Source organism: Ctenopharyngodon idella, chromosome 15 (assembly GCF_019924925.1).
Source record: "Ctenopharyngodon idella isolate HZGC_01 chromosome 15, HZGC01, whole genome shotgun sequence".
Classification (NCBI taxonomy): Eukaryota; Metazoa; Chordata; class Actinopteri; order Cypriniformes; family Xenocyprididae; genus Ctenopharyngodon; species Ctenopharyngodon idella.
In genome coordinates, this window is record NC_067234.1 from 7,181,530 (window position 1) to 7,429,356 (window position 247,827).

The window sequence follows — 247,827 nt, forward strand, 5'->3', positions numbered from 1 at the left end:
TGGCATGTCCAATTGGATAACCTATCAAGTTATCTCACCACGTTTGCAACACCTTACGGGAGATACAGGTGGTTGAGAATGCCTATGGGAATAAGCCCGGCGCCTGAGGTTTTCCAGAGAATGCTGAACCAGGCATTAGAAGGTCTTCAAGGCGTACACATAATCGCAGATGACGTGCTAATAACAGGGGAAGGTGAAACACTGGAAATGGCGAGTAAGGACCATGATCGAAAACTGAGATTGTTTCTAGACAGATGCAGAGACAGAAATATCAAGCTGAACGCAGACAAATTCAGACTCAGACAAAGTAAAGTGCCATATATTGGACATCTGCTCACATCTGAAGGCTTAAAAGTAGATCCAGAGAAAAGTACGGGCCATAAATGAGATGCCAAGACCGACTGAAGTGAAAGGGGTACAGAGAATCCTAGGCATGGTGAATTATCTGTCTAGATTTTGCAGACATCTTTCAGATCACTGTGAAGTGCTCAGACAGCTGACACACAAGGATAGTTTGTGGGACTGGTCTGAGGTGCATGAACAAGCCTTTCAGAGTATAAAAGATCTCATAACCAGGGTACCTGTACTGCGTTACTACAGCCTCAAAGAACAGTTAGTTCAACAGTGTGATGCATCGGACACAGGCCTTGGTGCAGCATTGTTGCAGAGTGGAGAACCTGTTGCTTTTGGTAGCCGTGCGTTATCACTAACTGAGCGGGGTTATGCCCAAATAGAAAAAGAGTGCCTAGCCATAGTGTACGGCATGGAGAAATTCCATCAATACACATATGGACGGAAAGTGATCGTACAATCAGACCACAAGCCTCTTGAGAGTATTGTTAAAAAGCCATTGCTGCATGCACCCAAGAGACTTCAAAGGATGTTAATGAGAATCCAGAAATATGATTTCATCATTAACTATGTTCCAGGAAAAGAGATGCTGTTGGCAGATGCGCTGAGTCGGGCATACCTGGAGGACACCGCACAGGAAGGATCTGTGGAGAAAGAGATAGAAAGTGTGAACATGATTCAGTATCTCCCAATATCTGAAGAGAGACTCAAAGTAATCAGAGGTGAGACAGCAAAAGATGACACACTCCAGACACTGATAAAGACGATAAAAGAAGGATGGCCAACAAACAAAAGAAACATGCCAAGCAAAATAGCTCACTACTACTCAATCCAGGATGAGCTAACGGTGCAGGATGGTATTGTGTTCAAAGGTGAAAGAGCTGTGATACCAGATGTACTCAGAAGCGACATGATACACCAAGTTCACTCTGCACACCTTGGTATTGAAGAATGCTTGAGGGGAGCAAGGGAATGCCTCTATTGGCCTGGAATGAATGCACAGATAAAGAGATACATTAAGAAGTGTGATATGTGTAGATCACTGGAAACAAAACAACAGAAAGAGTCACTTTGCCCACACGAACTGCCTGAAAGACCGTGGTCCAACGTGGGCACAGATCTGTTTGTGTTCAACAGTCGGGACTATCTCATCACTGTGGATTATTTTTCAAATTTCTGGGAGGTAGATTACTTGCCAGACACAAAGTCTTCCACGGTGATTAAGAAGCTGAAAGCCCATTTTGCCAGGCAAGGCATACCTGACGTTGTGTTCTCAGATAATGGGCCACAACACATGTCAACCGAATTCCAGCAGTTCAGTAGACGCTGGGAGTTTCAGCATAAAACATCATCACCCACTCACGCACAAAGTAATGGGAAGGCGGAGTCTGCTGTCAAGACAGCAAAACATCTGATGCAGAGAGCCAAAATGTCAGGACAAGATCCATACCTGGCGATATTAGATCACAGAAACACTCCCTCGCAGGGTCTGAATGCAAGCTCTGCTCAGAGACTGTTAAGCAGGACGACACGCACGCTCCTCCCAACACACAGCAATCTGTTGAAGCCAAAAGTAGTAGACACCACACAAGGACTGAGACTAAATCAAAGACGACAGGAAATGTACTACAACAGACACACATGAACATCCTGAAACCAGGTGACCAAGTAAGAGTACAACCAACACAGGCACAAAAGGTTTGGCAGAAAGCAACAGTTCTGGAACCGGTTAACAAACGATCATACAGGGTTGAACTGGACAGTGGTGGTGTTCTGAGGAGGAACAGAAGGTACCTCAGACACACTGGCCATCAGGGTCAGGTCACGAAACAAGAACAGTTTGCGGAGAACAACAGGCAAAAGGAGCATTGTGTTCTGCCAAATAGTGACACCAAACCTACTGTCACAACCAGAGCAGGTCGGATTAGTGTCAAACAGTATTTAAAGGACTATGTTACTTAGTTAAACATGGACTGATTCTTACAGCCTCTCTTTTTAATATAAGAACTGATGTGTTTTGCAGGCTGAGAAAAGACTGTCTTTAAATCTAAAGCCTAAATTAGAAGGAAAAAAAAAAAGAGAGGAGGGGGAGAAAGGAAATTGTTTTGAAATGTTTAGACAGTCACTATGTTCAGATATAGAGATAAATATGCGTTGTTGCACTTGAGAAAAAGAAAAAAAAAAAAAAAGAGAAGGATGTAACCTTTTGTATGTTGCACTTAAGATGTGAATTCAGTTCAGTAAACACAGAGTCACGGACGTATAGCAGTGGTCTGAGTTATTTATTCACTTTAGCGAAAGAATAAAAGTGAAACAGTATTAAGGTGCTTCTTACTTAAAAGGAACCCCCTCAGTGGTGAGGATACTTTATTAACACTCTGGAGTCGGGTAACGCGCCGGCGCATTTTGCAGGATTTTTTTTCACATTGCAGCAAAACAGACTTAAAATACTCCATCATTTTTTTGGTCATAGAGACATAAGTAATATATCAGTTGAAACTATAGAATGTCTTCTTTTATTTGTGTACACTCAGAGTAAAAACAAAATGTTGTGCTTTTTGCAAAATAAAGAAAACTAACATGATGCGTGATTTCTCGTCCCCCTCTGAACGAAGTCCAATCTGATAGTTCTCAGAAAATGAACTGTAACTTAGTGAATACTACTCACAAAAAATGAGACTTATGTCTAAAGAAACGTTGAAATGTCAGGAAAGGTTTTAAATCGTGTAAGTCAAATCAAAAACAAAATTTCTCTATTTATGTAATCTGTATAAAAACAGAGACATGTCAGACATCCGTGAGTCAGCTCATTATCCGCTAATGCGGCCACACCCACAGAGCAATCGCTATTCAGACGCAAATTCTGTGGCAATACATGTATACATCGTTGCAATCGTGTATTTATTATCTTCAAAAGTGTTTATCTTCATGTTATAGCCATGATTATAGCGATCTCTGGAAGCCTCTGTTAGTTCCTGGAATGTCACATGGTATGCCTGTTCTTCATTAGAGTAATTTGTGGACTAAAGGTGCACAGAGCGCCCTCCGGCTGCAAGTATGAATTGAAAACACAGCATCCAGCGCTCATAGTGATGACAATAAATATTGAATAAATATTACTCCTCTGTATAGAAAACTGACATAAACATATGAGAATCCATCAATATTTCTCCAAATGTGCATGATTTTATGCCAAAAGCCTATATGAAATGCCATAGAGGTAACATGAATGTTCAGACGTTTTGCATCACAGAAATACATTATATTTTAAAGTATATTTAAATAGAAAACCATTATTTGGTTTGAGACTTCTTTTAAAAACATTATAATAGTAATGCATCCAATCTTTTGACTGGTACTGTAATTTAAACTATAATAGGCCTATACAAATTTTTCTTCACATGATGTGCAATAATACGTGCATGCATGAGATCACAAAAATCATGTTTCACGCATGTTCCACGCTAAAAAAACAATCATACAGTTAAACTAAGCGTCATGTTTATAGTCTTGTGGAGTGACATAAGTTGGTGCGATATACAGTTGTGTCTATGCAGCAGCAAATGGTCTATTGTTTGTTTGAGTATACGCTGTCTAAGCTATGGATGAGAAGATTAAAGTAAAATAAGCATTCACAGTAATGGCTTACATCGTTACTGCAAAAAAATAATAATAATGACATTCTTTTATTTCAAGGGATGTGTTTTCATTAGCTATGTTTAACATGTTGATGCAGCGTCAGAGCATGCTCCTGTCATTCATTATCACTTCTAATGGCTTTCATTTATCAAATAAGAGTATAAGGGTTATGTAATCATTATCAAATGACTTATTGATAATACTTGCTCAGGTGGTTGCTGGGTTCCTATCTCTATCAGCTTGCAATGTTATATCTATTGTTCACGAGAACACATAGCATGCATTTCTATTGTTAAGCCAGTCTGCAAGGTAGCCAAGGCACACATAGCCTTGGGTCAATAGTGGCGATAGATCTGCTGTTTTGGGGAGTGTTTTCCTATCCCTTCCTGTTTCCTGTCTATGTCATCATTGTGCAGATATATACATATCTGCCGATGCAGCAGCTTGTTTTCTCAATCAACATCACGTGTATGTTACTTGTATTGTCTACTTCTCCCATTATCCTGTGCAACTGTGTAGGGTAAAAAAAAACTTGCTTTACAAAAGTTAAAATATAATAAATAGCAATAGTCTTCTTTCAGCTGTTGCACAACAGCTTTATTGGCATTGGCTCTACAACCTGTAAACGATCTGATTAGATGTTTGTGATGAAGAGGGCTCTGCCCTTTTCTCCTGTTTTGTGCTTTGTTGGTGGTTAATTCATGTATGTTACATGTGCAGCAGCAGCAGCTTACATGCTCACAGCAATGTCTGTGAATGTATTGGCAGTAGCAAGTCTCGGTACTTGCTCTGCAGGAGCAGCAGCGTAACAGATCTATTCCTCCAAGACCAAATACATTAACATTGCCATATCCATTACTATGCCAATCTCTATTGCCATACCAATCTCCCGAGAGTTGTCATAACAGAATTACATAGTTCTGGCATGAAACTCTAGATGGCGTAGGCTGATAGGTCTAACTTGTTTGGTAGCGATCACGTCATTATCTATATAGCACAGTTGATTGGCTGTTGTTGCATCAGCGGCCAAAAAGCTGCGGCTCAACATTCAGACAAATACCAGAAGTGTTTGCTGGTAGCAGTCTGTAGCATGCTTTCAGAAACCCTCCACCTTCCCCAGCTCCACCTGTATAGATCTGCTGCGGGAGTTAAGTCATGTATATTACATGTGCAGCAGCAACATGTCTTACATGCTCACAGCAATGTCTGTAAATATATTGGCAGTAGCAAGTCTTGGTAGTTGCTCTGCAGCAGCAGTGTAACAGATCTATTCCGCCAAGACCAAATACATTAACATTGCCATATCCATTACCATGACAATCTCTATTACCATACCAATCTCACGAGAGTTGTCATGACAGAACCTAAGTTTCGAGAAGGGGTCACCCGCTTAGGGACCCAATCTCTGGGGAGGCAGCCGCAACTTCACGCAACATAAGGGAGCTGCCATAGGGGGAGGCAGTTTCAACCTTAATAGAATGTAATGGCTCATGAATGAGCCACCTACTTAAGGACTCCAATTCTGGATAGGCAGCCTAACTTCACGAGACTTAAGGGAGTCTCCTTCTTAAGGAACCCGCCATTTATGGGGAGGCAGCTTCAACCTTAATAATTTGAAATAGCCCATGAAGGAGCCGCCAACTCTGGGGGAGGCAGCTACAACTTCAGGACCTAAGGGAGCTGCCTGTTTAAGGGACCCGCTCTCAGGGGGAGGCAGCTTCGACCTTAATAAATTGCAATGACTTGTGAAGGGGCCACCTGCTTAGGGTACCAGCCTCTTGGAAGGCAGCCGCAACTTCACGAAACATGAGGGAGCTGCCTACATAAGGATACCTTCATTAGGGTGGGGTAGCTTCAACCTTAATACAATGCTATGGCTAATGAAGGAACCGTGTGCTTAAGAACCCCACTTATGGGGGAGGCAGCTACAACTTCAAGGACAAAAGGAAGCTTCACCTTATATCAAAAGAATACTTAAAAATGAACTACCTACTTAATAAACCCCAACACTGGAGGCAATAACTGCTACTATGAGGGAGCTGCCTACTTAGGGAACCCTAATTCTGGTGGATGCAGCTCCACCTCATTTTGAAGTGCAGATCTGGATCAGGATGGTATAAATATTTTAAAGGCTGTGCCTTCGTCTTTCTAAACGTAATGACCTCTGTGTTGGCGGCTGTGCCAAAGACGTCAGATAACGAGACTGGCGCATCGAGGAGAAATTTTTTCTCTCTTTCTCCCCGATGTCAGTCTGGATCAGATCCTACAACAGATCAGCCTGGCACGCTTGTAACACAGTCATAGTGTGCCAAGCGTCACCAGCCTGCCCGCTGATACACTGCTATCTTACAGGCCAGCGGAGAGGAAGAATCGCACAACCTAACAACCTGCCTGCACTCCTTTTGTATCTAATTCCTCAGAATTAGGCCTCACACCTTAGACAGTTAATACTTTACCTTATTTCTGCATGTAATTCCTTAGAATTAGCTCTAGCAAATTAATAAGTAACAGTATCAGAGCTAGCAAGAGGAGCTTAAACAAAATATTCCTGTTCGACTCCACCCGTGCTCCGCCTCGGTCCCACCTCACCGCAATGGCGGCCACGGGACCCAAGCTGCAGAGAGTAGGTGCTTAACTCTCATCCATCAAGAGAAAATCAAGCCTGGGTGGAACAAATCACTGCGACCGCATCACACTACGTGCATTTAACCCCCTTTAACCCCAGATTCTGTCATTCTGAAAGATTCATACAAGAACAGCCACAAATGCATTGCTATGCCTTCAACTTCCTCGAGAGCTGAACATGCTTGTGCAAACACTAAATACTATCCCTCAGGAGGGAACAGAAAAGACAAAGCTCCTTACCTGTCTCTGTAGATAGTTTTGCGAATACATCCTCTTTGGGTGGAATGTCTCTTTGACGAGTCAAAGGCATTCCACCCAAACCCACCTCCCACATCCATAGAGAATAGTGACAACGCGAACACAGCTTTTCATTGAGAAATCCTCCCAATGTGCGCATTCAGCTCCCTCAAGAACTAAACACGCTTGCTCCTCACTCATGCACAAAGCACACCAGATGCAAACACTGTCTGAAAATGCTTGATATTCACGTCCACACGTATGCAAACAAATGCACCTGAAGACCAAGAAAGCTGATGACGTCTAATACAGGTGCCCTTTTGCACTCACAGTCACACCAGAAGTGACGTCATGGACTGTCGTCGGCCAATGACATAGTCACGTTTAAACACGTGCTTCAGAAACCGGTCATGCTGGAGGCATTCCCTAAAGTGTCCTCTAGAGGACGCAGTGTGAGTTCCCATTTGAAAGGGAACAAATAGATATGTGGAAAAACAAGTATTTTCAATCTTCATTCTGACCCTCTGTCTGAAATTATCAGTTTTTGAGGGCTGGCTCCTTTAAAGGGTTAGTTCACCCAAAAATGAAAATAATGTCATTTATTACTCACCCTCATGCCGTTCCACACCCATAAGACCTTCGTTAATCTTCGGAACACAAATTGAGATATTTTTGTTGAAATCCGATGGCTCCGTGAGGCCTGCATAGCCAGCAATGACATTTCCTCTCTCAAGATCCATTAATGTACTAAAAACATATTTAAATCAGTTCATGTGAGTACAGTGGTTCAATATTAATATTATAAAGCGACGAGAATATTTTTAGTGTGTCAAAAAAAACAAAAACACTGCTTCAGGAAGCTTTGGAGCGTTATGAATCAGTGTATCGAATCATGATTCAGATCGTGTGTCAAACCGCCAAACTGCTGAAATCACGTGACTTTGGCACTCCGAACCGCTGATTCGATACGCTGATTCGACACGCTGATTCATAATGCTCCGAAGCTTCCTGAAGCAGTGTTTTGAAATCAGCCATCACTATATAAGTCGTTATTTTGTTTTTTTTGGCGCACCAAAAATATTCTCGTCGCTTTATAATATTAATATTGAACCACTGTACTCACATGAACTGATTTAAGTATGTTTTTAGTACCTTTATGGATCTTGAGAGAGGAAATGTCATTGCTCCCTATGTAGGCCTCACGGAGCCATCGGATTTCAACAAAAATATCTCAATTTACGTTCCAAAGATTAACGAAGGTCTTACGGGTATGGAACGGCATGAGGGTGAGTAATAAATGACAGAATTTTCATTTTTGGGTGAACTAACCCTTTAAGGATTGTCAGTAAATGGCAAATGTTATGATTGGCTAACGTCATTACATAGGAAACAGTATCAACGCCTACTCACTGTTGTACATGAGTAAGTGTTTTAAAAACATTATCTATATAAAACTGCCATTTATAGACAAAGCAATATGATATCATTTACTTACAATTTACTTACAAGCTGTTTAAACAGGAAGCGTCAAAGCGAACATTCTTTCACTCTTCCATTTGTCCTCTTGTTGACAGATTCAAGTGTGTGGAGTATGTCAGAAAATGAACGTGCATCTGTATACTGTCCAGTGTAGACAGTGTCAGTGATTAAAGTTCTATTTGCGTTTGATGCGATGTGACGCTCTCATCCGGTGTAGGCAAATGTCAGCCGCTAAGTGACTGGATGCCAGTGGGCAAGGCCTATGGTGGCCTATGGTGTGATGATGTATAACTATTCACCAGTGACTTGCTCTGGAGGCAGTCATATGCAAATGTATTTGTCACAGATCGTGCAATATCAAAACAAGCCATTTTTGGAGTTTGATTAAATAAATGCTATGTTTTTAATGAGGAGGATGTTTAAGCTATGAAACTTGCAGGATGTTTTAACATTATAAAGACTTCTTATATATCAAAAGATCAAGGCAAATTTGATTTCTCATGTCATGGCCCCTTTAAGTTTGAGTGTTACATCAGCACAAAATGTTGTGTAACACAGCTCAAACATTTTTACATTTCTATTCAAATGAAATGAAAGTATCTGATAGGCCTTCATCTCTCCTGTCATGTTCAGCTGCTGTGACAGACTCAGGTCATGGCTTTTGCCTCTCTGATAAATTTGTTGAATAATTCTAGTGCTGAAAAAGATGGATCAGGTTTGGTTGAGTGCTGGTACAGTTTCTCAAACTCTAGTCTTGAAGCACCTGTGTGTGTCTCAGTAGTGGGCGACTCAAAGCTTATTTCTCTTTGCTCCAGAAATCTGCTGAGGAGGCAGAGACTCACAGCAGATGGGCTGAGATGGAGCCAACATAACATATTTCTCCAGGATTAATTGTTTGGCCCTGTGCTCCATCCTTCTCTCCTTTTCTTGTGCATTAGACAAATTCAAATTCTCATTGGTAATCAGATTTTTGTTTACAACTCCTTCGCTTGTATTTAAAACAGCTTGACTTAACCCAAACCTGCAGGAACATATAACTTTAATATCATTTCAAAACCGATACAGTATGTGTCTAGTACATCCCTCTTTTAAAAAGAGTACTTATTACCTAAACAATAAACTTTAAAAAATATTCTTAAAATAGTCTTAAAGACCCCCTTTAAAGAAAGTTTTTAATGTTGTTAATATGTGGTGTTTTAATATGCTTTTAGAAAAAAACATGTCCAAATTCATCAGTCATTGCTGAGAATGTTCTCTTTAAAACTGCAGTGTACCAAAGTTTGAAATGCAGTTTGAAACCACCCGTTTCCTATCATCACAAACAAGTAACCAATCCCATCAACGTGTGGGGCGAGGCTTTTCCACTGTGAGCACAAGAACATCTTTTAAGGTAGGGACAGGAAAAATTGAGTACAAATACCAATATTGCGGGTGAATTATGTATATGATGTATATTACAAAGTTATGATGAACTTTCTATACTGTTCAAAGCGTTTCTAAGTATGCTGATTATTAGAAGGCAGCTGTCTGACTCTGAGATTACCATTCTGACACATGGACTTGTAGACAATAATTAGCTCTTCTTCTTCTTCTTCTGAATCAGTTTCTGGTTCAAACATATATGGCTGAATTAAACAAATATCTCCACTTGCCATAGTGTAGCATTTACTACAGCTGACCAAGTGTAACTACCTGCCTATCAATGTATGTATTTCCATAAATCAGATTTATGCATTTCTTTGTCAATGCCTAAATGAATCTGCAGCAGTCAGGTGGTACAAGTATAAGAGCTCTTTAAGTTGTTTACATTCATTATTATTGTAATGTTATGTGCTTTGAGACATGAGGTAATTTGTCTCTCGTCTTGTGACGCTTTGCAGACTCTGAAATGTGCGTTCATGTGTTTTTAAGGAGGTGTGGCTTTGGAGAGCGTTCTGAAGGGAGGGTGGGATCTCATGCTTTCAAAGCTAGCTTGCTTTTGCTAGCCTGTCTGAAATTGCCTACTCTATTTTTAAGTTGCATTTTATTTTATTAATATTATCTGCAAGTACAGTTTTTTGAAAATATACTTTTAAGATTTGAAGTGCACTACAAGTGCACATTCAGTACAGCCAAGCACACTTCTTTTCACAAGGTACATAAGTTCCCTAAAAGCATGTTCATAAAAAGCAGTATTTAAAGGTACACTATGTTACTTTTTTTGTTTAAAATTTACAAAATGTAAATAATTAGTCAATACATAATCAATCCTTCTTCCAAAACGTGTTTTTGTCTTACTCTGATTCACTATGGTACACCTATTAAGTGTTTATATTTTAGACTTGTCAGGATGGTTTTCATAGGAAATTCCCATACGTAGCTCTCTAATGCCTGCTACAGACTGTGTGATTTCGGCAATCCTATAAGATCATTACAAATCACACTGTATGACATGGATCTAATAAACTTGGGTACGACATAGATCGTACAATGATCACACCTATTGAATCGTAGGCTGCAGTGCAAGTTAGAATAAAATGTCATCAGCATGTGCTAGTGGTAAACCCATCTATTATTGGGTAAAGCTACAGTAACATCTTCAGCTAGTCAGCCTGAGATCACTTCCATTTAAACTGGTTTAATCTCTTAAGCCTAGTAGTAGTGTTTTACGATCAGTAGGATACCTTTAACAAAATATTAATTTCACTACACAAATAAATGAATGAATAACACATAAAAATGCCAGATTTCTGGGAACACCATTGTGCGATGACTCAAATAAACCATTTAAATGAGTTGTCCAAAGAATGATTCATTAAATTGATTTGGTCTTTTCTACCAAAAATACTCAAGTGATGCTTCCAGTCAGCCAGCCATAGCTCTAAATGATGTATTTTAACATAGTTTAGTGTTTGTGGTGTACACATTTTGCCTTTGAAAACTAGACAAAAAAAAAGACTAAAGAACAAAAACAAGATTGTCCTTTGAATATCAAATTGCAAAATAGCAAAAAACTTGTCAAATAGCAAACAATGTGGGTTAAAATGTCCATGTTGAACACAAAGAGCTAGCGTTGACTCATTTAAGTTATTATGAAACTTAAACATGCAAAAATTCATATAAAAAAGCTCTGATAAATGTGTAACTCTAATTAAAAACAGTTGTTGAACTTTTTGGTACTTTTCCAAGTTTGTTCACTGGCTTAGAATGCAAATATTTAGCATTAACGCACAACTGGAAATAACATATTTGGCTGTCGACAAAGGCTTTCGTGAGAGCAGAGTGGTGTGGTGAAAGTTATATCCTTTACAGTACAGCAAATAAATTTGTTATTAGCAAACAAGCTTGTTATTGGTCAGTGTTGTTATTGCATTTTGAGAGAGTGGCTCGAAAGCCTTACTGAATGGAGCGTGCTGGAGTAAAGTAACAAAGCAGGGGAAGGAAACACGCTCACACACACACGGTTGTTTTTGCTGTGCTACGAGGTGTTGTTTTCAATCCTTTGCCACCCACGTGGCATGTTGGAGTGTGAGGAGAGGGTTCAGGTAACGCCATGTGTTCCCGATTAATACAAAAACAAACACTGGAGGTCAGCAGGCAGAACAGACGCCATTACACTCATTAATATATACATGACTTTTGACTGGCCTCATGGGCTGATGGATGCACGTAACCATGGGTCCTGCCATTGAGAACGCCGTGCCATGATCACAAACATCGGTGGTTAAAGATGGCAAACTCTCCAGATGGGAAATTAATGTTTGCGCCATCAGCTTTGGTTGTTTAATTTACAAGTACTATTGTGTTTATATCTTTTTCCCCTATTGATGTGTATTCTTGGATGTTTTTGTCCTTTCCCATTGGCAGATGAGAGCAGGGAGGCTGATATATAATACTGATTAGTGATGATAAACTGATATATATATATATAAAGATCTTATTTCGGGTATTTAACTAAAAACTCATTGACTTTAGGACGATGGATGCTAAAATGCAAACTTGTATAACTGTATAATGTTACAATGCAAATTTTTTTGTGACGTGGACATGATCTTGACAGTTTTCATGAGATTCAGACACTCTCAGGTTTGAAACGAATGAAGTGCAACTGAATATTAGAATATGCAGAAAAGTTAGTTCATGCGTTCATGATCTCAAGGCTAGATTATTGTAATGCTCTACTGGGTGTTTGCCCTGCACGCTTAATAAACAAACAGCAGCTAGAGTTCTTACTATAACCAGGAAGTATGACCATATTAGCCCGGTCCTGTCAACACTGCATTGGCTCCCTATTAAACATCGTATAGATTTTAAAATCTTGCTAATTACTTACAAAGCACTAAATGGTTTAGCACCTCAGTACTTGAGTAAGCTCTTAACACATTATAGTCCTTCATGTCTATTGCAATTTCAAAATTCTGGCCAGTTGATAATACCTAGAATATCAAAATCAACTGCAGGTGGTAGATCCTTTTCCTCTTTAGCACCCAAACTCTAGAATTGTCTTCCCAGCCTTGTTCGGGAAGCAGACACTCTGTCAGTTTAAATCTAGACTAAAATGCATCTCTTAAACCTAGCATACACAAAACACATTATCACATTTCTATAATTCACATCAGTTAAAGGATTGTTAGGCTGCATAAATTAGGTCAACCTGAACCGGGAACACTTCCTATAACACCCGATGTACTTGTTACATCGTAAGAAGAATGGCATCTACGCTAATATTAGTCTCTCTGTTTATCCCGAGGTTACCGTAGTCATCCGTATCCGGTCCGTATCCAGATCAGATGGTGGAACTGCACCTAGACATGACCACAAGGCAGCCCTGAATATCAGCAGAGACAATGTCAACTAGACAATCCCCTGTGAAGGCCTCATCGACATAGGCATCGGCACAGATCCTCGGCAAAGACCACAAGAATCAGACAGGTCCTCCGCACAGGAACTGGATGAAATATTTGAATTCTACTGATCCACAATCTAATTTCTGACTTGTGAATCATAATCACACCGTGTTCATTCGTTGGCCAGAACTGGCCCCCCGACAGAGGTTTTTTTCTCCATTCTGTCACCTGATGGAATTTGGGTTCCTTGCCACTGTCGCCTCTGGCTTGCTTAGTTGGGGTCACTTAATATTCAACAATATTATTGATTTGACTGCACTGACACTATTGGATGAGAACTGAACTGAGCTGGACGATGACATCACTGTTTTCTGCAGAACTGCTTTGTAGATGAATTGAACTAATTGAATAATTGACAATCTTTACAATGGAACTGAATCAACACTGAACTGACTTCATCTGAACAATGAGAATATTTTCTTTCAGAGCTGCTGTATAGCCGAAAGGAACTCTGTTTGCATCACTGAATCATTTTCCTGTTATCACTGTAAAGCTACTTTAAATCAATCTGTATTGTATAAAGCACTATATAAATAAAGTTGACTTGACTTCAATAAAATAAAATCCACAAATCTAATAAAGCAATGGCAGAAGTATGGCAAAGCGATTCATTCGACTCATGCTACCTCAGAAGGCATGCAACATGGGCAGCATGAGTGTACCAATGTGTTTTGCTGTAAAATACAAGGAAGCGAGTCATGAGACAGGCACTGGGAATCAGCACGGCACCACCCATCAGTCCCGTTCCTGCCTCACGTGTAATCATCAGTTCGCGGCACCCGTGCAGAACCCACTTCCTCCTCTACCTCCTAATTGTGTGCAGCACGCAATCTTGGAGTGACAAATTACTGCCTGTGTGAGACAGAAACAACTTAAATTAGCAGAGTTTCAGACATTTTGGGTCATTTTTGTTTGTTTTTAAAGTGTATTTGTTTTTGTGTCATCCATCCATCCATCCATCCATCCATCCATATAAATATCCAGTATATGTTTTGTTTTATGGACTTTTAGTTTGTATCACCTTGTTTTCCTGTGTTCTGTTCCTGTTTCCTTTGTTCCCCATGTTCTTGCTCTTCATTTGTTGCCATGGTTACCAATATGTCGCACACCTGTTTCTGGTTGAGTTTGTCATTATCTTGTGTATTTAAGTCCTGTCTCCTGTGGACAGTTTTCTTGTTGGCTTACCTTGTTTTTTGTTATTAAAGTTACTACAGCTAGTATTATATCCACATCTTCCTTGCCTTCGCCTCGGCTGCACCGTAACTATAATATACAGTATATATTGGTAAATGTAGTTTTATATATATATATATATATATATATATATATATATACATACAGGTGCTGGTCATATAATTAGAATATCATCAAAAAGTTTATTTCACTAATTCCATTCAAAAAGTGAAACTTGTAAATTATATTCATTCATTACACACAGACTGATATATTTCAAATGTTTATTTCTTTTAATTTTGATGATTATAACTGACAACTAAGGAAAATCCCAAATTCAGTATCTCAGAAAATTAGAATATTACTTAAGACCAATACAAAGAAAGGATTTTTAGAAATCTTGGCCAACTGAAAAGTATGAACATGAAAAGTATGAGCATGTACAGCACTCAATACTTAGTTGAGGCTCCTTTTGCCTGAATTATTGCAGCAATGCGGCGTGGCATGGAGTCGATCAGTTTGTGGCACTGCTCAGGTGTTATAAGAGCCCAGGTTGCTCTGATAGTGGCCTTCAGCTCTTCTGCATTGTTGGGTCTGGCATATCGCATCTTCCTCTTCACAATACCCCATAGATTTTCTATGGGGTTAAGGTCAGGCGAGTTTGCTGGCCAATTAAGAACAGGGATACCATGGTCCTTAAACCAGGTACTGGTAGCTTTGGCACTGTGTGCAGGTGCCAAGTCCTGTTGGAAAATGAAATCTGCATCTCCATAAAGTTGGTCAGCAGCAGGAAGCATGAAGTGCTCTAAAACTTCCTGGTATACGGCTGCGTTGACCTTGGACCTCAGAAAACATAGTGGACCAACACCAGCAGATGACATGGCACCCCAAACCATCACTGACTGTGGAAACTTTACACTGGACCTCAAGCAACGTGGATTGTGTGCCTCTCCTCTCTTCCTCCAGACTCTGGGACCCTGATTTCCAAAGGAAATGCAAAATTTACTTTCATCAGAGAACATAACTTTGGACCACTCAGCAGCAGTCCAGTCCTTTTTGGCTTTAGCCCAGGCGAGACGCTTCTGACGCTGTCTGTTGTTCAAGAGTGGCTTGACACAAGGAATGCGACAGCTGAAACCCATGTCTTGCATACGTCTGTGCGTAGTGGTTCTTGAAGCACTGACTCCAGCTGCAGTCCACTCTTTGTGAATCTCCCCCACATTTTTGAATGGGTTTTGTTTCACAATCCTCTCCAGGGTGCGGTTATCCCTATTCCAGGGTGCGGTTATCCCTATTGCTTGTACACTTTTTTCTACCACATCTTTTCCTTCCCTTCGCCTCTCTATTAATGTGCTTGGACACAGAGCTCTGTGAACAGCCAGCCTCTTTTGCAATGACCTTTTGTGTCTTGCCCTCCTTGTGCAAGGTGTCAATGGTCGTCTTTTGGACAACTGTCAAGTCAGCAGTCTTCCCCATGATTGTGTAGCCTACAGAACTAGACTGAGAGACCATTTAAAGGCCTTTGCAGGTGTTTTGAGTTAATTAGCTGATTGGAGTGTGGCACCAGGTGTCTTCAATATTGAACCTTTTCACAATATTCTAATTTTCTGAGATACTGAATTTGGGATTTTCCTTAGTTGTCAGTTATAATCATCAAAATTAAAAGAAATAAACATTTGAAATATATCAGTCTGTGGGTAATGAATGAATATAATATACAAGTTTCACTTTTTGAATGGAATTAGTGAAATAAATCAACTTTTTGATGATATTCTAATTATATGACCAGCACCTGTATATATAAAACACATTGTGTATCTGAGATTGAGATCAAAACATTCAATCACAACGCTAATACTGCAGCTTTAAATTTTGCTAAAACCAATATTTTTTGAAACCGTTGCCCGTGAGGTGAAATAATTCTCAGCTACAGTCATACAAACAAGCCACCAGTGCAGTTTTTGTGACGTGGTTTCAATAGTTATTAGCATGTGGCCAGATATCTTTCACTTCCCCAGTGTAAACTCCATGACCTTCTTTGGAACTGGTCTTTCTTAGACAATGCAGAAATGCTGCATCATTTCAAAGTGATGAAATATTGCTGGCACATGCAGCAGTGTGATTCACACACACTTAGGTTCCCGAAAGTTAATTCAGATATTTTGTTTCTTATTTTAACTTGATTTATTGTTTTAAGTAGTGCATTTAAAAAATAAAACCTTTGCTGTTGTTAGTTTTGCTGTTGTGATCATGTAACATGAGGTGCTGACTGGAAATTCAACAGGAGTCTCCTAACCGCACAGTCTTCAAAAGAGGAAACAGATTAAGTTATAGCGCTGTGGCACTTCCAAAATACCACGTTATGATCAACCATGAGACTCTGTCTGCACAGCCTCATGCACTTCCCTTAAGAGAACTGAAGACCCATGCCACACCATGACCAATGGACTGAAAGAGTAGATAGAGTTTTTCCAAACTGCAAATAAATAAATAAATAAAATAAAAAAAAATCTTCCACACAAGACCAGTTTACACCCTAGAACCATTTAATTGATATGTGATTGTTTATTTATGTGTAGATGGCAGTTTTTTATGCTCATCTGAACTGATACATATAAACCTTTTAATGCACAGAATAAGATGACTCAAGAAGGTGCAAAGGTTCAACATGACTGCAATATTTTTCAAAATAAAATATGACCGATTATGACACGGTTTAATATGTTTTTATTTAGTATGAATGTCATCAGGATGTACTACATTCGTCATGTTGTCATTATCATGTGACCTACAATCATCACAACTCCCCTGCCATGGCCTCATGGGATAGTAAAATTTCAGGGAATGTGCACGTCAGAATCTTGCCGGAAGTAGTAGGTCATCTGGGAACTTTTCACTTACTGTGAATTTGGACATACTGCTGTTCTCACATATTGCTTTTCACCTACTATACACCGATCAGACATAACATTATGAGCACTGACAGGTGAAGTGAATAACACTTTTTATCTCTTTATCACGGCACCTGTTAGTGAGTGGGATATATTAGGCAGCAAGTAAACATTTTGTCCTCAAAGTTAATGTGTTAGAAGCAGGAAAAATGGGCAAGCGTAAGGATTTGAGCGAGTTTGACAAGGGCCAAATTGTGATGGCTAGATGACTGGGTCAGAGCATCTCCAAAACTGCAGCTCTTGTGGGGTGTTCTGCAGTGGTCAGTATCTATTAAAAGTGGTCCAAGGAAGGAACAGTGGTGAACCGGCGACAGGGTCATGGACGGCCAAGGCTCATTGATGCACATGGGGAGCAAAGGCTGGCCCGTGTGGTCCGATTAAATAGACAAGCTGCTGTAGCTCAGATTGCTCAAGAAGTTAATGCTGATAGAAATCTGATAGAAAGGTGTCAGAATACACAGTGCATCGCAGTTTGTTGCGTATGGGGCTGAATAGTTGCAGACCAGTCAGGGTGCCCATGCTGACACCTGTCCACCACCGAAAGCACCAACAGTGGGCACATGAGAATCAAAAGTGGACCACAGAGCAATGGAAGAAGGTGCCCTGGTCTGATGAATCACGTTTTCTTTTACATCACGTGGCCAGGTGCGTGTGCGTCGCTTGCCTGGGGAACACATGGTACCAGGATGCACTATGGGAAGAAGGCAAGCCTGCGGAGGCAGTGTGATGCTTTGGGCAATGTTCTGCTGGGAAACCTTAGGTCCTGTCATCCATGTGGATGTTACTTTGACACGTACCACCTACCTAAACATTGTTGCAGACCATGTACACCCTTTCATTCCCTGGTGGCTGTGGCCTCTTTCAGCAGGATAATGCGCCCTGCCACAAAGCAAAAATGGTCCAGGAAAGGTTTGAGGAGCACAACAGTGAGTTTGAGGTGTTGACTCGGCCTCCAGATTCCCCAGATCTCAACCCAATCGAGCATCTGTGGGATGTGCTGAACAAACAAGTCCGATCCAAGGAGGCCCCACCTCGCAACTTACAGGACTTAAAGGATCTGCTGCTAACATCTTGGTGCCAGATACCACAGCACACCTTCAGGGGTCTAGTGGAGTCCATGCCTCGACGGGTCAGGGCTGTTTTGGCAGCAAACGGGGGACCAATACAATATTAGGAAGGTGGTCATGATGTCATGCCTGATCGGTGTATAGGGAAGTGATTGCAGGATGCAGGATGTATGCATGCTGTTGGTGGAGGCAAGAAACAAAGCTTTTAAAAAAATCGACACGGTATTACTAATGGAATTTATGTCATAGAATAAAACATGAAAATATCTTGAGTTTGCATTAATCACAGACCTTATTTCAGGCATTAAACCAAAAACAGATTCAAAAACCCGTTGACTTCAGGAAGATGGAACTGGGTTTTGGCCTCCAAAGATTTGGCCTATGTTATTCCTGCAGCACACTATGATGGACCATTTAGACCTCACCGTATAGGCTCAAACAGTACTGATGGCTAACTTTGTAATGTGCGATATTTAGATATCCTATTCTGTTTAGCTCTCATTTTAACAAGTTGTAAACAGCCAAATAGTCCCCCTAAGGAGCTGAAACAGTGGGAGGTGATTTGGAATGGGTTACTGCAAAACTGCTTTCTCATCAGCAAGGGAAAGATCAACTAAAAATGCTAATACTGTCATCATTTACTCACCCTCATGTCATTCCAAACCTGTTTGACTTTCTTTCTTCCATGAATCACAATGTTTTGCAGAATGTCTGAGCTGCACAATGTAATTCTGAATGTTTTACTGATGCGAGACTTTAATTTTAAAAGACGTGTGTGAAAGCTGTTGAATTTTCTGTCCGATGCAGTAAAGAGTGCCTGAGAAAAACGCGTTGTCCTGATTCAGTATTTGCGGTCAGATGAAATGTTGTCAGGCTATATGTCAGTGTCATTATATTTGTAACTTGTTAAGAAATAAAAAGTCTCTCACCTCAGAAAAACAAATGCTCTTCTGCTGTCAGAGATTATGGTGTACTGACCCTAGAGCGCACTCTTCAATTGCATGTGGAAATGCGGAGGTGCACGTTATACTGTATATCGCTTCACTATACAAGCAAAATAAATAACAAGCATGCAACGTTGTAGTTACATTGTCAATTAGTAAGTCATTACCAAAAAATACCAGTTAATTACTTAACTGGTACATTGTGTGTTAGCTGGGAAGGATTTGCATGCAGGTATAATTCATCAGGATCAGTAGCCTACATGTTTTATTAATACTTCATGTTAGTATTGTGCATTTAGGATGGTACAGTATCTGTAGTTTCCATAACCTTAACCCAAACTACCACTTATTTTCAGTTTGTGTTATTTTCTGTATTTCTGATGACTGTACTGTAAAAAATTAAAATTTTAAGGCAACCAGCTGGAGGAGATTTTTGAGTTCTCAACTTGTTGCATAAAAAGTTCAATTTAGTTGAGAAAACTCAAATTCCTGCAGCTGGTTTCTCAACTTTTGATTTTTTTTACAGTGTGTGATGGCTCATAACAAATTTACTGTATTAACAAAACTAATTTGGGACTGCTATTTAATAGCTTTACCTTTTACCATTTATTCATCAGTGTTAGTGATATTCTCACAATATACGTGTATGTTATGTAAAGTGGGAAGGTACTTACCGGTATGTGTGTGTCAACCATTTTTGAGAAATAAATACTTCATTCAAATTCCTACAAATGTCGGTTGTGGCTTAATGACCATGAGAAAATGTGGGTCCCATGGCCAAACCAGTTGAGAACCACTGCGTTAAAGTATCAAAAAAGTAGCACTTATAAGCACTATAAAGCTATTGTCACGTGACGTGTATTATAAACAGCAGGCAGATAAGAAAGAACAATGAAAACAGGATTTAATGACAAAACTCAGAATACTCACGCTAAACATCTATCATTGATGAGAACAGACGAAGACAGTTCGGCCCCTCCCGGGGAGGCATGTCCTCGCACCGTAAGAGTCCAAATGAGGAGGGAGGTTGGGGGTTCTGGAGGAGGGCGAAGAACTGAAGATAACCAAAAAGAAAGAGAGTCTAGGGCACAGAAAACAGTCCATGAGGGAGTGGAGGGTGGGAGGAGCCGGGGGAGACCAGGAGCAGAATGAGCTGGTGGAAAATCCAGAGTCTAGCCAGGATGATGCCCCATGGCGGAGTCGAGGGAGGGAGGAGCCATGGTGTAAATGTCTTCGACGAGGCCATGGGGATGACGTATGGAGATGGAGCCGGTGGAGAACTAGCCCAGAGCGCAGATGGATGGCCGATGACCAGACACGATACTGCGGGGGGGGGGTCAGGGCAGAAGAGTCTGGACGAGTCTGGATCAGAGGCAGGAGGCGGAGCCAAGGGATCCAAGCAGGCCCGAGGTGGATCCACACCACAGAGGGCTGGTGGAGGAGAAACCGAGGGGCCGACGGGAGACAGCGGCGACTGGGCAGAGGAACTGGATGAAGTCTGAAGAGGAGGCGGGAGAGGGAGGTTGGGAGGGAACACTGGAAACACAGGAGAACTTTTGCTGGACGGAACCAGCTGATACTCCCTCCATCTGCGGTGGACTCTGGCTCGTTGTCCGTGCAGATGGGTGATGACAGGCTGGACTCTGGATTAGGAGCGGGGCTGGCGAGTTCCTCCTCAGTGAGGCCGATGGTAAATGGCGAATCACAGCTCACCAGCACCCATTTCACATACTTGGCGAAATTCCCCCAAGGACCCACACTGGGCAGGCGTGCCGTAGTTTCCGCGCTGAGGCTTGTGTAGAAAAAGACGCTCAGCACTTCATCTGGAAAGTTGGTGAGGCACACCAGATCTAGAGGTCTCGTGTGTGGGTCTCGAGGGATTGCTGCTTCTGGTCGAGGCATAACAGCTGACAGCCGGTAAGTCCATCTTCGGTTGTGGTCCGTTCTTCTGTCACATGGCGTGTGGCAGCAGGCAGACAAAGAAGAACAATGATAACAGGATATATTGACAAAACTAAGGAATACTCACACTAACACATCTAACATTGATGAGAACGGACGAAGACTGAGGGAGAACACAGGGTATAAATGCATGAAGCAAACAAAGGATCGTAACAAGGTGATTAACAGGACACAGGTGAAGGAAATGACTAATTAGACAACTCAGGGAAACTAGGCCAAACGATGGGGCAAACTAATCACAGAAAACATACACGTTACAGCTATAAGTCTTCTAAAGCCATATGATATGTTTGTGGGAGGAACAGGTTGAAATGTAATTCTCTATTCACTGGAAATTCACCACTGTAGCTTTCAAATCTCATTTGTACTTGAGCACATTCAAACATAATGCCTCAGGTTTGATGTGGTCTCAGAAATCATTAGATCTTGCATGTTACATGCGTGATTGTGCTTGTGAATATTTTCAACAAATAACACACATTTCGGTCTAATTATGGACTGTTTTTATGGTTCTTTTATTGTCTGTTTTTGTGGCTTGACTAAATTGGATGTAAAAGAGCAGCTTGGACATTCTGCAAAATAACTACTTTTGTGTTTCATGGAACAAAGAATTCATACAGGTTTGAAATGTCATTAAGACAGAGAATGATGACAGAATTTTCATTTTTTGGTGAACTATTCCTTTGGAATAATTGGAAACATGTCAGTATCCAATACTCCAAGAGTTCTTTCCCACCCAGTCGGGTGATCGTCACACCAGTGTGGTCAAGAAATAGGTCAATTGAGGACAGCAGTCTGAGACGCCTCATCTCTCTTCACAAAATTGTCCGCTACATGCTTCTCTTTTTTTCTTATCCTTTTCTCTGTCCAAGTGGGTTGATGAATGCACTAGTTACGTTTGCTCTTGGCAGAGCATGTGTAATTTAGGGGCTGAATGCTTTTTCAGAGTCTCTAACTGGCTCCATATGGAGATGCAGTGTGAGACACTTCAGAGTTTCATCTCCAGCCACCACACTGACTTCCATGCAAAGACTGCCATCATATATACCACACTGCACCAATCTGCTGCTTAGACGGCAACGCAAATCATATGGTGACTTTCAAACCCCTCTTTTGGAATAGCTTGGCTTTAGAGGCATTTTATACATTGGATGGGTATTTTTGACCTTGTAATAAATAGAAGTAGGATTTCCCAAGCTTTTTGTTTTCTTGTATATTGATTTGTTTTTGATTTCATGGGGACTATAAAGTTTTAATTATTTTTGTTTGTTAAAGCAATAATCACTACTATTATTGCTTATACATACACAAGTTTAGAGGATGTACTAAACCCCTAACTAACCCCTACTAACCCTAAATTTTACACTTTTATGCTACAAATATGAATACTGCTTCAAATCATGAATTTTGTTGAGGAGAAGTGTGCTATTAGTTTAAGTGGATCGGACTGACAAATGATAAAACAGAGAGATAAAATCCCATGGATTTACATGTGTTGACCCAAGCCATAGGGACTTGAGTGTGGGTTTATCTTTTTCTTTTTTTTTCTTCTTTTTTTTAATTTTGCCAGTAAGCCAACACCTAGCAACTGCATAGTAACACACAATGCCCTGGAACACTCAAGCATTGTGGTGGTGACATTTATACTTGCTAGATTCACTCTCATTATCTCCAGAATTAAACAGTTAAAGAAGGGACACATGACAGAATTTCTGCACCACTAGGCTGGAAACAGGTAATGTTTTCAAACAGGTTTCCTAAACATTCCCCCATTGGTCAGCCCAAACTCACACCATTGGTCGAGTCAGTGTTGCTATGTTGGGCTGGGCAGGAAGATCAAACAAACAAAGAAAGATACAACAGAAACTGTGTTTCATGTTTTTAGAGGAATCAACCTTGAAATGCTTATAGTTGTCAGCATATTAAACTGAAATAGGCAAAATGATTTTAGCATTTAAAAAATTATACACATCACCTTTAAATACTGTGCCTGTGCTCTTTACAAATAAAGCTATCAATGTAAAAAAATAAAATAAAAAATTACTCAAAACAAAAATAATCAAAAATAATGTAACCAATTTCCCACTTCATTTTTTAAGTTATACGAATTTCAACTAGAAAAGTTCAAAATAAAAGTTTAAATGAGTGGTACAATAAATTTGATTATACTTAAAAAAATTAAGTTGAGTTGCTTGTAAGTTGAATTAAGTGGGACACTCCAAGGAAGGAAAAATATTTTGAAACCCTCTTTGTTCACTCAATAATACAGGAGGTTGTTGAAAAGAACCTGAAAAACCAGTTTAAAAGACTCCAGATTGTACCAGCGCCACATCTGTGTGTCCTCACGTAACCTGTTTTGCCATGTGCCCTCTGTAATGTAAGGGACACATATACATTTGGCTGCCGTCCACACCAATCTTACGCACACACGCGGAGAACTCACATGTACTGCATTCCACAGGAGCCTGCTCATAAGGGGCCTTCAGCAGGGTGGAGATCCCTCCTCCTCACACTTCCTCCTTCTCTCTGTCAGTACATGCCGCTTAAAGTGAATGTTGGACCACACTGCTAAGGAAAGGAGCGAGATGGAGAGCAAGGCAAAACTCAGGAGAGTTGTGAGAAAAAGTAGTAAATGCCAGTTCTCATATTGCACTGAGCTTTACCACCTGTTCATCTCTCAGAACCCAACGTAAGTCCTTGGTTGACCCACTCAGAGCCACTTTATGTATATTGGATCCAGATAACTCTCTTGGCTGGGTGTTGTCCAAAGGCAGAGAGATCAGGGCATAATGTCAAGATCATTCTAGTGACGAGGACCAGCTGGAAGCCTGAACCATAATAGAAATTCAACACCCAGACCTGGAGAGAAATGCAAGGAGAAAAAAGTGCCAGTTAAGCACTTTTTTTCCTGGCGTCCTTTACTATAAAAGCCAGGACAAAGATCCCCACTGCTTTTCACACGATTGCTTTCCACAGGACCATCTGGCTCCAGAAACCCCCAAGCCGATCACATCTCAGTGCTGAGGAGGAGCCAGAAAGAACCCAAAGCCTGAAATGGGGTGACTGAGTTCATTCTGACTGAGGGTAGAGGGCTATTTCTGGGAGAAAAGTCAATGCGCTTCGCTTTTTACAAACTTCGATTAGGATTTATCAGTGAAATATCACCAGCAGCCCCTTTAAAGTTGCACCAAGTGAGTTTACAATTATTTTACACCTTAAGAAATGACATACTTTAGATTACACTACTTTATTTCAAATAAATGCTTTTCTTTTAAACATTCTATTCATCAAAAAAGGATCACAGTTCCCACATAAATATTCTGTTTTCAACATTAATAATAATAAATGTTTCTTGAGCAACAAATCATTATATTAGAATGATTTCTGAAGGATCATGTGACACTGAAGACTGGAGTAATGATGCTGAAAATTCAGCTTTGATCACAGGAATGAATTACATTTCAAAATATGTTCAAATATAAATAGTTATTTTAAATGGTGAAATGGTGAGTTATTTCAAAAATAACTTTTAACCAATAGTGTAGCCTATATGTTTAAAGCGATGAGAATACTTTTTGTGCGCAAAAACAAAAGGAAGATAAAAAAACTCTCGGATTTCATCCAAAATATAATTTATGTTTCGCAGATGAACAAAGATCTTACAGGTTTGGAATGACAAGAGTGTGAGTAATTGTAAAAATGCTTTCTCCTCACATTCTACCAGTCATGAAACATTTTCGGTTACCATTGTTGAAATACTATATTCGCAGGCATATTTGTCGCCCATTGTAAATTTATTCCACAACCGATAAAATTAGTGGGACCAGCCTTATGTGTGTGTGTGTGTGTATATATATATATATATATATATATATATATATGCAGTATTTGATTCAATGTTTACTCAAATGATTATTTGAAGGTTCAACTGACCTTGTCTGACAGATGACAGTCTGGCTACTGCTTTAGAGGAACATTTTAAGCATGTGTGTGCAATAAGTCTGTCAAAACTATTAAAGATGTGTCCCTGAGAATATAACACTTTTGTATGTGTTACATTTTTCATAATCATAATAATTTGTTTCTTTCCAGATTTTTCAAAGAGGACACATACCTGTACTGTACTTTTTGGACATTGATTTTTAGATTTCCCCCAAGAAGATTCTTCATAGAGCTCACATTTCTCCCTCTCAGCGCAGTAGATTTAGGGCTGATTTTTCTCCTTTCTTTTCCAAATGCAAGACAGAAATAGGTAGTCTTATTCACTGCTTGTGGTTCTGTAACAAGATACAGAGTTTGTGGTGTGATGTTTCTGAAGAACTGAATAAAGTTTTAGGTGTTTCTTTGGTTCCAGACTCAGCATCTTAAGCCGGGGACACACTTAACGATTGCAAGGCCGATTGTGAATGTAATTTGATACTTACGACCGATCATGCCCAAACTCGCCGAGTCAGAGCCAGTTGCGTTCAGTCGGTGTTTAAATTCCATAGTATTTAAATCTGCTTCAGTCAAAGGAAACAGTCTTTGGGCCTCATTTATAGTGTGCGTACGCACAGATTTGATCTTAGAGTGTGCGTACACTTAAATCCACGCCAACACTCATATTTATAAAAACGGTCTTTGACGTGGAAAAGTGCTTAGCACCACGTCAGGGTCTGAGCAGACGTACGCGCTTTTCCTGTCAGATTACTGCAGGTTTTTGGAAATCTAAGCTATTCTAGCAGCTAAATGAAAGGATTTGGATGATGACTGGTGATCTTTTATATGTAAATGACATTAATTAGGTGTCGTTTACAACGCAAAGAACTGAAACCATTCAGCTGCGCTAGTTCAAGATCATTTGCGATTTATAGATTTCACATCTGAAAGAGAGGCGTACGCTCGTTTTCTGTGTGTACGTCCATTCTATGAATCACACGTACGCACATCTTAGAAATGATCGTAAGATCAAATTTAGGACGGTTTCTGTGCAACATTTTATAAATGAGACCCCTAGTGTGTTGAGCTCAGTCTTAGAATGTTTTAGCTAGTCGTTAAGTGTGTCCCTGGCTTCACCAACTGGAATGTCTCCTTCTATAGTACTTGATAAATTAGGGTTTTTAATCTCCTCATTTTCAATGCTAGAAAATGTTTACTTCTACAATGGATCTCGGATAAAGACCCCTCTGTTAAAATATGGCTAGAACTATTCTTGAATATGTGTATCACTAGATTATCTGACTTGCATGCTACATGACAGGAGCAGAGTGTTTCATAAAATTTGGGAAGCTTATCTGACATAATGCTGATCTTGACATTGCCTCCATCCTGACAAGATGGTTTATGTAAGGATGGCTTGTGGGGGTCTGATTTTGTTAGCTATACAATAATGTTTACTTATTGTCACTACTACTTCATTATTGTTTTATTTTTCCAGATTTATTGAATTTTCATGCATATGTGTATATGTACATGCAATTTTTTTTAGCTGAAATGTATATAAATGTAATAATGTATATAAATGTAATAAAATATATTTCTGTTGTTATTCTTTCTTTTGTGTAACTTTTGTTGTCATGCTATTATTATAGCAATTGTTTAGCAATACTATATAAAATATTTTTATTTTTCTATAAAAGTAAAATTATTATATATGTGTGTGTATATATATTATTTATTTTATTTTATTTTTTAAAGAAAATAAAAAAGTTAAATTTCCCATAAGTCCTCAAAGCTTCAAAAGTAGCCTTGTGAATGAATAAAGAGAGACAGTCACATTGGATTCTTCTTTATATAACATAATTTATATACACATGGCTTTTTACAGCGGCAGCATGTTTCTTGTACAGAAATACAAGCACAACATCAGCATCAAGAGCAAAAAACAGAGCTCTGTAGCCTCACATTTCACAAACGGTTTGCTCTCTGCTGATGAACTTAAAGAATGAAGATATAATATACATATGTCAGTATTGGCATGTCAGCTTAACAATATAATTTCTCTTATAGATTATTACTTTCTCAAATACATAAACAAATTGCACCTTTAGTTATATCATCTTCTGATTGTGAATCAAATCATTTCTGTACATAAGTTAAGAAATGTAACAGTTTGTTTCAAAATAGACAATCTTCACTTTTTTTTTTGTCTCTCTAGGAGAACTCATTACATCTATAGACAAAGTGCAATATTTTAATTTAAAGTTTTTTTTTTCATTAAAAATTGGTCCAAACTCCACAATCTGAAGAAAACAGCTAAATTTTCTTCCAAATTTGTCTCAATTATTATGTTTTTTTTTTTTTTTTTGCCTTTTCATTTGTCCAAGTTTTCTACAAACTGCTGCTAAATACAAGAATATCAGTGTCAGTGTACAAAAAGCTTTGCATGTAAATTATCTTCTACTCTAAATATACTTCATCAGAACTATGAACTAACATCTGTGACATTAACATAACATTAACTCCACAGCTCTATCAAACATGAAATATCAAATATCTCGTCATCGATAAAAACATACTGGAGATGACAATAATCATACTAATCATTAAAGTACATGGATGTGCATAGGTGGGGTCACCTGCTAAATTCACAAAGCAAATGCATGTTCATGATGGTGGGCACAGTGATATTAGTAAAAAGTATCTGATCTTTTCCCTGTGCTGAGTGAGGCAGTGGGGGTCAGAGGTTATTAATAATATTTTTTATGGTGTGAGTTATTTGTGAAGTAGACAGATGTCTGACTTTCGTCCCACAACTGAACCTCATTGTATCCCAACCAGGCGCAACAAGAATTATTCATACTGAAAATGAAAATTATGGCACAGCTAATCATATTTTATGTTAGATATAGAGTTATGTAGAGTGGAATTTTGGACCAATTCGATTTCACAATGGCCAGGGCTACACAGTACAAAGCCACAGGAATAGAAACCTCTATCACTATTGTTGCTCTATCACATTCCATTTCCTTAGAAAACGGTGTTACCGTCCTCAAGTTAGAAAGAACACTTCTAATAACATTTAATAATTTAAAAGTTGGCCAACAGTGAGAACCTAATGTATCATAATCTTCTCAAAAGCATTAAAATGTCTTCAGCGTTTGTTTTATAACACTACTCAAGAAATCATTTTCAATATTTTCAAGTCTTCAATGAATTATCTGAGAAATCGGCACCCTGATTCAATTTTTGCTTGCCAGTTTGAACATTTTTAAGGTCTACCTGTAGTAGTGCAAGGAAACAATTTTCGGTGAAGTGAACGAGAAATGAAAAGGAAACAAAAAACAAAAGTTGAGGCAGCACAGACCTGGAAAATCACCACAAACTTGTAGAACGTATACATCACAGTGCCTGCAATTTGATGTGAAATAAAACAGAAATATAATACAAGTGTAAATGATACAATCACACCACTTCTCCTTCAGCCAAATAAATAATTTCAAAAACGCACTACACTTTCTTAAAGGCAGACTGTAGCATTACTACAGCAACAGATTCAATATGGTGGCGAAGGCATAGGAGTTTAATAGCGCTGTAGCTCTAAACTACTTTAACCACTGTAAAAGGCTTTGGTGGTGTCTGGGGCCCTGTGAGAAATTCTTAAGAGCAAATCCAACAATTTTTTCTTACCAATGGAATCTTTAGATTTAACTCTTATATGGGTCATAACAAAGACAGGATTGATCTTTTTTTTTTTTTTAATGCAGGAATGCACAGACGATTTAATTTATTTATTTTTAAATGCTAAATTTGTCTTTTGAGGACCCCAAACCTCTGAAGAAACACACTAAATACAGCTTAGAGGAGTAATTCATCCAAAAATTAAAATTCTGGGATCATTTACTCGTCCTCCTGTCATTCCAAACTTGTGTGACATGCTTTCTTCCATGACACACAAAAGATGCATTTGAATAAACCACTGGTGTTTGCCATTAAATGATAATGATGACGATTTGATTTATTTTAATTACATGAGAAAGAGCAGCCAGGACATTGTTCAAAAAAATCACCTTTTGTGTTCCACAGAATAAATAAATGAGTTTGGAATGACACAAGTAAATAGGTTTTTCATTATTGGGTGAACCATTCCTTTAAATAACAAAAATCTCAAACCAAATAAATCTGAAGCCAATAATAAACAGCAATACGAATAATTATGATAATACAAAAAAAACAACAAAACAAAACAAAAAAAAACAACTAAATATTTCTACTTTATATGTTTTTGAAATATATATTTCATGTATTTACAAGAAATGTGGAAAGATGTATACAATTCAGATGAGAAACATTCTTCCATGTAAGCCCTCCAAAAAGTAAAATATCAAATCCAGTTTCTCTCAGGTTTAGAAAACAACATCAAATATGTTGCCCTGATTGTTGATATCATTGTGTAAACTCTATGTACACCAGTTTATAGTAACATACTCTTTAGAAATGTAGTACTGTACATCTGCTCTATGTCAAATATGCTGACGAGACAGAAATGAAAGTGTTATGATGTGCTGTATGCGACGTAGTTCAACTAGTCTGCAACAATTTCCCTAACGTTTTTAAGGTCTTGTTTCTGCAGGACCATTTCTAAATAAATCTATTTACAGTCATTCCTGCATACAACTGTTCCAGTTCTTCTTCTCAATAAGGCCAATCATGGAGTCTCCATGAAGCACAGCATGAATGCATTACCCTCAGCAAAAATTGCAGGGTAGGGTTTTGAACTGACAACACAATGAATGAAAAAGAGCTATTAACTTGGGTGTCACTTTTCTGAGGTGTCTCAAATGTACTTGAGGTGTGCTGCCTGGTCTTGGATTAGGTGGTTATACCTTATCACAGTTTGCCCTTAATGGAAAATGTGGCTTTAAAATCATTCCTGTAAATTGGTGTGGACATTGGTAAGTGTGTGCTGCAGCAGATGTAAGGGCCTCAGGTTTTCGTTGCCCTGATTTGAGCACAGATTCTCTACAGCAAGAAGAAGGCAGTAAAATAAAGCTTGTCAATTTGGCTATGGAGCACAGGCACCTGGTTTGGCACTTGGTTTGAACGTGAGTCCCATTGTCTGAGGAGAACGTCCTTGCAATTTAGCTCCGCACTGAGCAAAATGTGCATGGCAGTGTGAGGTTTATCTCAGCCGCCTCTGCTGAAGAAAGTGAAAGAATAACAGGGGCTACTTTCCCTGACGAGGGGTTGACGAGAGTTTTGGATGCATGTGGACAGCCGCTCAAGTGTTGCTGTACTTCAGTTGAGAGTTTTTACCTGTAATAAAGACAAAAAAGATGTCAAATTTTCTTACTGTCCAAGAGGCCACCTCACATATCTAAGTCATCTACATAGTGTCAAAATGTGCATTACAAAACTACTCAAGAAGGGAAAGGGTTAGTTCACCCAAAAATGGGAGAAAAAAAAAAAAAAAAAAAACTCAGATTGTGTTTGGCTGAAAGAAGAAAGTCATATACACCTAGGATGGCGTAAGGGTGAGTAATTTATGGGATAATTTACATTTCTGAGTGAACTAACCCTTTAAGTTTCAGGTCTCTAGATACTGATTAGTTGTAAACATCTTATTGACCCCTAAGTTTAATAAAAGTAGTGTCCTACCCAGACACCCAGCTGTGGGTGGTGGTCTTTACACTGTGAGGCGGGAACCCCTGTTGGGTTGCCATGGGGTCGAAGTTGAAGTCCAGTGATTCTCCATCCATGAGCGTATCATGCAAGATGGACTCCACGTCACATTCGAAGCGCTCCACAGGCATACCGTCCAGATCACTGGGCAGCTTCTCCAGGTGTTGCTGTTGCTGGTGGGGCAGCATCCCTGGGCTGCGGCCATATCCGTTACTGTTGATGCTGCAGTAAGGAATCCCACCTCCAAGATGACCGGAGCCTCCGTACTGCATCTGCATGGCTGACTTGATGCTTCCCAGGCGTCCACCGGGACCGCTGTGGCCAATTGCGGCCAGAGGGTGCAGCGATCGCCCGTTCAATGCCACAGATGTGGGTGGGGCTTGTCCGTGCATATTGTGCGGATGAGAGAGGGCATGGCTATGAGATGCTCCACCTCCCATAAGTTCATTCCGCCCACTGCTGTAGGGGGGCAACATACATCCACCACCTCCAGCTGACTGGGAGACAACGGTATCCACCGAGGGCAGGAGCTCTCCAGGCTCCCCATCAGACGTAAGAAGCTCCTTCAGCAGCCCTGCTGTGCAGTTAAACTGGCCCATAGTTCCTGGACCGGGACCAAAACTGGACTTGCTTTCTGGCAGAGACTGCATAGGCATGGGAGACATGCTGCCCATTCCTGCCTGGCCGTAGAGACACTTACGATAGTCTTGTTGGGTCTGCTGGTTGACTGCAGCCAGGCTTGGGGAACTGTAGGGGGAGTAACCAGGGCTGGCCTGCATGAGCGAGGAGGGTGAAGACTGGTTGGATCCTGACCCAGGGCCTCCTGTAGGCCCCACTGATTGGTTCTTAGGTGAGAGCAAGTTGAGGTTATCCAGAAGGTTTTCCATCACATTCTCAGAGCCACTGTGACCCATAGAACCAGCCATTTCAGACAAGCTGGGGAGGGTGGAGGTCATTTTGGCTCCTGACCCAGGGCCTGGGTAGACCATGTGGACGTCAGAGTCGCCAAGTTCGTCGTCAATAAAGGGCGAGAGACGACCGCTCAGTGTGCTGGCATTAGAGCTGGTGCGGGGACGGAAAGCCGTCCAGGCATCAAAGTCATCGTTGCTGTGGGAGTTTGGACTGCCAGGCCACTTACCGTACTGAGAGCCTGGGCTGTCTGCACCCCCCTCGGGCCCACCTTGAAGAGCCAGCTATAAATATAGAGATGAACAGAACCACTTGTGAGAACTGTATACTCATGGATAGTGTGTACTGTTTATCAAAGAGATCACAACAAGGTTTGGTGTGCAGCTTTTACCTTTTTCTTTGCCGCTCGTCCTCTGCTCTTGGCAAACTTGCTGTTATTGTCCATGGAGGCAGCTCGGCGTCGAGGCGACTTGCCACTTTTGCCGCCTTCAGGGTTGAGCATCCACCAAGAGCTCTTACCTGTCCCCTCATTCTGCACACGGATAAACCTACTATGTAGGGACAGGTTGTGTCTGATTGAATTCTGTGGAAGAGAAGGAGAGCAAGGAGAAAAAGCATGAGTGTTATGTTCGGAGTTTGCCTCGTTCCCGTAAATTCCCCTCTGACGGTAAATCAACAGAGTGCAAATCCTCACAGCAGCTGTTTTCTATTAAACTCTCTTTTCTCTTCACCTCCGCTTTCGTCCACTCACCCTTTCCTTCACCTATATGTATAATTTTCTGTCATTCAAAGGAGACAGTTTTCCTTGAACATCAGCCATTCTTTTAAACATATTCTTGCAAATATTTACAAATTGCTCTCAGTGGTGCATTCAAATAGAACAGAGAATCCCTTCAATGTTTTGCTGTGAATCATAAAAACATAATTCTATTTTTAGTGAGGATGGACATTCCTATTTGAAGTATAATCTTCAAGTTTAGACCACGTTTAGACTATGTGTCTTGGAAATACTACCCTTTATCTAGTAGACAATTTTAAATGATACAATTTGTGTACAAGAGAAAGAATCTGTTCCTCTGAATGTGGATCAATTGATTTGAAAGTATTAAAGGTTACATGCACCCTCTCAGTTTTATATGCAAACGCAACTATGAGTAAGCCATTTGTAAGTTGATTTACTATAAGAGCATAAACACTGGCACTTTCAAAATATTGCTTTGTTTGTTTGAGTGGCTTGGCCTGTCAACTTCTGCTCTCAACCAGTGATGTGTTTGGGGCAAGACTACCTGTTCATCTGAACAATGGAAGATGGGGATTGTTTAAAAACCTATTTTGAAATAGTCACATGCAAATTCCAAGAACATTTTTGGTTTTTATTATCTGTTCCTTTACAGGAGAGCAAAATGATCAAAGAAAAACATAAAAAAGCATTGCCACATGCTCTGACTTAATTAGCAACAAATCACTTAAATAGCAGCCTTTCTTAATGACCAGCCAAAGCAGCCATTTCTATGCCTGCTATTCTACTCTTGCCAATAAATAGTTGTGGCACTAGGGCGAATTTAGTCTAGTATAATTATGAACTTTTCTGTCATTCTGATGAGTTCACATACCGTAATGTCTGGCAAACATGGGTAAACATTCAGCCTGGCATAGACACATTACCTACGTTGTCATGGTGATCTCAATCATTAGGACCATTTTCCCCAGAGAGGTGGAAAATGGGGGATTTTTGAAATGCTGGCCTAATGCTTCCTACGTCTAATTCAGAGTTGTTAATGGATAGTTACAGGATGTGATGGCAGCTTAAGATGGTCTTTGCGGTTGTTTGTGAACTAAAAGGCTTCATGAAGCACATGCATGACATGATTTTTATTTCCTTTTTTTTTTTTTTTTCCTTTAAATCTGACCCATTAATCCTATAGTGAAGCAGTTTCACATATGGTCATTGTGACGTGCTCACAGTGAAACACATCTTGACAGACTGAATTTAATTAATATCGAAAATACTATTAAACATTCATTTGGAAAAAAATACTTTTTTAAATGATTTATATTATCTTACATTATTATATTGCATAATGCCTTTTTTAGTCTTGCATTTCAATGCTGACTCATTTTCTGCCAATTCTTCTTTTTTTTGGGGGGAATTTGTGCAAAGGATTGTGGGTGATTGGAGGACACAGATGACACTTGATGCATCCTTCAAAATATGCCAAATTAATCTTTTAAATTGAGAATTTAATATTTGGCATGTGCTTCTGCGGGTCCCTGTGTGTGTAACAAGCAGAGTGTACGCGCTGTGCACCCACCTATAGGCGCATATTACTAACACACCCTTTAAATAAAAAAAATAATAAAATACTGCGCCATTGACTTTAGACCAGGTTTTTGTTGGTTAATGGTGCAGTCGTTTTCAGTTGCCTCAAAATAGCAACACGCCAACAATGCACCTGAACACACCTCATTTTCAGACCAGCACACCCATGGGCGAACAGATGGGTGCAAGTACATTTGCTATTTAAACAACGTGGGCGCCGGACATGGAAATGATAACTGCGTCAGGCTGAAACTAGCAAAAAATACTTGCGTTGCGCCTGGTGTTGCATTGGCGCGGGTGTATGATAGGGCCCTCATAAATTTCTGGACTCCCAGAAATTGCATGAAGCCAGCCAATCAGAAACAGCTCCTGCCATTGTTGTGGGCAGTATGCATCACATGGTCCATGAACAGGGATTATCACAATGACTAGACAGATAATATCCTATGAAGACTTACACTATATGTGCCAAAATTAACAGAGGGAAGCAAAACCTGAAAATCAACAGCACTTCAAAGCTACGCACAACACGAATCCAAAGCAGAAGAGTACCAGCTGACCCCACTAACCATAACACTGTCCATCTGGCTTAAATTTGAAAATCCTTTCCACACATGGCAGAACTGAAAACACAGCATCACTGCTTTAAAACACAACTTTGCATGTCATGTGAAATGTCTCTTGGCCAGTCCGCAAACTTGTATAGCATGACAAATTTAACCACAACCACATTAGAAGAGGATTCACTGATGGATATATGGAGAGGTTTGGAAGAATGGGAGCCCCGGGGGTCTGGGGAATATCAGGACAGAACATAGCATTCTGAGGCTGAGTACACATTAATCCGGATACATTTGAAAATGCATCTTTTTCTCTGCCCTGTGATGCATATTGCACCAATAGATATCTATGTTTATACCAGTATGTGCCTGCTACACTATTCACATTCACAGTGTTGCTAAAGATAAATGTTACTTTGTACAAAGATGTGTATAAAAATGTATTCACAATTGCTGTCCTGTGACAAACATGAGGGCAAATGCATTTTAAACCAAATATGGAATGGCAATTGAGTGCGACCTTGACGCTCCTATAAGTGGTGAGATATTTTGCTAATAAAATGGTTGTGCCAGAAGTGTACCTTGAGAACCTTATTATGTCTGGTCTCTCTGTATTATCTCTTTTTTTTTATGTTTTACGCATGCGCAGTAAGGCGATTTTAGCGTTTTCCAATGGATGTATGAGGAACTTTTAGAAAATGCTTGAAAATGCTAGTGTGGATAGGGGAGCATTTTGAAACAAAAACACTCTGAGAACATACGGCCAAAAAACGACACAGAGAACCCAAATGATATCAAAGCACACTCATCCTGTGTGCAGGTCTGCGGCTTCCTTCCCGATTGACACATTTTTAGCCTGTTTTGACAATAGTTGATGTATTAGTGGCGGCAGAACACAGGAACTTCGACATTCCAGCTAATCACTGTGTTCAAAGTTCAAACGTAATCACAGCTAGCCCGCTAATACCCTATCTCTTCTGGAACTACAGTGTCCCAATACACATTCCTGTCTGTGGATACTAAACCCCAACCATCACTCTTGTTGTATGAAGATCCTATAATCTTGGGTTCACAACAATACTGCCATTCCACAGATACCACAACAGTACCACAATGAGACGACATTATATAAAGCGGAGCGATTTCTGGAATGTTATGATTGAGTACGAACACAATGTGTCATCTATGCATATGAATCAAATCATTATGTTGACCTACAGTGGAAATGCGTATATATTTTATTGTCAGCATGGTATATTGTGAAGTGCTGAAAAACGTCAATTTTCAATCATTTCATATCCTCTCTACAACTGTACTATCTGAATAAAAATGACTAAAATGCCAAAAATGAATTACAAATACATTTGTAGTAACTTGGTGTTATGCTGTATTCCATTCAAAGTGAGATATTCTTACTTTATATCACTGATTTATGACGTTTAAAGAAAGGTGTGTGACTGTCAACAGAGAAGATCATTTGCTGCGTTTAACACATTGATCTCTGCAAATGTTTGCTAAACTTTTCCATAAAGTTTTATGATCATATAAAATGCATCTATGTGTCAAAGTGCCTACATTATGTTTTAAAAGGAACTGATTTTAACTGAACATTTCCGTGGGTGCCGCCATCTTTGCCTGAGGTCATACATCTGTCTCTGGAAGTAGTTTGGCAAACTATTGTACTTTTCCAAATTTCATTGGAAATTCAGGTTTTCATTTTCATGGAGCACACCACTGGCTACAGCAAAAAGATTCTGCAAGTTGTACACTGTATGAAAAGAAAATAATTATTAATTTCATATTATTTTTTAATTTTCATGTAAAATTTTCTGAGCAATATGTATATGTATATTTTAAATGCAGCTTTCAAAAAAAATCATTTTTGGTCAGTCCATTTGTGTCCAAACTCACTCTTCTCATGGCACTGGAAATATTATCAAAAATGTTATAAAAGTTGTTATCAAAAATGTCAAATTTTCTCTTTTTACATACAACGAAAATGTTTGATAATCACTGGCTGTCAAATTCAGTCACAATTATGCATTACATTTTTTTTTAAATCTTTTTTTAGGTCAGGGAAAAAATTAATAACATATACACTATTATCGTTTAAAAATATAAAAAAATTACAAAAATGTTTCACAAATGCTCAGGTAGAGGATTTTGGAAGTGAACAAACCAGGGCCCTCAAACCTTTTGAACGCTGACATTTCTGGTCATTTGTAATTGCTGAATAAGATTTTTTCAGAATGATTTTATATAGGTTGTGTTGACAATGAGCACTTTCTTGCCAAGCTGAGCATAACAATTTCCATGACTTTCCCTTGACTATTCTTTAAAAACACAACTTTCATACTCCCTGATATTTGCAAGTTTTCCATAACCGTGGGAACCCTAACAAACATGTCATCATACCCTTGCATGTACTGCTATTACATATTGAAAGTACTAATTTCACATACACATGATTTGAAGACCCTACTGCAGGAACAATGAAGAAAGTCAACAGCAAAACCAAACACCAGGAAGTGACCACATGAAAGAGGACTGTCACAGGAAGCCGGCCTCACTTCCTGTCTTTCAGGAAGCAGTGGTTGTGTATTTGAGCATGTGAGTGTGTGCAGAATGGACTGGAATGCCAGGCCACAGAGCCGAGCTGGAGGTGGAGAGAGAAAGAGAGAGAGCTCCCCCACTGCACTCCTCCTCTGGCAGACTTCTGTTTGGCACCAGATCCAGCCACAGTCATTCTCACTCCCAAGAGAATAAACAAAGCGCTACAGACCACAGATACAAACCTAAGAGCTCAACTACTGCCCACTCCATTGCCCCCTTAAATAATGGACATCTCAACATGCCTTAAAATGTCTCTATAAATCACAGCCATTCAAGCATCATGGCCTGATAACTATAAATGTTACAGAGAACAGCTTTAAAAGAATATTCTGGGTTATTTAGCCTATCTAAGAACCGCATGCGTAGCATGCTTTTGATTAACATGCAGAGTAAAAAAAAAAACGGGATATTTCTTAAATATGCATACTCTACCCAAGTACGTGAATTCAAATGCTTCAGGTACAAGTGTCATTACATTTGGAAATATGTTCATAATATATAACGCAAAGTACACACTGCATTCTCAGCGTCACCACAAGGGGCGCTATAGTAGGCATCGGCTTAAAAAAATGTCTTCTTTTACCCTGTACTACAAAGGCACAATGATTGGATCAATGATGTGACAAAATACATTGAAAATGCAATTTATACACACCTATTCTGCAATTAACACAAAACAGAAAGGTCACTGTGATACAACTGAAATGAATCTCAAAAAAATCATCAAAAGCATGAAAACCTCAAAAGGACATCATGCTGCTACACCGGATGTGAGCAGCACGACACAATACGCCAAAATTATTGAACCCATTATAGTCAGTGATTCTGTCTACACTGGATGTGGTTTGATGTGGCGTGAAAATGATGCCACATTGTATGTTTGATGTACTCTATGAGCTTGCGTGACTTTCGACAACAGTCCAAATGGATCTGGAACAATAGTTGCGTCTGGTTTAGACATGGTGTTATTTGTCATTGACCCAACTAAGCCAACAATGGAACAGAGAAAATTCATTTAAATACTTTGATTTAACTTTGATTTGATATCAGTTTTCAATCTGATTTTGGTCATAACCATAAGTGTGTATAGTTACTGCATTTTGCCTTTATAGAGTGGACCAACCAACAGTCTTTCTGAGCAAGTTAGTTGAAGTCAGTTAAACTGTCGACATGTTTATAGTTAGCTACCAGAAAAATAACACATCCAGTTCAATAGTGCAGCTACTTACTTCAAGGTAACTTTATTGCCTGCTTGAGTATTGAGGTTGGTTTCTGCCAAAGTATGCACACTTGCTGGTCAAGCATTCGTGTCTGCATACTTGTGAAGAGTATAGTTCTGGCTTAAGTGAGTGGTCATATATTTGGTTGTATATGAAAATGTGAGTGATTTTGTGACACACTAACATACATTAGTGTGTGTGTGTTTGAGTGCGTGTCACTGTAAGCTGCACAGGCAGATGGAGGTCATGTGTTTGGGCCAGTCCACAAGCCAAGGACACAGAGTTCCATTTCTATTTCTCTCCCTCCTTACTTCAATCCCTTCCTCCAAGGAGCCTGAAAGGCCACACTGTTCTATGGCTGCGACCCCTCCTTTCCCCTCTCATTCCATCTCTAAGTATCCAAGATTCACTGAAGGCATCAGCATTGGGAATCAAAAACCAGTTCTTAATCAGAACTAGGGATGTGCAATATAACACATTTTCAGAATTGATTAGTTGGTGGGTTGGCTAAACAACTTTGACTAATAGGCTTTAACTCGAAATAGTTGCGATGTTGCCCATTACAGTTTGGTACAGGCATCAGAAACGCAGTCTCCTTGCAGTAGATCTTCATTTGTGTGTGCAATGGAGGAATCCCTGGCATTGTTTTGACTCCTTTACATATTTTCTAAGCTTTTTGTGAGTTCTCAGCTGGTAAATATACCACCATATGTACATACATACAACATTTTTTTGGATGTTCGGTAAGTTCTGTTACAAAATATACTTCATAAAGTAATTTTGTTTGTTTGTTTGTTTATTTTGTTCAGTCTTAAAAATGACAGTGTGAATGCTATGTGAACCAGGACTGAATGTATAATTCACCACTTCCAGAGGTAGTCGAAAGACAAAAACGTACCAAATTCAATGTTCTCCCACCATTCCTGATTTCTAACACGCACTCACAACGTTCGGCGTGGTCTTGCGGCTGTCAGAGCAGAAACGAAAGCTGATGCTCTCCATGTTTTTCCTTTGTCTCTGGGTGTGTTCATATGTAAATTGTGAAGCTTATTTTGTCCATTAGATCCAGAGATCTGAAAAAACCCATACATTTACCCGCCCATAGACCCTCCCTTGAAGAAATCTGGACAGAATTGGTTGAAAGTGCACAAAAGATACCAGGTGGAAATGGGTATGTGTTCCCCATCATCCACTTGTGATCCGATCAACCAAAATGTATCTTAATACCAGGTGTAGACAGGTCCAAAGAAGTTAACTTACACCGACACCAGTTCAAGCAAATGATTTTCATGATGGCGCAACATTCTAAAGTTTTAGCTGATTTGTGTTTGCGGTCTGATTTGAATGTGATGAGGGAACCTGTAGGCCTGAAAAAGCAAGGAACAACTTCTTAAGCAGAATTAAAATGTCACTAAAATTGTCTTCTGCGCTCTAAAATGGAAAACTCCCCAGCAAAGAACGGCGAAGAAAAGCTCGGTGTGACTCAGATGTAGCCACATGTGGGAGCTTCTCTTCTGGATGAAAGCCAGCACTTGATAATCAGACCTCAGAAAAGACTGAGGAATAGCACAAAGTGTGCTAAGATGATCCTGTCCCTAAAGGACTTCAAAGCAGTTTCTTGCAGCCGTGGGGGAGCAAATGTTGTGACGCCTGTGCAGGAGAAAAGCAGAGACCGCAAAAAGGCCACAACAAATACACTTAAGCACCTTTACAACATTCACATCTTCAAAACACGAAGTCCAGCATAATACGGGGGTCTAATTATGCATTTGTTTTGAGCCTTGGCCTCGTGTTGGGTCATGTCTGGTTGGGACAGCGCTGCTTTCTGCTGACAGACATCAAGAATGTGTGAGTGTGGTTAGCAGGAGACAGAGAGACCGCCCAGACCTGTCATTAGCTCATCACTAGCTCAGCAGGTCTCACACGTACTAAGTATAACCCAAGCCTCAGAACTGAAGCAGTCAGGTGGAAACCAATCCAAACGTTTCAAAAGGTTAGCCCTGGAAAGAAGCTTTAAGTTTAGTGTTATGATCAAAATCTTAAAGAGGATCTATTAAGCCCTTTTACAATGTCTTGATTTTGTTTTTGGGCTCTACTAGAAATGTTTTCCATGGTTGGATGTTAAAAAAACAATATTTTTCACACGTTTGACATTGTTGCAGCACCTCTCTTCCCAGGCTGTCAGTAATGCTCTGGGGTGAGTTTCCCAAAAGCATTGTTAGCCAACTATGGTCGCAAGTTCTGTCATTATCAGCATAGCTCAACGAGTCTGTGTTTCCTGAAACCATAGTTCCAGCGAACATTCTCAAACAGTATCGCAAAGTTGTGTGGTTGGAACGACAGCTCTCCAGCTGTGGTTAGAAGCATAGTTTCTTGTTTGCATGACATGTGGACTTAATAAACCCTTATCTGAAGCAAAATAAGCAAGCTGACATACAGTATAATCTATATCTTTTATTTTGAATTATACATCATGTCATTTACATCTTATACCCTCGGTTTCACGGACCAGGCTTACGCTAGTCCCACTAAACTGCATGTTTGAGCTGTCTCAATATAACTTACACTGACATATCTTAAAATATGTCAGTGCCATTGTTTTGTCTCAAGATGCACACCAGTAATATTTCTATCTAAGGCATTTTTATAAAAGCTGCTTAAATATCCTAATTTAACAAAGGCCTAATCCTGGCTTAAGCTAAGCCCTGTCTGTGAAACCGGGCCTTAATTTGTCAAGAGATTTGTTTTGGAAGAGTGCACATGTGCGTTCGAGCTCTAGTACATAAAAACGAGTCTATGATTGAGTCTGGAAATAAAGCAAAATAACTGAGAAAAATTAGAATTAGTCCTCAGATGCCATGCCCATAATTTATAGCAAAAATCTTGCATTTACTCCATCTCAAATGGATTAATTAAAAAAAGTTATTACTCCACCACCTGCATGACATCATTAACCATCGTGGTTGAATGACAAATTTCGACAATATGGTTACGGGAAACAGACGTGACTAGCTAGTTGATTTCTTCAACGATGCATCATACTATGGTAGTTAAGCAATGAGTTACATCGTTGTACAAGAACACACCCCTGTTTAGTTCCTGTCTCTATGAAGCCCCTCCTTCTGAGGAGCGCAATGTGCTCTGATTGGCCGGCTGGACCAGTGTGTTGTGATTGGTCAACCGCTTTGATCGTGTTTGGAAATTGTGTCACGCCCCTTACGATAACCGCTAGTTTCAACGCACTGCTAACACAACTCAATCAGGCCTCATCCCTTTTTTGACTACAATGGAGGCGTTTCAGGGAGTTCAAAAACAGCGTTTACCGATATAGAGAATAACTTCCTCAGGAGTGACTTTGTTCTTTGGAACGTTGCCTTTTTCATGCTCAAACATCAACATTACACACAAAAATATAAAAAAGCATGACAGCATCAGCATGTGTTACATCACGATATATAAAGGTACTTTTGTGGGTAATTCCATGGAAAAAATGCTTTGTATATTAAATACCCATTAGCTAATGCATAATTTTGGATGATCGAACGAATTAAATACTTTGCAAATACAAGGTAATCTCACTTGGCTTAAAAAATTACAGAGTCATCACATAAAATTGGCTCATGCCTTTCAGGAGGTGTCACGTCTCCCATGACCGCTAATATGCTAACATGATGTGTTATGCTTTCACAAATACTGTAACTTTGTGGTGGTGTTGCGCTTGATGTCATACCAACTTTCATATTCAGTTGTTATTCTTTTCCCCCAACCAGACATGACACTATTTGATGACTGTTTTTGTCATGTTGTAAATGCTTGCTTCTTGAGTATGCATAATACTGTGCTCATTTGTAACAAAGTCTAGTAAATACATTAAATATCCATCCATTTTTGACATAATAGCCCTTAGTCAAGGTAGATTTGAGACACAAATGAAATTGCACATATATCCCTTCATTAAAACTATTATAATATAATATAATATAATATAATATAATATAATATAATAATGTCATTTCAAATTAATGCTGTTTTGATTTATTTCTGAGGGATCAAGTGACACTGAAGACTGGAGTAATGATGCTGAAAATTCAGCTTTAATCACAGGAATAAATTATATTTGAACATTTTTACATAGAAAACAGGTATCTCAAATTGTAATAATATACACAATATCACTGTTTTACTGTATTTTGATCAAATAAATGCAGCCTTGATGAGCATTTCATGTAATTAATTTGATTAACATGTTTAATCGATTGACAGTTCTGTTTCTTATGCAACCGCATTGCACCAGACAGCACATCAGGGAATTCCCTGAGCTGGCAACAAGTGTGGAAACTCAAAAACAATATCCGTGCCAAGTTCTGTCCATTTTAAAATTATTGTTCAGTTGTTTGGCTTTTTATTCAGCTCTCCCCAGACTAACCTGCAATGCTCTCAATGCCAATGGTACCCATTATCGGTTCAAACGGGGCGCGGGTTTTGCCTTTGAACAGCGCCAGTATGCAGTCACACTGGGAGATTATAAAGAGACAGGGACAGATAAGACACCCACATGAGTATATCTCTGTTCTCAGCAGAGAAGGAGACGTTGATTTATTGCCACATTAAAGTGAACACTCAAACTCTCTCTTCCTGTCATACATACACATACAGAGATTCCGATGAGCAGAAATACACAACACAAATCCAACTCTTTCTATCTCGATCCTCACACACAGACACAAAGAGGCAAATGTTTCCTAACGTGCCAAGTCAGGTCAGTAGGGGTGTCAGAAGTTCAGCACTAACAAGGAAACAATCTTCTCTTAGATTTGCACAGAATGCAGGCATACTGTGCTCGCCACTTCCTGTCGCGTATTTCCTGTAAATTCCGTCACTGTTGTGCTGAAGCTGAAGAAAAAAATCATTAAAATCCACTTTTTTAAATCAAGCCATCAGCAATTGGGCTGCATATCACCATCTTCCTCATTATATGGTACAACTGCACAATTACTCAAACAAAATCGAGATTATTGATGGTTATTTATCGATGGATTATCAATGGAATTATTCTGGATTCACTAGATGTGATTTCATTTGTAATGATGTCCCTACAGATCCTACTTACTAGACTGCAAAGGTTTTTGTGCAAATTGGAAGGATAAAAATTCCATTAAAAATTTCAGAGAAAAAAAAACTTAAAAAAATGTTGCTTTGGAGCAATATTTATTGTGTAAAGTATTATAGAATAACACTTGAAGACTTGAATGAATTAATGAAAAAATCAGTTAATACTAATATTTCCAGTTATTTTCATTTCTTTTGGTTTTAGTACAATATAAATACTATGTTAATACTAATGTACATGTTAATTATTTCATTTTTAAACATTTTTTAAACATTGTTAAACACTTTATTTTACAGTGCCCTTGTTACATACAGTCAAACCAAAAATTATTCAGACATTTTTTGATATTTTTGATATATATTTACTAGTGGGTGCAGGACACTATAGTTCATTTATGTAAGTGAGGAAAACAAAATAAAGTAAACTGTGACATATTATACCCAAAAATTCTTCATACAGTGGACTACCAGTAAAATTGATAAAAATTTGTAACCAAAAATTATTCAGACACTTTGACCTGACCATGTTCTGCTTAAGTGTTATCTGACATAATTAAGATTTTTTTTTTTTCTGACACAGTTTAACTTTAAGATCTTGTCATATTTTATTACCATTTTTTTACACTACAGTGAATAAACTGTAATAATGAATGAAATGTTCAAGGTGTCTGAATACATTTTGGTTTGACTGTATGTTACATGTACTTACCATAGTAATAACAGTAAATTATGCATAATTACATACAACTAACCCTCAACCAAACCCTTATCCTACCCTAACCCTATAGTAAGTACATGTTGTTAATTAATATTACTCTGTACTTAAATATATATAAACACTGTAACAATGACACCTTAAAATAAAGTGTAACCCAATTTTGTCTTTATACCATCACGTTTGCTATTTTTCTCACATGAGTGTCAAAATATAGCTGTCTTTAAATTTTAACATGGAGGTCCAAGGAAATTATCATATTTGGGGGTCTTTGGCATCAAACAGTTTGAAAATCCCTGCTCAATATTGGCTTTGTGATGAAAAAAAAAAAAAAAAAACAACTGAGAAGAAATGAGTAAATACACAAAGAATCACAATATTATCATTTTGTGACCCAGATATCGATATAATATTGTATTCAAACACCTAGGGTGCGTCGCAATCAGCTGCCGAATCAGTATCTAGTGTACACTGGTGACTCACTATAAATTGGGACACTGATGACTCTATTTCCAGCGGCATGACACACCACTACTGGTATAATGAACAGCAGAGCTGATATTTTTCGGGACATTCTAATGCTATTTAAAGTAAATTATGATAAATACTTTGATTGTTACACATCCTTTCAACATTTTAACTATAAATTATAAATGGAAGTTAGATTATGTTCACTACCTGTCTAGCAATGTATATTTATGCTGAAATATAATTAAATAACAGTTTATTTTTTTCAAAACATCTATCACGTGTGATGAGTTGGCTCAAACAAATTATGTTTCTCGCTTCAGAACTTCCAATTAGGGGAGCATCAATGCTCCTTGGTTTTCACAGTGCATTGTGGGACATTTAGGGAGCGAACTTTTCAGTGCACTGGAAGGATTTTGCGATTGAAACAGCCCTTAAAATGGCCATGATCAGTGCCCTGACTACTGAACTATAGAGAGCTGATTGAGACGCAGCCTTAGTTTAAAGTAATACACTTTCAATGTAAGTTTAGCAGACAAATAGGCTTGATATTTCAAAAGCAAAAATGAACTTTTATTAATTCTGCAGTAAAAAAGTTTATTGGCTTTTGGTTACGCTGTAAATAACCTGGAGTATTCCTCTTAAGATAGCTGGTGTTTTTCAGAAAGGGGTGAAATGTTCAAAGCCTTTTTAGAATAGGACACTAAACCAGCTTGGAGTGATAGTTGCCAAGTCCTTCGTGACTGACTCTGGCCTAAATGTGTGTCTGTGGGGCCGCCTGACTCACGGGATCAGAATGTTTCCCAAATCAGAACCAGCTCCAGCTGAGGTCTCGCCAGGCCTCTAGTCTGTCGCTCTGTTTCGGATTCCACTCCAGGGAAATGAAATATTGGACTCCAGCTGAACTCAATACATTCAGTCAATAGCTGAACACGAGACTTCAGTGTGGGCTCGTTTTCCTTCCAAATAAAGATCACGCTCTATAACCCTGGATCATGCTGGTGTAAGAGAACCGATTTAGCGTCCCATTTCCTCCAGGTTGGCCTAATCGTATTTAGTGCGCTTGACAAACTATCCCTGAATCAGTCAGCCTTCAAGGCATTGTGAAATTAAATATATTCAGCATACTCGTTACCGCCACACTTGGACCTAGTGATTTAGCCAATCCCGAGCTGTGCCAGAAGAAAATCTTAATACCTATTTGAGTGTTAATGTGCACAGGAGACAGTTGGGTCTCCTCGAGCTTGTGTTGATTTCCTGTGTTTGCACTTTGATAAGCTATCTTAGTCAACAGGGCACAATCACGGTAATACACGCTGGCCTACTTTTGAAAGTCAATAAAGGAGCTCTTAAACGGCTTGCGAGGGAGAGGCGGATGGGGAAATATGACGCGCCTGGCGTCCTGTTGTATTTACATATCTGCTTTCATTAAAAACCATCCGCAGAGGCGGAAATGACAATCGTCATTACAATCCTCACGTACCTGGCAACTGCAATGTGTTGCCAAGGAAAGGCAACTAAGGAAATGTGACAGTTCAAGAGGAAATCCCTGAACAGAAGGTGGGCCTTTGAAGAAAGTGGCGTAAAAATGAACCAGCATGGTTTTGTGGTTTGGGCAGCATTGACTGTTAAAATATACTGAAAGAATATTTCAAAGACAAATTTCAGGCATGTAATCTTCTAAAAAGAAGAAAAATATACTTTTTTCCCTCAATTAACATGACTATTGGTCAAAATAACATCATTTTATTATTATTTTTGAATTATAATAAACAAGTCACTATATAAATATAATATTATTTAAATACAACTGTACTGTAAAATAAAAAAACAAGCATTTAATAATAATATATTATAAAAATAATAATATAACTAAAAACTAAAATTAAATAAAAATATTTCATTTTATTTTTTCTAATGAAACATCTGATTACAAAATATAAAAATATATTATTTTTATTTAATTGTATTATTTTTTTTATTATAATTTTTTGTTTTACTATTTTTTTTTTCTCAACGATTTTTGTGTGAAGCAGCATTTACTATGAATCAAGCCGCTTTGAGACACTGAAAACACAGAATCATGAATGGCTAGGGTGTATAAGAACACAGAGGCACAAAAAATATCTGCTAAACTGAAAATAAATGTGAAGTTTGCATACATACTGAATTATATATATATAATAGAATATATATAGAATTTTCTTATCCTTTCACCCCCTTATTCCCTCAAACACGCCACTCTGACACACCATCGGCTCATGAGCCAGTTGATCACACACTCGTGCTGCTACGGCCCGCCGTCACAAAAGAAAACCTGTGTCACGCGATGATGTCAGCTCCTACTAATTGAATTTTGGGCAAGGAGAAACCTGCTAGACAGAGCTCCCAGTGTGCAACTTCTCAATCCAATTTTCTCAATTCTCTGTTCGATTTTTCCTGGAAGAAACCTTGTTTTTGCTGGTATCCTTGAAATATCACTCTTTCCACTTAAATTACCAACATTCTGATGCAAAATTAACACGCAAAGCAGAGTAAATTGGTGGCAACTTTACTGGGAATTTCGATATAATTCAATATACACTGTTAAAAATAAATCCGTGAAATAACAGAAAAAGTACTGGCAGCTTATTACCCGGATATTATCCAGTAATGTTATAGACATTTCTGTTAACCCTAAAACACAACGCAATGAAAAAAATTCAAAATACAGATAAAACACCTGTAAAAAATAAATACGGAAAATTACGTCATATTAGTACAGTACACTGTGCCCTATTTTTACAGAGTTTTTTAGAGTGTAATAAGTTGAAATGTATGACAATCTGACCCTTGCTGATGTAAATGATGTGAGTGATTCAAATCAGAGTCATCTTCTCAACTTCTACCTCAGTGAAAAATTTACCATCAGGAGTTTATCGAGGACACCTATAGTTTTTTTCCTTTAGAATTCTATCCCTGCGTCCGAAACTGTGTACTTCCAAACTATATAGAATATCAAAAGCATCAGGTCTATGCATGAAGAGTGTGTCTGAATCCTTGATGACACAGTGTGAGGTTTACTACTTTTGTCGAGATTTTTGAGTGCGCATCCGATGGACACTCTTCCATCTCATAAGGCCATGGAAGATGAGTTAGTATAGAAGTAACGTAACTGATTTCATAGATAACATGACATATCAACATGGTGGATGTAGTAAATGAATTACTACACAAAAATGGTCGTGAAGGAAGTTCTTTATCTAATGCAGTACCTACTCAGTATGCAATTTCGGATGCACTTTATATGGAAACATATCAAGACTCCAAAATAAATATATTAGAAATGGAGATAAAGACCAGATCATATGTGATGTTGCGAATGACACAATCCATACATCAAAATATGCCTACATACTTCCCTACTATATAGTAGGCAAAGTGTCATAAAACAGTAGGCAAAAAGTATGGGGACTTTCAATGATTTCCAAAGTGCACACCTGATAAACAGTTTATTATCCGATGAGGCCACGGGAGAGGAGTTGTGATTGGCAGTGAAGTGACGCAATTGGCACTGTCAAAGTTCTTAGTACCTTCTCAGACATTATCGTATATATATGTATACAGTATGTGTGTGTAATAAAAATTATATTATATAAAAGTATATTTACAGTATTCACTTGCCACTGGGTGCTTGATAATGTGTTCTCACGCAAGTGATGTTGTTGCATGGAGGCAGAGAGCTTTGATAAGTTGTGTGAAAAGACGAGGCGGTCTGCCATGGCTAAAGGGTTGCTGGCGATTTTCTTTCTTAACATCTGCAAAAAGATTCTGGGTACACACAACCCAGACAATATCCATCAGCTAGCATAGCTGAGCATTAGCCAAGCACTTTATCACTTGCCAAAGGGCACTTCTTCATTATTTGAGAGCAAAATCCCAGTAGGATACACCACAGTGGTTTCCTAAGGCAGTCCTTTAGTGTTATGCAAACTAGCAACTAATTAGTTTTTGCATAAATCATGTTCATGCTCCAGGTTTTACAGTTTAGCCTCTATTAGCCTGATTGATATTAGCCTGCAAAGGCATAATAGCAACTCTAGGTACAGTCTTACAGATGTCTAAACTATTTATCGGGCTGGAACAAGGAAAGATTGGTTCTAATGATGTGTAAAACCACATATTTTCAAAATGGAAAAGTTAATGTAACTAGTGAACTCTGCTATCCACAAACAATTAGCTACATTTAGACTAGGGTTGTCAAATGTACCGGTACTTTGGTACCAGGTTGGTACTGAAAATTTACAAATGTGATTGGTTATAATGATCAACGCTTCAAAAACATGTTGTAAATAGACATCTTTGACGCTCTTCATTGAGCGCTTACACAGATACATGGGAGCGTTTTGAAGGCAGGTGTATATCAGCGGATCCGCTGATATAGACATATCTGTTGAACGTGTGAACACAATGGCCAATCAGAGGTGTTTAAGGTAGTCCGAATCCACTCAACATCGCTCAAAATTGCTAAAGGGAAATGCTGGTATTGTCACATTTTAAAAATTTTAGTACCGACTTGGTACCGAAGTACCGTTACTTTTGACAACCCTAATTTAGACAGTTAGCACATCATGCTAACACCCTTTCTGAGATTGTACTTATTGTGCACTTCTAGTGTACTTCAAATCATAAATGTATATTTTTAAAAACTGTACTTGGAGATAATATTACTGAAATAAAAGGCCACTTAAGTGTACTTAAATTAAGTACACTTTTATGACTGTTTCTTAACACACTTAAGTACACTTTTAAAAGGTGCACTTTATAATAATGTCAGCTAGTTGACCATCCTCGCCTGTAGCATATCTGCAGACTGTGTACACGTGAGTGTCACCGGGTGTATGTTATGCCCCCAATGGCCCTGTTGTGGCATACAAATTGATGGCGGAAAGGTTAACACAGGGTTTCAAAGAGCATAGCAGTCGTCGAGTGCAGCACTATTAGTTGACTTCCTCTCCATTGTATTAGAGCAGGAAGTACTGGCTAGCGCTGATACGGATCCAGCTAATATCACCGTTCCGCGCAAAAAACACTGGAGCCACAGTCCACCTCACAAGGGCAAGTAGCACACACTGCCCCAAAAAGGACGTGTTCGAGAGCTAACGCTTCCTTATCAAAACACAGGCGTCCGATAGCAGAAAAGGTGGGAGAAAGATAGGAAAATAGGACAGAGTAAGTCCAACAAACGACAATGATTTCTGAAGGCATACACGGAGATAAAAACAGCATTGCTAACAATGAACTTCCATGATTGTAGTGCACACCATATTTTAAGAGCCTAAATCTAAAAGTCATTTCCTTTGAGCATTTGTACAGCTGTTCCGACAGAAAACACGTTAACGTTATAAATACAGGCCCTGTTTTGGTCTCAAAGGACTCTCCTCAACGTCAATGGAGAAGATTCCATCGCTAATCCAAGTGACCTTTCTTAGCAGCGCACAAACAACACAGCCTCTTTATGAAATTCAATATATATTTACTTATGCTTGCAGTTCACTGGTGGAAAAGTGCGGTTTGGCCATGGGGTGTCAAGTGAGGTAGGCTACCCGGTGAATCAGGTTGGCGTCGTCAAGAGCAGGTGATGAATCAAACCGAGAGAGCTGCCAGAGCCATGGTGGGCGGCCTCAGAAGGAAATAGATATAACACCTCTCACACTTCTTTTCTCACACATTTTGCAGGTTGCGGATGCTCTCTCATTGGCAGGAAGTGCATCAACGTGACCTTTTAGTGGTGGTTTGCTGTAGTGATTCTGCAGTAGCGGCCCTGCGCCAACTTGTATTTTTGAATGGAAAGACTCAGCAAATAAAATATAAAGGGGGAACTGACCTTCAAAACTGACCTTGAACACTGATCTTCAACAAAGTCACTGTGCTTCATGATCCACGACTACTTACGACTAATTTGTGATTTATCTGATGCTTCATTAAAAGCAACTTACTATTAGTGTCTTGAGCTATGTATAAACAAAATGCTACCATACTACTTATTCCTGCAGTTTGAATATGGTGTGCAGTATAATACCCAAATTCAATAGGGCGTTTCGTTTGACACGCGTTGTAAGCAGTCGACCAATCACAACAGACTGGGCCATCTGACCAATCACAGCAGAGTTGGCTCTAAGAAAGGAGGGGTTTAGAGAGACCGAATCCTTCACTGAACAGTTTCAGACACTGTGAGAAAAGAGGTGATGTAGCAATGTAAATTATGAGACAATTAAAGTGTTTTTGACCTTGGATGGATGTAAACCTTTTGTAGAAGACCTCCAAAACAAAATTAGGAACCTTTAAAATAGCATGTTAGCACTTTAATGTATTTTTGAATATATTATTAGACAAAAAAATGAACATCATGTCACTGACCCAAGAATAATTAACTAAATTATATACTAATATTCTATATGAACATGATGACAGTTTAGGATTACTTCCTCCAAGGTTTAAACCACATATCACATATTTGGTTCACATCACATATCTTACATCTCCCCTACTTGTAACTACACCATACTATAAGTACCTTGACATTAACATGTGTACTGCTTCTACACCCAAATTACACAATTAACAAACATTAAAACTACTTAAGTGACTTAAGATGATGTTTAATTGCATCCTCTGGGCTGCATGTATCGTACTAGCATCCATATAGCCAACAGTTGTACAGAATAGCACTGTGCACGGACAGAGCCACGTTTGTGGCCATCAGGGAAGGAGACATTTTAGAGTGTGCTCAGGTGAAAGTGTCTTTTTCTGTACTTGGATAAAGACTCTGTGTGGTTAAGACACACTATTCCATGTCTTTGTGGTGAGGTGGGGTTTCATAGGTGGGTCTGAGTGTTAGCTACAGCTAGGCTACGGTACAGTGGACGAGTGTAGCCAGACAGATGTCTGCCTCTAGGGTGTTATTGCAGCCAGGCCGCAAGAGACCTAATTTGAGCACCGTAGATGTAAATGTCACGCAACCTTGAACCGTGGGTGGCTTTACTGAAAGGTTTTAGTAAGAAATAAGGTGCATCCCAATTTGCGTACTTGTGCACTAATCTATGTCTTTTTGTAAATAATATGAGTAGTGTGTTCACACAGAAAATTTGGGGCAGGTGTGGCCTAATGGTTAGAGAGTTGGACTTGTAACCTGAAGGCTGTGGATTTGAGTCTCAGTACCAGCAGGAAATGGAGGTGGGAGGAGCGAATGATATCAATGAAAAAGGAAAAATACACTGACAACGCACCGACAGACAAGACAGAGCAGGTTACTTTGATATGAAACAAAGCCTCCGCTTTTAAATTCTGTCAATTTTACTATGAAATTCAAACAATAAATGTGGTTTTGTGGCTCTTTAATGTGGTGTGACAGATAGCACCTCAGTTCAAGAGGAAGAACATCTCTTCTTCTTTACTGCTAGTTACAGCATGAAATAAACACGAATGAACATCAGAAGGTATGTTGAAAGGTACAGTACAACTTACTTAAATATGTCTCATGTAATCGCTCAATCAATGTTTCAACCGTGGAAAGACAGCAATAAAACAGCTTGAAACAATGTCACGTAACATTACATGACCTCCATTCAATGACCATAAACTTGAGAGTTAGCTACCAAAATGAACTCTAGAGAGGAAAATTTTTCTAAAAATATGCACTATATTACATATTCATATTTGTACTCCTATTAAAAAGTTATTATAAAACTGCATTACTGATACAAATCAGTTGATTTTAATCTTTAATATTGTTGTAATGTACCAGCTGAGTTCCCTGTATAGTTTACAGCATTAATTAAGAGATTTTTTTCCTTGAGAAAACTTTACATGTACTGTACCTGATATATATCCAAATGAATCGATGTTGAATTGAATTAACTATATCAAAATTGAATCGCAAGGTTATGAATAATAAAATAATAAAAACACACCAGTCATTGTAGCAGTTGGACTATTGATGACTTCTGAGGTGGACAGAAAACCTGAAAGAGATTGGTCTATTCAGTTGGCTCGAAGTTCATTAAAAAGACATTTTCAAAAGCTTAAGTGATTTCCTTGTTTTATTTATTAGTTAGAATAGGTATAACTGAATATTTTAAAGGGGACCTATAATGCCCCTTTAACAAGATGTAATATAAATCTCTGGTGTCCCCAGAATGTGTCTGTGAAGTTTCAGCTCAAAATACCCCACAGATCATTTATTATAGCTTGTCAAATTTGCCCCTATTTGGGTGTGAGCAAAAACACGCCATTTTTGTGTGTGTCCCTTTAAATGCAAATGAGCTGCTGATCCCAGCCCCCTTTCCAGACGAAGGCGGAGCTTTAACAGCTTGCGCTTCAGTTGCTCAACAACAACAAAGCTGGAGAATCTCACGCAGCCAAAATGACGATTGTCAGTAACGGTGTTCAGCCTTACATTGTTCAAACCAGAGTCGGACACTAATGGAGAGACTCAGGAAGAAGTTACAACTTTTAGAATGCAACTGGACGTTTCTGAATGGTTAGTGATAAATGTATGTAGTTGCTGTGAAGTTGATTCAACAAATCGACTAGCATGTGCCGTTAATCTTTTGTGCAAATCCAGCGTTGAATTGAACCTCGTTTGTGAAGCAGTCCTGCGTAAAGTGACGGCATGGCAACAACACTCAACTATAACAACTCTTCTTCTCTAAAGCAGCCTAACATGACCTCGCCACCTTTGTTGCATGTTCTCGGGTGCAGGGTTTATGTAATTTTGTGTATGTAATTTTAAAGTGATGTCACTAACCCAGGAAAAAGCTTGTTGTAGTCCCTACCAGTCATTTGTTGTAGTCCTTAAACAGAGAATTCTTTAAAAGGAAATATCTCCCTTCGCATTGAACTTTGAGCATCGTAACTTTGCAGATGCTGTTTATGTTCTAACAGCAACATTACACACTAACTAAATTAAAATTGAGATCATAATCAACCACCCCTTTAACTAATTGAAAAGGTTGAACAATCAAACAAAGCCTACTGATTAACCGGCGAAATAATCAACGTTGATCGTTCCAATAATCGTTGAATTAATCGACTATTAAATAATCGTTTGTTATAGCCATACACTCAACTGACGCAGCTTTCTTTAAAATTCATACACTACATGTTTGAGTACATATGTGCATAGAGTATACTGAATCATTTGGGACACAACTTTAGTTTAGAGCGAGAGTGCTAATAACTGTTTAAGTAATGTGGCCAACTTGACTGTCCTTAAAAACAAATGAATCGAAAGTAATATCACACGTTGATTTTTTTTTAAAAAAAATTCTACACTCATTGGCTGAATTTGGAATAGCATATTAGCATACTACTCTTACTATCTTATGATTTCTGTTACGTCTTTATGGGCTTTTTGAGGCATCAGAGTTTTGGGTAAATGGCCTTTTGATGGAGGAACAGAAATCTCTCAGGTTTCATTAAAAATATCTACATATGTGTTTCGAAGATGAACGAAAATCTTATGGGTAGAAATAGTACATGTAGTATGCTAGTACACAAAATAATCAGTTATTTAATACATTTCTTCATTTTTCTCTGGACTGAAAGGTTTTACCAAGAAATACAGTTTAGAGTGGGGGTATTAATTGTTCAACTAATTTGTCAAATTTGGGTTGTTTTGGTAGCAGTGCCCAGCCTTGCTGGAATTGCATACTATTTTCATGCTGAGCAAGGCTGAGAAGAATGCTAATGGTATCAAGAGTGGTGATCTCTGACACACACTCACTTTAAATGAGAGTTGACAGTTCTTGAACTTCATTTGAGGTCACACAAGTTTGACCTGTGAGTGGTTGGCCTGCAGAGTTTAAATAAAAAGCATTTCTGAATGTGAGCACTATTTGATATCCAACTCATACATCAAATATGAGGCTAACACTGCTGTTTCACAAATGCATCATTTTTAATTTTTTTGGTACAATCAATTAAAAATTCAGGTGGTGAGATATAAAGCAAGTTAGAGCTATACAATAGGCGGCTGAGGATGATAGACTCAATGAATGTGTTATTGCACAAATAAATGACTAACAATTCATTGCTTAAGTGCGTCATGCCACTATATGTGTAAGAGGGGAAAAAGAATCTACCTACAGTAATTACTCAATGCTTGGTTTGTGTTGAATAGATTTGTCTGCTTTGTGAAATCATACCAGATGCCTTCTGTATGAGTGGATCTGTCTGAGCTCACAAGAGGCATTTAAACTGAAAGGTAGACATGTATGTTTTGAAGTACTTCATGGTATAAGAATGTAAAATATATACCAAAAGGGGAATTGAGGGCATAAAGCATATTCAGTGAGGAGAGGAGAACACTTATTTTTTAGCAACAGGAAGTGGTCAAATCAACGATGCGGGTTATTCGGACTGGAGACATTATTTAATTTTGTTCTTTCTTTTTTTTTTGCCAAATTTAGGAAGTTCAGTTCTTTGTAAATCATTATTTTTTATGGGGAACTCAAATGAAGTGAAATATATGTGTATTGACGTAAGAAAACTCAATTAGAGTACATGTCTCAGACTTTTAAGAAATGTCTGAGTCAAATTTCATCACAAAAACAAAAGAATGAGTTAGAGAAATTATATTTTGCTTAGAGAAAATTAAGCTTAAGATTTTTTCCACACCAATAAAGGACATTTTCTACCAAAATAATGTGAAAAAAAAACAATAATGATTTAGTATTTATACATTATAGATGCATATTTAAATCAAAGTTGTTACCATTAACTAAAAGTTTTTTTTTTTTGTAAAAAAAACAACAACTATAAAACTATAAACGAAAATTAGAAATGTTGCCTGAAATAATTTGAAGCACTAAGTACTAATGAAGCACTAAAATTACTAAAAACTAAAACTGAAATAAAAATAAATTAAAGCTAAATAGAAACAAATAAAACTGACAAAAGTACATTACAAAATTACTAAAACTAAACTTAAAATGAAAAGTCAACATAAAAACAAAATCTAACACCTAATTAACTTTAAAACAACTAATTTAAAATATGTATACACAATAATAGTATACTCAAAAAAACAATTAGCCTGTTTTTTAAGATTTACGCATTTCAATTAATGGTAAAATTCCATCAAATGGAATTGAAAAAATTTGGTTTGGAGCGCCAAAGTCAAGTGATTTCAGTAAACAAAGATCCGAACCACTGATTCGAAACATAAGATTTGTAAAGCTTCGAAGCAGTGTTTTGAAATCGGCCATCAGTAGATATTGTTGAAAAGTCTTTTTTTTTTTTTTTTTTTTTTTTTTTGGCGCACAAAAAGTATTCTCGTCACTTCATAACATTAAGGTAGAACCACTGTACTCACATGAACTGTTTTAAATATGTCTTTAGTACCTTTCTGGAACTTGAGAGGTTCAGTGACATTGCTGGCAATAAGAGGCCTCACTGAGCCATCGTATTTCATCAAAAATATCTTAATTTGTGTTCCGAAGATGAACGAAGGTCTTATGGGTGTGGAACGACATGAGGGTGAGTAATAAATGACAGAATTTTCATTTTTGGGTGAACTAACCCTTTAGCTCTAGTTTTCTTTACTCATTATATGAATAATATAATTATATTAGGATTATTCAATTCAATAAGGATTATTCAATTCAATTTGATGGAATTTTAATATAAATCGAAATGCGTAAATCTTTAAAAAAAGGCTTAATTTTTTTGAGTGCATATAGATACTAAATTAGCACTGATTTAAATGAAAAAACACTGTATTACAGTAATGTTTTAATGAGTAAATAACTGTAATTACAGTAACGAGAATCTCCTTTGAGAATAATAGGCATAAAACAAACTTAGGAGGGAAAATTTGCCTAATTGTTGTGAAACATATCGTAAAGGTACAATTTTCTCTTACAGCAAATGAAATTTCTTGTGAAATGTGACCGGGTCATGTCTTTGTGAGGTTCACCCAATAAAGTTTACGAGGTGTCTCTGATGTGACTGATCATTCAGTAATTGCGAGTGGAAGAATAAATGGCTTTAATGTCTAAATACAATGATTTGTAGTAACATAAGCAGTGTAAGCGTTTCTGGTTCAGATCAAGTTAAGACGTGTGCAGATCAGAGGCCAGATCTAATTGCATGTTGAATTCGATCCCTCTTGGCTTTTTCACAAGGCGTCAGCCAAAAGCCCTATCATGCAGATTCCACTGCGACTGCTTTAACATTCCGACGGTTCCGTGTGGGAGACGGGAATGTGGAAGAGGAAAGAGGCTGAGAAAGGGAAGGATGAAAGGAAGGCTTGGGAGGTGATTTAGAGGAAACAGGAGAACAGGAAGAGGCTCATGTGGCGTCAGAGTCAGCACTCTCTCCTTCAGCGATGACATCACCAGTGCATGGCCACAGAGTCTCCACTTTATTCACACTGATGATGACTTCCTGTCAAAGTCGAGGAGAACTTAAACTGATGGGCGCATTGTGACTAATGTTAACACAGGATGTATAAGTGTCCTCTATTGATAGAAATTCTATTTATATTTTACAATATACCTTTAGTAATAAATTTATACTAAAGACATTACAATATTATAATGAATTATAATATCTAGAATAATTAGTATAAAATTACATATGAATTATATAATCTAATATATATTAGTAGTAGTTAGTAATTTACTTTTAATTTAATTTAATTTAATTTAAAATATATTTATCTATTATTTTAATTAATAATTAATTAATATTTAATACACATGTATTTAATATTAATAAGTGATATCCTTATTATAAAATATAACACTTATAAAATGTCATATTTAATAAGTCTTACTTTAGTAATGTCTATAATGTTTACAATATTATAATGTAATGTTATTCAATTATTTAATACACATTTATTGTATAATAAATCACTGTAATTTCTGAAAATATATTTGTAATGTACAATTATTTCTAATAATATAAAATATACCATAAAATTAAAATATAATGTAAAATGACATATATGTAAATACATACTGTATAAACTTACATAATGTGTATTTGAATATACATAAATTATATATATGTATATAATATATATTATATATATGTACATTATATAAATTGTTTAACTTTTTTACTAGAGGTCTCAGACTTTCATGTCTTAAAATCTTTTTCATCTCTTGTTTTAATATGTAAATAAGTATTCATCATATTAGAACGAAGCAGTTTGAACTTGTTTTTTGGATTGTATTCAACATTTAATGCAAATCAGAGTCACCATAATATGAAGATCTCTAGGCACAAATCTCACTGAGAGGTCGATCCAGCTTTTTACTCCAAGTTTTGTATGAGTCACGGAAACCCCAGCGTCTGTGACAGGAAGAGACTGACGCATGGAAACCTCTCTCTCACCAAAACATCAACAACATACAGAAACAAAACAAAACAGAGTAAAGAGGCTTAAAACTCCCGCCACTTGTTTTCACCCTACTATGTTGTGTTCGACCTCAGTGAGTCGGCAGGTTAACACGACATGAATGATTCATTGAAACAAAACGGAGTGCACATGTGGGCACACGTTTAATCTGCCCAACTGGCTCAGCCTCAACCCAGGAATTCACAATCACAAAAACAGCCGCCACACACGCAGAGCTCAAAAGAGCCAGAGAAAACAGGTTACAGTCACAGGTCGATGTTAAACCGGATACACAAACTGTCTGTATGCAAAAAAGATGCAGATTTCAGATATGTAAATAATGTCAAAGGAAATCCCACAGTCTAACACTTCCATATTCTCAAGAAATCTTGAAACAAAATCAAGATGAAATACTTGATACATTTCCACATTCAACATTTAAATGTTGACCCACTTCTGTACCGCCTTCAGTCTTCAGTGTCACATGATCCTTCAGAAATCAGTCTATGTTGATTTGCTACTCAAGAAACATTTCTGATTATTAATGTTCAAAACATTAATAAAAAATGTTTTTTAGGATTGTTTGATAAATAAAAAGAACAGCATTTATCTGAAATAGACTTTTTCGTAACAATGTAAAAGTCTTTACTATCACTTTTGATCAGTTTAAAGCAGTGGTCTCAAACTCAAACATCCCTGCAGAGTTTAGCTCCAACCAGCTCAAATTCACACCTGCTTGGACGTTTCTAGTAATCCTGAATACCTTGATTAGCTGGATCAAGTGTGTTTAATTAGGGTTGGAGCAAAACTGTGCAGGGCTGTGGCCCTCCAGGAATTGAGTTTGAGACCACTGGTTTAAAGGATTAGTTCACTTCAAAATTAAAATTTCCTAATAATTTACTCACCCCCATGTCATCCAAGATGTTTATGTCTTTCTTTCTTCAGTCGAAAAGAAATTAGGGTTTTTGACGAAAACATTCCAGGATTTTTCTCTATATATTGGACTTCAATGGCGTACAATGGGTTGAAGGTCCAAATTGCAATTTGAATTCAGCTTCAAAGAGCTCTACACAATCCCAGCCAAGGAATAAGGGTCTTATCTTGCAAAATGAAAGAGTTATCATTTTAGATATGGAAATGATGTTAAAGGATATCCCACAGTGTGAGCCTGATGAAAATAAAAAGCTAACACATCCATATTATCTAGCAATCTTGAAACAGAATCAAGATGAAACACTTGATACGCTTTTTGGCACGGAAGTGGGTCAGCGTTTGAATATTGTGTGTGGAAAGGTATGTCTGTGTATGTGAGAGATGAAGCCGCTCACTGTGTAAGTCTATGTGTCATAATAGTGGGGCCAGTCTGACAGGCACCACGTATAATCACTTTAGGGCAAGAGTTGCACAACAGTGGAGAGGGTAATGCCTGCGGTTTGGGGCCTCGGCAGCCGGCGGGCTCATAAAAGGGCACACAAATACTGGCATCAAGACACATATTTCTCTCTCTCTTTCACTTCCATGCACAAAAATGAGCCGAAAAATGTAGCATGTTGAGTGGTGGCCCCTGTGATCAGTCTGGGTGGCCCCATACGTTGCTGCTATCAGTCTCACTCCCTCATTTGTCAGTCAGCAGCAGATGAACCTCTTCTTTCTAACAGGAAATGTGACGTGACGGCTCAGTCTTCTTCTGAAGGAGCGCTGCTTAATGACAAACATAATTTCTGCCTGTAAAGTGCACAAAGCGATTTTCTTTTTATCACGGCTCGGCTCTCCACACCTATACAGCAATTATATTTCCATAATATTGAGCTGACCTACATTCACATAGAAGTGCCTACATACAAGGTCAAAAAGAGCATCAGCGTTTTTCTGTTTTAAAAAGCTACACGTAAAGACTGCATTTTAAGAACTGTTTTTATGCTTTTGTATAATTTAAGTGCACTTACAAAACTGCTCAAAAGTTTGGAGTTAGTAAGATTTTTTAATGTTTTTGAAAGTATTTTGTGCTTACCAAGGCTGTATTTATTTGATCAAAAATACAGTAAGAAGAACAGTAATATTGTGAAATATCACTACAATTTAAAATAACTGTTTTCTACTGTAATGCAAAGCTGAATTTTCAGCATCATTACTCCAGTCTTCAGTGTCACATGATCCTTCAGAAATCATTTTAATATGATGATTTGATGCTCAAGAAACATTTCTTCTTATAATTCTTCACTTGGACCATTTATTATTTTCAATAAATGGTCCAGGAAGTTTAGCACTGTGAACATTAGAAAATTACCTATGTATCTTCTCTTTAATTTCAAAAGAACAAGGAAAATCTTGTTTCCCGTGACATGAGCCCTTTAACGAGAGTGTTGATTTACAGTAAAGATGGAGTAGATGAGTTTCTTATGCTGGTGCCGTGCTCACCTACTGCCATAGCAAACAACTCCGTGACTCACTCTGACTCACTCCCCAAGACTATTTGGTTTTAAATGGTCCAGTATGTCTACCCTCACCATCTGATGGGCTCTTAAATCTAGCAAAGAGAAGGAAAAACAAACCAGTTGGTGCAAATTCCTTCAGTTGGATTTTTTTGAGCTGTAGGTGAATATTGTGTGATTGAAGTCACGCAATCATGTTGAACATTGTAGAAAGAGCTGCAAGCGGAAAACAGCTACAAACTTTAAGTTATTTACTACCTAAATACTGATGGAGAAGCCCAAATTTATTTTTGTGGTTTGGACGAAAGTGACCAGATGTTCCTGTTTTTGGTGGTCTATTCTTGTAATGTCTGGAAAGATCTCTCAACCAATCAGATTTGAGAATCAGAACGAACCGTTGTATAAAATATAATATAATTAATGAATAATGACGATTCTCCCATGACTTCATGGGACAGTGAAGTTTCATTTGGATGCATACTTTAGAATATCACCAGAAGCAGTAGGTCATCCGGGCACTTTTCCGTTATGTCTTTGTGAATACTGCATGTTCATTTGACTTCCTGCTTTTTACATACTAGGAAAGTTGGCAGATTTGGACGCGGACCTCTCTGAAAAGTCTTTACATTTTATAAGTGCACATTAATGTTATTGAAAGTAGTATAACTGAGTCTGATATGCCATAATTCATCACAGTATTCAACACATTTTTTTAATTTATAGATAATTACATTGGAAATTTGAACAATACATTCATTGCTGGACTAAAACTGCCCGCGGGTTTCATTCCGTAAATCTGGTCACCTTATAATAAGCCCAAGGCTCCAAACGTCTACATCACTGCTGGAACATATAATCAGTGGTGAAACTGTCCGACATCATGCATGTCCAAATATTTGCCATCTTTCTCCTTGCATTTATATGTTATGGGGTTGGAGGAGCATGTTGCAACCCAAACAGCAATCCTGCCAACATGCAGCTCTGCGGCCTGTTACCTCATGCAATCCCCAGCCCTGCTAAACTGAATCATGAGGATGCGATGTTCTGTCCCTGGGCTGCAGCCAGCGGTCCGCCAAGATATCAGTATGTTCTGACCACAGCGAGGGCAGTCACGCCACCCTGTCACCCTGCCTGGACAGGCAGATGGGCACAGGAGGGTGTGAGGAGAGGCATGCTAACCCCCGTTGGCTCTGTCGAGCCCCAAAATACTTCCCCTTCCACCTCGTCAACCAGTTTAAATTCAGCAGATGGTTTTAAAGGTCTGTTGTGGACTTGCCAGAACTGTCCTACTTGGAAGGGTTTACCACAGTGCACTCTTACATCATAGGTGAGGGAACACAGATCGCTATGTAACGTGGCTCGAAATACACTGCCTTGCCTAAGCTCATTGTTGACAAACGAAATAAGAACAACTGTTAGTAAACTTTGAGGCGAGTTCAGGCTCTGACAGTTTCTTTCCATTTGGAAATTGTGTAACTATTGAGAACAAACTCTATAATGACGATGAATTGTTTGAGTCTGATTTCTTTGGACCACCAAGCACTTGCGGGAGAGCAGAAATCTGCAGAATGTTTTTTTCAATCCCTGCTAATATGTCGCTTGGATCCCACGGTACTTGAAGAATATCTAACATTGTTCTTGTTTAATTCCTTTTACTCTGTCAGTGGTATGTTTAGTCTGGAGAAGGGTGCAACATAAATCTCTGCTTCTTGTCTCTGGTTCTTCTTGCGTTCTCTGAGGTCAAAGAGGTAAACAAGAGTATTGAAGCAATACAGGGTCAGGTTGGTAATCTCAACTTCCATGCAAATAATATGTCAAGCCAAATCATTTTTTATGTTTTCATGGCCTTAAATCAGGGGTGTCCAGTCCTGCTCCTGGAGGGCCGCTATCTACTAGAGTTTAGTTCAAATCCTAATTAAACACACCTGAACTTGTTAATCAAGGTCTTCAGGATTGCTTGAAACTTTCAGGCAAGTGTGTTGGAGCAGAACTCTGCAGAACATTGGGCCTCCAGGAGCTTGATTGGCTGTGTAAACGCTCGGAGAAGAGCATCAAAGATGTCTATTTACAACATATTTTTGAAGTGGTGATCATTGTAGCCAATCACAGACATATCTGTTGAACACGTGAACACAATGGCCAATCAGAGGTGTTTAAGAATCTGCTCAACAGATATCCGCTCAAAATGCTAGGGGGAAATGCTGGTATCGTCCCATTTTTAAAATTTCAGTACCGACTTGGTACCGAAGTACAAAGATGATGACCAAAATGATGAAAAATTATGAAAAAGGACCATAATATGTGACTTGTAGTAGACTTGTGAGCTATATTCTGAAGCCATACAATAGATTTGTGACAGACCAAGAAAGTCATTATTCACTGAAAATCTTCCTATCCAGTCAGCTGTTAACCGTTGTGACTGGATTACTGAGTTGATTAATCAATGAGAGAAGAGATCGGTTTGATTCCGGAATCCCAAATCATTCCAAGAGCTTTTTTACCTAGATGAATTGATTAATTGAACATTTAGTTGAATTCAAAATCCAACTCTAATTATTAGTTGCCCATTCAGATGTTGGTACACAAACTCATCGAATTGAAATAAAATTCTGTGAGTCATGTGGACCACTTCTATGGTGCTTTTTAAAATCATTTTGGAGCTTGACAGCCCCATGTCCCCACTATGGTGACAGGGATATTCTTCAAAATAACAAATTATTTTGTTTATACAGGTTTGGAACGACATGAGGGTAAGTAAATAAACATAAAAAATAAACATTTTTGGAAGAACTATCTCTTTAAAGCAGGGGTGTCCAAACCCTGCTTTTGGAGAGCCTCTATGCTGCAGCTAAACAAGGTCTTCCAGATCATTAGAAACTTCCAGGCAAGTGTGTTGGGGCAGGTTGGAGCTCAACTCTACAGGACATTGGCCCTCCAGGAGCAGGATTGGATTCCCCTGCTTTAAAGAGTCTGAAGTAAACCAAACAAGCCTTTCAAACTAAACGCTCCTTCAAAAAGTACTTTCTTCATACACGACACCTTCACACACGTATGCACTTGCATACACACTACTACTTGTATGCCAGGAATAGTGATTCAGCATTTCAAACATTCACCATAACAGGGTGTAGACTGAAAGGACAGCAATACCTCAAGCTGACAGGAGGAAGGGAAAGGTTAAAAGAGGTTTACTGCAAGACTAAAGCCTGAAATAGAATGTTCTCTGAAATTACATGTCCACCGGCCCTTATACGTCAGTTTGTTGGGTCTGCTTTGGGAAAGGCAGGTTACATTAGTGCACAAGAGAGGCAGAGACGCCCCCGTCTCACTCACGCTCCGCTGAAGGAGTTCCACTGACTAACAAGTGGCACCAGACTTTGGCCCGAAGCTCTCGGATTCCAGTAAACGTTTCATTATGCAACCTTTAATGAGTGTCGCCTTATCTGAACTCCAGCAAAAGCGCGTGTCAGGCAGCCAGAGCCTGAGGAGATGACTGAGGAGCTCTCTATCTGTCGCTTTGGCTTTTCGCAGTTAAAAAATAACAGCAGATGACCCAGTTTATGCAGAGTCATATTTGATTGAGTGTAGCAGCCCATGTGTAAGCACATACAACAACCGGAAGAGAGGCAAGGAAAGAGGTGAGCATGGAGGGGAGGTCAGGGCTTTTGGACCGATGCATGTATCCTTCGTACTGAAGTACAAGGGCTAACCGCACTGTCCCAGCAGGAGCTTCATAAGCAAGACACAGATTTTCTTCAGCCAAAATATGTGATTCTTGGAATGATATTACAGCTAATGTTCTCAGCTCTTCAAGGAATTAACTGCTCTTTCTCGCAGTAATAGAGCAGGAGGCAATGTGAAAACATGACAGAAAGCAGTTGTGGCAGATTTTTGGAACCCAACTTAATTAATATTTATGCAACTATGCTTTATGTGCAATATAAATGTTTATACAACTCAATGTTTTTGTTTGAGAGTTGATTATTAAATAAATTTGATTAATTAATCGATTATTAAGTAAACTTTATTTTTGGTTTCGGTTTCCGGCTAAATGAAAACTTTAATTTTGGCTAAAGAATCATTCAAATCAATAAAAAAAATTAAATGGTATATTTAATATACCTGATTCAGTTTATTATGTAATTAACATTCAAGGCTTGAAATTGCAATCATCTGGGTCGCATATGCTCCCAAAATTTAGCCTGTGCGACCTCAAAATATATTTGGGAGCATTTGTGTGAGTGCAAATAATTCTTGTGGTGCGACCTGTTTTCTAGAGAAGCACCGGTCGACCGGCTATAAAACGGAACTGGACAGTTTTTGCTACAAACACACGATCGGCAACCGTTTTTTAGAGCCCGTCCACACGGAGATGCATTTAGCTGTATGCGCAAAAATTTTGTATCATATAGGCGTTTCGTCCAGATGGATCCGGCGTTTTGGGAACCTGAAACTGCTATTTTTTGAAACCGGGTCCCAGAGTGGATAAATCTGAAAACGACAGCCTTGTGTTTTTGTGTGTACAGCCAATCCGTATATTTTGTGAAACAATGATGTCATCACCCTACGTCTCGACCCTAGTCAGACACCGTTACGTGACGTAACAGCAAAAACAACAACAACAACAATAGCGGACTACAGCGGATTGTGTTTGTGCCGCAGAAGCTACCAAGCCTATTAGCTTTACTAAAATAAAGCTTTATTTCTAAGCTTTCCTAAAGTTTGTATACAGCACACAAGGTTTATGCGAATGCTCCAAGTCTTATTCTCCATTTTTAGTGTATCTCTATGGCAGAATTACAGTACCACATACTAATCTGGTATGTATACTACATCGTTTTGAGGTCTACTCAGTGGTTTCGTGTGTGCGCAGATATTTGTTGAGACAAGGGGAAAAAAAGATTGGATAGGGAAAGCTCTGGCTTTGTGTGGATGTGGCCTTAGTTTTATTTTGGCCAATCTCTGTTTCGAACTTGCACACAAACTGCATTGCAATCATTTCCCAAAATGTCATTTGTGTGAAAACATTACGAAGTCTGTAAACAGGACGTTAACACGCTAAAGACTGAGGCAAAGAGGAGAATGCAGACGCGCCAGCAGAGCAAATACCAGGCACAGCAAACCCACTGTTCACAATGCGCAAAATATAGAAGAAGCAAAATATAAATATTGAATTGGGGGTCGGGGTCTATAAGAACTGATTGAAGGGAACTGTTTGTCTTAGATGGCATTTTCTTTTTCTTGTATCTATGTATAATGTAGTGTTTATAAGCGCAGCACTGCTTTGTGAACAGTGGTAACCAAGGAAATGCTATATCGCTGCTGCTCCATAAGCGCCACCTACTGTCAGAGAGTGAATTTACGTTTTCATTCAGTTTGTCTGCTGTTTTTGATTTGTTCAGCTGTCTTATGTAGCATAATTTCACAAAAACAACAGTTCATGCTACATGTGTGTAGCATCTTTGTTTGGATCATAATTAAAATGCAGTGGTGCCTCTAATTTAAAATGGATACAGATATTTTTTGTTTAAAATGTTTAAGATGTTACAGATGTTTAAGACCAGTTTGGCCTGTTATAGGGCAAATAAGCCTGTATCGGAATCAGCCCATTTGTTTAAAAAAAATAAATAAATAAAAATCTAAATTGGCCATGAAAAATCATGGTCGGTGCATCACTACTGTTTTCATTTCTCTAAAAAATTTTTGTTGTGTTTAAATAAAAGAAATCTGTTTATTATATACAATATATAATATTTTAGATTATATTATAATTATTATTTTTATTATTTAAATTGTTACTTTTATTTCAGCGTATTTATATATGTACATCTCATATACTATCCATCATTCCACTCTCTAGTTGTAATAATATTACTATTATTATTATCATTATTATTATTATCATTATCATCATTATTACTATTATTATTTAAATTGTTACTTTAATTCCAGCGTATTTATACATCTTATACACTATTGGTCGCTACTTGATATAGTTATACAAGTGTCAATCAAAATCTCACATCTGCAGAACCTTTGTAGAATATCACTAAGCAGAACTGTTTGTAAGATGGCCGGGGTGATTGTACCTGAACTGAGGTCTTTGTTTTGAAAGAGGTTTGTCTGTTGATTGGAGGAGGGTTTATCACAGGATAGTGTGACGTACCACAGGACAGGAAAATCGATTGTGGACATCAAAGAGCGCTCAAGTGATTGGTGACAGCAACCTGCATCAAATATTTACACTGCGAGAGTGACGTATGTTTCATAGATATAGCAAGAGCAGACGAAGGAACAACACAGCACAGATCAACCCGAACCGTCTAGGCATGTTTGTTTAGAAACACTCAGAGACCTCATATCACGTGTAACCCTTCAAACCCAACACATGCAAGAGCACTAGAGTTGACCACTCTACAGACACATGATATATACACCACAGGAGCTTCAGGAAAGTCTTCACACCAAAGCACAGCACAAGAGCTCTCTGCAGAAACCAGCAGACACATGTGCATTGTCAAAGTGCTTATTCTGAATTGAAACATGGGTTGAGACGTTGAACAAAACTCAAACTAGACTGAAAACTCAAACTAGACCGGACTAGTTGTTAGTGCATGTGCTTATTCATAACAGAAGAGTCAAAATTCCGAAATAAGTAATAAAACACAGCAATGATCTGGTTTGAAATCTGAAATATGTTCAACAAATGTCCCTTGATGGCAAATGATGTGCTCTAGAGGTTCTCTGCAGAGAAGAGGTGAGCGATCATGTCAAGCTACTCAGAGATGGCTGACTCACTAGGTTTTATTTACTATTAGTAGAGGACATTTGTCATTCACTAAAAGCTGGATGAAACATGCTGAAACACAACATGTCTAAACATGTCCGTTATCTATAGATATCACAACAGTTGTTACAGTGAGAATTTTAAATGTAACATATAATGACAATTAAATTATTCGAATTTTATTTATTATTATTATTTGATAAATTATATTTGATTTATTATATATAAATAAATGTATATTAAATAATATGTAAAAAATATTAATAAAATAAAAATAAATGAAAAAAGGTTATATTATATTATATAGATTTTGTAGATTTTTTTTATTCAGATGATCATTTATATTATATGAAAAATGTGTGTGTGTGTGTATATAAATATATATATATATATATATATATATATATATATATTCATTTAATATAAATAATATAATTTATATTCATATAATTATATATATATAAATAAATAATTTATATTAATAATAATAATATATTTTATTAATATTTTATTTAATAAATAACTTTATTTGTATTATTTAATTATTCTATAATGTATTAATGATATAATAATATATTAATAATTTATTTAATCATTTATATTATTAATTTATACATTATAATTTATGTATAATTTTATGTGTTTTAGAGGTGTATGACTGTATTCTAACAATTAACGTATGTTAAAAGTAAAAGATTTTATGGGATTATAAGGAGATTTTCTGTAGAATTACAGTAATAAACAGTAATTATAGGATAAGAAATTACTTTTTACTTTTTACGTTTTTTTACAGTTTATCTATGTTTTTTTCTGACAGTATTTTTATGTTTTTAAACAGACGTTTTTTGGCACCCCTGCTGTCAGAAAATTCCCGTTTGTTTGTTTGTTTGTTTTTTTTTTTTTACAGTGAATAATTTGTTTAAGAATCTCATGCTACCTTTGTATCATAATATTTATTTATTTATTTATTTATTAAAACAGGCATCCAAACTGAAAAACATTGATTTAACTGAAGCTTAAGAGTCAGTAAACATAAGATTTATCTCAAAGGAATGTGTATTTAGCGTTTGGTATTCATTTTGAACTGTTTTCCCTTCACTAAACAACCAATGTGACCATTTAACCGATGTTCAGTTAGTCTTTACTGAACATTACCCATGTAAATTTCAAAGTTTGGCAACATCTTGTTACAAAAAATACATCAATGCTGAAGACTAACTGACACTGATTTTCAGTGGATTGTGGGAACGGGATAAAGGGTGACCCGAGCATGGTAACCTGGCTTCAAGAATTTACCCTTTGGAGGTGTGACATTAACCGCTGAAAGTTACTTTGTCAAAAAGAGATGCTTTATCCTCTGGACCGAAGCCCAGACTACAGCAATAAAGAGCTCTTCTCTGCTTCACGAACTGACAATTTAACCAGATGATTCAGCACTGAGGGTTGTTAGGGGGCTGTCAAAGACTCAATTCTCTTGTCACGATCAGAGCGTGCAAGGAGCAGCGCTGATACATTTCTCCCCCTCTCACCCTTGCCTTTTTTTTCTGTGTGAATACAGGTCTCTGGAGAGAACAAAGCTGGCAAAAAGTAAAGTGCCTGCATCCCTGTGTCTTCCCCAAGAGAACTGACTGCCTGGAGGAAGGTGCCTGCCAACCTCAGAGTTTACTCTTTTTTTTTTTTCTTTTTTTTTATTCCATCAAGATTTTGGATAATTTAGATGAATGTAAAAGAGAAAATTTTAATTAATGTTCACCAGACTCAAAAAAAATGAATTTTCACTGTTGTTAGTTTCATTCAAACCATCCTTGTTCACATTACTTAAAAACTCATAACTACATGAACTTAATTTAACTGAGTTGATTCTATTAAAAATGAGTATTGTCAGATTTACTTAATAAGTGTTTGTTCAGTCAACTTAGCATTGCAGAGTGAAAAGCACAAATTAATGTTGACATAACTAAATGGGCAGTGGATCCATAGTTCCCAGCATGCTTTGCAAGGGACTGCATTATGAGAGTAAATTTAGGGATTAACGTGTTATTTTATGTGTCTTTCAGTAAAAAGAAAATGTTGTTAGTTTATGTTAGTGTTTAATGTTCAGTTTTGTTGGACATTTAGAGGAGTTTCTGTAATGTTTTTGAATTTTGTAGTTACCATTATGCAGAAGAGTGTCACCTGTGTTTAGGCTGTGAGCACTCATATAGGCCTATGCATGTTTATAGGATGGAAATCCTGCTCTCAATTAAATTGAGTTTGTTCAATGAGGTTTTTTTGTTTTGTTTGTTTTTTGTTAATTTAATAAGGTAATTTAAATCTATAAATGTGTTCACCTTATGTAATAAACTTTTATAAATTTAACATAACATTATTAAGTAAACTGCACATATAAATATTATGTAACAGTGACAAATTCAAATGATTTGTATTTACTCAAAGAAATTTTGTCAGCTTTACTTGAATTTCTATTGTTCATACAACTAAATTGTTATTTGTACAAATTACTCAATATAGTTGCATGGAACCACTTGACACTGCTTTTTAAGTAAATCCAACAATTCATGCAATATGACAAGTTAATTTTAAAAGTATAAATAGACCATGCATTCTCTCAATTAGTTAATTAAAAAAAATGAAATTAAACAATGAAACAACTGTTTTAATACAACTTAAATTAAATCTAAAATTAATTATTAGCATAAATGTAAAAGAGAAGAGTTTTTATACATTTTAATCAATGTTTTGGTTTCACTAGTTCATTTTAAAGGTCATGCAAATGAATTTTAAAAGTACAAATAGACCATGCAGTCAATTAATTCAATAAAATAAAAAAAGTATTTTTAATTAAAGTCTTATTATTATCATTTTTATTATTATTATTAATAATTACATTTTAATTAAAATGTAAAAAGTAAACAATTTAAATTAAATAATTGATTTAGTAAAATTTAAATAAAATCTAAAAGTAATTATCAGTATTATTATTATCTTAAATAAAAATATTTTTTAATTTAATTTAAATTTTATTAAATAATTGTTTAATTGTTTATTTTAAATGTAATTTAAAATGTTTAATTTAATAATTATACATTATGAAAAATTATTATTATTATTATTATTATTATTACATTTTCATTATTAAATAAAATATGAATTAAATCTAAAATAACTAGCCTACCTCATCACTGACTCTTTTTTCCCCCTTGACATTCATTTCTGGCTTCTTGATTGTAATATATGAAACATGCTTCTTCTGTAAAGATGCTTTGAAACAATATTTACTGTAAAAAGCTATAGACAAATAAACATGAATTTAATTTTTTATTAATTTTATAATTTTTACTATTTTTAAAAATCATACAAATAATTAAACTACTAAAAATATTTAAAATAATAAATAATTGAAGTGGAGCATGTCACACATGAATACGGTTACTGTTTGGCACACACACACGCGCGCGCGTACGCACATGCGCACACACACATACACACAATGAAAAAGCTGCATTATCCAGGGTGGACACCGTGGCCAAGTGACCTGACAAAGTCACTATATAATGCCAGTATGTCACTTTAAGCCCATTTAAAACCTAGTCAACAAAAACAGTACAACTAAACAAGGTAACCTTAAACTCATTAACATTCATGGATATCAGTCATTCGGCAGCACAAAGTGCCTCAGGTGAAATGACGTATGCCTCTAGCTCTTACAGATAACTTAAAACAACTCAAAACCCGATGATATTTAACTACTCTCAGCCTCTCGATCCATTCAGCACATTGGTTTGGAGTGACAGAAGCTGTGCTATGGTCAAAGTTATGTGCGTGTAAAGCCCCCGAGAGGGCCTTAAACTGATCATTACCAGCGCCACATTGTTTATGAGATCAGAATAAAATTGAACAATTCCTGCGGGAAATTTCCTGTGGTTCTCAAAAACATTGCCCTATTATGAGTCACATGTATTGAGCATCCAATCACGGCACAGATTCAACAGATCATATCAGTTTTACAACCACAACACAAACACACACAGATTTGACATTGGGTTTATCAGATGTGCTTCCGATAACAATGTGAATACCACTGATGCTGCTCGTGCTACTAAGAATTATGTGTCATCAGAGGTAAGAGAGGTAAACGCATGCGTACACATTCAGTCATTGATGCGTACACCTCCCTAACGGACGCACAAAAGCATGACAATTGGGGAATGCTGTTACACAGACACACAATAAATCATAGGGTGGGGCAGATCCTCACTTGCACGCGTAGACCGCCATGCTCACATACTTGGCAAACATCAGAGGGGTATTGACAGTTAATCCCGCGGATATTAATAGCGTGTGGTGTGATGATGCACTACACCTAACAACACAACTTTGGACCCACTTAACAAAGAGGTTTCCATGGATATGAAAACCACATTTTTCCTGTTTCTCCAGTTGCCAGGGTGGTTCAGGAATACTGGTGGTACAAGCATGTCACCTGAACTTATTTATTGGGATCCACCTTATCACATATCTTCTGCTAGAATCTTAATCTTAATCTAGAGTCTTAATCTTGATGACACATAACCATGACAAAGATCAGTCTCATAGATATGTGTCACTGCTTATGTCAAACTCTAGTTCCAGTGTATGAAAACAAAGTGACAAAAAACTTCAACTTTTCATGACCCCAAAACTTTATTTACCCTATTAAAGCAGTTTTTTTTTTTTTTTATTGACAATGCCAGTAGGATAGTTCAGCTTAAAATTCTTTTTCATAATTAATTTTATTTAATGGAATTTTTCTTTTTGGAAAAAATGAAAATACAGTGAAAACCTGATATTCGTGATTGAAGAATGCTGCGATAAATTCAACCAGATATCTTAGTTAAAAAGTGTCAATTTCATATGAATTTCGTATGAATTCAAACTTTCAATTCTTCAATTTTTCTTTTTGGAAAAATTGAAAATATGGTGAAAACCTGATTTAGTTAAGAATTGTCAATTTTGCTTGAATTTCTTATGAATTCGAACTTTCAATTTTTCTTTTTGGAAAAATTTAAAATACGGTGAAAACCTGATTCTTTTGATTAATGAATGTTGTGATCAATTCTACCATATCTCATAAGAAAACAACTTTTTTTAGTTAAAGTGGCGATTTCATATTTCGTATGAATTTCAACTGTTCAGTATTTCTTTTTGGAAAAGTTGAAAATACGGTGAAAACCTCATTCTCTTGATTAAAGAATGTTACAGTAAATTCAATTGTCGATTTCGCTTGAATTTCGTATGAATTCAAACTTTCAATTTTTTCAATTTTTCTTTTTGGAAAAATTGAAAATATGGTGAAAACCTGATTCTCTTGATTAATGAATGTTGCTATATATATTCAAACAAATCTCATGAGAAAACAACTTTTTTAGTTAAGAAGTGGCAATTTCATATAAATTTCGTATGAATTCTAACTTTCAATTTTTCTTTTTGCAAAAATTGAAAATGCGGTGAAAACCTGATTCTCTGTTGCGATAAACTCAACCAGATCTCATGAGAAAAAAATTATTTTAGTTAAGAATTGTCAATTTTGCTTGAATTTCGTATGAATTCGAACTTTCAATTTTTCTTTTTGGAAAAATGAAAAATACGGTGAAAAAATATGGTGAGAAAACAACTATTTTAGTTACGAGGTGTACATTTGATTTGTATGAAAATGTACCGTTTTTAGAATAAAGTCAATATGATATCCACCCCAAACCTATCCGTCAGTAGGGTGTAAGCATATTGCACAAAAATGTACAAATTCATATAAGTTGGCCACCAATTCACCAAAAATTTGCGTAAAATAGCTATAAATTGCCACAAGAGTTGGATAATTGCTGCACTTTCTCTGTTTCAGTGCATGAAAATTAACAGTCTTGATCTGGATCTGGGCCTCAAGAGGTCTAGTCTTGGTCTAGGTCTTATGGTTTGAGTTTTAGGGGGGTTGTGATAGTCTGGGCCTTAAGGTACAGTCACATTTACCATTGTTCAGCAAATTTTTGCAGGCAAAATCCAGTCGTTTCAATAGGAATCAACGCAAATGGGGATTTTGTGTGAGGGCAAAGGATTTCCACATGCAGATTACAAGAAGTTAAAGCTGGTAATGTTGGTTGTTGGTAATGTAAAGTTGGTTGTTGATTCACTGTGTTAACCAACAGAAAGCTGTTTGTTTTGAAAGTGACTTCTGTGTGAAGTGTGCTGCATAATGTACTTTGCTACACTACTGACAATAGACAATTCACCTTTTTGACCGTGAAATTTTGTTAATGTGACTGCACCTTTAGGGGTCCGGCACTTATGGGGTCTAGCAATGGTCTGGGTCCAAGTCTTGATCTTGTCCTAACTCCAACGTCTTCTACCTGGAAATGTGGAAAAATCCTACAAGTCCTCACTGTCCGCAGGAATCTATAACACTTGTTACTCGGGACCTGTCATGTGACATGGGTCAGCACTTGAACTATTGACTGCACTGAACCACCTCACCATGTGCTGCCTGTAATGAGAAGCAATCATCTGTCCTACACGACAATGAATGGAGACTATTGACAATCCCATGACAATCCTAAAACAATAAGTGAAGGATGCACAGAAATCAGCCCTGAAACCCAGTTATAAGGCCATACGAGATAGCAAAAATCAATAACCAAAAGTTCGCATGACAGGGGGGCGTTCACACAAGACGCGTTTTTGTTTTCAAAACAGTTGGAGGGGAGCGCAACTAAATGGGAACCATGGTAACCAAGACGCGTTTATAAAAGTTGTTTTAAATAGATGACCGCGTAAAACCCCCAAACTCCTGGCGCAACTGACTGACGCATGAGTGTACAGAGCAAAAATGAAAACATAAATACCTTCCAACCAGCGGAGCTGTTACTATCCCCCTTGTCCTTAAAATAAGGGACGCTTTTCACCATCCAGTCGTAGATCTGAGACAAGGTGAGCCGTTTTTCGGGGGAGCTCTCGATGGCTTTGGTGATCAGGTCCGCGTATGACATATTCCCCCAGGCGTTGCGTCGGGACGAGCTGCTCTTGCGCTGCGCGGCGGCGGCGGCTGCAGCGGCAGCGGCCACCGGAGAGGAGAGCACGGGCACCTGTTGCGGGTGACTCGGGATTTGTTGCTGGTGGATGCAGTTCTCCTGGCACTGGAAATCGCCGCACAGCATAAGAGGCTTCTGATCGGGGTAGTCTTCATTCTCTTCCAGCAGACTGAGGTTGTTGATGAAGTCTGTGTTGCTGGAGGGCTCCTGCTTGACGGACGGAGCCGGGGACGATGTGTTGGAGTCTGCGGCGGCGGGGTTAGGGAACTCCGGCCGCGGGAGCGGCCAAGTGCAGGAGCGGGGTCTTGAGAGTGGCTCGAAGTCCGGGTCGATCTCGACCATCTGGTTTTGGGCTGCGTCAGCCATGGTACCAGCAATACTGTTTGCCTCTTAAAATGTCACATATGATTGTCAAAAGAAAAAAATGACGTGAAACGCGAAACAATAAACAGAAAGGAAATGCAGTTCCTACTTTAAACTGACTTGGTTACATTGGAAACGACTTGAAGGTCACAGTGTGGGTTGAACGGCATTAGATTTATGTTGTTATGAAGTTTTGTAATCCAGTCCAGTCCAGTAGTATGTGATAGTCCTCTTGCTGTCGCTTGTTGAATGTCTGTGTACTAAAACTCTAAGTGCGCTTACTGGAACTCACTATCATATGTCACCCGACGCCGCCCCCGTAGATGATTGACAAGTGCCAACAGCCAATCACAGGCGCGCTTTTGAAAGCGAAACAAGCCGTGTTTTCGTCCACTGAAACTAGTAAACAAACTTTCACGGAGTTTGGATATTATGAAAATACTCACTCGTTTTTTTTTTTTTTATCGCATGGCTTCTAGCTACATTATATTGCTCGGACATAACAGAAACGCTGTTCTTTTTGTTCGTTTAATTATATTGTAACAATGGTAGCCAAAGCGAAATATTAGTGTAAAGAACAAAGAGAAACATAAACAGATCAAAGCAACTTTTCAACAAATGTGTTTTTGTTGATCACAGCGGTTGTTACGAAAATATAAATGCTTTTGATAAATAAAGGAAAGCTTGTTATTATACAACATGCGAAAAGATCTGGAAAGCACCGATCTTATGAACCGTTATGATGCAGTGTTTATCTCTTTTATCTTTTTTAAACTGTTTGTACATATTTCTCATTTATTTTGATGTATTTATTATAAATACAAATACTTACTTTTATTTGCAGTATAGCCTATTATTTAAAAAAAATGATACAAAAACCCATGATACTCTTGTATAGTATAAGTGACATTATTTTTTATTTTATTGATTATTAAATAAAAATCTAAAATGGAAATGATATTTGGAATAATTTTACATTATGTTATGTGTTTGAATAATTATACTGATTTAAAAAAAAAAAAAAAAAAAAAAAAAAAGGTGTCCCAGGGGAATGTTATTCTTACATTATAGCCTACCAAAAGACCATACTGTACCCGTTTGTTTGTAAGAATTCAGGACCACGTCTTAATCTGTACAAAGTTTGTGCAGATGCTTAGATAACTGGCACTATGTTCAAGGATATCCTGCCATCTAGTGGTTAAAATACATCAGTGTCGCTGGCATTTGTTCTCTGGGAATATCGCGTTTGATGAAGTGACCTTGTGTCACAATCTTGATGTTGAGTCAACAACTTCTTCAGGATGTGACAGCAACACGATAGTCCGCTTTCTCTTCTTTCCAGGGCACGTGGTTCCAAGAAGCCCCCGCATGCCGAACAACACACACCCCTGCCCTGCGTGTGTGGCATGTACACACCTGTGTTGTGATCGAGGAAGTGTGGGTGTTTGCACCGGCTTCAGGTATGTTTTTCGTCAGTAGTAAGAATACTACTTTCACAGGACACTTCGTTCCGAGGCTCTTGAACCAAGTACATTATTGGAAATAGTCTGTAGAAGTGTCTGGCTACTGCCAGAGGAGACGGTGATCCGAGGAAGGGTGGGTGAGTGTGAGAATACCTGGACTGTGTGATCATGCAGAACATATGTAAGATTGCAACACTTGAGTTTAATGTTGCTAAGACATTGTGATCTTGGCATGTGAATGTTGGCACATGAGGAAGTTCAGACAGTGTCGGGCTGAAAGGGACTCTTGACCGCTCATGGGGGACTCCTGACCGCTCATGGGGGACTCCCTCTGAATCTGGATTAAAGATTAAGACTAGGCTAATAGAGATCTCGCAGGTCAGATATAAATATCCTATAAATACACTCAACTTATGCAATGTTCTGTGGCGTACGTGTAAGTTAATGGTGAAGATGTTTCCCCCTGTTTCTCTTTTTGTCACTCTCAAAACTCCGGCTACTTAATTCCAGCTAACAAAAAATATGTTGTAATGTTACCATGAAGTTATGAAAACGTCATGCGAATTAGGGAACATTCCGTTTTATCATTTTGCAAACATTATGGGAACTTACTTTTGAATGTTCTGTAAACGTTCTGAAACAAGTAGTAACATTTGAAACTAAAGCGTTTCAGAAATAAATTGTTACATATGAAAAATACTATAGTAATTTATAGTAAATACTAGTAGCATGTTTTTGAACCATACTATAGTAAAGTACTTGAATTAATTTGTTGTGGTAATTCTATAGTTGCTGTGGTAATATAACTATAGTAATAGAAACAAATTACTTTACCCAATACTGTACAAAGTTTAGTATATTATACTACAATACACTACAGTTTACTGTAGTAAAAACTAAAGTATACTACAGTATTTATTACAGTTTATCAGTTCACTATAGTTAATACTACAGTATGCTGTAGCATTCATTAACAAAGTGTTGTAAATATATACAGTATACTACAATTTAATATAGTATGGTTCAAAAACACTATAGTATTTACTATAAATTACTATAGTATTTTTCATGTGGAACAATGTAGGCTATAAATAACATTTTATTGAACTGAACTGAATCAACACTGAACTGAGCTTGAATAACTGAACTGAACTTGAGCTGAATAATGACACTATTGACTTAACTGCTTTACAGGAGAATTTGTATTTGTTACTATATTGTGAAGCTGCTTTTAAACAATCCTTATTGTATAAAGAGCTATAGAAATAGAGGTGATTTGACTTGAATGCATATTCAGTATATATTTACAAAATAAATGTATTTGTTTCTCAAAACATTGAGTTTTGATTTCTAAGTGGTAAAATTAGGTATATTTACACTATAAACAAATGCAAGGGGGTAAAAATAAATGATTTCTTCCTCAAAACAATGAGTTTTGATTTCTAAGTGAACAAATTATGTGTAAGTGTTTTCACACATGATCATTAGGTGTAGGTAATCGGTAAATGAGTGTGCCATTTGAATGGCAGTGTTTTCTAAATGAAACACAAGAGCTGTTAGTTTTGAGTGATGTGTCTACTGTCTAATAAAGAGAACTGTGTTTGTTTAGGATTTCATCAAAAAGTTTAAAGTGTAAAGCAGATAATGTGCTTGCAGTTTTGCAGACTTGGTCTGAAGATTAATTATATGAGTGAATGATTTCACTGTGTGAGCATCAAGTACCACTTTTAGTGTGTAAGCAATTTTTAAAAAAAGTGTAAAAACCAGGTAAACCTGAACAAATGTTATATTAACATTACTATGTTAATAGAATGTTTTTCCATAACTTTGAGAAAACCTTACCAGAACATTAGCTAAAGTTGAGATTGTTCCCTGTTAGCTGAGTTCATCGTTCAATATGGAGTTTTGCTTCCTACAGTATAATGGATTTTAAAGGTGCAGTCTGTAATTTTTTTGTTTAAAAATGATCTAAAATCCATTTTTGAGCACATACATAACCAGACAGTGTTCATAACAATGTTTAAACGTAATGTTTAATAATTTCAGTGATACAGGTTGGATCTCGCAGGAAATATGAGCTTCCGCCGTTCGTCTTTGCGTCATTACGTCACGTCTGTATACATACAGGAGTTCCGGCTAGCAGGCTATATTGCGTGTGTGTGGATTCTGCAGGTGGCGGATCGTTTGTAGCCTGTTCTTACAGCAGCTGGAATAATTAAACTTATCATTTTGATGGCAGATTGTAATCAGGAAAGTTTAAAACGACAATCATGTGCCGATGCACAACGTAAAGATGATAATTCCGCAAATAACTGCAATTTCAGGGTTCAAATAGAGATGGCAACAAAGAGGTAAAACTTACGGACTGCAGCTTTAAGTAAGTATCCACTTCATACGTTATCATTCACACAGAACGTGTTTTTGCTTTTTAAAACACAAGGCATATGGCAGTGGAATGAGAAAACTTGCAATGTCTAGACTAGACTGCTAGACTGGGTTAAACTGTTTTTTTTTAAAGGGAACCCCGGGTATTAAGACTTGTATGGCTTAATAAAATGTAAATGATGTCTCTTACTGAAATATGTAGTAGACATTATTTTAAAAATCTACATAGTTTTATACATTTTGGACAATGGGGGGGCGCCATTTTGTTTCGGTGTGCAGTGCATTCTACGTCGATGACGTCAAATGGTTGCACTTGGTGAACTACTGGCACTAGCTGTTGTTATTTTTACTGTAACACAACTCAGAAATACTGATACGATGCCACATTTTGCGGCTTTTGGTTGTAATTTTCAGTTGAAGGGCGACAAGAGAAGTAATGTAAGTCTTCACTGCTTTCCTAGCGATAAGAGAAGGAGAAAAGAATGGGAAGATGCCTGTGGACAAATAAAACTTCCCAAAGACCTGCGTCCTTTAAGACCTTTACCTCTGATTAATGATAGGAGAAACGAAGCTTGAACCAATTGCTTCACAAAATGATTCACTGTTTCAAAGCGTTTGAAACGCCACACGCTGGTGACCCCTGCTGGTCAAAACAGTGTAAATGCCATGAAAACACATTTACATACAAACCTTTTATAACACATTTTACAACATTTTATAAAAATAACAACAGCTAGCGCTAGTAGCTCACCGAGTGCAACCATTTGACATCAATGACATAGAATGTGCTGCATACCTAAACAAAATGCCCCCCCCCATTGTCCAAAATATGTATAAAATGATGTGGATTTTTAAAATAACGTAAGTCTTTCATGGGTTTTCGATTACATATTTCAGTAAGAGACATCATTTACGTTATATTAAGGCATACAAGTCTTAATACCCAGGGTTCCCTTTAAGCCTTTAAGCTGCCGTCTTTCAGAATGCTGTGTTTAATGCACAGCTTACAAAAGCAGCCAGATGCGAGTGCAATGGTAAAAGACGTCAGTCTGGTGCATGTTTCCATAAAAAAAAAGTATGGAAACACGTTCTCTGGGAACAATCTGTGATGATCCCATGTTCTTCTTGTTTTCTGCCTTATAAAGTATACTGAAGCGTTGTGGGTACCGCTGAAAATGTTTCAGTGTGTGAATGAATTGTTCAAATGGATCGAACAGAATCGCCAACAATTGTAGACATTTTTGCAAACCTATTTGACCGATTACAAAAAAGGTAATACATTTGTGAATTGGGCATCGTTGTTTTGATTGCTATATTAATTCTACATGATTTCTGAAAAATAACTGGGGAAAATTACTCTCAGGTCTGTATACAGTAATCCACTGTACCGTGGTAGGGTGACAGTAGACCTACTTTTTGGTAGACATGGGTTTGTGTGTGTGTGTGTGTGTGTGTATATATATATATATATATATATATATATATTCTGTATATGCTATAAATTGTGTGTAATATTAGCCTAGGCTACTTTTTTCTATATTGATGTGTATACTATTTCAAAGATGGTAGACGTGTATGTTAATCAGGGCAAATCTGAGTTAAACGTTTTTCTGCACTATTTCTACACAGGAAGTGATGCAATATAGCAGAAGTTAACGATGGTGCCACATCCTGTCACTCAAGCCGTCATTGATCTGTCAGCTGGAGCATGTGGTAACAGCCTTTATTGATCATATCCTGTGTCTGCATAAACAAATGTAATATATGGGATGTTGCATGCATGTCAGATCCAGAACAGATTAGATTTAAAAAACCCAATTTTCATTTCACAGTTATTTTGACAGGGTGCCATAATACAGTGTATTTTCCACCTGTCTGATTTGCACAAACTTTGCATGATGATGGGAATTTTGTTACAGTAAGGAACAAGATAGAATCAATTATTTAAAAACATCGAAGCATGTTCTGCAGTGCATGTTCTGTTTCCTCTCTTCTGTCTTTGTAAGGTGGGATTGCGTGTGTGTTTAGCGGGCAGCCCTTTGATACAGCCAAGGTGAAGATGCAGACTTTCCCCGGCTTGTACAGAAGCTTTGTCCACTGCTTCGTGTCCGTCTACAAACAGGTTGGACTGCGAGGCCTCTATCAAGGCACCACACCTGCCCTCATAGCCAACATTGCTGAAAACGCTGTGCTCTTCATGAGCTACGGCTTCTGCCAGAATGTAGTGCGCTTTGTTTCAGGAGTGGCCCGAGGCACAGAACTCAGGTGGGGTGTTTTTAACATTAAATTTTGGGCACTAAACTATGAAAATCCATGATAAAAATGCAAATTATTACATGTTAACAACTATAAAAATCTAAGCAAATAGTGAATTAAACATAACCTATTTTGTCATTTTTGTGTGAGGGGAAAAAAAAAAAAAAAAGATTTGTTAAATTTCAACTACACCAAACAATTTTGTCATGGAAAGTTTTTTTTAAAGTTAGTGTACTTGTTTACCAAGGAGACACCAGAGTCAGTGAATCTCAATCTCTGTGACTCAATAGTGAGGCACGCGCACAATTTCTTTCAATGAAAAAATAAATAGACATATAAAGTTTCTACCTCAATAATAAAGCTGCCATTTTTTAGTGCGAGTGCATACAGGCTTCATAATACAACATTACATCTACCTTTTAGTAAGCAAACGTGTCGCCCTCGCCTTGTGGTGGCTTGGAATTCCAATGGGAATCGGATATGCGTGTTTAGACTTAGGTCGCATGTCCAGAGATTGGATATGTATCTGATTTAAAACCACATTTGGAAGTGGCTCAGATCGGATGCAAAAAATCTATGTCAGATGTGGGCAAAAAATCTGATTTTTTTGTGCCAGTGTAAACGCAGCCTTATTGAACAAGTAAATTTCCATATGTAGCTCTCTAACAGAGTTCATTGTAAAGCATTATCTAAAGTGAAGGACCATTTCATTATGGGTTTTGTAGCACTGTGCTGGAATTTCAAGGAAGTCCCATGTCAATTAAAGGGTTAGTTCACCCAAAAATGAAAATAATGTCATTTATAACTCATGTTAACTCATGTCGTTCTAGCTTTACGAATCCTTCTTAAAAGGTCTTATAAGTGTAGAACAACATGAGGGTGAGTAATAAATGACATAATTTTCATTCTTCCGCAAAATGCATGCAGTTGTGTTTTTTTAATTGCTAGAGGCCCAAAAGTTAAATAATGTACTTTTAAGTAATATTTTCACACTTTTCTCATAATTTGAAAAATATTCTGTTGACAATTGATATTTATCATTCATGAGTGTTATTTGGTTTCTTCACAATCCCTACATCAGTGGTATATTAAAACTTTATAACACACACACACAACACACACACACACACACACACACACACGTTTGTTTTTGTGAATTGTGGGGACATTCCATAGGTGTAATGGTTTTTATACTGTACAAACCATATTTTCATATTTTCATATTTTCAAACATATATACAGGTGCATCTCAATAAATTAGAATGTCATGAAAAAGTTTTTTTTTTTTTTTTCTGTAATTTAATTCAAAAAGTAAAACTTAAATATATTCTAGATTTATTAGACATAAAGTAAAATATTTCCAGACTTTTTTGTTTTCATTTTGATGATTACAGCTTGCTGCTCATCAAAATCAAAAAATCAGTATCTCAAATTATTAGAATATTTAATTTCAAGTTCTATTAAATTACCATTCTCAGGGTATAAATACTGGGTTTAGGTCAGTAATCCCAACAGCAGTCATGGGGAAGTCTGCTGACTTGACAGTTGTACAGAAGACGATCATCAAGACCCTCTGCAATGAGGGTAAGCCACAGAGGGTCATTACTGAAAGAGCTGGCTGTTCGCAGAGTGTTGTGCCAAAGCATATATATGGAAAGTTGACTGGAAGGAAAAAGTGTTGTAGGAAAAGGTGTAAAAGTGAAAGGAATGACCGCAGGCTTGAGAAGATTGTCAGGCGAAGCCGATTTAAGAACTTAGGAGAGCTTCAAAAGGAGTGGACTGAAGCTGGAGTCAGTGCATCAAGAGCCACCGCACACAGACGTCTTCAGGAAATGGGCTACAACTGTCACATTCCACGTACCAAGCCACTTCTGAACCAAAGACAACGTCAGAAGCGTCTTACCTGGGCTAAGGAGAAAAAGAACTGGACTGTGGCTCAGTGGTCCAAAGTCCTCTTTTCAGATGAGAGCAAGTTTTGTATTTCATTTGGAAACCAAGGTCCTAGAGTCTGGAGGAAGGGTGGAGAAGCTCATAGCCCAAGTTTCTTGAAGTCCAGTGTGAAGTTTCCACAGTCACTGATGATTTGGGCTGCCATGTCATCTGCTGGTGTTGGTCCACTGTGTTTTCTGAAGTCCACAGTCAACGCAGCCATCTACCAGGAAATTATAGAGCACTTCATGCTTCATTCTGCTGACAAGCTTTATGGAGATGCTGATTTTATTTTCCAGCAGGATTTGGCACCTGCCCACACTGCCAAAGGTACCAAAAGCTGGTTCAATGACCATGGTGTTACTGTGCTTGATTGGCTAGCAAACTTGCCTGACCTGAACCCCATAGAGAATCTATGGGGTATTGTCAAGAGGAAGATGAGAGACACCAGACCCAACAATGCAGATGAGCTGAAGGCCGCTATCAAAGCAACCTGGGCTTCCATTACACCTGAGCAGTGCCACAGACTGATCGCCTCCACGCCATGCCGCATTGATGCAGTAATTCATGCAAAAGGAGGCCCAACCAAGTATTGAGTGCATAGAAATGAACATATTTTTTAGAAGCCTGACATTTTCTGTCTTTTTTATTGATCTTATGAAGTATTCTAATTTGTTGTGATAGTGAATTGGTGGGTTTTTGTTAAATGTGAGCCAAAATCATCACAATTAAAAGAACCAAAGACTTAAAGTACTTCAGTCTGTGTGCATTGAATTTATTTAATACACGAGTTCCACAATTTGAGTTGAATTACTGAAATAAATTAACTTTTCCACGACATTCTAATTTATTGAGATGCACCTGTGTGTGTGTGTGTGTGTGTGTATGTATATATATATATATATATATATATATATATATATATATATACACACACACAGTAAAACCAAAATATGACAAGATCTCAGAGTTAAACTGTGTCAGAAAAAAAAAAAAAAATCTTAATTGTGACAGATAACACTTAAAAAACAATTAAAAATGTAATTTCCACCACAGAATGCTGTATACATAATTTGTCATATGGTGGAAATTATACTGTGGTGGGAATTTTCAAGAGTGCACAGGACCAAAAGTTGCCATAGTTGAAGGAACAGCCACATTAGTGCTTGCCATAAACTGGAGTAACTGTCAAGATACAGTGAAAACATGAAGCTCTATTAGACTTGTAGGAGGTTTATGTTATTTATATGGTATGTGTTAAAGCGTTGAACACTCCTCTTCCCCCTTTTGCTACATACAGTAATAAGAATAATATACTGATTTTGTTTAACATTTCCCACTAATTTATTCATTGTATAAAGGTCATTATAATTAACATGTTAACTGTCACTCCTACTTTGGAAAAATGATATTTCCAACTTGTTATAAATCTTGAATACATTGGAGCACAGACTTAAAGGATTTAGTTCACCCAAAAATGAAAATTCTGTCATAAATTACTCACCCTCATGTCGTTCCACACAAGTAAGACCTTCGTTCATCTTCGGAACTTAAATTAAGATATTTTGATGAAATCCGAGAGGTATCTTGACTCCTCCATAGACAGCAATTTAACCACCACTTTCAGGGTCCAGAAAGGTTCTAAAGACATTGTTAAAATAGTCAACGTGTCTGCAGTGGTTCAACCTTAATTTCATGAAGCAATGAGAATACATTTTGTGCGCAAAAACAAAACAAAAATAACGACTTTATTCAACAATATCTTCTCTTCTGTGTCAATTCTCCTACACTGTTTACGTCCAGTGATTACAGGTTCTTTGTCAGAACGCCGACTCATTATTGGCCGGCTCCTCCGTCAGCAGCATCAAGCGCATGCGTCTTGCTGCTCATGTAAACAGTGTCGGCCAATACTGAGCCGGTGTTCTGATGTAGAACCTGGAAGCGCTGAACGTAAACAGTGTATGATTAGAGTATGAATTATCATATGCAGTAAAAGACAACAATACTCAAGCACTAAAAGGTTTTGCCACAAACTCAACTGACTGGCTTCTCTACTGTGTGATTTTATATCACTCTCTTCAGACCTTACTGTACATGAAGAGCTTCCAGAACTTCTGATTGAGGCTGTGCTGTTCAATTATTACTGAACATGATTTATGAGCTTCTACAACTTTTGACCTCCTAACTGAACTCCATTCCAAAAATTGATCATATTAATAAAAAGAGTAGCCTATACATAAAAATAAATAACACAGTTTTCTCTTAGTCTTAAGTGCAAACAATAAGTGCAACAATAATCAAAGTACTCTCTCAATAGTCAAAGTGCAAATAGAGACCAAATTTTTCTACAAGCATGATACAGAGCCCAACCTAAGATAGCTTTCATATTGGGAGATATCTGCATGCATCAGGGAGTTGCTCTCAAAATGAGGGGTATTGAAATCGTGTTTGAATGCACGCTCGTGTTTTACTTTCATGTTTGCACGTACTCTGTGAGAGCGCCAGTGCTGAGCACACATTCTACAAGATCACACAATTGTCAGAGTTGTGTCAGACTGTTGTGCAACGAATCCTCCACCATGGTCTTGTCAGTCATAATATTGCGAGATAGCTTTTCACCTCGATGTGAAATCTCATGTGAACCACTAATTCAAAATAAAGGTCTGGACATGCCTTATGACTCTGAATACTCTTGATGCAGATGAATAAATTACTGTTTCTCTGTCATTTATATTAAAAATCAGTCACCAAATATGAAAACTAGAGTCTGGAAATATAAACATAGTTTGCATATATATATATATATATATATATATATATGCAAACTATGTTTCATGCATATGAATATATATAGTTTGTCAGTATTACTTTAGGTTGGTGGGTCAGTATTAATCCTTTTTCATTTGGTGTCACTGTTCAGAAATGGCAGTATGTCTTGATTCATGTGCAGTCCTTCATATTACATTTGATTTGACATGAAATAATGAACTATAATAATGTGTTTATTTTCAGTGATATGCAGAAGGCCTGTTCAGGCTCTGTCGCCTCTATCTTCTCCTCTCTGGCTTTATGCCCCACTGAACTGGTTAAATGTCGACTGCAGGCCATGCATGAAATGGAGGCGTCCGGCAAGATTGCCAGTGGACAGAAAAGGTCTGTTTGGACAGAGGATGTTTTGGTAGTTAAAAATGAGAAATGAGGCTTGTTGTGTAACTTTACGTCCATTTTAAAAGGGATGATACAGGGTTAATCAAATAATTTGGTATTTTTATTGTTCACATCCGTGTGTAGTGACATCTATATGGCTAAATATTTGATGGTTAATGTGTAGAGTTACTATACAAAAACAATTTTTAGAAGAGTTAAAATCCTGTAGTTTTGAATGAAGTGTTGGCATTTGCAAGAGATATGTGACGTTTTGCATGTTGTGTGTGTGTGTTTTGTGGCTTTTTGTGTTGATTTACTCTAAACTACTGTTCCTAAGTTTGTAGTACTTTTTATGTTTTTGAACTTTCAATTTAAGACAAAATGACCTCAATATCACAGTTGTCCAGCAGTTCTACCACTTAAAGTTATCATATCTTGTTGAAGTTCCTCTCTGTCTTTCAGCACGGTGTGGTCCGTTGTGAGAAATGTGCTGCGGACAAACGGTCCTCTGGGTTTCTATCAGGGTCTCACCACCACTATAGTCCGTGAGATACCTGGATACTTCTGTTTCTTTGGAGGATATGAACTCAGCCGCTCCATGTTTGCCCACCACATGGGCAGAGACAAAGAGCACATAGGTCAGCCCATGGGAAGAACACCATATACTCACCTTCATGTCATTCCAAACTCATATAACGTTTTTTCTTGTGTGGGAGATGGGAGAAGAAAACACAATTTTGATGACAAATAAAGATCACAAATAATATGATTGAGTAAATCAGACAATCTATGTTTTCCCATTTTTTTCCAGTTTACCAAATTTACCAAATGTTTTATTCAAATTCTGAATGGATTATATATCGCCTAGAAAGTGCACAAAGAGCTCTATAATCACTAAAAAGCTGTCACTCATTTCAATTCATTGTGATCTCACAAATTTCTGCTATAATCAATGAAGCTGACTACACAGTGAATCTCTTATTTAGCCCACATAATGTCTACACTTTGTTTGTTATAAATTAACTTATACAGAGAAGATTTACGAGCATTCAGAGCTCAGCACTGGACAAAAACTCAAGTGTTTTGAGTGGTGAGTGGATTCTAACTTAGACACGTCTGATTGGCCATTTAAGAAATCAACAGATATGTTTGTGATTGGCTACATTACTCAACGCTACAAAACACATTGTAAATAGAAACCTTTGAGATTACCGTGACCACTGATGGGGAGTGTTATTTACTTTTAGTCAAACTGAACAAAACAGGTTTAAACCAGAAACCATGATTAGACCAATATAAAAATGCACTATAAATAAATGACACAGCCATTTCACTTTTTTCAGTGAATTAACAGGATATGCTCCTCACGATCTGTGTCTTTCTGACAGGTGTCGTGCCATTGATGTTCAGCGGTGGTTTCGGCGGAGCCTGCCTCTGGTTGGTTGTGTACCCCATAGACTGTGTGAAGTCTCGCATCCAGGTTATGTCTTTAGCAGGGAAACAGGAAGGCTTCCTCAAGACTCTTATGGGAATTTTACGAAATGAGGGTGAGATTTCTGTATTTATCCTTGTTTCAAAATGTAGTGACACATAGTCAACATTCTATCTGTGATCTGGAACCTCATAAGTGGCTGATTTGGAAAACTCGAACACTTGGCACAGGAAAGTCAACTGTTGATTTGAATTTTTAGTTTGCATGTTACCAGCCTAATGGCATGATATGCTAATAAAACATAAAACTGTAAAGAACACAAAAATAAAATAATCATTTAACTCTAATATATCTTTATCTTTAATATCTTTAAAGTTGTGTTAGTCTTTAATTCCAGGCAACCCGTAACCCATGTTTTTCCAACCTTCTACCCGTGAAAGTGCACTGGAACGGCAGTCAAACCCGTGACTTCCCACCCGTGAACTCGTACTAGATCGATGTACTCCCAGTTCCGCGCTCTGATGTCACATAGCCCGCGAAACAACAATGGCAGCCCCTATGGATGCGGTGTTTATGCAAGTGCACGGTAAAATAACGTAAAATAAAAGGTATAACAGCTTCTCTTGTCTTATGCGCCTTTTTTCCTCCTCCGTTTCCCTCAAATAAGCAAAGAGTAAGCACCTTTGGCGATAGAAATGATTGTAAATGAGCATAAGCCCCATACGGTCCGCCATGCTTGTTTACACTCAGGCAGTTTAGTGTCGACTTGCCTGGAACGCTACAAAGTCGTGAGTCGTGGTTTGAAGTTGTGAATTACGGGCTCAAAAACCTGCCTGGAATGTAGCATTACACTCACCGGCCACTTTATTTGGTACACCAGTTCAACTGCACATTAAAGTAAATATCTAATCAGCCAATCACATGGCAGCATTTAGGCATGTAGACATGGTCAAGACAAGCTTCTGAAGTTCAAACTGAGCATCAAAATGAGGAAGAAAGGTGATTTAAGTGACTTTGATCGCCGCATGGTTGTTGGTGCCAGACGGGCTGGTCTGAGTATTTTAGAAACTGCTGATCTACTGGGATTTTCACGCACCACCATCTCTAGGGTTTACAGAGAATGGTCTTGTTGATGCCAGAGGTCAGTGGAGAATGGCCAGATTTGTTTGAGCTGATAGAAAGGCAACAGTAACTCAAATAACCACTCGTTACAAGTGAGGTCTGCAGAAGAGCGTCTCTGAATGCACAACATGTTGAACCTTGAAGCAGATGGGCTATAGCTGCAGAAGACACACCAGGTGCCACTCCTGTCAGCTAAGAACAGGAAACTGAGCCTACAATTCACATGGGCTCACCAAAATTGGACAATAGAAGATTGGAGAAATGTTGCCTGGTCTGATGAGTCTCAATTTCTGCTGCAACATTCAGATGATAGGCTCAGAATTTGGCGTAAACAACATGAAAGATCATGGATCCATCCTGCCTTGTATCAACGGTTCAGGCTACTGGTGATGTAATGGTGTGGATATATTTTCTTGAGACACTTTGGGCCCTTTAGTACCAATTGAGCATTATTTAAACACCACAGCCTACCTGAGTATTGTTGCTGGCCATGTCCATCCCTTTAAGACCACAGTGCACCCATCTTCTGATGGCTACTTCCAGCAGGATAACAAAGCTCAAAATCATCTCAAACTGGTTTCTTGAACATGACAGTCAGTTCACTATGCTCAAATGGACTTCACAGTCACCAGATCTCAATCCAATAGAGCAGCTTTGGGATGTGAGTAACAGGAGATTCACATCATGGATGTGCAGCTGACGGATCTGCAGTAACTGCTTGATGCTATCATGTCAATTTTGACCAAAATCTCTGAGGAATGTTTCCAGCACCTTGTTGAATATGTGCCACGAAAAATTAAGGCTGTTCTAAAGCCAAAAGGGGGTCCAACCCCATACTAGCAAGGTGTACCTAATAAAGTGGCCAGCGAGTGTATATTGGAGTGAAATGGCTTCTCGAACAAGAACAAATGTAGGGTGGCACTTGATTTCATCCATGGGGAATTGATTGAATGGTTGTGGTTTGCTATTGGTGGATCTCATGTAAGTGAAAGGTTGTCCCACCCTCAAGCCAGTAAACACGTCATCAGAGAAGAGAAGAGATGAACTGCAAGAGGGAGATTAAATTTTGATTAAAGATTACGAGGGCACATGAATTTGAGACAATAATAATGTGCACAGATAAATGATTTATAAAAATATACTGCAATGGGGGCTCAATGTGTATTATTGAGCATACATGGGCTGATATTCCAATGAAAGACATTGAAAAATAAAGTTAACATTTGTTAATGGTATCAGTACATAACAAAACAATTTATTCTTAGATTGCAGCATGTTATATTCTGGTGTCTTGTTTACAGGAATGGCGCCTCTGTATTCTGGTTTGACCCCGACTATGATCCGAACTTTTCCTGCCAATGGAGCGCTCTTTTTGGCCTATGAAGTCAGTCGCAAGATAATGATGCAACAGTTTGATCACTGAGTCCATCTCTCAGTCTTGGGAGTTTTTCAGACATTTTTTAATCCCATCTTGTGTTTTCAGTTGCATGGAGAACATGCCTTGTGGACATTTTGTCCACCTAAGTGTTGTTAATTTATGTGCATCTTGAATATTTTATGTGTGAGAAAGAATATTTAAATGAATGAAAAAACTAAATGTGTATGACTCTGAAAATCAATGTTTCAAACGAGGGTTATTATTGTTAACTAAAACTATTGAAACGTGTTAATTGAAATAAAGCTGAAATAAAATAAAATATAAATATTAGTTGGAGAAACTAAACAGACATTAGAAATGTTGCTTTGGTAAAAAAAACTTAAGTTTAAGTTGAAGCACTAAAATTATTAACTGGAAATAAATAAAAACTAAAACTGAAAAATAAATAAATAAATAATTCAAAATGCAAAGGATACACAGAAAATTCTATTGTCCATAAAGTACAGGACACAGCTTACAGTATGTCATAATGGCCAAATGCATATACATATATTGTAATGGTGGCTCAGTGTTTCCACTGAGTTGATCTGTGCCTGTCTCTATGGTGAAGTAGCTCTTGACTGCAAGTTACACTCGGTTCTCCAGAGACCCAAAGCTCTGCTTTTATTGTTTGTCTAGTTTCCTTATAATGAGGTCTTGGTTTATACATCTGAACAACTTTGAAGGTTAAATAGTCGTGTGTGTGACAAATGTGTGAACAAACAATATTGTATTTTCCTGCTACGCTTGTAATGTTTTTGATATAAAATACACCCCTTATGTTGCAGTGCCTCATATGCCATACAAATAAATGTCATTCAATGATTTTACAAACACTTAAGCTGCACTGCTATTTGGACTTGATGTGATTAAATATTTATTAAATATTAATTCATTCTAAATGAATTATTTAAAAATGTAATATTTATTAAATATTTAGAGATATTTATATTTTACAAAGTAATAGTATCAATATTTATTAATATAAATATTTGGTAACACTTTATAATAAGGTCTCATGTGTTAACCCTTTAAGCCCTGAAGGCATTTTTAGACTTTTTTTCTGAGTGACATAACACAAAAGTAAAGAGTCACTCCAAACTATAGCAAGGAGAGTCAAAAGGTAGGTATTGTTTGATAGAAAACTTTTAATATTTTTTTAGAGGGGAAAAAAAATGATTACATTTGGACATTTTCATGCTGAGAAACTGCTGATAAAATAAAACAAATATATAATTTTTATAATTTTACATATCTTTCTTATTTGACATGCAATAACTCAGGAAGGAAATAAGGTAGGAGGACAATTGTTTTTTGTTTGTTTGTTTGTTTGTTTGTTTGTTTTTCCCCTACATGTGAGCTACATCTGGATCAAATTTTGTGGTGATAGCATAAAGTAATCAAAAGTTACAGCATTTGGAACCAAGGTAGCCTTTTTGTTTAGCCCTTGACGCCCCCTAATGGGCATTTTTAAAATCGTTCCTCCATGAGGAATATCTCGTGATTGATGCAAGAGTTTATGTTTGACTCATTTCGGTTGGGAGCATCCACTGTAAGTAATGATGTGACATTTTCTACAATCTGTGCACGTTTCATGAAGTTATGAGTGAAAACACAACGTGAAATCTACATATTGTTTTTAGTTAGCGCCTGTGGGGTTTTATGTGTCATAACTCCGTGAGGAATATTGACCCATTGGATTATGTTGATTTTGGACTCATTTTAATTGTGAGAATCTGCTGTAAATAATGTGCCATTTTCCACAATTGGAGCATGTTTCTTGAAGTTACAAGTGAAAACGTGACAAATGCAGCATCCGTATATTATTTACATATGGGTTTTGTGGGGCCTCACGTACAAAAAACTCGCTTTAGATTCATATCCTGCAAGACATATTCTGTCATATTCTGCAAGACCTTCTAGAAGTCGCACCCCATCTACGCTCAAAGTGTATGTGGCAGCCATCATAGCACACCACACACCCAAGTTCCTTGGGTCTTATATAGTGTCTTATCAGAGTTAAAGGGTTAGTTCACCCAAAAATGACAATTCTGTCATTAATTACTCACCCTCATGTCGTTCCACACGTGTAAGACCTTCGTTCATCTTTGGAACACAAATTAAGATATTTTTGATAAAATCCAATGGCTCAGTGAGGCCTGCATTGACAGAAAGATAATTAACACTTTCAAACGCCCAGAAAGCTACTAAAGACATATTTCAAACAGTTCATGTGACTACAGTGGTTCAACCTTAATGTTATGAAGCGATGAGAATACTTTTTATGCACCAAAAAAACAAAATAACGACTTTATTTAACAATATCTAGTGATGGGCTTAATTTATGTTCCGGAGATGAACGAATGTCTTATGGATGTGGAACAACATGGGGGTGAATAATTATTTTAGAATTTTCATTTTGGGTGAACTAACCCTTTAAGGCCCACTCCACCAGAAGAATGGCCTCCTCCTGTGAGTGGTTAAGTGGGGTGTCCATTGGTGACATCTGCGCAGCAGCCGGCTGGTCTTTTCGCCTTCCACCTTTGCCAGATTTTACAACCCAGATGTCCCTGTTCTTCAAGCATGGATTATGTCTGTTTAAACCTAGTCCCTGGCCCCTGAAGGGTCCTGTCAGATTAGGGTACCATGCCTCACAGAGCATGCTATGCTGAGTAAATTATGGCACAGCGCTATTGGATTAAGTTCCCCAGTGTCAGCAAAACTGATGCAATGCGAGTGAACCGTATCAAAAGGGAACGTTTTGGTTACTAAAATAACCTCGGCTTCCTAGATAATGGGAACGAGCATTGTGTAGCTGGCCATGCTTCTATGCTCATGCACGAGTTAACGCTTGCCGCTCCTCAGTCAAAATATTCTGATGATATGGCATCCAGTACCGACTTATATAGGCAGTCGGCCCCACCCGGGCTGAAATGCCATTTGTCTGTGCAGGTGTGCAGACGTGATCCAATCAGGCTTCAGTTTTCAGTTCAGCTTCCCCATAGTGTCAGCAAAACTGATGCAATGCTCATTCCCGTTATCTCATGGAACCAAGGTTACATTAGTAACCGAAACATTTTTTTTTACATATATATTTGTTTTTTTGTGTGCAAAAATAACTTATTATAAATGAATTATAAGTGAACCTCAAGGAAGATATTAAAATAAAAAATAAAAATCTGTGTCATGACCCCTTTAACCAACAACTACAGCAAAAAATATGATATTGGAATTTTAGTTTAGCAGACATAACACACAGGTCATATCTGGTCGTATGTAAACATTTTTCATGTGTGATGGTATGTTATGTGATTACACATCTCAGATTTCCTGCCTTGTGATGGTGCAGAAATCTTTTAATTATAAATCTCCCACTACAGCTAAAACAATATTTGATAAATTTACCTGAACAAATAAAATATTACTTTGCACCACACAATATTCAGGTTCATGGTATTCACAGATATCAATTGAGTCCGAATGCTCCCCTCCTCCAGTATTGTGGTCTAGTGGGAGGCAGGACACACCCTCATGGGAAGATGAGCACACGTTAAAAGCTTCTGTTACCTGCCATTTGCCATAACACATCTTACACTTGTGTTGCTCCTCAAGATGACCACCGTAATCAGGGTTCAAGACCGGGAGACTGAGAGTGGCAGACATATAATACAAGGTATGCCTGTGTACATTTCTGTATCTTAAAATCTTAAAAAATATTCTAACATTACTAAAATAAAATGTTTTTTTTTTTTTTTTTTTTTTTTTTTTTACTGCAATTGTAATAATTAACAAAACTGCCAATAAAATGAAAAAAAGGTGTTTATATTTATTGTACAATAACAATGCACCATGGCAAATAATGTCACTGTCAATTTTGTACATGACTAAGTTTTTAAGGACCGTGATACTAATGCATGCAGTGAGGGATTGTATGTGTAATCGTAAGCACGTGGTAAGTCAGTAGGGGTGTCTCCATGGAATTTGATATGTTTACCTGACATGTAATCCAGGGATAAAAAGAAATTTAATATCCCATTGATTAAACTAAAAGGGCATTATCTCATTGTCTGGTTTGCATGTATCACAGCCTTTGCCAGTAAACCTTCAAGAAGCTTCTTTAATAAAGTTTAAATTTAAGAGTTTTAAGTTTAATTTTGTGGCCATTTTAGGACACTGATGTAGGACACAAAAGGAGGTGCTTCACATTCAGAAAATGTTAATTATCCAACTCAGGAGGTCAAATGAAAGATTACATGAACATTTTGTTCTTATTATATAAACTTAATTTGTAATTTTCTAGCAATTAACATCAATTTCAAAAAGGGAAAAAAAATCGAATACACAAAACAACAGAATGTAAAAGTGTTGTTAATAACAGGGTTGGCACATTTAGCCACATTTAAGATCACTTAGAAAGGGTCAGCTAGTTTGAAATAAATATTGTTAAGCTTTTTTATTTCCCATTACTTGTATTTCCATCATGCTGTAGAAAGGTGTCCATATTTGATTGATTGATTAATTAATTGATTGATTGATTGATTGATTGATTGATTGAGTTGAGCTGAGGTGATCTCTTAATCTCCCACAAATTTGTGCCTCTTATGCTTTTAAAAACAATCAAGGGTGTACCATGCAAGGAAAATCCCACAAAATGTTGGCTCCATGTCTTTCAGATGACAAACCACCCTCGCTGGGATGCTTTGGCTGGTTCATTATCTTTATCGCAATCATTATCACCATTGGATTGCTTCCTGTTACCATTTTTATGTGCATCAAGGTAAGGTGTGTCTTGAGAAGACTGTTATGGATAGATTTTCCATAAACAATGTCTTGTTCAACACAATAATTATCATCTATGTAAATGATGACTGACTGTACATACAATTTACTCACTGGCTCATTCTTAGATTGTGAGGGAGTATGAAAGGGCCGTGATTTTTCGATTAGGTCGTATTGTGGACAAGAAACCAAAAGGACCTGGTATGAAAAAGGTTTTCATTTTTAATTTCATCTTATGGAATCTATTTAACATCTGGATCCCATTAAACACATACGATTAATCAAAATTGTTAAATCTTACCATGTGAAAAAGAAAGTACACACTATTTAAATTCTATGGTTTTCCATATCATGACATAATAAAAAATCATCTTGTCCTTAGCAGGTCTTGAAATTAGGTAAATACAACCTCAGATTAACAAAAACATATGACAAATTACAGTGTGTCATTATTTATTTAACAAAAACTAGGCCAAAATGGAGAAGCCATGTGTGAAAAACTACACCCTTACTGCTTCCATAGGAATTTAGAGATTAAATTGCGGTCAGGTGCTGCTAATCTAATGCCTTTGACTAACTGATCATCAGCAAGTGTGTTCACCTCAATAAAAGCAGAAGTTTTGGCATTTTACTGGTCTGGAGTATTCAGGTGTGTGTTAACAAAATGCCAAGGAGGAAAGACATCAGCAATGTCGATTTGAACGATTTGAAGTCCATCATTCTACAATGAGAAAGATTATTCACAAGTGGAAAACATTCAAGACAGTTGCCAAACTTCCCAGGAGTGGACGTCCCAGCAAATTCACCCCAAGGTCAGACCCTGCACTGCTCAGAGAAACTGCAAAAAACCCAAGAGCTACACCTCCGACTCTACAGGCCTCAGTTAACATGTTAAATGTTAAAGTTCATGAGAGCACAGTTAGAAAAAGACTAAACGAGTATGGCATGTTTGGAAGTGTTGCTAGGAGAAAGCCTCTTCTGTCTAAAAAGAACATGGCAGCATGGCTTAGGTTTGCAAAGTTTCATCTGACCAAACTACTACACAAACCACTAACTACAAACCACACAACTACTTCTGGAACAATGTCCTTTGGACAGAAAAGACCAAAATGGAGATGTTTGGCCATAATGCACAGTGCCAAATTTGGCGAAAACCAAACACAGCATATCAGCACAAACACCTCATTCCAACTGTCAAGAACGGTGGTGGAGGGGTGATGATTTGGGCTTGTTTTGCAGCCACAAGGCCCTGGGCACCTTGCAGTCATTGAGTTGACTATGAATTTCTGTATACCAAAGTATTTTTGAGTCAAATGTGAGACCATCTGTCCTAAAGCTTAAGGTCATGCAACAGGACAATGATCCCAAGCACACCAGCAAATCTACAACAGAATGGCTGAAAAAGAAAAGAATCAATGTGTTGCAATGGCCCAGTCAAGTCCAGACCTCATGACGGACATGCTGTGGCAAGAGCTGTGCATAAACACATGCCTGCAACCCCAATGAACTGAAGGAATGTTGTAAAGAAGAGTGGGCCAAAATTACTCCACAACAATGTGAGAGACTGATAAAGTCATAAGAAAAAGATTACTTCAAGTTATTGCTGCTAAAGGTGATTCTACAAGTTATTGAATCATGGGGTGTACTTAGTTTTTCACACGTGTTCTCCATTTTGGCTTTATTTTTGTTAAATAAATAATGACACATTGTAATATGTCATGTGTTGTTGTTCATCTGAGGTTGTATTTACCTAATTTTAAGACCTGCTTTTTATTATGTCCTGAAACATAAAACCATAGAATTCAAAGAGGATGTACTTTCTTTTTCACATGACTGTACATATTTATATAATGTAATAAGTCATTATTAGAAAAACATCCCTGTTCATAATTTTTAAAATATATAATCGTCTACATTTGAATATTGTTTATACAATTATTTTATAGGAATTTTCTTTGTGCTGCCATGCACTGATACATTCAGGAAGGTGGACTTGAGAACTGTGACATTTGATATTCCTGCTCAAGAGGTAAGAGGTATGTGTACATAGGCCTATACATATATAAAGTTTTCATTTTAATTTTAGTTTAAGTTTTAGTAATTTTGCTAGGTGCAGTAAGCGATTTTTGATTTTTGTTGATATTTGAAATCTTGCTTTATTTCGATAAAGGAATAATTTTTTATACTTTTAGTTAACAATGGCAGCATATATATTCTGATCGAGGGTTGCAGACAGTGTTGGGGAAAGTTACTTTTAAAAATAATGCATTAAAGTATTGTGTTACCCCCTAAAAAATGTAGATGATTTTTTATAAAAGTAATATTACATTACTTTTGTGTTATGTTTTCTCACCTGGGCTGGACTTTTTGTGTAATAACAAAAAACAAAGTTCTATTTTTGGCAAATGTAAAGGGCTTTTCACACCAAAATTGAAATGAATAAGCCTCAGGCTGAAGAAAATGCAAATCTAAAGTAATTTGTACTGATTAATGTGCTTGATGTGGGCTTGGATCTTCAAAGGTCAGCAGCAAAGACATTGATTAATAAAGTGAGATTAAATACATAAAGTATATTTGTGTAATTTAACATATTTAATATTGCAGGTTTGCATTTCACTGTTTTTATTCATTCTGAGGAATATTGAATCTGTTTTTGTGCAAGTGAGACAAGTAAATGCACGTTCACATTAGAACTACAATAACCATCATGTTCACACATTACGATTTCTCTCAACATGGTGACAGGAGAGCTGTCAACCAATATATGAGGAGAAAAAGTAACTTTTGTTACTTGTTTAAAAAAAGTAACTCAGATACTTTGTTGTAAATTTAAAAGTAATGCATTACTTTACTAGTTACTTGTAAAAAGTAATCTGATTACATAACTCGCTTTACTTGTAATGCTTTACCCCCAACACTATTTACAGGTATGTAGCCCTTATGACAACCCAACGTTTGCCAAATAAAACATTCATACAAATATAATGTTAAATAAACACGATTTGGCAAGCTAAATCTGAATAAATAATTCATAAAGGTTTGGATCATTATGACAAGATGAGCATCTATATGTGTTTATGTGAGAACAGTTCCTGACGAAGGACTCTGTGACCGTGAGTGTAGACGGTGTGGTGTACTTTCGTGTCTTTGACCCGATCTGTTCCGTGGTCAACGTGTCCAATTCAGACCATGCAACACGGCTGTTGGCACAGACCACCCTGAGAAATGTCCTGGGCACAAAGAACCTGTCTGAGCTGCTGTCTGACAGAGAGGGCATCTCACACAGCATGCAGGTACAAGAACTCTCTTCTCTGATCATGTGTTTACTGGTGCGAGGCCGGGACAACCTGTCACTCACACGAGATCGACCAATAGCAAATCACAATAATCTAACCATCCAATCAATTCCCCATAGACAAAATCAAGTTTCGCCCTACATTTCATCTTGTTCGAGAAGCTGTTTTACTTGTGTATATACATCAAATTAGGGAATAAAACACTATCACAACTTCCATTTCATGCCGATTAAATGAAAAGTAACAAAAGCTTAAAAAAATCTCTAAATATTACATTAGCAAATAGCACAGTGTATACAGGTATAGGGGGCAATTTTGGACACAGCCCAGGATTATTTCTTTGCTGTTAAACTGATGCTTCATCTTTACGGCTGAATCATACTCATGGATCCTGATATAGCTTTGTATCATCTTGATGACAGATTGCCTTGGATGAGGCCACTGGCGTATGGGGCATTAAAGTGGAGCGAGTGGAGATAAAGGACGTTAAACTGCCACTCCAGCTCCAGAGAGCCATGGCTGCAGAGGCTGAAGCAACTCGAGAAGCCCGTGCCAAGGTGAGACTCCCACAACCAACTCTAATGCAGTGCTTCATGTACTGGTATTCAATTATGAAAATCAGCTCAATACTGCCCAAATAAAAGGCCCAAAATTGAATATAGGTTGTACAAATAAGGGAAACTAAGATATCACTAATATAACAAAATAGTGCACACACAGTCAATATTTAGTTTCAACAACATATGGCAAATCCACCAATGTATTCTGAAGAAGCCTTATTTTGTTGCAGTGCATTGTCTTAGCAAAAACATGTAATCCACACCGAACGTACATAATAAATTATCCTTAAAGATCTCTCACAGTCAACTAACTGTAGTGCAACCAATCAATTTTTACCCAAATTAGTGTAAGAAAAAGTTCTTCTGAAACATGTTTCTCAGTAACTACAAACCAATATTTGGTGACAAACTAGCTAGCTGTGTGATAAGTGATACATACATTTGAGCTACATTTGCAACCCTGTAAGCTACTCTGGCATAGGTTTCATTCATTTTATTTTTTAATTTTGATGTTTATTTAATGTCAGTTGCTATGATATAATATTTCTCAATGCTCTAAGGGCCTTCAGGGATCATTTAGAGAAAATCTGAATTACAGCCCTATAATCAAATTTTATAGCTGAGACGAATACATCACACTGAGGAAAATCCATATATCAGACACAACATAAGACACATGCGGCTCAAGTGTATTATTCTTGTATGTGTGTGTAGGTGATTGCAGCTGAGGGGGAGATGAACGCCTCGCGGGCCCTGAAGGAAGCATCTCTAGTGATGGCTGAGTCTCCATCAGCTCTTCAGCTGCGATACCTCCAGACTCTGAACAACATCGCAGCAGAAAGAAACTCCACCATTATCTTCCCCTTGCCCATTGATATCATTCAGCATTTCATATCTAAAAGAGACTGATGAATCCAGATTAAAGCTACACTGCTTGTGTTCTTAGAAAGTTATGTAATGTGACATATTTCCAGGTGAAACATAATTCAGTGAGAAACAATGCAGCCTTTATCCATTAAATTAACTGGGTAGTGAAATATGGTTAATATTATTTTTTAACAGACTAAAAATAATTTCCCTCAAAAGTCTTGTAGCTGACGTTCAGCTCATTTAAAAGTAAGAAACAGGATGCTTTTACATGATCTTTTAATAAACCCAAAGTGCAATAAAGTGCAACATAATCATCAAAAGAGTTTCTGAATGCATCACAACAGTGATTAGCTACACTAACAAGGTTTGAATCAAATAAATAACTGTATATCACAGCGTTAAGACATGCTTTTCCATTAATGTGTTGTAACATAGATCACACATAAAGCTCATAGAAGCTGTACAACACAAATTAGGAGAAGAGAAAAAAAAAAAAACAAGAGGACATTTCAATAACACAATCATGGTACAATCCTCTCTTAAATATACGATAACAGACAGTTGTGTTTGTATTCAATTTAAAGGGACAGTTCATCAAAACATTAACATTGTGTCATTATTTATTCACCCTTAAGGCCTGTTCACTCCAAGGACAATAATTATAGTAATAACGATAAAGATGTAGATCTAAAAATCATTCTAAAGATGAAAGAAAAGCAGAGTCCACACCACTATAACTATAACGACACAGAGAAACGATACCATTGGAATCACTTTCAGAACCATTTTTCCAGCTGATGAATGATAAAAACATTGACAGCCAATCAGAATCCATCCTGCTTTAAAGAGCTTGGACATTTATAGTGGCAGACGACAAAACTGTAGCATGCACTTAGAATAAACAGAACAATATTGTGTGTTGGTGTGGACGCTAATATAGTTATCATTATAGTTATCGCTCTTGGTGTGAACCGGCCTTTATATTGTATCAAACTTGAATGCTGTTCTTTTTTGTACTGTTGTGAAGTTGTGAAGTCTTCATGCAGCTTTCATCCATACAATGGTAGTTCATAGTATGGATTTAGAAAACTTGGAACATATTTCAGTCATATTTATTACTTTTTATGATGTTTATGGTGCTTTGACATCTTTTTTGGAGCTTGACAGCTTATAGTCACTATGAACTGTTGTTGTATGGAAAAACGCTACATTCCCTTGTGAAAAAGTACACATTAGCATAAAAAAAGTACTTCTGGAAAAAAAAAACATACTTTAAGTGTGAACTGAATGATGTTTTCAGACAGTTAATTGCATATTATTTGCAATTAAATGAAAATGCATTATAGCTTTTCACTTAAGTAGGACTTAAGTACATCTTTATATATAAATTAATCATTCTATTGTCTTTGAAATACAGCTAAAGTTTACTTCCGAAAGTACTGACAAACTAAATGTTTATGTTAAACTAAAATATACTTTTATGTCATTTCTATTGAAACTTGTGTAATGTATTTCAATATATTTGTAATTACACATTTATATGAAGTTGCAATTTCAAATATATCAATTTTAAATGTAATATTGAATAACACTAATTATAATCAAGTGCATGTGCTTTAAAATGTTTGTCAACATCTAAATAAGTGCATGACAAAAGATTATTCAAATGATTTAAAATGTGCTTGTAGAGCTGTCAAATCGATTAATCGCGATTTATTGAATTTAACCAAAGTTTGTGAATATATAATGTGTGTGTGTGTGTATACAGTTGTGGTCAGAATTATTGGCACCCTTGGTAATTATTATTAAAGATGACTGTAAAAATAAATCTGCATTGTTTATCCTTTTGATCTTTAATTCATAAAACTAGTAAAAATCTAACCTTTCATTGAAGGAAAAGAATTGAAAGTGGGGGGAAAATCACATTATGAAATAAATGTTTTTCTCCAAAACACGTTGGCCACAATTATTGACCTGTGTCTAAATCGGCCTAATGCGCGGTGAGGAGGAAAGTTTGAGTGGCCAAAGACTCTCCAAGGATCACAGCTGGAGAATTGCAGAGATTAGTTGAGTCTTGAGTCTCAGAAAGCCTTAAAAAAATATATATATCAAACAGCACCTACATCCTCACAAGTTGCTCGGGAGGGTTTCAAGAACAATCCTCTGCTCTCATCCAGAAACAATCTCCAGCATATTCAGTTGTCAGACAAGACTGGAACTTCAAACGGGACCGGCTTCTGTGGTCAGATGAAACTAAAAAAGAGCTTTTTGGCAGCAAACCCACCAGATGGGTTTGGTGCACACATGGATAAAAAGTACCCAATGCCCACGGTTAAATGTAGTGCTGGATCTTTAATGTTGTGGGCCTATTTTTCTGCTGGAGGTCCTGGACATCTTGTTCAGATACATGGTATCATGGATTCTATCAAATACCAACAGATAAAAAAATCAAAACCTGACCGCTTCTGCTAGAAAACCAATAACGGGCCATGGTTGGATCTTCCATCAGGACAATGATCCAAAACAAACACCAAAACCAACACAAAAATGTGTCACTGAGCACAAAATGAAGCTTCTGTCATCGCCATCCCAGTCCCCTGACCTGAACCCTAAAGAAAATGAGTGAAATGAAGAGAAGAAGCACCAACATGGAGCTGGGAATCTGAAGGATCTGGAGAGATTCTGCATGAAAGAATGGTCTCTGATCTCTTGTCAGGTGTTCTCCAAACTCATCAGGCATTATAGGTGAAGACTCAGAGCTGTTATCTTGGCAAAAGGAGGTTGCAAAAAGTATTGAATAAAAGGGTGCCAATAATTGTGGCCAACATGTTTTGGAGAAAAACATTTCATAATGTGATTTTCCCCCCACTTTCAATTCTTTTCCTTCAATGAAAGGTTATATTTTGGCTAGTTTTATGAATTAAAGATCAAAAGGATAAACAATGCAGATTTATTTTTACAGTCATCTTTGATTATATTTGCCAAGGGTGCCAATAATTCTGACCACAACTGTATATATATATATATATATATATATATATTACACACACACATTTACAAACTTGTTAGACACGATTAAACACGATTAATCGCAGCACTTAACTTTAAAGTAAAATGTTTAAAAGTGCACTTGAGTGTGCTAAGAAATATAGTCATTGAAGTGTACACGTAAGTGGCTTTTTATTTAAGTACACTTAAGTGGCTTATTTATATTCTCTGCAAGTACCAATTTTTTAAATATACTTTTAACATTTAAAGTACACTACACTACAAGTGCACATTCAATACAATTAAGTGCACTTCTTTTTCACAAGGGTAAGATTCTTCAAAACTCACATTTTGTAGACAAAAGTAACATACAATTTTGTAACTAAATGAAAGTGAGTAAATGTTCATTTTCAGCTGACCTATTCCTTTAAGAATACGAAGAAACATTCAGAAATTCCATAATCATGTCCATGGGACACACAGAAAAAAAAAAAGAAAAAAAAATCAGTGCATTTCACAACCTGGTTGATTGAAGATTCGCTTAGCATTCGCTAACCCTAAAGATAAATATAATCCAAGCAGACACCCAAGGAACCTCAACAGAGTAGAATGTTCCTCTGCATTCAGGTAGTTGGTTTGACATTTCAATATTTCATTCAGAGCTTTCGAATTAATTGCTTTATGAGTGAAATACATTTACAAGTCTGATATTACATTGACACCAACCTTCAAATGTATCATTTAGTTTACATTATGTACTGTGAAATGACATTTGTAACGCACCTTCCTAACCTGAGCTAGATCTCTGACTGAGACAGGAGGTAATGATACTCTGAGAATGAGCAGGAAATAAAATTCACCAGTACAATGGTATCAGCCATCATGGTTTGTAATGGCAACAACGATTTTTACTCTCTGTTTGCACAAATAAGGCTAAATAACGCAAACTAATAATGATTTTATGTTCTTATGAAAATCAATCATGGTCATTTGAGCAACTCACAAAAATGTAATCACTAATAGCTGCACTACTAAGTACACTTGGACATAAAATAAAATAAAATATTTTCCCCTAAAGACATTAAGTAATGGAACATTCATGAACAATATGACTTCCTATCTACTGTTCACATAGATTGAATCCAGACTTTTACCTCAACGTCAGCAAGAATGTAAGTGCATATATAAATACAAATGATCCACCTAATATACAAGTTGTTGTAGGACATTCAGGGAAGATAAACACAGGTGCAGTTTGAATACTTTCTGGTTCTTATTCATGACTAGAGAACTTCCTGTATTGAGACCATGCCTTTGACACTGTAGACCCTGAATGTATTACAATACACAAGAAATCTCTGTAGAGGCCTGCGTTTTCATTTCAAGAAGTGAGGTACTCATGATAGCGCGTTGCAAACTTAAAATGCTAACGCTATGCTCTGTAGTACTTTCGCAAACCTTCAGTTTAATATTATGCAGCCAGGTCTCTTCAAAGTAGGGCAAATACCCTCAGTAGTGTCCACATGTATGCGGTTAAGCATGTTATCTGGGTTAGAGCAACCGGAAGACTTATGATACATTCTGTACAGAGAAGAGGAACATAAACAGCCATGACTGAGACCTCTGGCGTCAAGTTTACAGGCAGTTCTTATGGTGTAATGCATTCTGGAAATTTCTGTAAACAAGGATAGTTGAGATGAAGGGATGATGATCGTTTTCCCTCACAAACATGACTGAGAAGACGAAGGTAAAGATGGCAGGTTGACGTTTTGTACTGTAAGTCGTTTACACTACTGCATTGTCAGTTCATGCTAATATTAGCATCCTTGTATAGTGGTTACAACATGTGGATGAACCACCTTAAAAAGTTTAAGTACATTTTAAAAATCACGTTTGCATCAACATTTAACCTCCTAGACTACATAACTATTAGTTGGCATCCTGTTTTGACAAAGTATTTACCTCAGTTGAATGATATGTCCATCCTAAACTTGCCTGTAAAGCCTGTGTTTTCCTGTTGAGTGTGTTGAGTACAGTAATGCCTCAGCTTGCACAGAAGGTTGCTGGTGGGTGGCTTTCCTTTGAAAAAGGCAAATATTTCTAGTAAAACTGGTATATATGTTGTCCTGATCAATCTTTGGAAAAGCTTGAGACCATAGGCAAAGGTTGGAGAACAAACACGATGATGTCCTGTTCAAACAGAAAACCTCAGCACAAGCCCAAAGGCCAAATCCATCAGAATAGAAGGTACAAAAAAATGCACATTTCAAAATGGCCTGTGAAACATCATAATGCACAACATTGTGATGGACACGATAAAGTCTTAAAGCAAAGAAAAGGAGCATAATGTTCCTTTTCTGTTCTCTATAATGTAGGATCATGTTTGTGTAATCAGTCCTACTTTACCCGAACCCCGAACCCTTTACCCTTTATTCGAATCTGCATCTCCGGCATTGGAGGTGGGTGCACTAACAAAAACGTTAAAGACCACAGCCTCTAGCGTCAGTCGCTATTGCACCTCTTGAGGCCAGGGGAGTGAGGTTTACTCGCACAGCTCTTAATAGCTTGCCACCATTACACCCCCTAAACCTCACTCCCATCCGAGTCACGGCACCAAAGGTAATCAGTCCTACTCGACACGTTCTGAGCGAGACTTGAACTGGCATCTCCGGCATGGGGGGTAGGCACGCTAACAAGGACCCTAAAGACCAGTCTCCAGCGTCAGTCGCCAGCACACCTCTTGAGGCCAGGGGAGTGAGGTTTACTTGCACAGCTCTTACTAGCTTGCCTCTGTTACATTTGTTCATTTAACAACTTTAACAAATGCGTATTACAAACTGTTTTCATGGAACACAAAAAGAGAAATTTTGAAGAATGTGCTGGTTGCTCTTTTCCATGCAATTACATTGAATGGGGACTGATGCTTTCAAGCTTCAAAAAGAACAAAAAACACCATAAAGGTGTATTAAAAGTGATCTATACAATTTGTGCACTACATTTCAAGACTACTAAAGTCATACGGCTGTGAGAACCGGCCAAAATCTTACTGGTCATAATTCTTGACATCTTTCCTTGGTCTTTGGGAGAAAAATAGCAATGTCCAATTGGTGAATGAATTGTTCTTTTGAGTTTGAATGAATTGGTTGTTAATTAATTGGTTGATCCAGTTGCTAATAAATGATCTGTTGTGCATTTCCCATACAACAACATAACTCGCTGCGTAACTACCATAGTATGATGCATCTTTGGAGGAATCAACTAGCCTTGTCATGACTGTTTCCCAAAATTGTAGTAACTTTTTCTCACATCTGTCATTAAAACCACATTGGTTCAACAATAAAGAGCAGTTGTTTATGATGTCCAGGTGGTGGAGTAATAACTACTAATAATTCTCTTCAAGATGTAATTATTGTCAGATCATTGCTGTAAATAATGAACATAGCATCTGAGGTCTACTTTTGTTCTTCATTGTTTTGCTTTATTTCCAGATGTTTGATTCAATTGCGGGTTCCCTCTTACCTCACTTCCTGGGGCACATGTGCATTCTTTAAAAACACAGCTTTCATTCTCTTGATGAACTAAAATACGTAGAATGAAATTGGAATATATGTGGAATGAAAGATATAGAATGTATTGCATGTTGCTTGCTTATTTTGCTCAAGAGCAGATCTGCTTAAGTCCACGTCATATTAACAAGAAACTATGCTGCTAACCACAGGTCGAGAGCTGTAGTACCGGCCACGCAACTTTGCGATGCTGTTTGTAAATGTTCGTTGGGACTATGTTTTCAGGAAACAGAAACGTTGAACTAACTTGGACAGAACTTGCGTCCATAGTTGGCTAACAATTCTTTTGGGAAATGCACCACTGATCGATTCTTTCACGAATAGGACTGATTTTGTGAAGATTATGAGTAAACTTTAATTTGACTTTCATGCATTGTTTTAAAGCTTGAAAACTTAAGTCCCCATTAATTGTGTGAAAAAAAGCAACAATGGCAATTTTTTTTAAAAATTCTCCATTTATGTTTCACATAAGAAAGTCAGTCATGCAGGTTTGGAATGAGTAAATAATGACAAAATGTTTAATTTTTGGGTGAACTCCCCATATACATGCCTTCAACTATGCTCCAACTCAAACTCATCACTGATCACTGTATCAAAGCCTATCAATATTCAGTAAGAGCAACTTACAAAGAATACAGTAACACTGAACAGTAAGTTGAGATGTGATGAAACAGAAAACGCACTGGTGTAAGAGGCGTGGGAGCATCTTCCGTTCCATCCAATCAGAATCCACATGATGAGAAATATAAGTTAAAGATACAAAAAAAGAACAAAACAGAGTGTGAAAGGCAGATAATTGGACACTCATCTAGGGAAGGGCTGTTGTCGGGAGGGTGAAGCGGGACTAGAGGCCGGTCGATGAAGGGGCGACTGGGTGGGAGACATTCGAGGGCTCAACTCGCCCGTTTGAAGACGCCACAGAAGCTCTTCGTTGGTGCGACTCAGTCGCTTCTTCTCGTTGCTCTCTTTCTCAACGTACACCTGCAGATTGGCATTTTCCTCTGACAGTTGCCTGGTAGAACAGAGGAAACAACTAATGAGAATTCTTCTGTAGCTTTAGGCCACATACACAATGTAAAGTTTTAGGAGTGACAACCACATTTAAATACAGGAGTGAATCCCCTAAATTATCATTCTGTTTTTGTACGGAACACAAATCAAAATTGTGATGATTGACAACGTGGTAACCAACGTTCTGGGGCTCGTGCATTTCGTATCCTTGGTCTGTATATCAAACACGCTTGCACTCATTAGTATGAAACTCGGTACACGTATAGACCTCATCGGTAACTTTCATGCTCTAAGTTATACGCCAGCTCAACAGGAAGTCCGTTATTATGGGTTGTTTGAAAAACGCATGCTCTGGAATTTGATATACTCCTCCTAGGTGATTAATCCGATCACCACCAAACTCGGTCAGAATGAAGTCAAGACATTGAGGATGTAAACTGCCAGCAGATTTTTGATATCTCAAACGGTTTGGCCGTGGCGAGGCAACAAATTTATGGCGAGAAAAGGGAAACAGGAAATGTGTTATAACCTCTGCATACATTGATTGATTTTTATGAAACTTCAGCTGTGTGTTCGTTGTAGGAGGCTGATCACATGAATGTGACTATTGTGAGTCAAAGTTATAGCGCCACCAACTGGCAGCAGGAAGTGTGTTACTTTCAAAATGCTTTAAGATCACCCTCTAATTTTTACCCAATTTGCTTCAAACTTCATTAGAATAATGTCAAGACATAACAAATGTAGACCTGTAAAAATATTTTTAATATTTTTCAAACACTGTTGCCATAGCAACAGATCAAACTTCAATATTTGTTTTGGATGGGTTTGAAACACTTAGCATGCTTCAAATTGCATGAAACTCGACTCATATGTCAGGATTGTCATCCAGTAGGCATGGGCAAAGCCTCAGAAACAGGCAGGAAGGAGGGCCTCTATACCTTTTGAAAAAAGTGGGGGGTTAGTTTAACCTACAGTCACCAAACACATATTGTTCTCATTAAGCCGGACAACTTTCTAATTTACAGTCATTAGCTCTGACCAACAGGAAGTCCGATATTTTGGTTTGAATGTGGATTTTTTCACCCTCTCTCTCAGGTAATTTTCACTTGATTTTATAAAAGTGGCTGTTTAAAATAAACTTACATAAGTGAGCAGAAAAATTACCTTATGACATGTACCTTACTATTACCTATTACCTAGACATGTACCTTACTATTACCTGAGACTGATATTAAAATCGTCTTTGCAGGTTCTGTGATTTGGCTCTATTTATTAATTTTATTTTATTTTATTTTTTTCATCGTATACCACACATATGGAAATTAAATGAAAGCATGCTTTTGGAGCATAAGACTGGTGCACAAACGATAGTTCAGGGAGGTCAAAAAAAACACATGAAGAGAAGTGTTACGATAATACAACATCAGCAATCACAGACATTTGCATTAGACTGGATTAGATTTCTCAGAGCACTGTGGAGTTTGGGCAAATAACAGTATATAATTTGCTCTGTAATTTTTATAGAGGTTGTCTGAGAAAAACACAGACATGGCAGATTAGGATGATATTCTGCACTTATTTGGAATTGACCTATGACATTCTATGACATGAAATTCATCTAAATTTAAATGATCTCATGGATGTGGCTGTTGTGGTTTGTGATCATATGGGCACGAGCTGCTGCAGTAAATGTGGTGTGTTCAAATAACTTTGACATAGTCCTTTTATGTTTACCCGTTTTAAATGCCTATTGCTCGCTGTGCAGAGTTGCCCTGAATCCACCGGGTTGGCGGTGCCACCGGGCTTGGGCCTGCAATCGCTGCTTGCAGCTATATTGTTTTGTTTATGCTTGGAAGGCAGCTTCGTAGACCGCACTCTTTTGTTTGCTCATAATGCGATCAAGTTTATGGAGATATTAAAGTTGAGAAGGTGCAGGTCGCAATATTTTGGGTCTTATTTTCAATATGAATCATTTGAACTTTGGTTTACTATGGGCTTGTTCACTGTTTTTTTAACAAGATCTGGCAATTCAAGACTCGTAAATCTTTCCCCGTGGTTTTCTTGCACCGTACACCTACAGAAGACAGAAACATCTCTGATACACGTTTAAATACGTCATTAACAACTAACTGTTTAGTTTGGTTCGATAGCACTTTATTTTACAGTCCTGTTCCCCATGTACATTCTATGTACTTGTTATAGTAATTGCAATAACTGGGTAATAATTAAGTTACTAACCCTGAACCTACCCCTAAACCTAACCTTAACCTATGTAGTAACCTTATATTACCCAGTACTTTCTTAGTTAAGTAAACTATAAGTACACGTACTGTAAAATACGTGCAACCTTTGGTTCTATACACTTAAATGTAAAATGTGGTTGTCACTCCTGTAAATTACTAAACTTTGTGTGTACAGAACAGGATTAAACACTAAAAGGTGAATTGACAACCAAATTTAATTGCAGTGTGAACGTGGCTTAAAGTAGTCATAGTAAGGAAATCACAATTTCATTGCACTTTTGAAATTAGAGTTTCTGTCATGACAACTCTCGGAGTGTTTGGCATGGTAATGGATATGAAAATGTTGATATGTTTAGTCTTAGCCGAACAGATCTGCTATGCTGCTGCTGCTGTAAAGCAAGTATGGGACTTGCTGCTGCCAATACATACACGACACACTGCTGTGAGCAAATAAGTGTACATTAATTACCCTTAGCAGATCTGTACAGGTGGAGCTGGGAAGCTGAAGGGTTTCTGAAAGCGCACTGCAACTGCTACAGAAAATGCTGACCAAGTATCTGAAGGTTGAGCAGCGAGCTCATTGGCTTCTGATACAGCAGGAACCAATCAGCTGTGCCCAATAGAGAATGATGTAATTGCAAGCAGATTGAGTTAAAGACCTATCAGCCTGCACCATCTAGAGTTTCATGACAGAACTTTGTATTTCATTTATTTCCTACTCAATATCTTAAGTTGTATAAACTAGAAATGTTTTATAAAGACCTGGACATTGCAAGGTTGCGGTCAATCCTGTCTTTAAGGTCTTCATTTTGCTGCTGTAACACCTGAATACGCTCCTCCAACAAAACATTCTTTTGAGCCTGTGCAAAAACATGACAATCACACTAAATCACTGAAATCACTGTGACATTTCTACTTTCAAAGGAGAACTTAGTGCTTTATTCCTCATTATATAAATTCAAATGAGATGGAAACTCCAGTCATACCAAAGGACATAAAAAGTGTTTAATTCTACAGGGGGGTTTCCTCACGGGGGGGTCAACAATGTATCCTGTTAATACTATATTGTTATTGGACACTTTTTGGGGAGACAGACACATCTGCATATAGATCTGCATATAGATGTTTTTGCTTGATAACACATTCACACTGATTGTTTCAGTATAAGTTTAAAAAATATAAGAAGAATATCGTATTGGCTAGCGAAACTTTAGAACAACTTTAAAGACCCCATGAAATCTGTCCTATGTTGATCGATTCCATTTTGAAATAAAAGTGTGGGTGGGACATATGGAACAGGTGGTCTTATTTATATATAAAAAAAAAAAAAAAAAACTATGATTGGCTACTTTCTGATTGGCAGGGGAGGGACATTCTTATTCTATAGAGTTGATCTGTGTAGTGCAACATGAGTCATCAATATTTTTGGCCTATTTTCCTATATAAAAAAAAAAGGCAATTTTACACATATCTGCTAAACTAAACTTTTGTTTATGAGTACAGGGAATAAAAGTCACAAAAAATCCAATTTCAAGGAGTCTTTAATAATTAAAGCTATCTCCAAGCTATCTCTTTCTCCATTGCAATTCACCATTTTTTCCAGTTCTGAAATTTTGAGCTCCTGTTGATGAATCTGCTGATTCTTCATCTCCAGAACCTCTTTTAGACTCTTCAGGTCCTCCTCAATATGCTGATATGGAGCAAGAGCATCCTGTACACACAAACACAAAACACAGATTCAAACTACTATATATCTGTATCACATAACTAACAAGCTTCCCAGTGGTAAATGCTACTTGAGATGCCATTCATGACCAATTTTTAACTAGGAAACTCATATTTACGATAGTACCGATAGCACGTAAAGGCAGCATTAGTATATGTAAACTGTGTGTTTACACAGCTTTTTAAAAATGACGGATGTCGGTGTTTTGCATGGGTTTGGCCAATCAATGTACACTTACGTCACTGGTAGTTCCTATTGTGCTGGGTTAGACCCTACTTTGAAGTAGGAGCTCATTTAGTTCCCCCAAAAGGTGCTCCTATAACTAAAATTGTTCCCAGTTCCTGCAGTGTGAACACGGGTACTTCCGCCAATAGTTGAATAGAAAACATTCCTCTGGTGCAAAAGCCACTTATAAAAACGTTGCAAAAACCTCCTTTTAGGAACCTTTATTTTTAATAGTGTAGTGAAGGAAATAAAGAAAATAAGTCCAGCATGCAAACTCCTTCAATACTGTTTAAAAAGCATCCCAGAATGTCCAGAGTATGGCGAGGTGTAATCTAGACAAAGGATGGTGACCCAAAAATAAACATTGTGCAATCATTCACCCTCATTCCAGATCTGTATAAATATCTTTCTTTACAGAGGACAAAATTTGCAAATAAACAAATAAATAAATAAATAAATAAAATAAAATAAAGACAGAATTTTCTGGGGATGAACTTTTCTCTAAATACCTCTGGCCAAACACAAAACAAAAGAGAACATCAAGAACAGTACCACTATCTGCTCATCTGTGCTTCTGCGCAGTGCTTCTTCAAAACGCTTGGCCCGGTCTCGCAGAGAGCGGTTCTGAAATGTCAACGTATCCACCTGATCCTAAACACAGCACAGAAACACACACTCTTACACGTGCCATCATAAAGAAAAGGGGAAAAAAACACTATACAACACATGTTGGCATTCAGAGTGAGGACATACAGTACCTGCAGTGAGAGTCTGAGTTTCTCAAATTCCTCTTCCATTGACTTCTTTTGCTGCTCATGTGCCATCTTCAGGTCTAAAAAGAAACAACCAGTTCAAGTTAGTAAGAACACAATGATGAAGAAGAACACACAGTTTAGATTCAACTGTCTGTAGTGATGTTGTTAAGCAGAAGTCACCAGAGCTCTCTTAGTGGGCCAAACCTATTTGCTATTATAGACTTTCTAGCCCAAATAATGCTGTCTAAGTAGGCAGCTCACTGGGTTTTTAGGCTCTGTTTCCACCTGGTATTAAAGGGTTAGTTCACCCAAAAATGAAAATTATGTCATTTATTACTCACCCTCATGTCGTTCTACACCCATAAGACCGTTGTTCATCTTCAGAACACAAATTAAGATATTTCTGATAAAATCCGATGGCTCAGTGAGGCCTCCATTGCCAACAAGATAATAACACTTTCTATGCCCAGAAAGCTATTAAAGACATGATGAACGAAGGTCTTATGGTCGTAGAACGACATGAGGGTGAATAGTAAATGACATAATTTTCAGTTTTGTGTGAACTAACCCTTTAAGATGCATTTTGGTCGATCGGATCGCAAGTGGATGATGCTAACTACAGGTGTAAATGGGGTGTAAAAAGTTTTAAGCTTGTCTACTTTCGACCACTTACAGAGGTAGTCAAAAATGCATACGACTGGATTGCTTTCGTAGTGGAAACACACATGTGGTTGAATGTGTTCGAACATCTGCTAAAGATGCCTGACTTAATGCGCAAACATTATGGAAAGTGCGCTAGCCAGACGGGATTTAAACTTTGTCAGATGAAGACCCAAGTTTGGTTTGAAGACGAAAAACGTACCAAGCACAATGTTCTCTCAACATTCTTGATTTCTAACACACACTCACCACGTTCAGCTGTCAAAGCTGCTGCTCTCTGTAAGTTTGTCTGTCGTCACGGGCGCATTCATATGTAAATTGCACAAACTTATTTTGTCCATTAGATCGACAGATCTGAAAAAACCCATACATTTACCTGCCCATAGACTCTCCTCTCAAAGAAATCAGGACAGAAGCGGTTGAAAATGGACAAAAGAGATGGATTAAAATACCAGGTGTAAACATGTCTCCCTCATCGTTGTGATCCGATTGACCAAAACGCATCTTAATTAATACCAGGTGGAAAGGGGTCTCCCTCATCGCTGTTATCCGATCAACCAAAACGAATCTTAAAGGGTTAGTTCACCCAAAAATGAAAATTCTGTCATTACTTACCCACCCTCATGTCGTTCCACACCTGTAAGACCTTTATCTTCAGGACACAAATTAAGTTGTTGTTTTTTTTTTTTTATAAAATCCGATGGCTCAGTGAGGCCTGCATTGCCAGCAAGACAATTAACACTTTCAATGCCCAGAAAGCTACTAAAGACATATTTAAAACAGTTCATGTGACTACAGTGGTTCAAATTTAATGTTATGAAGCAACGAGAATACTTTTTGTGCGGCAAAAAAACAAAATAACGACTTTATGACAATATCTAGTGATGGGTGATTTCAAAACACTGCTTCATGAAGCTTCAAAGCTTTATGAATCTTTTGTTTTGCATCAGTGGTTCGGAGCATGTATCAAACTGCCAAAGTCACACCCCCCAGTGGTGAACCACTGAAATTTCGAAACACTTATCATGTAACGAAGCCTCGTTTACTGAAATCACATGACTTTGGCGCTCTGAATCCCTAATTCGAAACAAAAAATTCGTAAAGCTTCGAAGCTTCATGAAGCAGTGTTTTGAAATCGCCCATCACTAGATATTGTCATAAAGTCATTATTTTGTTTTTTTGGCACATAACATTAAGGTTGAACCACTGTTGTCACATGAACTGTTTTAAATATGTCTTTAGTAGCTTTCAGGACATTGAAGGTGTTAATTGTCTTGAGCCATCGGATTTTATGAAAAATATCTTCATTTGTGTTCCGAAGATGAACGAAGGTCTTACGGGTGTGAAACGACATGAGGGTGAGTACTTAATGGAAAATTTTTCTTTTTTGGGTGAACTAACCCTTTAATACCAGGCGGAAACAGGGCCTTAGACACGTTCGCTTTGATTCCTGGGAGTGTGATGGATGTGTCTGTCAGCAGGACTCACTCTTGATGGTTCTGGTGTGTTCTTCCTGTAAAGTGGCCAGTGTGGCACCATGAGTCGCTTCCATCTCCACCATGGCCGTCTCATGGTTTTCACTCATCTCCTCGATCTAACAACAAAAACGGTTGACAACTTTTAAAAGGTGCTCTGGAATACTGGATTCTGAATAGTCAAATGCAGCAATTTCTGTATAATGTATATTTGGCTGGCGTTGTGAATTTGTGTCAAAGTTCACCAAACTTAAATCCGACGCGGAATTCGCATAGGGAAATATCTTTTGAAGTTTATAAGGCAAAATTCATCATTCCCATTGAAATTACTGAATCTCGCTTACACGTACGCTACGGTACGGGGCGCTGATTTCATCACCAGCATACAGTAGTACGCACATACTGTAGACGCACAGTCAGATTTTTCAAACCACGTGTACTCTGTATGCTCAGCTCGCACATGTGCCTTTGCACTAATTAGTTTGTCCACAAGATGGCAACACTGCATAGATGGCAACAACCAATATTTCACAGTCGAAAAAAGAATCTGATGAGATGGAACAACTACAATAGCATTGATGAGCATTTGTGTGAGGAGGTTTAGAGATACACAAAACTAATTTGAATGATTTCAATTACATTTTTATCAGTCACTTTTATCACTTTTGAAGAGCAATAGCACAGACACTGGAGAAGGATGAAATGAGTGAACTTCTGTGTTGCAGTATATTTTCAAAAGCTGTGCGTTTGCTTCAAAACTGAAGTATACTTTGGGTTACTTTTCAGACTACTGGGTTACCTTCCAGGCTTTCTTAACTCCAGCTGAGCCTTCACACCATGCACTCCTTTGTGTATAATGCTAAAATAAAAGCCTCTTCAAGGTGTGTCAAAGATAATCTCAGTCTTTACACCCTGTTACTTCCTCATTTCACCTGTTCCTGGTGCTGGGAACGTAGCTGCACCAGGTGGCTGTTCTGTTGTTGCTGGAGTCGCTGTATCTCAGAGTTGTGCTCCTCTACCAGTCTCTCCTCTAGGGCCTTGAGCTTCTGCTGTTGCTCCTCTTGGAGTCCTTTCAGCTCCCGCTCAAAACTCTGCTCCAGCTGGGCCTTCTCACCCTGCAGACGCTCCCAGCGCTGAACACTGACCACTAGAGTGATAGAAAATTGTTTGTTATGGGCAGTGAAAGGACATGCTTAACCTTCAGAAAATGTTGATCGACTATAGCTACAAACCAACATTTGGTGTCAAAATTGCCAGTGTGTGTGAAAGATTTATATATGCTAAGTTTTCAGATATTCGGGTGAAGAAATGTAATAATATACATTTTATTTTCTATTCAATATACAGGTGCTGGTCATATAATTAGAATATCATCAAAAATTTGATTTATTTCACTAATTCCATTCAAAAAGTGAAACTTGTATATTATATTCATTCATTACAAACAGACTGATATATTTCAAATGTTTATTTCTTTTAATTTTGATGATTTTAACTGACAACTAAGGAAAATCCCAAATTCAGTATCTCAGAAAATTAGAATATTGTGAAAAGGTTCAACTTTGAAGACACCTGGTGCCACACTCTAATCAGCTAATTAACTCAAAACACCTGCAAAGGCCTTTAAATGGTCTCTCAGTCTAGTTCTGTAGGCTACACAATCATGGGGAAGACTGCTGACTTGACAGTTGTCCAAAAGACAACCATTGACACCTTGCACAAGGAGGGCAAGACACAAAAGGTCATTGCAAAAGAGGCTGGCTGTTCACAGAGCTCTGTGTCCAAGCACATTAATAGAGAGGCGAAGGGAAGGAAAAGATGTGGTAGAAAAAAGTGTACAAGCAATAGGGATAACCGCACCCTGGAGAGGATTGTGAAACAAAACCCATTCAAAAATGTGGGGGAGATTCACAAAGAGTGGACTGCAGCTGGAGTCAGTGCTTCAAGAACCACTACGCACAGACGTATGCAAGACATGGGTTTCAGCTGTCGTGTCAAGCCACTCTTGAACAACAGACAGCGTCAGAAGCGTCTCACCTGGGCTAAAGACAAAAAGGACTGGTCTGCTGCTGAGTGGTCCAAAGTTATGTTCTCTGATGAAAGTAAATTTTGCATTTCCTTTGGAAATCAAGGTCCCAGAGTCTGGAGGAAGAGAGGAGAGGCACACAATCCACATTGCTTGAGGTCCAGTGTAAAGTTTCCACAGTCAGTGATGGTTTGGGGTGCCATGTCATCTGCTGGTGTTGGTCCACTGTGTTTTCTGAGGTCCAAGGTCAACGCAGCCGTATACCAGGAAGTTTTAGAGCACTTCATGCTTCCTGCTGCTGACCAACTTTATGGAGATGCAGATTTCATTTTCCAACAGGACTTGGCACCTGCACACAATGCCAAAGCTACCAGTACCTGGTTTAAGGACCATGGTATCCCTGTTCTTAATTGGCCAGCAAACTCACCTGACCTTAACCCCATAGAAAATCTATGGGGTATTGTGAAGAGGACGATGCGATATGCCAGACCCAACAATGCAGAAGAGCTGAAGGCCACTATCAGAGCAACCTGGGCTCTAATAACACCTGAGCAGTGCCACAGACTGATCGACTCCATGCCACGCCGCATTGCTGCAGTAATTCAGGCAAAAGGAGCCCCAACTAAGTAATGAGTGCTGTACATGCTCATACTTTTCATGTTCATACTTTTCAGTTGGCCAAGATTTCTAAAAATACTTTCTTTGTATTGGTCATTAGTAATATTCTAATTTTCTGAGATACTGAATTTGGGATTTTCCTTAGTTGTCAGTTATAATCATCAAAATTAAATGAAATAAACATTTGAAATATATCAGTCTGTGTGTAATGAATGAATATAATATACAAGTTTCACTTTTTGAATGGAATTAGTGAAATAATCAACTTTTTGATGATATTCTAATTATATGACCAGCACCTGTATATGGTGTTTGCACATTTTGCAACACTGTTAGCAAAATTTGAGATTTAAATTTAAATTTTAATTCTAACATATAAAAAACCCTGATTTGTATGATCTTGTAATTTTATAACAATAAATATTAAATGACCAACATTTATCACATTTTTAAAAACATTCACCAAAATAGGTACCAAGGTTAAAAGTAACAGGGTTACACATTTAGCATAAATAAAGCTGTCACTCAGGCAGGCAATTTTGACACCAAATGTTTTATTAATATTCTGAATTAAATTTTATGTTTATATTTTGCTTTCATTTTAATTTCAGTTAAAATTTTAGTCATTATCATTTTTAGAATTGTTTTTTTTTTTTTTTTTTTTTATATATGTCTATAGTTTTTATAAATGTTTATTTGTTTAGTTTTAGTATTTTTTAGTTCTTTTTTTAGTTCAAGTTAAACTAAAAACAAGTTTATGCTTTTGTATATTTATTTTTTATTTCAGTTAATGTTTATTTTACTTCAAGTAATGACTTTTTTATGACTTTTTTTAAATTTTAGTTTCAGTTATAAAAGTAACCATGGCTCTTGATGAACTTAAATTTACCATAATTTAAGGAAAAATATTTGTATGAATAACTTGGGTATTGAAAGAGATTATTTACTTGTCTTATTGACACACTATAGAAAGAGACCAAGTCATGTTTCTTGGGTGTCACAATTTTAAGGAATAGCATATTTTTCATTATAAGGTAAAATCATGCTGTAACAGGGTTGCATGCAAAATAACACAGACAAATACAGTGTATTTGGTCATTAAAAATTGGTGAAAAATTATCATTCAAAATTATGGCATTGCATGGTTTTATATGAGATATTTGATGAATTTACAACTAGCTGCTTTTCATGCTAGTTTAATTGTATATTACAAAATAGTTTACCTACCAAATATAATACTTCATGACCATGTGCCACTAATACTTCCCAACAAAATAAAAAATTAAAAATCATGGGACACCAAAGTGTACCATATTTGTAGAGTCACGTAATCTGAGAAGGCCAGTTTTGTTTTTTTATTTTTTGAGTGGTTGACCTCATTCTGACATTTGTGAGTATGCTGCAGCACAAGTGGGAGACATGAGATCACTGTTGTGTGTGATGTCTAGAGGAGACTTACCCACTTCATCCCTGATCCTGGATAACTGCAGGGATAACTCCCTCTCCTTCACAGCAGCACTCTCGCTCTGGAAAATACACAGAGAGATACACAAATGTGTTATGAATAGCTCCACACTGAATCTGCAAGCTCACATGAGTGTAGGCAGGGCTGCATTAAGACTATAAGGGGCCCCTGAGCTTTACCTCTTGAGGGGGCCCTTCATCCACCAGAACTATTACCTACATTCACTTAATCTTCTTAGTTATCAGCCTTTTATTTTGCATGAATAAATGCCATTGCCAAAACATCCAAACCAATAGGTCTGTCATAAAATATAAATATCACTGCATGAACTATATATTGGCACATAGTCCAAACTATTTGCACAGGCTACTTACAGTACTTAGAACTACTGCCTACATCAGATCCATCTTCTTCTCAAATCAGCCTTTTGTTTTGCGGAAGTAAATGCAATAAATCTGTCATGCAACATTTCACTCGGTTTTATAATTTCATATTAAAATATACAAAAATGTTCCTTTTTGAACCCTTTTTTATAATGCTGAAAATGTAATCAGATCATGGGGGTTAACTTACAAAAGTTTGCTTAAGCTTTTTCAGGACAAAAAATAAATAAATCTGTTATGACGTCGGAAAAGTCTAAAATAAAATACACATTTTCGTGATTTTATGCCGCTTCAGATTTGGTTTCTGTGCTGCTTTTCCATGTAAAGATGCCTAATGAACGTTTTCAGAAACTGTGAGCAATTGTTTGTATTTTTATTGGACTTCAGACAGAACGTTACTGATGATTGCAGAGTTCAGTGAGTGAAGGGTCACATAGGTCGAGAAGTACAGCGCTGCACCACGTCTTTAAAATTCAAACATTGTTTTCTATGGGACAGTTCACACAGAACGTGTTTTTACTTTGAAAAACACAAGACGTGGGCAGTTTCTGTGGCTTGACTAAGTTATAGCCTATGCTTCATATAGAGACCTATAATAATATAGATCGTGCTTTTGTCTTTCCGTTTGTTCTATTTTTTTTTAAACACCGAACTTCAAACTCATCAATGCCATTTCTTTTTTTGTTCATTCTTGAAGCAAACTTTTGCCTGTTTGGTTTAAATTTAACGGTTTTGGGCTGCTGTTTTGAACTGAAAGCGACACGTCCAGTGTGTGATACCTGTGAGTTGCCTGCTGCTACACGTCTTGACACACTTCAAGCGCAGGACTTGAAACACCTGCACATGTATTCAAAGCAAAGCAATGTCAAAGGGACAGTCAACACATTACAAAATGCGGTTATATTTTTTCTGGGATCACCGGGGCCCTCCCTCAGTCCGGGGCCCTGGGCTTAAGCCCAGGTAAGCCCGTGCATTAATGCGGCCCAGAGTGTAGGGGAAAATTATGCAGAGGAACTGATGTAAAATGTGTTCAACAGTGCTTAAAGTACCACAGTGAACGCGTTATAAAATGTTTCAAAAGTTTGTAATAAATAAACATTAGGGATGAAAAAAAAAATTTAAAAAAATCACTTTTTACCAAATAAAACATACCAGTCAAAATACCACTTTTAAGGGGTCTTATTATGCTTTTTTACATGTTCAACTTTCTTTAGTGTGTAATGTTGCAGTTTGAACATGAAAAAGGTCTGCAAAGTTCCAAAGCACAAAGTCACTCCAGAGGGAGTTATTCTCTAAATCAGTAAGCAGTGTTTCTGAACTCCCTGAAACGCCTCCATTGTAGTCTTGAGTTTTCTTCTAGGAACGAACATGTCACAATATTCCTCATTTAAATTATTTCCACCCCAAGGGGGCGAGTCCAGGTTGAGTTTGTTAGTGGTGTGTTGAAACTTGCGGTTATGGTACAGGGCGTGACATTTCCCAAACACACTTGAAGCAGTTGACCAATCACAACACACTGATCCAGCCGACCAATCAGAGCACATTGCACTTTTCAAAAGGAGGGGCTTAATAGAGACAGGAACTAAACAGGGGTGCGTTTCCCAAAAGCATCATTAGCCAACTATAGTAACAAGTTTCATCGTTACCAACACAGTTCAGCGATTTTCCAATGAACATTCGCAAACAGCATCGCACACCTATGTGGTTGTAACTACAGCTCTCAACCTGTGGTTAGCAGCATAGTTTCTTGTTAAAATGACATGTGGACTTAAATAGATCATGCTCTTGGGCACAATAACCAAGCAAACATTCAATACATTCTATATCTTTAACTCTAACTTTAAAAAAAAAACAATCAAGCTCCAGATAACCATGTCACAGACCTCTATCTGTGCTAATTACACTACAGTATCTGTTAATAACACACATTTACTCCAAAGTGACAGAACTAACCACATCTGTAACTGGCATGTTTGATGAGGCCACATCACAATAACATGCTAATGATCCATACTTGTTTATAAGAATCATTGCTAGCAAATGATACGGCATGAGTCAGCACTTTAACACAGCAGTCCTGAATCCTACACTCATTCAGCTCCAAATGCCAGCTGTAACATCTGCTGTTAAAAAAACACCTTCTAACCCTCTCATTCTGTATATCAACAAACAGCAGGGTCATGACCCCATGACCTCAGAAATGTCATCATTGTGTCACTTCTACAGCTCTCATCCAATCAGATTTTCCTCCAGCACACAACACATCACGCAGATCCCTAGAGTGTCTTTCCATGAATACTAATCTGACTGGCTCGTTCCTTACCTCAGCTACTTTCATTTCCTGCTGTGGAAGGTCTATAATAGTGAGAGCAAGGCGGTCTCAAGGACTCAGTCCCCACCTATAAAACAAAACATAAATCTGTAGGGCCTAACATTGTTACACCCCAACAAAGGGGTTACGCCTGAACATGCTTTAAAAATAATTATTATACATGGACTTTCTTATTAGTGTTGTCTGCTGCTGAGCATCACTATCAGCAATCAGACATTTACTATACTTCAAACTGTATGAAGTTAACCCGACATCTCTGTGATATTCTGTAACAATATGTTTACACTAAATAAACTAATATCTTTGTCTTGGCCCAGTAAGTATAGCAACATAATAGATACCATTCAGAGCCCATTAGCGCTCTCTAGCAATCATTCAAAACACGCTAGTGAACATATAGCAACATGCTAACAACCACTCAATGCAACCACATAGCAGTCCCCTAGCAAATAACATGAGATCAACCACTCACAACACCTTAGGGGCGTCTTTACAAAGCACTAGCAACCACGCAGAACACCCTAGAAAGCACAGGTAAATACAACACCGTGGCAACTACCCAGAAGACCCTAGCAATCACATAGCAATAGATAAACAACCACTCACAATACTTTATAGCAACCCAGAAAATCATAAAAATCCACATAGAAACTGCTCAGCAACACACACAAAAACTACTCACAACACCTTAGAAACCACATGACAATACCCTAACAACCACCCCGACCATATAGTAACCTGCAAACAACCACTCACAATACGTTGGCAACCACATAGCAACGCCCTTGCAACCATCCAGAAACATCCAACCACTCTAACATTATGGTGACAAGTTTTGCATTGGCAACACTGGCAAATGTCTTTAAAATCTAGTTAGTGGCATCATCAATGCTCATATCATGCAATGTCTCATATCAAATGCATAAATATGAAGAGGTCAATAAAGACCAAAAGTTCAATATAAAACAATAGAATTATGATATCAGACCACCTGCATCAAGTATCAGCAGTCAGGGTGGGGTGTTTCCCTCACCATAAGAGCACGTGTTTGTCTTCACTGACACCACACACACATACATACACACACACTTCCATCATCACAAAATATATATACAAGATGAATGTAGAATGAAGATTAAAAACCAGGTCTTATGCAAAAAGCATCACTGGTGCTACTTTAGCAAACAAGTCAGAGCAAGAAAGCAGTATCACACAATCATCCTGGTATTGTTTTACCGTAGTATCCGTACAGCATGTAGAATGGAGACACAGAGAGAGACATTGGCTCATGCTAGGGCAGAATGTAGCTTTATAAAAACCTGTCAGGGGAATACCATACGCACACCGCATGAGAAAGAGAGATGGGGCGGGGGGGAGTGTAGGACAGACAGACAGGCGGAGTTAGGAAGAATGTGATAGAAAAAGGCAAAAATCACCCAACAAACGGCCTTACCTCATCCTGTTTTTAGCCTGACTACTGCAACAATGAGTCGCGTGAGTCTTCGATTCTACACATGTTCTTCAGACAACCCCCCCAAGCTTCTCGCCCTCTCTCTCACACATACACACACTCGGAGATGTTGGGAGGAGGAGGGGTAAATGATGGAGAGATAGAAGAACAGGAGGATGAGATCAATAAAGAACAAAATAACGTGTGCATTGTCTGATACCACTGGGTCCACTGGGAATGAACACACATTTTCATACAAGCATCCAATCAGACGAAATAAAGCATTCCAAATGAAATATAATAAACAACATGTTCTATAGTGCAGTGGCAACATTACAACATTACAAAGTACAGTAATTGTGACATTTGTGGCTGTATGCAATAAATTATGCTTTAAAAAGGTCCTATGCAAAAATAAAACAAAATTAAAATTCAGTAAGGTAATTTAAGTGCTTTATGATTATGCAACAGACAGAAAAAAATAAATAAAACAAATCGCATTTGGAACAAGCTTCATGTGTTTGTTTGCTACATAACAACACCCTAGCAACCATCCAGAACACCCTAGAGACTGCACAGAAACACACCAACAACCACTCACAACCCTTTAGCACCCACAAAGTAGCAACACCCTAGCAACTACTCTCAACACCCTAGAGACTGCATAGAAACACATCAACAACCACTCACAACCCTTTAGCAACCACAAAGTAGCAACGCCCTAGCAACTACTCACAACACCCTAGAGCATAGAAACACACCAACAACCACTTACAACCCTTTAGCAACCACAAAGTAGCAACGCCCTAGCAACTACTCACAACACCCTAGAGCATAGAAACACACCAACAACCACTCACAACCCTTTAGCAACCACATAGCAATCCCCTAGCAACCATTCAGAACACCCTAGTGAACGCATAGTAACATGCAAACAAATGCTCACAATACCTTAGCAACCACATAATGCCACAGCAACCGTACAGTACACCTTAGCAATCGCATAGCAACACACAACCAATCACATGTTAGCAATGACACAGCAAACACCCAAAACACCCTAATGACAGCATAGCAACATGCTAACAACCACTCAGAACACTTTAGCAACTACATAGTAGTGACACCCTAGTAACCACCCACAACACCATGGCAACTGCAAAGAAAGACTCAAACAACACCTTATCTGATGAACACAATCTGAAAAAATCAGACAGTGGTTGTCAAGATCTGAAAAGTTCATAAAACACCATAGCAGTCTATAAAACTCACAACACCTTAGCAACTACATAAAGCCATAGCAACCATCTAGAACACCCTAGCAACCACATAGCAACATGCAAACAACCATTCATGACACTTTAGCAACAACATAATGCCCTGGAAACCACCCAGATCATCTTAGAAAACTCATAGCAACACACCAACAATCACTTACAACACTTTAGCAACCATATAGCAACACACTGGACACCATAGCAACATGCAAACAACTACCTTAGCAACCAAATAAAACCATCCAGAACACCTAACAATTGTTTTGCAACACAAATAAACACTCACAACACCTTAGCAATGCCAGAGAAACCACCCAAGACCCCCTAGTGAACGCATAGCAACATGCTAGCAACCACTCAGAACACTTTAACAACCATATAGCAACACCCTGGAAACCATACTGCAACTGCAACTGCAACCTCAAGCAACTGCATAGCAACACGCAAACACTCATAATGCCTTAGCAATGACATTAAAAAATTTCACAGCAACCATCCAGAACACCCTAGTGACCACATAGCATCAATCACTCAGAACACTTTCGCAATCAAAAAAGTAGTAACACCCTAGCAACCCCAACAAAACCATAGTAAGTGCACAGAAACCACACCCACTGACAATGCTACTAATACTTATATTTAAAAAACACAAAATATGGCTTGTCAATTTAATAGGTTTTAAGGTTAAGGGGTAAAGCTATCAAATTTGAAATAAAAATCCACATTCAAATGCAAAAATGGTACCTTTGATTTTTAGGTGAGCGTCAGTGGTGTATGAGATGCGATGATGATGTAAGAGTAGTTGTTGTGTTTTAATGTTTTTGTTAGCCTATCCAGTTGAACCCACTAGATGTAGCACTGATGTGTTGTTCATTCAAAACATTTTAGAAATAGAAGAAATAGAAATTTAAATAAATAATTGAATGTGGTGCATTAATATTTTGCTCACTGCGCCCTCTTGTGGCCTCAGGAGATGAGCCAAAAGCTTTTTTCTGAATTATTTTAAATTCGAATTTAATTCATAAACTCGTGTCGTTCCAAACCCGTAAGACCTTCGTCATTCTCCTACGCTGTTTATGTTCAGCGCTTCCAGGTTCTACGTCAGAATGCCAATTATTGGCCGGCTCCTGTGTCAGCATCAACACGCATGCGTCGTGCTGCTCACGTGAACAGCATCGGCCAATACTGAGCTGGCATTCTGACGTAGAACCTGGAAGCGTAAACAGCATCGGAAAATGACACAGACAAGAAGATATTGTTTAATAAAGTCGTTATTTTTGTTTTGTTTTTTTGTGCACAAAAAGTATTCTCCTCACTTCATAAAATTAAGGTTGAACGACTGCAGTCACGTGGACTATTTTAACAATGTCTTTAGTACCTTTCTGGACCTTGAAAGTGGTGGTTAAAGGTGCAATATTTAAGATTTTTGCAGTAAAATATCCAAAAACCACTAGGCCAGTGTTATATATTTTGTTCACTTGAGTACTTACAATATCCCAAATGTTTCCAACTATTTGTAAATCGTGAGAAAATTGCAATTTTAACCAAGGCTCCGGGACGTGTGAGGAGTTGCCTGTCAATTGCGTCATACCCGCGTTACCCTCGGTTTCCGGTTTTATTTTGTAGAAACCATGTAAACACCAAAGACGCTTTAATATATTACATGTTTTAATAGACAAGGGAACAACTGTTTATAGACAGAAAACTAATTGTTTTATATAGCTCAACACAAGTCTTATTGTTTAAATCTAATTTTCTTGATTTTTTGCGAGTAAGTTACCATGCTTTACCATGCCTCAGAGAAAAACACTATTTTGTCAAGTAGCTAATATAGCATAATCAGATGCAGCTTTATTTTTAGTAACAGTAATACAGAATTTTCTCCATCATACAATACGTTTTAAAATTAATTTCATGCCATTTATCAACAAGCCATCCAGCATTTAATATGATATTCTAAAATCGATACTCTTACTGCAGTGTGTCTCAAACAAGTGTCTCACAGCAGCCGCCAAGCAAACGCACAGAGTAACGTTATAACATCATTTTTAACACACTCAAATGTATCTAATATAATAAACAGAGCTGCGTTACCTCATACTCATGACCGGAAAAGCTGAAGCTCCGTCGGCAACTGTGGCATTAAAAGTTCCGCTGCTCGTGAGGCGTGTGTTGCGCAATCGCTCCAGCGGCCTCGTTCAGCTCCCACAACACTCGGTCCTGCTCTGCTTCATACTACAGTAACGTTAATAATCACATCCATGAACATGATTTCTTCCCGAGTCCTATCCCGATTCTTCACCGGCTGTGAGGTGAAAACCACATGTCTCAAGATTCCGCGCTCAAACTTGCCATCATCAACTACGCCTTTGTTTTGAATAATACCTCTAGCGACCTCTAGCGGACAGAATTTTTACATATTGCACCTTTAAATTGCTGTAAATGGATGAGTCAGACAGCTCTCGGATTTCATCAAAAATGTCTTAATTTGTGTTCCGAAGATGAATGAAGGTCTTACGGGTTTGGAACGACATGAGGGTGAGTAATTATTGATAGAATTTTCATTTTTGGGTGAACTAACCTTTTAAGTTACCGGTGCTCTAGCCTGTACAGTGGTGTCATATGAAGTGTTACCTTCCGGCAGAAGTGTTGGGTGGTGATGGTGAACACATCCAGGCATCGTGAGGACTTCCTGAGCTCATCCTGCAGGCTGACCAGCTGCCGGGCCTGATCTTCACATCTCTCTTTCAGTCTCTGCACCATCAATCGTTCCCGCTCGGCATCCACACCATCTGAACGCCCACCAAGACGGGCCACACATGACTTCTGACGCACTGGGAGATATAAAAAAAAAAAAAAACATGAAAAAAATAAACTACTTATGACGTGTTAGTATGAAAATGAGTTTATGCTACTTTAATGCTACTTTAAAGGTCCCTAATTTTGTTTTGGAGGTCTCCTACAATAGATTTATATGCATCAAAAAACGTTTAATTTTCTCAAAATATACATTGCAGCATCTCCTCTTTTCTCACAGTGTCTGAAACTGTTTGATGAAGGATTCTGTCTCTCTAAACCCCTTCTTTCCGAGAGCCAACTTTGCTCTGATTGGTGAGATGGCCCAGTCTGTTGTGAATGGGCAACTGCTTACAGCGCGTCAGAAACCACACTGCTATTACAATATCTAAATTTCAGCTCCAGATCTTCCTCACCACTTGATACACAGTGATATGAACAGTAACGACGGAGTCGTAATAAATTAGAACATGAGGACCATATATTTATGTATCATAAGACTATGATCAGGTCCAGCATTGAGGAGTAACTGCTGACTTCACCTTCCATGAACACACATTTCCACTATAATGCTCACAGATGAGGGCTGAGTCAGGAGAGCGGTAATCCATAAATATGTGTAACATACAGTATGTACAGTAATACAGTAAAAATACAGTAATAGTAATACAGTAATACAGTAAAATGCTTCTACTTTGCAGTCTTTTCTAATGTAAAATATTAGATTTTTTTGAATATTTGACTTACAAATATTTGATTTTTTTATAATACTAATAATACATATATATATATATATATATATATTTATACACACACACACACATAAACACACACACACACAAAAATTACATTTCAAATAAATGCTGTCCTTTTGAACTTTCTATTCATCAGAGAAAAAATGTATCATGGTTTCCACAAAAATATGAAACAGCACAACTGTTTTCAACATTGATAATAATAAGAAATGTTTCTTGATTATCAAATCATATCAGAAAGATTTCTGAAGGATCATGTGACACAAGACTGGCGTAATGATGCTGAAAATTCAGCTTTACCATCACAGGGATAAATTACATTTCAAAATAAATTAAAACAAATTAAATTGTTATAATATTCCACACTATTACTATTTTCACTGTGTTTTGGTCAGATAAATGCAGTGAGCATAAAGGACTTCTTTAAAAACATTTTAAAAATCTTACTAATCCCAAACCTTTGAACGATTGTGAACATTGATGATCCAAACAGATTTTAGAAGAACTTTTTTTCATAAATATGCTTACTTATAATTTGTAAATAATTACAAACTGACATTATATATTGGTATGTTCCATTTATTGTGTATTTCAACTGAATTATTGAGAATACAGAAAAAAAAAAACTGAGCAAAACATTAGACTCAATGAAATTATTGATCTTATTTTTAAGACCTATGGTGTCAATTTATCCTCCATTAGTCTGGAAGCATTAGTGAGGGAATTACTCAACGGTTTCCTTATGGAAGTCTTTATTCTTCACAGTGTTGCTATGACAACCACTGGTAGCCAGTTAATGAGGGATGGGAAATGACAGTGGGAGGGGCGGCAGCAGGCGAACAGAATAAAACACTCAAGAGACACTCACCCGGGGACTGAGGCTTGGGAGAGACCACTGCAAACCTCTTCGGGGATGACACAATGGGACGGCTGATTTCTCCATCCCTTTGAAACTCCTTTCTAGAGGCTGTAGAGAAACAAATAACACATTTATATGAGCCACTGTTGTCAATGAGAACTATCATTCTAATCCAAACTCAGAGCTAAATTTTGGAATCAAAATTATAGCTTTATACAGTATAAGGATAAAATAAATGCTTAAAGTGTCCACTAGCCGGAGCCCTCAGTCCACTAATGTTCTCTTTCATACTGTGACTGCAGTGTCAAGTCAGCACTATGATGCAATGCATACTTCAGCCACTAAAGGGCCCTTCAAGAATATTTTTATACAATTTGTTTTTTTCTACATCAACTCTGAATACTGGAAAACATGTTACATGTTATATTATATATATTTAGAATATTTAATTCAGCAAGAAAACATTAAATTGACCAGAAGCGACAGTAAAGACATTTATAATGTTGTAAAATATTTTATTTAAAATAGATGCTATTATTTTAAACTTTCTATTTATCAAAGAATTTAAAAAAAAACATATCACAGTTTCCACAAAAAAAATTAAGCAGCACAACTGTTTTCAACATTGATAATAATCAGAAATATTTCTTCAAATCAGCATATTAGAATGTTTTCTGAAAGATCATGTGACACTGAAGACTAGAGTAATGATGCTGAAAATTCACCTTTACTTACACAGGAATAAATTACATTTGAAAATATATTCAAATAGAATATTAGTAAAAAAACAATAATATTTCACAATATTACTGTTTTACTGTATTTTTGGTCAAATATTTTCTTATATATTTTCTATATATATAAGAATGTAAAATAATGAAAAGTAATTTACATTAAAGGTGCTTATATTCACATTTGGTGACATTTCAGGTTAACCTTAGCAGGACCCTCTTATATTACATTACACCTGTTGCATTCCCGGGTCCATTTGGACCTGATGGAACGTAAGCTTATAAAACAATCATAACTTAATATTTTTTAACTAAAACTATATTGTATCTGATCAGTAGCTTCTCATTAATGAGTGGATATGATTTTTTTTTTTTTAAAGTTACCATGTTTTGACCATGCTATTACTTCCTTTCCCCCTTTTCATTAATTAAAAAATTGAGAAATTCTTTGAAATGTTACAAGAACTACAGCAAACCAGTGTGTTGCAAGAAAATATATATTTTTATCAATATTTCTGAAAAATTTTATTTGAATATATCAGATGAAATTAATGAGAATTAAAAAAAATCAGCATAATTTCATGTTTAAATGGTTATTATATCTCTTACATTTTTTTTTATTTTAAAAATCTGAAAAAAATAAATGCGTGTTTTGAGAGTCAACATGTATTCAAAGTTTCATTTTCTATGGATTTTTAAAATAATAATAAAAAAATGAATAAACCTCATTGCTATTATTGATTCAACAGGCTTCTACTTCAGTGACTCTTTAACACAAATAGACGACAGAAATGTGTATGTGTTTTTTTAGTGCAACTGTTATAATAGATGATTGTATTTACAGTTCTATACATTTTTATATCTCACATATCAGTAAAGTGAGAATACAGACAATATTAACAGTTTTTCTGCAAAAATACTGTAGTTGATGTACATGTTTTGCACAGGTGTAAAAGTACATGTGAAGTATGAATGTTGGTGTTGGTGTTCATGTTTGTGTTGGTGATCTCTGTCAATAGCTATGTTTCCATCCAAAGTTGTGAATTTAACTTAAGCGCAACATAGCGGAAAATTGCATAAAACAAAATCATCACTTCCTGGGAAAATGGCGCAAAATATCTGTAACAAAAATTATTAAAAGTTGCTGCAATCGGGGAAGAAACTGTGCCCTCTATTTTGAATGACTTGCGTCTCAGAGCACACAGACGAAACGCTATAAACTCTGCCATGTTATCTTGCATTTGGATACTGGTGTTTGGGAACGCAATCATGCAAGATGCTTCTGGGAGGGAATTAAACCAAATCATTCTGATGACAGACTTTGGCTTAGGCATTTCAGAATGACCATACCAACATGTGAGATGCTGTGTGATGTGATTGGTCGCTGGTTAGTCCAGTTATTAATCACGTCCTCTGTTGAGGCAAAGTCAAGCAAGTTTTTTGTTCAAGGGATTTATTCAATAAAGGTGTTTCCATCGTAGTTTATGCGCATGTCTTCTTATCAAAATGTATCCACCTCAATTGAGTGCATAAATTTCTATGTGCATTTTTAGAATTTATGCACATCTTGGCGTTTCCATCCAGAGTTGTTTTTTGTGTGTGTGTGTGTGTGTGTGTGTGTGTGTGTGTGTGTGTGTGTGTGCGTGATATCCCAAAATGCACATAAAATAGGTGGATGGAAATGTAGCTTGTGACACACTTCTTCACACAGGGTCATGTGACAGCTGGTCAGGTCAGGTTACATTTGGTGGCAAAAGAATTAGAAAAATGATTCTGTGATAATTATACATATCACTATGCTCAGTGCGACATAATGAAGGAACTGGTGGTGGCGTGACTTACCCACGGGTGAGGCGCGAGGGGGCAGGTGCAGAGAGCGGCGGGTGGGGGCGGGGCCGCTGGGGGGCGGGGGGCTGCTGCGGTTATGAGTCCTGCTGCTGTGGCTCTCAGCAGGAGGGAGAGGAGAGCGCGACAGGAGGCTTTCATCACTGCCGCTGTGTGGACCTGTGGAGAAGGCAATAAAGAGTTTGTGAAGCTTTGAAGAAAATATCCTTTCTTCTGAGAAGGGTTCTTTGGGGAACCAAAAATGCCTCTTCTGTGGCATTGCTGTGAAAACCCCCTTTTGGAACTGGAACTATTGTTTTCTCTCTTTGATTAATCGCTTATACTCATATTACTCTTATTTGAAACTCACAGATAAGACTGTCTACTAAATGAATAAAATGTAATGTAAACTTTACTTTGAGGACAGAAGCATTTGATACTGCTGTTAAAAATGAAATTATATTGGAGACATGGCCTAGTAGTTTGAATTGTTTTGTGGTGTCATCATTTTCTGTCCTCTATTGTCTCTATCGATTATAAAGGCCCAAACTATAAAAAAGAAACATCCAAAGATTGGGGTCGGAAAGCATTTTTAACAAAAACTTTTTTGTTTTTAACAAAAAAAATCTGTCACTACAACAAATTCCTAGTATGTGTAAACATACCTGGCAATAAAGCTCATTCTCATTCTCAATAATGTTTTTGAAAGAAGTCTCTTATGCTCACCAAGGGTGCATTACTTGATCAAAAACCACAGTAATATTGTGAAATATTATGACAATTTAAAGGGGTGCTTGATTATGTTTTCACTTTTTTAACTTTAGTTAATGTGTAATGTTGCTGTTTGAGCATAAACAACATCTGCAAAGTTACGACGCTCAAAGTTCAATGCAAAGGGAGATATTTTCTTGTACAGAAATCGCTTTTTAAGGACTACAACAAACAACTGGAAGGGACTACAATGAGCTTCTTCCCGGGTTGACGACATCACAAACCCCGAAGTTTACATAAACCCTGCCCCCGAGAACATGCAACAAAGGTGGCGAGGCCATGTTGGGCTGCTTTAGAAAAGAGGAAGAGTTGTTTTAGTAGAGTGTTGTTACCATGCTGCCATTTTATGCCGGACTGCTTCACAAACGAGGGTCAATTCAACGCTGGATTTGCACAAAAGATTAACATGATGGCACATGCTAGTCGATGAGTTGAATCAACTTCACAGCAACTACATAAATTTATCCACTAACCATTCAGAAACGTCCAGTTGCATTCTAAAAGTTGTAACTTCGTCCTGAGTCTCTCCATCAGTGTCTGACTCCGGTTTGAACAATGTAAGGCTTTAAAATAATTGATACAATAACTGTACCATAGTACCACCACAATACTTTTTAGACAGCAGTCTCTTAACAGCATCCATAGGTCTTCCAAGAGTAAAGACTGCTATTATTTACTCACCCTCATATCGTTACTAACCCCTATATGACTTTCTTTCACAAGTGAAGATGTTTAGCAGAAAGCTCACACTTCTCTTTCCCATTCAATGAAGACATAAGAGTTCAGGACAGCATGAAGTTGAGTTAAATATAACAGAAAATATTCATTTTCATATATATTTTTTAAACTATCCCTTTAAACATTTTTCTATGGTCCAGAGTTAAATTATGTGCTGCAAACTCATGCTGGTGTCCAGAGTTATGTGGCATGTTCTGCTGAGACTGCAGATGTGTTGACATCACCTTCTTATATAGCCTGTTCCTCTCAGATTTATCATGGATTTTTAGCCAGGTCTCCGGTTTCAAAGAGGTCTCAAAAATGCTGACACATCCTCCTTCACGCTCACACGTGCTACTACCCCATAAAGTCACCACAAAGAGGCTGCAAGGTGAGATAAATGTGACTCAACTCATGATTAATGGGACACCGACTGAGATCAATCAAGTCAAGAGTAAAGCTGTCAAGGGTTTAACTATTCATAATACAGGGTTGTTGTTCTGAATGTTCTAAAACAAGTAAAACATTTCAGAAAAAATGTTATATGAATGATATATGCACCGATGTGTTGGGCAATAATCTATGGAAGCTTGTTTCCGCCACTAAATAAAAAAAAGGTAATTGTGACTTTTTATCTCACAATTCAGACTTTTTTTCTCACAATTGCGAGTTTACATCTTGCGAGTTATAAACTAACAATTGCGCATTATAAACTGACTTCTTTTCTCAGAATTGTGAGATATAAACTCACAACGGCTGGCTGACTTTTTCTCAGAATTGTGAGATATAAACTCACAACAGCTGGCTGACTTTTTCTCAGAATTGCGAGTTTATACATCACAATTCTGACTTAATAACTCGCAATTGTGAGTTATAAAGTCAGAATTATGAGATATAAAGTCAGAATTGTGTGATATAAACTTGCAATTGCGAGTTATAAAGTCAGAATTGTGAGATATAGTCACAATTGCGAGTTATAAAGTCAGATTTGCAAGACTGTTTAAAAGCAGCCGATGTTGAAGGCCGATTATATCCTGTCAATCAAAAGGGGGCGGAAAAACACATTAGTCTGTAACTCATACTGTGTGTGATGAAAATGTCAAAGCAGGCTCTATTTGACCCTATAAATCACCCGTAGTTCAAACCAGGGCTGCCAGGTCCGCAGTTTTTCCCTACATCAAATATTATTTGTAGCACACCTCCCATCCAATAATCACAAAGAGCTTGTGCCTTGTTACTTCTGAAAAGAAACAAAATCTCAGCTTTCAAATTCTGTTGATTTTATCATGAAATTCAAACAATAAATGGCATTTTGATGCTCTTAAATGTGACGTGACAGATCGCTGTAGCGCCTCGGTTCAAGCGGCAGTGTGGAGACCGAGTCTCTTCTTCCACTTTAATACAAGTTACAGCATGAAAGAAAAATGAATAAACATCAGAAGGAATGTTAAAAGATACAGTACAACTTACCGAAATGTATCATGTGTCATGTAATCGCTCAATCTGTGTTTCAACCGAAGAAAGATGTCAATAAAATAGCTTGTGAACAATATGTCACTTAATGTTGTATTTACCTCAGGAAAGTTATCCACTGCTCACAGTTCATTAGTTAGCTATAAAAAAACACTAGATCGGAGCTTATTTACTGTTAATTATATATGTATGTTTGAATACATTTGTCATGAAGACAAGTGTTTATGAAAACTTCCTTATGTGCAACTGAATTGTACACAAACATTTCAGTTTTTATTTGAGTGTAATTATTATATCTGGAAATAAATAGCAGTTGAATATATTTTGGACTCTGTTGTTAATTTTAACCTTTAATATTATAGTAATGTACCAAATGAGAGGATTCCCTGTATAGTTTAGGGTTCCCTGTATAGTTTACAGCATTAGTTGGGAGAGTTTTTTTTCTCTCTCCTTAAAATCAAACTATCGGCAGATATTCTGAATAATTGGTATCGGCTGAGAAATTTAGTATCGGTGCATTAGTTTTTGTGCTAATATTTTGAGAACATTATTAAAGACCAGATATCTTCGAACAAACATTATTATTGTTATTATTGTATTGTACACTATTATTGATTCAGGAAGAACATGTATTTATAACTTTGAGAAAAAGTTATAGTTCTGGGAATGTTCCCTGTTAACTGGGAATACAATCTGAGTAACTTGTAGCATAGTTCCAAAGACAAAGCGAAAGAGAAAGAGTATAAAAAACACATAATGCTGATGCAAAATGCTGAAGATGTTGTCAAAAGAATGACTGTGTCCATATCAGCAGGAGATGGAAGACATTGACTGGCAAATGGCACGAGGTGTGGTCAGAGAAAAGGACTGATACACACGACAGCAGGACGTGTGCATTATTTATGATGAAGCATTAAAGGTTTCACTGTCTGATGTGAATGATGACACCTAACATGTACATGTACAGTATGTTCAATTGACAGTCATTTATGTGACTTTAGATTTTCTTCAAGAATTTCTTCAAGAAAAACTTCTAGAATTACAAAATGAATCATGGTTAATTAATTTAAAGAAGCTTTGTCATAATTACAGAAATTGCTGAAAATATCTTATCTTATATGGGGTGGGGGGCCTTTGAGTATCGTCTTGGACAAAGGGGAAATTCACCACTGGCAAGATAGGCTTGTAATAAACGCACAAAACAAACTGAAATCGGTGCTTCGTGACTAAACAGAGAACAAGGGCTGTGGTGCCAAAAATTTAACTTCCATAATGCACTTTTGATTTTGGTGCCACCAGAAATTCAATCCGTGGTTTTAACAAAAGCCCTAGAGCTGTCAAAAGTCAGTAATTTATTTGTTGTCAAAAGTCCACCAGATGATGCAAAATGCATCAGTAAGCTTTGTTCAATTACATACAGAATACTACTGACATTGAAATGATACAAAGCTGGTTGAAAATTTCCTTGATCTGCAAATTGTTTAAAGAATGTCCACACCTAGAAAAATTATGGAAATTACAACTTAAAAATGTATACAGTGAGTTTTCAGTAAAACATGGCATTGAATTATGGAAGCTTGTTTCTGCCACTAAATAAAAAAAGAAAAAGGTAATTGTGACTTTATCTTACAATTCTGACATTTTTTCCCACAATTGCGAGTTTGCATCTCACAATTCTTCAGAATTGTGAGATATTCTGACTTTATAACTCGCAATTCTGACTTTATAAATCGTAATTCTGACCTTGTACCTTGAAATTCTGACTTTATAACTCACAATTCTGCCTTTATAACTCACAATTCTGCTTTTTTGTACCTCGAAATTCTGACTTTATAACTCGTAATTCTGACTTTGTATCACACAATTCTGACTTTACATCACGCAATTCTGACTTTATAACTCTCAATTCTGACTTTATAACTCGCAATTCTGCCTTTATAACTCGCAATTTTGCCTTTATAACTCGCAATTTTGACTTTATACCTCGCAATTCTGACTTTATAACTCGCAATTCTGAATTTATAACTCGCAATTCTGACTTTTTAACTCGCAATTCTGACTTTATAACTCACAATTCTGCCCATATAACTCGCAATTCTGCCTTTATAACTCTCAATTCTAACTTTATAACTCGCAATTCTGACTTTATAACTCGCAATTCTGACCTTGTACCTCGAAATTCTGACTTTATAACTCGCAATTCTGACTTTATACCTCACAACTCTGAATTTATAGCTCATAATTCTGACTTTATAACTCACAATTCTGACCTTATGACTCGCAATTCTGCCTTTATAACTCTCAATTCTGCCTTTATAACTCGCAATTCTGCCTTTATAACTCACAATTCTGCCTTTTTAACTCTCAGTTCTGCCTTTATAACTCTCAATTCTGACTTTATAACTCGCAATTCTGACCTTGTACCTCGAAATTCTGACTTTATAACTCGCAGTTCTGATTTTATAACTCGCAATTTTGACTTAATAACTCGCAATTCTGACTTAATAACTCACAATTCTGACTTAATACCTTGCAATTCTGACATTTTAACTCGCAATTCTGACTTTATAACTCGTAATTCTGAATTTATAACTCATAATTCTGACTTTATAACTCGCAATTCTGCCTTTATAACTCGCAATTATGACTTTATACTTCAAAATTATGACTTTATACCTCGAAATTCTGACTTTATAACTCTCAATTCTGACTTTATATCACATTTTTTATTTCATGGCAGAAACAAGCTTCCATATGGAATAACCTTACTTAAAGTTCAACATTTTTTTAAAATGTACTTTTAATTAAAACAACAACAACAATAATAATAATCAATAATTTAAAATAATAATTCAAATACTAATAAAATCATTGACAAGATCCCCACATGAATAAATCACAAACAACACTTACATGGGCGCAGGTCTTGCTTTTCAGTGTCCCTCTTTAAAACAAAAGTGAAAAGGGGTACGAAATACCCCAGTAACGAAAACATATGTGTGGCAAATTCGTCCGTTAGTAGAGGAAATGAATCCAGGATCCAGACTTGAGATGACAAAGAACATCATCCGCTTTCATAAAGTTAATCTGATATTAAAACTCCACTGAGTCACAAAAAACCTCAGACTTACAGCGAATCCTGAAGATTAAGAATTATACTGCATTATGAAGACTTAACTGTAAGACGTAAAACCCTTAAAGCCCAACTCCTCTTTAATGCCTCCACTTTCCCAGAGAGGAAATAAGAGTGAAAGTGGTGACACTGGCCTAGACGTGGACACTCGGAAGGGGTCGACAGCTGTCCGTTATATTTTATCTACCGAGCACGGCATTGAACAAATATGCCACATGCACATACAAGTCTCTGGATTTAAATAACGAACAGACAAGTCTTTGGGTTTTTAAGAGGGGACATAAAATTGGGAAGGGAAGGCGCCACTGTTGACCTCTCAGCTGTCAGAGCTGAGAGACAAATGTGTCCCCACTATAGCATCAGACATGTCAGGGCGTCTGCTGATGTCATAATGGGATGCTAAACAAGGGTGTGGTTACAAAACACACTGTACTTACAGTACAACTCTAAACCCCAGTGAGAGAGAGAGAGTCTCTGTACTGTGAAAATGCATACATTACACTCAGCAGTTTAGCGACATTATTTGCTATAGACTCAGCATTTATCTGCAGTCTTCAGGGAATGACTGCAGCGAATACAGTCTATAAATGAATAAGAGGACACTCAAGCCTTTCAGTCACCATAAAATCAAAATGGACAATTCTTGTTTTTTTACGGAATATTGCAGTATTTATTATAAATGATTTATATGTGCACGTCTTTTTTTTATCATTCATGTGCCCTCATAATCTTAATCAAAATAATTTCCCCTCCCTCTTGCAGCTCATCTTTTCTCTTCTCTGATAATGTGTTTACTGGCGCGAGGGCGGGACCTGTCACTTACATGAGATCCACCAATAGCAAAGCAAAACCGTTGAATCAGTTCCCTATGGACAAAATCAGTTCCTGCCCCACATTTGTTCTTGTTCCAGAAGCCATTTTATATATGTCACAGCAGGGTAAAAAAAAGGATTACAACTTCCATTTCATGCCAACTTTAACAAGCCCTTTAATATGTCCTGCCTGACTTACTGTTTGAAAAGGAAATACCAACGAGGCTGTCAGAGTCTTTTGAATGTCTAATAGTTAATATGTTTTTGCTATCATATGGTGTAGTTACAATATCTACCAACAGGGGTTAACGTGACCATGCTAAACAGCCAACCTTTGAACCATTGAAATATGTTTTCAGTTCCTCATTTTCAATTTGTATCTACGTCCTTTGAATGTGCAAGATTTCCAATTCATTAGCCCCTATAGGTAAATAACTACAAAAATGCAGCAAAATTGAACCATATTTGTGACTACGAATACGATAATATGATAATTACAATTAGGCATGTGACGGTATCAAATTTTTGCCATAATTGCTGAAGCTTTTATCATGGTATACGGTATTATCACGATATTGAAATAAGTTGCAAAAAAAGTGTTGTCATACTATAACAGGTTTAAGAACTCTTTTTCTTATAACAAAAAGAACTCTGAACATTTAAATACAGTTTCGGAATACACAAAAAATAAAGAGTTTCAAACAGATGCTTTAAATGCATTAACTAACATTAAGAATGAGCAATAGCTACATTTGTTACAGAAGGTATTATTTTTTTGTTAATGTTAGTTAAAAAATACAACTGATCATTGTTAGTTTTAGCTCAGATCCATTAAATAATAGTTACAACTTTTGATTTTAGTAATGTTATTTGTTATAATGTTATAACTTTAACTAAGAAATTAACGTCAACTAGGATTAAATAAATGTAAATGAATAAGTGTTTTTCATTGTCAGCTTGGTAATAATGAATTAACATGTTAACTAATGAAGCCTTATGTCACTAAGTGTTACTGAACAATAACAAATAATCAGAACATTTGCAATCATTATATGGCATGTTGTAGTCCAGACTAAAATATAAAAATGTTTACGTTTGAAAGTAAATAGCCTATTAAGTCTATTAAGTATTTGGTGCTGTGATGAACAACATTGCGAATACAAAAAAACTGAATAGCTTTTTGAAACTTTTCAAATACTGTTCAGTAGAGCAGCTGCTTTGTTTACGGGTTTCCGGGGTAACCGCTGCACTTCTGCTGTTCCATCAGCGCCTTCTGCTGTCAGAGAGTGAAGGTGCACTTTCCTTCAGCGCGTCTTCTTCACTCGTTACGCCATGTGCTTCTCGTGCACGTTGGGCTTGTTTACATCTGGGTGTGCATGTCCTTTTGACGCAGCATACAGCGGTGTTGTGCATTTTAAACGATTGATGGGTAAAGTATTCACGGAAAACACGGCAGCAGGACTAGGCAGGACACAACAGTGAACACACAAAGCAGGTAAACACGATGCACAATTTGAAAACGAACTGGCACAGGACTAAGAACACAGGCTTTGTTCAGACTGCCAGCAAAAATTGGATTTTTTTGCATATTCAGATTTTGGGGCCTGTTTACACGATACCATTTTCAACTAAAAACGCAAAACTGTTTATGCATTTTGTTTGTTCATTTACATTTTAACATTTTGAGGGCCTGAAAATGCAAACTTTTGAAAATGCGTTTCAAAGTGTACGTTTTTGAAAACGATACCAACGATACCAAGCTCATTTCAGTTTTTAGTACATCATTGTCGTGTAAACGTACCCTTTATCCAGATGGGTTTTTGAAAGTCTGGACGGCAAAAAAAAAAAAAAAAAAAAAGAAATCTGATTTTTTTTTTTTTTTTTTTTTTTCAAATCTGATTCAAACCGCATTTGGAGGTGGTTGAGCCATGTGCTACATTGAACAAGACATGAAAGCATGCGGCCGGTGGAAAACACAAACCGTGTGCTACATATAACACGACAACACAACAACGCCTGGCCAATGAAAACATAAGCCAGGCGCTCTACAAAAACACGCGAGACAGCTAACCCTTGGAGTGCAAATGGGATATTCTGTGTGAAAAACTGAATCTTTAAGAAAAAAGCCAATTGTTAAAAACTGTTCATCCTGTGGCCTTTTAAAAAGAATTTTATAATACACAACAAGTATTTTCATCAACTGTCCTGAGGTAGTCACTAGTCAAAACCTTGCTTGTGAAGGGAAAAATATTACAATATTACATACATATTTACTCACCATCATGGCCTTATGGCCGTTGTAGCCAAGTTTATGTGTAATACATTCTATGTTGAAACAAATATAATATTTCTTTCTAAAGCTAATTTTCGTAATTTCTCTTTGATGCTTTTCTCATCTAACACAATAATGGTAATTTCTCAGCCAAATTTGATGTGCGTTTAATTAATTAGATTAAAAATTTTAAATCGCTTGACAGCCCTAATTACAATATAAAAAAATATATATTATAATTGGATGCACAAGTTATGTTTTGAAAAGTCTGGTAGTTTCCTGAAAAATGTGGAAAAGAAAATGTCAGGAAAACAGCAGCTTGTGTGAAAATTAAGGAGGAAGCACATGATGCTTTGAAGTCTGCAAGCTCATGCTCAAGGCGTGAAACAGCCTTCAGTCACCCAAAAAACTATTGCAGATTTACCAAGTAGCAATCAGTTACTGAGAATAAGGAAGTAGACTACATATTTCATTTTTCATAATATATATCTGAGTCACATTATTCTGATAATATAGATTGATAATATTGACTCATATAGTGGTCAAATATGTCATTTCTTTTTTTAGATTAGTGTCTTTAACTACTATGTACTTGAATCATTATAATCAATGCACTTATTGTGTACACACATTTTTACATTTTACTTATATTTTTAAAAAATACCTACATTCAATTACAGCTAATTAATTTCTGTAATTACATTTATAATTAAAGTGTTACATTTTTACCTCTTAAACCACCCCTAAACCTAACAATATCAACAAAACTGTGCCTAATATCCCAACTCAATAGCAGCACAAGTGTTTTGCAATACAACATGCACACAATAAGTACATTGTATCTATTATTTTTTTTTAAGTACATAGTAGTTAAAGACACATAATATAAAATGTGACCAAAATGGCTTCACGTCATCTGTTCAGGGTCATTCAATAAAATGAAAACATCAAAAGAATAGAGAGGTGTTTATTGACTCAATTTTTGCCTATAGATGGTTTCTAGATTGGATATAGAGATACAGTTACATAAGCAAGTTCCAGGGGGGTTAATCCTATAAAAAAAATTAATATTAAAATTTTACAGTTGCCATTATCTTAACTAATAATTACCAAAGATGAAATATAATATAAAATAATGGTAACACTTTATTTTAAAGTGTCATAGTTACATGTTGCATGTACTTACTATAGTAATAACAGTAAATTACGCATAATTACAAGTATCCTAAGCCAAAACTTTAACCTCATAGTAAGTACATGTAATTAATATTACGCAGTACTTATTTTTATAATTACACAGTAACAACATCACCTTAAAATTAAGTGTAACTAAAATAACTAATAATAGTATATCTACTGTATGTGCAGGCAGATTTCTGCAGCGGTGCTCTTTGTCTCGCTCACATGTCTCTCTTCTTCACAAAAAATAAATCAATGTCTATATTCATCCCTTCTCATACCTCAGCCCACCACAGCACAGAAACCAATATCAAAGGTAAATACAATTATAAAACAAAAAACACTGTTCTCTATATTTCTTCAACTTCATAAAAATGCACTGAGCACTGCAACAAGTAATATAACAACCTTCCTCACATTTTCACATTCACTCTTATGCCTTATGACAGGTAGTCTTCTTAACAATAAAATTACAATTATATGATGATCTAATATCATAGATGATATTTCAGAATGATTATAGACTTCCAGTTTAAAGTGCCCCTATTATGCTACTTTAAAGGCTCCTAATTTTGTTTTGGAGGTCTCCTATTAGATGGCCCAGTCTGTTGTGATTCTGATTGGTCAGATGTCCTAGTCTGTTGTGATTGATTGACCGCTTACAGCACATCAGAAACCAAATTGCCATTACCATAGCTGAGTTTCAGCTCCAGATCTTCCTCACTGCTTGATACACAGTGATACAAACAGTAATAATGGCCATCTCCTCACCTTTTGAAGTGCTGCAAAGTGGATTTGTTTCACAGCCCAGAAAACAGTGTCTCCTCAACATGTCGACAAAACGAACAAAAATTTTCCAGGCCTCAGATATACATTATATTGCCAAAAGTATTGGGACACCCATCCAAATCATTGAATTCAGGTGTTCCAATCACTTCCATGGCCACAGGTGTATAAAATCAAGCACCTAGGCATGCAGACTGATTCTACAAACATTTGTGAAAAAATGGGTCGCTCTCAGGAACTCAGTGAATTCAAGCGTGGTACCGTGATAGGTTGCCACCTGTGCAATAAGTCCATTCATGAAATTTCCTCACTACTAAGTATTCCACGGTCAACTGTCAGTGGTATTATATCAAAGTGGAAGCAATTGGGAACAAAAGCAATTCAGCCACAAAGTGGTAGGCCACGTAAAATCACAGAGCGGTGTCACAAATGCTGAGAAGAAGTCGCCAACTTTCTGCAGAGTCAATAGCTACAGACCTCCAAACTTTGTGTGGCCTTCAGATTAGCTCAAGAACAGTGCATAGAGAGCTTCATGGAATGGGTTTCCATGGCCGAGCAGCTGCATCCAAGCCTTACATCACTAAGTGCAATGCAAAGCGTCGGATGTAATGGTGTCAAGCACGCCACCACTGGACTCTAGAGCAGTGGAGACGTATTCTCTGGAATGACGAATCACGCTTCTCTGTCTGGCAATCCGATCGATGAGTCTGGGTTTGGCGGTTGCCAGGAGAACAGTACTTGCCTGACTGCATTGTGCCAAGTGTAAAGTTTGGTGGAGGGGGAATTTACACTGTGGGGTTGTTTTTCAGGGCTTGGGCTTGGCCCCTTAGTTCCAGTGAAAGGAACTCTTAATGCTTCAGCATACCAAGACATTTTGGACAATTTCATGCTCCCAACTCTGTGGGAACAGTTTGGGGATGGCCCCTTCCTGTTCCAACATGAATGCACACCAGTGCACAAAGCAAGGTCCATAAAGACATGGATGAGTGAGTTTGGTGTGGAGGAACTTGACTGGCCTGCACAGAGTCCTGACCTCAACCTGATAGAACACCTTTGGGATGAATTAGAGGAGACTGCGAGCCAGGCCTTCTCGTCTAACATCACTGCCTGGCCTCACAAATGCGCTTCTAGAAGAATGGTCAAAAATTTCCATAAACACACTCCTAAACCTTGTGGAAAGCCTTCCCAGAATAGTTGAGGCTGTTATAGCTGCAAAGGGTGGGCCAACTCCATATTAAACCCTACGGATTAAGAATGGGATGTTATTAAAGTTCATGTGCACGTAAAGGCAGGCGTTCCAAAACTTTTGGCAATATAGTGTAACTACAGTGTTTGAGGGAGGGTCAAAGTAGACATTGTTCACAGGTAGCAAATGAATATCATAGGCTGGCATTATGCAAATTTGTTACAAACCTACATAGGTTCAGGCCAGAAGTAAGGCTGTAATTACTGATGACTTGTTTCAGGCAGTTCAGAATCAGATCTTTCTTTTGGTAGACAATAACTCCATTTGTTGAGCACTTTGATCTTTGAAACTTTTCAGACCTTTTACATTCACAGACAGCTATATTGAAAGGCACTACATGAAAGGTACTATCTGAAAAAGCATAATAGGGACACTTCAAAATACTGGGACTGCTCTACACATTCTCATCTTGCACGGACACAGTGCAACCAGCAGGGTGTTAAAAAACATTGATTGTACTTTGTATCTGCTGGTAATAAGGCTTATGACAGGAAGAGTTGGATAATCCACAAGGTCGAGACTAATCCTGACAAAATACCAGTACTAAAGTATGTGGTCTAAGAATGGGCCGCTGTGGCATTTCCTTACACTTTTGAGAATTTAGACTGACACTCTAAACATTAACTTTTACAAGACACCATTAACAAGAGCTTGAAGGTACTATAAACATCCCAACTAGAAGCAGCTAAGAAATCTGTTGAACCCAGACATCTGTGTACTCCAGCATGGGAAGTGTGTAAACAGCAGGTTTATGACAGGAAGAGTTGTAACACTCACGGCTGGATCTGCAGGGGTCACTGTGTGTGCTGTCATTTGATTGGTTGCTGGATACAGATGACACACTAGCACTGCGGACGAAGCCAAAGGCAGCCAGTCGAGCAGGAGGAAGATGGGAGAAGCCGGGAGGACGCAGTCCAGATTGACCCGGTTTGGGGAGCATAAATTTGGGGGCCACACCCAATGCTAGTCTTTTCTGATCCACTGTAAAACAGTTGACAAACATTAGTCCCTTTAGATTTGTACCATCAAACAAATATCACTAGTTCATTAATACATAGCTTGGCTTGGTATTCCTTTCTACAATCTATAATAAATAAATGAAAATATAATCTTGACCTAATTTGTTTAAATCATGATACCAATGTGATGAAATAAATACCAGTGATTGTATACAAATTTCACTAGTTCTCACAATTCCTTACACAAAAGACTTGGAATATTGAGAACAAGTACTATCTTTGCAGCAACTTGGACATTCTCCAAAATATCTTTTTTTGAGTTGCACATAGAAAACACAGAAATAAAATACAAGCAAGAAAATGATGACAGACTTGGTAAAAACATGGTAAATATATAAATGTCATATAGAGAGGTATATGCTTTAATGCTTAAGAAAACACCTCTAAAGATCCCCATATTTACTGAGAATTAATAAAAGATCTGTTATGGATAGATGCATGAAGTTTGTATGGATACAGCTCATCAATAATATAACCAATAAAAAGTACAGTTTTTGCTAGATTAAGGATTCACAATGGCTGATTTATTAATTTCCTCATTTTCCAAGACATGGTAATATTTAAGGAGAGACTAAATTTAAGATCACATTTAAAAAAGTCACATACTGTTTAAAAGTGAGAAAAGTAAATTCCGAATGTTTTCCCAAAAGTCACAGTTGTCAATCTCCTAAGAGATATTTGAAGATATAACAAAAATAAAAGTGTATGTTAAGGTATCTCAGCAGTCCTTGCTGTCATGAATTCTACATTTCAAAGAGAAATGATAACTCCTACAAAAATTAATTCCAGAACTAAAATGCCTGCACTTCATAAACTCAGCTGATTGAATGTCTGTGTGTGGGCATTACGATATGAAACGGGTCTGATTCTGAGTATTGGCAGTATAGAGCTGTGTAGATAATCCTTTAAATTCGTGTCTAGCTTTATGAGCTATATTTTAAGCAAATGTCTAATACAAATTAATACTGTTTAATTAAACATATCACATTCTAAACAAAGTCAACTGACAACTGGGGACCTGACTTTGAGAGTTTTAGTGCCTACTGACCCACAGGTTCTTGGTGACTACTTGGGGCCTGAGCAGCTGGAGCAGTATAACTGAGGGGTGATGCCGACCTTTGACCTGATAATACAGTCCTGTTCTTAGTAGCAGGCTGTCTGGTGACGGCTCCAAGACCAAGCTGAGGCCTTAATGCTCTGGGAAAGCGGAAAACGGAAGCAGCGGCATCATGGGTATTTAGCTGAACCGCTCTACCAACCTGGAACAGTAAGAAGCATCTTTTGATGTCTTTGTTATCACAAATTTACTGAAGCAGTTGAGAGTATCAATAAATTATGCTTACTGCTCATGCTTTCACAAGCACAACAGATTTTTTTCAGCAGTGCTGTGTTAGCATCTGAAGCCTTGTTCAGACTGTCAGTCCAAACCGATTTTTGTGTATATCTGATTGGATTCCGATCAGATTTAGCAAGTGTAAACAGCAAAAAAAAAAAAAAAAAAAAAAAAAAAAAAAAAAAAAATCACATGAAATGTGATTTTAACGAATCCATTTTTAGCTACATTCATATAGTTCAAAATCAGTTCTGGAGAACCGTTTCATTCTGACCGCTCTGATTGTATTTTGTGTGGTCATGTCACTTTCTCATGGCACGTAAAACGTAAACATGTCGCTGCAGAAACAAGGTTGTATTGTTGCAAAGTGCGACGGTCGAAAATGACAATATAATGTAGACATGTTGAATTTTGGAATATGGAATAAAGAGGCCTCCTATGTTTCTGCTGCTGCCTCAGAAGACGTATTAGTCTAGCATGGCGGTTACACATTGTCATGTTGTAAATAAGACTCTCATAAGATCTGTATTGCAAACCCCTCCATATTGCTGTTGTTATTTTTTGAGTATGCCTACTAACGCTACGACATTGCCATAGAAACCAATGCAGATATTCCGGAAAACACAAGACTGCCATGGGACGCGCAAATCAGAAAAGTTGTGATATATAGTGTGGACAATCAATAATTTAGGTCAGAATCCAATTAGATACAGAAATAATCAGATTTGGACTGACAGTGTGAACATAGCCTGAGAAGTCCCACCTCATGTAAGTATTGATCTGGCAGCTCTCCATGGAAACTCTCTGATTTGCCCACCAATTTATGGGGGACAGTGTGGCTGAGTGTCCTGATCCCAGATGCCATCAGTCCTGGAGGGGAGTAGTACCCTGACCTCTGTACCTCCTGGCGATACTTGTCATAAAGGATATTAGAGGAGCTGAGCACAGGCGAACCTCTGAACCCCTCGGCTTTGGGCTCTTTTGAGGTTGGTGAGCTACTGTAGGGTGTAAGTCTCGGAGGCAGTGTCGATACTTCATAGGGACCTTCAGACATTGGTTTTGCTTGAGGGCTCTTGCGGACATAGGTTATGATTTTTGGCCGAACATTTTTGGGCTTCTGAGGTGGAGAAGACTTTTTAGATTCAGGCTCTGCTCTAGAGGGTTGTTGAGGAACGACAGGTTTTGGGAGACTGCTACTACTACTTAGAAAGCTTTTACTCGGTTGCCTCAAACCAGTGTTTACCCTCTGTAAGGTTTCACTCTGTTCCTGGCTTGCTTCTCTTGTGCTAATATATTTGGCTGGTGATGAAGGTGGCTGTTTCCGAGGTGAACAGGTGGTTTTAAGGGATGGAGGGGTCTCAGAGCGAGACGGGCTGCCCCAAGGTCTTCGCCTTTCCAAACTCGATGAACTAGATCTTCGGGTCTTTTCAAAAGATGCTTGCTTCTTGTACGGTTGGGGTTCAGAACAATCAGAATGGACAGGTGCACCCTTTGAGGTTAGTTTCGAGGTTTTAATAGCAATTTCAGGAGATTCCTCATCCTGGGATTTGAGTTTATTCTTTATATCAAAGGTGGAATCACTGGAGGACCTTCTGTTTTGTGAAGTAGACTGAGTGTTGTCTGAGACAAAAGGGTGGCAACATTTCTTGTCAGTTGATACTGTTTTCAAATTTGGAGACTTTTCGTCTTTTGCAAGGTTCTCCTTTACATGAATTCCAGGTTCTCTGAGATCATCCTGACTGGCACTTCCTGATTCATTAGGGACCTTTGTAATCCTTGCAATGCTACATTCACTCATGCCATTTGTCAGTTGACCTGAGCTCTCAGATATTAGAAAGTCTGTAGCTTGTTGGTTTTCTTGTGCTTCTATAAGAGGTTCCTCAGGCAATGCGGTAGAGTTAAGATTGAGATTGACGCTGCCGATGTGCGTTGTACTTTTTCCTGCTTGATGATGCGTGCCCTCAGTATGTAGGGAGCTCTGGCTTTTATCTGAAATTGTCAAACAGTACTGTGAGACAAGGGAAAGGTCCTCAGAGAGAGTTCGGTATGGCTCTGAGGGAGCATGCCACGAATCAGAGCTGTGGGTTCGACCAGCATGGTCCAGGGCACTAGCAAGACTTCCTCCAAGACTAGACATTGCGGAAAGGCAAGAAACAAAAACATCATTTTCAGAGCTAAAGTCAGTCCTGGCTATGCTGATCACCATTTCTTTGCTAGTGGACTGAGGACAAACAGTAGACTCTTGCTCTTTTGAAGTAAACTGGGAAAAACTTTTGTTATACTTCTGAGATTTTGCTTCAGTGTTCTTCATATCGGTGGATAGAACCCCTTTTGTGTAACCTTTAGGAACATTGTTCTCTTCCTCATCCTCTAGTTCTTGACTTTCCAGCATCTCAAACTCAGCCAGTTCCGGGTCATCACACGGAGAATCTGTGGCCTGGATAATCATTTTCACCTGTTCCTCAGTGTGAGATACCACAGAGGACAGGGCATCAGTTGCCTCCAAAGTTGTTTCTCCATCTCCCCTTTGGATTTCATTAGCATTGGCATCTCCATCCAGGGAATGCTCAGCATGCCTGTTGTTGTTATTCCTGATTTCCTTACAGCCATCTTCAGTGCTGGTCCCGAAGGGTCTGGTGTGTTCATCATTCACACTCATGTTTCCTGAAGGCTCATGTGTTCTCAGGCTTTCATGTAGAGTCTTGTTGGTCCTCCCTTGAGGTCTGGAGCTCTCTCTGCTTTCAAACTTAAAGCTAAAGTAAGTATTAGCATCTTTCTCACTGTTGGTTGAGATACTAATTTTGAGTAGATGACATCAGGGGTTGTCTTCAACCTGTCAAGGGAGGTAAATAACAGATTTAGAAATGTCTTGACACAAAACCTACAACAGAACTACAAGAAATAATCTAGATTTTTTTCTTTATGATGATATTCAATATTATTTTTTTAAAGCCAAAAACAGATTTAGTAGTACACTGTAAAAAGTGATTCGTTGGCTCAACATCTATTACTTATCAAGATAAATAGAATAAACTCAAAAAAATATATATTCATAACATTTCAAGCTCTACTTAACATTTTCTAGTGTATGCAACACAAAAATGTAAATTAAAAGGTGAACATAAGTGTATTCGTAAAGTAAATGAAAAAACGTAAGTAACATCAACTAGCATTAAAACTAGGTTAAAATTAAGTAAACATAACATAAAATTTTAAGTATTTGTGAGCTGCGTGACATGGAAATATTCTATCCAGCCAATGAGCGAAGCTGGAGCCATTTTGAAGCGTGATGTGGTGAAGACAGCGAGTACTCTGTCAGGTAAACTGTCTTTAAAGAAAACTAAATAAAATATTAGAGTTTGACTATTTAAACATTCATAAACACTCGTTTATTGTGTTAGTGGGGTGTATTCCTTAACCGGAAGCGCAACACAACATTTTCTGAAGTTCGATGTGGTGAAGACGGAGATAAGAGGTAAGCTAAAGCTTAGCTTTATATTAACAAAGTAAAACATTAGATTTTGACTTTTTTTAACATTCATTAACACTCATTTATTGTGTTAGTGGGGTGTGTTCATAAACTGGAAGCACAATGCAACGTTTTCTGAAGCGCAATGTGGTGATGATGGTGAAAGGAGGTAAGCTAAAGCGTCGCTTTATATTAACGAAATAAAATATAAGTGTGTCGTTTAATGTCCACTTGTTTATTGCATTTGTAGTCACTGGGGATTTATTAAACTTGTATTTTTAATTGATATGAATTATTCAACAATCAGAAACATGTTACTTATGAATACTTTGCAAATTTCTATATCGAGTTTTGCACGTGAATCAGGAAACCGGTTTGCATGCGATTATACAACGTTATATATATTTATAAATGTGCGTGCTTCATTCGAACATATTGAGTGCTTATGCAGTGTTTGTATTCACGAAGACTGCTTAAGGTAAACGTATCGAGTTTGCACTAATGCATATGCATTAATGCATTGAGTTTTCACACAGCTCCAAAAATAATATATAATAAAAATTGAAAAAGCTAGCCTAATCATTTTTTATGTTGTTTAATACTGTTGTTTTTCTCTATCTGTCTTTCCAGTGCGAACATTTGTGGTGCAACAATAGAAGGATATGGTGCATCCTGTTTTTGGAGGTATACAATTTTGTTAATTTCACACTTGACTATTAATTGTTTTTGACAAATTGGCTTTGCCAAAATAAAAGGTGAACCTGGCATATTTTCTGCATTTTGGGTGATTTGTCTGCTTTTAAAGGCATCATATTTTTCTCAGTCAGTTAAGATGTGTAAGGACCATGAAAATCAACTTTTTTGTTTCATGTACTTTTCAGTCCAATGCTATCTGCGGAAATACACAGAGAAGTTGATTCAGTGTTTAATGATGTACATCTCTGACAATGCTGATAATCTCATCAGGCATTACCAGGTGAGTGTCTGGAATACATTGAATGCTATACATAAGGCAGTAGTATTTAAACCTGGTCTTGGGGACCCCCTGCTCTGCACATTTTTGCATGCCTCCCTTATTTAACACCCCTGATTCAGATCATCAGCTTGTTAGGAGAGAGCTTCATGAACTAAGAGAGACATAAGCCCTATACAGTAACTGTTATACACTTTTTCCCCCCCCTAATTTTCCATATATTTGTATTATCCTACACACATTTGAGAAGAAAAGAACACATTTAATAGCAAAACAACCTATTTGAAAATTAGCATAAATCACATTAATACATTTTACAGTCCTACTAGCCTGTTGTTGTCACAGTTATGTTCAGTTTTCACAGACTTTTTAGTTTGTTTTCATCCGTCACGTCTCCTTTGTCTTAGTTTCTCACCACTCATCTGTTACCATGGACAATTCATCATTTAGTTCATCACCATTACATATTTAAGTTGCTCTTGTTCACTCAGTGTTTGTCCGGTCACGTTTAAGGGTATATTTACACGACAACGATGTACTAAAAACTTCTTTCTACAGATGACAGTGTTAATAAAACTATCCCCATTCACACGGGTTCACAAAAAAAAAAAAAAAAAAAAAAAAAAAAAAAACTGTATTATGTATGCCAGACAAGTAGTTGGCAATGTCACTTTGAAAAGAAACTACTCGCCTGCACATACGCATTCTTTTATGGAGCACTCGCACAAAACACCTTACCTTTGCGTTGAAAAGTAAGGTGGATAGACTAAACACGTAATATGCATGTGCGTGCTATCACTGTTTTCACAGATTCGTGTTTTTGCAGTTTATACGGAGATGACAATTGTATCGTTTTCAAAAACTTTTTGAAACCCATTTTTAAAAGTTTGTTTTCAGGCCACCAAAACACTGTTGTGTAAATGAACAGCCATAATGGCTTTTTTTGTTGAAAACGGTGTTGTGTAAACAGCCCCTAAGTTAAGTGTGTTGTATCCTGTTTGCCTGTCATTTGGATTATTGTTATTAAAGCTATGTGTTGGCAACTTCTTCATCTTCGTCTGTTTGCCTGCAACGACCCGTGACAGTTGTTTAGAGTAAAATAAAATAAAACCGAAATGAAACGATAAACTAACATTTATTTTATTTAAATATAAAGGTGATTTCTTGTTATTTCAAAACATTCTATCTCATTTTGTGTTATATAAATACATTATATTTTTCCCCACTGTAAAACAATCTGAAACTACCACATAATGTTGTAAGTAAATACACATTTGCTATGCTTTTCTTTAGGATAGCCATGGTGACCTAAAGGAACTGGAACAGCACACACACTGAGGATTATCACAGAGGTGGCTTCATGGACAATCCTTTAGAGACTAACTTTCTTTTGGTCAAATTATCACTTTTTTCAGAAGTACTACAGTCATGATTTTTGGTTTTAGACTATTTAAGTTGCTGTTTCCAGAGTAGTATTGCAATCTCTGTCAGAAAACCTAAAATGCTTTATTTTTGTACTGATTTGACTAATTGTACTAATTGTGTGAAAACTTTTTGTTGAAATGCTGTCCAAAAATGAAGTAAAATGCTGTTTTGTGTTTATTGTTTGCTTTGTGCTTATTTTAAGACAGTACAGCAAGTTTTATTCAATAGCTCAAGATTAAAATTAATTAAAATTTTAAGTTTGTTCAACTCAATTGACTGTCTTTTTTTTAATGTAAATTAGCTTAAATGTTAAGTTAACACAACTTGCTATTACTTGGTAAATTCAACTTGTGTTTTTAAGTAAAGAATGTTGAGTAAACAAATATATTTAAGTACCTATAACAAAGGATTTCTTGTTAGTTTTACATAAATTTGCTTCAAGTTGGATTTACTTAAAAAGTGTGATGCAAAAATGGTGCATATGTATTTTAAGTAAATCCAACACATCATTTTTTACAGTGTAGTATGTTAAGAATTATGACCCACAACGCCTCTCTTTGGGCAGAAACTCTTTCCCCCGGTTTCACAGACAAGGCTTAAGCTAGTCCTAGACTAAAATGCATGTTTGAGCTGTTTTAACTGAAAGCAACTTGTACTGACCTATCTTAAAATATGTTAGTGCCATTGTTTTTTCTCAAGATGCACAACAGTAATGTTTTTTTCTATGGTACGTTTATAAAAGCTAAGTCTAAGCCATGGCTTAGTCTAAGCCCTGTCTGTGAAACTGGCCCTATATGTTTAAAATTTAAATGAAATAATATTATAATTAGGGTCATCTATACTCTGATTATTAATGACCCTATAATCTATATAGGGTCATTTATAATCTGCACATTTGAAAATTATTGTGGTGCCTACATGAAGTGTGGAAATAGAATAATCTTTTTTTGGTTCTGAAGTATTGATTACTTTCATTTCTTGTCACCATACACTTGCATTTCATTGATTTGTGTGTGTGTGTGTGTGTGTGTGTGTGTGTGTGTGTTTTTGTGACATAACAGGACACAAATTTGTATAATGACATAGGTATTGCATAGGTATTACAAGGAGAGGGTGACTTTTGAGGACATTACCCCATGTTCCCATTTTTCAAAAGGCTTATAAATACAGAATGAGTTTTTTTGAGAAAGTAAAAATGTGCAGTTTTCTGTGATGGGTAGGTTTAAGTGTAGGGTTGGTGTAGGGCGATAGAAAATACGGTTTGTACAGTATAAAAAACATTATGCCTACGATGTCCCCACAATTCACAAAAACAAACATGTGTCTCTGTGTGTGTGTGTGTGTGTGTGTGTGCGTTTTGCATTGCATTTTTGTTTTAAAAATGACCTAAACAAACATAATTCTCAACAGTCTATTTTTCAGAGATGAAGGATGGAAACTTTTGTTCCAAAGCATTGTTCCTTTGTCAGTTCCTTGGTAAAAACATGATCAAACACTGGCATTTTCTCCATTCAGCTGACAATGGCAAGGATTAGCGCTGTATAAATTTACAAAACACACTGCATATTGTTTTATCAAAAGGATTTTTAAGGTGAAAAGACTCATAAGTTAATACTTCAATCAAATGGGATTAAGTGTAATATTTTATCCAGATCATGTCATTCTTTCATACAGAATGATGAACATACTAATAATTCTCCACACAGTGAGAAAACACGCTCACGCTCAGTTCTCCCTAGCAACAAGAACAGCTCCTACACTCCAGAACTTCATCTGTAGGAGGTCATTCCCTGAGGTAACTGCAGACAAATGTTCTCAACGGGAGCACACTTTTCCAGGAAAACAATAACTGATTTTGTAAAGGATAAACAATAGATCAACTTATAAAGCATTTAAATTAGCTAAATTTGTATCCTAATAGATACCACGCTGAAGAATGACTATGGTTCACCAAGACGGCAAATCATTTATTGTAAATTTATATGCTACAAATGATATACAGTATATTGCCCAAACATTAATCACAGTAAACACTGCTTTTATAAACATATAACAGAAAACAATTTGTCATCAAAATCATCATAAAAGACATTCTGTTTGGCCTGCTGCTGCCAAACCTAATATAAGAGAAAGATAAAGCATAATAAAATATATTTTGTGCATTCATCTTTCTTGGAATGGTCCACTTTCTTGACCCACTTTGTGCATCTGCCGATTTTGTGCATCTGCACTCAATCATTACTGTTCACTTACTGTCGTAACGATGTCTCATCATCTGCATTAATTTTTTTTTTTTTTATTTTTTTTTTACAAATGAAATAGTTTCTTTCCACATAATGATATATTTCATAGTGACCATTTCCAGAACAAAAGCCCTATAAAAACCCTTATGGCTTTCGCACTATTTTTGAATGATTTATCTGTTGTTTATTTCCTTTCAGTTCTCTTTGGCTCTCAGTATTACATATTACTTTCATTTTAATAAGCAAACCACGTAATTAACAGAACATTATAAATGTTTTCATGCATATACAGTAAAGATGAAAGATACAAATCATTAAAAAACTGACCTCCGTTTCCCAGTGAGCAACTGTTCAGTGACATGCTCATGCTAAATGTTACAGAATAATTTAAACAGTCACTGTTGATCTGTCAGAGACAATGACTAACTGTCACACACTGATTGTCTGCATGAGGGTTTGTCAGTCGCATGTGACGAGTCACATCATTGTCAGGTCTGCAGGTCACAGTAACACAGCAGTGTATGACAGCATGAAGAGATTTAGAATATGTATCAAGAGAAACCCTGCAACATACTGTATCATCACAACCATTTAGAGTCAGGAGCTCAATTATTTACAAGTGGAACGTAGACAGAAATAGAGAATGGAAACAACTAGTGTCGGGGAAGCTACTTTGAAAATGCAGCTTGTCAAGCAACAAGCAACTCAAAATTTAAAGGCCCTCAGAGCAGAGCCGTATTTATCTGGTGCACAGAAAATGAGAATCTTCCAATTAGGTTGAAAGCATTAAACAGCACTGGAACAGATTAATTTACACTAATAATTAATTAATATGCTAATTAATACCACAGATTAATTGAAGCTGTTTGGATTCTGCTGATCCTGCAGCCAATGAGATTGCTTGCTCAATATTTAAATAGTCTGGTTCATTGTTTGCTGTAAGCTAGTCTTGGAGTGTGCTTTCAGATTTACTCTGAAATTCAACCGCTTAAGAATATTGTTCAAAACGCTAAACAATGTTGCATAGTCTGCATTTATCAATGAAACAAATACACGTTCAAAAGAATGTTTGATGTTTTACTAGTTGCGTTGTTATGAAGAGTGGAAATCAAGCTTATAAGCAAGCTAGCATGAGTATGCTTTTTGAATTAATAGAAGCAGTACATCTATTCAAAATCATATTTGATGTTTACAAGTTCTGTATGATGCAAGGAGTGAATAATTAAGCAAAGCTAGCTTGACAATATGCATTCTTAGTCGATAACAGCAGCAGCGGTAAATACACCTGTACAAATCACATTTGAAGTTTTAGAGTTCCGTTTGATACAAGGAGTGTATAATTAAGCATATAAACAAGCTAGCATGAGAATATACATTTTGAGTTGATAGCAGCAGCAGTGGTAAATACACCTGTACATATCACATTTGAAGTTTTAGAGTTCCGTTTGATACAAGGAGTGTATAATTAAGCATATAAACAAGCTAGCATGAGAATATACATTTCGGGTTGATAGCAGCAGCAGTAAATACATCGGTACAAAATCATATTTGACATTTTACAAACATTTTATAAACATCTGTTACGATGAGCATGGGCACAAACAATACAAATAAGAGATGCAAGAAATATAAGAAATGTTTTAAGACAAACATTTTTTGCCAAAAATGACAGACGACAGGAACATAACACCTCTTGCTTAACATTATGTCAATTTTGTTTATATCGCCTGATATCAGTAATCACAATCCAAACAACATCCATCCTTTTGAGCACTTGAAAATACCACTATATGTTCCTATAAATCATTAGTAAGGTCAAATTTTTTATATATATTTTATTTTATATTTTTTTATACATTTCTTCATTTTTGTGAAGGAAATCTTATGCATCCACTGAGAGAAAAATTCCTGTACACTTCTTTACACTGGATGAAAAACTTATGGATTCACATATGTTTACTTCAAATTTCTTTAGAGAAAGTATTATTTTGTATATTTGTACCCAATATACACATGTAATGTCTGTTTCATTCATGCTGGAAGACTAAAAATATCACACAAAGCCCACAAGTGAGACTCATAGAATTAATAAAACTTATGAAATTCCAGGAAATCCCTTATATGGACAAAGACATCCAGATATCTCTGCAGCTGAATAAAACATAGAGACATTTTGTCTCTGAAACATGAAAACAAACATATGATTGCGACAATATATGGTTTATCTGTGTTCTTCTAGACATCTCGGGTATTTTCATAAGAATAAAGTATATTTATAATGCAATGCTTATCGACACAGCCTTTATCACTGTATCCACCTTATTCCTGACTAGCCTAATACTGTGTTTTGAATTATGGGTGGCACTAATTTCAGTCGCTGTCATTTTTTCCTCAGGATTATTTTCTCTTTTTTTCCCTTTTGCATTTCGCTGTAATAGTATGAAAAAGGACAACATTGACTGTACATTTGTGGTCTGTTCTCCCTATTTAATTTACAATATATCCCATTAATAATTCACTGGAATGCACAAAGAATCTCTCAATCTCTTTTTCTCCTCAAATCCTCACGTCTCCTTCCAGGTTTGTTTTCACAGGTAAATACAATTTATTATCTGTCAAAATGAAGGGAATCACTTTGAAATAGTATCACGCAATGCTGAAGTAAATTAACATTTTTGGTTAAGGTAACGTATGTTACATAATGCAGATATATATTACCACAGTTATTGCTGTGGAAAGAATCACCCTTTGGGGGATATTCGTGTTCTGTTGAAAGTACCTTAATTGCTGATATTTTTACACTTTTAAATGTCCTTTTAATGTTTGATGGTTGAAGGGTGAGTAGAATAATGTCATCTCATTGTACCCAGTTTAAAAAAAAAAAAAAAACGGATTATTGCGTTCATAGAGCACTTAACGGAAGTTACACCCATAATTCGTGCAAAGCGTCATGGGGCATTGGAACAAGGTGGATAGAATACTACAAAATAATACCATTTCCTCCTCATTCTAAGATATAAAGCCACATCAGATCACAAAATTGCGATTTTTCTTGCAATTCTTAGAAAAAAAGCCAGAATCATGAATTTTTATCTCAGCGCCCTAACATTACATACAAACAAGCACACAACAAACTAACGCTCACTTCACACAAACAAGCGCCTCTCTCACACACATGCAAAACTGTATCGCACGCATGCTAATGTGGTAAATTTATTCATCGCACAGACTGATTTTTTGCGTAGCATGTGCAATATATATGTCATACTGTACAGCCCTGTTGCCATATTCAATAATATAATATAATAATATAAATATCTAGTTCAGTCATGAAACTCTAGAGGGCACAGGCTGATGGTCATTTACATACTATCTGCAAGCAATCACATCATTACCACATGGCACAAGATGATTGGCCTCTGCTGATCCTTGGAGCCAATGAGATTGCTTGCTCAACATTTAAATAGTCTGGTTCATTGTTAGCTGTAAGCTAGTCCTTCAGTACGCCACCTCCCCCAGCTCCACCTGCCTAAATCTGCTACAGGATTTATATATGTTTCTTTATGCAGCAGCAGCAGCAGCATATCTTACATGCTCACAGCAGAGTGTCTGGGTATCTATTAGCAGTAGCAAGTCCATACTTGCACAACAGCAGCGTAGCAGATCTAGTCTGCCAAGACAAAATACATGATCATTGCCATATTCAAAAACATGCTAAAACTATTCCTAGCATTGTCATGATTTAAATATTATTATACTGTTTTGCAAATACAACATAAATGCTGCAAAGAATCACTTTCCCATCACTTTCCCAACTTTCCAATGCCCAACTTCGCACACCCACACATTTCATACCAAACACACACACACAGGTTTGTTTTGCTATCAAAGGGAGGACATTCCATAGGCGTAATGGTTTTTATACTGTACAAAATGTACATTCTATCCCCCTACACTACCCATGTCATTATACAAATTTGTGTCCTCATAAATCACAAAAACGTGCGCACACACACGCACCAAACCTTCTACTTGACCTACTTTCACAGAAAGGCCTCAGAAGTCCTTAAGTTAAATGTTCAAAGACCTCACAGCCCAACACGTTGTGAGCTTGTAAGTAGATATTTTTTGGATATAAACTACAATTATTATAGAGTGTACAGAGTGTAGAGTTTTGATGCACAATATATTTAACTTCTCTTTTTTAAAGCATTTTAAATCTACTACCAAATTATTTTAGTTCAGCTATTTGCCAAGGCAACATTTCTCATTTTTGTTTAAATTGAAGTACATATTTTGTGTGTGTGTGTGTGTGTGTGTGTGTGTGTGTGTACATATATACATACACACACACACACACATACAGTCAAACAAAAAATTATTCAGACATTTTTTATATTTTTGATATATTTTTACTAGTGGGTGTAGGACACTGTAGTTCATTTATGTAAGTGAGGATAGCAAAATAAAGTAAACTGGATAAAAATTTGGAACCAAAACTTATTCAGACCTTACCATGTTTTGTGTTATCTGACATAATTAAGATTTTTCTGACACAGTTTAACTCTGAGATCTTGTCATTTTTTTATTACCATTTTTTTAAACTATAGTCAATAAACTGTATATTGAATGAAATGTTCAAGGTGTCTGAATAAATTTTGGGTTGACTGTATGTATAGTTAATAGAAATACCCCATTCACAAGCTTATCCATTACACATGAATTCTGTGACTGAAAGTGTTCAAAAACAGGAAAACTACAATAATAAAATTATCTTTTTATGTGAGATAGAATGGCTTGAGTACTTGAACTACTAGTCATTTTATTTATTTTTTACTCATAAAGTTGCCAAAAAGGTCTAGATCCATAATGAAGTGTGCCAGGCAATTTAGTTATAGTTATGTCACTGAATAAAGGTTGCATGTTCTCAAACTGTACTGCATGACAAATTTGCCTCGTTTGCCTCATATGTTTATATGCTAAATAAAGGCTCTCAGCAGGTATAAAGCTTAAGAATATTAACAGTCATTAACAGCATCTGGAGCCTTGAGATCCAATGACTCTCAACGATTATCATTCAAAACTTTGTGGTTTCTGTGTCATATATTAGTGCATTATTGGAGGAACAAAGCACCAGTAAGATGAAAAAGCGCAATTTAAAAAGGACACTAGTCTTTTATTGACTGGTGGAATCTCTACACGGCTCAATCAGCAGGGAAGAGGTTTCCTTCTGGATGATAGATGTCGAGCTGACAGTGAACAGATGAGAGAGCACAGCGATGGCTTTGTTTCGACTTTGTTCAAGTGAGCATGCACAATGAATTTCTGCTCTGCCTTCTCTGCGGCGGATTGTGATATATTACCGCAAACCAATCTCACTACTGTAGAACAACACAGTACAAAAAAAGAGGCCACACAGAATGTGTTAATGCATTTTTAACTTTAGGCTTAACCAGAGATATGTATTTGTACATGCCAATGTGTCTTGCTATCTCACAGTATAAGCGTGAATTTTAAACAACAAACTAATTAAATTAATATGGGAGAGGAATAAATATAGCTAATTTACTACACTTTCATTGAATTGATGAATCAATCGCTTTACGAAAAATACAAGCTTCACATTTCTGCTTCTAAATCCTCCAAGTCGTTCTCCCATTTATTGTCATTATCTCACAAATATTGGTGATTGAGCTTAAACTGTATTGAACCTGTATTGAACCTATCTATCTATCTATCTATCTATCTATCTGCTGACCCAAAAGAACAAAGAGTTATAGGATTGTGATGAACTCCATCTATGTTTTGATCATTATTCTGAATCCGATCTGGACAGTCTTTGACAAAAAGATGCAAATTTCTCAGCTTTTTGTTCAAAATGTTGTTTTTAAGAAACCCACATTCAAGTGTTGATTAAAAAAAGGATGCATGAAGCTACAATAAAAATGTTTTTTGTTTGTTTGTGCTTTCAAAGCAGAGGCTCTGTTCTTTTTGATATATTGACTGTTCAGATATTCATACAACAAAATATTCTGGGGGGCCATGAATTTGAAAATTGTGAAAATGATCAAAAATGCTGCCGCTGGCTGGCAACAACAACAAAACACTGGCAGGGAAAGAGTTAAAAACATATTAGCTTTCAGCAAACAGCTGAATGAATGTAATGTCCATGATATGTTAAAGGGGACCTATTATGCCCCTTTCACAAGATGAACTATAAGTCTCTGGTGTCCCCAGAATGTGTCTGTGAAGTTTCAGCTCAAAATACCCCACAGATCATTTATTATAGCTTGTCAAATTTTCCCCTATTTGGGTGTGAGCAAAAACACGCTGTTTCCGTGTCTGTTTAAATGCAAATGAGCTGCTGATTCCAGCCCCCTTTCCAGAAAAGGGCGGAGCTTTAACAACTCGTGCTTCAGTTGCTCAACAACAACAAAGCTGGAGAATCTCACGCAGCCAAAATGATGATTGTCAGTAACAGTGTTCAGCCTTACATTGTTTAAACCAGAGTCGGACATTGATGGAGAGACTCAGGAAGAAGTTACAACTTTTAGAATGCAACTGGACATTTCTGAATATTTAGTGGATAAATTTATGTAGTTGCTGTGGAGTTGATTCAATTCATCAACTAGCATGTGCCGTCATGTCAATCTTTTGTGCAAATCCAGCATTGAATTGACCCTTGTTTGTGAAGCAGTCCGGCGTAAAATGACGGCACAGGCAACAACATGCTACTACAACAACTCTTCCTCTTCTCTAAAGCAGCCCAAAATGACCTCGCCCCCATTGTTGCGTGTTCTCGGGGGCAGGGACAGTGTTTATGTAAATATATGACTTTCTTTTGTTCGTCTGAAAGTAGTCATATACACCTAGGATGGCTTGAGGATAATTGGGATCATTTTCATTTTTGGGTGAACTATCCCTTTAAACAGCAAACTCTTTAATTTAAAATATCTCTCTTTGCATAGAACTTTGAGCATTATAACTTTGCAGATGTTGTTTATGCTCTAACAGCAACATTACACACTAACTAAAGTTAAAAAAGTGAAATCATAATCAAGGACCCCTTCAACAAATGTATTTAAAAACAGAACAGTGACTGTTTTAGAATATGAATGTGCAAGTATTTAAGTTTTTAAGCTTTTTCACACATAAAACAGTGCTGTCAGCACCATGACAAAATGAAATGGAACTTAGTATTTTGTGTGTGCATTTACTCAAGTGTATATTAGCTTTTAATGACATCAGCCTATTTAAATGCAAAATTTTCATTGATATTTCTTGTACATTTTCTTTTTAGGCCAGTAATGTTTGAGAAAGGCCTATAGAAAGATATAGATACAAATGAACCTTCCTGAGAGTTCAGGCACACAATACATACAATCCCACATAAAGTTTCTCATTGCAGTCTGCAGCACAAGCCCTGCAGTAATTCTGCTGTCCTGATGCCAGAAATGCTTTCATGATACACTGATAGCCTTAGTATTTCAACATAATGCACTGATCACCATCAGCCACGTGAACTAAAACTTTTTAAACAAAACATTTTTTTTTTTTCAAAACATCAGGATTAATCTTCACAATGCAGTCATAACAAGCAAATTCAACATGCATCAGCTAATAATCCTGACAATTTTTTTTTACAGTTTACAATTTGATGTGAACACGCTAAGTAGACTCGAGTGAATGAAATGAAACAAGAGAAGGTTGACATACGGTAAGGGCAGACAGTTCTCCTCCTGACTGATGCAGTTTCTGTCGCAGACATGAAGTATAAATAAAACACTCACAGCATGTCCCTCAAGGCGTCAGCATGAAACCCACAAGCAATGACTATGACACACTGTCTTTGTTACTTCTACCTCCTTGTTTTTCCTCTTTCATGACATTGTAACACGTTCAGAGAGCTATTGACAGTAATGCGGCTGACAGCAGGAAGTTCGAGAGGCAGATTGCTGTCAGTCATTAAGATGCATGAAATTCCCCTCATTTCCCATGATGCATTCAGAGCATGTCCACTGCACCTGTTCACTAATCAACCAGCTAACCTAGAAGGGACCTGGATTAGAGAAACATGTTACATCTGTCTTTCTTTATGTGTGTGCGACTTTTGTAGCCGCTTTTCTCAAGCATCTCTAAATGGAAGCAGCGATTTCCACTCTCAGCGCTAATTAAATATTAACATCCAAATGAAACCGGAGGCCACGCCTCCTTTCCCTTTCAAGAGCAAATCTCTCATCAGCTTTTTGTGAGGGGATTTATTGTATAGAAATGGTGAAAGGATTTTGAGTGCTCAATTTCGAAACCTGATACAAAGTGTACACAAAAATACAATGGAGAAAGTGTGCTCTGTGTTGTGACGCAGACTGTGTAAGTATTTTACTTGGTGCTGTCTTAAGCAAACGTGAACTGCTGACAGAATGAGAATAGCTGATTCAGAACTGATGGAAAAAAGTTAACGTTCTTCAGTGGCACACATTTAACAGCTTATGCGCATGATGCAGGGAAACATGTAATGGATAGTTTGTATTTTTGGCATTGCAGGGAACACAATCATTGTATCTTTAATAATATCATGCTAATCGTCTTTGGAAATAAATAAAGATGTATTTTCAGCCTGTCAATCAATTTTCCTCAATATACCACTTCCTAAAAAATATGCATCAGTTAAATGAAATGTATATCTGCTACATATCCTTATTGGACTTGAAGTTAAAGTGACAGACTTGCACACACAAATGGATAACTGATAAACAGACCAATAAAACAACATCATAGAAATAACCATAATTAGTAATGGAATAAATTCATTATATATAACAAAATTCATTTGTATTAATATTGTTAATATATTTACATTATTTAAAAATAATATTGTTAATATTGTTATGCATTGGTATATATGTTGACAAATAAGGTTTTTTAAAGTGTAAAAAAAAAACATAATGGAGATATAATTCATTTTGAAGTTTTATTAAATGTTAACAAAGAGATGTGGTTTTTATAATCAATTAACACTGCTTTTGTAATTTTTTACAAGATGGACAAAATTTGTCACCAAAAAGTCATTCGGTTTTACCGAATGACACTTTTGGTTATACCAAATGATGATATTTTCAAACAATGCTAACAGACTGATATCTAGCTAGCTAGCTAGCTAGCTAGTTAGCTCCCTTTATATTGGTTACTCCAAATGACATCAATGAAATTCATTTTTCCGGACATTCTTTCTCATAACAAAGCAACGACTTCTACAAATAATTTTAATACCATTCCATGTTGATATATAATGTTATAAAATCATGCCAGAATAAAAAATATATACATTTATTACATTTGTGTGTGTGTGTTATAATTACATATGAATTAACATTACAATTAATAAGAAGCATGATTATTATTATTACTATATACTCTAACACAACTGCACACTACTTATCTTATAAATTATATATAAATAACAAATTATGACAATATCAATTAATAATGTAATAACCATTATTATTCAGAGACCTATATTACAATAACATTACTTTATATTAAAAATATTAATATAATCTATACTTATTTTATAATTGTGTATAGCCTAAATTATATTAATTGTATAACGAAAATACGATTATTATTATTATTATTATTATTACTACTGACACTCTATTACACATTAGTAATTAAATACAAGCAAATTAATGTACAGCAATATTTTAATACAATTGTATATTTATTTGAATGTTGCATTTAATATTATAGGTTACATATTAAGAATGAATCAGATTATAACTGTTGTAAACTCGTGCACACAATCACCAAAAATAATGATCATAATAACAGACTCAACATCATATTAACATGCATTAATAATGAATTAAAGCATTCGCTCATTAATTCAGTGTCTATGTGCGCTAAATGAAATACATGCAAGCTAGATTCGGCCGCAGGATGAACAGCATGTGATATAAATACACAGTTCTGCAGCAGATACACAAGACAGCAGGAGGATGTGATGCTCTGAGTGAGCGCCATCACATTATCCACAAACACACAGTCTTACCTGCAGATCTTCAGCATCCGCGAGGAAACGCCGCAAGCCTGACGCAGAAGACGAATGAGTGTTTGATTCCGCGCAGCATCGTCAGGACGAGCTTACAGTCAGGCTGAGAGGATGAGAAGAGAGCCATACGTGCACTACAGGATGCTGATCACAGGAATGAACGGTGAGAAATGAAGTGTCGAACCATGGCTGTGTCCCAAACCCTAATGACTTTCCTACCTAGACAACATTTTAGGACATCATTCCGTTGATTTTGCAACGTTGTTGCTCCAATTCAGCGGCATTTTGGAGAAAATGCTAGGCGCATCAATGATGTCCAAAAACTCTGTTGCTTCGGAAGGCGCTTGTGATGCCTAAAATGCTGTCTAGGTAGGTAGGCGCACATGAGGATTTAAGACGCAACCTATTTGTAAAATGTGAATCGAGCGCCACTCACAGGCAGGCACGCACGCGCACAAAACATGTTTTACAGCATCAAATTGTACAGAAATTTAACCAATTTCAATTGTTTTTTGTTTTCTGTGAGAAAAAAATAAAAACTCATATGATATAACCTACAGTAAATACCGATTTTAAATATAATGTGAAAGTATGCCAGCCGCTATTAAGGTCTGTTCACACCAAGAACGGTAACTATAAAGAAAACTATAACGATAACTGAATTATATATCTTTCTGTTTATCTTAAGAGTGCGCTGCAGTTCCTATTCGATTTCTGTCACTTTGACATTATGTCAGAAGCTGGCGCTATGGGGAACACCTTTCTCCTAGATTTTTATTTATTTTGTTAAACTTCAAACAAAGTCAATGTACAGTCAGAACTACAATAATACATAGAAAAACATACAGCCAGGGGGTAGGCTAATCATTAAACTATAAATACATTAAAGGACTCAGATAGAGAGTTTTAATTGCTTTCTTATTATGTGAATGAAAAATAGTCTTGTTGTATATTTGAATTTCTTTTCAAGAATCAAAAACAAAGGGTGGGTTTCACTGTAGTTACATTGATTGTATATGAAATTTGGCATAAATAAAAACTTTATAATATTTCCTTTTATTTGAGGGGATATTAGTAAAACCAAATAAAATGTTTTTTAAACACAAAGAAAAAGTAGGTTCTTTCTCCTAGAAATACTGATGCCTGATTGGAATAATGCCGTTGTTCTACGTCGGCCAATGGCGTTCAAGCCCGCGAATTAGAGGCGGAACGTATGGAAAGCTAAACCATCTAAACTGTAATCAATACGGGGATCGGCTGGAAATAGCGACCTCTCCTGGTTTGATTTAGTATTAACATCATAATCTGAATGCAATCTTTCCATTACTTGCTTTTCAGTGTTTTAAAATTGATCATCCGAGTGGTCCAAATGGCCGTATTTAAAGACATTGCGGGCCGTATGCGGCCACCAGTTGCCCATCCCTAACATGGACTGTAAAAAAAAAAAAAAAAAAAAAAAAAAGATAGATGACGCACTTTCACTCTCTTACACTGTATTAATTGAAGCCGCCAGTGTGCCAATATTGCGCTGACATCTCGAGCTTGAGTCTCGAGTCTGCGCATAGTGAACTTGGAGCCGGAGTCTGCGTGAGCTCGAAGCGGAGACGATATCAAGGTCCTGCCCACACTCCCGCAGAATCGGTTAATAAAACAACTAGAACAACTCAATATGTCGGTGTGAAATAAACAGTTATGGAAATGTAGAAATTTAAGTTAAAGCTCCAATCTCCCCCCGAAGATCTGAAAAATCTGTTGGTGCTTCAGTGGGTAACGTTACTTCGCTGAGAGAAGCTGTCAATCATGACATCAAAACTCACGTTTTTATAGAATCAAATAACTAACTAAAAGCAAACGTTAAAGAACAAACACTTTACAACCCGAATTCCGGAAATGTAAGGACGTTTTTTATATTTGAATAAAATGAAAGACTTTCAAATCACATGAGCCAATATTTTATTCACAACAGAATATAGATAGCACAACAAATGTTTAAACAGAGAAATTTTACACTTTTATCCACTAAACGAGCTCATTTAAAATTTGATGCCTGCTACAGGTCTCAAAAAAGTTGGCACGGGGGCAACAAATGGCTGAAAAAGCAAGAACATTTGAAAAGATTCAGCTGGGAGAACATCTAGCAACTAATTAAGTTAATTGATATCAGGTCTGTAACATGATTAGCTATAAAAGGGATGTCTTAGAGAGTCTCTCAGAAGTAAAGATGGGCAGAGGCTCTCCAATCTGTGAAAGAGTGCGTAAAAAGATTGTGGAATACTTTAAAAACAATGTTCCTCAATGTCAAATTGCAAAGGCTTTGCAAATCTCATCATCTACAGTGCATAACATCAATAGATTCAGAGAAACTGGAGAAATCTCTGTGCGTAAGGGACAAGGCCGAAGACCTTTATTGGATGCCCTTGGTCTTCGGGCCCTCAGACAACAGTGCATCACTCATCGGCATGATTGTGTCAATGACATTACTAAATGGGCACTGGAATACTTCCAGAAACCACTGTCGGTAAACACAATCCGCCGTGCCATCTGCAGATGCCAACTAAATCTCCATCATGCAAAAAGGAAGCCATATGTGAACATGGTCCAGAAGCACTGTCATGTCCTGTGGGCCAAGGCTCATTTAAAAGTTTCAAAGTGGAAAAGTGTTCTATGGTCAGATGAGTCCAAATTTGACATTCTTGTTGGAAATCACGGATGCCGTGTCCTCCAGGCTAAAGAGGAGGGAGACCTTCCAGCGTGCTATCAGCGTTCAGTTCAAAAGCCAGCATCTCTGATGGTATGGGGGTGCATAAGTGCATACGGTATGGCCAGCTTGCATGTTTTGGAAGGCACTATGAAGGCTGAAAGGTATATAAAGGTTTTAGAGCAACATATGCTCCCCTCCAGACGACGTCTATTTCAGGGAAGGCCTTGTGTATTTCAGCAGTACAATGCAAAACCACATACTGCAGCTATTACAACAAGCATGGCTTCGTCGTAGAAGAGTCCGGGTGCTGAATTGGCCTGCCTGCAGTCCAGATCTTTCACCTATAGAGAACATTTCGCGCATCACTAAACAAAAGATGACCACAAACTCTTCAGCAGCTGGAAACCTATATCAGGCAAGAATAGGACCAAATTCCAACACCAAAACTCCAGAAACTCATAACCTCGATGCCCAGACGTCTTCAAACTGTTTTGAAAAGAAGAGATGGCAAACATGCCCCCATCCCAACTATTTTGAGACTTGTAGCAGGTATCAAATTTGAAATGAGCTCATTTTGTGCATAAAATCTTAAAATTTCTCAATTTAAACATTCGTTGTTATCTATGTTTTATTGTGAATAAAATATTGGCTCATGTGATTTGAAAGTCTTTTAGTTTTAATTTTATTCAAATTTAAAAAACGTCCCAACATTTCTGGAATTCGGGTTGTAACTAACATCAGCATGATAAAAACTGTCTAAAATGACAGAAACCATCTTTGGAAAAGAAATATTTTGAAGTGTAATTTGACGGCTTAATTTGTCTCACGTTCCATTCCATTACATAGAGAGTATAAACATCTGCTAAACAGCTGTTTTCAGTAATGGAGTGTAGAGCTTTCTATCTAACCACAGTAAACTCCAGCGCTCTCACCAGGGCAGGTGCTGGCCAAATGGGTGCCTTAAGCAGAATTGTACTGTTGTAGACCTAAGTGATCAATAGCCTTAAAATGACTTAAAATACAATGAGGCAATAATAAGTGTTTCAAAGAAAGTATCAAAAGCAAGTAATTTTATGGTTTTATTGAACAACACTGTTAAAGTACATAATGTAATATACATAAAATACTGTAAACAATCAACTTATGTAAGTTACTTATTATAACAAATGACTGAAGAGGGCACCAATGGCCTTGTGATTGTTGTTACACTTTACAGCATGATCAAATCCTTGTTTAATATTGGCCAAACAACATTTAATTCAAAGGTCCACTTAATATTTGGCATCAAAATATGCAAACTCACCCTAGTGAAAAATAAATATACCAAAACGTATTTGAAATGCAATTACTTTATGCTAAGTATACTACAAATACATTTACATATTTATGTACTTCATATAAATACCCTGCAATTGTACTTTTGGTATATTAAATTTATGTACTTAAAGTCTGAATTAGAACAACTAATTTTGTACTTGATGCACTTTATTTATCCAGTAGTGCTGAGGTCCAACTAAAGATATACTGAAGTATATTTGATTGTGCTAAAATGGAACTATTGCAAGTGTACCTTAGGTACACTTTATATATCTTGCATTTAAAGACTGATATCATACAGTGATCATGCTATCCTTACTAATAGTGATATTAAAACACATTTTAGGCTTAATATTATTAAATGTGCATTGTGCAATAAAGTAGTACTCCAAATAAAGTTTACTTATATTTATATCAAGCAATATGTCAGTAAATATGTTAATGGATTTGTGGTATACGTAGTATAAAATAAATGTATTTTAAATACATTTTGGTATAGGTTTTTTTTTTTCACTAGGGCAGGGCAGAGTTAGGGTTTAAACTTTTATTTTGAAATTGAGATGAACAACAATTTGCATATTCAGAAACATACTGATGTATTCTCCTGTGTTAGCATAGGTTTATAAATGATAGCACTACGCTATGCTATATTATGATTTTTAAATCGTTTTAATATATCATGCAGCCTTAGAAACTGGTCTAATAATGCTAATCCAATAAATGGATTCTCGTCCATGGAATGCTCCATTTCCAGTATTTTGCTGGTTGACCGACACGGGTAAATTGCAATCGAGAATTTTATTTTTTTTTTTTTTTTTTTAAATCGAGCACTCGAATTTAATTGAGGAATTGTGACAGCCCTACAAGTCTTTACCAAGGTTCAAATTGCAATGCATAGCGCATTAACAATTTAAATTATATGACAAAAATTGCATTAGTATAAAATCAGATGCGTTGCTATCAAATTATTAATGGTGTTAAACACGTTTAATTAATCTCACCCATTAACTTCAATAGCCCAAAATATACGTTTCACATGTTTGTCAACATACCTGAAAGTGATGCACGTTATTCATCTTGGACTTGGACTTTAATACACAGGCTGTGCCGCTGTTTTCAGCGCTCTTCCTCTGCATAGCATTGTGCAACTGTTGTCTAGCCGGCTTCAGCCTCTTGCATAGAGCCTGAGCCAGCTACAAAACCACAGAACTCGTGGCTGAAAAGCCATCCGTTCCCAACATGAGGAACATGCCGCATTCAGATTGACGGAAGTCTACCCGCTATCTTACTCCACTCTCGGTTTCCCTGCCTATTGCGGGCATTGAGATCACTAGTTGTCTTTGTGCTATGTGTTCCACTGTGCGGTGCGACAAAGCTGGAAGACAGAATACAGTGCTTCTGTGCCTATTCTTTTCTCTCGCCCATTGCCTTAAAGCAGCGAGCTCCGTATAAAAAGATCCTCTCACAGGTTGGCTGAGAAGTTAAATTATCTCAGTACATCTGGAGAGTGCCTACTTCTAGAGTTGTCAAAGTACTGACTTCAGTACCAAGTCAGTACTGAAATGTTAAAAATAGACATATCCGATGAGAGCATGAAAACAATGGCCAATCAGAGGGGTTTACGAATCCGCTCAACAGTGCTCAAAGCGTCACATTTTTAAAATTTCAGTACCAACTTGGTACTGAAGTCGGTACTTTTCACAACTCTACCTACTTCTATATTCAGATAGCCCTCATCACCAGTGTTTCTGAGGATGCACTCACACTAGGCACAGTTGCCTTGTACCGTGCCCTGGTGTGTACTGTCCAAGTAGTAATAGAACATGTTTGCTGTCGTAATGATAACAGTGATCGACAATGATGCGCACACAAAAGTAATAGCTGCTCCGGCGCGGTTAGTGCTCACACTATATGCGTACCGTGCCCGAGCCCAACTGAACCGTGCATCTCTGGCCGATCACGCAAGTCAAGCGAACCAGACTTTGGGGGTCAAATGTGCTCGGGCACGGTTCAGTTCACCTAGTGCGAATGCACCCTGAGATTGCTTCATGGGCACAGCGTACCGCTTTGCATTCCCTACTATAAGTGTGTACGTTCTTGGAGTGCGCGAACATGGCTCTCTGAGTGGAGTTTGCGAGCTGAATGATCTGAATGTTTGGCTGATCATGGTTCATTCAGAGAGTGTGTTGAACTATCACAGGCTTCTGCCACTCAACCACCCATCATATCCCCTTCTTAGGGAGTGGAACCTTTCACAGGGGTTCTCCCGATCTATAATTACTCCTGGCATGACTGCCGCCTTATTGGTATTTGGGCATTATATTCCATTCCATTCCATAATTTCTGTAGTGGATAAAGCACCAACAGTAATTTCCTGTCGTTCAGGCACGGCGTTCAACAAAGTCTAGGAACTCAGCATTACTGTGATATAGGCAATAATGCTGGCACAACCGCCACTTTGCTCTCATCCACTCATGATGGCGACAGCAACAATCTGCATGTCTGGCTGCTGGCATCAGTTACACTGCCCAACGAATTAAAGACAAGTACTGCAGCAAGTGCCCCTTCTACCAGGCGACTCTATGCTCATAAATTGAAAGTATTTTAGAGCTTGTGCAGCTCAAGTAACGAGGACTCTGTGAATTGTCAGATTCCAGTTATGTCATTCTTGCAGGAGCGTGTAGATGAAGGCCGTGCACCTTCTACGCTCAAATTTTACGTTGCCGCTATGTAAGCTTTTCATAGCAGAACTGATGGTCGGCCAGTTGGCAGGAATGACCTAGTGGTCAAACCTTTACATGGCGCGAGATGGCTAAACCCTCCTCGCCCGTCTACAATCCCCACTTGGGATTTGGCTTTAGTTTTGAAAGCCCTGACGTGTTCGCCATTCAAGCCAGTCCAGCCTGCTTCGCTATAAGTACTCACTTTCAAGACGGCGCTTTTACCCACAATTGTATCAGTTAAACAAGTCAGTTATATACATGCTCTTCTAGTCAGCGAGTCATGCATGGGTTTTCGTCCTGATGACTGTAGAGTTGTCCTTAAACCAAGAGAAGTTGCGTTACTAAGGTGCTCTCAACTTCGTTCAGAGCCCAGGTTATAACCCTGTCAGCCTTTGCTCCGAGCAAACCATCTACAAATTATTTATATACTGTGATGCATAAGAAGAATAATATTAATATATTATATTATAATATTAATATATTATAATATATTATAATTAATATATTATAACTTATAAAGAATAAAAAGTGAAAAAAAGAAGAGTGCAATGTTTGTACTACAATATAATATTTGTAATTCTAACTTTTCCAAAACAGTTATGTAGCACATCAGTTTCAACATAAACGACATTTATTTAAATATTCAAAGTGCTGTATGACATTTGCTTAAAGGAAAACAAGCAGTTTGGTATCATCTTAAAACAGAGATTATTCAAGTGTTAAATGACCACTAGGGAACATTTAACAGACCCTCTTCTTGGCAATCGGCAGGGTTAGCAGTCCTGACCCTCATTGACGGGGTTACAAAAGAAGGAAACCATGTATCCACAACAGAACAGAAGCCCCTGACTGCGTGTAAACAAATATGAACAGACTGTAACAACTGACCATCAAGAACACACAGAGAGAGTGAAAGCGCTCTCTGACATCAGGTTGTGCCTGATTAACACCTCTTAACTTACTGTAAACCCTTGGAATAAAACATATGCTTGTTGTTTCAAGTGCTATTTCAAGATTGGGTAGGTTGGCTGATGCTATCATATGTAATAAAAAATATCTAGGAGGAGTTTGGATTTACTGGGGGTACAAGAAAATCTTTAGCTGTCAATGGAAAGTGAATTATTTAACAGAATATGGACACATGATTAGCTTTGCATCATCACCACCAGACGGCACCGTTTCTCAACAATAGCAGTGCAGATGGGTGATGCCATGAAGAAATGTCCCAATCATATTTCACTCCAAATGTAAAAAATGAATTAAAATAATATTTTATATATATATATATATATATATATATATATATATATATATATATATATGATTTTGGGGTGAAGTATGGTTTGGACATTTTCTTGACAGTTTTTTTTTTTTTTTTTTGCGAGATTCACTCATGTTGGTGCTTGTAAAAATATGACTGGACAAAAGCACAGACATTGACCTTTTGGACATTGACCTATTCAAAATAACACTGTTACACAGAAATAGTGCAAACATATCAAAAGTAACATTACTGTCAGTAAAAAAATAACATAAATGACATTAGTTGGATCTGTAAATGATTGGTGCCAAAGTCACTTGATACTAAATTTAAAAATAACGCTATACTTCACTTGTATGACATATTACAGTGTAAAATTACTTCTAATGCCAGAAGAAAAGAAAAAAAAATGAAATCATGATATCCTATGACAGCTTTATCTTTGAAACTCTGCAGGAGGTTCGGCTGTTGGCCTGCTTTATAAAGGCCATCATGACAGCAAGAGATGGATTTGGTAACCTTGACCCAAAACAATAATTCAGTAACAGAAAAGCAACTCTTTCTCCATCAATTATCTCCTACATGAGATGGTTCTTCCCTTTTGCTTATGCACAGATGAATCCCTTGCCCGTAAAGCACCTCAGAGGTGTATGGTTGTTTGTTTAGCTATTTCATTACAATCTATTTAAACTCGTATCATCCCTTTGAATCCAGAGACACTAGTCTTGAATTCTTCAAGTTATGTAGGGCTTCAAATGGGAATGCAGTTTAAAGGCACTGGGACCCAGAAGAAAACCAGTGCAGTGGCTTTCCACTTCTTCACGCTCAAACCACAGGAATTTGGAGTAACTCTCTCCAGATCTGAGGCATATGAGTTAACAGGCCTGGATGTAGCAGAGCCTGAGCAGAATACCTGCCTAGACTCCATCTCTCAGTCAGTTTTTGAAGGCCCCGTAGCGGCTGGCTTTGCTGATAAAGTTCTTCAGCAGATCGTGGTCCATGTCGGCGAAGGCCTGCGTCTGAGTGACGGCCGTCAGGTGGTTAACGCAAAACTTGAAACAGAACTCTTCCAGATCCTGCACATGAAGAGTGGATGGACTGATTCAATGAGAAAGAGAACCACCACCAAAGACCTACAGAATAATATATGAAACCGCAAATATATGTACATGTTTAGGGCTCTGTTCCAAAACCTAGTGAGCTGTCTACCTAGACAGCATTTTTAGACATCCTATGTGTGCTATCTTTAGTTATAGGTATTAGGGAAATTGATACAGCTTAGTGTCGTGATATTTTGCATGGGAATATTGTATTGATCTTTTCAGAATTTCGGCTCGGGATTGTTAGTATTCTGCATAACTTTACCGTAGGCTCTGCACTTATAATGTGGGAAATAATCATTTGAAATCTTGCTTTCAGACTGTAATTTTTTAGAGAGAAGCAGTCAAGCAAAAGGAGGATCTACATACTGTAAGTGTTTTTGTGACATTTCTAGTTTGATTTTAGTGCTGTGTCGTTGCTAGGAAAGTTTGTTTACTGTATTCACGTATTCACTGTATTCAGTAGCACTGATTTTAAATCAGTGCTACTGCATCTCTCTCTTTCCCTCTCGGACATGCGCATTGGTCTGCGTATAAAGGAAGTGTGTTCTCAGTGAAGGCTAAATAAACCTATTAATTTTATGTGCAAATGCCGTCACACTGCAAGCCAGCTGCATGCTGCGATGCTACAAAACTTGTCACAATTACAATCAAAGAAGCCCATTTATAGTACAATGTGCTCATTTATGCAGATAAACACTTTGCTTGCATTTATCTGTGGGAAAGAATTTCATGAGGGAATGAAAGTAAGTAAATGATGAGAGAATTTTCATTCTTGATCTCTAAGGGCCAGTTGTTTAAAAGTAATCTGATCGGATTTCGGCTATCGGATTGGATCAAATCTTGAAAATGGGTTGTTTAAAAGGAAAAAAGGATTCCAAAATCAGATTAGATCTCAAAATCCAATCTTTGTTTTTTTTTTTGCTTTTTAGTAAGATTGGGATACCTTTGATCCAAAAAAATCAGGATTATACTGATTCCATCAGAAGGGTCAAAAAAAAAAAAAAAAACTGGGATCAGCAAAATAATCTTATTTCAAACCAAAGACAAGATTATTTTGCTTGTTTTAAGAAAAAAAATCACTTAATTTTGACTTATTTTTTCTGAAAAAAAAAAGACAATAAATTTTACTTGTCTAGAAAATGCTTCTTGATTTAAGAATTTTTTGATATTTAGACTGGAAACAAGACAAAAAGTCTAAGTAAGAAAAGCATTTTTTTGCAGTGAAGGGGCTATACGTTAGAATTTTCATGTATTAATTGCTTTTTTTATTGCCAATGTGTGAACAGCTTGTAACGAAACTTAAAAACGAGACCTGTAGACTGATTTTTATGTGAAGGTCTTGGGACGTTTTTGCTGGGAAAATCAAAAGGATGTTCCGTTTACACGCGCTCCCATGAGCTTTTTTTCCAGTCAATGACACATGAAACGAATGCTTATATAATGTTCAGGCAGTGTTTCCCACAGGATTTTGTGAGACTATTGTGGGTGGACATCGGCCGCTCTAGGGGGGTCCGGGGGTTTGACCCCCCAGAGGAAAATTTTGTACATTTTAAATTTAAATGCATAAATCTGGTGCATTCTGAGAGCAAAATTAAGTGACTAGATCAATGAAGAAATATGTTCTCTTGTAAACAATTTTGTGCTCTAATAGTAATTTATTTATTGGTGATGTAGGGCACATTAGTCATGTACACAACATATAGTAGGCTAAATGATAGTTCATAAGTGGTCAAACATGTAGAGTATACATTTAAACCATTAAAAATATGTAGCAAAAGAGGTTACCTTTGTTGAATTAATTTATTTCTAAAATATTTAGTGGGGGCCTGTATCTATACATCTGTAATTGTGGAACTAATGGTCACTCTTTGATTTGTTAAACAAAATCCAGAATGCACTAAACACACTACTTCATTATAGAGAAAAATAACAAATGAATAAAAATATATAATCATAAGCTGACCAAATAAATAAAAAAAAAACTAGGTGACTATAATTCAGCAGCAAAAAAGTATGCTAGCCTAATTCTTGAAAAAAAAAAAAAAAAAAACTTTGCACAGTAATTTTAAAATCTAAACATGTTAATAAAAAGTTTAAAATTACTATTTGTATTCTTATGAAATGAAAAAACTATTTATATTAGAATTATATTTATATATGAATGTAAAGAATTATATGTATTTATAATAATCTAAGATTAAAAAACATTTATTTTAAATGTATTGTGCAGCTTGTTAATGGGGCAACAAGATATGATAGATACGACAGAACAAAATAGGCTATTAATAATCTTTCAGTGTGCAAAACCATGATAATATGAAACGCTTCATAATTACAGCACAAACCGCTTATGCATATCCCGGGTGCAGAATGGTGTGCTTAAAGCAATATGGAGTCACAGTGCGCAGTTGCGCTGCGCATTGAAAAGTTCAAGGCACAAAGAGAATCCCTGTGCTGTGTATGTCTACATCTAATAGTTTATTGATCATATGTTTCTTCTCACTTTTAAATTCCAGTTATTGTGCATGTGACGCCAATTTATAGTTCTTGTGTTGTGCGATCTAACTGACACCCTATAGCCAGTATAATGACATCGTTCAGAAACAGCAATAAACTCCAGCAAGATAAAGTCATTTTATGCAAATCCACAGCCCTTTATCTACATATCAAGTACTATAATGGGAATATATTATATTGGAGAGTTTGCTATATTTTTTACAGTAATACCATATTGAAATATGTTCTGAATTTAACAAATGAAATGCTATCAAAGCTGAACACCTACACAGATGTTAGTTAGTCATTACCAATGCTACCTGTTGTTAGTGTTTTAAGGTGGTTGTTGTTGTTGAGTAACAAGTGTGTTTGTTGAGTGAAAATCTTTGCCAAGTTATAGAAGAATAAGTTGATTATAGACATGTATGAAATGTTTTGGTAGTTTTAGTGCATTCTGAATGTGAAATTAACTGCTGTGCCAAGATAAAAGTTGGTTATGAGAACTACTGTATGTAAAGAGTTTTGAAAAAGTATTGAGAAATGTGTCCTAGCGTCCTAGCGACTGTAAAAAAAAAAAAAGTAATATGCTAACATTAAACTGCTGAATCAATGAATGTTAGTCAAATCTTTCATGTGTGCTTCATGTGAGCTATTTCAACAAATATTTGTGTTCTTTCTATTTTTGTCGTTCGCTTAGCAATATGTTAGTTGAGTCTACTGTGTACTTCACGTGAGCTATCTGAAAATGTGTCTTTAAATTTTTTTTTTTTATTTTTTTTTTAGTATTGTTAGCTTAGCATCATCCTAATGTTAATCACTGACGTTTGGAACAGGACCTATATGTAACTGGATAGATATATGGCTGAATGTGTGTCACGCTCACCCGTGCTTCATACTTGACAGCAGCTGAGAGCAGTGTTATAGCGTTCTCCTCTGTGATGCCTCTCTTGATGGTCTCCTGACACAGTCTTTTCAGACGGCTCTCACGGTAGTATGTGGCCAAATCCAGCAGACCTTTACAATGCACACGATCACAGGATCATACACACCAATAAACATCAATCAGACATTTCAGCATACAAGTGCTGCAGTTAACAAGTCTTTCAGTGTGACATGCTGGACGTCTAAAACCGTTTTAAATAGGTATCTGTGTTCAACTGAATCCAGGTCATGGGTGTCAGAGTGCGATATGGCAGTCAGCATGAAGGGAGTGGGTTACCAATAGCATCCTCAGGTGGGAGGTTGATGGTATCAGTATACAGGTACTCCAGGAATGCGCGATACACCAGATAAGAGAACTGATGAATCTCAATGGTCTCTTCATCAGTCTCGTTCAGCAGTGCTCGGAAATGCTCACACCTACCAACGCAACCACAAAATGCCATTTTATTTTTTATTAATGCTATTTATTTTTGCTGTTTGTTTTTATTAAAATTTCACTTATTCCATTTATCTGTTCTTTTTAAACACCATTCAGCACAGATGAATCATTTGTTTACAAATACGAGCTGTATGTTTGCTGATAGTAAATAAAGAAATTTATATTTTTGTTGTTTTTGACCCATGTAAAATCCCGTTCACACCAAGGACGATAACTATAATGATAAAGATATAGTTCTAAAAATCGTTCTAAAGATAAAAAAAAAATAACAGAGTCCACACCACAACTAAAACAATAACAGCACAGAGAAACATTTTCATTGGAATCACTTTCAGTACCATTTTTCAGGTGATAAAGCACACCTGCATATGTTAGCTAAATGTATGTGTTTTTTTTTTATTTATTTTTTTTATTTATGTATTGTTATGAGCTATGAGCTATGTTCCTACGTCACTGTTTAAATCTGCACAGAAACCATTCAAGCCACAGTTAACAAAGACTGTACTGCAAATTGCTCAACATAAGCACTCAAGCCTTTCAAGTTTCTGGCTGTTTCTCTCCAGTTATTTAGAATGGGGGGGGTGGAGACACTGAGAGATAATTCTGAGAGAGAGAGAGAGCCCTGAAATGCGTGGGGCTCAAAAGTAATTGTCATTTTTTTTTTTTTTTTTTTAAATCTGTTCATAATGACGACAGTAAACACTTCAGTGCCCCCTGAAGGCTTAATTTAGGTGGTTTTGCATGCAGAGATTGTGTGTGTGTGTGTGTGTGTGTGTGTGTGTGTGTGGTGTGTGTGGTGTGTGTGTGTGTACTTGTTTTGACTATACTTGTTTTCACTTATATTGTGAAATACTTTCACAACCCACTACAGTAGTGAGGACATTTGACTGGTCCTCTGAATATAGTTACAATTCTTGGTGTGAACAGGCCTTAAACTTGATTCTAAAATAAACGGTTGTTATGGCACCTAAATTTTAGATATCATTCAAATTTGACAATTCTCAATTATAATTTTGATAGCACAACAAAAACTAATACTAGCCTACTTAATATAAAGTTCAAACTTTACTTAAGACTAGTAAACAGTCAGTAAAAAAATAAGAATAAACAAACAATTTTCAAGCAACTGCTCAAATAAACGCAATGGAACAAAGATACAAGAAACAACTTTAAGTTTGAAATACAGTATTCAGTATTCAGTTAAGAAACAGCCTACAAAACCGCAGTTTACATGGACAATTCTTTATCGTATATTGTTTTATCATGTTACATGTATAAAGCTTATTTGAGGATATAAAGTGACTCATTTCACCCTCCTATAAACACTTTGCTTTCCTAAAACTCCAAAACATTGTCTGGTACAGCTGGAGGTCTGCTGCCTTCTAGACTTTAAACTCCCCTAGTATTATTGACACTGTTCTGTGAACTACACTATACTACCTTACCTTGCCCTCTATTATTATGTCTAATTTGTCCTGTATTATTATGTATAATTTGCACAGTATTTTTTTACAGCTTCCCTCTGTCCTGTCTGCACTTGCATCTCTGACTCTCATTTTGTTCGACGATTGGAAAGAAAAACAAACATGAACTTTAACTACAGAACTGCTCTGATAAGATACAGACAATATGGTTCCAAATATTAACACTGTGACTGCAGAGACAAAGAGTAGTACTTATGCAACAGTGCGTCTTAAGCAACAGTACATGGTCAGGAGTATGTCTGTACATGTTGATGTCAACAGTTCAGCCCCAGGTGCTGAATTAAACATGTTTAATGATGGGAATGACACCAGAAGGGAAAACCTAAGTCTTCTGTTGACTAATCACACACTATTTTCAGGTGCTGTTTACATACCTGAGGAAAAACGATATTACAAAGCTTTCTCAGGTTAACAGGAAAGCTGGACTGCACTGCAAACCATTTGGGCTAAAAAGACGAAAGGCAAAAGGCTTTAGAGATTATTTGATAGCAAGTTTCCAGTTACCTGATTTTAAGAAGGGCTTTGTGCACGTGAATACACTTGCCATCAACCAGGAACTTTAGGTCAGAGATTTCTGGGCTGTCAAACTCTCGCTTTAGGGACTGGGCAACAGTCAGGTAGTCATCTCCATCTAATGAGCAGAAAAGAGTCAGAAAATACAACATAAAATAATACATCTCAAAGTTAAGCATCCTGTTTGGAGATGAAAAGTTCTAGTTGGGTTCCACATATATATAAATAAAAAAAAGTTTTGTTATTATTGCATTGCACCAAACAGTAACAATACAAAACAAATTTGCCCCAAAGAAAGGCACATTTGACAGTAAAACACTGATTATGAGTAACTGATAATAAGAAAAAAGTGTCTATTTGGACTAAGTGTAAATAGAGAAAGATGCTATTTACATTAAGTGTAAATAGCAACAAAAAGTATTTACTTTACACTAAGTGAAAATGGCAGTATTTTCTATGCAGTAAATCGTTGTGAAAAATGTAAATAGTTGTTAGATGCTATTTATAGTGGCAGATAATATTTGCACCTCAGTGTATTCATTGTAGTACATTATAAAACAGTATGCAATAATATCAGCACATTCAGTGTATATGATTATATTTATTAAAATGATGATGCTGATTTATTGGGACATTACTTGTACTTGACATTTATGGTAATTTACCAGGATTGCTGTGTGAAAGGGGCCATTACCTCCCCTACACTTACCCCTAACCCTACCCATAGAACATTGTCTTTACTCCCAATATTAAATGCACATTAGGCACTTTATTTCTACTTTCCTTAATTTTTATTTAAAATAAACTCCTCTCTGAGATGATATGTGATGGGAAAAGGTTGTTCGGAAAAAGGTAGATGCAAACTCGGGTCAGTCACGTCAAAAGGTAATGGAACTCGCCTTACTCTCCACACTACTGATCCTGTTATCAGCTGGATTTCTTTTGTAGTTTTGTCTGGCTCAGTCACACAATGGTGCGCAGAGTTGGAGTAAATGGCATCTGCCAAAAAGACAGGCTATTGTAATTAAACACAACGTATACATAAACAGTAAGTACTTCATGGACCCTTTTCACTGACTGTGATGACACGTTTCCACAGTTATCAACATCGTAAATCTAGTAAAGTCTGTAATGTTTTCATTTTTTTAAAAAATCGCCGATACCGATACCGATGCCTATACATTTGTTCTCTCTCGCTCTCTCTCTCTTTTTTTTTTATTGTGAGACTAGTGAATGTAGGACAGCTTCTTTATTATTACTCTAATGAAAAAAGTAATAATTTTTATGTGCTTGTCACAAACTTAACGAACAAAAATTTCACAGTGTCCAATAACCTTCAAAGGGCATAATTACCAATATATATAATTGTTGTTATATAAAAAGAAATTTACAAACAAATTACAAACAATACAACAAATACTATAGAGATACAAATTAAATAAACTTGTTTTTCAGATACAGTAGGTTTATTTACCATGTATACATTTATTTAACATATTTTGTTGTTTTATTAACATTAATAACAAATATAGGCTACAGTCCCTTTAAGACCGAATCCATGGATACTGACACATATCCTGTTTTCACCCAAATGTTTACGTCCACTTAAGAGAGAGAGAGAGAGAAAGAGAGAGAATGCGCAAGAGGGAGCGCTTCTGGTCTGTGTCATTCAGCGCGATTCCGCCTATCCCGCCTTCACTAATCGATAACGAATTGTGATTGAAAGCATGCAGTTCGCAATGTGTGTGTTGTCATCATTAATTCTGAAGTATTTCCACACCCCTGAGGCTGACATTGTTTCTGTTGCTGCCATCGGTGTCTCTGTGCACGGAAAATTCTGTCAGTTACGTCACGTGAGGTATCAGCCTTTGGTATCAGGGGTATTTTTACGAGTATGAGTACATGAGCTTGGTACCGTGCCCGATACCGGTATCGGTATCAGTATCGGTGCATCCCTAGCGGATACTTTCTTTTGCTTTTAGAGCAAATGCAAACACAAAAATTGTATTTGCTGTCGTCTCACATTCAGCACTATAGAAGTTTCCCCAAACTGTGACGACTTCCGCTTCTGAGAACCCTGGAAATGTGAAATGGGTCCATTATCACCTCATTTGAATTTTGTAGAAATATTACATATATGGATAGATATTATGGAAATGGAAGATAATTAATATTAATTATTTATAATATAATATAATATAATATAATATAATATAATTAATATAATATAATATAATATAATATAATATAATATAATATAGAAAAGTTTAGTCTACAGCCTAATTCAGTGAAGTCTAGTTTTAAAAATCATGCCAATCTCCACAGTGGTGAGTTTTTGCATGCTGGCAGATGCTATCTAGGTAACGTCAGCTAACATTAGCCAGCTTTCAACCTAAAATGCTGTAATACTGGCTCATCTCAGAGCTGGTTGGTTTGGTTTGGCACTAAACACAATTGATCCTTCGCAAGGATTGGTTACTGTTGCTTTGTCAGACAAGCCATGGCGCTGTCATGCCACACAGAGTGAAAAATACATTGCGGAGCAAAGAGGACACTGACAACACATCGACAGACAAGACAGAGCAGGTTACTTATGATATTAAACAAAGTTGTTGTAGCGCCTCAGCTCAAGTGGCTCGTGAACCGATCATCTCTTTCTACTAGTTAATTTATAACATCAAAAAAAACATGAATGAACATGAGAAGGAATGTTGTTTCAAATGCAAAAAAGACATAAGTACACACTATTTTTCAAGTTCAAGTCCACCGAGGTTAATCTTCTAACTCCTGACTGCTTTGTCAGACAAAATGGCGGATTCTGCGTTATGATTGGTTAGATCACTTGTCAATCAAACTCCCGGAGAAGGGTCAATTATGTTGTAAACATTAACAATAGAAACTAGAATACTAGATAGAATACTATCCAGCAAGAAAGCTGATATTGGAAAAACGCTCTTACCCACAGACAGGAGATGCCAGGTGACCGCCGGTGTGGCGAAGCAGGCGAAGACATCGTCAGTGCTGGTGAAGTGCGTGAGGTGAGGGTAAGCCACGGCCTGACCCCGACACTGACCCCACATCAGCACCTGACCGCTCTGTGTTTTTGCCGCCGATGTGTGACTGGTGTGACACGCAGCGACCTCCACCATTCTGCAGGAGACAAAGCAGGTGACACAGACGCTTTTTTTATATCATTAAAAGCATGTGAAAAGTTATGTTTCATGCATAAGATAAAAGACATTTTGACTGGTAAACGGTAAAATAATTCTTTTTTTTTGTTACTAACACATTATTCAAAAACTCAGATGGTCCAGAAGACAGTAGAGATGTGTGCTGTGGTCAGATGAGTCCATGTTTCAGCTTGTTTTTGGAAAAAAACTGACATTGAGTTCTCAGTCTCAAAGACGAATGGGACCATCTAGACTTTCATCAGCGACAGGCGCTGCCAGACCGCCTTCCGTATTCAACTTACGAAGAAAGTGTAATGCCTCTCGCAGTACAAAACGCTTACGCTACGTCCTACGCCTTCCGTATTCAAGTTCTGTATTCAACTTACTTTTTCGTAAGTTGAATACAGAAAGCGGTCTGGCAGAAGCTAGTAATTTTACTTTATAACATGTTAAATATGGATATTTTTCTTACACAAATGCATCGCTTCGCTTCAGAAGGCCTTTATTAACCCCCAGAGCCGCTTGGAGTACATTTATGATGGATGGATGCACTTTTTTTTGAGCTTCAAACTGGTGGTTTTTGTGCACTGCCATTATAAAGCTTTGGAGCATCAGGATGATTATTAAGATAACTCTGATTGTATTCGTCTGAAAGAAGAAAGTCATATACACCTAGGATGGCTTGAGGGTGAGTAAATCATAGGGTAATTTTTAAAGTGAACTAATCCTTTAAATAAAAGTTTAAGAAATTAACAAATCACAGATTCTTAATTTTATTGCATTTTACAAAATGTCCCAACTTTTCTGGAAATGGGGTTGTATATATGTTGATATATTTTGAAATGGAATGTACAGTAAAATTGTAGGCCATGTTCTATGCCATGTCTCAAGAATCAAAAAAATGCAGAAACAAACTTACCTTTAGTTTTTTAAGCTTAAGTTCAAGTTGTTAACTAAACAAACAGACTTTTTTTTTTTAATCCCAACTGAAGAGCTCTCTCAGTTTCCCACAATTCTTGAGAAGACGCCCAGGTGTGATGACAGTTCCTTTTAATGTGCCTCCTTAACCGTTCCTAGCTTTAACCACATACTTCACTTGACCTACTTTTCTCACTCAATTTGATTGTAAAGTGTCTTTGTTAAATGTTAAGGAAATGCATGACATGAACTAAGGGTATGAATACCACCAGTATGTCTAAACTGTCAACCAGATGTATTTAAATGCACAGAAAACCAGGTGAAATGACAGGCAAATTATTTCCACCATATCAACTGTCTCTGCTAAATCAGTCAGGTGGGAAGCCGCGATGTGGATCTCACCTCTCTTTGTCCATGTTGATGAGGGTGGGCACAGCCTGATTGCTCTTGTTGCCCGTACCCAGCTGCCCGTAGGAGTTCGCACCCCAAGAGTAAACAAATCCCTCATCTGTAAGAGCCAATGTGTGTGCGTATCCACATGCAACCTGTGGAGAGAAGACAGATCAGGGCTGATAGAATCACATTATTTGCTGGCGTATCTGTCATCTATGATACATTTATTGCGCAGCTGAATGTTTACAATAACGCCGGGTAATTGAGATAAATCTGAGTAGTATTTGGCTATTTATGTGGTTGAAAAGGGCAGTCAGATGTTGTTTCAAAGCCAATGAAATGACTGTCATGACCGTATACCAAAAATAGTGCTATTTCCTTTTGTTTGTCTAAGGCCTTTAAATGGCTGATCATTTGCCTTAATACCAGGAATGTTTTCCTGGTATTAGACCCACTTAAATAAATATGGATTACAAAATAATTGACAGAACAACAATAAAACAGAACATTACGAAATACAAAAGAATATATAAAAAAGGTAAACCTAAAAAAATGAAATGAATGAAAATAGGTTTGTTGCCTTGGCATCTAACTGAAATAAAATCAGTTTAAGTTCTACTTAAGTACTTAATAAAACTAAAACTGAATTAAATATAAATTAAAGCTAAATAGACGCATTTAAAATAAAAGTAAAAACTGACAAAAGCACATAAAATTACTAAAGTTAAAACGATAACTGAAAATCTAGAAATAAAAGCTAAATTAAAACATTAATAAATACTATAATCACAAAACTAATACTAAAACAACACAGCATTTTACTGTATTACTACATTTATTATTTTGAATTAATGCAAAAAATTAAATATGCAAAAATTGAGACTTTGATGTGACTTGGCTTTAATAAAATGTATGTTATTCTTAGCATAAGATAATAAAACAAATAATAATAGCATTGTTTCCTTGTTCGTTGCAAAGTAAAAGCTGTTCCCTAAGTTTTTCTCATGAAAGCCACTCAATTTCAGAAGTCTTGCTTGTCACCTGTATGATGTTGATTCCCTGTAAGGCAGCGATCCGGCAGGGGGTTTGCTGGTTGCCATTGTTGCCCAAACCGAGCTGCCCATTGCAGTTATAACCCCAGCCATATGTCTGTCAACACAGAGCCTTGAGTTAAACCCAGTGCTGATTACAGCATGTAATGCACAACAACAACAAAAACAACTGCAATTATCATCTTACTACGTAAACATGAAAAAGTTAAACTTTCTGAAAAGAAAAACTCTCAACATTTGTTGTGAGAAAAGTATCATTGAGAAAACCACAACATTAACAATAGTAAAGAGTTTTAAAAATTCACCACTGCCATACTACTGAATCCAAAAACTATATGAATGTAGCACATAAATGTAAGTGTAAGTGTAAATCTAAAAAGGTACAAGCTAATCACTGTTCTCATGGTTTCTCGTGGTGTTTTTAAGATATAATTAGGCACAAAAATTAGCCTCCTGGCTGACAGCTCAGACAGTTACAATCACCGTTCGCCACTTATCAAAACTGTTTGAATAACTGAACTAAATATCATGTCCCGACAGCATGCAAACATGTCCTAACTGCATGCTCACATTACTTAGTGCAAATTAATTATTAAAAAACAACAACAAATCAAACAAATATTTATGCCCCACAACACATGCATAAATTCCATAATAAGGATAATAATATTTTATTTTATTAATGTGGTGGCTAATCTAGCAGATAGTTTTTAATAACAAAAAAGCTCTATTTTTGGCAAATGTTCACACAAAGTGAAATGAATAAGCCTCAGGCTGAAAGAAAATGCAAATTCATACCTGTACAGTACAACCCCATTTCCAGAAAAAGTTGGGACATTTTGTAAAATGCAATAAAATCAAGAACTTGTGATTTGTTAATTCTCTTTAACCTTGATTTAACTAACAAAAGTTTTTGATTTTAATGGCAGCAACACACTCTAAAAAGGTTGGGACATATGCAACATACACATGCAAGGTTGGGACATACAAATGAAAGTCACCCATACCATTTGCACTGATGCACGCCCATACCTTGCTTTTGCACCTGTCACGGATGAAAGTCTGTATGGTCCCATTCATCTTTAGAACCGAGTACTCAATGTGCGTTTTTCCCAAAAACATGCTGAAACGTGGACTCATCTGACCACAGCACACATTTCCACTGTCTTTTGGACCAGATGAGCTCAGGCTCAGAGAACTAATCGGCATCTATGCATAGATGCAATGTATAGCTTTCTCCTTGCTTAACAGAGATTCAAGTTGCATTTCTTGATGCAGCGGAAGACTGTGTTAAGTGGCAAAGGTTTTCTGAAGTACTCCCGAGTTCATGTGGCTGTATTTCACACACATACAACAGAGGTTTCCTGACTTGCCCTACACGGACTGAGATTTCTCTGGATTCCCTTAATCTTTTCACAATATTATCACTGTAGATGGTGAAAGACCAAAATTGTCCGCAATCTTGCACTGAGAAATTGAGAAATCAGAATTGTTTGTCAATTCTCAAATTTGGCAAAAAGTGGCGAGTCACCTTTGTTTGGAAAGACTGAGGGTTTGGAGGATGCACCTTTGTATATCACGATAAACTTACCTACTACCAATTCACCTGCTTATTGTGGGCTGTTTCAAAACAGATTAATTTGGATATTCTATAATCTTTTCACTTTTATTTTGCTTCTGTCTTAACTTTTATGGAGTGTGTTGCAGCCATCAAAATCAAAATTTGTTTATATCTACAAAATACAATTAAGTTAGCCAGTGAAAACACTGATAAACAAAAATAAACAAATGTTTCTTGCTTATTCGTATGGTTGAATTGGATCGTCAAAGGTCAGCAGCAAAGACGTTGGTTAATAAAGTGAGTATATTTTTGTTATTTGACAATTAATTATTGCAGGATTGTGTAATATTCTGAGTTTGCATTTAACAGTTTTCATTCATTTTGAGGACTACTACAATAACCATCATGTTTACACAGCGCACACAACGCCTCTGCACTTACTCATGATTTCTCTCAACATGAGGACAGAAGAGCTGTCAGTCAATAAATGAAAAAACAAAGTAACTTGCATTATTATTTGAAAAAAAGTAATCCAGGTAGTTTGTTGTAAATTTGAAAGTAATGTGTTACTTTACTAGTTACTTAAAAAAGTAATCTAATTACGTAACTCATGTCACTTATAATGCGTTACCCCCAACACATTTTTTTTTCAGTCAATTGTCATCTGTAGGTTTTGATTATACTCTTGTTATTAATTTAAACTAACCTCTCCATTGTCCAGAACGGCCATAGAGCAGAGCTGTCCACAGGCGATGTTGACCACCACCTTGTTCTGCAGGCAGCTGCTGACCCTGCGTGGGGTGGGCTGGTTGGCCGTGGATCCGGAGCCCACCTGCCCGGAGTTGTTGTAGCCCCAGGCAAACACCTGAGCACAAGAGACAACAGGAATTTTGAAAAAAGTTTTGAAAATTGAAAATAATTATTAAAGTAAATGATAAAAAAGAAAGAACAATAGCATGAAATAATGTGAATGCAGACACCCGTAAATATGCACATCATCGCTATTTTTCATAAATCATTACTATTGGTCACCGTCAGTGGGTTTTGCAAATATTTAACCTATGAAAAGTATTAAAAAGAGCTTGCGTCTAAACCTCGTCGTAACCACTGAATCCTCAAACTGTTGGTCAAACCTCGTAAATCCACCTCTATCGTGAATGAAGTGCCATTTTGGAGCATTTCTGCTTGTTTGCAATGCAAGGGTAAATAAAGAACTGGTTGTTTGAGTGAGTACTGCATTTTCCTTACTCAAGAAACACTATGTATGTATGTATGTGTGTGTGTGTGTGTGTGTGTTATATATATATATATATATATATTATATATATATATATATATATATATATATATATATATATATATATATATATATATATATATATATATATATATATATATATATATATATACACATACACACACACACACGTGCATCTCAATAAATTAGAATATCATGAAAGTTTTTTTTTTTTCCTGCAATTTAATTCAAAAAGATTTATTAGACATAAGTAAAATATTTCCAGACTTTTTTGTTTTCATTTTGATTATTACAGCTTGCTGCTCATCAAAATCAAAAAATCAGTATCCCGAATTATTAGAATATTTAATTTCAAGTTCTATTAAATTACCATTCTCAGGGTATAAATACTGGGTTTAGGTCAGTAATCCCAACAGCAGTCATGGGGAAGTCTGCTGACTTGACAGTTGTACAGAAGATGATCATCAAGACCCTCTACAATGAGGGTAAGCCACAGAGGGTCATTGCTGAAAGAGCTGGCTGTTCACAGAGTGCTGTGCCAAAGCATATTCATGGAAAGCTGACTGGAAGGAAAAAGTGTGGTAGGAAAAGGTGTACAAGTGAAAGGAATGACCGCAGGCTTGAGAAGATTGTCAGACGAAGCCGATTTAAGAACTTAGGAGAGCTTCAAAAGGAGTGGACTTAAGCTGGAGTCAGTGCATCAAGAGCCACCGCACACAGACATCTTCAGGAAATGGGCTACAACTGTCACATTCCATGTACCAAGCCACTTCTGAACCAAAGACAACGTCAGAAGCGTCTTACCTGGGCTAAGGAGAAAAAGAACTGGACTGTTGCTCAGTGGTCCAAAGTCCTCTTTTCAGATGAAAGTAAATTTTGCATTTCATTTGGAAATCAAGGTCCCAGAGTCTGGAGGAAGAGTGGAGAGGCACAGAAACCATGTTGCTTGAAGTCCAGTGTGAAGTTTCCACAGTCAGTGATGATTTGGGCTGCCATGTCTTCTGCTGGTGTTGGTCCACTGTGTTTTCTGAAGTCCACAGTCAATGCAGCCATCTACCAGGAAATTTTAGAGCACTTCATGCTTCCTTCTGCTGACAAGCTTTATGGAGATGCTGATTTCATTTTCTAGCAGGATTTGGCACCTGCCCACACTGCCAAAGGTACCAAAACCTGGTTCAATGACCATGGTGTTACTGTGCTTGACTGGCCAGCAAACTCGCCTGACCTGAACCCCATAGAGAATCTATGGGGTATTGTCAAGAGGAAGATGAGAGACACCAGACCCAACAATGCAGATGACCTGAAGGCCGCTATCAAAGCAACCTGGGCTTCCATTACACCTGAGCAGTGCCACAGGCTGATTGCCTCCATGCCACGCCACACTGATGCAGTAATTCATGCAAAAGGAGGCCCAACCAAGTATTGAGTGCATAGATATGAACATACTTTTCAGAAGCCTGACACTTCTGTTTAAAATATCCTTTTTTTATTGATCTTATGAAGTATTCTAATTTATTGAGATAGTGAATTGGTGGTTTTTTGTTAAATGTGAGCCAAAATCATCACAATTAAAAGAACCAAAGACTTTAGTCTATGTGCATTGAATTTATTTAATACACGAGTTCCACAATTTGAGATGAATTACTGAAATAAATGAACTTTTCCACGACATTCTAATTTGAGATGCACCTGTATGTATGTGTATATATATATATATATATATTATATATATAGTAACGAATGGAGGAAATGATGAGACTCACTTAACAGCTTAGTCTTCTTTTATTAAGATGAGCACCTGTTTGGCCGATGCTCCTGCCACACAGACAGCGAACAAACTTCTGGAACCTTTTCCCTAGAACCCCGCCCACACAACACCATGCAGGCTATTCTTTCAGGAGAACCTCCCACCCCTTAAAGCCCCACACAAGCTGAACCATAACACAGGAAAGAACACATGCACTTAGATTTATCCGAACAGAACATAAAACACTCTTTAGACTTGCTACACTGCTCCCCCTTCACAAAGTTCCTCGACCTCGAGGGAACGAACAAAGTCCCTGAACCGTCTTGGCGGCCTCCTGACTCTCTGAGGCCGCAGCTGGCCTTCTTGGGTAACAGAAGAAGAGCTATTCGAATGCAAGGTTTGCAGCTCAAGAATTGGTGTAGCTACACGTGGGTCTGCCAGAGGACTGGAACAGCTTGACTGGGATCCTGAGCCCTCTGGAGAAGGCACAACTGTAGAGGAGGCTGAGGCTGGGGCCACGGTGGCACTTCCTCTATAAGGTGCCAATCTGTCTCTGTGTATGGCCACCTTCCTACCCTTCGGAGGCAACTGAACTCGGTAAACAACTTCTCCGATTCTCTCCAGAACACTGCATGGCCCAACCCACTGGGAGTCAAGTTTAGGGCACCTGCCCTTCTTTCTCTGAGGGCTGTACACCCACACCAGCTCTCCTGCTGTGAAATGTCGCCCTTTTGCCTTTAGGTCGTAATTTCTCTTTTGCCGGGTCCCTGATTTTAATAACTGCTTCCTTGCAAAATTATGAGCAGCTTCCAATGAGTCCTGAAGTTTCCTAGCATACTCAGGGCCCGGTGGCACATCAGGAGCTTCAGGTGGTCTCCCAAAAGCCAATTCCCCTGGTGTTCTGATCTCCCGTCCCAACATCAAAAGGGCGGGTGTGCAAGAGGTTGAGTCTTGGACGGCAGATCGGCACGCCATTAGGATAAAAGGCAAGTGCGTATCCCAATCTCGCTGATGCTTGGCAGACACAATGGCCAGCTGTTCCGCCAGCGTCCTATTAAACCTCTCAATGAGGCCATCACTTTGGGGATGCAAAGGGGTGGTCCTTGTTTTATGGATCCCTAATTTTTCACACATCACCGAGAAGACACGTGATTCAAAATTCCGGCCTTGGTCGCTGTGTATGGATTCTGCGACCCCGAACCGGCTGAACATGCCATCTACCAATGCGTTCACCACTGTCTCGGCTTCCTGGTCAGGCAGTGCGTAAGCTTCTGGCCATTTAGTGAAATAATCCATAGCCGTCAGCACAAACCTGTTACCCCTCTCTGAACGTGGGAAAGGACCCATTACATCCACCCCCACTCTCTCCATTGGGCCCCCTACGGGGAACTGTTGCAGTGGAGCGATGGACTGGCCAGACGGGCCCTTGCGGGCAGTGCAACTATCACACCGCCGACAAAAATCCTCAACATCTCTCCTCACAAGCCCCCAGTAAAAACTCTGTCTGACACGATTGAGTGTTTTTGAAACCCCAAAGTGCCCAGACCCCACTGTCCCGTGGGCAGCCCTAATCACCCCCTCCCGCAGTGACCTCGGGACCACCACTTTCCACCTCCCCTCTCCAGTGGCGGGGTCTTTCCACTCCCTCTCTAACACCCCGTCTCGCAGGCGCAGTTCCTTGAATTTGGCCCATAAATTTTTTGTGGACAAAGAGAGAATGGCCACTTCCTCCCATAGAGGTCGCTGCTGAGTTTGGACCCACTGGATTACTGGCTGCAGGTCCACATCTTCCTCTTGCAGCCGCCTCCAGTCTTCTACTCCCACTGTCCCCACAGTCAAACAGGCCGACATATCGCCATGCTTACACACCGCAGAAGCACCACTGGCATCCGGGTTCTCCAGCTCTCTGTCCCTGGCCTCCCTTTTGTGACAGTACCTACACTGGTCGGCTAAGCATGGCCGACGAGAAAGAGCATCTGCGTTCGCATGGCCTGACCCTGGGCGGTGCACTACCCTCATGTTGTATGCCTGAAGTTCCTCAATCCAGCGTGCCAGCTGGCCCTCTGGCTCTCTGAATGACATCAGCCACTGGAGAGCTGCATGATCAGTGCGTACAGTGAAAGGTAGCCCGCACAGGTAATACTTAAAGTGTCGGACTGCAAAAAGCACAGCAACAAGTTCCCGTCTGGTGACACAGTATCTGCGTTCGGCCTTGTTGAACGCTTTGCTGTAGTAGGCCACCACTTGCTCTCCGCCAACCCCCACCTGAGAGAGAACTGCCCCCATGCCCACATTGCTGGCATCCGTGTCCAGAATGAAGGGCAGTGCCAGGTCAGCGGGGGCCAATACAGGGGCGGTGACCAGAGCCTTTTTCAGGGCAGCAAACGAGTTTTGACATTCCTCAGTCCAAGTGAAAGACTTGTCCTTCTTCAGCAGGTGGAAAAGTGGATCTGCGATGCTGGAAAAACCACGCACAAACCTCCTGTAATATGAGGCCAACCCCAAAAAACGTTTGAGCTGCTGCGAGGTTGTAGGAGTGGGCCAGTTGCTCACCGCCTGCACCTTCTCTTCCATTGTGCCAATCCCCTGCCCCCCCAGCTTGTGCCCCAAAAACGTCACCTCTCTTCTAAAAAAATGACATTTCTCCGGGTGCAGCTTTAAGCCAGACTCCCCTATTCGAACCAGCACCCGCCTGAGAACCTCCAGCGAGGCCTGAAATGAGCTGCTATGGACGAGAATGTCATCCAGGTACACCAGACACTCTGACCGCGGAATACCCGATAACACCCTGTCCATTAACCTGGCAAAAGTGGCTGGTGCATTGCAGAGGCCGAAGCAGAGCACCCTGAACTGCCATAGCCCCCTACTTGTACAAAAAGCAGTTTTTGGTCTGGCATCGGGAGCAAGTGGTACCTGCCAATAGCCAGTGCGCAGGTCCAGTGAAGTGAACCATGACGACCCAGCTACGAGGTCCAGCGACTCATCCACACGAGGGATGGGGTATGAGTCCTTCCTGGTGACCTCATTAAGGCGCCTATAGTCAACACAAAATCTCCACTGCCCACCCTTCTTAGGCACCATGACCACCGGTGCGGCCCACGCGCTCTCTGACGGCTCAATAATCCCTGCTCGCTGCATGTCCAACAAGGCCTTATCAGCAGCGTCCTGACGAACAAAAGGGAGCCTCCGGGGCCGCAGCCTAATGGGCATGGCGTCCCCAGTCTCAATTTCGTGTTGTGCCAGGTGTGTTCGCCCCACATCCCCCTCCCCAAATGCGAAACAATGTTGGAAATTAACCAACAAATCCCAAAACTGTCCCTGCTGACTCTCATCCAAGCCCTCACAATTTTTCAGCCACAGCTCCCTTAGAGCAACCAACCCCTCCCCCTCCTCGAGAGGCAGAAATGGAACGCTGTTCTCATGCCCATACCTGATGGAGAGGCTCGAGGGTGACTTTAAAGGGGACTGTGAGGCCACACCAGGGATGTCAGCTGGGGTGTGGGGTAAGGGAGTGGGGGACACATCTATTTGTGGTGGACTGGCTTCAGCACTGGGGTGGGTTCGCAAGAGCAGTGTGTGTTGTTCCAAACTAGAGTCCTCAGGAGGAGCTGCTGCATCCAGCAAGCCTGTAAAAGACATATCAATGTTACTTCCAGTGGACATGACAACCTCAGGACCCCCTTCAAAACGGAGCACGCCCTCTCTCAGGTCTAACTGGCAACCTGCACTTCTGAGAAAATCCAGACCAAGAATACAAGGGTCTTGGACTGCAGCCACCCACACTGAATGACATAATGTCTTTCCCCCTACAGTCAGTGCAACCACGCCTTTACCCTTCATTGGCGCCAGTTCACCCGTCACTGTGCGTAGTCGAACCGTGGTGGGTTCCAGACTGGCATTGGTTGGAACTACCTCTGGTCTTATAACAGTGACAGTTGATCCCGTATCCACCAATGCTAAACATGGAATCCCCTCCACCAAAATTGGCACATGACAAAAATCACTAACACATGTTCGTCCCACCACAACCACAGACTCTTTTGGCCCATATTCCCCCTCCCCCAACAGTCTTTGATCGCATTCCCCTTGCCCATCTCTTGAGACTCCAGCTGGTGATGACTCATATTGGGGTTGAGTGTTGGGGGTCCGCACGGCCCCGATCATGCGGACCCCATCCCGTTTCCCTGGTTATGAGCTAGCTTCGGACACTGACGAACTAAATGTCCAGTCTGCCCACAACCCCAGCAAACCCTTGGTCGTGTGCGGGGCCGTTGATCAGGTTGCAGTGTCACAGCTCGAATCAATTCAGTTATTTCGGAAACCCAGGCTGGTCTTTCGCTTAGCCCTTCCCCCACGTCAGTAGACCTCACCGACACAGTATTCTGCTGTCTCTCATCCGGAATGCAAGTTCCCCAAATAATCTCTCTCTCCAACGCCATCTCCAAGGCATCCTGCAGGGTTCGAGGGTGGGCCAGTTGTGTCTGTCTGCGGAGCTCCACAGGGGTATGGGCCTGAATGAATTGGTCTCTCGCAAGCTCACCTTGAACCGATGGTGGCATGTGAGCATATGCTCGCCTGGTCAAACTTTCAATATCATTAGCCAGAACTCTCAATTGCTCTCCTGGTTGTCTGCGTCTATTACTCAGTTCAGAACGCAGGAGCCCTGGCTGCTCAAATTGTCCAAAACGCCGTCTCAGTGCTCCGACAAGCGCATTATAATCATGTCTCTCATCAGGATTAAGCAGTAATAAGCAGTTCAGAGCATCATCTGTAAGACACATAGCCAATTCAAGAGCTTTGCGGTCCTCTGACCAGTTTCCAGCATGAGCCAACAGTTCAAACTGTGCATGAAAAGCTTCCCAGTCAGCTTTACCTGAGAATTTGGGGGTTTTAACTGTCACCGTAGGCGTGGCAGCGCGGGCGCCGCCATATTCATTCACGTCTGAAAGCAACGCAGCTCTGAGACCTCCGCTATGTGTATTTACGTCGGCAAACAGCGCAGGTTCCTTGGGCGCCGCCATGTTTGTTTACATCCGAAGACAGCGCAGTTCCGTGGGCGCCACCATGTCTGTGTACATCCGAGGACAGCGCGGTTGCGTGGGCGCCGCCATGTCTGTTTACATCCGAAGACAGCGCGCCGCCATGTCTGTTTGTTGTCTTCGTAAAAGTTCGGCGGTCCTCGGCGCCACTCGGCTCCGGCAACGAAAGCCCGGCGTCTGCAGCCATCCTCCTAGTGGCCTCCTTCACACGCGCCTTGTGCGATTCAAGGAAGTCTTCCTCTGTTTTAATTTGATCGGCAGCCCACGCCGAAGCGCCCAGAGCCTCACGAAACATCCGGCTTGCTTCTGGCTCGGACTTAATCTTTGCTTGAGTCTGTTTCCGCATTTTGTTGCAGAAACAATAACGACGCAGTTCCGTAGACTAACTGGATTAAATCAGTTCACTTCTGACACCAGTGTAACGAATGGAGGAAATGATGAGACTCATTTAACAGCTTAGTCTTCTTTTATTAAGATGAGCACCTGTTTGGCCGATGCTCCTGCCACACAGACAGCGAACAAACTTCTGGAACCTTTTCCCTAGAACCCCGCTCACACAACACCACGCAGGCTATTCTTTCAGGAGAACCTCCCACCCCTTAAAGCCCCACACAAGCTGAACCATAACACAGGAAAGAACACATGCACTTAGATTTATCCGAACAGAACATAAAACATTCTTTAGACTTGCTACAAATATATAAATATATATATATATATATATATTTATATATATTAGTGGTGCGCCGTTATCGGCGTTAACGTGCTGCGTTAACGTGAGACTCTTATCGGGCGTTAAAAAAAATATTGCCGTTAATCTTTTCTCAAAGTTGGGTTGGGAGCTGGGTCTATACTACGCAAGCTATGATGACTTTCACCTTGATAGTTTAGCGCGGATGTATACCTAGCCGAATTGCACTGTAGGGGGCGAGAACGAGTCTTCGAACCTGTGTGTATGCCTTGTGTATGAAATTGCCACATTAAACGTGACGTGCTAACATGGATGCAGCTATGAAGCCGCCGGGTTTGCTTCAGGGAAAATTTATTTTTAAGAAGCTTCCCAATGGAAACCTCGACAAGACTAAGGTTGTTTGCACGTTGTGCAATGCGGAATTAGTTTACTGTAAGAGTTCTTCCAGTCTCAAATAACACCTAAACGCAAAGCATCCCTTAGCTAATGCGGAAGATGCCGGGCCAAGCACTGATGTAGCGCAGGGGAAGAGTCGTCGTCAAACTACTATGTTTCAGTGCAACCAAGGCAAGCCCGTCAGCACAGCTCTATCAGCCAAGCTAACTAATCTCCTCGCTCAGTGAATTGCCACCAGCTGCCGGCCCATCAGCGTGGTTGAAGATGATGGGCTCGAGCTTGTTCTCCAGGCGGCCACAGGTGACCCATCTTGTAAACTACCTGCGAGGCGAACTATCATGAGGAGAATACATGACCAGCACGCCACAGAGAAAGCTGCAAAAGATGAGAAGATGGTAGAGGCGAGGTGTGTAGCACTGACTGGGGACCACTGGACATCTGTCAACAACGATAACTACCTCGGCGTTACTGTACACTTTATCGATGCCAGCTGGGAACGTCACTCCTTCGTTTTAGGTAGGCTACGTTATGTAATTTTAAATTACATAATTTAATTTAATTACTTAGCCTATTAATTACCACGACACCACGAATTACCACCACATTATGTTTGCTTCTTGGTGATTGCTAGTTGTTTACTACTAGTAGTGAACTTATTCTGATCTACTTTGTCTGTCCGTTAGGTGTGATGAAAACAGAGGAGCGTCACTTTGCAGAAGCATGTGCCAGGCAGTTTCTCAACGTCGTTAATCAGTGGGGGATAGCTGACAAAATCAGCACTATTGGAACAGACAGCGCTCCTAATATGGTGGCAGCAGGGAGGATACTGCCATTCGAGCATTTGCCCTGTGTTGCGCATGTTGTACATAGAGCTATTATAATGTCACTTCGGGAAGGTGGTTTTGATAGTGCACTGGCCAAGTGCCGTAAAGTGGTCGGACATTTCAAACACAGTCCGGCCAACTAAAAAAAAGCTACTGATTGTAAACAGTTCATCACAACCTCTTATGTAGGCCTACAATTCATGTTTAACCAAATAAACAGTTAGTAAACACAAGTACATCTTATTGAACATAATTTATTTTCATCACCAATTATCATAGTAGAACAGCTTTCTCAAGCAGTTTGTGATGCATTTTGGAAACAGGAGATGAGCCCCTGGTCTAATGCGCCACCTGGCTTGAGAAACCCGTTCTCAAAGACTTACTTTTAGTCATTATTTGGGTAGCACACATATTCTGAATGCCTTTGGCGGAATTCAAATGAGCCATTTTAATCTAGATTAATTCCAAGATTACAGTGAGATTAATCTAGATTAAAAAAATTAATCTATGCCCACCACTAATAAAAAAAAAAAAATATATATATATATATATATATATATATGTGTGTGTTTGTGAAATAATCTTATTTCAAACTGAAAACAAGCTAAATAATCTTGTTTTCGGTTTGAAATAAGATTATATTGCTTTTTTTTTTTTTTTTTTTTTTTTTTTTTTAAACTTACTCAGTTTTGACTTACTTTTTCTGAAAACAAGACAATAATTTTTACTTGTCTAGAAAATGCTTCTTGATTTAAGAATTTTTAGATATTTGGACTAGAAACAAGACAAAAACTAAGTAAGAAAAGCATTTTTTGCAGTGCATGACTTATGGTGACAGAGGCAGTTATGGATGGCATGCTGTTTTTAATGACTACATGCTTTTATTGTTATCTTTGTGTAAAAGGCACATTTGTAAACAGTGTATGTTATTTTGTCTCCTGCAGTTTTATCCCATCTCTGCGTTAGACGACAGCCACTCCTTCAGAAATGCATTCAGCACTCCCAAGTATGGCTTCTTACAGGGACACTCAGTTTTGAAGTTCAGCCAACTGTGTGAAGATGCACAGCTGCTCCGTCAGTACCATGAAAACATCCTTACTGTCTTGTTCGAGCTAGTAATTTTCAAGAACAGTAAATTGTTGGGAATTTTTCCATACCTCTATCTCCATGGGAAAATGTTTCTTTGGAAATGCACGAACACAAATTATTTTGGAATCATGTTTTTCAAGTGCAAACAGGTTTAATCACCCATTTGCTTTAATTTTCATATATGAATAAAGTATTTAATCTGAGAGTTGACTATTTCCAAAGTTGAATACTCAAGCAAATTATCTTTTTTTATTAACTTAAATTTTTGAAATTTTGTTTTTCCATTTTTCACATTACATGAAAAAACAGAAGTAGTAAGTAAAAAAAAAATTAAAGGCCAATTCACACTGCACCGACAGACACCGACCAACATGGACAATCACAAGATTACAGTATGTCACTTCTCAGACATTTCATGACCTGACAAGAGCCGATTTAACATGTTCAAACGATGAAAACAAGCTCTGAGTCTCTGACAGATGATCACTGATTCGACAAATCCCAACAAAGTGTCTGACACCGTCTGATGGTGCAGTGTGAATTGGCCTTAACAGAACAGCGGTTTTGCATTGTTAATGTCTGTTCACTCCAGCCCAAACAGTGAAACACCAAAGTACTGGGGGCCAGTAGAAAATTTAAGAGAAAACCATTTTACAAAATAAGCTAATTTAATTATGTTTAGTATGTTTTAGTAAGAAAATAAAAAAAGTTAATTTTCCAAACATATGTCCGCCTAGTTATGGTTACTTCTATTTAGAGACTCTTACGTTGAAGATTTTCTGTTGCTGTTATATCTGAGTTCTAGATTCCTGTTTCCTGTATTTGTAGTAGTTCTCATTTGTTTCTATAGTTACTGATTAGTTAATCTCCTGTTTCTACTTTAGTTCATTACTTTGTGTATGCATAAGCCTCGTTCAGACTGTCAGGCCAAATCCGATTTTTGTGCATATCTAAATTGAAATCCGATCAGATTTATTAAGTGAGAACAGCAAAAAAAAAAAAAAAATTCACAAAATGTGATTTTTACAAATCAGTTTCAAGTTACATTCATATGTGGTTTGAAATCTAAAAATATAAATTGCACTTCTGGAAATCTGTTTTGGTCTGACCGCTTTGATAGGATTTTGCATGGTTTATGTGAATTTTTCACGCCACATAAAATGTAAACGTCAGACGTTGTTAAAGGAAACACACTGAAAGTCGCTGCAGAAATAAGGTGTTGTTGCAAAGTGCCGGATGAGCAGAAAATGACAATATAACGGAGATATGTTTCGAAACCGGTGGATACGACAACACAGAAAAAAGCCGCTCATACCAGCCTCCTATGTTTCTGCCGCTTCCTCAGAAGACATAGTAGTCCATCACGGCAGCTACACATTGTCATGTTGTAAATAAGAAAACATGTTGCGGTTGTTGTTGTTGGATGCCTACTAACACAATGTCACTGCCTTAGAAACCAAGCAGATATTCTGGAAAACGAATAAACGACACGGACACACAAATCAGATCTGAACAGTTGCGATACACAATGTAGACAGTCGATAATTTTAGATCAGATTCCAAACGGACACACAAATAATAGGATTTGGACTGGCAGTGTGAATGTAGCCATAGTCCTTTGTTTTGTTCACTGATTGTACAGTCTTGTCCTAACGTGCCACAGTTGAGCTGTAATGTTTTGGTTTGCATTCCATATTTTCTCTGTGATCTTCTTTTTGCAATTAAATACTGCTTCCAATTAGAATGTTGAAATGTCAGGTTTTTAATAAGTCAAAAATCAAATGTAAGTCAAACCGAAAACAAAATATTCACTGTTTATGTATTCTGTTTGACAAGAAAGAGATGTCAGTCATTCACAAGTCACCTCATTACCCGCTAATGCAGCCATGCCCACGGACGGCGAGCACTATTCAAAGGCAAATTCTGAGGCGATCCATGCCAGGGCTCCAGACTGCGCCTAAAATGGGCGCATTTGTGAGTGATATTATTGCTGAGGTCGCCACTGGCGACCAATCAAATTTACACATTATGATTATAAAATTTTCATGTTATGTGCGTGTTCTGTGACCAGTAGCCTATGACATCACTTGTGTTGAAGTAATAAAATGAGATGCTGCGTGTGAACGTTTCAATGAGTTGGAGGGCCAAAATATGAACGAGTAAAGCGAGAATCACCTTTCCGCGCCAAAACGAAAAATATATTTTTCAAACAATTCTCATCAAGCACCAACGCTGATGACACACCTGCTAGTAAAAAAGCAGGCTCCAGCAGCTTTGCCACCACGCCTGTGAGAGAGAACAACAGAGACACGGGATTATCTTTCCGTGTCAGTCAATGAGCACTGTGCCGAAAGACATTTCAAAACTTCTTGGATTGGAGAGTTTTCATGGCTGAGGTATGATCGCGAGACACAGAAAATGTTTTGTGACTTTTGTACCAGAGCGGGCAAAGAAATAGCAGGAAAAACGGATTTCATTAAAGGAACTAACCATTTCAGAAAAGAGACCGTGAGAAAATACGGCGACAGTCACAAGCATAAAAATGCTCGTGATCACGTTATCGAGACGAGTGCTCCACAGACAACAGCGTTAGCAGTTTCTCACGCATGCGAACTGTGTGACGAAAAAGAATGGAAGGATCTAAAAATTAAGTTTAACACAGCCTATATGATTGCATGTGAGGAGCTACCGTTCACAAAATTTACCTCTCAGGTGTTACTTATGAAGAAAACGGACTTGATGTGAGCAAAACGTATGACAACGACACAGCATGTGCTGAGTTTGTAGGACGCATTGCAGATGAGCTAAAAGAACATACACTGACAGATGCCCATACAGCTAATAACATCTCCATTATCACTGACTGTGGCACAGACGTTTCTGGTAAAGACAATGGCCCTCATTTATCAAACGAACGCAGAAACCAGCGTACATCCGAACGAAAAAATCAGCTTACGACAACGCTCACGTGTGATTCATTAAACTTTCGTATGCAGCCAATTCCGTCGCACGAATGAACGGGTGTTGATAAATGTGGTGGCTGAAAACTGCTGTCATTTAAATGTCACGCCCCAAATTTTAGAAGCCTCACCCTATAGTTTACAACACAGAGAAACGTAACCTGGCCATGAAGAGGAAGTAATTGCATGAAAAAGAAATTTATCTTACTCTAAAAACACCCCTCAACCTCTTAATTGCAAACAATAAAATTAATTTAAATAAAAATACCGGTAGGCCTAAAACAAAAACTAAATACTTACAACCATTATTAATATATATAAACTTGGTTATTTTAGTACCTCACTCCACAGAAAATCCTTTACATTTATTTTATTCAGAACAAGAATGAAAAATAAGTAGCTATATATTATAAATTGAAACACAAATTAGGCTATAGTGGCATTCATTATAAAGCAGAAATGCATTTATTTAAAGCCAAACTGAACTGGGCTGACATAGCCTACCTCTCTCATTTGGGAAGAATCCAAATGTTTCCATAGTCGCGATGTAACATTTATTGCTTGCTCAACTACTGTTGCTTTTCTATTTCACTCTTGTTTCAATATCCACATAAAACATCCTTCACATGCACAAAAATGTGTTTGGTTGGGCGTTGCGCGTGCTGACTGGTACAGATGGATAGCGGACCATTTAAACTGAGCAGTGTTACCTTTCTCTGCATTTAGTTTGCTGATAAATGGCTAAAATGTAAAGTTAGCAATGCTAGAAACTGATATGTTGCATCTGTGTGTGTGAGTGAGGCACCCGCGCAATCAATTGGATTTAATAAAATAAAATAAATACAATGCGATAAAATTAAATAAAATAAATAGCAATGCTGTAGCATAGGCTGTACTTGCCCTACTTGATGCACAGTTTTTCTCTTTTGTTTTGTTAATCTGTTAATTATTTCAGTGAAATATATTTCATGCAGTCCTATTTTTTTTTATTCCTTGTAGGCTATATTATTCTGTTTTTCTCTGCGTAGCAGGTGCATGATGTATGAATCCTAACGTTCTGCTGATGTTGCCATTTGCGCATTCAAAGCGAAATCCCTGGAAAGAAGACACGCATCTATTCTAATTTTAATTTGACATTTTAATTGTGTCGTTTATTGGTTATTGATCGGTTAGTGAGTGATTGTCGGTCAGGAAAATAATCTAAATGTTCTTATAACAGTTCTCCACCAGATTTACTATGCTGCGCACAAGTTCCCGCTGACTTAAAAATGTACGTACACGAGCTGAGACCTGACGTGAGATTTGATCGTAGCCACCGCTCAAGCTCATATTGATAAATGCCAAATTTTGCGAGGAAACGAGCGTACGCACAGTTTTCTGGCGTACAATCATTTGATAAATGAGGGCCAATGTGATTGCATACTGCAGGCACATTTCTGCAGGTGCAGCAGTGAACCGGTTTATTAGTTTAGCTGAGCTTGAACACTGCCATGCACATGGAGTATTAGATAAAATAAAATGCTTGTTTAGTGATGCTAAACAAACTGATCATGATTGTCATATGAATGTTCAGACAAGATTTCTTTGACCTGTTTTGGACAGATTATGAAGTGTTTACTGTGAAATAGCCTAACGCCACATCAATGAAGCTTTTGCTCACAATGAATGATGAAAATTCAGCTTTGCATCACAGAAGTAAATTATATTTTAAAGTATATTAAAATAGAAAACCAATATTTTAAATTGTAATAATATTTCACAATATTGCACAATATTTTTGATCAAATAAATTCAGGCTTGATGAGCATGAGACTTCTTTCAAAAACATTAAAAATAGTAATGTGCCCAGTCTTTTGACCAGTACAGTATATAATTTAAAATATAATAAGTCTATACAAAATTTCCTTCACATGATGTGCAATAATATGTGCAGCATGCATGAGATCACAAAAATCATGTTTTCTGTTAAGAGTGGACATTATATTAACGTTAACACAATAGTTGCTATGATCCTGTTATCAGAATGCTCAGAGGGTTTTTTATTTTATCTTACAGATTTGAGAATCATAGTGACCAGATATTGGCCCACATTGGACATTCTGCATGAATATGATAGTGAGATCATTGACTGGAAGCAGGAAAGTTTTTTTTTTTTTTTCTCTCCAGTGCATAGAAACACCTTGTAAATGCCAGGTAAGTGATGTTCACTTATATCTTTGAACAGGATTTATTTCCAGGTATGACTGTGTGAAAAGTGTGCCTTTGACTCTTATTTATATTATTAACTACATTCTAAATAAACTACAAAATAAACTACTTTGTCCTCATGCTCTTTCTTGTAGTCCCCTCTCACATACCTGGCTGAAAGGCTCATTATACAGCTCATTATGCAGGTCATTGTCTCCTCAGGTGTGAGGTATGTTTTGTGGCCTTATTTCAGTGACTTAATTTTTTTGTTTTTTCAATAACCATGCATAAACGTTATTCTCTCAAAAAATACAAACATGTACATACATGTTGATCACATATTATGGTTGCCTAGTTCGTGCTGAATGCAGTGTAATGACACTTTTTCCATTAATATGTTTATAAGCAACTGAAAAAAAGCACAAATGTCAGGGCATGTCAAAACTTCTCCAGGGCCCCAAAAACCCTCAGACCCCAGAGAGTTAAAGGACTAAAATTGTTGTATAAAGGAATATTCAGTATAATGATAATAATCAACATGATAATGGTCAACATGTGTTTGTTTGTCCCACTCTAATCTGTCTTAAGATCTATTTCCTCATGTTTGTTTGATAAATCATAACCAGCATGCAGCATATCTCTTTCTTACCTCTCCCTCTGTTGTGAGGGCTATGGTGTGGTGAGAGCCACAGGCCACCTCTGTCACCCTCTTGCTGATGAGGTTGGTAGAAACCAGGGCAGGAGTCAGGCCGTGGTTGGTGGTGCCATTACCCAGCTGACTGTAGCCATTGTGACCCCAGGCATAAACTTCTCCATCTACAGACACAAAGGACAAGATTCAGATCTGAGGATGAATCACTGGCTCAAGTCCTTCACAAGGAAACAAGGAGACACTTACCGGAAAAGCAGATCTAGAATCTACTAAACAAGGCCATACATAAAGGCAAATATTGGCTTTGGCAAGTAAATATGACTGAACTTGAACAGCTGACGCACATGATTTAATTAATGACTCAGGCCTATTCCTGACCATCTGAAAACATCTGTTGTGACTCAACTTTTACCTCATTGGAAATTTGATTTTGATCAGATATAAAAACATTCTGTTCTCCAAAACTTCACGTTGTGACGTGTAGAATATTTCTTACATTAAGTCAACAACAAATAAAGCAAAATTAGATGGCATAAAGATTAAATGGTTCCCCTAAGCCTTCCCTCTAAGCCAAATGTCAAATTCCCTGACTTTTCCCTGACTTTCACTGACTAAAAAGCTGAATTTCCATGACCTATAATGAACGGAAAAACAGGCCCATTGTGCGGAGCACTGAGCAGACAAAAATCAGCCACAGAGTATTTTAAATCTATCCATTTGCAAGTTTTATTTACTTGTTCACAGACATTTTTAGTACAAAACTTTAAGCTTTTACCTGTTAAATGCACTTTGATATTTTTTTCTGTACTATTTCTACAGAAATTAGTTTATAGTTTTTATGGTTTCAGGGGTTAAACGCTCTAGAAGATTTTCTGTTTGTCATCAAGTTCATCATACAGTCTTTTTATTTCTTCACATTTAGTTTTTGGAGACCGTCTTAGACTGTTTGACACTAGGCTATTTCTGTAAAATGGTTATGATTATTTACAGTTGTGGTCAGAATTATTGGCACCCTTGATAAATATGATCAAAGATGACTGTAAAAATAAATCTGCATTGTTTATCCTTTTGATCTTTAATTCATAAAATTAACAAAAATCTAACCTTTCATTAAAGGAAAAGAATTGAAAGTCGGGGAAAAAAAAAAAAAAAAAAAAATCACATTATGAAATAAATGTTTTTCTCCAAAACACGTTGGCCACAATTATTGGCACCCTTTTATTCAATACTTTTTGCAACCTCCTTTTGCCAAGATAACAGCTCTGAGTATTTACCAATAATGCCTGATGAGTTTGGAGAACACCTGACAAGAGATCTGAGACCATTCCTTCATGCAGAATCTCTCCAGATCCATTTTGGTGCTTCTTCTCTTCAGTTCACTCCACTCATTTTCTTTAGGGTTCAGGTCAGGGGACTGGGATGGCCATGGCAGAAGCTTCATTTTGTGCTCAGTGACACATTTTTGTGTTGGTTTTGATGTTTGTTTTGGATCATTGTCCTGATGGAAGATCCAACCATGGCCCATTACTGGATTTCTAGCAGAAGCGGTCAGGTTTCGATTTTTTATCTGTTGGTATTTGATAGAATCCATGATACCATGTATCTGAACAAGATGTCCAGGACCTCCAGCAAACCAAACAGGCCCACAGCATTAAAGATCCAGCAGTATATTTAACCGTGGTCATGGTGTACTTTTTATCCATGTGTGCGCCAAACCCATCTGGTGGGTTTACTGCCAAAAAGCTCTTTTTTTAGTTTCATCTGACCATAGAAGCCAGTCCCGTTTGAAGTTCCAGTCTTGTCTGACAACTGAATATGCTCGAGATTGTTTCTGGATGAGAGCAGAGGATTTTTCTTGAAACACTCCCGAACAACTTGTGGGGATGTAGGTGCTGTTAATTTTTTTTAAGCTTTCTGAGACTCAAGACTCAACTAATCTCTGCAATTCTCCAGCTGTGATCCATGGAGAGCCCTTGTCCACTTGTCCTCTTCCAGGCACATTTGTAACATCTTTAGTTGATTGGAACTTCTTAATTATTGCCCTGATAGTGGAAATGGGGATTTTCAATGCTTTAGCTATTTTCTTACAGCCACTTTCTATGTGAAGCTCAACAATCTTTTGCTGCACATCAGAACTATATTCTTTGGTTTTACTCACTGTGATGAATGATTAAGGAAATTTGGCCTTTGTGTTTCCTCATGTTTATACTCTTGTGGAACAGGAAGTCATGGCTGAACAACTTCATGTTCATGATCACCTTGGTGTGCTAAAAAAAAATCCAGCATTAGCGTCAGTTCTGGCAGGTTACATATAGGAATATGACGCCTATCACGGCATTCATATATAAGCTCCTCAGTATTATCAGCAGCGATTGCATTTCTCAGGAGCTAATTAATTGGCGAATTCGACAGGCAAAACAGCATCATCTCACTAGGAATTGTGCAATCGGGAATTTAGCGAGAGGGATTCGTTCCCCACTTGGATTTCACCTCTTGAACACGCAAATTCGCCGCACTGATCATAAGCCTGCCCGATTTGGAAGTGAGTGAGTTAACATTAGCATTGCTTCTCGCATCGCTGCAATTAGACATTGACTCGATGAAGTTATTTTAATGACTGACTCAAGAACAAGTTCAGATGGATCTGCACTCCCACATGAAGAAGTATATCAAGAGAAGATCAAGCATCCACGTCACAGCCAGCTATTTCACTCTCCTTCATCTCTGAATGTTTTCAGAAGCTAAGCTAAGTTCCTTTTAATGCTTATTGTTTTAAAACTATCAGGTATTAACAACTTGCTGTTGCTAAGGCTATCAGTGTTGCTTAGGCTTCCAGTCATTATAAGTAAAAATGTTTGTGCAAGCTTTTGCGATTGTATTGGCAATGTGCGTTACTTATCTGTTGTCATTGGCAACCGGCTCGATCGGTGCGCATGCTGGTTGGGGAAGTTTCGTTTGTATGGCAACATACACGCTGGTCGGATCACCTGTGTTTAGCGCTATACATAGCAGATTCACACAGCTTTGCAGTAGAGACAGGAAAACAATGATTTATGGTGCAAACTGATTTTCTGCTGTGGCGCAGCACATAGTAAACCTCACGCTGTTCTTAAAGGTATAGTTGCTATTGGAAAAACGCTCCTTTTTAAAGCTATTAGTTGCTATTAAGAACAAGCTGTTCTTAAGGCTATGTAGTTGTTATGGAAGGCAAATGTATAAAAATTATTATTTTTTTTTTTTAAATGGCTTGTTACCGAAGCTTCTAGTGTCATTGCCGCATACTATAAGCACATAATGTGGTACATTTATTCAGGTGCATGCTATCTTAAGCTGTTGTCTTAGACTTTATGCTTTATGCTCTTTATGATATCCGATCATATTGCAACATTCTGTGTTAAGTGAGCAACTTTTCTGTGTCTTAAACATATCAGAGTATTGTAACATGCTTGTCCTTAAATACACAGAGGTCACAACATCGTAGCTTGATGATCCCGTAAGGAGTTTGAAATCATGGGAGTCGTCATCTTCACTTCCACAGCCGAAGGAATCAGCCCGACAGGAGCAGAAATCGTGTTCATGATGAGGAAGCACTGTATTTCATTTCTTAGCTGCACGCTGCATCTAACTCAGTGCTATTGCTGCAGGTGTATGCTTCCCTGACCAGACTACCACTAGTTTAATACTAGTCTGTGATTTACAACATGCTTGTTGTATCAGATTTGCTGCCGTCAGGGGTGTAAGCTTCCCCCAATAAAGGAAGAAAAAAAAATAATAATAATAGTTATGTATTAGTTAATGGGTGTATGCTTCCCCGACTAGATTGCCGCTAAGGGTGTAAGCTTCCCCCCAATAGATATTTTAAAAAAATCGCTAGTAAATACTAATTTTATACTAATTAAATACTAATTTTCTGTGATTTACAACATGCTTGTTGTATCAGATTTGCTGCTACTAGGGATGTAAGCTTCCCCCATTTATAAAAAAAAAAGAAAAAAAAAAAAGGGAAACATGGCATTCAGATTTTCGCACTCAGTTTGTGTTGGGGGATATCAGCATATGGTTTTGTTTTGGGGGGTTATTGCTGCTCTCCCTGCTCTTATCCATGCTAGGCTGCATGGATGCGCAAATAGTTCTTGCGCAGAACAGAACCATACCGCCAATACAAACTCTATGCAATTATCAATCATATTTGACGATAGTGGTCCTGACAGAAATCCAGCGTTAGAGTCAGTTCTGGCAGGTCACATCAGTCAAGCTCGCATCAGCTGACTCCCAGGTAACTTACGTCTACCTATAGGAATACGACGCCTATCACGGTATTAATATATATGCTCCTCAGTATTATCAGCAGCTACTGCATTTCTCAGGAGCTAATTACCCTCCTCCATCCCCAGCTCCTCCTTTCTTCAGTCAGAATTGGCCTTATGATTCCCCTGAATCAGACTAATTCTTGAAATATGTAAATAAATATCTTATCCATGCTAGGCTGCATGGATGCACAGGGAGTTCTTGCCCAGAACAGAACCGCCAATACAAACTCTATGCAATTATCAATCATATTTGACGATAGTGGTCCTGACAGGATTGTAAATATGAATGGGAATATACTTCAGAGATATTTTATTCTTAAAATTCTAGGGGTGCCAATAACTGTGGCCAACGTGTTTTGGAGAAAAACATTTATTTCATAATGCGATTTTTCCTCCACTTTCAATTCTCTTCCTTCAATGAAAGGTTAGATTTTTGCTAATTTTATGAATTAAAGATCAAAAGGATAAACAATGCAGATTTATTTTTATAGCCATCTTTGATCATATTTACCAAGGGTGCCAATAATTCTGACCACAACTGTAAGTCTGAAATAATTATTTAATAATTATTAATTATTTAAGTCCTGGAAAACCCATAATATTTTTCCTTCAGAAGTAATGCTGATAGTTTATCCAACGTGTATATATTAATTTATTCATATTTATTCATTCTACCATGGTGAATAAACAACGGTAATGGCTATGCATTACCAATTTGAAAGTTCTGTGCAACTGCCACTAGGTGCCGAAATGCAAGTCGTATCCTAATGTTGTGTGCAGTGAAAAGGCAGCTTACTGTTTTTTTTTTTTTAAGCTTACCTTGTCCTAAGGTCCTAACCAGACATGACAAAGCTACAAGACGACAAAATCAATCATAAATCACAACCAATCATAACAGTGTGTGGGCGGGCTCTGTTCGTAGCTAAACATGAAAAACAAACAAAAATATAGCTGCAAGCAGCGATGCCGGGCCCAAGCCCGGTGGCACCGCCAACCCGGTAGCTTCAGGGCAACTGTGCACAGCGGGCAATAGGCATTTAAAACAGGCAAACATAAAAGGACCATGTCAAAGTTATTTGAATACACCACATTAACTGCAGCAGCTGGTGCCCATATGATCACAAACCACAGCAGCCACATGAGATCATTTAAATTTAGATGAATTTCATGTCATAGAATGTCATAGGTCAATTCCAAATAAGTGCAGAATATCATCCTAATCTGCCATGTCTGTGTTTTTCTCAGACAACCTCTATAAACATTCCAGAGCAAATTATATACTGTTATTTGCTCAAACTCCACAGTGCTCTGAGAAATCTAATCCAGTCTAATGTGAATGTCTGTGATTGCTAATGCTGTATTATTCTAACACTTCTCTTAATGTTTTTTTTTTGACCTCCCTGAACTATCGTTTGTGCACCAGTCTTATGCTCCAAAAGCATGCTTTCATTTAATTTCAATATGTGTGGTATACGACGAAAAAAATTAAATTAAATAAATAGAGCCAAATTACAGAACCTGCAAAGATGATTTTAATATCAGTCTCATGTCTAGGTAATAGGTAATAGTAAGGTACATGTCATAAGGTAATTTTTCTGCTCACTTATGCAAGTTTATTTTAAACAGCCACTTTTATAAAATCAAGTGAAATTTACTTAAATAGGGATTTTTAATAAATTTGAATTATATCAATAAATAATTAATTTAAAGACATGCGTTGTACATGATGTTTGCAAACATAGCACATGACTTTCTATAACACCCATGTCTAGAAAACACACACTCTCCTCTGTAAAAACAAAACAAAACAAAGATTTAAGTCTTGTATGAATCAAAACATGAAATCACAGGTGTTGATAATAATAATTGTAACTCAAATGACGTTTGAAAAGTAGTCCTGTCCAAATAGTGATATAATGTCATGGTTCAATTTCAAATGAGTGTGAAGTTATCATTTCCAGTTCAATATTTCTATAAGTTCATCAAAAAAATGGGTAAACACAAACACACAGGTTTGTTATTGTGAATTGTGGGGACACTCCATAGGCGTAATGGTTTTTATACTGTACAAACCGTATTTTCTATGGCCCTACACTACCCCTACCCCTAAACCTACCCATCACAGGAAACTGTGCACATTTTTACTTTCTCACAAAAACTCATTCTGTATGATTTAAAAGCCTTTTGAAAAATGGGGACATGGGGTAACGTCCTCATAAGTCACCTTCTCCTTGTAATACCTATGTCATACCCATGTCATTATACAAATTTGTGTGCTGATGTGTCACAAAAACACGCGCACACACACACACAGGTTTGTATTGCTATCTTAGTGAGGACATTGCATAGGCTTCCATTGAATTTATATCAGGTCAATTATATTTTCTATCACCTAACCCAACCCCTACTCCTAAACCTACCCATCACAGAAACATGAAACCATCACTAGATTTAAATAAAAAACATATTTTGGCTGATTTATAAGCCTTTTTAAATAGTGAGGACCAGTCAATGTCCTCACTAGTGGGTTGTGAAAGTATTCCACAAAATAAGTGAGGACATTTGGTCCTCACAAGTATAGTCAAAACAAGTACAGAGAGGGACACAGACAGAGACCCACACACACACGCACACACACAAAGAGAGAGGGAGAGAGAGGGTGAAAAAAATCCACATTCAAACCAAAATATAGACTTCCTGTTGGTCGGAACTAATGACTGTAAATTAGAAAGTTGTCCGGTGCCAGTCAAGCGTTCACTTCTCCACCTGCAGTAAATCCACGCCTCGCACTACCAGAGAAATTCAACGGAAGTCCAGCCAAGTGTAAGGGCTTTCTTCTTCAATGCTCCTTGTTTATAAATCAGCAGCCCTCGTTGTATCCCACTGGAACCAGCCGGATATCGTTTGTATGCTCCTTGCTCACCGGCAAAGCACTTGACTGGGCTACAGCGGTATGGAGAGAGGATAGCTCTGTGTTCCTCACATTCACGGCCTATCTGCAAAGCTTCAAGGAGGTGTTTGAACACCCAGAGGGCGGCAAAAGCGTTGGTGATCAACTTCTCTCACTAAGTCAAGGTAAATCTACCGCCGCCGAATTTGCACTACAATTCTGCACATTGGCCGCACAAACAAACTGGGTGGAGGACACACTGAAATTGCTGTTTCGTAAGGGCTTGTCTCTGGAGCTCCAGGCTGAGCTCGCTTGCCGTGACAAGGGGAGATCGCTAAATGCATTCATAGAGTTGGCCATTCACATCGATAACCTCCTCCGAGCCTGACGACCCATTCGCTCCCTCGCTCCAGTCACTGCCACTCCTGAACCCATGCAACTCGGGTATACTCCCCTTCTTCCAGAGGAACGAGAGAGAAGTCGCCAGCTGCACTTATGCCTATACTGCGGTCAGGCTGGTCACATCCAGATCAACTGCCCCATTCGACCCAACGCTCCTAAGCCCAAAGCGGTGAGTTCAGCTCAGCATTTCGATTATTTGTCCAACTGTCTTAAAATACCCATCCAACTAACCAGTGACGATCAAACCATATCTGCCTATGCTCTTCTGGACTCTGGTGCAGCAGGAAATTTCATGTATGACACATTCATTCGTGAACACAACATACAACTAACCAACTGCAACTCTTCGTTAACAGTGGAGGCGCTAGATGGGAAGCCTATAGGAGGAGGGAGAGTGGCGCACATTACCACTGCGCTTGCCCTACAAGTAGGGGCGCTTCACCATGAACAAATTCGGTTTTACGTCATCCATTCACCCAACAATCCAATCATCCTTGGGTTGCCTTGGCTTCGAACACACAATCCCCACATATCCTGGAAGGAGGGTCAGACCGTCCAGTGGGACCCCACCTGTCATCATCGCTGCCTGAGTTCTGTCACGCCATTACCTCTCCAAACCATCTCCATCAATGAGACTCCAGCCGACCACGAACCTGCTATTCCAGCCGAATACACAGATCTGGCCATCGCCTTCAGTAAATCCAAATCCACGGAACTACCACCTCATTGCTCCAGTGACTGCGCTATTGAACGGTTACCCGGTACCACTCCACCTAAGGGCAGGATATTCCCTTTGTCACAGCCAGAGGATGAGGCCATGAAATCGTACATCGAGGGGGAACTGGCTAAGGGATTCATTCGGCCATCAACATCACCAGCTTCATCCGGGTTCTTCTTTGTCAAAAAGAAAGACGGCAGCCTACGGCCCTGCATTGACTATCGCGGCTTGAACGACATCACTGTAAAGTTCCGATATCCGTTACCATTGGTCCCTGCAGCCCTCGAACAACTACGTCAAGCCAAATATTTCACCAAGCTGGATCTTCGCTGTGCATACAATCTAATTCGCATCAGGGAGGGCGATGAATGGAAGACCGCTTTCTCCACCGCTACTGGCCACTACGAGACCCTTGTCATGCCCTTCGGCCTGTCCAACAGTCCTTCAGTCTTTCAATCCTTCATCAATGATGTCTTCCGAGATATGCTCAACCGCTGGGTCATCGTATACATAGATGATATTCTCATTTATTCCAACACCTTCGACGAACACGTTCAACACGTTCGAGCTGTGCTGCAATGTTTAATCCAACACAAACTCTACGCCAAGGCAGAAAAGTGCGAATTCCACCGCACCTCAACATCCTTCTTGGGCTACGTCATCAGCCAAGATGGAGTGGCAATGGATGACGGCAAGGTAAAAGCAGTGTTGGAATGGCCGCAACCACGCACCTTAAAGGAGCTACAGCAATTCCTGGGGTTTGCCAATTTCTACAGGTGGTTCATCAGAAACTTCAGTGGGGTTGCCGCTCCCTTAACATCCATGACTAAGCGCCAATCTTCACGACTCATCTGGTCACCCGAAGCAGTAAGAGCATTTCAGGAACTGAAAGAACGATTTACGTCAGCGTCCATCCTCCGTCTTCCGGACTCCGAGCTTCCCTTCATCGTGGAGGTGGACGCTTCCAGTACTGGCATAGGCGCGATCCTCTCTCAAAAGCAAGGTAACCCTGCCAAAATGTTCCCCTGTGCCTTCTACTCTCGCAAACTGTCAGCGGCAGAACGTAACTACAATGTGGGCAACCGAGAATTACTCGCAATGAAGGCGGCGCTGGAAGAGTGGCGTCATTGGTTGGAGGGGGCGAGACATCCGTTCATTATTCTCACAGATCACAAAAACTTGGAGTACCTGCGCTTAGCCAAACGCTTATATCCACGACAGTCAAGATGGGCAATGTTCTTCACGCGTTTCCACTTCACTGTTACTTGACCCCAGACCCGGGTCAAAGAATGTCAAGGCGGATGCATTATCGAGGCAGACGGAGGAGACGGGACGTATTGAGGGTACTGAGAACATTCTGCCCGAAACTTTGTTACTCGCTCCAGTACAGTGGGATGTCATGACTGAAATTTCGCAGCTCAACGAACAAACAGCACCTCCAGTAACATGCCCTCCTAACCGAACATTCGTCCCCATCCAGCTCCGGGACAAACTACTTCATCAAGTCCATGATTTCCCGAGTTCTGGCCATCCGGGTATCACAGCCACGCTTCAGCTCCTTCAAAATCAGTTCTGGTGGGAGACCATGCTTGCAGATGTCACCAATTTCATCAGCAACTGTATCGCCTGTCAAACCACCAAAATCTCACATCAAGTCCCTGCCGGTCTGCTCCAACCTCTTCCCATTCCCCAACGTCCTTGGTCCCACATCGCAATAGACTTTGTCACCGATCTCCCCGAATCCCAGGGTCACACCACTATTCTCACGGTCATTGATCGCTTCTCCAAAGCATGCCAGTTTGCTACCCAAACTACCCACAGCACTAGAGACCGCTGAGCTCCTATGTAACTCGGTCTTCCGCTTCTATGGCCTGCCGGAGGACATAGTGTCGGACAGGGGTCCTCAGTTCACCTCTCGAGTCTGGGCCGCCTTCTTCAAGCAACTCAATGTTAACATCAGCCTCACCTCTGGGTACCATCCCGAATCCAACGGCCAGACCGAACGCATGAATCAAAAGCTGACACGATTCCTCCGCACCTACTGCCATCAGAACCAGGCCGACTGGAGTCGATTCTTAATGTGGGCTGAGTACGCTCAAAATTCCTTACGGAAACCTGCTACCGGAATCACGCCCTTCCAATGCGTTTTGGGCTTCCAACCACCTCTCTTCCCCTGGTCAGGGCAAACATCTGACTTACCCTCAGTCACAGAGTGGATGCGTCGAAGCGAGGAAACCTGGGATCTGGCTCACCACCATCTCCAGTGGGCTGTGAGGCGACAGGAGAATCAGGCAAACCGGCATCGACGTCCCATGTGTCGTTACTGAAACCCTCCGGGGGCCCAAAAGAGGAGCCAGTGGGAGCCGAGACCCGCAACCCCCCACCCCTGATCATCGAAGGCAAGGAAGCCTACCAGGTTTGAGAGTTGCTCGATTCCAGGCGCCATGAATACGGCTCCCGCGGCTCCTCCTCCCGACCGCCGGAGGGAGCCATCACCTGAGTTTTGAGCTGCTTCCTTCTGGACTACGTTACCCATAGGCCCTCATTCCTGGGACTGATTGCGCACACCTGCACTGCATCACACTCACACTATTTAAGACGCACACATGCATCCATACACCGCGAAGTCTTGATTTGCCCCGGTGATCATTACTGAGCGTTTTCCTGTGGACTGTTACTCTGTTATTGTTTTGGACTGCCTATCTTCTGTGAACCTCTGCCGCCTGCCCTGAACCTTGCTTGTTTCCTGGATTGTGTTTGCCTGCCGCCTGCCCTGAACTCTGCCTGTAGTAAGACCCTGAATCTCTGCCGCCTGTCTCAACCTAAGCCTGTCCCTGTTTACGCTACTGTCTTGCCCTTGTCTGCTTTGTGCTTTGTTTTTGCAATAAAGAAACTGCAAATGGATCCTCACGCAGTTGACCCATCATTACAGGCATGAAATGGCATTAAAGTTGGTATGAATGGCATGATTTAATGGCATTAAATCCTGGCATTAAAGTTGGGTGTATTTCTGAGTGAAACGGCCTTTTGAACAAGACAAAAAAAAATGCAAAAAAACTTGACTTCAAAGTCTTAGCATTGTTATTAGAATTATATTAAATAGATGAATGTTCATCAGAGAAATCACACTTTCAAAAGCCAAATCTGATAGAACTAAGTCAGCCAAATTGTGTTTGATTGTTGAATACACCACCCATGAAATGCTGTGATCTAATCTCAAGGACTGAAAACCATAAACACCAGATTGAAGATTAAAGGGTTAGTTCACCCAAAAATAAAATTTCTGTCATTAAGTACTCACCCTCATGTCGTTCCATGCCCGTAAGACCTTCGTTCTTCTTCAGAACACAAATTAAGACATTTTTGATGAAATCTGTGGGTATCTGATCCACACATAGGCAGCAACGTGTTTGCACCTTTTGACGTCCAGAAAGGTAGTTGAAAAAATGGTTAAAATAGTCAACGTGACTACAGTGGTTCAACCGTAATGTTATAAAGCAACAAGAATAAGTTTTGTGCGCAAAACAAAAATAACAACTTTATTCAACAATTTGAACCGTTGTCATACGTAGTGAACTCAGTGCAGGCTTCCTTGTTTACATCCGAATGCCAACTCAGTACTGGCCGAAGCTGAACACGTGAGCAGCACGACGCATGCATGTGATGCTGACACAGGACCCGGCCAATAATGAGCCGGCATTTGGATGTAGACAAGGAAGCCTCCACTGAGTTCACTTCATATGACAACAGTTCAAATTTCTGAATAAAGTCGTTATTTTTGTTTTGTTTTAGCACACAAGAAGTATTCTCGTCGCTTCATAACATTAAGGTTGAACCACTGTAGTCACATTGACTATTTTAACCATGTTTTCAACTACCTTTGAACGTCGGACGTCGAAAGGTGCAATGATGTTGCTGCCTATGTGTGGATCAGACACCCTCAGATTTCATCAAAAATATCTTAATTTGTGTTCTGAAGATGAACAAAGGTCTTATGGGTGTAGAACAACATGAGGGTGAGTAATTAATGACAGAAATTTAATTTTGGGGTGAACTAACCCTTTAAATTTCAGTTATTGAATTTAAATTTTCTGTCAACAGAAATTTGACACCACAATAAAAACAGAAATAGTGTCAAACACCTTCCTTCATGTTAAAAATATTGTATAAATACTAATCATTATTATTTAAAAACTAATAATAATGAAACTATTATGTAAGCCATTACACTTCTATACATCCCTCTTGATGCTCACCAGCTCACCATGTTTTTACGTTTTGCTTATGATCATTTCCAAAATCAGATCCACACCCACTTTCCCAAGGTCTGTTTATATACATTTCCTATCTTGATAAGCTAGTATAAATATCAAGGACAAGACTCCAGCTTACACATGATAATATATGACCACTGTTTAACGGGCTGCACAGTTGGGAGTGCAGTGGGATTCCCTTGATATTGCAATTGTGCCCTTTTAGCAGCAGGAAAAAAAGCAAATCTTTCCCCATTATAAACAACAAAGATTATATGTTTTATTTAGCCATTTATCACTATTATTATTATTATTATTATTATTATTATCAGTCTTAGGGTAATGCATTACAAGTAACGCTAGTTACATAATCTCATGAACGAAATGCTATTGGCTATTTTAAAAAAGGGGAGGAGCTGCTCAATATGTCCCCGTCTGTCTTCCTGTAATTTTAGTTGAAATTCTGTCAAAATATTGAATAATGCTGCGCATTTCAAGGCACTTCAGTGGGCCTTTAAGTAAGAGTATTGAACTTTCTTCTGCGTCCTATTCTTCTGCACTCTAGAACTGCAGAACAGCTAAAAGGTTTGTTTGATCTGCGCCCTCTATTGTATAGGCGTGAATTTGCATTTCCCTCAGCCTGAGGCTTATCCATTTCACTTTTGTGAAAGTGAAATGGATTTACACATTTGCCAAAAATATAACTTTTTTTGTTGTTGTTGTTGTTGTTATTAAACAAGCAAGCCCAGCCCAGGTGAGAAAAAGTAATGCAAAAGTAACGTAACACATTTTTTTCCATAAAAAGTAACTAAGTAATGCAATTAGTTACTTTTTTAGAGAGTAACGCAATATTGTAATACATTACTTTTAAAAGTAACTTAATGATTATTATTATTAGAATATTAGGCTGCTTTTATGTTGTTATTATTAGGCTATGAATATTAATTATGTTGCATGCTTAGAAGCTTTAGGAGGTCATGAGGCCACCTCAGTCTAATCAAATGAAAATTAATGAGTTCCTGCAACCAAAATTCTTTGGTACAACAAAATACCAAATCATTGCCATTGTTCCATTTTGAAAATATTTGTCCAACCTGCAGTGGTGATGACCACGTGTGGCCCTGTGCCGTAGCTCAAAGAGACAATTTTCTTCCCACACAAGATGTCGATCCGCCTGGGCTCAATGGTGCTCTGTGTGTCCCCGAGCCCCAGACAGCCACTGCAGTTTGTCCCCAGTGCAAACACCTGCGGGGAGACACACAAACACATGAGTTTAAGTATTAATGGTTCTCACATCAGTTTTATATTTAGTTTACTTATATTTCATTATGGACCATGGGCCAAGGCCAGATATACTAAACAAGGCAAATTAACATGAAACTGCAATCTCTTAAAAGCACAGATGGAAGTTCTGAGGGTGATTTACTGACAATGCGCACAATAAAGAATACAGACAGATCATTTACATTATGGCCAATAACATTCATAATTTGTTTACATGAAAAAACGCAAGTTATCTAAGTAATTAAACTTTATTTGCCACAACCAAGACTTATAGAAAGCATATATGTAATGGAGAACATTGGAAGTTTTCAAGAAATTCCACGTGTAATAGCGGGGACGTTGAATAATATTATAATGTGCAAAACTGTTAAACAAGCATAGTGGTGGGCATTTACTTCAAAGTCTTGAATGCAGCACATCTATCAAAACTGAGTGTTTCAAAAAGAGGGTCAAAAACAGGATAGAAAATAGCCTATTACACCCGTTTCACACTGCAAGCTTAAGCAGCGCGTGAGCAGTGCGTGAGCAGCGCGTGAGCGTAACTACATCGTCACTACAGCTGCAGAGACGCGCGAGTATTCACACTGGAAGCGTTTGTACAGCGTCACAGCAGCGGCTCGAAGCTACATATAAAGTGAGCATTTCTTTACAAAGACAGCTATAAATTTGTTTTTGTAAGTTGGTCATTTATAAACTTGATAGTCTTGAAAGTTTGTTAACATGGGGAGGTGTACAACATTCCCATATAAACGTAAATAAATAAATATAAATAAAAAAAGCCTCGTGTCATCCATTGCTGCACATGAATGATGTAAGCGTTGTGTTTTACATCATCTGCCGCGTGCACATGTTCACAAGACAGCAAACTAGGTGAAAAAAGACAGCAAACTCGGGTTTGATTTGGGTATGCTGCAGCTTATATATCTCTCTGTGTAATAACTAAAATAATGTTTATATATCATATTTTCTGGCTAGTTTACTTTAGTTTTTTATAATACACTATACTTTAACCCAAACTGAATAATTAAAAACAAGTTTAAATGGGTAAATCTTCTATAAATATTTTTTATTCTTAATTTTCTTTTGTCATACTCAAATTCTTGTTAAAACACATTAGACATGCTTATTCTGTGCATTTTGAACACTTTTTGTGTGAAATTATATTTATTTTGTCCATCAAAAGTGTGCTTTCACTTTAATTAAGCGTCAGCAGCGCAGCAAAAATAGACACGGCACCGAAACCCCCGCTTCACTGCTGCTTACGCGCTGCTGCTGCCGGTGTGAATGCACTCATTGATTAACATGCACGCAGAAAAAAATACGCGCTGCTTACGCTTGCAGTGTGAAACCGCCGTTACTTCTAAATTAGGATGTTTTTGATGTAACATTCTTGCTAACATTAAGAGTGGACCTCAAAGAACATTTTCTAAACATGCAGTTCATGACCTCTTTAAACACTCTATTCCCATAAATCTTGTTTCTGAAAGAGAAACTCCAAAAAAGGCAGCCACAAAAGTAACTGCATCCATGCCTTTTCATCACTAGTTTTTCACGTTGTGTCTTCCAGACTTTAGTTGTTCTAACACCAAAAGAGGTTTTGCGCTGGCGCAAGCTGTTAGTAAATCTAGCCTTGTATGTGTATATTTACATAACAGATAGTTATGGACCTGATTGGACGATGACAGTCAGCCTGTCAACGCTCAACCTGACTGCTCTTTCTAACGTAACTACAATCCTGTTTACACAGCATTCTTAAAAGGCACTTTGTGTTGTCACTTTAGCACTTGATCCCTGCTATTCCTGGGCACCTAACCCCCAGTCACTCCCTGGGCGCCGCAGCAAAAATTGCTGCCACTGCTCCGGTGTGTGTTTTCAATACTCACTGCTGGGAAGAGGCTTTCAGAATTTCTGCACCTCATCATTGAATGGGTGAAATGCACAGCACAAATTTCGAGTATAGGACACCATACCTGGCCACACGTCATGTCAATAATGAGAGAAAATTTCTCAAGAGTCGCTTTGATGATAAAACCTTTCTTTAGGTAAATGGTACCTTAAGTGCTCTCCTTTTTTTGTTTGTACTCAAATACTTATAAAAACAAAAAAAGGAAAACAGAACTAAAAAAGGAAGTGGTCCAGGCTCAGGACGTGCACAAGAGCTCCTCTCAGGAAGCAAACAAGGCTTGTGTTAGTATTACAGGACTAAATATAGCCTTATTCTATCTGCTTATCACCATCCCAAGATCACTCTGGCTTTGTCTCTGCCCCTTTCCTATCAGTATATGTGTGCAAGCCAGGGCTCAACAAAACATTTTTGTCTGCTGTAGATTAGATTTTTAGTCACCATGACACACATTCATGAGCCAACTTTTTTATGTGTCAGAGTATGGCACCAATACTAAAATTCTGTTGATAATTATTTTTGTGTTATGGCATATACAATTCTATACTATTCTGTTTAAAAATGTAAATAAAACATTAGAAATACTATACTGTCTAAAAATGTAAATAAAACACTAGAAATATAATTTAAAAAATTAAGTGAATTTAGGCATTTTAATATTAAAAAGAAAGATGGATAAACATTTTTAGAATTGCTAAAGATTATATTTACAGTCCCAGCATTTTTACAGAGATGAAAGTTGAGCGAAAGATGATATAATATTGGCTGATATATGTCCAATATGGATATGTAAATATTTATACACTAATGTTCAAAATTTAATGTTTTTGAAAGAAATCTCTTATCTCTTAAATATATGCTCACCATGGCTGCATATATTTTACCAAAAAGACAGTAAGAAGAGTATTATTGTGAATATTATTACAATTTAAAATAACAGTTTTCTATTTGAATATATGCTAAAATGTAATTTATTTCTGTGATCAAAGCTGAATTTTCAGCATCATTACTCCAGTCTTCAGTGTCACATGATAATATGCTGAATTGCCGCTCAAGAAACATTTCTGATTATTATCAATGATAAAAACAGTTGTGCTGCTTCATATGTTTTGTGATACAATTTTTTTCAGGATTCTCTGATGAATAGAACTAGAAATTATGAATATTTTTGTAACATTATAAACGTCTTTTCACTCACTTTGGATCAAGTTAATGCATCCTTGCTAACTAAAAAGTATTAATTTATTTTTCTTTTCTTTTTTTTAACCCAAACATTTGAATGGTAGTATAGATACCAATCAGTAAATTAAAAAATTAAAAATGTATATTTTCATTAATATTACACTTTTAAAAAAAAAATAAAGAAAAATTAGCAATATAATAGTTATAAATTTACTCTAATTATGTAAGACAATTCACAATACTTCTGACTGGTTTGTCATTTTGAAGCTCTTCTTACTGAAGCATCCTTATTGTTGAGTCCTGATGTGTGTCTGAGAGTGACAGAGCACGAGCTTCACCCATACTAATGAACAGCGAGGATCTCTGCTCATTTATGCTTAATCTGTCCATTAAAGGCTTTCAGAATTTCTGCACCTCATCATTGACGGTAACGTAGATGGCCTCATTGGCAGCGCTGCCGAACACACAGGCTTGACGGACGAGCCGCAGCTCCTCAGGGGGCAGGAGGGCAAACACCGGCCACTTTCCTACGTCCAGCATACTACTCTGTGATATAACACATACACTCATGTTAAGAAAGCATCAGCTGCATCTCAAAACATAGTAGGTGCCTAACTAGACAACATTTTTGGGAAACACTGGTTTTGAGACATAGCCTGACTCACATGTTGGATATCTACAATACATGAAATAACTATTTTAAGCACATAGAGTCATGGTATTCTTTAAGACAGGGTTTTTCAAACCAGAGGGCCACAGTTTTGGGGGGTCAGTGGAAAAGTTTAGAAAAAAGCAGTGGAAAAAAAAAAAAAAGTAAAAAATAATATATAAAAATTAATCTAACAAAATAAATTTGATTCAATTAAAAAATAAATAAATAAAATAAAAATGTAAATAAAATAAATTTATTAAAATAAAAAAATAATTAAAATAACATTTGATTTAAATAAATTATAAATTAATACATTTGATTAAAAAGTATTATTTATAAATAAATAAATAAATAAATAAAATACAACTTACATCTAACAGTTTAGTACTACAGTGAATAAAAAATGCAATGACTAAATATTTTACACATAATATTAATTTTTCACAGTATTAATTGGGTTGTGACCACCTAAAAGATTGAAAAGTCCTGCTTTATGATACAGTGGAAAGTACAATGTAATTTTCATTGAAAGATAGATAGTACCATCAATAAGTGTTTACTACTGTGTTTATGAATATGTAGAAAGATAGTTCCATGGTGTGCTTGGAAATAAGTAGCATGGTCCCACAAAAGCACTTTATTGTAAGGGAAATACCAGGACATATAATTATGAACTAAATCTTTGCATTTGAAATGAAATAATAAAGCAACATTGATTAATATATGGAACATTTAACTGAAGTAGCTCTGAGGCAGGTTAGATTAGCTGACGTAGATTAAAAAATGCACTGCTTCTACACTCGTTGTTATCAAACATCTAGTCAGGGTTAGGAAATATAAATAAATGTTTATGTAAATAAACGCGCGTGTTGTTACTCAGCTGTTAGCTAACAAGCTAACATTTATATTCATGACAACTCCTCTTTTTACAAAGATGAAAACAGTTCAAAATCCACCATAAACCTCACGCTAAAATGTTCAATTACATGGTCTGCAGCTAAATAGCAGTTGTTATGACATATCTAGAGGTGTTTGAATTTGTTAAGCTGCTAGCGGATGTTAGCCGGCTGGATAGACAGATTGGCGTCACGAAGAAGTGTCAATCCAACTCACCGCGAGGTTTTAACATTTTTAAAACTCTCTAAATGTTTACCTTGTGTTAATATAAACTCCAAAGTCTTCATTCCGGGTGTCAAAGGGGTACGTAGATGAGGAAAAGCGATCAGTTTTGCATGGCTAGGAAAGATGAAAACAGAGCTGTGGATGTCTGCAGTCTTCTTCTCTGTTGGCAGTGTGTGTCATATGGGTGGATCTGGATTCGAGCCAGACTTCCCTTACAAACAAATTACCGTGGCAACTACAGTAAAATGGCATGGACAGCAGTGTAAAATGTTATCAAAAAATTATACTTAAGTGAAAGTGTAGATAATGAGTGAAAATTTTACTCATTTAAAGGTCCAATCTAGCCAAAAACAAACAAGTGAAAGTAAAAAAAAATAATAATAGTAATAATAATAAAAAGTACAATTTTAACATTTAACACTTTTTGATGATGTTATGTATTATGATGATGACAGAATCTTAATTTCTGGGTAAACTATCCCTTAAGTATTGTAATCAAGTAAGTATTTTACACCCCTGAGTATTGGTGCTATTCTAAAACCATAATAAATTGTGGTTAAATGTGAAATATTAATGATATACACAGTGTAAACTATAGACTATTAAGACTCATTGATAAAAAAAAAAAAAAAAAGTTTTGCAATGATACAACCATTGTGGCATAAATGTTATAATAGCCTATATATATACATATATGTACATATATATATGTATTTATATATATATATACTTGGCCACAAATGGCTATAAAATGACATATTCCCATTGTGACAACTTGCACCGGTCTCAATGATCTATGAATTGTATCTTTTCTCTGGGGAAAGATTATTTAAAGGGTTAGTTCACCCAAAAATAAAATTTCTGTCATTAAGTACTCACCCACATTCAACAATTTCTTCTCTACCCTGTCAGATTGGAACGCAGTTGACGCAGTGAACGCAGTTCAGCGATTCCGTGTTTTTGTCCGAATGCCGCCTCTGTATTGGCCGGCTCTGTTGAATAAAGTCATTATTTTTGTTTTGTTTTTGTGCACAAGAAGTATTTTCGTTGCTTTATAACATTAAGGTTGAACCACTGTAGTCACATGGACTAATTTAACAATGTCTTTACTACTTTTTTGAACCTTGAATGATGGTAATTATGTTGCTTTCTATGGGGGATATTAAAAAAAAGAAAAAAAAACCTTATATTTCATAAAAAAATGTCTTAATTTTTGTTGCGAAGATGAACGAAGGTCTTACGGGTTTGAAACGACATGAGGGTGAGTAATTAATGACAGAAATTTCACTTTTGGGTGAACTAACCCTTTAATTATTTTATTCTAGCAAAGACTTTAAGGTTTGTGTTGAAGGGGGTGGATTTACAATCCCTCTTCTTGTGTTACGAATTGGAAATCACAGTTTTCTTAAAATAGTGTAGGCCTATCTTTTCTGGTATTTATGTTATAGGCAATGTCTGTATTTGGCTGAGGGTCCGTCTGACCCATGTCAGGAATGCAGTAACAGCATTTACTAATTTATCTTGGCTTCCAGAGAATAAAAATGTACTTGTTTTGTAATTAATTAATTTGCTTACACAAAGGTTTGTGTGGAAGCCATGTGTGGAAGTAGTTTTAATGTTCCAGTGAAGTCCTGATAGAATTCAGCCTAAAATGGAACTGTTTTATCTAATTGTGATTGCAGTGGTTGTTTATTATTTTTAGAGGCATGTGACCATGCCAAGGAAATAGACTCCAGGAGAATTCAACAGTGTTGTATTGTCCCAGATGAGAAGAGTCCTTCTGGAATTTACGACTCACCTGTGACCCAACGTGTGTCCAAGATAATGTTTTTAAATGAGCTAATTTGCGTAATGAACAGAATGTTTAGATGGTAAAAAGCTATCTGTACTGTTAAAACTCTAAAGAGGCTGGTAGTCTGAAGGCCTGGCATAAACAAATTTTGAAGGAGTGGTGCCACTCTGGAAAAAAAAACATTAGTTAGATATTCAACAAAACCTATTAAAAATGTTTTAATTTTGGTGTAATTGATACTAAATGTGTCCCATAAATCATCCTCAAAAAAAATTTACTTAGTATTTTATGACTGAAGAAACACTTCATTTTTAGAATTTATGGAATGTCAAGCATCAACAACAAGGAAATCTCTAGGCTGGATCATGTATACACACCCAAACTAAGTTTATCTTGGATCTGACAATCAAGCATAATTCTAGAGCTCTGTGTTTGTAGTTTACAAGTAGTTTATGATTCAGTGTAACATTAGGTGTTCGTTATTCTGTGGTACTAGAATAATTCTGTAAAAATACAGTAAAAATGTAAACATATTTACAGAACAACTTCTACGTTTTGCAACTATAATTTGCATAAATAAATAAATAAACCAGTAAATCCAACAGTCATTTTCTGCTGAATTAGCAAGGCCACACTGCCACTCTGTTTTGTACCTTTGCCATATGCTGGTAAACACCATAATAAAACAGATGGTAAGGAGAAAGCTATATGAATCAAAGCTCATAACAGGCGGCTTTTCCACAAGCTGGGTTGAATAGTAATATATGGAAGGTGCACTGTGTCATAAACACAAATACTAAACACCATCATGATAACACACATGACACTAAAATAATGCTATAAACATTAATTTAACAACTTATGATGTAACAAAACTCTAATGTACATACACTGTAAAAAAAAAAAAAAAAAGAATTGTTTGTTCAACTTAAAAAAAAAAATAAGTTACCTGGTTGCCTTAGAATTTTGAGTTCATTGAAATTAAAAATTTGAGTTAATACAATGAAGGTGATTGGTTTTGTAATGAAGGGTCGGCAGAATGGGGATTCATTTGCAGCTTTATTTAGAATAAACACCAAGGCAGACAGGGGCAAAGGCAAAGACAGGTGATGGCTCCCTCCGGTGGTGCGGAGGAGGAGGCGAGGGAGCCACATTCGTGACAGACCCCCCCCCCCCCCCCCCCCCCCCCCCCCGGGCACCGGGGTCTACCACGTGGTCGAGGGGCCGGTCTCTCCGGATGCGCTCGGTGAAACTCGTCCACGAGTGATGGGTCCAGGATGTCATCCACATTGACCCAGGATCGCTCCTCCGGGCTGTACCCCTCCTAGTCGACTAGGTATTGTAGTCTTCTACCCCGGCGCCGGGAATCGAGTAACTCTCGAACCTGATAGGCTTCCTCGCCTTCGATCATCAAGGGCGGGGGGTCGTGAGCCTCGGCTCCCTCCGGCTCTCCTCTCGGACCACCAGAGGGTTTCAGCAGCGACACATGCAAAGTGGGAGAAACACGGTAGTTAGCAGGTAAGTCAAGACGAAATGATACAGGGGCAATTTGTTTAGTAATTTGGAAAGGCTCTACAAACCTGGGACTGAGCTTTTTGCATGGGAGTCTTAGGCGCAGATCCCTCGTTGACAGCCAGACCCACTGCCCCACGGCGTATTCAGGGTTGGGGCGACGATGTCGATTGGCCTGTATTTCTTGTCTTCTCACAGCACGTTGAAGGTGATGATGGGCCAGGTCCCAGGTCTCCTCGCTTCGCTGCAACCACTCGGTTACCGATGGCAGGTTGGACGGTTCCCCGGACCGGGGAAAGAGAGGCGGTTGAAAGCCCGGGACGCACTGGAAGGGTGTAACACCAGTGGCCGGTTTCCGCAGGGAGTTTTGAGCATACTCGGCCCACAACAGGTAACGGCTCCACTCTGATTGATTCCGCTGACAGTATGTGCGTAAGAACCTGGTGAGTTCTTGATTCATGCGTTCGGTCTGTCCGTTGGATTCTGGGTGGTATCCTGAGATGAGGCTGATGTTGATGTTTAACTGTTTAAAGAAGGCTGTCCATACCCGGGACGTGAACTGTGGACCCCTGTCAGACACGATGTCCTCTGGCAGACCATAGAAACGGAAGACGAAGTTGCATAGGGTCTCTGCTGTCTTGAACGCCGTGGGCAGCTTTGGCAGTGGTATGAGTCGGCATGCCTTGGAGAAACGGTCGATTACTGTGAGGATCGTGGTGTGGCCACGGGATTCTGGGAGGTCAGTGATGAAGTTGATGGCTATGTGGGACCAGGGACGTTGTGGAATGGGCAACGGTTGTAATAGCCCTGCTGGGGCTTGGTGTGGAGTTTTGGAAGTTTGACAGTCTGTGCACTGGTTGATGAATTGGGTGGTGTCTGCTACCATGGTGTCCCACCAGAACCGGTTCTGTAATAGGTGTAGGGTGGCAGTAATGCCTGGATGGCCTGAGCTGGGGAAATCATGAACTTGATGAAGCAGTTTATTGCGGAGGTGCACAGGGACAAATGTGCGGTTAGGTGGACTGGTTGGTGGTGGAGCGGTGTGTTCGTTGGCCTGTGAGATTTCGGTCATGATGTCCCACTGGACTGGGGCGAGCAGCAGTTTTGCAGGGATGATGCTCTCTTCACTCTCCGTCCGCTCCACCACCTCTGCCTGGCGAGATAATGCGTCTTCTTTGGCGTTCTTTGAGCCGGGTCTGTAAGTTACTGTGAACTGGAAACGGGTGAAAAACATGGCCCATCTTGCCTGCCGAGGATTCAGACGCTTAGCAGACCGGAGGTTTTCTAGGTTTTTGTGATCTGTGAGTATGGTGAATGGGTGTTGTGCTCCCTCCAGCCAGTGGCGCCACTCCTCCAACGCCGCCTTCATGGCCAGAAGCTCCCGGTTGCCTACATCATAATTGCGCTCTGCTGCCGACAACTTTCTGGAGTAGAACGCACACGGGTACATTTTTGCTGGATTACCTTGGCGCTGTGAGATTATAGCCCCGATGCCCGTGCTGGAGGCGTCGACCTCGACCACGAATGGGAGTTCTGGGTCTGGGTGGCGGAGAATGGGTGCAGAGGTGAACCGCTCCTTCAGAGCTTGAAAAGCGTGCACTGCTTCGTGGGTCCAGGAGAGGCGTGTGGTTTGTCGCTTAGTCATGGAAGTTAGAGGCGCCGCAATACCACTGAAGTTTCGAATGAATCGCCTGTAGAAGTTGGCGAACCCCAGGAATCGTTGCAGTTCTTTCAGTGTGTGTGGTTGCGGCCACTCCAGCACCGCCCTTACTTTGCTGTCGTCCATCGCCACCCCCTCCTGACTGATGACATAGCCCAGAAATGAAGTAGAAGTACGATGGAACTCACATTTCTCTGCTTTGGCATACAATTTGTGCTGGATGAGCCGCTGCAGAACGGCCCGGACATGTTGGACGTGTTCCTCGAAGGTTTTGGAGTATATGAGGATGTCGTCGATGTAGACGATGACCCAGCGATTAAGCATATCCCGAAAGACGTCATTGATGAATGATTGGAAGACGGAGGGACTGTTGGACAGCCCGAACGGCATAACAAGGGTCTCATAGTGGCCGGTGGCAGTGGAGAAGGCCGTCTTCCATTCGTCACCCTCTCTGATGCGAATCAGGTTGTAAGCGCACCGGAGATCTAGTTTAGTGAAGTGCTTGGCTTGCCTTAGCTGTTCCAGGGCTGCGGGGACCAATGGCAGAGGGTAACGAAACTTAACGGTGATATCGTTCAGTCCACGGTAGTCTATGCAGGGTCGAAGACTGCCGTCCTTCTTTTTGACAAAGAAGAAGCCAGATGCTGCCGGAGATGTCGAGGGTCGGATGAACCCCTTGGCCAGTTCTTCCTCAATGTATGCTTTCATGGCTGCTGATTCTGGTTGAGACAGGGGAAATATTCGGCCCTTGGGGGGCGTGGTACCTGGAAGCAGATCGATGGCGCAGTCACTGGAACAGTGAGGAGGTAATTCGGTCGACTTGCTTTTGCTGAAAGCAACCGCCAGATCGGCATACTCAGCGGGAATGTCGGGCTCGTCAGGGTTGGGCTCGTGAACTGAGACGGCCTGGACTGGTATGGGAGTGATCTGTTTCAGACAGCGCTCTGAAACAGCATACTTAGCGGGAATGTCGGGCTCGTCAGGGTTGGGCTCGTGAACTGAGACGGCCTGGACTGGTATGGGAGTGATCTGTTTCAGACAGTGCTCGTGACAGATGGCGTCCCACTGAACGATCTGGCCCTCCTTCCAGGAAATGAGCGGGTTATGAGTTCTGAGCCACGGGAGACCAAGGATAACTGGATTGTTGGGTGAGTGAATTACGTGGAATCGGATGCGTTCTTGGTGAAGTACTCCCACTTGCAGTGTGAGTTCAGCGGTGATGTGCGCCATCCTTCCTCCTCCGATGGGTCTCCCATCTAGCGCCTCCACTGTTAATGGAGAATTGCAGTCCGTTAATGCGATGTTGTGTTCACGGATGAATGTGTCTGACATGAAGTTACCCGCAGCCCCAGAGTCCAAAAGTGCGTGCGTAGTTATACATAGATCATTCACTGTTACTTGAATGGGTATTTTGAGGCAGTTGATGGGATAGTCGGTGGAGAGTGGAGGACTCACCGCTTTCGGGTTGGATGGATTGGGTCGGATGGGGCAGTTGATCTTGACGTGGCCTGCTTGGCCGCAATACAAACACAAGTGAAGCGGTCGTCTCCTCTCCCTCTCCTCTGGACGAAGCGGGGTGTATCCGAGTTGCATGGGTTCAGACGTGGGAGTGGTCAGAGTGGGCAGACGGGCTGAGCGACGAGACCGGAGGAGATTATCGATGTGAATGGCCAGCTCAATGAAGTTGAGTGATTTTCCCTCGTCGCGGCATGCGAGCTCGGCTTGAAGCTCTAGTGACAGAGCTCTAGTCTAGAAGCCCTTGCGAAACAACAGTTTCAGCGTGTCTTCGACCCAGTTTGTTTGTGCGGCGAGGGTTCGGAAGCTGAGAGCGTATTCGGCGGCTGTGTTTTTACCTTGACTCAGCGACAGCAGTTGATCTCCCGCGCTCTTGCCTCCCTCAGGATGGTTGAAGACCTCTTTGAAGTTTTGCAGGAAAGCCGAGAAGGTGGGAAATACAGACCATCCTCTCTCCATACGGCCGTGGCCCAATCCAGCGCTCGTCCCGTCAACAGAGAGCAGACCAAGGAAATCCGACTGAACTTGGTGGGATAGAGAGTGGGTTGTTGATTGATGAACAGCGAGCATTGTAGAAGAAAACCCTTACATCTCGCGGGGGTTCCGTCAAACTTCCCTGGGAGTGCGAGGCGTGGATTTACGGCGGGAACGGCCGTGAAGGCCTGGCTGGCGGGAGTCGCTGGCGGCGGCGTGGCGGCCTCGGCGGCGTCGAATCGAAGACTCTGTAGAGTTCTCACCAGCTCCTCGGTAAGAGAAGTCAATCGATTCAGTTGGTGTTGATGTACCGCGAGCTGGTTGGCCTGGGCGGACAGCTCAGTGGAGATCTGCATGATTGCTGCTGGATCGCTGTTCGGCGAAGTCTTCTGTAATGAAGGGTCGGCAGAATGGGGATCCATTTGCAGCTTTATTTAGAATAAACACCAAGGCAGACAGGGGCAAAGGCAAAGACATAAACAGGAACAGGCAATGGTCGAGGCAGGCGGCAGACAAACAGTATCGGGTCACAGGCGGAGATCAGGGCAGGCGGCAAGCAAACACAGTCCAGTATACAGGCAAGGTTCAGGGCAGGCAGCAGAGAATCACAATGGGTAAACAGTCCAACAGTAACAGAATAAACAGTCCACAAGAAAACGCTCAGAAAATGATCACCGGGGCAAATCAAGACTTCGCAGTGAGTGTGTGTGTGTGTGGCTTAAATAGTGTGAGCGTGATGGGGTGCAGGTGTGCGCAATCAGTCCCAGGAATGAGGGCCTATGGGAAACGTAGTCCGAATGGGAACAGTCAATATTCAGGTGATGGCTCCCTCCGGTGGTGCGGAGGAGGAGGCGAGGGAGCCACATTCGTGACAGGTTTAATCATCAAAAACTCAAAGTATTATGTTATTTGAACCACATTAAAGGATTAGTCCACTTTAAAATGAAAATTACCCCAAGCTTTACTCACCATCAAGCCATCCTAGGTGTATATGACTTTCTTCTTTCAGATGAATACAATCGGAGTAATATTAATAATCACCCTGATGCTCCAAAACTTAATAAAGGCAGTGCATGGAAACTACCTGTTTGAAGCTCGAAAAAAAGTGCATCCATCCATCATAAACATACCCCACATGGCTCTGGGGGTTAATAAAGGTCTTCTGAAGCAAAGCAATGCGTTTGTGTAATAAAAATATTTAACACGTTATGAAGTAAAATTACTAGCTTCCGCCAGACCGCCTTCCGTATTCACTGACGTCGCATCAGTTATGCTTGTTTCGTAAGTTGAATACAGAAGGCGTAGGAATGTTGTGATAACAAATCATGAAAATATGTTTTTACAGTGTGATAACCAAAAACTAAGAAGATTGAAGAATCTATCTATCTATCTATCTATCTATCTGTATACTGGATATGCTTATATGCACATAACACTTCTGATACTTCAAGCAAAAGATCAGGACTGACTGGGTGTGTCTGTAGTCTGTGAAATCGAGTCATTTCTCTGGAGCAGCAGTCGTGTAGAGTCATGCCTTTTTACGGCTTCATCTCTCCAGTCTTCCTGCTGTATAGGATTTAGCTTATATTTGTGGTAATTGGAATTTTTGGAACTTCTTCACAGGTACGTGCATTAGATGTTTCAATGGACTATTGATAGTGAAGCATATACTGTTATTTTACCATATGTATTATTATAATTTATTATAATGATATTGCTGTTAAAAATATCTCTTTGTAGACGGTGCTAGAGGATTTATCTCTTCCCCTAGGCAGACATGGCAAACCAGACAAATTATCTAAAAAATGTGTTCCTTATGGGTCTTTGCTCAATAATATACAGTATGTATATGTTCAAATGCTGTGTTTGGTTTTTTTTTAAGGTCACATTTAAGTTATCAAGACTTTGAATTAAACAGGCTGTTTTTAACAACATCAACAGCTGTAACTGAAAAAAAGATCCTAACATTCCTTTGTTTGCATAAATTTGCCCATCTTCCTCGTTTTTCTTTGCATGTCAGTACAAATTCATACAGTTTGTGATCAGTCATGGTTGAGTTCTTTGGGTTGCTGCACTGAAATATGCTATTCTTACTCAAACTCAGTGCTTAATTTGCCTCGGGCACTAAGTACATTTTACTGCAGATATCAGATGTACATTTTTCTAATCTATTTGACCTTAGATAATAAATACCAGATTCTGTTATAAAATGAACATTTATCCAACTAATGAATAGAGGATGGTTTTGTCTGTTTAGAAATCAAACACAGTTATACAGAAATACAAATAAGAAAATGATTATTTATTTATTTAGATATGTCCAACAGTGGACACAAATGATGAGCATTTCCACTACATTGCAAATGATGTTCTGCATTCAACAGTAATCTGTGGTGGAAATGACTCACGGAAATGACAATTAACATTTTGGAATAAAAAAATGGCCAACCCCTTTGTTTTTCTTATGGTAAATCTCATAACTATCATTTTATGTATCCTAAATACACACATTTAAGCAATATTTTATTTATTTATTTTTTTTTTTTCATAATTCGACAAAGCTGTAAATAAAACAAAGATAATTGGAGTACATTTTACAAGAAAAATACTAACATTTCATGTTTAAATTCAGTGTGTTACTTGCAGATTCTTTGTAAAATGTACGAGCAATTTCTGAGGGAAAAATGTTTCTTCAACATTTCATAGCTTCATTGGAAACTATGCACAATATAAAATATTTTGATCTCAAGTGACATTTACCTTGATTTTTCTTTCTTTTCTTCACACATCTTTGGTAAAACCTTTATTAAGAGCTAAATTGTTTGTGATGGAAATGATGTCACAACTGAGGGACAGTTTTTGAAAAAATAATGTAAATCATCTTCACATATGTTTATTTCAACCTTTGTTTAGATAATCATTTACATATGAAATTCATACTGTATTATGAATTTTCACAGTGTCAGGTCTGGGACAAGGGTAAACAAATTCTATACACAGAAGACATTAGAAAAAGATCTAAAAAAAAAAAACCCCTCTGCTTTCAAAGTTAGTTCTCGCAGTTGCTCGTTTTTTTTTTTTTTGTTTGTTTGTTTTTTGTTTTTTTAAAACAGTCTTAACAATCTCTAAACTGTAAGTGCAATTTTCACAATTTATTGTCATTGTTTCATAGGACATCACAACTCACAATGCATGTCAGAAAAATGAAGTAACTAATCATAAATATTTAATGCACACTTCATTGTATCAGTTAAATGTCCAATGCTACCAAAATAAAAATTTGTTTTGTCATTGTGTGAGCCATATTGGTCAAAATATATAGATGTTTTTTCACCAGTCAACCCTGGAAATATTTGTTATATAAAAATGTCAATTTTCACTGCTGTTTTTGTTGACAGTGACACTGACTGCTATACAAGAATGTCAGTTTTGTCTAGCTGAACACTGTTGTGTATCACGCTGAGCTTTTAGATACAGACTTCAATAGTAGGTAAAAGTTTACTGGGAAAAGTCAATACTGTAGCACACAGAAAAACAATATGCTCATTTGTATGTATACAGTATATTTATTTTTCTAGCAATGTGCAACATGTAAACATAAAATTCACATTTGCATGTTCATTTTTACATGTCATATATAGTGAACAGAGAACTGCCACAAAATGACATCCAGGAAAGCTCTACTGTATATAATTCCAAACTTGATTGGCTGATTGGACTGTGATTCCATTTCACTCTATGGCAGGTCATTTGCCAGTTTAGCAGACATCACATACGTTCCATATCATAGACACATTTATGTTTGACTGAAATTGATAACTGAATGGATCATTTTGCATGTAGGAGGCTCACACAATGAAAGAATGTTTAGAAGAGAATCAACAAGCCATGTGCTTTTAGTTATTGTGCAAATTGTAGACAATTGTACTTACTTGCCAAAAAATGTGCAATTTGCTTAAACAATTAAGAAATTCAAATCTGGTGTGAACACGAAACTAAAGGCCAGTATTATCTCAACAGGGCAAATTAGACCACAAACCCATAAAAGCGCCGATGGGAAATGACTAAAAGTTCTGCGGGTGATTTACTGACAATGTGCAAACTAAAGTGGTGTGACGTGTAGGCAAGTATGGTGTCCTGTACTCTGAATTTGTGCTCTGTATTTCACTCATCCAAGTGCACACACACAGCAGTGACACACACCGTGAACACACACCCAAAGCAAGCTATTTTTCGCCACTCAGGGAGTGATTGGGGGTTTGGTGCCTTGCTCAAGGGCACCTCAGGTATGGGTAATGAGAGTGGAAAAGAATGCTGTTGTTCATTCACTCCCACCACCTACATTTCCTGCTGGTACTGAGACTCGAACCTGCGACCTTTGAGTTACAAGTCCGACTCCAAAGACCAAAGACCATTAGGCCACAACTGCTTAACTGAAAAAATGTAATTAATTAAAATGAAAATTAAATCAAAGAACACAGACACCAAATGTCAAGTGCTTAAACGTTTAGTTTACTTCAGAATTAAAATTTCCTGATAATTTACTCACCCCCATGTCATCCAAGATGTTTATGTCTTTCTTTCTTCAGTCAAAAAGAAATTATGGTTTTTGAGGAAAACATTCCAGGATTTTTCTCCATTTAGTGGACTTCAACAGCTACCAACGGGTTGAAGGTCCAAATTGCAGTTTAAATGCAGCTTCAAAGGGCTCTACGTGATCTCAGCTGGGAAATAAGGGTCCTATCTAGCAAAACAATCTGTCACTTTCTAAAAAAAATGTAAATTTATATACTTTTTAACCACAAATGCTCGTCTTGCACTAGCTCTGCGATGCGCCACACATTATGAAATCACGTTGGAAAGGTCACGCGTGACAAGTGTTTACAAAGCGAATGTGCAAAGACTCAGTCAAACAGCCTTTACAAGAAAAAGGTAAAACAACAATGTCGGACAATTTTGAAGTTGGAGGAGAAAATGAGTTTTTCGCCTTACCGCGGTACTTCCGTGTACGTCACGTGACCTTTCCAATGTGATTATATAATGCATGACGCATCACAGAGCTAGTGCACGACAAGCATTTGTGGTTAAAAAGAATTTAATTTATTTATTTTTTTTTGAAAACCACCGCTAGATAAGACCCTTATTCCTCGGCTGGGATCATGTAGAGCCCCTTTGAAGCTGCATTGAAACTGCAATTTGGACCTTCAACCCGTTGTACCCGGTGAAGTCTACTATATGGAGAAGAATCCCGCAATGTTTTCCTCAAAACCTTAATTTCTTTTCGACTGAAGAAAGAAAGACATAAACATCTTGGATGACATGGGGGTAAGTAAATTATCAGGAAATTTTAATTCTGAAGTGAACTAATCCTTTAATTAAAATGACAATTATATTAAAGAACACAGATGCAGAATGTCAAGTGCTTTAGACAAGCTTTTTTGGGGGGGGGGTGTAAAGTCCCTCTGCGGTGAAAATCAAGTTTTAATGTTGTTTATATGCCTATGTGGTGTTGCTTTAAGAAAAAGGATTTTCTCCTTAAAATGGCAGTGTAACAAAGACAGCCCCACAAACACAATTTCCTACTGTCACAAACCTGTAACCAATTCCGTCAAATTGCGGGGCTTTTCTCCACTGACTTTCTATGATGGGGTGTCCAATCCTGATCCTGAAGGGTCAACGTCCAGCACACTTTAGCTCCAACCTGTTCCAAAACACTTGCTTGGAAGTTTCTAGTGGCTCTGTTTGAAATAATTTCCTATACTCTCATTCACTATTCTCTACATTAATGCACTAATGTAGTTCATTTGAGGGAGTGAATGAAAATGCTTGAGCAAATCCGGACACTGACTGCGCCGGAAGGGCTGTCACACTTATATATTTTGTGCTTGCTGTTTAATAATCCCTTGAAACTGGCAACTCCAGTAGTAATGAAAAGATTTATCTTGATCTCTGTTATGGAAACTAGCATGTATAAACCTTAATTAAACAATTTAATAATCAAATAAAATATATGATACTATGCTGTAGCCACATTGGACCAGCGGTTTGGAAAATGGATGGATGGATGATTCAGGTGCGGGCTTCATCTTCTGGCGAGACGTGGGAATTCATTCGGCATGACCCTCACAGTGCATTATGGGTATTCTATAGCTGTTAGGTGTGTTGGACTTGAAGTGGCGCTGCATAGACGAATCGCTGAGATTCGAGAGTGATTCGAAAGTATACAGTGTTCACTGTAAAAAGTAATATACATATATCCATAAAACAGATTACAAGCAATATTATTACTTCATTCAATTACTTCTATTATTAATTCAACAAGTAGAATTGAGTTAGAATTAATCCAAGGAAAGAGAAACACATGAATTAACAGAGGTTTAGATGTTGATGTTGATTTTATTGAAAATGTTTGATCACCATTGTGGTGATCAGTGTTTCATTTAGTTGGGCAGTTTGGCTCTTTGCTTTTTATGTCAGTTTGTGGTTTTTGTAATGGTGTTTGCTAATTTTACACATTTTGAATGGTTGGCTTTTAAGGAATTAATTTGATTAATTCTAACTCAATTCTTATATGTTGAATTTAATTAAAAATATTGCTTGTAATCTGTTGCCACAATTTTATTGAGTAGATAGAGCGCATGACTTTTTACAGTGCTGTCTACTTTGATGTCATACACTGATCTGTCTGTGCAGCACCACAAGTCCAACACACCTGTTGAGCTTTCATCGGTTGTACGTAGTGGTTCAACGGATCACAAAACTCACGGTTCGGATCATATCACGGTTATTAAGTCACGGATCGGATCATTTTTCGGATCAGCACAAAAAAAAAAAAAATTAGGGGGTGGGGGGTAACTTTCCATTTATTACTTAGCCCACTTTAACTACTCCGATACCACAGCAGAAACTACTAGCCTAACTAATACATTACTAAAGGCAAGTGAACAGACTGTAAAAAGAACAAATACTGTACACCAATTACAAGCATAGATAAATACATCATAAAGTTACAAATAAAGTATAAGTTCTAACTGTAGTATTAATTTTCGTGTACAGAAATGTAGTAATTTAATGTAAAATGACACTGTTCACTGTACAAATTTAATATAGATTAATCTTTGTTAAAGCTGTGTTTTGCTGTTTGATTTACATGACAGACAACAGCAGGTATTTATAGGTTGCTGTCACTTTAAGAGTAAGACTCCATGCACGCACACATCTGATAGATACACATCCGAATTCTCACCTTGTTCACTTAAGACATAACCGAATGTGTTTACGAGAATACTTGCCGAGAGAGGTATTTTGACTGACATAATGCGTGTATGTGTCCATCCAAGTGCATTTAAGACGCGAAAGAGAAATAATAATAATAATAATAATAATAATAATGGGAAATCTTTATTTCATACTGTAGTTTCACAGTGTGAGTAAATCAGAGCTATGCATCTTCTCTCTCTCTCTCTCTCTCTCTCTCTCTCTCTCTCTCTCTCTGTGTGTGTGTGCGCGCGAGACTTGTATGTATGTGCGTCTGTGCGCACCGATAACAGCGTGGCGTGCGATGCCGAATTAAATCCTCTTTTGCCTCTTCTAGCGCTGGAATAGTTTTATATTTAATGTTTAAACTAGCAAGACAAAACACGTGCACATGATAACTTTTCACTCTATTGCGGTTAAACTTGCAATTGATCCGCGAATAACATGCGTGCCGAACCGTGGTGCTTGGTCCATACGGATCACGGATCAACAACGATCCGTTTAACCACTAGTTGTACGGTGCATTATGGGATTGAATGAGTGAACTCAATAACATCCATGATTTCGGACACCAGATGGCTATCCCCTCAAATAGTGCCCTATTTAAGGGTATAGGTGGTGATTTCGAACACAGCCAGTGAGTCTGAAGACCTTGATTAGCTGGTTCAGGTGTGTTTAATTAGGATTGGAGCTAAACTCTGAAGGACAGTGGCCCTTCAGGAGCAGGTTTGAACACCCCTGTTCTGTGATGTTCAAAAGCGTTTCTAAGGATGTTGATATTTAGAAGGCAGCTGTCCGACTCTAAGATGGCATTACAACACGTTGTAACATTAGCAACACATTATTAGCTGTTTGATAGCGTGGTCAAGCCAAAGGCTAATCATATGAATTACCGTTATGTGTCGGACGATGTAGAGAGTGAAACATGAAACGCATTACCAAACGCGTAAGTTCCATTCAAGCTATTTTAAGGCATGAAAGAGTCATTTTCGCGGGAAAAAATGTTTAAATATGTCATTTTGATGATCAAAGGTGAGTTTTAAAGGGATAGTTCACCTCAAAATGAAAATTGTCATCATTTACTCACCCTCATGTTGTTCCAAACCTGTATGAGTTTCTTTCTTTTGCTGAACAAAGAAGATATTTTGAAGAATGTTGGTAACCAGACATTTGCCGGAAGCCACTGACTTCCATAGTTTTTTCTTCTTCTATGGAAGTCAATGGCTTCTGTCATCTGCTTGAATACGATTTTCTTTAAAATCTCTTCTTTTGTGTTCAACAGAAGAAAGAAACTCAAACAGGTTTGGAACAACATGAGGGTGAGTAAATGATGACATTTTTTCCTCATCATTTTTGGGCGAACTATCCCTTGAACTTACTGTTTTGAGACAAATCATTTTCATTTGAAAATTTAGCCAAAGCAATTGAGGAAAAACTGTATATGATAAAGGCATTGTAAAAAGATTGCAAAATAAAGTTGAAAATCTGTTTTAATCAAAATCCACCCTTGGAACATAGTGATTGAACTTGAACAAACAACCATTAGGCTGTCTAATTTGAAAATGATTGAAATTCGTATCAATCATAAATGTTATCTCTTTGATTTACTGTATGTCTTGTTCACAGAATTCCCAACCCAACCATGGGGCATCTGAATGAAGGGAATAACACGAACTGCTCCATCAGTGAATTCAAGCGCACCGTCTACCCAGTTGCCTATCTGTTCATCTTTTCCCTTGGGCTTATTGGAAACCTCATGTCCCTGTTTTTCTTCATTTCCTCTTCATTGAGAAGAAAAGCATATTTTTCCCCAGTCAATATCCTCATGCTCAATCTTCTTCTATCTGATCTGATGATGGTGTGCTCGTTGCCCTTCCGAGCTGCTTACTATCTCATGGAATCCGACTGGGCCTTCGGAGACGTCACCTGTCGGATCATGTCCTACGTCTTCTACATCAACATGTACGGCAGCGTCTACTTCCTCATGGTTCTGAGCATGGTACGCTTTGTTGCCATCGTGAAGCCGTTCACATACGTGCGCTGGCAAAATTCTCGGAGAGCCTGGACGATAAGCATCGTCATCTGGCTGATTGTGTCCCTGACGTCCATCCCGCTTCTGGGAGCTGGAACTTCGATTGAGTCTGGACGAATCAAATGCCTGGAACTGAACCAGTCCCATTTGAAGACCATTATCATGTTGAATCGATGCGTCTTGTTTTTAGGCTTTGTTATGCCCTTCACGGTCATCTCGGTCTGTTACATTTTTGCGGCCTTGTATCTGCTAAAGCTCAAGAAGACCAGGCAGAATCAAAGATCTCAGTTGAATCACAAGAAGTCCTGTTCTCTCGTGATCATAGTTCTGCTGATTTTCCTCGCGTGCTTTATGCCGTATCACGTCGTCCGAACTCTGTTTTTGGAGGCGGAGATGGATATTAGTAACAAAGGTTACGGAGAGTCCTGCCATTATATTCAAAGCCTGAGAAAGGCCGCGGTCATCACACACTGTCTGGCTTCGGGAAACAGTTGCCTGGATCCGCTGCTTTTCTTTTTCGTAGGGGAAAACTTTATTAGCTTTTGGAGACAGCATACACCCAGAAGACAGAGTTGTATAATTGAGCAGAATGTGAAAGTGTCAGAGAAGATAAACAACGATATAGAGCGACGATTCAGACGGATATAGAGTGTTTGGAACCTGTCGGGACTTGAGAGGGAAATTCCTAAAAAAAAAAAACTATATCTGTGTTGGATCTGTGGTCCCATGCTGGAAGAACTCGATTAACCTCCAGTAAGCCACAATAGCTTTGTTTCCATTCAAAGTTGTGAACTGAACTAATGTGAATATTGCATAAAACATTATAATAGCGAATAAATCAGTGTTTGTGTAATTTACCAAATCCTTGTGAGGACAGACTTCGGCTCTGGAATTTCAGAATGACTAAAACAACTCAAATATTACTTAAATATTTATAATATCTCAGTTGTTTCTCCTAGAGATTAAATCGAGCCTTCTGCTTTTCGGATGTTTCTCCTGAGGAAAAAGATGTGTTTTAGACAATGTCTCACAATGTCTAAATTTTATTGTATGTCAACATTGGCTAATTTTTTTCTTTTTTTTTTTTTTTTTTACAGATAGATAACCCCAAAATCAACCTATTAACTTTTATTGTATGGAAAAAAACGTTTCCTTTGTGTTTTTGAGTGTACTATCCCTTTAAGGTATTAAAGGTATTTTAAGGTATTATCAGTGAATTTTGAGTCAAAATGGATTTTTAAACAAAACAAAATTGTCCTGAGCTATAAAAAGATACTTAATACCCTTCTAGAAAACATACACTAGTAATTTATTGTATTTTTGTAAAGACTTACTTGACAGAAAGTGCTCACATGTGTACAGTTCAGTTAAAGTACAGATTTAGTACTGGTAATATATTTCCCAGTCAAAAGTTTTGATGTCTATCACTTATTGTTCATGTCATAATGTTGTAAATGTTTCAAAGATTGTTTTTACTGCTTCTATCTATCTATCTATCTATTCAATGTAACATAACTGTAAATAATACAATATTTCTGAAACTGATCTGCCTATCTATGAAATAATTAGTATTCTAATTATTTCTCATTATGCAGTTGTTTATGATATGATTTTTTTTTTTACTACAACTGTTATAATTGTATTAAATGTATTAATTATATGTGTGTCATAAATCTATGATTATAAAAAAATTATAGCAACATTTTGTGTGATTACTGCACCTATAGGTGAGGTTCTTTTTTAATCCACCCGTGTTTTATTGCTTGATTGCCCCATGTTATAGAATTATTTCCAAATTACAATTGTTTACTTAACTAAGGCTGGACTCAAGCTGAATTTGGAGGAACTGTCCAAACATCAACAATATATTCTGCTGTTCTGCTGTGCACAGGTTAAAAAAAAAAAGTTATATCAGATATATCATATTTATAAATATTGTGTTTACTGAAAAGCAAAAATTTTTCAATACAACATCTGGAAGTATTACAAAAGCAAAATATTCACCGGTTAAACCAGCTGGTCGAAATGCTTGAATATTAGCTGTAACAGCATCAGTGTTCTTTTATATCATGAATCAGATAAATGCACAACAAGTTTCACTTTTGCACACCAACCCGCCAAAAGGAAATTCTGATTTTACCTTGTATCACTTGAATTCCTCAAAACATTAGCTGCAGCTCCACCTGCAGGGCGCATCTTATCATCACTTCATAGATCCCTCCCGTTTTTAGAAGACTCAAAAATGAACCTCAGTGTGAAACTAGTCTGTTTTTGAAATGGTTACAGTTTTTCTTAGTCGCTTTGGTACATTTCTCCTTAACATTTGCAAACCAGTTCATTTCTCGAAACAATTCGTACAAACAGCACCACACAATGGTCTACCTGCAAAAGCCTGTTGGCCTAATAGTAAATATTATAGTGTTTTTGAACCATACTATAGTAAAGTACTTGAATTAATTCGTTGTGGTAATTCTATAGTTGCTGTGGTAATATAACAACTATAGTAATATAAACAAATTACTTTACCCAATACTGTACTAAGTTTTCTACAACTATAGGGTATATTATACTACAATAGTCTACTAAAGTGAACTATTTATTACAGTTAATCAGTTCACTATAGTTAATACTACAGTATGTTGTAGATTTCTTTAACAAAGTGTTGTAAATACTATAATATATACAGTATACTACAATATACTATAGTATGGTTCAAAAACACTATAGTATTTACTATAAATTACTATAGTATTTTTTCATGTGGGTATAGAAAATATACTTAACGCATTATGACAACTAGTTCAACCATTTTGCATTTAATGACTTATGCAATGAGCTAATGCCTAGATGTTTTGAGGGGTAAGACTATTCAACAGGGAACCAGTATAGGCTAATTTTTAAGCAACATGACATAAGCAATTGATAACGTAGGAATCAGCAGACAACTGTAGCTATAATCAATTGCATGGATGTGCCAAAGCATTTGCAACTTGTTCAAAAGAAATTGCTTTTATGATGTGCACAGATGACTAGATGATGTGAAGTTTGAACAAGTAGTTTTGAGAATTTCAGGTGAGATCTGAGAAATGTACCAAAGAGACTGAGAAAAACGGCAACATTCATGATGCAGACGTCAGAGGCACGAGTTTACACGACGACATGGCGCCCTCTGCCGGTTCACATAAGCGGTCAACACTGACAGTTGAAGAAATGGTGCAGTTTTTACATCATTATCTCACTCATCAGTTTGTTACCATATTTCAGCAAAACAGGTAGATCTGAAATTAATTTAATACTTTTTATTACTTTATTAATTTAATTTTTAAAAGCCTTTGTTTACTGACTTTTTCAAGGCAGCATAAATGCAATCCAGTAATTTTCCATATAAATAATATATATATATATATATATGTATGTGTGTGTGTGTGTGTGTGTGTGTGTGTGTGTGTGTGTGTGTGAAAAAACACTGATTACCACAAAACTGACTCACCTTTGAAACATTGTGTTTGAAACATACAATACTGTACAGTACAATATACTACAACTTGTCAGCTTAAGTGGGCTTCTCTTTGTGTTCACAGTAATACATATATAGTAGTCAACATTTGAAGTGGATCAAAAAAGTTCATCAAAGTTGTCCTAAGAAGAAGGTTTTAGGATAATTTGATGAAAGGTTTTGATCCACTTCAAATATTGACTACTGTAATTTATCCCTGTGATCAAAACTGAGTTTTCAGCATCATTACTCTAGTCTACAGTGTCATGATCCTTCAGAAATCATTGTAATATGCTGATATGCTGCTCAAGAAACATTTATTATTATTATAAATGTTGACAACAGTTGTGCTGCTTCATATTTTTGAGGAAACTGTTTTTTTCAGGATTCTGTGATGAATATATGCACATGCACCCACATAAAGACACTCTCAGACATAAACTTGATTGCAAAATTCTATAGGATTTATTTAAAACAGTAATTTATACACTTCTCAACTCAGCTTTTTTGTGTGTTTGTGATGTGAAGTCTCTAAGTGGCATCTTAACTTGTTTAGCTTCTATGGCAAGCCGTTTTAGCTAAAATGTTCCCAGCATTACTTGTCTTGAAGGTGCAGTGAGCGATTTCTGAGAAACACTGTTGAAAGTGGATCGGACCGAGCACCAAAACAGACTTGTAGCCAATCAGCAGCAGGGGGTGTGTCCACTCATAATGGGGGAGGAGAGAGAGTGAGCAAGAGAGAGATTTGAAGAAAGACTGTAGAAAGAGAGATGGCTGAGAGACATTACAAAAGAGAAAAAGTCAGAGGAATATCACTGGAAAAAGAAGGGTTATGATCAGGTAAGAGCTTTACCCATGTTAATATTATAAAAGCTTTGCAGCGCTGGAGAGACTCAAGCGGGAGGGCCTGAAAATGGATGCTGAGGTTGCATTGTTTCTGCTGCATGTGGGAGTAAGATTGGTTTTGAGTGTGTGCTGCTGGCGACTAACAACTAACCTTTGCTTGCATACTTGTACTGTGTGTTGTTCGTTTGTCATCTTTGTTTTATTTTTCGCAAAGCTTTATTTTGTTTAGCTTCTGCTATGATAAAGAGACATCCAATTTTGCACTGCTTGTTAGTGCATTTTGGGGGCAGAGCAATGAAGGGAGGGGTGTGTTTGTTTTGGTTGATTTCAAATAACAACAGTGTTTCTCAGAAACCGCTTTAAACTTTAATCGCATTTTTCCTATAGTAACAATTCAGTTTGAGTGCACTACAATTAAATTCTTACTAGTAACAATTACAATTATTTTATCAGTAAAATAGTCCCATTCTTAAAAGAAAATAGCAACTTAAAAGCTACATGACATTTCTCACTACTGTGGTAGTAAGTAGCAAGGCACTGATAAAATTAGTCCTAAACATGAACGTTTTAAGGACAAAAACCTGACAAATGCCTTGAACAATGTCTTAAGGTGTGGTAACCATAGTATAAGTGGAATAATTGACTCCAGTCCATTGAATTATTCGAAAATATTGCACACCTGAGGTGGCATTTGAGTTTGCTTTCGCATCTTAATGCGCTTTTAAAGTATCAAGCACGACCTGTTCCTTATTTATGCATCCATGCTTCTTTATCACTCTAACGTGTCAATAACTAAAAGCAATTTGCCCACTGAAAGCTGAGTGGATATATTTACATGACACAATGTAAACAATATAAAAAAATGTATATTGTTTGACACTTTATATTGTAACAATGATAAACTATATTAACAATGGCTTGTAATTAAAAGACTACAAATAAAAAGCAATAAAATAAGACATCCATTAATGACTTTATCCATTGTTTACTGATAAGCAGGAAAGCTCTGATGTCTCTGACCTTAAAAATACAAACCCGATTCCAAAAAAGTTGGGACACTGTACAAATTGTGAATAAAAAAGGAATGCAATAATTGATAAATCTCATAAACTTATACTTTATTCACAATAGAATATAGATAACAGATCAAATGTTGAAAGTGAGACATTTTGAAATGTCATGCCAAATATTGGCTCATTTTGGATTTAATGAGAGCTACACATTCCAAAAAAGTTGGGACAGGTAGCAATAAGAGGCAGGACAAATGTTAAATGTACATATAAGGAACAGCTGGAAGACCAATTTGCAACTTATTAGGTCAATTGGCAACATGATTTGGTATAAAAAGAGCCTCTCAGAGTGGCAGTGTCTCTCAGAAGTCAAGATGGGCAGAGGATCACCAATTCCCCCAATGCTGCGGCGAAAAATAGTGGAGCAATATCAGAAAGGATATTCTCAGAGAAAAATTGCAAAGAGATGGAAGTTATCATCATCTACAGTGCATAATATCATCCAGAGATTCAGAGAATCTGGAACAATCTCTGTGCGTAAGGGTCAAGTCCGGAAAACCATACTGGATGCCCGTGATCTTTGGGCCCTTAGATGGCACTGCATCACATACAGGAATGCTACTGTAATGGAAATCACAACATGGGCTCAGGAATACTTCCAGAAAACATTGTCGGTGAACACAATCCACCGTGCCATTCGCCGTTGCCGGCTAAAACTCTATAGGTCAAAAAAGAAGCCATATCTAAACATGATCCAGAAGCGCAGGTGTTTTCTCTGGGCCAAGGCTCATTTAAAATGGACTGTGGCAAAGTGGAAAACTGTTCTGTGGTCAGACAAATCAAAATTTTAAGTTCTTTTTGGAAAACTGGGACGCCATGTCATCTGGACTAAAGAGGAAAAGGACAACCCAAGTTGGTATCAGCACTCAGTTCAGAAGCCTGCATCTCTGATGGTATGGGGTTGCATGAGTGCGTGTGGCATGGGCAGCTTACACATCTGGAAAGGCACCATCAATGCTGAAAGGTATATCCAAGTTCTAGAACAACATATGCTCCCATCCAGACGTCGTCTCTTTCAGGGAAGACCTTGCATTTTCCAACATGACAATGCCAGACCACATACTGCATCAATTACAACATCATGGCTGTGTAGAAGAAGGATCCGGGTACTGAAATGGCCAGCCTGCAGTCCAGATCTTTCACCCATAGAAAACATTTGGCGCATCATAAAGAGGAAGATGCGACAAAGAAGACCTAAGACAGTTGAGTAACTAGAAGCCTGTATTAGACAAGAATGGGACAACATTCCTATTCCTAAACTTGAGCAACTTGTCTCCTCAGTCCCCAGACGTTTGCAGACTGTTATAAAAAGAAGAGGGGATGCCACACAGTGGTAAACATGGCCTTGTCCCAACTTTTTTGAGATGTGTTGATGCCATGAAATTTAAAATCAACTTATTTTTCCCTTAAAATGATACATTTTCTCAGTTTAAACATTTGATATGTCATCTATGTTGTATTCTGAATAAAATATTGAAATTTGAAACTTCCACATCATTGCATTCCTTTTTTATTCACAATTTGTACAGTGTCCCAACTTTTTTGGAATCGGGTTTGTAAAAAATAAAATCTTAAAAATAAAACAAATATTTGACAAAACATTAAACTGTTGACGCCGACTTTAAAGGCTTAGTTCACCCAAAAATGAAAAAGCTAAAACAGCTTGTCATATTGTCAGAAGCTAATACTTTTTGAGGCACGCAACACAGCGTGATGTCTCGCTTCATTACCCACCGTTGGTGAATCCGGGCAAGATATGCCACGACATATTTTGTGTGGTTTAACAAACTTGTAGTACATGCTTAGTGCAAAATCCTTTATGTTTACCCTGAAGTACTTAATTATTATTCTTGAATCGTGCCACCTAGTGGTTTGTTATTGCACAACAACAACCGCTACAACTGCTACACTACAATACTGCAGTATTTATTATAAATGATTTATTCGTGCACATCTTTTTTTTTTTTTTTTTTCAATTCATGTGCCCTTGTAATAATTATTCAAAATAACTTCCACTTTTAAGATCACTTACATAAGATCGACCAATAGCAAACCACAACCATTCAGTCAATTCCCCATGGACGAAATCAAGTCCTGCCCTACATTTTTTCTTATTCAAGAAGGCGTATGTACATCACAGTAGTGAAGAAAACTATCGCAACCTCAATTTCATGCCAAATTTAAACCCTCTGTTTTTGCACAGTCTTTTGATTTAAAGGGGGGGTATCACACACAGTTTCTGCCAATCTCATGTTAATCTTGAGTACATATAGAGTAGCAATGCATCCTTCATATCTCTGAAAAGTCTTTAGTTTTGTCATATTTATAAAAGATAGATAAGCTAAACCGAGTCTTTCCGAAAAAAGCTGAGCTCCTGGAGGCGTGCCTGCCATCAGTGCTGTGGGCGGAGCTAAAGAGTCACGAGCGCACGCAGCTTCTGCATAAAGATCGTCTGCTAGCTGCGACATCATTATAAATAAAAAGGGAACAAAAACGTTTGTGTGGTTTACATTATATGCACTTGCGATTGCCAACAAAACACAGACATCTGGTGCAGCTTTACTCACCACCTGCGAATCACAATCTGCAAATCCAGCGCCGAACTGGGACTTGTTTACAAAGCATTCATCACCGAATTCCCGGGAACAAACAAACATACATGCACAACTCCGTTGCTGCCCCGGAAAAACAAACTTTATCCACTGTTCCCTTGACGCTGGGTTCTTTAGGAAACTGAAAAAGGTAATCTTTCCCTCACAACCAAAAACACACTCCTTCGGTGACAGGAGCTGCGTCTCATTTTGGAGGTGTCCTCCGGAGGTCGCATTTGAAGGCTGCATCCTTCATCAAGGATGTCTTATTTAAAAAAGTAACCATAATAAAATTGACTGATATTCATTGTGAGGTGTAAAATACTGTCAATCTAACAGTTATTTTTCTAAAATGAGACTGCCTTGATGGTGTATGCAGCCTTTAAAGGGTGCAGCCCCTGAATTGAGACACAGCCCTTGCTGACAAATCTCTCGTCTTCCGTATCCCTAACGAAACATGTTGATGGGCTTGCTCTGGGTGATGTGTGTGCACGCCAGAGGTGTAAAGAATACCTGAAAACCATACTTGAGTGAAAGTACTGATACCTTACATTGAAAATGACTCCACTACAAGTTACAAGTAACCAATTCCAATACGACTTGAGTAAACGTCTTAAAGTATCTGATTTTAACAGTACTTAAGTATTTTACTCATGCTGAATAGGCTCAGAGATACACTAGTCCTGAGAGACATGCCAGTGAAAATAAGAAACAATTGATTTGTAAGATGAGAAATCAAGTTTATTTTCTAAAATCAAAATAAAACTGAACACCTTAATGTTGCAATAAATCAAGGTCAACACAAACTAAACCAAAGCTCCTTTAAGGTTTTTCCAAGTAAACCAATATCCTTCAAAATGGTCTTGTCAATATAGCGGATAAATAAAACAATGTTAAGTAAAATTAAATAGTCAAAGTCTACTGTATGTGCTGGTTTGAGCCTCATCACCAGCTGCAGTCAATTCCTCATCTAATAAATCAAACACCTGCGATCAGCAACTACCTGCTAATGCACTCACATTCACGTAAAGTATCCTTGTTGACAAGTTTTGGGTGAGTAAAGGCAAAATGCACAGGATATAGTACCCTCAATGCCCTTAGATGGCGATATCACTTCTTAATACCAGAAACAAACTGCTGCAGAAAAAAGTTAGCTGCCATGAAAAATGTAATTTGTAATTGTATTACTCATCACAAATATAGTGGAGTAAAAAGTACATTTACTTGCTCAAAAATATAGTCAAGTAGAGAGTAAAAGTTGCCAATATCTTTGATACTCAGTACAACTACAAAGTAGCCAAAAAGATACTTAAGTACAGTAACTAATTACATTTACTCAAGTACTTTACACCTCTGGTGCACGCTTATCAGGTAGAAGTGCCTATACAGGGAATTCCGCTCTCTTTTGACGTCATACGGGACATACTCGAAAAAAAAAAAAACTCTCCAAATCCTGTACAAAACCGGAAGTAGTGGATTTGACACAGAAATACTCCCTTATACGTCCAGCTTGTGTTTTGAAACTTTGGCCATGTTTAGCATGAGAATGCAACTCTTTAACAGTGTAAATAAGTCAGAATGCATGAAATAGCATTATACCCCCCCTTTAAACAGCAATATTTGCTACTATACCGACACTTCCAACAAAGCTATGGATTATACTACCAAATTTTTTATCTAAAAATAAAGGTTTTGGGGCTCATTTTCTCTCACATTTTTTTCTGACTGAGGTAAACTCACTGAAAAGTTTAAACTAAAAATGTGACAGATTCTTGAAACAATTTGAGAACATTTTGATTATTCTGTTGAAGTCTGATTTTCTCTGCTTATCATTGTTGCCATTTTATTTGATCTATTTTTTTTATTTATTATTTTTGTATTTTTAATTTATTTATAATTTTATATTTTTTATCTTAAAATATTAAAATATTTTCTGAGAAGATAAGTCTTATTGGTTGGAAACAAATGTTCAGTCACTGACTACATTTTCTAGAAATTTCTAGTTATATTTGCAGTGTTGTTAAATGACAATAAATAAATGAATAAATGAATGAATGAATGAATAAACAAATAAATAAAATTCAGTGTTAATTCTTTGTAAATTCTTTATGTGTATGAAGACAAAACCTTACATATTTGAAAGTAATTTTCTTTGTAGACATTTTTCATGATTAATCTGAAGATTAAACAAGATTAAACTTGCTTTACTGTTTTTTTTTTTTCTTTTACACTTACGAATACCATTATGAAAGTCTATTTTGTTAAAGTTCAATAAAAAAGAGATCCAGAAACATTGCATTTGTAAACTTACCGTGACGGCTCCCCCTGTCGGAGGGGCTCTGTTTACGCAACATGTGGCGCCATCTGTC

General features: G+C 37.9%; 5 protein-coding genes across 12 annotated transcripts; 2 read left to right on the plus strand and 3 right to left on the minus strand.

Moving 5' to 3' along the window:
* Positions 1-27,065: 27,065 nt before the first annotated feature.
* Positions 27,066-75,120, minus strand: foxo1a (forkhead box O1 a). Of its 2 annotated transcripts, XM_051863906.1 has the most exons (4): positions 74,310-75,119; positions 32,215-32,406; positions 30,891-32,107; positions 27,066-30,548 (listed from the first exon to the last, which is right to left on the minus strand). In XM_051863906.1, the coding sequence occupies exons 1-4, from the start codon at positions 74,859-74,861 to the stop codon at positions 30,545-30,547; spliced, it is 1,965 nt and encodes a 654-aa protein (XP_051719866.1). In that variant the 5' UTR covers positions 74,862-75,119; the 3' UTR covers positions 27,066-30,544. The 2 variants fall into 2 exon arrangements, with proteins under 2 accessions (XP_051719866.1, XP_051719867.1); XM_051863907.1 differs by lacking the exon at positions 27,066-30,548 and having other exon boundaries at positions 30,887-32,107; positions 74,310-75,120.
* A 784-nt stretch (positions 75,121-75,904) lies between these two features.
* On the plus strand, positions 75,905-101,345 carry slc25a15a (solute carrier family 25 member 15a). The gene is made up of 13 exons (XM_051862422.1): positions 75,905-76,318; positions 80,336-80,419; positions 80,713-80,971; positions 85,904-86,044; positions 86,501-86,676; positions 87,427-87,585; positions 89,894-90,013; positions 94,632-94,786; positions 94,917-94,989; positions 96,735-96,817; positions 97,878-98,081; positions 98,507-98,641; positions 99,359-101,345. Exons 2-13 carry the CDS (start codon positions 80,365-80,367, stop codon positions 99,551-99,553), a joined length of 1,755 nt encoding a protein of 584 aa, XP_051718382.1. The 5' UTR covers positions 75,905-76,318; positions 80,336-80,364; the 3' UTR covers positions 99,554-101,345.
* A 1,332-nt stretch (positions 101,346-102,677) lies between these two features.
* Positions 102,678-167,158, minus strand: mtus2b (microtubule associated tumor suppressor candidate 2b). 3 transcript variants are annotated; one of them, XR_007925254.1, is made up of 16 exons: positions 163,582-167,158; positions 146,184-148,253; positions 145,136-145,346; positions 143,846-144,049; positions 130,698-130,859; positions 128,134-128,232; positions 126,349-126,548; positions 118,267-118,333; positions 115,096-115,310; positions 114,177-114,282; positions 112,032-112,105; positions 111,826-111,924; positions 110,914-111,033; positions 110,085-110,182; positions 105,240-107,080; positions 102,678-105,020 (listed from the first exon to the last, which is right to left on the minus strand). XR_007925254.1 is itself a non-coding variant. In XM_051863884.1 (15 exons), exons 2-15 carry the CDS (start codon positions 148,077-148,079, stop codon positions 106,873-106,875), a joined length of 3,759 nt encoding a protein of 1,252 aa, XP_051719844.1. In that variant the 5' UTR covers positions 148,080-148,253; positions 163,582-167,158; the 3' UTR covers positions 102,678-106,872. The 3 variants fall into 3 exon arrangements, 2 of the variants coding, with proteins under 2 accessions (XP_051719844.1, XP_051719845.1); XM_051863884.1 differs by having other exon boundaries at positions 102,678-107,080; XM_051863885.1 differs by lacking the exon at positions 163,582-167,158 and adding an exon at positions 161,247-162,254 and having other exon boundaries at positions 102,678-107,080.
* Positions 167,159-168,395: 1,237 nt separating this feature from the next.
* Positions 168,396-221,410, minus strand: rcbtb2 (regulator of chromosome condensation (RCC1) and BTB (POZ) domain containing protein 2). Of its 4 annotated transcripts, none has more exons than XM_051863908.1 (12): positions 221,245-221,410; positions 219,854-219,985; positions 216,165-216,315; positions 202,495-202,661; positions 186,361-186,519; positions 184,083-184,190; positions 183,051-183,193; positions 181,520-181,710; positions 178,552-178,678; positions 176,402-176,541; positions 176,066-176,196; positions 168,396-172,659 (listed from the first exon to the last, which is right to left on the minus strand). In XM_051863908.1, exons 2-12 carry the CDS (start codon positions 219,977-219,979, stop codon positions 172,519-172,521), a joined length of 1,584 nt encoding a protein of 527 aa, XP_051719868.1. In that variant the 5' UTR covers positions 219,980-219,985; positions 221,245-221,410; the 3' UTR covers positions 168,396-172,518. The 4 variants fall into 4 exon arrangements, 2 of the variants coding, with proteins under 2 accessions (XP_051719868.1, XP_051719869.1); XM_051863909.1 differs by having other exon boundaries at positions 172,501-172,716; XR_007925255.1 differs by lacking the exons at positions 168,396-172,659; positions 176,066-176,196 and adding an exon at positions 179,465-179,559.
* An 8,215-nt stretch (positions 221,411-229,625) lies between these two features.
* On the plus strand, positions 229,626-239,140 carry cysltr2b (cysteinyl leukotriene receptor 2b). 2 transcript variants are annotated; one of them, XM_051863923.1, is made up of 3 exons: positions 229,627-229,789; positions 236,706-236,742; positions 237,050-239,140. In XM_051863923.1, the coding sequence occupies exon 3, from the start codon at positions 237,066-237,068 to the stop codon at positions 238,101-238,103; it is 1,038 nt and encodes a 345-aa protein (XP_051719883.1). In that variant the 5' UTR covers positions 229,627-229,789; positions 236,706-236,742; positions 237,050-237,065; the 3' UTR covers positions 238,104-239,140. The 2 variants fall into 2 exon arrangements, with proteins under 2 accessions (XP_051719881.1, XP_051719883.1); XM_051863921.1 differs by lacking the exon at positions 236,706-236,742 and having other exon boundaries at positions 229,626-229,789.
* The last annotated feature ends 8,687 nt before the right edge of the window (positions 239,141-247,827 follow it).

Bases quoted from the DNA above. Each gene is read 5' to 3' on its own strand.
- foxo1a (XM_051863906.1), bottom strand. From the start codon at position 74,861: ATGGCTGACGCAGCCCAAAACCAGATGGTCGAGATCGACCCGGACTTC. The intron at 32,407-74,309 runs GTATTTATGTTT...TCTCTTCCACAG, and splicing joins ACAGCTCCGCTGGTTGGAAG to AATTCAATCAGACACAACCT. The intron at 32,108-32,214 runs GTAAAAGCTGCA...CTATATTTATAG, and splicing joins GACGAGCGGCAAAGAAAAAG to CTGGCTCTTCAAGGTGGGCC.
- slc25a15a (XM_051862422.1), top strand. From the start codon at position 80,365: ATGGTGCCACATCCTGTCACTCAAGCCGTCATTGATCTGTCAGCTGGA. The intron at 80,972-85,903 runs GTGGGGTGTTTT...GTTTATTTTCAG, and splicing joins GCCCGAGGCACAGAACTCAG to TGATATGCAGAAGGCCTGTT. The intron at 94,990-96,734 runs GTATGAAAAAGG...ATTATTTTATAG, and splicing joins CAAGAAACCAAAAGGACCTG to GAATTTTCTTTGTGCTGCCA.
- mtus2b (XM_051863884.1), bottom strand. From the start codon at position 148,079: ATGAGTGTGAATGATGAACACACCAGACCCTTCGGGACCAGCACTGAA. The intron at 114,283-115,095 runs GTGAAATGAGGA...TTTTGTTGTTAG, and splicing joins GTTCCCAGCACCAGGAACAG to ATCGAGGAGATGAGTGAAAA. The intron at 107,081-110,084 runs GTCTTTATAAAA...CTGTTCTACCAG, and splicing joins CGCAACCTTGCAATGTCCAG to GCAACTGTCAGAGGAAAATG.
- rcbtb2 (XM_051863908.1), bottom strand. From the start codon at position 219,979: ATGCTGGACGTAGGAAAGTGGCCGGTGTTTGCCCTCCTGCCCCCTGAG. The intron at 178,679-181,519 runs GTAAGAGCGTTT...TCTGCTCATTAG, and splicing joins CTGGCATCTCCTGTCTGTGG to ATGGAGATGACTACCTGACT. The intron at 172,660-176,065 runs GTGAGCGTGACA...CTTCATGTGCAG, and splicing joins CTGTCAAGTATGAAGCACGG to GATCTGGAAGAGTTCTGTTT.
- cysltr2b (XM_051863921.1), top strand. From the start codon at position 237,066: ATGGGGCATCTGAATGAAGGGAATAACACGAACTGCTCCATCAGTGAA.